This window comes from Mercenaria mercenaria, chromosome 13, assembly GCF_021730395.1.
Source record: "Mercenaria mercenaria strain notata chromosome 13, MADL_Memer_1, whole genome shotgun sequence".
NCBI lineage: Eukaryota > Metazoa > Mollusca > Bivalvia > Venerida > Veneridae > Mercenaria > Mercenaria mercenaria.
Window position 1 is genome coordinate 32,915,843 of NC_069373.1, and position 273,528 is coordinate 33,189,370.

At 35.3% G+C, this 273,528-nt stretch overlaps 7 protein-coding genes and 1 long non-coding RNA gene across 20 annotated transcripts; 6 read left to right on the forward strand and 2 right to left on the reverse strand.

The window, feature by feature from the left end:
* The first annotated feature begins 8,141 nt into the window (after nucleotides 1-8,141).
* On the forward strand, nucleotides 8,142-9,604 carry LOC123530444 (neuronal acetylcholine receptor subunit alpha-3-like). The gene is made up of 2 exons (XM_053520812.1): nucleotides 8,142-8,169; nucleotides 8,385-9,604. Exons 1-2 carry the CDS (start codon nucleotides 8,142-8,144, stop codon nucleotides 9,602-9,604), a joined length of 1,248 nt encoding a protein of 415 aa, XP_053376787.1.
* Nucleotides 9,605-16,371: 6,767 nt separating this feature from the next.
* On the reverse strand, nucleotides 16,372-24,826 carry LOC123528945 (m7GpppX diphosphatase-like). The gene is made up of 4 exons (XM_045309031.2): nucleotides 23,926-24,826; nucleotides 21,900-22,045; nucleotides 20,881-21,105; nucleotides 16,372-18,718 (listed from the first exon to the last, which is right to left on the reverse strand). Exons 1-4 carry the CDS (start codon nucleotides 24,239-24,241, stop codon nucleotides 18,443-18,445), a joined length of 963 nt encoding a protein of 320 aa, XP_045164966.2. The 5' UTR covers nucleotides 24,242-24,826; the 3' UTR covers nucleotides 16,372-18,442.
* A 10,378-nt stretch (nucleotides 24,827-35,204) lies between these two features.
* On the reverse strand, nucleotides 35,205-65,008 carry LOC123528943 (protein SSUH2 homolog). 5 transcript variants are annotated; one of them, XM_045309029.2, is made up of 12 exons: nucleotides 64,988-65,008; nucleotides 55,916-56,154; nucleotides 54,254-54,500; nucleotides 48,862-48,991; nucleotides 47,133-47,193; nucleotides 45,382-45,506; nucleotides 42,899-42,961; nucleotides 42,479-42,582; nucleotides 41,612-41,704; nucleotides 41,195-41,297; nucleotides 38,746-38,850; nucleotides 35,205-36,800 (listed from the first exon to the last, which is right to left on the reverse strand). In XM_045309029.2, the coding sequence occupies exons 2-12, from the start codon at nucleotides 56,142-56,144 to the stop codon at nucleotides 36,654-36,656; spliced, it is 1,407 nt and encodes a 468-aa protein (XP_045164964.2). In that variant the 5' UTR covers nucleotides 56,145-56,154; nucleotides 64,988-65,008; the 3' UTR covers nucleotides 35,205-36,653. The 5 variants fall into 5 exon arrangements, 4 of the variants coding, with proteins under 4 accessions (XP_045164964.2, XP_045164963.2, XP_045164961.2 ...); XM_045309028.2 differs by lacking the exon at nucleotides 64,988-65,008 and adding an exon at nucleotides 57,944-58,071; XM_045309026.2 differs by lacking the exon at nucleotides 64,988-65,008 and adding an exon at nucleotides 57,038-57,145.
* Nucleotides 65,009-67,803: 2,795 nt separating this feature from the next.
* On the forward strand, nucleotides 67,804-71,072 carry LOC128547648 (uncharacterized). The gene is made up of 4 exons (XR_008366617.1): nucleotides 67,804-67,952; nucleotides 68,786-68,946; nucleotides 69,555-69,803; nucleotides 70,550-71,072. It is a non-coding gene; the product is annotated as an uncharacterized LOC128547648 (long non-coding RNA).
* A 3,794-nt stretch (nucleotides 71,073-74,866) lies between these two features.
* Nucleotides 74,867-188,737, forward strand: LOC123528941 (neuroglian-like). 8 transcript variants are annotated; one of them, XM_053521478.1, is made up of 29 exons: nucleotides 74,867-75,151; nucleotides 83,757-83,849; nucleotides 86,189-86,337; nucleotides 121,080-121,213; nucleotides 142,570-142,748; nucleotides 143,009-143,126; nucleotides 146,127-146,174; nucleotides 152,795-153,198; nucleotides 155,736-155,867; nucleotides 158,208-158,313; nucleotides 163,295-163,482; nucleotides 164,553-164,684; nucleotides 164,842-164,985; nucleotides 166,279-166,457; nucleotides 166,792-166,882; nucleotides 167,274-167,564; nucleotides 169,128-169,353; nucleotides 169,981-170,128; nucleotides 170,812-171,037; nucleotides 172,078-172,202; nucleotides 173,129-173,351; nucleotides 174,020-174,142; nucleotides 175,239-175,418; nucleotides 176,943-177,068; nucleotides 177,587-177,745; nucleotides 178,720-178,857; nucleotides 179,726-179,801; nucleotides 181,122-181,267; nucleotides 182,156-188,737. In XM_053521478.1, exons 5-29 carry the CDS (start codon nucleotides 142,670-142,672, stop codon nucleotides 182,221-182,223), a joined length of 3,876 nt encoding a protein of 1,291 aa, XP_053377453.1. In that variant the 5' UTR covers nucleotides 74,867-75,151; nucleotides 83,757-83,849; nucleotides 86,189-86,337; nucleotides 121,080-121,213; nucleotides 142,570-142,669; the 3' UTR covers nucleotides 182,224-188,737. The 8 variants fall into 8 exon arrangements, with proteins under 8 accessions (XP_053377453.1, XP_053377452.1, XP_053377454.1 ...); XM_053521477.1 differs by lacking the exon at nucleotides 74,867-75,151 and adding an exon at nucleotides 75,875-76,264; XM_053521479.1 differs by lacking the exons at nucleotides 74,867-75,151; nucleotides 83,757-83,849; nucleotides 86,189-86,337 and adding an exon at nucleotides 88,040-88,375.
* A 3,487-nt stretch (nucleotides 188,738-192,224) lies between these two features.
* LOC123528940 (uncharacterized) lies at nucleotides 192,225-203,231 on the forward strand. 2 transcript variants are annotated; one of them, XM_045309023.2, is made up of 4 exons: nucleotides 192,225-192,519; nucleotides 193,814-193,904; nucleotides 194,627-194,750; nucleotides 200,567-203,231. In XM_045309023.2, the coding sequence occupies exons 1-4, from the start codon at nucleotides 192,513-192,515 to the stop codon at nucleotides 201,128-201,130; spliced, it is 786 nt and encodes a 261-aa protein (XP_045164958.2). In that variant the 5' UTR covers nucleotides 192,225-192,512; the 3' UTR covers nucleotides 201,131-203,231. The 2 variants fall into 2 exon arrangements, with proteins under 2 accessions (XP_045164958.2, XP_053377459.1); XM_053521484.1 differs by lacking the exon at nucleotides 192,225-192,519 and adding an exon at nucleotides 193,131-193,331.
* A 23,544-nt stretch (nucleotides 203,232-226,775) lies between these two features.
* LOC123529432 (uncharacterized) lies at nucleotides 226,776-236,151 on the forward strand. Its single transcript, XM_045309760.2, has 7 exons — nucleotides 226,776-227,097; nucleotides 229,064-229,124; nucleotides 229,481-229,641; nucleotides 232,024-232,080; nucleotides 232,845-232,983; nucleotides 234,133-234,223; nucleotides 235,340-236,151. The coding sequence occupies exons 1-7, from the start codon at nucleotides 227,061-227,063 to the stop codon at nucleotides 235,679-235,681; spliced, it is 888 nt and encodes a 295-aa protein (XP_045165695.2). The 5' UTR covers nucleotides 226,776-227,060; the 3' UTR covers nucleotides 235,682-236,151.
* A 10,728-nt stretch (nucleotides 236,152-246,879) lies between these two features.
* On the forward strand, nucleotides 246,880-259,465 carry LOC123528935 (zinc finger and BTB domain-containing protein 26-like). Its single transcript, XM_045309016.2, has 6 exons — nucleotides 246,880-246,981; nucleotides 249,060-249,155; nucleotides 250,378-250,499; nucleotides 251,084-251,312; nucleotides 252,114-252,378; nucleotides 252,950-259,465. Exons 2-6 carry the CDS (start codon nucleotides 249,099-249,101, stop codon nucleotides 253,927-253,929), a joined length of 1,653 nt encoding a protein of 550 aa, XP_045164951.2. The 5' UTR covers nucleotides 246,880-246,981; nucleotides 249,060-249,098; the 3' UTR covers nucleotides 253,930-259,465.
* The last annotated feature ends 14,063 nt before the right edge of the window (nucleotides 259,466-273,528 follow it).

The following is a 273,528-nucleotide window of genomic DNA, read 5'->3' on the forward strand; positions in this document are numbered from 1 at the left end:
AGGCTTCACTCATCCATGAAAATGAGTCCTTCACAATTATTAAAGATTGGACTGTAATCTGTATTTTGTAGTTGTTTTTTTTTTATCTCCAGAAAATGCAAATAGAGACCAAACTTTAAAATTGCTTTCAGAAACAACTTTTCTTTTGTGTTACTGTTTTAAATGAGTTTACAAAATTAATGTATTCCTCAAAATATGTCACATGATTTTATTACTTTTTTTTCAAGGTTGAAAATAAATACACATATATTATTATCTTACGTTGTTCTTATTTGACAAAAGCTGTATAAAACTGTAACCACTTAGATGTGCGTCTAAGTTCCCTCATTTTCTGATATTATACTGGAATTTGAAAAAGAGTATGAAATTAATTAGGATTGTACATGCTTGCCAGTCTGGTCAGCAATTAGATATTTGTGTTGCATGATTTTATTCTTCTGGAGGTAATGATTCTTAATATTCACCGGCCTTTTGAATGCTTGCAAATAAAATTTTAATCTACAGTAGTCTGTGACCAGTAACAGTAGAATGCTTATATAGTACAACCATCAAATTCCATATTATTATGCTTGTTATCCCCCGCCGATGAAATCGGGAGGGGGATATTGAAATGATGTTGTCCGTCCCTCAGTGCGTCTGTCCACAGCCATTTCTCAGTAACTAGCAGGTAGAGTTTCATGAAACTTGAAATAAACATGAACCAACATACTGCGATGATGCCCGTCAAGTTTTTTTTTGGATTGGTCAATTTCCCTTAGAGTTATTGCCCTTTATTTACTAAAAAATGTCCATCTGCAGCCATTTCTAAGTAACTAGCAGGTAGAATTTCATAAAAACTTGAAATAAACATGAACCAGCATACTGCGATGATGACCGTCAATTTTCTTTTTTTGGATTCAGTTTCACTTAGAGTTATTGCCCTTTAATTGTACAGATCTGTACATAACAAACCAACCAATTTGTAGAATTTCATTAAACTTCCTTCATTCTTTTTCATGAACATTTATTATAAACATGTGAAGTTGTGTAGCCACATCTGGTCACCTCCTTGCCTTGCTCACACCCCCTCCCAACCAACCCCCCATCCCCCACTCCCCTCAGTCATGCCCACCACCCCAATCATGCATCCCCCCCCCCCCCCCCATTTTTTTTTTTTTTTCATTCTTAATTTTCCATCAATGGAATCAACATGTGAAATATTGTACCCTCAACCGGTAATCCCCGCCCGCCCCCCCCCCCCCCCAAAAAAAAAAATCATTCATTTTCTGTTAAAATGATTTTGACTAATGAAATTATTTGCTTCTTAGTAACATCCTTAACTTTTTGCAGGGTATATTTTTTTGCGATTCCTCACCACAAACCCTTTTGGCGTGGGATACCAATTCATTGAATTTGCTTGTTTTCTTTTAGGATTTTTGGGGCGGTAGGTCAAAGGGCAGTCAGTGAACATAAATGTAATTCTCAAAACATCAGATTGGGATGTTAGTACAGCAACTCTTTTTGCTTTTTTTTTTGAGGAATTACTTCTGAATCAAAAATGTGTATGTTATCAGGTTATTGATGTTTTTTACCCATTTCTAAAATAGAATATTTATCCATATCTAGTCACTTGGGTTCCAGACAGTCTGTACTGTTATTTTGCAGACTGGCAGCTTACAGTGAGACTTGCATATAGTATCATATTTCAGTTATTATTCATCAGTATACCACTGGGACATCCTAGAAACTGGTAAATATCAGCAATATTAATTTATTTGCTGTCTGTTGAGTTTTGACACTGTTGACGCAATTTTATGTTTATCATTTTTATATGACTATTGAATTTTATGAAATCGTTATATTATTAAAAAGACATGAGAAAGAAATAATGAATTATTTTTTAGGCTCAACTGAACTGAAGAGTGTCTGTCATCATCCATTAATGATTTTACAGAAACATTATCTCTGAAACTACTAGTTAGAATTACACCAGACTTGGGTCTGTAGCATCTTGGCAAGGTCCTTTCTCAAATTTGTTTAAACAGTTTCCTTTGACTGAATTTAGGGGTTGCCAGTGCTAAATATAGATAAACTGTAAACAACTTTTTTCTTGAAGCACTTGGTGGATCATCACCAAACTTATGGTCTGTAGCATCATTGTAAGGCCATTTCTCAAATTTGTTCAGATTGTTTTACTTGACTGGTTTTAGGGGTCACAAGAACCAAAATATAGAAAAACCTTTAAGCAACATCTAATGTTCTTCTTGATAGACAACCAGAAAACTTGGTCTTTAACATCCTTGTAAGGTTCTCTCCTATATTTGTTCAAATTGTTCTGATTGACTGATCTTAGGGGCCCTCCGAGCTACATGTATGAATGTGAAAAGATCTTTAAACAAAGTCTCTTGAACCACTTGAGGGATCTCTGTCCGCTAAAAATAAAAAAACCTTTAAATGACTTCTCATCAACTACTTGATAGATTGTCATCAAACTTGGTCTGTAGCACCGGTGTAAGTTCCTCCCTCAGTTTTATTCAAATGGTTCTCCTTGACTGATTTTCGGGGCAGTCGGAGCTAAAATAGAAAAAAAAACTTTAAACAACATCTTTTCATGAACAGTTTCATCAACTTTGTAGCAACCTTGTAAGGTCCTGTCAGATTTTTTAAATTGTTCCGCTTGACTGATTTTAGAAGCCTCCAGAGCTAAAAATAGAAATCTTTTAAATCATTTCTGTTCATGAACCGATTTATGGATCATCAGTAAACTTTGTAACATCCCTGTAAAGTTCTTACTAAATTTATTCAGATGGATCTACTGGATTATTTTAGGGCCTTCAGAGCAAAAACAGTGTCTCATGAACCACTTGATTGGATCATTGCAAACTTGCTGTGTAATATCCAAGTACAGTCGTCTCGGATAATTACAAATGGTTCTGATTTAATGATTTTAAGGGCTGCTAGTGCTATAAATAGAAAAACCTTCAAACAACTTCTTTTCATGAATTGCTTGATGGATAATCATCTAACTTGGTCTGTAGCATCCTGGTATAGACCTCTCATTTATTCAAGTGGCTCTGATTGGCAACTTGTAGGGGCTGCCACATTGAAAAATAGAGAACTCTAAAAACAACTTTTAATGAACTGTTGAATGGATGTTCATCAGACTTGACCAGAAGCAAGTTCAAAAGGCCATGGTCCTCCTCGGGTGAGGGAATTAAGCCCATTTGGGCCAAACTTTTTATATAAATTTCTCTGGAGAGTTTCTCCAGATTGTTTCATTATTTGCATTACTCTGATTTATTATGATTATACGACTGATTCAGTGATTCCAATAAATATGATGTGAACAGCATCAAAGAGCTATACAATAGGAAATGTGATTAGTATTAAAGGCCACACACAATCTCGGTTCATATCATAATTAAATTCTGAACATGTATGCTACTTTATATAGAAGTCTATTTCCCAGTATGTTAAGTGTACTTTTAGCTCGACTACTCCATAGGTGGAGCTATATTGCTCTTGTCTATTTCTTGGGTATCCCACCCTCCAGTTTGGTTACGCTTAGGTTGTATTTCAGTAAAAGGTGATGGGAATGTTATGAAACTTGCTCACTATGAAAGTCTGACTTACACAGTTAAGGTTCCATAACTCACTTTTAGCTCAACTATTCCATGAATAGGTAGGGCTGTTGCACTCGCCCATTCATCTGCATCCTGATTTTGTCAAGTTTTTGTATGTAAGTTGGTATCTCGGTACCCACTAATGGGAATGGATTTAGGCTTTACACATTTGTCCACTTTGATAATCTGACATGTACTGTACAAGTTCAATAACTCTTTTTTTCCATGTTTACAAAACTTTCCCTTTTTAGCTCACCTGTCACATAGTGACAAGGTGAGCTTTTGTGATCACGCAGCGTCCGTCGTCCATGCGTCCCTCCGTGCGTAAACTTTTCCTTGTGACATCTCTAGAGGTCACATTTTTTGTGGGATCTTTTTGAAAGTTGGTCAGAATGTTTATCTTGATGATATCTAGGTCAAGTTCGAAAATGGGGCACATGCCATCAAAAACTAGGTCAGTAGATCTAAAAATAGAAAAACCTTGTGACCTCTCTAGAGGCCATATATTTCACAAGATCTTCATGAAAATTGGTCAGAATGTTCACCTTGATGATATCTAGGTCAAGTCGAAACTGGGTCACGTGCCATGAAAAACTAGGTCAGTAGGTCTAAAAATAGAAAAACCTTGTGACCTCTCTAGAGGCCATATTTTTCACAAGATCTTCATGAAAATTGGTCAGAACGTTCACCTTGATGATATCTAGGTCAAGTTCGAAAATGGGTCACGTGCCATTAAAAACTAGGTCAGTAGGTCAAATAATAGAAAAACCTTGTGACCTCTCTAAAGGCCATATTTTTCATGGGATCTGTATGAAAGTTGGTCTGAATGTTCATCTTGATGATATCTAGGTCAAGTTCGAAACTGGTTAACGTGCCGTCAAAAACTAGGTCAGTAGGTCTAAAAATAGAAAAACCTTGTGACCTCTCTAGAGGCCATATATTTCATGAGATCTTCATGAAAATTGGTCAGAATGTTCACCTTGATGATATCCAGGTCAAGTTCGAAAATGGGTCACGTGCCTTCAAAAACTAGATCAGTAGGTCAAATAATAAAAAAACCTTGTGACCTCTCTAAAGGCCATATTTTTTGTGGGATCTGTATGAAAGTTGGTCTGAATGTTCATCTTGATGATATCTAGGTCAAGTTCGAAACAGGGTCATGTGCGGTCAAAAACTAGGTCAGTAGGTCTAAAAATAGAAAAACATTGTGACATCTCTAGAGGCCATATTTGTGAATGGATCTTCATGAAAATTGGTCAGAATGTTCATCTTGATGATATCTAGATCAGTTTCGAAAGTGGGTCACGTGCCTTCAAAAAGTAAGTCAGTAGGTCAAATAATGAAAAAACGTTGCGACCTCTCTAGAGGCCATATTTTTCATGGGATCTGTATGAAAGTTGGTCTGAATGTTTATCAACTGGGTCATGTGGGAAGAGGTGAGCGATTCAGGACCATCATGGTCCTCTTGTTTTGACTTCAGTATTCATTCACTTAACTTTCTTTTGTGACAAGACTGTTGAATATCCTCCTTTCTGTCTTCTAATAGTGTGACGAAAGGATTTGCTAAAGACAGAGGTAAATATTTCATTTCAACATTTTCTTTGTAAATAAAATTCCAACCCCAAAAAAATCAGTGCACAAACGTATTCAAATATTCAGTGATAACAGCACATCAATAAGATCTGTTGGATAAAATGACATTGTCTTTGTTTTAATGCATCACCTTAGTTCATTTTTTTTCTCCAAAGTTTTACAGATGCCTTCATTGAGCTTTGAAAAATTTTACGACTTCTAATTCTAACTTGTAGAATACTGCCTTCTGTAGTTGCTGCTTATTGTAAACATGTAATTTATTTTTAGCTCATCTGAACCAAAGGTTCAGGGTGAGCTATTAGTATGGGTGGATGGTCTGGCATCCATTGTCAGTCTTCCACAGTTTACATAAACTAGGTCAGAATTACACAATACTAAGTCTGTAGTATCCTTGCAAGGTCCGATCTCAAGTTTTTATGCCCCCAAAGGGAGGCATATAGTTTTTGAACCGTCTGTCGGTCTGTCCGCAATTTTCGTGTCCAGTCCATATCTTTGTCATCCATGGATGGATTTTCAAATAACTTGGCATGAATGTGTACCACAGTAAGACGACGTGTCGCGCGCAAGACCCAGGTCCTTAGCTCAAAGGTCAAGGTCGCACTTAGACGTTAAAGGTAATTTTTCATGATAGTGCATTGATGGGCTTGTCCGGTCCATATCTTTGTCATTCATGCATGGATTTTAAAATTATTGGGCATGAATGTGTACCACAGTAAGACGTGTCGTGTGCAAGACCCAGGTCCGTAGCTCAAAAGTCAAGGTCACACTTAGACGTTAAAGGTCATATTTCATGATAGTGCAATGATGGGCATGTCCGGTCCATATCTTTGTCATTCATGCATGGATTTTAAAATAACTACGCATGAATGTGTGGCACAGTAAGACGACGTGTCGCGCGCAAGACCCAGGTCCGTAGGTCAAAGGTCCTAAACTCTAACATCGGCCATAACTATTCATTCAAAGTGCCATCAGGGGCATGTGTCATCCTATGGAGACAGCTCTTGTTTCAAGCTAGGGCTGTTAGCCTCTTTAAGATGTCCTTTGAAGCTAAAAATGAAAAACCTTTAAATAACTTCTTCCGATGAAACACTTCTTCAAACATGGTCTGTAGCATCATTTTAAGGTCCTCTCTGAAATTTATACAACCGGGAACCAATAGAACTGAAAATAGAAAAATAAATCCATTTCATGGATCTTCATCAATCTTGGTCTGTGGCATCATTATAAGGTCTTCTCCTAATCTTTCTAAAATCTGGGCAGCTTGGCCACTCTTTCACTCTTAGGGGTCGCTACACCAAAAGCCAGAAAAAATCTATGAATGCTTTTTCTCACAAACTGCTAGATGGACCTTCATTGATCTTGTTTCTGTAGCATCATTCTAAGGTTCTCTCTGTTTTATTCAAATGGAGGCACTTGATCCCTTTTAGATGCCATTATAACTAAAAATAGAAAAACTTTTAAATAACATTTTTTTTCATGAACCACTCAAAGGATCTCCTTTTAACTTTCGTCTATAACCTCAGTTAAAGGTCCTTTCACGAATTTGTTCAAGTAGGGGCACTTGGCTTCTATTAGGGGCCTCTAATGCTGAAATAGAAAAACCTCAAACAAGATCCTATGAACCTCTTTATAGATCTTCATAATACTTAGCTTGTAGCATCTTTGTAAGGGCCTCTCCCAATTTTATTTTTCAAATGGAGGCAGTTAGCCCCGATTAGGGGCAGCTAGAGCTAAAAGTAGATGAAAAAACTTTAAAAGACTTCTTTTCTTGAACCACTTGCAGGATCTTCATCAAATTTGGTCTGTAGCATCATGAAAAGCTTATATTCCAAATGTTCAAATGGTGGCAGTTAGCTTCTTTTAGGGACCTCTTGTACTAAAAAAGAAGAGAAAAACTAAAACAAGTTTTCATGAACCTCTTGGTAGATCTTCATAAAACTTGGTCTGTAGCATCTTTGTAAGGTCTTTTCCCATTTTTTTTTCAAATGGAGGCAGTTAGCCCCTGTTCGGGGCAGTTAGAGCCAAAAGTAGAAAAAAACCTTCAAATGACTTCTTTTCATTAACCAGTTGCTGGATCTTCATCAACTTGGTCTGTAGCATCTTTATAAGGTCCTCCCACAATTTCTTCAAAAGGGGGAACTTGGCTTCTATTTGGGTCTGCTAAAGTTAAAAATAGTTAAACCTTTATACAACTTCTCATGACTTCCTTGATAGATATTCATCAACTTGGTCTTTAGCACCATTATCAGGTCTTTTCCCAATATTGTTAAGTGGGATGTGGGAAGGGATGTGGTGGCCACTTGTATGGGCCATTTAAGCGTAAAATAGAATTTTTTAACAACTTCCCTTGAACTGTTAGATGGATCTTCATCAAATCTGGTCTGTAGCATTTCAAGGTCCTCTCTGCATTTTGTTCAGATAGGAGGTGCACACACCTAAAACTAGAAATATCTTTTAACAACTTCTTCTTGCGAAGCACTTATGGATCTTCATCAAACTTGGTCTTTGGTATTTTCGTAAAGTTCTCTGCTAAATTACTTCAAATGGGAGCATGTGGCCCTTTTAATTTTAAGGGGACACTTCACCTAAAATTAGAAATGTCTTTTAATGACTTTTTTTTTAATCTTCATTAAATTTGGTCCATATAATAGCATCCTTCTCAGACTTGTTCAGATGTCAAGGGAACTTCACCTATTTTATCATGATTCAGTGTTTCATATTCAAGATCAAATAATCAACTTCAGGTGAGCACCTAAGGTCACTATGGATCTCTTGTTTTTTTTCCCTGGGACAGCAAATATTATATGATAATAAAATTACAATGAATAATTCATTAGCAGAAGCAGTCAATTATCCATTATTATATAGTTGGAAACTCTGCATGGAATTAAGAGTATTTCCTAATGGACTACAATAATGAAATCATTCATATGAAGTGAATATCCGATGAAGTTTGATCGTCGATGTTTAAAGAGTAATGGAGTAGTTTGCTTTATTTCTGACATTTTGAATGATTGACTTTCACACTAAGAGAACATGATTGTGAAATATAGACTGGAAATATAAATTATTATTATGTGAAGAATTATTTTAGTAACATTAATATGAAGCTTAAGAAACATAACTTAAATGTATTCACTGAAAAGAAAATGAACAAAATATTTTTATTATGTTTCTTTATTTTGTTAGTCAGTGTAGGAGGATCACGTGGACATTCTTTAACTGTTCTGCGGAAGCAGTTGTTCGAGGATTATTATGCAGACGTGAGACCTGTTCTGAACCATTCTCAGCCAATCGTAGTGACGATAAATCTTACATTGCTTAAAATACAGCAGGTAGATGAAGTACGGCAGTCACTTAAAACTACAGTAAATCTCTTACTATCCTGGTCAGATGAACTCTTAATATGGAACAAGTCTGAACATGATGGAATAACAAACTTTGTATTTCCATACGATAAGAATATCTGGGTTCCAGACATAATGGTCTCCAACGCTTTGGATAGACCAGCCGAATTGGGATTAAACGACGCGTATATTTCTCTCAAATATTTGGGAGAGGTGGTTGTATGGACGCAAGTTAATTTTGACACTTCTTGTGAAATACGTACAAAAAAATATCCGTTTGATGAGCAGCATTGCGAGATACTCTTCACAAAGTTCATGAATGAAGATGACAAATTAATACTGAAAGCAACAGAAAATAAAACAAATCTTGAGATGTATATGGAAACAGCTGAATGGCAAATAGTTGATAATTTTGTTGAATATGACATTGATATTTACGAAACAAATATAGGGGTTCTAAATTACACAGTGCTTCACTATCACTTAAAACTGCGCCGTACATGCATGTCATGCATATTGAATATCATGGTTCCAGTTTTGGTTCTGGCCTGCCTGAACTTGCTGACATTCTTTGTGCCATGTGAAAGTGGAGAAAAGACCAGTTTTCCAATATCAATATTTTTAACACTGGCCGTGTTTCTGACCATGATTACGCTGTCTTTGCCAGAGTCTATTGATGGAGTGTCCTACCTGAGCACATATGTGACATTCCAGCTAATAATGAGTACAATAACACTCATATGTACAGTGATATCTTTACAACTCCACCATAAAATGAACAACAGACCAGTTCCCAAAATTGGACTTGCCATCATGAAGGTGTTTAAATGTAAAAGAAATTTGTATCCAACCGCAAAACAAAATGAGATCAAACTTGAAGCAGACGATGCTAGTAATGATCTTCATCAGCTTGATCGTTCTGACAGCACAGTGTACATACAGAGAAGGTCGAGCAAACTGTGGCAGAATGTGGTCGATGCCTTTGATACCATGATGTTTAGCATTTTATTGATCTGTGAAATTATAACAACAGTCATCTTTCTTGGTCTTATCTTAAATTGAAATGCAAGGGCAGTGGTGGTCTAGTGGTTAGTCTTATTGGTAACTAAACCCTAAGGATGTGGGCTTGAGCCACAACTTCTGATGTTGATGTTCTAAATCTAAGACACCAGTACTGCTTTTCCAAGAGAGAGACTCAGTAGTGATTAAAATACACTAATAGTTTTGATCATAGATGAGCTAAAAGAAATCAGTATAAACTAAGTTGACAAACTGTTGTCACCACAGAGGATAATGTAATGAAACTAGAAATTTTCCATACTCTTAAATGTTATAAGGGTGTAACTTTTGTCTTCATGGTGTTCTTTGCTACTTATTTTCAATCTTGTGAAACATTTTGTCTTGCCTAAAATAATGTATAACTCGGGATGACTGTACTGCTGCTGTTACGGCTTTGAAAGATGTTGCCTCTACTGACATGTTGCATTTTTGGATGATGAAACAAATGCATTTATATTGATTTATATGGGATTACACAATATATGGTCCCCCGCAATAACTTGTCAGTAAAAAATACAGTCAGATGTAGAGACTTACCCTATTAGCCCTCTTTACTCAAGGGAAACAATCTGTTTATATAGTGAAATTGTTTAGTGAACATCGTTTGTTAATCCTAATCCTGTCCATAATTTATCAGTGCAATGGAAAAGTAATCTATCTATGTTAAATGCTATGCATGATAAGACAGTCATGCATCTAACAGTCCTGAAATAAATTTCTTTGATTTTCTCATATTTCTAGATGTTTTTCCCATACTTTGATGCATATAATATGTAGTAGAGATTGTTCTCTTTCCAGCAGTAGCCTTTTCAACATATTTACCTTGTGAAATTCTGTGGGTTTTGACTTTTAAAAAAAAAAACCCATCTGTTTGTTGACAATTTTCACCACAGAAAATGTCACACTCTCCCCAGGGCATTAACTTATTTGATCTTTACACAGTTTTCTATTCAGATTGCTAATCCTTGTGGCAGTTATGCATGCTTTTTCCCTGCCTAGAGGTAAAAAATGCATAGTTTGCATGGGGTACTAGGTCAGTAGCCACCTAAGCATACTGTAAAGTCATAGCGGCCGGATTTGTCTCCATTTTTTCCAAATATTTTACCCGGGCTCATTTTTTTCAGCTCAGATAACTTTTTTTCCCGAAAATTATATCTACAATATTTTTTCAGTCTACATACTTTGTTGCAGTGTAGCTACACATATATCTAAAATAGATAGTTCCTACTTTAAGTTTGTATTTTTAGTTACACTGCTTATTAGACGTATTTGTGTCCCCGTGTAGTTCTAGGATGACAACTTGTGTGTAAAAAGAATTGAAACCAATCCTTGCAAGATCTTGCATGGTGCCCAATAGTGTCTGAAAACTTTGTTTTGTTGTATTTCTGTAACTGCAGGTATAAAATACTTTTTATTTAGATGTAAATAAGATGCAAAACGAAAACTTCTTGTCGTGCTTAGTGCCATATAACTTGTACTATGTTGGTACATCATAAAGCCAGAATCATATCACATATTAAATTTGTACATGAGTATTGAAGGTGGTCAGTTGGATTTGAGGCATGTCATGGATTCGTTTTCCAGCCTGCACCTTTAATTGTGAGAAATTAAGTAGCAGACAGTATTAACTGGAAGTATTCACAAATATTAATTTTCTGAACCAGTATGCACATCCAAGATGGAATTTTCTTTATAACATATTTTAGGAATACTGTAATGTCCGTATTACTATTTTCAAGCATTAAATTTTCCGCAAATATATTTAAAGATTGTTTTCATTACGCCTGAAGGTATGACCTTTGACCCCCTAAGTGTGGCCTTGACCTTGAAGCCATCTGAAACATGCACTCTGCACGTTGTCTCAATGTGGTGAACATTTGTGCCAGGCGTCTTTAAAAAATCCTTCAAGCAGTTCATGAGTAGACACAATACAAAGTCATAATACTTTTGACCCTTAAGTGTGACCTTGACCTTGAAGCGAGCCATCTAAAACATGCGCTTACACCTCATCTCGATGTGGTGAACATTTGTGTCAAGTTTTTTCAAAATCCTTCAAGGGGCTCAAAAGTTACAGAGGTATGACCTTTGACCCCTATGTGTGACCTTGACCTTAAAATGAGCTATCTGAAACATGCGCTCTGCACATCGTCTCCATGTATTGAACATTTTTGACAAGTTTCTTTAAAATCATTCAAGCAGTTCAAGAGTTAGAGTGGATACGAAACAAAGTCATATGACCTTTGCATGCAAAACTTTAACCAACGTGTGACACGGTCGGCATTAACCCTTACCATGCTAAATTTCTATAATGGACTGGTCCAGCTTCCAATTTGGATAGTACATTTTATGATTTGAAGGGGTGTTTACTGAAAATTTACTGACTGAAAAGCGAACAGTACAGACCATGATTAGACTGCCCGGATGTGCAGGCTGATCTTGGTCTACACTGATCGCAATGGCAGAACCAATTGTCTCCAGCATGGTAAGGGTTAAATCACCCGCATTGAGTGTACGCAAGCATTGAATGTATACTATTAAACCTATGTTAAACCTAACCCTAACCTTTAGTCAGTATATAGTACCCTCAATACATGCGTACATCCAATACGTACAGGTGCAATTTAATGTTGACGGGTGTGACACCAGGGTGAGTAGAATAGCTAGAATATTCTTTGCAAAGTTGAGCTAAAAATGTATTTTGAGGATTTTTAGCTTGACTATTCAAAGAATAGTCTAGCTATTCTACTACTCACCCTGGCTTCGGTGTCACACCTTGGTTAAAGTTTTGCATGCAATTACATATGGCTATCATTTAAAGGCATATTGCTTTGAAACTTATTTTTTCTTTTTTCTAGGTCTAATTACCAACCTCACTGGGTCAAGTCCCATAACTCTGACATGTATTTTGGCCAAATTATGCCCCCTTTCGAACTTAGAAAATCCTGGTTAAAGTTTTACATGCATGTTACTATCTCAAAAATAATGGCAGATATTGATATGAAACTTCACATGTGTCTTCAGGGTTATGAAACTAGGTGACAGCATCAAGTCCCATAACTCTGACATGCATTTTGGCCAAATTATGCCCCCTTAGAAAATTCTGGTTAAAGTTTTGCATGCAAGTACATATCGTCACCTCAACGCAACAAAGTCGTATCTCTATATAAATTTATAATAAGATACAACTTTGTTGCGTTGAGGTAACGATATGGTTATCATTTGAAAGCATATAGCTTTGAAACTTATATTTTTCTTTTTCTAGGTCAATTACCAACCTCTGTGGGTCAAATCCCATAACTCTGACATGTATTTTGGCCAAATTATGCCCCCTTTTTGACTTTGTAATCCTTATTAAAGTTTTACATGCAAGTTAGTATCTCCAAAACTAATGCAGGTATTGATTTGAAACTTCACGTGTCTTTGGGGTTATGCTACTAGGTGATAGCATCACGTCCCATAACTCTGACATGCATTTTGGCCAAATTATGCCCCCTTATGGACTTAGAGAATTCTGGTTAAAGTTTTGCATGCAAGTACATAATAATTATGGTTATCATTTAAAGGCATAAAACTTTGAAACTTATGTTTTCTTTTTCTAGATCAATTCCAACCTCACTGGGTCAAGTCCCATAAGTCTGACATGTATTTTGGCCAAATTATGTCCCCTTTTGGACTTCGTAATCCTGGTTAAAGTTTTACATGCAAGTTAATACTATCTCCATAACTACTGCAGATATTGATTTGAAGCTTCACATGTGTCTTTGGGGTTATGAAACTAGGTGACAGCGTCAAGTCCCATAACTCTGACATGCATTTTGGCCAAATTTTGCCCCCTTATGGACTTAGAAAATTTTAGTTAAAGTTTTGCATGCATGTACATATGGCTATCATTTGAAGGCATATAGCTTTGGAACTTATTTTTTTCTTTTTCTAGGTCAATTACCAACCTCACTGAGTCAAGTCCCATAACTCTGACATGTATTTTGGCCAAATTATGCCCCCTTTTTGATTTCGTAATCCTGATTAAAGTTTTACATGCAAGTTACTAAAAAATTCTCCAAAACTAATGCAGATATTGATTTGAAACTTCACATGTCTTCGGGGTTATGCTACTAGGTGATAGCATCACGTCCCATAACTCTGACATGCATTTTGGCCAAATTATGCCCCCTTATGGACTTAGAAAATTCTTGTTTAAGTTTTGCATGCAAGTACATATGGCTATCATTTAAAGGCATATAGCTTTGAAACTGATGTTTTCTTTTTCTAAATCAATTCCAACCTCACTGGGTCAAGTCCCATAACTCTGACATGTATTTTTGGCAAATTATACCCCCTTCTGGACTTAGAAAATTCTGGTTACAGTTTTGTGTGCATGTTACTATCTGCAAAACTAATCCAGATATTAAATTTAAATTTCACATGACTGTGTCTTCAGGGTTATATAACTGTAGTTGATTGCATCAAGTCCCATAACTCTGCATGCATATAGTTGATTGCATCAGGTCCCATAACTCTGCCATGCATTTTGGCCAAATTATGTCCCCTTTTGAACTTAAAACTTCTGGATAATATTTCACATGCCAGTTATTTCCAAAACTAATGCAAATACTGGATTGAAACTCTATAAATATTTTAACATTTAGGGTAATATTCATTCTTCTGTGACAACGATTCAAATAGTCGAGCACTGGCTGTCTTACGGACAGCTCTTGTTTTATTTATTTATTGCAATAATGTGATTTGATTTTATACAACAAGGCAACTTAAATACTAGAATATCTACTCCTTGCTCTAAAAGACCTGAGCATCTGTTTACATGGTCTTATCTAAATGACATTTATGTTCAATTTCCTGTGTAATAAGGAGTTTATTATTCATTAACTCATTTCTCCTGATGCACTGCTGCTTTTTAATAACTATCCCAGCATGCACTCATGCATTACCATCAATTATGTATTCAATTCATTTATCAAGCCTTCATTAATTATTTTGCTCTCTCTCTGGAGTCCATTTCATTTAACAAACTCCAGTTTTATTTCTCAATAATTCTGATAATTAAAAAGATATCTCTGAATTAGCAGCATGTCAGACACCAATAACTATGTTAGTGTCGTTTTACACCAGACTAAAATTACTGCAAGCTTTAGAATTTTTATAATAATAGTCTTTGGACTGATTCCCTGATGGCCTTAACATTATTGAAAGCTGGTTTGTTTCTTATTTCTCATGCTATCTTTTCGCACTAAAGTCAAACAAAGGCTGTATAGTAAAAGTGATTGTGTGTCTGTCATTTGAAGAGTTTTAGTGATAGTGACAGGCCAGACTAATCAAGTTTCATTAATTTTTCCTGGCTTGGTAAGATGAGAAACTTTGCTACATTAATACAAGTGCATATTGAGGAAGAGGTTTAGAAGTATATTAATCTGTCACTGGTTGTAGACACAGCTCTCCAGTAACAGTTACCCAAGATCTAAATATTCCCATCTGCATCTATAATTAGTGGTAGATTACTTTTTTTGCATACTGTAATATTACAATACTGTCTTTGTGGCACTCTTTTTATATAAGCATATTTAAACAAAGCATGGGAAATTAATGAAATGTCCGTAAACAGACGTGACATCATGACGTTTCAATGACGCATAACAACAAAGTTCTGGTTCTGGTTATATAAATCAGCGACCCCGTAATTATGGGCAGATTCTTTTGTTTACAGCACCGTTAATCTGCCCATATATACGGTAAAGTAATTACGGAATGAATCTGTAGATAAAACACATATCTGCTCACTTCAATGGTATAGCATTATCAGCACGAGTGGTGGGACTGCCAGATGGGTTTTGCCAGCATGGGTAAAATCACCAGAAATGCCAGTCCTGTGTGCAGAAAATCTGTATGTTGTACATTGACTTACACAAGTACATCATGGGATCTTTGATCGTTAAAAAACTAATATTATTTTGTTGGGTTGTGCAACATTTTTTTCCACAGTATTTCACTAATATAATATTAGGGTGGTCATTTAAACAAACCAGTACCGGTATTCCTTAATTCGACAAGGCAGTTTGAAAGAGTTATATCCCCCACTGTGTTATGTTATGATGATATTGGGTGGAAGCATTGACATTGTTAAGTATATTTTATAGTCCATGTATGACGTGATCAATGAATTTGCCTTCAAGGGGTTTAGGAGATACAGATTCCCGTGTTCCGTACAGCCTATTTCAGACAGAGAGAAGTAAACTCAGCTTTTCGTTGCCTTATTTTCACAATGCCTTAAGTCTATCTTTAGAAAAATTGAGATTTGTGTGTCATTAGGTGTGTCTCAATGACCTCTGTATGATTGTGAATTTGTGGCCTTATAGAACAAACATAAACTGGCTAAATTTTAGTTCAACAAGGCTGTAAGTAGTGTCAAGTCATTCATTCTCAAATCTTTAAACATCATTTCCTAAAATTATCATTAACCTAGTTACTGTATTGTGGAAATACGGCGCCGTAATTTAAACAGCCTGAAATAAGCAGGGATTATAGCTAACTGATGCGAAAGACAAAAACAATAAATGTGCAAGCCTTTAAAATAAACTGAGATCATAATTATGTTTTTATTTTGCCCTCACATAATCCACTCAAGATACCTTGTCCAGAATAGTCTTTATCTCACAAGAAGAATTACATTTTGCAGACATAAGAAGCAAAAAACAATGTTCAGACACATTATTTTCTCACAAGAAGAATTGAATTTTGCAGACATAAGAAGCAAAAAACAATGTTCAGACACTTTATTTTATTTAGATCGCTAAATACATGTATATCATTAGAGATACATTTGTAAAGCATTATACATGTACATCAGACAAGGCTCACAATGTGATAAACAAGACCACCTCCTTTCTTTCGTCCAGGTAATCTCACTGTCAAATCTTTTTCTCAAATTATTACTTCCTGAAAGTTGAAGCATTCTCAAGTAACAGTTATTCATCAGAAACCATTTCCCACCACCAGGTCGCTGTAACCTTGATTTCTGATTAACTCAAGTCCAAAGTAACATGTGTCCTCTACTGACCAAAATCATACTATGAATTTTGATCACTGTAGGCCTAAGCATTTGTAACATTTAGTAATCTTTAGCTAGTCTACACTTCCCAGAATTCCATATACCTGATTGTAACGTGATAGCATTCCCCACTCAAAGATAGCCCGCAGTTCTTGATTGTACATTAAACCAAATAGACACAGTTGTCATTTTAGTGTACACACAAAATATTACAAGATGTAAGGGGTTTAAAGAACACCACATGCTGCTAGAACACTTGATTGTGATTATGACTGATTAAACTGTAAAAATTTGGAAAGGAATTTACATAAGCTATCAGCTTGTTTTCCAATCCATGTATTTGACATGTAAAAATTTGTTGTACATGTTATGTGTATGTTGCTTCAAAAAATAAAATATTGTTTAAACTAAACTAAACTGTAAAAATAAAGGATTAAACTGTGAAACAATGGACGGGATTGTACCACCATGCATGAACTGGAATGATACGAACTGCCAGAAAAAATTTGAGAAATTCATAAGACATATGGTATAAATTTTCAGTGGACCACCTAAAGATATAAAGTAAGCCAGAGAAAGTGTCATACTAATTGTGGTTAAGGGACAAAGGAAAGGATATTAGACATACCTGGACTGACAACAGCAGAAGAAGCCAAAAGACTAGACACATTTTACACAAGATATTGTAATCACTTTAGACCCTAATTTGCTATTTTGAAATGACTTCTTAGTCACTGTAGACTACTTTAGCAGACTGACAACAAGAGTGATTCTATAATTAAGAAACTGAAGTGTACCTTTGCCAGACATGGCCTTCCTCAGAAACTGGTCTCTGACAATGCTATGTACTACATGAGCGAAACTTTTCAAAAATCTGCCAATGAATGGAACTTAGACCATGTGACCAGTAGTCCTCTATTCAGCCAAAGTAACGGTCTGGTGGAAAAAACTGTACAGACAATAAAGCAATTGTCCAAGAAAGCCAAAGACATCCATATATGGCTATTCTTGAGTAGAGGACAACACCCTTGAAATGTGGTCTTTCACCATCACAGTTATTGATGTCTATAAGACTGAGATCGACATTACCCACAATGAACAATCTGTAACTACCCAAACAAATAAAAATAAAAGAGGTTAGAAATAAGCTTAAAATGAACCACGAAAAATGAAAAAATATTAGTTCTTGGTTGTACAGTAAACTATATAGACGCACTTCTAGTGTTGTTGTCTTTTGACTTGTCATTATAGCATACACACACAAAATATTACAACATTCTCCGAGTACTGATTAGAAACCGCTTTCAATTATGATGTCACTATGACCTTTACATCAGACCTACTGACTCCCCAAAAACAACAGATGTCATCTAGCAACCACAGGCGACCATCATGAAGTTTGGCCACTGTAAACTAAAGTGATCTTTAGTTACTGGTTAATTGCCTAACACAAGGACCAAGCAAGCAATGTTCCTCTCTTCTTCATAAGGACTTAGGGATGGGTCATGAAAATGAATTTCTAGCAGCGGCAACATATCTTACTTGTTCAAACTTTTTCAAGCATTGTGTAGTCAACTTTATCTGAAGTGTCAGAATGAAATATATCCTCTGACAGTATGTGACAAACAACAAGAACTTGCTCTGTTAAACCATTTCTTCACTTAACATTTAATTAGTAATACCATATTAATTTGATCTGACACTGTGAATTCCTCTATCTAATAGAACTGACTCCTAAATGCTAGGCTACAGTGGTTAGAGGGAAGTAAACAAACAGTTTGTCATTCATTATCAAAATACCCATGCTCCTTATACTTGATATATAAATCTTCCTGTTCTCTAACAATAAATGTTAATGTTCGCTTCTCGTAATAATCATTCATCAATTCTATATTATCTATAACATCCGTGAGAAAATGGGCACGGTCGGCTCCAAATCCTGGGGCTTCCAGTTTGATATGTGTGAAGTGTACATGGAAATGGTAGTAAGAAGGCTGGTAATGGATGTACACGTGAAGTCTGCTCGCGGGAATGTCGTATTTCTCCTGAATCGCTTCCTGAAGTGAGAAACAGTTCAACCTGAGTGGTTAATAAATCAGTATTATAAAATGAGCCGCGCCATGAGAAAACCAACATAGTGGGTTTGCGACCAGCGTGGATCCAGACCAGCCTGCGCATCCACGCAGTCTGGTCAGGATCCATGCTGTTCGCTAACAGTTTCTCCAATTCCAATAGGCTTTAAAAGCGAACAGCATGGGTCCTGACCAGACTGCGCAGATGCGCAGGCTGGTCTGGATCCATGCTGGTCGCAAACCCACTATGTCGGTTTTCTCATGGCACAGCTCAAATCACATTTTCATTGCTTCTGCATTCAAAAATATAACCAAATAAGGCATGTGTATTTATGCTTTCTATTGAGATGTCAAGTACAAGTGGAACATTTCAGAGGTCACAATGCTCAAATAGCTGCGAGTGTTTACATATGTTACATTGTTATGTAAGATAGATATTACTCCTTAAATACTTGCTTGTATGCAATTTAAGAACATTATGCTATTCTAAAAGTTGTTGTTAGCTGATAATTTTGTTGTTTCAGATAGTGTTCAAACACTGAACTGGTGTAATCTGATTCAAAGTAGGACAAAGCCGTCACTACAACATGATTCAGATTTGTACTAAAATGTATGTCAAAAATCAGAACACTTTTTGCATTACAAATCAAAATGTGGAATTTAAATCTAACCGTTTCTAGTATGGGAAACAACAACTGCAATATACACAAATCAAATTAACACATTTTCAGTTTTCATAAAAACAAATTTACACAAGAAACGTGGCAATGCCACGAAACCAGGTTTTCAACACTTTTCATAAGAATAAACAAGAGTGCCAGAATGTCACAATATATGCCCGTCACAGCAAATTTCTTTACTCTAGCACCTGTATTTGCAGATGTAATTTTAATTTTGTGGTTGTTTAATAATCATTGTAATTCTTTTGTTTTTCTAAGTCCACAAAAAAAGCTCCTTACCAGGTAAAAATACCTTAAAATACACCTAAAATTAGAAAGTAACAACTATGTTGTACCACAGAAAAGTGGTCTTGGTTTTTCCCTACGGTCAATTATAAAAAAGTTACAATATAAGTTATTTATTGTAACAACTAAGGGAAGTTAATCTTAAAAAAAAAAAAAAAAAAAAAATACAAAAAAAAAATTGTAAGTCCACACAGAAATCCTTACAAGGTAGAGATTGGTCAAAATACACCTCAAAATTGGATGTAACATGCATGTTGTACTACAGAAAAGTGGTCTCGATTTTTCCCTACGTCTAGTAATGAAAAAGTTACAATATAAGCTATTTATAGTAACAACAAAGGGAAGTAATTCTAAAGAAGGGAACTGCGCAAGACACTTCGTCTCATGATGGTGTATAATTGTGCCAAGTTACATCAAAATCCCTCTATGCATGAAGAAGATATGCTCCGGACAAAGTTTTCATTCTTGTATCCTTTGACCTCTAAGTGTGACCTTGACCTTAGACCTAGGGACCTGGTTCTTGTGCATGACACTCCGTCTCATGATGGTGAACAATTGTGCCAACTTTCATCAAAATCCCTCCATGCATGTAGAAGATATGCTAACCCTAACCCTAACCCTATTTTTAGTAACAATGACCTTGACCTTGATCCCAGAAACCCCAAAATCAATCCCAAGCTACAACTTTATATAAGTTTTCTATACACCAAGTTTCATCATGATAGCTCATTCCTAAGTTGTTATTGACCGGAAACCCTTTTTCTATTTTAAGTAACAGTGACCTTGACCTTGACCCCAGAAACCCCAAAATCAATCCCAGCCTTTGTCTTGATATAAGCTACATACATACCAAGTTTTATTCAAATATCTTTACCGAAACAAAAGTTATTGACCGGAAACACCAGTTTGACGCCGCCACCACCGCCGCCGCCGCCACCGCCGCCCGCCCGCCCGCCCGACTGACATCTACCCCAATTTAATAACTCAGGTTTTCGTTGAAAAAACAAACACAATTCTAAGTGTAACAGCCAAAACTTAAGTTCAAAGAATGCAAACAAGAAATGGACTTGAAGATCTCTATTATACTGCTACATATAAACATTAAACTGTTCCAATCAAGTATGGCATATTAAAATCATTTCCCACAGCAATTTCTACAGAAAACATATTTTCTTCACTTACCCTTCCTTTGGCAAGGACATTTTTCAGAAGTGGGAGGTAAGTTTTATTGAGATCTCTAAGAGACTTGATTCCATGTTTGTGTACAATTCCCACAAGATAGAGAGCATTCTTATCTTTCCTGTCCCATTTCATGTCTGGTAACAGTATAAAGCCGGTCTCAGGATCTGCATCTTCAAATACAATACGGTCAGCTTCTTGCTTTTTCTCTAGGATGTTGTAGACCCACTGTAAATTGTATAAGGTAATCATATAATTTAGAGGCAACATTTTCATGATGCCAGTCTGGTATCTTTGATCTGCGCACCTGCTCTCAGGCCTGCACAAAGTAAAATTATGTTCAGGCTTAAAAGATATCAAAAGTGCCATATTTGGTGAACATCTATGAAACAGTTCATGAGAAAAAGTTTGTTTGTTTTTTTCTATTTTTAGCAATTAGCAACCTTAATCATTCAGCCAAAGAGATCCCGCTATGATTATGTGTTTAGCACAGTTTTCTTTAAGCTTACATTACAACAGATTTTTTTTCATACATTCTGCAAATTTATCATTGGATTTTATAAAGCCTTTTAAGAGCCAAAGTAGTTCAGCATATTTAATTGTTGTACAAATTTTTTATAAATGACTTTTAGTGTTGAAAACATACAGAACTGCAAGTTTGAGCCTCATGTTAACACAGAACAGAAATTACGATACAAATTATTACAGTATCCAAATTAATCTAAATTAAATGTTTCAAAATACTATTTAGACCTTTAATGTCACCGCCACATTTTCTTCCTATTTCACTCATACAGAAAATAACTACTACAGAACTAGCAATATTTGTAAGGGACTAATTTTCCTTATCCTCACAGCTGCATCAATATACACAATAAGAAATCAAAGAACAAATTAGATTGCAATTCATTCTATCTACAAATTGACAAATGTATATCCCAACAAAATGGTTGTTTCAGCAAAAGCTTGGAAATTAAATCACTTCACAGTAACAAGATGTTGTTATGGGAAGAACCATTCACCTGCATACTAAACTGTCTGCTCTGTAGGAGAGGCAATGTAACTTTGCTATACAGCTCAGGAGTCTCCCTGACTATATACATCTCCTGGTCAGAGTATTTCTGGATGTGTTTCTCTGTGGCCGGATGAATCACAACCGCTTTTACAGCTGAAATGTAATATATTTAAATTAATTGATCGGAAGACTAAACAAAAGGGTCATAAAGATCCAAGGTCACTCACCTGAAACTGATTATATGACCCTGAATACATGTTTTACTCATTGAATCATTAATGGTAACAATGAAGTACAAAACAAGAGGGCCATGACAGCCCTTTATCACTCACCAGAGTTTAGTTGCTTGCTTGAACAAATTTCTTTGCTAAAGCTTTAAAAACAAAAACCTAGGTGAGTAGGTCATGGTAAAGATTATTCAAGATAACAATTGAAATCCGTTAAAAAATTATTCAGGTGGTCCAAATCTGCTGTAGCTTTAAAAACAATAACGTAGGTCAGGGTTAATAATATTCAAGATGAGTATTGAAATCTGTATTAAAAGTTATACACATGGTCCAAATTTCTATGCTGTACATTCAATAGCAAGAAAGTAGGTCAGTAGGTGAAGATTTATTCACAATGCGAATGATATGTTGTCTCATCATGTGGAACATTAGTGCCAAGTAATATTAAAATCCCTTCATGGACGGCAGAGCTATGGACCAGACAGGAAAAAAAGCCATGTTGACCTTTGACCTCCAATTGTGACCTTGACCTTTAAGCCAGGGGTCGGGTTTTGTGCATGACATGTGGTCTCATCATGGGGAACATTTGTGTAAAGTAATATTTAAATCTCTTAATGAACAACAAGAGTTATGGACCGGACACGAAATAAGACCCTGTTCATGCCATGCTAACATTTGACTGCCAAGTGTGACCTTGACCTTTGAGCTAGGGTTCTGAAAGTTGCACATGATACATCATCTTATTATGAGGTACATTTGTGCCAAGTAATATTAAAATCCCTTCACGGGTGTCAGACTTATGGACCGGACAGGAAAAAAGCCATGTTGACGTTTGACCTCCAATTGTGATCTTGACCTCTCAGCCAGGGGTCTGGGTTTTGCGCATGACATATCGTCTCATCATGGGGAACATCTGTGCCAAGTAATATTAAAATCCGTGAATGAATGACAGAGTTATGGACTGGACACGGAATTGCAGACGGAATGACAGACAGACAGAAAAGCACATTCCTGTAGTCCATGAAACTGGTTCTCAACCAGTAGGGGACTAATAATCAGAAGCAATTAGCTTTCGGTAAGTTTCGTTTTATTATGCCGTGAAAACACACAAGTGTTTCCAATTTTTTTAAACATACGGCATATTTCGTGTTTTTATTTTAACAATCATTATAGATTATAAAAGAAAACATCCTTTAATTCATTGATCAGATAATCATTTAATTATGATTAGTCCAATAAAGCAGAGTTGACAGTACGTTTGACACGAAGTGTGCAGAAGTTGTTTTCACAACTGCAGGCAATCATGACAGATACAGCTCGTTGTGGATAATTACAATAACAAGGCAATATTTCAGCACTTTTAATCAATGAAAAAAAATTAAATTTAATGTGAAAAAACTGGTACGGCTGACATTATGCTCGGCCAAAGAAGTGGTCCGGCCACGACGGCCTTGTAGTGTGACCCAGGAACCACGATAGCGGTGTGTTGCAAGTTTCAATGAGATCGGTGCAGTATTTTCTTAGATTTCGTCATTTTGAGTGTTACACGAGTTACATAGTAAGGTTTTAGTTTGAGCTGCGGATGTTGCAAGGCGTGTTTTCATATTTTGATACATGTATACATTAAAGTGAAACTATCACTCAGCAGATCTTGAGAATCCGTAAATAACTGCAACTATATTCATTAAATCTGAGCTATACGATATAACCCAATAGGGATGTGTGACCAGCGTGTTTAATCATTAATGCCAACTGTTCAACAACACGTTGTAAGAAACATGCAGCCAATCAGTAATTTCAAATTACCATTCTCTGTTGGTGGTAAATATGCTTCATATGTGCCATATATATCATTCTTAAGTGTATTCTTCAATGTGGTATCCCCTGTCAAATAATTCTTCACGTGCGTCAAGTCAAACGGCGTTTTTTCCAACAACACGACAGCATTTTCACCGTCCAATTTGGCATGTAATGTGGTAGTTTTACTTCTAGTGTTTTCGGCTATGACTTTCTCAATATCAAAACCTTCAAAACTTTTCAAAATCGGTGGCGATCCATCTCCATGGTCATTGTCAGCTTCAATTTTTCGTTTCTTTTCAGGTACTGCCTCCGTTTTCTCCATTTTAATTTCCCGGAAACCTTCCTTGTGAAGAGCTTGCTTTCAAAGGAGGTAATTCTATTATTAACTCCATTACACCAAATGAACCCAAATGAATCTTTTCTCCAAATATAATGACTTTTATCTATATTTGTCTTGCTAAGGATGATTTAGTGCACAGAAATTTAATGTAAAAAATGACCTTATACAAAGAGTTAGCTAGGCTGCAGTCAGAAATGCATGTTTTGTTAATTTTACTGCTCCTAACCCCCTAAATAAGAAAGTATTCAAAAAGTGTTTTGATTTCTATATACATGTAATATCTAGTTTTAAATTTGTGTTACATAGATATTGGGATATTTCAGTAATCTGAACCAAAAGGCAAGTTTCAGAAACAGTGTGTAGTTTCAGTATAGCCCCTTCTCAAATTATATGCATGCTTTACATTCCTTTGCCAGAACGAGGCTGAGATGGGTCAGTTGTAAACATTATCTCAGAGCAGTATTACCGCTTCCAGTGTTAAAGTACACTGTTTATGATAAGATAATAATAATTTACTTTTAATGTGTTCCAAAGAAGGTTATTAGAGTAAATAGTATATTTGCTAGTTAAATGCATTTCCAATTTTACCATATTTATTCTTTATACCATAGATTTCTGTTTTTTTTTTTTCTGAACAAATCTCTAAGTCAGCAGTCGTTTGTTCCTAGCACTTCAAAAATGAAAATTATACAGGCTGACCAAAACTTAAACCAAGACGAATTTCAAACAAGAGCACCACCATGCGGGTGCTGACGCTCATCTGATTTTTTTTGTATAATAGAAATATTGTCCTACCCATGATTTTCTAAGTCTAAAAAGGGCCATCATACTTGCAAAAAGCAGGATAGAGTTATGTTTCTTGATGTACAGTGTCCACTTATGATGGTGAAAAACTGTTGCAAGTTTTAAAGCAATAGCTTTGATAGTTTATGAGAAAAGTTGCCTTAAACATAATACTCAACCAAGAAAATGATTTTCTAAGTCCAAAAGGGGCAATAATTATTGCAAAAAGCAGGATGGAGTTATGTTGCTTGCTGTACAGGGTCAGCTTATGATGGTGAACAAGTGTTGCAAGTTTCAAAGCAATAGCTTTGATAGTTTAAGCGAAAAAGTTGACCTAAACATAAAACTTAACCAAGAAATCTGATATTTTCTAAGTCCAAAAGGGGCCATAAATCTTGCAAAAAGCAAAATGGAGTTATGTTTCTTGCTGTACAGGGTCAGCTTATGATGGTGAACAAGAGTTGCAAGTTTTAAAGCAATAGCTTTGATAGTTTAGGAGAAAAGCTGACCTAAACATAAAACTTAACCAAGAAAACTGATTTTCTAAGTCCAAAAGGGGCAATAATTCTTGTAAAAAGCAAGATGGAGTTATGTCCAAGTTTCAAAGCAATAGCTCTGATAGTTAAGGAGAAAAGTTGACCTAAACATAAAACTTAACCAAGAAATCTGATATTTTCTAAGTACAAAAGGGGCCATAAATCTTGCAAAAAGCAAGATGGAGTTATGTTTCTTGCTATACAGGGTCAGCTTATGATGGTGAACAAGTATTCCAAGTTTCAAAGCAATAGCTTTGATAGTTTAGGAGAAAAGCTGACCTAAACATAAAACTTAACCAGGCAACGCCGACGGAGACGCCGACAACCGCTCAAATGATGACAATAACTCATTTTTTTTCAAAAAATCAGATGAGCTAAAAAGAACACTTAGTCTAATAGTTAGAAAAATAAAATAATTACTGACATAATGTTTTGTAGAGTCATTTCAGCTTTCAGAAATGAAGGAGGCTGTTTTAAAATTCCTTTAATTTATTTATTTTCTGACAAAAATGTGAAACAATGGAGAGTACAAAAGAACCATCTACAACTGAAGGAAGAACATTGACAACAGTCCTACTTTATGTTGAACAAGGACCAGAAATATCAACACTGAAGGACTGGAGCTGCGCTAGAAAAAATAAGAATGTATTGCTTTAGCCAGCCAACTTAAAACATTTAAACTTAAATGCTTTGTTATTTCTCCACATTGTTGAGTTTGTTTTTCACTGTAGTCTAACCAATCTGGTTTCTATATGATGATCATTTCTTTTCCCTGAATTTAACTTGAAGGTATATGATCTTTAATAGCCCAAGTGGAGGGATCTCTAGTCTGTCTGGACTTGTATCTAACCAGGGTGCCCTTAAACAGACAACCAAATAAGGGGTTTTTAAATGGTTTTCACAGACTTAAGCATATCTTTTGGCTACTATTGGTACATAAGCTAGCCTGTGTTGGTGTCACTTAAGATATATGAAATAATATGGTTAGGAAAGAATCTGACTGCTCTGAACAAACTTTACCGTGTAAACAACTTACTAGCCCCAATAGTACAAGCAATCAGTGTTTATAATCAAAACTTAAAAGCTGGCCACTTCTACAGTTGCATAAATTGACCAATTAGTTACAGGTTTATAGATAAGATGTGTATTGATGATTTAGTTTCATACAGGTAAACAAGCTGAAAAACAACAACAACAACAAAAGTACAAATATTTGATCTTACTTTAAAATTAGTTTATGTAGTTTTCACTATAATATTCATAAATATTCTTTAGAAGAGAACTTGTAAGTTCCAATATAATCTTCAGCAGAAAAAAAAGTTATAATAGGGATTAAACTGGTTTATACCACTATCACTGTAGTAGCTGCCATTCTGCTTATCAGTAATGTTTACAACTGACCTATCTCAGCCTCACTCTGGGAATCTCATTCAATATTCATGAGATAATATTAAGAAGGGCCTATTCATGTGTTTCTAGTCATTTTGGTTGAGTAACTATTAGACAAGTAAAGGGAGGTAATAATAATTTTACAAACTTCAATATCTCAAAAATTTCTGCTGAATATATATCTTTCAATCTATATCTGTGACAAATATATTACATAAAAATTCTTATATTCACATCATTTCTTAGGCAATATATATTTAATATCATTTATACATATTCTAAAAAAATTCTATCTTAATTGTGCAACAGGGTAGGAAAGTTAAATTTTAAAAATACTTCCAGTGAAATGCTAACATGTAAGCACTCAGTGAACACAAATGAATGTAAATGACCATTTATTTCAATTTTAAACATATCAATGTCTTGTTCAAAATCTAATCAAAGTGGAATTTTGCACATTTTAAAGTAAAAATCCAGCTGAAATAGATATGTGTGTAAAAACGGTGGAAGAAATTGTAGTTTTTAACCCAGTTTACCAAACTCTTCCTGTTACCAGTACGAAATGATAACTTTCCAAATATGAATTTTCTTATTTTGACTAGGGCAGTCTTTTTAAGAAAAGTCAAACTGCACACATGAGTTGCTTCCCTTCAACTTCAGAAATCTCTTCCTATCGGTAAGGCAGATCACTGCGTAGAAGATTGAAGAAAAGAACTATTATTTTATTAATCCGATTTCTTTATTTCTGATGCAACAGCAACCGAAAATTGCTTTTATAAAAGTAAAACATTCACCAAAACCACACTATGTGCAATAAAATGTGCATAAGGCCACTTTAACCAACTTTGGAAGAGGAATTTCTAACATTTCTCATTATTTTCTGTTCACTAAATCCTCCTTGACCATCATATTTGAAACTTCTATCAATCAATATTTGTCTCTACACTGCTTCTGTACAACAACAACAACAACAGTTTTGGAACACTTGCTGTAACCTCAAGCATTTTAGCACAAATATTGATGTTATGTAGTTAAATGACTTATTAATATCTGAAGCAGTCACAGTAATTCCATTAAATAGTACTTAATTCTTAAATAAATTGATGACTTCCCTTAGTTCAATCTGGCACAGGTTTTGTTTTAATACAGTTTGCAGGGCCTCACTAATATGAGCCGCTCCATGAGAAAACCAACATAGTGCCTTTGAAGCCAGCATGGATCCAGACAAGCCTGCACATCCATGCAGTCTGATCAGGATCCATGCTGTTAGCTTTCAAAGCCTACTACAATTAGAGAAACCGTTAGCGAACATCATGGATCCTGACCAGACTGCGCGGATGTGCAGGCTGGTCTGGATCCATGCTGGTCGCAAATGCACTATGTTGGTTTTCTTATGGCATGTCTCAATTATGTCTGTCTCATCACGACATGTTGAAAAGTATCTATTTTAAATATCTTAAATTGTTAAAAGATGTGAGCAGACAAAAACAAAACCACTGTAAAAACGTGTCAGCTGGTTATGATGTGTCCAAATTTGAAAACATAGATTTTAAGTACTTTCATATCAAAGGGGAGGTAATTACAAAATTTCATGACAAGAGGGCCATGATGGCCCTATATCGCTCACCTGTTATCATTGCACTTAAGGACAAGCCTTCAAGGTCAAAAGATCATAATAAAGATCAATCAAAAGAATTACAAGAAAATATAGTTGAAATTTTCTTAAAGTAGCTTTAAATAAAATTATTCTCAAATCAGGCCAGTAGTTTCATACAAGAAGATTTAATTTTAAAGTTTTCTATATGGCCATATAGGGATAATGAGTGTCTCTTGTGGGCCGCCATGTTTTTCGAAGAATCAAAATTATCTCAAGAAATTTGGTAGAGGGTCATCCAAGGCACATTTGTGTAAAATTATTTTGAAAACGGACCAGTAGCTTTTGAGAAGATTTTCGAAGTTTTCTATATAGCCATATAGGGAAAACAAACCCTCCGCCCCCCATCAGGGGCCATAACTACAGAACCCATGATGGGATCTGGCCGGTTCAAGAAAGGAACCAATATCTTGTGGTGATACAAGTTGTGTGCAAGTTTGGTTAAAACTAGAAAATGCTTTTGTAAAAAAGCGCATGTCTTCCCCAATGCAAAGTCCTATATGCAAGAAGTCAATAGGGGTCAGGAGCGAAAGTCAAAGAGACTGATGGTTGGCTGCAATAGGGATCATCTACTTGGCATGTCCAGTCATCCCGCTAAATTTCAACACTCTTGGCCTAGTGGTTCTCAAGTCACTGTTCAGGCTCATGTGACCTTGACCTTTGATCAGATGACCTCAAAATAAATAGGGGTCATCTACTCTGCATGTCCAATCATCCTATTAAGTTTCAACATTGTAGGTCAAGTGGTTCTCAAGTTATTTCCAAAAAATGATTTTACATGAACAGGCCACTGTGACCTTGACCTTTAATGGACTGACCCCAAAAACAATAGGGGTCATTTAGTCTGCATGAACAATCATCCTATGAAGTTTCAACATTCTGGGTCAAGAGGTTCTCAAGTTATTGATTGGAAATGGTTTTCCATGTTCAGGCCCCTGTGGCCTTGATCTTTAACAGAGTGACCCTAAAATCGTTAGGAGTCATCTACTCTGCATGACCAATCATCCTATGAAGTTTCATCATTCTGGGTCAAGTGGTTCTCAAGTTACTGACCGGAAATGGTTTTCAATGTTCAGACCCCTGTGACCTTGACCTTTGACAGAGTGACCCCAAAATCAACAGGGGTCATCTACTCTTCATGAACAATTATCCTATGAAGTTTCAACATTCTGGGTCAAGTGGTTCTCTAGTTATTGATCGGAAATGGTTTTCAATGTTCAGGCCCCTGTGACCTTGACCTTTGACAGAGTGACCTCAAAATCAATAGGGGTCATCTACTCTTCATGACCAATCATCCTATGAAGTTTCAACATTCTGGGCCAAGTGGTTCTCTAGTTATTGATCGGAAATGGTTTTCAATGTTCAGGCCCCTGTGACCTTGACCTTTGACGGAGTGACCCCAAAATCAATAGGGGACATCTACCCTTCATGACCAATCATCCTATGAAGTTTCAACATTCTGGGTCAAGTGGTTCTCTGGTTATTGATCGGAAATGGTTTTCAATGTTCAGGCCCCTGTGACCTTGACCTTTGATGGAGTGACCTCAAGATCAAAAGGGGTCATCTACTCTTCATGACCAATCATTCTATGAAGTTTCAACATTCTGGGTCAAGTGGTTCTCTAGTTATTGATCGGAAATGGTTTTCAATGTTCAGGCCCCTGTGACCTTGACCTTTGACAGAGTGACCCAAAAATCAATAGGGGACATCTACTCTTCATGACCAATCATCCTATGAAGTTTCAACATTCTGGGTCAAGTGGTTCTCTGGTTATTGATCGGAAATGGTTTTCAATGTTCAGGCCCCTGTGACCTTGACCTTTGACGGAGTGACCCCAAAAACGATAGGGGTCGTCAACTCCAGCAGCCCTACAACCTTATGAAGTTTGAAGGTTCTAGGTCAAACGGTTCTCCAGTTATTGCTCGGAAATGAAGTGTGACGTACGGACGGACGGACAGGGCAAAAACAATATGTCTCCTAGGGGAGACATAATAAAATCATAAATGAAGCTGCTATTGTACAGACAAGGTCAAAATAGCTAATTTTGGCCCTTTCAGGGGCCATAACTCTGGAACCCATTAAGGGATCTGGCCGGTTCAAGAAAGGAATCGAGATCTTATGGTGACACAAGTTTTGTGCAAGTTTGATTAAATTCAAATCATAAATGAAGCTGCTATTGTGCAGACATGGTCAAAATAGCTAATTCTGGCCCTTTCAGGGTCCATCACTCTGGAACCCATAATGGAATCTGGCCAGTTCAAGAAAGGAAATGAGATCTTATGGTTATACAAGTTGCGTGCAAGTCTGATTAAAATAAAATCATAAATGAAGCTGCTATTGTGCAGACAAGATCAAAATAGCTAATTCTGGTCCTTTCAGGGGCCATAACTCTGAAACCCATAATGGAATCTGGCCGGTTCAAGAAAGGAACCGTGATCTTATGGTGATACAAGTTGTGTGCAAGTTTGGTAAAAATCAAATCATAAATAAAGCTGCTATTGTGCAGACAAGGTCAAAATTGCTCATTTTGGCTCTTTCAGGGGCCGTAACTCTGGAACCCATAATGGGATCTGGCCGGTTGAAGAAAGGAACCGAGATCTTATGGTGATACAAGTTGTGTGCATGTTTGGTTAAAATAAAATCATAAATGAAACCACTATCGTGCAGACAAGAAATTGTTGACGCACGCACGGAAGCACTGACGCACAGATGACGGACGAAGGGCGATCACAAAAGCTCACCATGTCACTATGTGACAGGTGAGCTAAAAACAATAATAAAAAATACATTTCTACAAAGAGTCTTGCTGTATGCCATTGTCAATTACTTGATGTGTTCACAGAACTCTCATACTCCAATATTTGGAGATACTTTAAGTTCCTCTGTTTCTATACACAGGGGTTAGTAATCCTGTTTTCGAAGTATCTGGAATTTCGATGGTGTATATTCAAACTTGTGTGACAATAGTAGAGTCCAAACCTACCCTATCATGTTTCTTCAAAGTATAAACAGAAGACAAGAAATATTTAAGCCTATTTTATTTACTACAGCTAACATGTTATAACAAATATTATGTCAACGTTATTTTTAACAACAAAATACAGAAACAACTCAATTTAAATATTTATATGACCAATTTGTCGCAAACAGAAAGTTCTAAATATCTAAAGTGATATCTAAGTTTTTTTCATGATACAGAGCAATAATTTACTTATACCATTTTACTCTTTTAAACTGAAGAAACAGAAAGAAAAGTTCTACCTAACAAAACCTTGTTGCAATAAATTCTGTGTGACAATATATGAAGGAGTGAAAATATGTGAAAACTTACTTAATCAAAATTCTAACTACCGAAATAGAATTACCTTAGTTGGTGGTAAAAATAAGTAAAATCAAAAATTAACAGCAGTTTTCAGGTGATATCTTTTCCAAGCATATATCTAGGTTCAGTTAGCAAACCTCTATCCCTTCATCAGACAGAACCAAAATGCCTTACAGCATGTCATGGTGAAAAATACAAAGAATGATGTCATTTCAGTTCTTAACCCTTACCCTGCTAAATTTCTATAATGGACTTGTCCATGTTTGAATTTGGACAGCACCATTGACTGTTAAAAGGGGTGCGTACAAAAAAGATACAGACTGAATAGCGAACAGTGCAGATCATGATCAGACTGCACCGATGTCCAGGCTGATCATGATCTACACCGGTCGCAAAGGCAGAACCAATCGTCCAGCATGCTAAGGGTTAAAATCACAATGTAAAGTCATATACCAGTAAAGATATATACATTTCATCATTTAAAAATATAACATACTTGGTTATAGAAAATAAACAAAGTAAAAATAACATGAATCTTGGTAAAAAAAAGAAATATATAAATATTTTAGAATATATAATAGATACTTTAACATAGTATTATGTACAAAGGACTACCCGATTGTCACATGAATGATTACAACTAAAACAAACAGTTATGTGTCAAAATTAGGCCAAATGTTTTTAAAGATGGTATTTTCGAAATGGTAACAATGTACTGATACTTTCGAGTAAAAACAAACAACAAGTATTTCGACACTGAAAACAGTGAAAGTCTTTCCTCATTCCTTGTACACCAAACCATACTCCCTTTGCTTAAACTGGTTCAAAAGCCAAAACTTTAAGGATACAAATGAAGAGTCCCTGCTAAATTTCTACAAGAGACTGGTCCATCATTCAATTTCGGCAATACCATTTATCTTTAGAGGGCTGATCTTGGTCTGTACTGGTTGCAAAGGCAAAGCAGGCTAAAGGTTAAGGAGGTGGGATATCATCAATTTAACTCATCTTCTAAGCAAACCCATTTCTACAAAGTAATTCCAAACAGCTGAATACTGGTCAAATTTATTGCCTTAACAGCTAATACTGTTGACAAATGGTCAAATAATCATCCTAGCACAAAACAGATGTTCATATCATTTTAACATGTTAACAGAGATTCTTGAGTCTTCTTTATATATGCCCATTCAAATAATGCACTTATTTTGTTCAAATCAATGACACAAGAATAATAACATATACACAAGGACTTTAAAAATGCCCCATCTAATATTTTGGAAAGTCTGATTTCTGTAAGGCATATATTGATGAAATATGCATAATGAATAAGGGTATTAAGGTGGTAATTTGTCTGTGACTACCGCTCATGAAACTTACATAAAGGTAAGTTTTACTCAGATATACAGAGATTTGGTTGTCGTCGCCAGATAAGAATATCCTTTCAGTCGTTACACCATTAAACGATAAACAAGTTGACCAGTTTGTGCAATGGTAGAAGAATAAAATTGATTTTTACATTGCAACACATCAACTTAGGTGATGTCGACATAATTTAGAACTTTCATGTGGTGGTGTCAAACTAAGTACCCTAGAGCCACAACCTGTCAGGTATAATTTCTGTGACTTAACCATACCAATATATAACTGGTTGGTGTTAATATTTTCAATTTGTAGTGTTCCATTGAAAGAGTCTAAGAAACACCTGTTTTTGAAAAGAATATAAGTAAATAGTCATTTTAATGAATAGATTCGATTCAGTAAAAGAAGGGAAATTTTGATAGAAATTTGTTCAAGAGTTTGTAATCAACTTTCACATGTAATAACATTTCATTTTTATAAATGTAAGCTGTCAACTTTGTATAACATGAATTACTGCACGAGCTAAACGTGCACAGGTGACAGCAGTCACACTGCAGGTATCACAAAAGAAACCATCATATCTGATCTGATTTACTGTATAATACAAATCAAATCATAAATAAAGCTGCTATTGTGTAGACAAGGTCAAAATAGCTAATTTTGGCCCTTTCAGGGGCCATAACTCTGGAACCCATAATGGGATCTGGCCAGTTCAAAAAAGGAACCGAGATCTTATGGTGACACAAGTCTTGTGCAAGTATGATTCAATTCAAATCATAAATGAGGCTGCTGTTGTGCAGACAAGGTCAAAATAGCTAATTCTGACCCTTTCAGGGGCCATAACTCTGGAACCCGTAATGGAATCTAGCCAGTTCAGGAAAGGAACCAAAATCTTATGGTGATACAAGTTGTGTGCAAGTTTGGTTAAAATCAAATCATAAGCTGCTATTGTGCAACAAGGTCAAAATAGCTAATTTGGCCTTCAGGGCCATAACTCTGGAACCCATAATGGGTCTGGCCAGTTCAAAAAGGAACCAAGATCTTATGGTGATACAAGTTGTGTGCAAGTTGGTTAAAACAAATCAAAATCTATAAATAAAGCTAGCTATATTGCAGACAAGGTCAATAGCTAATTTTGGCCCTTTCAGGGTGTCCAAAACTCTGGAACCCATAATGGGATCTGGCCAGTTCAAGAAAGGAACCAAGATTTTATGTGATACAAGTTGTGTGCAAGTTTGGTTCAAGATAAATCATAATGAAACTGCTATTGCAACAGATTTTTAGGAACGGACCACATAAGGCTGTTGATGCAGTTTATGAGACAGAAGTTGATAACATAATACTCACCAGACAATATGAGGATCTAACAAAAGGGCAAAATGCTTGAAAAATGTCAAGAAGATATGTTCCTATGACTGTACAGGCAGCTTATATGTGAAAATGTTGCAAGTATCAAACAATTAGCTTTATAAAGTTGTAAAGAAAAATTACTAAACATAAACTTACAAATACTACGAACATATTACTTAAAAATATGAACAGAAAATTACAAACATCACTATCTTGTCTAAATATAGCCAACACAAAAACAGGTAATTCAAAAGGGAAGTAAATGACAACAACATCGGCAGAGCATTAATGGACCAGATCGTTTTTAGTTTGTTAACATAATTTAGCTGGAATAGCAATAACGTAAGTTTTATTGTTCTAAACATAGCAACTGCAATGGGCTTAGGGACCAAACAATCCTATGGAATTTGGCAGTTGTTATAACATGAAAAAGACATGTGTTATCCTTACATTTAAATATAGCAAGCATATAACAATTTACCAACAACAAGCATGTGGGGTAAAGGTATGTGATATATGTATGTTGACCATGAATAACTGACAGATGCAACAAAATCAGTTTTAAATCAAATTTATTGGTCCGAATAACAAATAATCAGGTGACATGTATGTAGACAAAAGCTTTATACATCTTTATAGGGTGATTAATGGGCAATTTTTAAAGGAATTATGACCACAAACATCTGTATGAATGGATAAGTCAGAAACATTAAGTTCAACATGTACGTACTCACTTTTAAATATAGATTCTAGATGTTTATCCTTTAGCACTGCTTATCATCCTTTTAGTGTCAATTTTGTTATAAAATCTGCTGCAATTCAGAAAAGAGTTTCTGACAAAGAAAAAAACTGTTCTGTTTATTCATAAAAATGTTTTCTAGTATATATATATATATATATATATATATCCAGTCAAGAATCTGACTCCTTAAATGGTTTTGTCAAGTGAGTAGAGTCAAGGGACATAATAGCAAAAATCGGTAACCAGTTTCTTGTCCCAAATGACAAAGATAAAAAGAGTTTATGGAAAGCTAATAGGTACATCAAAAGTTTCCCAGTTGAAAACAAGGTATGATTCACAGCAAAACACTGCTATAGACCAACAACACTGTATTTCCTACAGCTATAGTCAAGGGCAATTTGCACTTTCTTTAATACTATTCTGATCATCTTTACTAAAGACCATTCCATTATAGATAATATCTTTGGCGCAAGTTTGAGATTACACCTTTTTAGGAAGGCAAGCAATTAATATCAATTTAAAAGCAAGAGTTCTGGGTCTTAAATAAGCAAAGCCAAACATCAAATGAGCCGCACCATGAGAAAACCAACATAGTGGCTTTGCGACCAGCATGGATCCAGACCAGCCTGCGCATCCGCACAGTCTGGTCAAGATCCATGCTGTTCACTACCAGTTTCTCTAATTACAATAGGCTTTGAAAGTGAACAGCATGGATCCTGACCAGACTGCGCGGATGCGCAGGCTGGTCTGTATCCATGCTGGTCACAAAGCCACTATGATGGTTTTCTCATGGCGCGGCTCAAATAAGCAAGAGTTACAGTTCTTGTGAAATATTGCAATATGTACGACATAAATTATGCTTTATCATTTAAGGCTCCAATCAATATCACATACAACAAAAAATATATATATACACTTCCTCGATCTGTTTAAGGAAGCATAAGAAGTAAGTAAACTTGACACATAAATATCAATGCAATGTATTCCGAGCGAAAATATTACCCAGATTTATTACACAACAGCCGGTAGACAATTTCATGGCACTCTAAAGTAAAATTTACAACAGTTTTACATAATATATAGTACATATCCTCGCACATAGTAAAGTATTTATCAAATACTGTATTTTTTTTACCAGTTACAACAAACAATCTGTCATATGTCCACTGCTTTATCACTACCAAAAGTTCCAGAACTATAATGAGTATATAGAACCATCTTTCACAGTGGGTGTCAACTTGTAGGCCAACTTTACTGACAACCTAGAGTACAGTACAACCACAGCAGCATTGTTGGGGGTATGTCGGGGCGTACACCTTCTTGTCAAATCCATACACAAAGTAGTCCTTGTCTTCTCCCTTCCACTTGTAGTATGCCTGGGTGACAGGTATAATCCTCACCTGGTGTCGCTGTTGATAAATAGGAAAATTTTAAATATTTTCACTGCAGCTTTTAATTACAAGATAAAAATCAACTGTGATATTGCTTTAGAAACAAAAGAGCCATGATGACCCTAGATTGCTCACCTGACGTTACAACAGTTGGATTAAATAATTTTGGCAGAGAGTCACCAAAGGAACTTATTATTTCAAAACTGAACCAGCATTTTCTGAGAAGATTTTCCATGTAGCCATATACAGAAAACCAGTCCAGCCCCTGCAGCCATGTTTTTAGACAAATTAAAATAACCTGAAGGAGTTTTGTAGAGACTTACCCAAGGAACATTGCTGCGAAATTATTTTGAAGTCAGGCAAGCTGTTTCAGAGAAAAAGAATTTTGAAGTTTTCTATAAAGCCATATAGAGAAAATAAGCCCAGTCCCCTGGCAGCCATATTTTCAACAATGAAAAATTATTTAAGAAATTTGGTATAGTCACCAAAGGAACACTGCTATAAAATTATTATATAGGGAAAAAAGTTATTTGAAGGAATTTGTAGAGGATCATACAAGGAACATTTCTCTGTAATTATTTCAAAATAGGGCAAGCAGTTTCTGAGAAGAAGATATACATTGTACAATGTTTTTTTTGTTGGTTGCCATAGCAACCAAATTCTATTGGATGACCTAGATTTGAAAGAATCAGAAAAAGGACCACCCAAAGTACACTCCTGTGAAGTTTGGATAAAATTGGCATAGTGGTTTAGGAGAAGTTTTTTAAAGAAATGTGGATGACAGATGGAAGGATAGACAGACATTGCAACAATACTAAAAGCTTACCAGGAGCTCTATGTGCTCTGGTGAGATAAGATACTGCTGCATTTGAATGAATGGATTGATCAATATGAAATATCTCGCCAAAATACATACAAAGTCATGCAGAAATGTTGGCCTGGAACTTACATGACTTAAATTTGTAGGAGGAGGATGTCTGACAACAGATTTTCAGTCAAATCCATTCAGTAAGAACAAAGATAGTGAAAGGGCATCAAAGCATCAATCAGAATTTTTAAGTATACAAGGGACATAATCCATGGAAAATTTCTGAAACAGTAATGCATCTTGTGTAATATGATGTGGATGATGATGTGTAACAACTATTTCTAGTTTGTAACAAATCAGTTTAGTAATAACAGAGATACAGAAATATTGGTGAGATTATGACCTTTGTGTGTAAAATGATGTTGGTGATACAAATTATTTTAAGTTAGTATCAAATCACTTTGGTAATAATGGTGCCAATACATCAAAATATTAACCTGAAATTCCAAGTAAAAAAGAGAGCATTATTCATGAAATACTGATGCAAGACTTATGACTCTTGTGTCATATTATGTACGTGATGTTGAGGAACAACTATTTGAAGTTTGAAGCAAATCCATCCAGCAATAAAAGAGATATAACGCAAATGAATCAAAACTTCAACCAAGGTGCGGAAACAGATGGCGGGGTGAGTAGGATAGCCCGCCATATACAGTTGAGCTAAAAATAAATGTGGGCTTTAGGCTCTGATGTGAGATGAAAGGAATTTTTCAGATTTTCAGATTCTATAATGTTGATGATGCAGTTAATGTTATTTTGAAAGAGTACGATGACTTGTGTCATTAACTTGACATACATTACCTTTAGAAGATACTAGTAACAAATGTAGAATAACTCATTTTTTATTTAATTTATCATTTCCTTTCATTTCTGTTTCATTTGAAATAACAGAACAACTTTTCAAACCCCAACTACCCTTCCAGATATTATTTAAGAAACAAGCAGGCAACTGGGTAGAGCCACTGAACTATGTAGGCCAGTTGGATTTAGCCACTCCACTGCATAGACACTCTTATGCACAGAGGAGAACAAAAGCAGTTTCCTTTATAAGAGAAGTCATCACAGTCTACATATTAATGAATGATCTAGTTTTACCTGCATGAGAAGTCTCTCCGATGGGAAGGCCGACGCATGCTGGTTCACTATCCTCTGTGATGCATTGTTAATTTCCGAATCTGGGAAATGATTTATTGGCCAAACCTGAAATTATGAAAATAAAATGAACTTTCTACACATTTACAAAATATAATATATTGAAATTTTGTCTAGTCTTGCATGCAATTAAACAGAAGTTTTAACTAGTAACATTCTCACTGTTTGCCACATCAATGAACATTCTCATACATGCAGGAGTATTAACTAACAAAGAACAAAAATATATTAGCTTACCTGTCTAATAAAAATGCTCACCCTAACTTTTAACCTACTACCAATACATGTACATCAATTCAAAAGTAGAAAACTGGCAAGGAAAAAAGGTTAAACAGGAACATTTGGTTTAAAGACAGTAGAAGGTTTATATTATAAAGATTCTTAGGAAAAACATAGAACATAGCAAAGCTAAATGAGCCGTGCCATGAGAAAACCAACATAGTGCATTTGCGATCAGCATGGATCCAGACCAGCCTGCGCATCTGCGCAGTCTGGTCAGGATCCATGCTGTTCGCTAACAGTTTCTCTAATTGCAATAGGCTTTGAAAGCGAACAGCATGGATCCTGACCAGACTGCGCAGATGCGCCGGCTGGTCTGGATTCATGCTGGTCAGAAATCATGCACTATGTTGGTTTTCTCATGGCGCAGCTCAAATATTAGACTATTTTATGACTCAATTAATTCTGTACTTTACATTATTTAGCGAATATACAATTTGTAAATTATGCTGATGTGGTCATGATTAATAATGACTGATTAATTTTAATGAATATCTTCGTCAATTTAAACAAATGACATTAGTCTTTCAGTGATGTTTTATTGCTATTTAACCTTTAGCATGCTAGATAAATTGTCGTCTGCTGGAAATGTCGTCTGCTAAAATTGTAAAGTTCATTCAATTTGCTCCAAAATTGGAACAAATATTGTCAGAGTAGCAAACAGCTTGGAACCTGATCAGACGCCGATTTAATCGGCGTCTGATCTGGTTCCAAGCTGTTTGCAAAGGCTGTTAAATTCGCATGCAGCAGGCTAAGGGTTAAAGTATTTTACATGTACGGCTGCACTAACAAGCTGTTAAGTATGTGGTACAAAATGGTAGTATTTTTAATCATGTTTGACAGCTGTCCTTGGTAGGATGCAGAATATCATGTTTGTATGCAATATTCATATGACTTTTTAAATAGCTAGTATTCGTAACAATGAACTAGAGATTGTTTTTCACAAAAAACCTGTGTTTCCCACCACTTGCCATGCAGAAATAGTAAAATGCCACAAATTAAGGGTCATAACTCCAAGAAGTATCACTGAACCGCAACATTCCAAAAATATACACAACTATGCTTGACATTTACCACTCCTATGAAGTTTGGTGGAATTCCAACCAGCGGTATAGAAGAATTAGCACTTGAGACATCAAAGAATTCGACAAATCAAATGAAAATCATTAAACCTGAACATACCAATGATATTGTAATTCAGTCCAGCAGTATACAGCAAGTAGTGAAAACATTGTAAAATATGACAAAACAAGGGCCATAATTCATAATTCAGAGGTGTTTGTTAATTCAAAGGAGTTTGTTAATTCAGAGGTGTTTGTTAATTCAAAGGAGTTTGTTAATTCAGAGGTGTTTGTTAATTCAAAGGAGTTTGTTAATTCAGAGGTGTTTGTTAATTCAAGGTGTTTGTTAATTCAGGTGTTTGTTAATTCAGAGGTGTTTGTTAATTCATAGGTGTTTGTTAATTCAGAGGTGTTTGTTAATTCAGATGTGTTTGTTAATTCATAGGTGTTTGTTAATTCAAAGGTGTTTGTTAATTCAGAGGTGTTTGTTAATTCATAGGTGTTTGTTAATTCAGAGGTGTTTGTTAATTCAGGTGTTTGTTAATTCAAAGGAGTCTGTTAATTCAGAGGTGTTTGTTAATTCAAAGGAGTTTGTTAATTCAGGTGTTTGTTAATTCAAAGGAGTCTGTTAATTCAGAGGTGTTTGTTAATTTCAGAGGAGTTTGTTAATTCAAAGGAGTTTGTTAATTCAGAGGAGTTTGCTAAAACTGGAGTTTAATGTACATCTGAAAACTTTTTAATACAAGAAATTGTAACAAACTTACTGGCGTCCCCCACATTGGGACATTTTTCACACAACATATTGCCAGCCAGTACAAAGTTCTAAAGTTTTAAAGAGAAAAGCAATGATGTTTTAATGTAAACTTTGTCTGCTAAGATTTCTAAGAATTGGGTAGTTTGTAAATGATATCACAAATACCCTAATATGGCTGCCTTCGTGATCAGCCATTTTCTTAAATTTCAAAATGCTGCATTGTTTTCAACAGTGATTCAATTTCATAAATTCTTCAGCATTATAAAAGACCTCAGGTTGGCATAATAATGTTTCTCACTCTAGGCTGTTGTTCTTGAAATGCTATCTGACCTTGTACATTACGAATCAGGTGATCAGGGAGAGCCGTCCTCTCTACTATATGATCTTGCAGATGATTAGTCCTGTAAATATGTAAAAGAAAAATTACTTGTTGTTAACACAGGATCACTTATTATGTCCATACCAGGCTTAAAAGAAAGCAGAAGCTGCTGTTTAAATTCAGTAACTGCACTCAAGAAAATTACAAACGCAACATCCATTTATAAAAAATATTTCATTCTTGCAACTTGTACTAGTATATGAAATTATTTTTATAAACCTTTAACACTTTCGATCAATTTTTGTAAAGGAAGCATTAAAATCTGAGACAGATGATCATTAAAATGTTCCTATACTTGACCACATAGAAATCCATGAATACCAAAGTATGTCTTACCAGAGTATTGTCAATTTGATGTAGCATTTAAGCTGACAATGACCTTGACAGCTCACACATGTTATCATCCCAAATCCATTACATGTCGTACATCTGCGAAATGGAAAACATTACTGCTGCATGTTGCAGGTACATGTAAAATTTTATCATTTAAAAATGCCAAAATCACAGAAAAATCAGGTACATGTTTAAAATACTGTATGGGAAACAACAACTAGCTTCTGTTTTTTATCACAGATAGAGATATTAATGATCATGGTCGGTATCTGCCATCACTATTACAATTCTATATCATGATCACTGTGTATGAGATATTGCTTTTCTTTAAATATTGCTTTGCCTTCAGAAAACTGCCTCGGTAGCCTAGTGGTACAGAGTCTGCTTCGAGTGCGGGAGGTCCTGGGTTCGATCCCCGGCTGCGTCATACCAAAGACATAAAAAATGGTACTAGCAGCTTCTTCGCTTGGCGCTCAGCATTAAGGGGATAGTGCTAGGACTGGTCAGCCTGGTGTCAGTATAATGTGACTGGGTGGGGTATCATGCCATGTGTCTACGGCATGATATTCCAGAGAGGCAGCACTATAAACTTGGGCATGATGCTCACTGCTACAAGTAGACACCGTCGTTTATATGACTGAAAAATTGTTGAAAAAGACGTTAAACCCGAACAAACACACACACATTGCCTTGAGAAAAGTCTTTCAAACGTAGTCAATGCTGAATAATCCTACCTTTTATAACATCACTATCAGCACCTGAAAGTGTAACTTTGCAGAAAATCCACACGGCCACTGTTTAATATATTCATACAAAATAACAAAATGCTGCTAAATTACACGCAACAAATTTTGTAAAGGATCAATGTACCTCCTTCTGCCGTCACCATGGCACCAATGACACCTCTCATGCTCGTGTTCCCCGTTCCTGTAAACTGTCTTGTGGCCTCTACCAGCACAACTGCTACATCGTACCTGCAATATTATAAATACTCATTAACAATATCTTGCCTCAGACTTGATTGTCATTCTGTTACCTAATACAAAGTGGAAACTTCAAAATAAAACTGAAATTTTCACACAATTGGTATTCATTCAAGAAATGATCATAATCTTTTTAGAATACATAAAGTAGGACTTTTAAGTCATCGTTGAAATTACATCAATATCTATTTATTAAAACTTAAGAATTACTTTAAATCAAACTGTTCAAATGAAATCCATTTTAACTTCACCGTTATTTTTTTTCTCCACAAATGCAGATACTAGTGTGTATGAATAACCTGCTTACCCTTCCACGCCCGAAGCACCTGTGACAACGAATTCTTCCCATTGCCATACAGTTATGACATGGCTGAAAAAGAAATGGATCTCTAACATAATCTTGTTGACCAAGCTTTAAAAACTATGTATCATTTCAACTACCTCAAATTCACTATTTCCCATTTTGATTTATTCTTGCATAAAGACTACTTTTTTCGCTGGATCCGCCTAAGTATTAACGGGAGAAAAATCTTGTGCAAACTAGGCAATTCATGTGCTCTTTATACATGATCTTTATTTTTGAAATGCTTTTCCAAGGACGTATATGTATTTCTGCGCAGATTGACATCTGTTATCTGCGTCTTATTTCATAATAACTTCTTCTTGCAGCATAAAAGATGCAATCTAATCCATAGAATGTTTTGCTGTATCAGTAGCCAACACCAAATGCACTGACCCAACAATATTGGTACTCACTTCTCTCCTTGTTTACTTCCCTTTGAGAAGTCAGTGTTGATTCAGTTTTTGTAGATAACAGAGAATGTTTATTAATCACATGTAACTTACGCGATTGTTTGTTTTTAGGATTATTAAATGATTTTGCAGGGATCATACTATGTCAAAATTTTACGGAGGAGTGACTTCTCCCTCCACAGAATTTAGGGTGAAATTGAGGAATTTAAGGAGAAGATTTGGCATATTATTCACTTTCCTGCCTTTTATATCCACTTTCTATGGGTCTTGCTATAACTTATAACCAGAACTGAAATTGAATATTACATTATTATTATCATGAATTTCCAAATAAAGTAAAATCTGAGCTATAAAAAAGTCACCTTTAAATTTTTATCCAAAATTTACATGCCCAAAACTCATAAATCTATCAGGTGCAAGATCGAAACACCGTGAAAATTTTCATACATGTTTTAATTCTCTTGCCTTAATAATGCCCACTCCTTGCATCAACTTATTCAGATTTATACATTTAATTGATTTATTTATTAATCTTTTCGAAAATTATACAAATATTGTAGATAAAAATTTCGCGATCTTTTTGTACGGCAGTTCCGACATTCGCGGAATCGTTTTTTATCCACAGCGCCCGGGCAATTCATTTACAGAAATTGGCCTTATTTGAAATAATTTTTGTAGTAATGTTTAATAAAATTAAGAAATAATATACAATTGATGCATATGATCATGCACTCGTTAAGTTTATTGGATTTTACACGCCGACTGAAATTTTTTAAAATGGTGACAGCTTACAATATTATTGATTAATAACTACAGTGGGATATTAACGCTATGATTGGTTGAAGTTTGACAGGTGAGTAGGTGGGGTTGACCTTGGATTTGTAATTTAATCTAGTATATGCATCAAGTTTTACAACTTTAAGTAAACAAATTATAACACTGAAAATCTCGGCGATTCGGATTTCACCCGATGGTGATAATTAGGTGAAGTGGCCGGCTTTACAGTGACGATATCGCTCAAATCGCCCTGTAGGATGATCCCTGTTTTACTAAGTATCAGTCAGTATGGTTTTATCTAATTTCTTGAAAAATTTAGTGTAATACATAAAAAGTTTGACAGCTTGTCACTATGTTCATACTCATCTTCACTCGAAATGTTTTCGTACTAAAAATAACTCAAATATAAAGTTATTATTATTGAAAGTGTGCTCCTGTTTACCAATTTTTTAAGAAATATGAAAAATTATTGGTAATGTTATGTTTGTACTAACAAGCAGAGGCGTAGCTGGCCTGAAAATCACCATACGCACATGTGAATTCTTTATATTTCTAGGGGGTTCGGGGGCATGCTCCCCTAGAAAAATTTTGAATTCTGTATCCCAATAGGTGCCTTCTGGAGTACTTTGAGGCAAAATTCTATCCAAATAATTTTGAACAAGTTCTGCATGGAATTCAATTCTTTGAACAATTTTGAAAGGGGGCCACCCAAGGATCATTCCTGTGAAGTTTGGTGTAATTCTGCCCAGTGGTTTTCAAGAAGAAGATCTTTTTAGAAATTGTTGACGCATGATGCACTACGGACGGCAGACATCAAGCGGTCACAATAGCTTTCTGACAGGTGAGCTAAAGAAAAAAGAAATTCATTATTTGATTAAAACAAGTGACCAAGTATTGCAGTGGCAATACAGAAGTCCCCTACCGGTGGAAAGCTTTCAATAGTGACCTTGATCTTTGACTGACAAGCATAGGTCATGTGTTGACATACTGTCTCATATGATGGGGAACATTCCTGTGTAGCACTAAGATAATTCATCAATGCGTATAAGAGTTACGGAGCAAATCAGATTTGCAGACAGACGGATGTTCCTGCATAATAGGTATACCTATTGTTCCTATAAGCCACCTAAGTATGCATATGTAAGCTCTGACAGACAGATAGACAAAGGCATTCCTATAAGTCCTCTCTGGTGTAACCAGTAGGGGACTAATAAAAATTAACAAATTTTAAAGAACCCTTTAAAGCCATTAACTACAAACCTTAACAGAAGCAGTATGAGGAACTTCTATCTCAGCTTTCTGATTCTGGAACAAGCTTGGAGGTTTAGCATCTATATCCCAAGGTCCTGGTGCCGGACCATTGTGGGGTCCATCTATTGGCTGACCTGTAAAGAACAAAAATTAAAACCTTGACCTTTTTGCAATTTCTTTAAAATATTTTATAACAAGAGGGTCATGACGCTCACCTGAGTAACATGTTTCAAATGGCAAAATGACGCTAAAATATTAGACAGTAGGTCGGTAGGTCACATTCATAGTCACTGAAAGACAGTTTTAAGACTGGTGTGCAAAACTGTACATGTCATCCAAATTTCAAGGCTGTATATTGAAAAACAAGAAAGTAGGTCAGTAGGTCAAGGTCATAGTTAAGTGATCCCTAATTGCTTGGGTCATCGGGTAATTATAATTAAACAGTCTAGGAAATATGACCTGATAATTTTTGAAGTCATTTTCCCTATATAACTCATAACTATAACAAGTGATCCCCAGGGCGGGGCCTCTTTTCACCCCTGAGGAATAATTTGAACTTGTTAGAGATCAACCAGGCAATGTTACACACCAAATATCAAATGCCTAGACCTTGAACTTTCAGACAAGAAGATCTTTGATTTTTTTCCTATATAAGTCTATGTTAAACTTGATACTCCCAGGGCAGGGCCTCTTTTCAACCTAGAGGCATAATTTGAACAATTTTTGTAGAGAAACACTAGGAAAGGCAACATAATTAATATCAAAAGCCTAGGCCTTGCAGTTTCAAACAAGAAGATTTTTAAAAGTTTTTTTCCTATATAAGTCTATGTAAAACATGAGACCCCCCGGGGCAGGGCCTCTTTTCAACCCAGGGGCATAATTTGAACAATTTAGGTAGAGGACCACAAGGCAATGCTACATACAAAATATCAAAGGCCTAGGTCATGTGATTCTAGACAAGAAGATTTTTAAAGTTTTTTATTATATAAGTCTATGTAAAACTTGGGACCCCCGGGGCGGGGTCTCTTTTCACCCCAGGGGCACAATTTGATCAATCTTGATAGAGGACCATAAGATAATGTCACACGCCAAATATCAAGGCTCTACGCTTTGCGGTTTTGGACAAGAAGATTTTTAAAATTTTTCCTTTCGATTGCCATGGCAACTAGAGATCTGCATGGAATTAAATTCTTTGAACAATTTTGAAAGGGGACCACCCAAGGATCATTCTTGTGAAGTTTGGTGTAATTCTGCATAGTGGTTTTCAAGAAGAAGACTTTTTTAGAAAATGTTGACGGACAGACGATTAACGACAGACACTGAGCGGTCACAAAAGCTCATGATGAGCTTTTGGCTCATGGTGAGCTAAAACAGAAATAATCTGTAACTGTACAGAACTAGAATGGTGGTAATAGGATCTTTTAATTTTTTCAAAATATATCAATGAATTTTGAATTAATTAATATTTATTTGATTTTCATTGTGTATTTATAAATAATAATACACCTTACATACCTCGTTACACATACATTTGAGCCGTGCCATGAGAAAACCAACATAGTGGCTTTGCAACCAGCATCCGCACAGTCTGGTCAGGATCCATGCTGTTCGCTTTCAAAGCCTATTGCAATTAGAGATACTGTAAGCGAACAGCATGGATCCTGATTAGACTGCATGGATGTGCAGGCAGGTCTGGATCCATGATAATCGCAAAGCCACTATGTTGGTTTTCTCATAGCGCAGCTCATTTGTATTCTTACCTGAATAAGGTGTAAATGCCCAAGCTGTGGACCTCCCCTCACCAAATGTTTCCAGGGTGTACTAAAATATCAAGCAAAATCTCACAATAAATCTTGTACATCAAAATTATTTAGGGTACTTTTCAGCAGATATTGTCAATATATGTGTAAGACACAATTATCTACTAAAAATCATTGGACAAACAACTGAATTGCTTGTTAAAAATAACAAGAGCTGCACGTAAGACAGCACGCTTAACTTTTCTCAGTGCTTAACTCTGAATCAGAGCTTTGCCAGCAAATTTTTTTATAAAACTTAAACCAAAAAAATCTATATTAAAAAGAGGCATAACTCTGTCAAAGTTCAATCAGAGTTATTGGGATTGTTTCTCCTGGTGTAGACTTTGATAGTAAACTAGAGCTGCTTCTGAGAAAAGCGAATGTCTCCCACAACTGCCTAATCACCTAAATAGCAAGTCAGTCTTTATATACTGTTTACTCGCTACAATTCAAGGGCCATAACTTCAAAATGCCTGGACCAATTTGGCTCATTATCGATCTTGTCCGAGGTCTTATGGTCAAACGCATTTTGTTCAAGTTTGGTGAAGATTGGATGAGAAATGTTCGACTTAGAGTGCGGACAAGCTTTGTGCAGACACACGGACACGATTTGGCTAGTTATTGAACTTGGCCGAGGTCTCATGGTCAAACACATTTTGTTCAAGTTTGGTGAAGATCGGATGAGAAATGTTCGACTTAGAGTGCGGACAAGAGTACAAAGGCTGATTTTTCAGTAATTCAAGGGCTGCAACTCCAAAATGCCTGGATAGATTTGGCTAGTTATCGAACTTGGCCAAGGTCAAATGGTCAAACACATTTTGTTCAAGTTTTGTGAAGATCGGATGAGAAATGTTCGACTTAGAGTGCCGACAAGAGTACAAAGGCTGATTTTTCGGTAATTCAAGGGCCTCAACTCAAAAATGCCTGGACCGATTTGGCTAGTTATCGAACTTGGCCGAGGTCTCATGGTCAAACACATTTTGTTCAAGTTTGGTGAAGGTCTGATGAGAAATGTTCGACTTAAGAGTGCGGACAAGAGTAAAAAGGCCGATTTTTGGTAATTCAAGGGCCATAACTCCAAAATGCCTGGACCGATTTGGCTAGTTATCAAACTTGGCCAAGGTCTTATGGTTAAACACATTTTGTTTAAGTTTGGTAAAAATCGGATGAGAAATGTTCGACTAGAGTGCGGACAAGCTTTGTGACGGACACACACACACACACACAAAGACTGGAGTAAATCAATATGTTTCCCACACCACTGTGTGGTGGGAGACATAACAACTATTATAATTTTCAAGTCAAAAGCTCTGATAGTAACAGAGATATTTGACTTTATCTATAACTTTAACCAACGACAATGCCGACGCCAGGGCGAGTGCAATAGCTCTACTTTTTCTTTTAAAAGTCAAGCTAATTATATATGTTTTTAATTTCAGTTTTTGGGTATACATTCATTATGAACCTGTACATGAAATTTGGATAAATAATTTTCAACGTTATGAATTTTGACTCTATACAAAGCATACTCTCCTTCAATAAAGAATAAATTCACTTCTCTCATTTGTTAGTCAGAGAAAAAAAAAACATAAAATTAACTCTCAAACACAATTTTACACAGTGTTCAATGTTTAAGCTTTTTTATGACAGTCAGTTAATGTGTACCCATTTACTTAAGTAACTTACTTACATGAAATGCACTTGAATGTACAAGGTCTTTGAAATGCAGACTTTGTGCAGCTCCTTTACCGTAGCAACAATTTTCTGCCACAAAGTCTAACAATGCTTGACGGGCCTCATTCTCGTCTATTCTCGGCAATCTGGAAATGTGATGATATAACACATGAACTTCTAAAACAATTTTCACCTAAATACTGTTTTGGATTGAAAGGATTCTTATTTTCAGTGTACAACCCAGTTTTTATTCTTCCATTTCAGTGTTCAACCTACTTTTTTTATATCTTTTATTTCAGTGAAGAAAACAGTTCTTACCCTGCAATGTGTGTACATAACTCAGTTCTTACCATGCAATGTCCATGCATAACCCAGTTCTTACCCTGCAATGTCCATGCATAACCAAGTTCTTACTCTGCAATGTCCATGCATAACCCAGTTCTTACCCCGTTATTTCAGTGCATAACCCAGTTCGTACCCCTGTATTTCAGTGCATAACCCAGTTCTTACCCCATTATTTCAGTGCATAACCCAGTTCTTACCCCGTTATTTCAGTGCATAGCCCAGTTCTTATCCTGTTTTTCAGTGCATAATCTAGTTTTTATCCTGCATTTCACTGTATAACCAAGTACTTACCCTGCTATTTCAGTGCATAACCGAGTTGTTACCCAGCTATTTCAGTGCATAACTTGGTCCTTTTCCTGCTATTTCAATGCAGTACCCAGTTCTTATTATGCTTATTCAATGCACAACCCAGATCTTATCCTGCTATTTCAGTGCCTAAGCCAGCTCTTATCCCAACACTTTAAGGTAGCAGGGTACACTTCGAATTTTGGCCCCCGTCAATATTTGTTATAAATAGAACTTCGTGATTTTGGATGTCTGTAAATTAAGGTGAGAGACAATGATTATTAATTCTTTTGAAAATTTATACAGCCGATACATGTAAAATTCTGATGTCAGTTGGAAAACTAACTGCTGGTAGCTTTGTATGATCAATGAGACACCTTTTCACAGAAAAAATCAAATTACGGAAGGGTTCTGTGCTTGTTGATTCTCAGGAACATTTTCGCTATTTTGTGAAAAAAAAACGAGCTGGATGGGCCCCCATTCCGTTTATGTCCTGAAGTTCAGTAAGGACTATTAAATTAAGAAATGCAATAAAACTGGGCATTGTTCTTGCAGCAGGATCATTGCAGGCTGTTCAAAAAGTGCAAAATTGATGATTTTGGCATGTTTTTTTTTTTTTCATGGATGGTGTAAACCTTTCGTTTTGATAACTTTCTTTATTCTTGTATGAGAATCCTGATCTTGCCATTAATTAAAAGCACAAAACATGCACGCGATTTAGAAAATGGCCACTCTAATTCTGCTCATAAGGAAAGTGCAATATTGCGACTCGCTACATGTAAGACCATCTGTGCCCAAAATTTTCACATCTATGTGTACCCTGCTACCTTAGTGCATAAAACAGATATCCTGCTATTTCAGTGTATAACCAAGTTCTTATCCTGCCATTTCAGTTCATACCTGTTCTTATCCTGATATCTTAGTTCATATCATATGCTGGATGAGCCATGTTTCATTGGAACAGATGTCTGAGTTGAGATTGTTACAAAAAGTAATTATTCTGAAATGCTTAAACCTAGAATGTGAAGTTGTATTCATATTTCATAGGTCTAGCTTCTCACATATGACCTTAAGGTTAAGTTTAAGTCCTCGAGAACCTTTATGGTGCACTTCTACTTCGTCTTTTCAGGCTTCCCAACATACCATAGATCAATGAGCATGTATACAGAAATTTTGGAATCTATTTCTCTGGAGAAATTGATTTTTTTAGTTGTAACATGTTTGTCAGATGTATGGCCAGATGTGGTGAAATCTTCTGCAAACAGACCAGGCTCATTTTTGTCCACAAGTTGTCCAAAAAAGTTAAAATTTCATTAAAACCTTTTCTGCAAAGCACTATATTTTATGTGATGACAATTCTAGTCTCAGTTTTGCATAAAAACAACATTCCATCCTCCCGCAGTAAAGGAATCAAGTTCAAGGGTCTTCAAAAAAAAAAAAGTCAGGAACAATGTCAACCTTTCTGATAATGCCTAACCACCCATGCCCATGATGAACACAGATTTATTATTTTTTAGCTCTAGCGGCCCATAAAAAGGGCCAAGTGCCCCCATTTGAACAAACTTGGGAAGAGGACCATATAATTATGCTACATACCAAGTTTGATGAAGATCCATTTAGCAGTATCATGATAAGATGTTGTTTAAAAGGTATTTCTATTTCTAGCTATAGCGGCCCCTAAAGGGGCCAAGTGCCCCCAACTGAACAAACTTGGGAGAGGACCAAATAATGATGATTCAGACCAAGTTTGATGAAGATCCATCAAGTGGTTCATGAGAAGTCATTTCAAGGTATTTCTATTTTTAGCCCTAACAGCCCCTAAAAGGGGCCAAGTGCCCCCATTTGAACAAACTTAAGAAAGGACCTTATAATGATGCTACAGACCAATTTGATGAAAATCCAACAAACGCTTCATGAGAAAAAGTTGTTTAAAGGTATTTCTATTTTTAGCTCTAGCGGCCCCTAAAAGGGGCCAAATGCCCCCATTTGAACAAATTTTGGAAAGGACCATATAATGATGCTACAGACCAAGTTTGATGAAGATCCATCAAGTGGTTCATGAGAAGTCATTTCAAGGTATTTCTATTTTTAGCCCTAACAGCCCCCTAAAAGGGGCCAAGTGCCCCCATTTGAACAAACTTAAGAAAGGACCTTATAATGATGCTACAGACCAATTTGATGAAAATCCAACAAACGCTTCATGAGAAAAAGTTGTTTAAAGGTATTTCTATTTTTAGCTCTAGCGGCCCCTAAAAGGGGCCAAATGCCCCCATTTGAACAAATTTTGGAAAGGACCATATAATGATGCTACAGACTAAGTTTGATGAAGATCAATCAAGCGAATCATGATAGGAAATTGTTTAAACATATTTCTATTTTTAGCTCTAGCGGCCCCTAAATGGGGCCAAGTGCCCCCATTTGAACAAATTTGTGAGAGGACCTTATAATGATGCTACAGACCAAGTTTGATGAAAATCCATCAAGCGGTTCATGAGAAGAAGTCGTTTAAAGGTTTTTCTATTTTTAGCTCTAGCTAAACCTAGTTCTTACCCTGCTATTTCAGCTTACCTTGCTATTTCAGTACATAACCCAGTTTTTACCCTGATATTACAGTGCATAACCCAGTTTTTACCCAGCTCTGCTATTTCAGTACATAACCCAGTTCTTGCACTGCTATTTCATTACATAACCCAGTTCTTACCCATAACCCAGTTCTTACCCTGCTATTTCAGTACATAACCCAGTTCCTACCCTGATATTACAGTGCATAACCCAGTTCTTACCCTGCTATTTCAGTACATAACCCAGTTCTTACCCAGGGCTGCTATTTCAGTACATAACCCAGTTCTTACCCTGCTATTTCAGTACATAACCCAGTTCTTACCCTGCTATTTCAGTACATAACCCAGTTCTTACCCTGCTATTTCAGTACATAACCCGGTTCTTACCCTGCTATTTCAGTACATAACCCAGTTCTTACCCTGCTATTTCAGTACATAACCCAGTTCTTACACTGCTATTTCAGTACATAACCCAGTTCTTACCCTGCCATTTCAGGACATAACCCAGTTCTTACACTGCTATTTCATTACATAACCCAGGGGTGTGGAATTCCTATGTCGACTTGTCCGACTTAGGACTTTTTGACGGCGGACAAGTGAGTTTTTGCATTCCGTTTGTCCGCAGACAAGCAAAATTTTCTGGTTTGAAATGAGAAAAGGAAAGAATAATTTTGAACAGTCGAACATTGCTTCAAGGTTATGGAGTTTATAAACGAATTTGACGAACGAGACGAATGTTTCACCCGCTGAGAGCCTCTCGATTTCAGCAGTTTTGGGAAAACCATACTGCATCTAAATTTAGCATCTCTTTGTTCTGATTGGTTCCCTGTCTCGGTCTCACATGATTTTGCACACGGCGAATAGAAACCAGAAACATAAAACAGTTATCACAACGTTTTGGACAAATTTGTTGTTACAACTTCGTCTGCCAACAAAATCAACAGTCAAAGCACAAAGAGCTCGCCAGTACGAGTCAGAAAGTTTCATGTGTCCTAATACGGCTCCGCATGGCATGATGGGCAGTCTTTTAGGCATTTCTGTTTAATGTTCGACTACCTTGCGGACGAACACAAGCAAGTGTTGGAAGCTTATTTTTTGAAACAGTTACAGTATTACACTTTATTATGTTTGCTTTTGTTACTACCTGTAGATTATTGTCCAAAACAAAGAAATACTATTACTTTCATGCATGCTTAAATGTTGAAAAACTGGGCAAGTAAATTTTGACTGCGGACAAGTAGATTTTAAGTCTCATTTGTCTGTGGATAAGTAAAAAAATATTGGGATTTCCACACCTCTGCATAACCCAGTTCTTACCCTACTATTTCAGTACATAACCCAGTTCTTACCCTGCTATTTCATTACATAACCCAGTTCTTACCTTACTATTTTAGTACATAACCCAGTTCTTACCTATAACCCAGTTCTTACCCTGCTATTTCAGTACATAACCCAGTTCTTACCCTGCTATTTCAGGACATAACCCAGTTCTTACACATAACCCAGTTCTTACCCAGCTATTTCAGTACATAACCCAGTTCTTACACTGCTATTTCAGTACATAACCCAGTTCTTACCCTGCTATTTCAGTACAAAACCCAGTTCTTACCCTGCTATTTCAGTACATAACCCAGTTCTTACACTGCTATTTCATTACATAACCAAGTTCTTACCCAGCTATTTCAGTACATAACCCATTTTTTACCCTGCTATTTCAGTACATATCCCAGTTTTTACCCAGCTATTACAGTATATAACCCAGTTCTTACCCTGCTATTTTAGTACATAACCCAGTTCTTACCCTGCTATTTCAGTACAAAGCCTAGTTCTTACCCAGCTATTTCAGTATATAACCCGGTTCTTACCCTGCTATTTCAGTACATAACCAAGTTTTTACCCTGATATTTCAGTACATAACCCAGTTCTTACCCTGCTATTTCAGTACATAACCAAGTTCTTACCCTGCTATTTCAGTACATAACCCAGTTCTTACCCTGCTATTTCAGTAAATAACCAAGTTCTTACCCTGATATTTCAGTACATAACCCAGTTCTTACCCAGCTATTTCAGTACAGTACCAAGTTCTTACCCTGCTATTTCAGTACATAACCAAGTTCTTACCCTGATATTTCAGTACATAACCCAGTTCTTACCCAGCTATTTCAGTACATAACCCAGTTCTTACCCTGCTATTTCAGTACATAACCCAGTTCTTACCCTGCTATTTCAGCTCTCTGAGGTGGTTCTCTCACTGCTTCCTCGTAAGACGGTGGTGGCAATGCAGACCCATCAAACCCAATATTCTGGTAACCTGCAACTGTATCCATCTTCTCCAGGGGCGGAGCTGACGGCTGGGCTGGGGCAGCATTGGGGTTGTCGTCTACATCCTGTTCTGGCATGTCACCTTGCCACTGTGCCTGGATACCCTCAGGACCCACGGGTGGAGCCCCTCCGGCTGGATAACCTATAGAAGACATTGTAACATTTCACTTAGAAAAACACTTAATTAGTATGAACTTTTACATAGAAAGTGACATCTTCACAGCTAACATTACATATTCCAAAGACAGTAAGATGAAAGTAATGTTTTTCCAATAACTGATCTTGTGTGTACTTTATCACCTTCAAGCCGCTCATGACTCTAGGTAACATGATATAATATAAATTTCCTGAAAGCCACCTGTTTTATAATTGAACCAATGATCAGTGTGCACAGGCTCACTAAAATATTTGGATTTTAATTTTATGATACAATGTAAATGGCTTTTTTTTTATTTTTGCAAGTTTATGTGTTCCCTAAATTTGTCATTTTCCAGCCTTTTATTAGAGTTTATTGATTATTTTTAGACTTAACATGATCTTTAACTTAAAATCGGAAGTGTATAACTATAAAGGGATATTCAAGTGTTTTTAAATGAAACAGATCCATCATTTACTTAAGAAATAATATATCTCAAACAGTGATTTGTCGTTGAATAAAATAATTGACAAACGATGATTTTACTCACACGCAAGTCACTGTTTGAGATATATTATTTCCATACTAACATGTTATCAAGGATTAAATGTACGCCCTTGATGATATCTGTCAAGTATTTGCCCGATTTCTGTTGATTTCTTTTCCAGCGTGCCGCTATGCTGTTTAATAACGCTATGACGTAATAATGGTGACGCCAGAACAATGAATTGTTGAATTAAAACACACAATTTTCAGCCTTTTTTGTTTGCTAGGAAAACAAATCAGGCTGTCTTAGAATTTACATTTTTACACAGTCAATCAAAGGAAATAGAAAGATCAACATTTCAATCTATTAAACTAAAAATCAATTAGTCACATCAATAATCAAACTCTATATCTATTTCTTCTTTTGTCTTTGGTTTCAAATAAAGTTTGAAAAGGAAAGTAGAATGTAGTTTTTCATAGTGATTTTCCTATCCTAGCATAATTTCAGGTTGGCAAAGTCATGAAAATTATGCAATTACAATGCCAAAGTACGGAATAATCTTCAATTCTAGCACTTTTGAGATTTTCTTATATAAACAAAGATGGATCTTACCGTATATTGTCTTGTTTAACTTATTTTGAAAATGACCTATTTTGGCTATTCAGGTTTACTCCCTCATATTTAAAACTGCATTTTATTCTTTCATGGTGTAATTCGAATGTGTTAGAATGGAAATGATTTTAGTTTTGCGTGCTTTGTTGGCAAATAAAACACAGTTTTGATTTTAGATGGTCATAATTAATCACGAAGGTCGAAAATTTGTCCATTAAATGTGAGAAATATTGTTATTTTTCTTTTCAACTGATATTCCACCTGTAATGTACAATCTTTTTATCATAAATCTTATGATAAATTTTGTGTAGCTCAGTTTTACCTTGTCCTTGCGGTGGGTACTGTCCTGCAGGGGGTGGCCCTCCTTGGTACTGACCAGCTGGTGGTCCCGCTGGGTACTGGCCTGCCGGTGGTCCCCCAGGGTACTGGCCTGCCGGTGGTCCACCTGGGTACTGGCCTTGCGGTGGTCCCCCAGGGTACTGGCCTGCTGGTGGTCCTCCTGGGTATTGGCCTGCTGGCGGACCCCCTGGGTAACCCTGTGGATAACTCATTTTATTTGGACTGAAAAACAAAAAACAAAACTGCACTTTTTATGCTTTAGTCATGTTAGTAATAAGCTTACTGATGCTGTCAAGGCATTAATTATTTGTATTTATTTTTTGACACAAGCATAATTTCCATAAAGTCCCACTTTATAAAAAAAATTCCCCCAAACATAATTCTGACGTATCTACCCTAAACATAATTCTGACGTACCTACCCTAATTTTTTTTAGCATGTTATCAGAAACAAACAACTTTTTTTTCACCTTAGTATCTACTACCCTTTATGTATATAACTGGTTTGCACAAAGAAAATAAATGAACTTGGTTTTAAAACTTTCCTTTGAAATATCCCAATATCTATCAAATGCAAATCTAAATATACAAGGAAGTTATTTTAAAATGAAAAGGAGAATACTTTCATGAGGGTTATTACAAAACTTTCTCTCAATTAAACATAAATTGGTATATTTCTAATTTGGATGTCAAAAAATGTTGGGTAAATGTGTCCGACCATTTTCAAATAATCTAGACAATTGACCCATACATAGGCTGTGAAAAAGTTTGTGTTACTGGCTACCAAAAAAAAAAAAAAAAAAAAAAAAATTAAACAGGACATCCCTCTCACAAACTCACAATGACTTCGTCTGGCACATCCACTGCCATCCCAATGTTCATGACAGATATTTAGAACAATGATCAAATTCCTTTTTTCTTTCACTGAACCTTTAATAAGTATTCTGACTAAAGTATTAATTCACAATCAGTCTGATATCAGACACCGTTTGTTATACCCTGTTAAACTTACAAAATATTTTCTTCTACCTAAAATACTAGAAAATAAACATCTTTATTCCCATTTATTTACACATTATGTTAAGAAATTTGAGCCATTATCTTACTCTGAACCCAACAAAGGTTGTTTTTCATCCATTACAGAAACAGATCTACCATTAAACACAAAACCGAAACTAGAGATATTATATGACCTGACCCACCTCTTTACTTCCGGGATAAAGTACAACTTATTTCACAATACTTCACAATATGTAAACATGCTCAAGATCACATGGCCGTTACATCAATATAAATATAATTTACATACAATTATAGTAAAACTTATATCAATTTCAGTATAAATTATCAACATACATAATGTCTTGTATATTGTTAAAGTACATACATGTACAAGTTTAAAGTCATTATCAGTAGTACAGTTATCACAACTTTAAATCTAAAATGAAATCTCCTCGCATTACGTTACATGATAAAAATACTAATAATTAGTTATACACATTAATATTTTCATCAATTCTACATGTTTTATTCAGTTTCAGCATTCCAAATGTCAAAATTTCTGTTTCAATTTCATCTGTATAATATATTATTAACAAATGTTATCTCTGAATACCTTTATAGGTCCTAATGACATGGAAGTTTGCAAAGCACGCAAAATTTGCACACATGAAAAAATCCATTAAAGTACTCTTAATAAATATGACTATATAAATGAGCCGTGCCATGGGAAAACCAACATAGTGGCTTTGCGACCAGCATGGATCCAGACCAGCCTGCGCATCCGCGCAGTCTGGTCAGGATCCATGCTGTTCGCTAACAGTTTCTCCAATCCCAATAGGCTTTAAAAGTGAACAGCATGGATCCTGACCAGACTGCGCGGATGCGCAGGCTGGTCTGGATCCATGCTGGTCGCAAAGCCACTATGTATAAATCTTTTTTTCTTTCCTCATACATTGTTTGAAGAGCAAATATAATACTGCATTAAAAATCAACATAAAATAGTAACATACCTGTTAACACAACTGCAGACAAAAAAAAACAACAACAAAATAATACCAATCCTATCTAAATAATGTGGATAACACGGATACAACCATAGCTATTTATATACTAGATACATAAAAGCAATCATGTGCAAAATTAACAGTAAAACTGTAAATGCTTTATATTTTTCTGATTACTACTGAGGTTTATAAAGACAGCAAGTTTGCCGACTATATGCAATGCTATAAGAACATACTTTATATTATAAACAAATCTGTCACTGATAAAAAGTAACTTTAATAAAGCATTTCATCATTCCATGTTATACCACAGTCACACATATATGGCGAAAATAGCTACGTCTAGCTACGGATAGAAACGTAGTAACCCGTAGCGATCCGTTCCTGAGCCGTATGGATTGGTACGAATTGATACAGATTACTACTTTAAGGTACGTCTCAGGTACGTTTCAATATGGATAGATACGGATTACTACGTTTTTATCCGTGGCTAGACGTATCTGTCTGCGCCATATGTGTGACTGGGGTATTACATTTCTTAAAACTATAAACGGCTTCTTCAAATCAAAATGAAAACAGATGAGAAACCTCTGAAAGCACCTGACCTATTTCTTTCCCCGAAGAACAGCTTTATCTAATTTGACCTAGATTTCATTAACCTTTACCATGTTGGACACGATTGGTTCTGCCTTTGTGACCAGTGTTATGATCAGGCTGCACATCCATGCAGTCTGATCATGATCTGCACTGTTGGCTATTCACTCAGTATCTTTTTGGTATGCACCCCTTTTAACAGTTAATGGTACTGCCCAAATTGGAAGATGGACAAGTTCATTATAGAAATTTAGCAGGCAAACATTCTGACCATAGAATCTGATGTTTCATGTAAATAATAAGACCATTAACCATGTTTTTCAAAGGTCTCATAAAGTTCAGGCCACTGACGTGTTAAAAAAGTTATTCTATAATACTAGAGATGCTTTTGAGAAAAGCGCATGTCACCCACAACTGCCCCTATGAAAAATGTCTAGCTTCTCTAGATGGTTTAGACGAGTGGATCCACCAGGGGTGTAAGGATACGCTAGTCTCGCAATACAATACACATTGGGAAACAGATGCAACAATACAGTACATATCGCGATACAAATTGAGTACCATAAGTAAGTATTCAGGTGACAAAATGAAAGTTGCTACACTTGGAAAGTACTTGAAATTTTGCTTTAAAGTTAAAGGAACTGTTATAAATGATACATTTGTTAAGTTACTATCTTTAACACTGATTGTACAAAAGTTTTCATTCAATGTTTCTACTTTTCACTGTATCGTTCCTGAATCATGAAACAGGCCTATGATACAATATGCGTACTGCCCGACTAATGTAACAGTGAATTTCGATATATAGTTACACCCTTAATACTTTCAAATTTGACCTTAGAAGTTCAATAGCTTTTAATTTTATGTAAAAATGTTAAAGCAGCCTTCTAAATAGAGGATATATGCATAAATGAGCCGTGCCATGAGAAAACCAACATAGTGGGTTTGAGATCAGCATGGATCCAGACCAGCCTGCGCATCCGCGCAGTCTGGTCAGGCTCCATGCTGTTCGCTAACAGTTTCTCCAATTCCAATAGGCTTAAAAGCGAACAGCATGGAGCCTGACCAGACTGCACGGATGCGCAGGCTAGTCTGGATCCATGCTGGACGCAAACCCACTTTGTTGGTTTTCTCATGGCACGGCTCAAATAAATGGTTAGAAAAATACTTCTTTCAATATTAAACATGAACTTATACAGTCAGAGCCATAAAGTGGAACGAACCTTTCAATAATACACATGAACTTACACAGTCAGAGCCATAAAGTGGAACGAACCTTTCAATATTACACATGAACTTATACAGTCAGAGCCATAAAGTGGAACGAACCTTTCAATATTACACATGAACTTATACAGTCAGAGCCAAAAAGTGGAACGGACCTTTCAATAAGCGATTTGCTTCCTGTTCACCACTTGTCAATTTATTATATTATCTGTTGTGAACTATATGTATCTTGAAATTATTGACAAACAAATATGTTTAAACTAAAGGGAGTTAATCAAAACAAAGGCTTAATTAATCCTTCATACAATGATAATAAAATATCTAAACAATTATTGAAAATAGAACATGAGAATAATACATTCTATATTCATAATAAACAAGAGACCCAAATGGGCTTAAATCGCTACCAAAAGTGAACCTTGACCAACTAACCTTGCTTCTGACCAAGTTTGGTGAATATCCTTTCGGAAGTTCATTTAAACAAGTGGGCCATAATGGCCCTAAATTGCTCACACTGTATCATGAATGGTAACAAATGTGTTTACAAAAAAAAGGCACTGAAATGCACAGATATGAAAGCAAGACTTTATAAGTGCCCTTGAAAATGCCACTAAAGAAATGAGTCATTAAGACACACTTTAATCTTTGGTATCAAATACATTCTGAATAGACAGAATAAAGTTACACCAAAAGATCCTAACCAATGCATTTTAAATTCTCTTAGTTCTGTCAAGCAAAACAAATAAACATTTCTTGACCTTGCGACCCCTAATATCAGTCAAGCCTAACCATTTGAACAAATATGAGAGAGGACCTTACTAGGATGCTACATACACTGTTCACTGGAAAAGTTGTTTAAAGGTTTTTTACTTCTAGCTCTGGCGGCCCCCTAAAACCAGTCAAGCAGAAACTTTAGAAGAAATGTAATATGAGCCGCATCATGAGAAAACCAACATAGTGGCTTTGCAACCAGCATGGATCCAGACCAGCCTGTGCATCCGCGCAGTCTTGTCAGGATCCATGCTGTTCGCTAATGGTTTCTCTAATTGCAATAGGCTTTGAAAATGAACAGCATGGATCCTGACCAGACTGCGTGGATGCGCAGGCTGGTCTGGATCCATGCTGGTTGCAAACGCACTATGTTGGTTTTCTTATGGTGCGGCTCATATATCATCAAGTGGAACAGTGATAAACGGGAATGCATCACATCATAGTACCACAGGCACACTAATGCAAAGTATAATTTAATACAAGAAGAATTGTTGATAAAGCATTGCACTGTAAGGTAGTTGTGAGTTTAATTATGCACTGACTTACATCTTTAATGTATTTGGTACCAACTGATTGTTGGATAAACAAGAGCTGTCGGAGGACATCAACGCTTGACTACTCAACAGCCTTGTCAATTGAATGGATACAAATGTCGAAAAAGGAGCATAATTTAGCAAAAAAGCAAAACAGGGTTATGGAACCTGCACAGTGCTTAACAGCTCATGACAGGGGACAGGTGTGTAAAGTTTCAATCCATTCCAATTAGTGGGTACCGAGATACCAGCTTACATATAAGAATTTAACCAAAAACTCCTAAGTTGAAAAAGGGGCATAATTTTGTAAAATGCAAATAGAGTTATTGACCCTTTGCACTGCATGTCATATCATGACAGTGAACAAGTGTGTGAAGTTTCAATCCATTTCCATTAGTGAGTACTGAGATACCAGCTTACATACAAAACCTTAACCAAAAATTTCTAAGTCAAAAAAGGGGCATAATTTTGTAAAAAAGCAAAACAGAGTTATGGAACCTGTGCAATGTAAGTCAGTTTATCACAGTGAATAATTGTGTGAAGTTTCAATCCATTCCCACATGTGGTTACTGAGATACCAGCTTACATACAAAACCTTGACCAAATTGGGACGCGGACGCCGACACATGGGCGAGTCCAATAGCTCTACTATTGAACGAATAGTCAAGCTAAAAATATTTTACCCAACATAGATCCCAGCAAAAATATCAGAGAACTGTTTGTCCGCCGGAGAAGAAGTACCCAGCTAAATTTCTAAGAACTTGTCCATCTTCCCATTTGGATACTACCATTAATTGTTAAAAGGGGTGCTTACCAAAAAGATACTGACTGAATAGCGAACAGTGCAGATCATGATCAGACTGCATGGATGTGCAGGCTGATCATGATCTACACTGGTTGCAAACACAGAATCAATTGTGTCTAGCATGGTAAGGATTAATGGTTTTTCTTTCTTGAGCTTTGACAGCCCCTAAAATCAGTGAAGCGGACCCATTTGAAAAAAAAACAAGGAGCTGTGTTCAATAAACGCTTGATGCCCCCGTTGGCATCCTTGTCGATACAAAGCAACCTAAGCCAAAAACAAGGTCAAGGTCAAACTGAGGTCAGGTGATGTTTGAAGATGAGGAATGGTCACAGGTTACATCTGTATTAATATCAATTCATTCTTGTAAGTGGTATTAATGCTAGACGAAACGGTCCCATTTGGTTAACCAAGAGATGGCCCATATAAAGCAACCTAAGTCCAAAATGAGGTCAAGGTCAAACTGAGGTCAGGTGATGTTTGAAGATGAGGAATGGTCACAGGTTACATCTGTATTAGTATGACAATTCATTCTTGTAAGCGGTATTGATGCTAGACGAAACGGTCCCATTTGGTTAACCAAGAGGTGGCCCATATAAAGCAACCTAAGTCCAAAATGAGGTCAAGGTCAAGGTCAAACTGAGGTCAGGTGATGTCTGAATATGAGGAATGGTCACAGGTTACATCTGCATTAGTATCAAGTCATTCTAGTAAGGGGCATTGATGCTAGATGAAACGGTCCTATTTGGTCAACCTCGTACGGACGGACAGGACGATCACTATATGCCTCCCGCATTAGTAGATGCCGGGGGCATAAAAATTTAGAGAGAGGACCTTACAAGGATGCTTTAGACCAATTTTAGTGATAATCCATTAAGACTTAGTGGTTCATGAGAAAATGTCATTTAAAGGTTATTCTATTTTTAGCTCCAGTGACCCCGTGTTTCCATCTGAAAAGGTTTGAGAGGGATCTCACAGTAATGCTACATACCAAGTTTAATGAAAATCCATCAAGTGGTTCATGAGAAGAAATAATTTTAAAAGTTTTTCTTTTTTTAGCTCTTGCAACCCCAAAAAAGGGGCCAAGGGGAACTATTTGTATAAACTTAAGCGGGGACCATGCCAGGATGCTACAGACCAAATTTGATGTAATTCTGACAGGTAATTTAATAGGGAGAAGAAGATATTTAAGCAATCTAGAATTGCGTCCATTGGACACGGATGCCCCAACATACTGCGCAATCCTCTATAAATAGCAAAATTTTTAGTACAGACCATCTTCACATGAAGGATGTTCAACTATAATGTTTGAAGCAAATTCTATTCAGATAAGATGTGCATCTGAGCAACTTCGAACCCATTCCTTCAAAAAGTATATGAGGAGTTGAACATGCCAAATTTCTTCACTATGGCCTAATTCAAGGAATTAAGAAATGGACATAATTCTACAAAAAGAACAACACAGAAAAAGTCCATTACTTAACATCATCTTCACAACAAGGTCCTTCGTCTGTGAAACTTTCAAGCATATCCTTTCAATAGTGATTCATGAGTTGGACACACAAGATTTTTCTCTATATTCTATATAGCAAAACTATCAAAGAGCCATAACTGTGGTAAAAACAGTCACAGCAAAAGTTCCTTCCTTTATGGTCATCTGCACATCAAGCTTGTTCACCAGTCCTGTGAAGTTTGATCAAATCAGGCCAATTATAGTGTGTGAGGAGTTGGACACCATAAGATTACAGGACATATGGACAGATGTACGGACAGCAGCAACTAGTTTAGTTATGCCCCAATGATCGATTATAATCAAAAGTTGCTCAAAAAAGACATATAACTGTGCAATAGGTCAAAATGTGTAGCATGTTTTTAAATACATATAACATAACACAGGAAGCACAGAACAAATCTGAACAAAGTTTTTATCCTCATACAAATTGCTGCAAAGCAGGACACAAGTCTGCATAAAAAACAACATGTGCATGTACATTTTGTACTATGTGCGCAGCTATGCTTTAGAAAATACTTACTTCATGTTGGAAAATCTTCTTTTACTGTTTAACAGTGTAAATTGTTGAATAAATGTCGGATAAACACTTCTACAAACGCTTATTGACGTCAAAGATTGTTTACGTGAATATGCAAATGAAGGTGCGCAGAATTACACGACGCGCTGAATTAGCCAAAACTACTGTATATGCAAATTTCAGTAGATCTAGTTATACTGGTACTGATGATAAACCCGGACAGATGCAGACAGACACCAACTGGTGTAAATAAAAACAAAATTGGTAAATATTCTGTATAAATAAATGACTTATATTTATCTGTATAAAAAATATTTATCCAAAATTACTGGGGAAGAGGGTGTTTTTTTGCCCATGCTCACTCCACATGGAGGCCTGACATTGGGTCACTTTTCATTACTTGATCAGGAATGACTGTTGCAGCTTTTTTGGGGAAAGTTTCAATATAATACTATGAAGAAAATTTTGTAAATGACAAAGTGTTCGAATCTATCATCAGTCTGCTTACAGTCCTTGTTTTACTAACCCCTAACTAATAATGGAAAAAATGACCAAAGCTATCCTGTACACCCTAAATTGGCGCATATGTAAACAATGGCGTGGAGAGAAAAAACACACAAATTTCTATTAAAAGCTGAATGTTTTGAAAAAAATAGCTGTTTTCTGTCCGATATACAGAAAAAAACTACTAAATTTCATTTCTTTGAATTGGAGAACTGGCAAAATAAGTTAGCTATCTGCTATACCCTAAAGCACTGTATACCAGTATAGAAAAATTTCAGATCTGACATGCAGTGTACCCCCAACTTTTGAAGTGTACCCCTATCCCTATTTTGCAAAGGCAGGTTCACATGTACACTTAATTTTAAGAATGAGTGGGCATGTTGCATTGCACTACCTTGTGTCTAAAATATCCGAAAAGGTGATTTACCCGAATTACTTACAGTTGTGGAATTAAAACGCATACCGCAAAAACGTTTTGATAATTTAAGGTGATGTTCTTTCAGACAGCTCAATAAATTCAAAACAAAAATAAATATAACACTACCCTGGCACTGTTCTTACGTTAATTAATGAAAAAATGAAACCTTACTTGCACTGTGGGATGCTGAAGAGACGGTGCTCATAATATTAGCAAAACTGTGTAAAATCAATGCACGTGCACTGAGTTGAAAAATCTCGTGACATCCTATGCAAAGAAAAGGATGTTGTTTTGAAGTGTTTATAAATATATGTATGTGTACTTGCATCCGTTTCACACCGTATTACCAGCTCAAGTGATGACAGATCACTGCCTGGATGACAGACCCCAAAACAGTGCAAAATTTGTAGACTTCTACTTCTACGGGGTTGCTCCCAACAAATTTTCATTTACTGATTATAACTGGGAGGTCGGGGACAATCTGTTAAAATAACCTATGTTACATGATGAAAACATAAAATGTAAGACTGCTACATACAGACAATGAATACGTTAGTTAGATCTAGATCTATGTTGTGAGGATGCCAATGGTATAATAAGTAGACACTGACTGGAGATAACATTCGGTAGTGTTGGACTCGATTTTCCAATTATTAAAATAATTATGACGAGTTACATGTCACGTACAGTTTTGATCCAAAAGGTGAAAACATTAAATTTTGTTTTCACATTTACCGTGGGGGGCGGCGTACACGAAATAAACTACTGTGTCTTTTCTGGACACAATTAACCCTTTAAAGTAAAGGGTTATATTGTTGAAAACTACAATTACTAAGATTAAAAACAGGGAAAGAAAATTTAATTCTAAAAAAGTTACAGACTTCCAAACTAGTTGGGTAAAGACAAATTGCAGTCTTGATTGGCAGAAATGCTCAGAGGACGGCTAACAATTTGACAGTAAATTTGAGAAATCGCACAAAATTCATTGATTTCGCTTATTTTACATTCTTTTTAGGCCTAAAAAAAGAAATTCTTTGTTTCCAGTAACATGCTCAAAAAAATTAGGGTAGGTAGGTCGGAAATTTTTTTTTTTTTTGGAAATTTTTTTTTATTAGGGCGACTTTTCGGAAATTATTTTTTTGTCAAAAAATGATAACAAATAAGGGGCTTATGCCTTTAGAGCATCAGTAAGTTGATTTCTAACATCACTGGCCATGTTTAAAGCATAAAAAGTGCAGTTTTGCATCTTTTTGTTAAAAAGTTGAAAAAAATATTCTCCAAGGCCATAAAAACATTTAGGGTCGGGCCAAAAATTTAGGGTAGGTCGGGATACCGGAAACAAACAATTTTTTTTTTACGCCTTATATGGATTTGGAGTCAGACTATCATTTATTACATTTTCTTTGGAGCAAAATCAGAAAAAAACTACAATTACTAAGATTAAAAACAGGGAAAGAAAATTTAATTCTAAAAGTAAATTATGTTGCATACTAAATGGTTAAAATAAGTATTCATATAGGCTAATTTTGATCTGAGTAACATTGCATTTTTTGCGAATAATCTGCATGGAGATAGTGTACAGATAATGCTATTGAGTGTATTTGATTATCAATAATCAATGCTATTGTATCTATATGGAGTAAAGGGTTATATTCTCAGGGTTAAAGTTGCCAGCCTCTCACTGAATAGAATCAAACTGGGACTGGACTGTATGTGTAGGGGGAGACCATTGCAAGAACGAATTGTTCTTGGAAAAAAGGAGTTAGAATGATATATTGAGATTGTGGGATCAGGTAATTCAGGTTCCTTGTAGAAGTGAGGTGGTTATGGTCAACTGCAATATGACTTTATTTATGTATTTTATTTTAAAAAATATAATAAGGGAATTTTTGATGTGGTGTTCAAGGGATTGCCAGTTGAGATCTTTAAGCATTTGGGTGACACTGCTTGTTTAACCATAGTTGTTACATACGTATCGAGCTGCAGATCGTTGTACTCATTCAGTTTTATATGTGAGGGATTTTTGCCAAGGGTGCCATATAGAAGACAGGCAGCAAAGTCTTCATTGCTGTAAGGGACTGTATATAATAGCCCAGGAAATGCCAGAACTCTAGTCTGATTGTGAGGACCTTTGGTTAAAATTAGACCTAGTAGGGAATAAGTCCCTTGTGATCAGTACTTATAATTACAAACCCCATGAGCTCGAAACAAACAGTTTCACCAAGTTTACCAAATCTCTAGAAAAGGTAAACAAAAGATTCTCCAACATCTGGGTTGCTGGGGACGTAAATCTTCCCAAGATGGACTTGGACGTACACTACTAAGTGTCAGTCTCATTAAATCAATTTTAAATTTTAAACAATTTTCAGTTATCAGTCTTCAGTTTATTGGGTATACAGTAGTAAAAAAATTACTGTAATACTATGTTCTATATAAAATTAGCCATCTTCTGAGAGCTGTAACACATAGCCATAGGCCCATTTCAAAAAAGGATTATTAGCAAATGTTATGTTCCTAAATGACCTATAAACCACAAAAGAGCACCAAGAAAAGTAGGGGTAATGTATCTTCTAAGAGAGATTTTGTCTGACAGGTCAAGGCTAGGGAATATCTTCCAAATTGACTGCTAAAATTTGGGTACAACACATGTGTAATTAGGTTTGTTTACATTACTTTAAAAGCAAAAAAAACTCCCTGAAAATGCTACCAAAATGTCAGGTATAGGTCCACAATGAAATAAAAACAGGACCTGCCTTACATAAAACATGAAAATGCCACTTTAACTGTGAAAAAATGGAGGATTCTTTCTTTCCTCCATTATCGACTAGCCTGGAACTACTGCTTGATAACCTATTTAGTACTATTGTACCTATTCAAAAGTCAAATAGCTGCTTACATAAAGCATGCTGCATTTCATTTTTGTGAATACCTCCCATTTTTAACATTAGATGTGTTGTACGTATTATTCAGAAATGGCAAGCATTACTGGACCTGGGATAGTAGAACACCGAAGTCCCTGCCCCAGATCTGAGGAAATGCAGTCATTGGTACCAACAGTATATTAGCGAAAGAGACAGAAAGTGAGCATTACAATATAACAACAAATTATGAACAATGGCGCCTTAAATAACCACAGGTATATAAATATTATGAATTTTCTTTCATTTTGTTTACATGATGCTAAAATAATTGTATCTTTTGTCATATAGACATGATAAGCAACTTTTAAAGATAATGGGAACCATTTGAAATACTAATTTTGTCCCTAATAATATTACTGGTTTCACAGTCATCTGTCTTATGTATGATATAGTGGTTAAAGTTGCCTATAATGAATTGATTGCTCCTGGCATCTAGGTCTGAATGCAAGAGTTAACATTACTGTTAAAATGTCACATTGCTAATTTTGCAAGATTTGATAGTTTTAAACAATTTAGGAAGCACCGGCAGTCTTTTCTTTTAAAGCATACTGGTTTCTACTTCTGTGATGGAGTCAAATTGGGCAGTGGCAAGAGGGCAGCAGACACACCTGTCCAGGAGTTCAAAGGTTCGAATCTTGTTTCTAACAGATTTTTGCCTTCTCAACCTATTGTTTTATAGCCATGAAGTGTAGTTATCTAATCTTGGGTTATTAGCAGTCATTTATAATATAGCTTAGTGGTGGAGCATCCGCTTTGAGTGTGGGAGGTCATGGGTTCGATCCCCGGCTGCATCATACCAAAGATGTGAAAAATGGTATCAGTAGCTCCCATGCTTGGCACTCAGCATTATAAGGGAAACTGGCCTCTTCTCTCATACCCTCGTGGTGATGGATTCCATCAGGAATGAGGTGTCGAGAGTGATTAATATAAGTTGTAGGACTTGTTTTGCAATTGACCTAAAATAAATTAGTATAAACTAGCAGTCATTGTCAATTTCTATAAAGTGCTCGAATAGTGAGTGATTATAAATCATTGATATCAATTGCAGGTGAGTACAGGGCAGGCAAATGTTTTTTCAACACATCAGGGAACAACAGCAAAAATGCAAAGAACACAGAACAGATAATCCAGGGGTGGTATAGTACGTCATCAACAGGTGCGCGCAACACTTCCCGATGCGGCTTTTTTGTGTCAAAACATCTCGATTCGGTGAGTAAACTTGCGATTATTACATTGATAACTAATAGATTCGGAAATGACATGTAGTCAAAAGTACCCGCACATGCGTCTAGTTTATCGTTTACGTTTGTATTTTTCAAGAAAGCCTTCCGTTTAAGAGAACATTCGTGCACAATGCACTTCATGGAAACACTTCCCTATTCACCAGACCGTATTATGTTGCATAACAAGAGTTTACATGCATTTCTGATAAAATCCAAGCATTGATGGGTGTTCTTTTATGGTAAACAGATGTCAGTGATACCTTGATTAGTCATTGGAATCTAAACTTTCCTCAGTAAACTAAAATGTCGCCTTCCCGGTTCACCAACTGAATTGATGTCCTTCCCGGCTCACCAATTTCCAGCATGACTAACATCGGGCTGGTGCTCATGAAAATGTGATCACGCTTGCCTGGAAGTTCTATTAATTGGAATAACTAATTGTTAGAGTGCTTGGACTAGATGGTCTGTAAACTTCATTTAAGCATTTGAAGATAGTATTGAAAGAACGAGGCATATCTTGAACATATGTTGTATACTATAAACGTGCATATGTATGATATATGTTCTATCATGTCCTTATATTTGTTATTTTAGGTACATGAAAGATGAAAAAGGAAACAGAACTTCTAGCTTGCATCAATGGAATTGTCAATATATGTTAAAAAAGGATTGCTGAGTGATTGGCATGCAAGACATAATTAACGTATTATATTTTCCAAAAGCTGTACGACATAATATTTGAGAAGTGGAGAACATCCTCTAACAGAATTACCCCCAGACAAGGATTTCAACGCTCAACTATGTCTCCGTACCAAACACGACTATGTCGGTTGCTGTTTGAAGGTATGGATATAAATTAGTCCAAATAATATTGTACTCCAGAGTTGAATATCGTTATATAGTTTTGACTTTTCGATATCCGCAGACAACATAAAATATCAAAATATAAAATCGGTCTACCCGAGGTCTCATTATTTAGACTAGGATATAAATGATTTAATTTCAATAATTTTACAGTAGAGAAACCTTAATCAGGTGTATAGATAGATAGGCACTTCAACACATGATAATATAAATAGAAAGTATTTTGGAAACCATTAGTTAACTTGTTACTCTAATTATTTTTTCATGATAACTATATATAGCGTGTTATCGAAAATAGTCGAATATGACGGCTTTGATTCCAAACTTGTGTTCAAGGCAAGACTCTATGAGACAAATAAGAATATGCATTGATAATAAGCTAAGTAAAGCAAAATTATATAGTTAAATTATTATCATGTGCTGTTTTTTAAAGGAGCATTTTAATATATTTTTAAAGGTATAACGTCGCACCAATGCAGTTTAGTTTTTAATGATATGCTACTATTTAATTTTGTCATCAGTGTTCCAAGAATCAAAATTGACCCATCCATCTGTAAATGTCAGGCGAGCAATCTAGGGCAAACATAATCCTCTTGTTTTAAGTTGTGTTTTTTATAAATTCACATTTATATGCGAGACAATTTTTCCCTCCATATGTTGGGTCTAGGCTAATGTTACCTATATTATGTTACAAATTGAATGTTACTTCCTCTTTTATCATATAGGCAGAACTACACTTAAAGTGATGCAAGGGAAACAACTCACTTGATCATGTAAGCTTTATTCTATAAGAGTTTCCTATTCATTTGATCTCCTTTGACCCAAGGACCCAAGAGGGGCTGAAGAAAGAAGAACAGTTATTATTATAAGGGACTGACGAAAGGTATGTATTGTACACCAATCTTTGGAATAATGAACTGAGCAAGTATTCTTAGACATTGTCAATTCAAAAATAAAAAATAGTATGTTCTTTGTTTTGATATGAAATAGTTGTCTGAAGGCAAAGAAATATTGTTTTGGCATTGTCGGTCTGGCTGTCTGTCTGTCTTAAATAAAAACACCTATAAAGCAAAAAGTATTTTAGCTAGACTCACCAAACCTCAAATAATTATTAATTGTCGCATGACCTTTGCGCAAACATAGAATTATCCCCCTTCACCCAGTAAAACCAGAGCAAAGTTTTTCTCCTTTGATTTGTTTGAAATAAAATTGAAAATAGTTACAGTTCAGAAAGTGTTTCAGCTAGAATCACCAAACCTCACATATAAGCACATGCTCTTTGCTCACACATAGAATTATCCCCATTGACCCAGTAAAAGCAGAGTTTTCCTCTTGATTAGTTTGGGTGAGTAATGAAAATTTTTAAAATTCAAAAAGTATTTCAGCTAGAATCACCAAACCTCAAAGAATTATTCAATAGTGCATGAGCTTTGCTCATGTTAAGTATTATCCCCATTTACTTAGCAGTTTTTCCATTTGATCTGGTAAAAATATGGATTTTTGACTGTATCTAAGTAATTTCTTGATGGATCCTCATGAAATATTGCATAAATATAGATCAGTAGAATTATCATGGCAGTGTTGCACATCACACTCTCTTGATTAACCAGAATTATTGCCCTTTAATTATTTTGCAATCCATATATGCCCAAATAACAAAGTAATCCATTGATGGATCTTCATGAAATCCAACACTAATATAGATAGGGTGGTAATGTACGTGTATCTCTCATCAGAATCTCTTCAGAAACTGCAGAGTTATTGCCCTTTAATAGTTTAAAAATTCATAAACTAAGTATTCCATTGATGGATCTTTATTAAAGTTATAGATAACTGTAGAGCAAAGTTTTCCCCTTGATCGCGCGGCATCCGTCGTCCATGCATGCATGCGTAAACTTTTGTTTGTGACCACTCTAGAGGTCACATTTTTCATGGGATCTTTATGAAAGTTGGTCGGAATTTTCATCTTGATGATATCTAGGTCAAGTTTGAAACTGGGTCATGTGCGATCCAAAACTAGGTCAGAAGGTCTAAAAATAGAAAATCCTTGTGACCTCCCTAGAGGCCATATTTTTCAATGGATCTTCATGAAAATTGGTCATAATGTTCACCTTGATGATATCTAGATCAGATTTGAAACTGGGTCACATGCCGTCAAAAACTAGGTCAGTAGGTCTAAAAATAGAAAAACCTTGTGACCTCCCTAGAGGCCATATTTTTCAATGGATCTGTATGAAAGTTGGTCTGAATATTCACCTTGATGATATCTAGGTCAAGTTTGAAACTGGGTTAACTACGGTCAAAAACTAGGTCAGTAGGTCTAAAAATAGAAAAACCTTGTGACCTCCCTAGAGGCCATATTTTTCAATGGATCTTCATGAAAATTGGTCATAATATTCACCTTGATGATATCTAGGTCAAGTTTGAAACTGGGTTACATGCGGTCAAAAACCAGGTTAGTAGGTCTAAAAATAGAAAAACCTTGTGACCTCTAGTGTCCATAGTTTTCAGTGGATCTTCATGAAAATCGGTCAGAATGTTCACTTTGTTGATATCTAGTTCAAATTTGAAATTTGGTCACGTGCCATCAAAAACAAGGTCAGTAGGTCTAAAAATGGAAAAACCTTGTGACCTCTCTAGTTTAAGATACAGCCTTGAAATTTTGATGACATAAACAGTTTTGCACACCAATCGTAAAACTGAATTTCATTGACCATGAATGTGACCTACTAACTTTCTTAATATTTTATCAACAGTTTGACATTTGAAACATGTAGCTCATATTACTCAGGTGAGCAATCCAGGGTCATCATGACCCTCTTGTTTAAAAGATAGGAACCAACAAATCATTGCACTAACTTTTGCAAAATATCTTCCAAAAACAACTTATCGCCAGGGGATATAAATTCACTGAATTTGCTTGTTTTATTCAGTATTCTTGATGACTGTGTCAGTTTTCTTGATGACTAAGTCAGCATTCTTTGTGGCTATGTCAGCATTCTTGGTGGCTATGTCAGCATTCTAGGTGACTGTGTCAGTACTCCTGGTGACTATGTTAGAATTCATGGTGACTATGTCAGTATCCTTGGTGACTGTGTCAGTATTCATTGTGACTGTGTCAGTATTCCTGTTGAGTGTGTCAGCATTCTTAGTGTATGTTAGCATACTTGGTTACTGTGACAGCATTTTGTGGAATGTGTAAGCATTCTTGGTGGCTATGTCAGAATTCTTGGTGACTGTGTCAGCATTCTTGGTTATGTGACAGCATTTTGTGGACTGTTTCAGCATTCTTGGTGACTATGTCAGCATTTTTGGTGACTGTGTCAACATTCTTGGTGGCTATGTCAGCATACTTGGTTACTATGACAGCATTTTGGGGACTGTGTCAGCATTCTTGGCAACTGTGTCAGTATTCTTGGTGTTATGCCAGCCTACTTGGTTACTATGACAGCATTTAAGGGACTGTGTCAGCATTCTTGGTGACTATGTCAGCATTTTTGGTGACTGTGTCAACATTCTTGGTGACTGTGTCAGCTTTCTTGGTGGCTATGTCAGCATACTTGGTTACTGTGACAGCATTTTGGTGACTATTTCAGCATTTTTGGTGACTGTGTCAGCATTCTTGGTGACTGTGTCAGAATTCTTGGTGACTATGTCAGCATTTTGAGGACTGTGTCAGCATTCTTGATGGCTATGTCAGAATACTTTGTTTTTACTGTGACAGCATTTTTGGGACTGTGTCAGCATTTTTGTTGACTGTGTCAGCATTTTTGGTGACTATGTCAGCATTCTTGGTGGCTATGTCAGAATACTTTGTTACTGTGACAGCATTTTGGGGACTGTCAGCATTTTTGGTGATTGTGTCAGCATTCTTGGTGGCTATGTAAGAATACTTTGTTACAGTGGCTGCATTTTGGGGACTGTGTCAGCATTTTGTGGTGACAGTGTCAACATTCTTTGTGACTGTGTCAGCATTCTTGGTGGCTATGTCAGCATTCTTGGTTACTGTGTCAGCATTTTTGGTGACTGTGTCAACATTCTTAGTGACTGTTTCAGCAGTCTTGGTGGCTGTGTCAGAATACTTTGTTACTGTGACAGCATTTTGAGGACTGTGTCAGCATTTTTGGTGACTATGTCAACATTCTTGGTGACTGTGTCAGCATTCTTGGTGGCTATGTCAGAATACTTTGTTACTGTGACAGCATTTTGGGGACTGTATCAGCATTTTTGGTGACTGTGTCACCATTCTTGGTGACTGTGTCACCATTCTTAGTGGCTGTGTCAACATACTTGGTTACAGTGACAGCATTTTGGGGACTGTGTCAGCATTTTTGGAGACTGTCAACATTCTTGGTGACTGTGTCAGCATTCTTGGTTACTGTGACAGCATTTTGGGGACTGTGTCAGCATTTTGGGGACTGTTTCAGCATTTTTGGTGACTGTGTCAACATTCTTTGTGACTGTTTCAGCATTCTTAGTGGCTTTATCAGCATACTTGGTTACTGTGACAGCATTTTGGGGACTGTGTCAGCATGTTTAGTGACTATGTCAGCATTCTTGGTGACTGTGTCAGCATTCTTGGTTGCTATGTCAGCATTTTTTGTGACTATGTCAGCATTTTTGGTGACTGTGTTAGCATTCTTGGTGGCTATGTCAGCATTCTTGGTGGCTATGTCAGCATTCTTGGTGACTGTGTCAGCATTTTTGGTGACTATGTCAGCATTTTTCGTTACTGTGACAGCATTTTGGGGACTGTGTCAGCATTCTTTGTTACTTTATCAGCATTCTTGGTTACTTCATCAGCATTTTTTGTGCCTTTTTAGCATTCTTTCTGAATTCTATGTCAATGCTTAAACAGCAATATAGAGGACATAATAATTTGTTTCATGTAAATTTTTGCTTTTTGCTGATTTTTGCTGTATACATACATTGTAACTTTTGTTTAGTTTTACATTTATCTGAATTTTTTACAATGATAAAAAACACATGATAATTTTAAATTGAACTTTATTATATCTTTAGTTATACAATTGTCTGAATTTTTGTGTGATGTTAAGACATAAAATTGCTTTAGATGAAAGGAAAAAATACTGTTATTTTAAGATTGTGATACAAAGTTACAGTTGAAGGCAAATATGGCTCTACGGTTTTATCATTTAAATATATAAAGATCAATAAAATGGGGAGAAATATTCAACAAATCTGTTTACAAATAGCAGTGGGTTTTATTACAGAAGTCTATGTTTGTCAAACCTATAAATCAAACCCTATTGTGGAAACTTTTTGCTACATGTGAAGATTAAAGGGATATTAAAGCAGATTTAAAGGTAAAAATTTGCATATCATTTATTCATTTTCTTAGTTGTAATAAGAAAGTATTTATAGAAACCAGAATAATTTCTGCAGCTGTATCTCAGCTTAATGCAAACACAGTTACAAATTTGAGTTCTTTAAGCAACAGTATTAAAAGTGTCAAACTTGGACTTAGTGAAGACTTTATGTTTAATTCACCCAAACAATATGAATAACATATTTTATACAGATAAAATTCTTGCTGCCCTAGCAATATTCAAGTAAAAAGGTTCAAGTCTAAATTTCAGACATTTGTTATGTGCACTTCGTCGGACTATAGCCTGTTAAAGTAAGACAAAAACAAGATATTTTATTTCGGTTGTAGTTGTAAATAAAATCCAAGACACCCTTTGTAATATTGCATGTGCATGCATGTATCTTCTGTAGCCATACTTGCAAAATGCTTCAAATATAACTTGTCTCAGTTTCAAGTTTGTTCACTGATTCATGATTTATATAGTTTATACCAAAAGAGCTGGTTTATATTTCATAAATTATTACTTATTTTCATGTCTCTTTACCCTACGTGCATGTTTAGCATACACATATTCAAAAACGAACAAAGCATGTCAAAAAGGGATGTGAAGAATTCTTAATTGGTGTTTAATTGCTTGTAAAACGTTATTTAATAGTAGCAAATGGCCCATAAAATTCTTTCTGTGATAACCAGTCTCCTATATTTTGCTAATTGTGAGATGAGATAATTGTTCTTTATGCAATATAACATGCAAAGCTTATAATTGGTCTTTATTGTAACATAAAAAACCTGTTTTCTTCATATTTCTGCACCATAAGCCTGGTAATTAATACACTGTGACATGATGACATTCTGCAACAGTTATATTGTTTAAATGTTCTTAAGTGTCACTTAAAACAATTACTTATTTAAGGTACAGAGAGCTGGAGGTTTTATTGAGAAAATAACAGACAGTTAAATATTGTTCTCCAAATGGAAGCAGTGTGCAGCCAGATTGCTGCTTGAGCCTAGTCCTTTAATTATTCTTCACCAAATGAAAGCAGTGAGCAGCCAGATTGCTGCTTGAGCCTAGCCCTTTCATTTGAGAAGTACAGAGGAACACTCATTTCAGGTAAAAAAAGAAAAGAAAAAAAACCCAGATACAACGGAATTGACGTCAGTCCTATGACCTGCTTCTGTCAGTGTCAGAGGAAAGGGATGTAACAGTAGTTTCACTTCAGAGACCTTGAACTGTTAGAGGACTTGCCAGTGATAAGATCCTTGACCAGATCTGTTGATGCTTGAAATGAACACTGCTGGAAAATATCATTCAGTTAGCATGATAGAGTTTTAGAAGTCTTTTACCTAGCTTTGAAATATCTAAGATATAAGCTTGTTTATACAACAGGAAATATGCAGTTATGTTGACAGTGTCCTTTTTAGGACTACCTGAAGATAAATATAGCTTATCAATTTAGGGAACAGGTTCTTAGTATAGCCTTAAAAGTTTTATCTTGTATCTCTAAAGTCAGTTCACTCTTATCCATCAAATTTTTCTCAGATCTGTTTTTAAGAATTCTTTCAGCTTGGCAAATCATTTGATGAAAATGTGCTGTATAGAGAATTTTAGAAAAAAGATTTAAACAAAACTAATGTAGTGACATGCAAGACACTTCTTATGGAATAAATTTATATTTCTCTGATCATAAAAAATTCAGTCACTTACTGGTACTTTATGGTTTAGAAACATGTGAACAGATTATTATATTTCTCAAAAGTTTTGCATGGAAGTATTGCTTTTTATGCAATCATATATATCCTGAAAGTGTAATAACAATTCATTCACATTTAAAGTCAGAATTTTGATTGCATTTACTATCAAAATCATTTTTTGGGAGTAAACACCAAACTAATCAAGATATTTAGAAGAATCAAAGTTACTGTTACCACCCTTTAAGTTGCCTATAAAAAGTATGATATGAATGGAATTGTCTTACTGAGCGTGAAGTGAAAGAAAAACCTTGAGACTGAAATGGCAAAACAGTCAAGTTTGTTACTTTACTCTGTTTAGTTAAAGATTTGTCTTTCGGAAACATCATAAACTGTAGCGATTTTGTAAAATTTAACAAATGAGTGTGTATTTCTGACAGGTTAAAACAAGTATGAATTAACAACCATTGTAAAAATTAGTATTGAAGCTGTTACAGTTGTCAAGGGTTAACTGGTTCCATTTATACCGGTATCCATTTAGGTAGTGCTACAATGACCTTGTGTGAACAGTTGCATTGAGAAAATTAGCTCCAATCCTAGTTCAATACCTGAGAGACTTGTCTTTATAAAAAAGCAATCAATATGAATTCTTTTTTATTTAAAATTGATGAACTTGTGCCTGGGGTATGTGACAGTTGTTCTTGATTGAATTGAAAACATGCCATACGCAGTGTTATTGGAATTAAATGAAAGGTTGATACATGTTTCAGCAGATTATTGGGTTGCTAAGTAAAATATTGATTTGTAACCCATTTAGGATCATTTCGATAATTTTTGTATTTTGGTCCTGAAACATTATTGATGATTTCCTTGTAGTGGCATTTGCAGCAGTGTAATGTCAGGTGTCTTAATTGATCAGTTATATCATTAATGATTTAATCAGAAACTGAAACTGATATATTTGATTAAACTCCTATTACTATACAATGACATATTCAGTGGCATTGTACATTTAATTTAACAAACCTTAAAAACATGAATGATGAAATGTAAAAACTCATAAAAATTTAAAATCTAACACCAGCTGTTACCGCGTATAAAGCAATTATCAAAAATATTAATACAATGCCTTGAAGCCCCTAAAATACAGTTGTTTTAAGACTTTTTTGAATGTATCAAGTGATATACATTTGCGTAATTCTAATTGCAGTTCATTCCACTGTTTTGGACCAATAGTACAGAAACTTCTATCATTAAATGTTTTGCACTTGTTGCATGGAACAACATATCGACATTCGGAATTTTCTGACGATCTGTAAGCAATCCTGTTTAATACATTAGTGCTCTGCAAATGTGACAGCTATACATGAAAGAAAGTATCTTACACACAATACTTGCTTTTAAATCAGAAATGTAGCATGCCATTTTTTTTTTACAAGAACGATTTAATAAGGTTTGAAGCAATGAGCTTTTTTATCTGAAGAATTCCAGAAGCAAAGTTACATTATACAGCAAAGAAGAATATAAGAAATTTTAGTGTTTTAATAGAAAGTTTGTTAGCTTAAGTCTAAATTAATAAGCCATTTTAAATAATAACATAGTTCAAATTTAGGATAGTGAGTTCTCTTTAATATTAAGAGTTTAAAACAGATATGAGCCGTGCCATGAGAAAACCAACATAGTGGGTTTGCGACCAGCATGGATCCAGACCAGCCTGCGCATCCGCGCAGTCTGGTCAGGATCCATGCTGTTCGCTAACAGTTTCTCTAATTGCTATAGGCTTTGAAAGCGAACAGCATGGATCCTGACCAGACTGCGCGGATGCGCAGGCTGGTCTGGATCCATGCTGGTCGCAAACCCACTATGTTGGTTTTCTCATAGCACGGCTCATATAATGTAAGGAAATTCATTTGAATTATCAACAAATGATAGCCCGCCCGCTTAGCTCAGTAGGGAGAGCGTTGGTCTACGGATCGGGGGGTCGCGAGTTCGATCGCCGGGCGGGGCGTATGTTCTCCGTGACTATTTGACATTGTGTCTGACATCATTCATCCTCCACCTCTGATAATTCATGAGGGGAAGTTGGCAGTTACTTGCGGAGAACAGGTTTGTACTGGTACAGAATCCAGAACACTGTTTAGGTTAAATGCCTGCCATTACATGACTGAAATACTGTTGAAAAACGGCGTTAAATCCAAAACAAACAAACAAAATCAACAAATAAAAAGGTTTTGGAAAATATCATTCTCAGGATGTGAAAATAATGAACCTTCTCCAGTACCAGCATACTGTGAAATTTCATAGGATTGTCCCTATCCTTCTTCTTTTGATAAATGACATTTTTTCCACTGTAGAAGTCATTCATCATGAAAAGCTGCATTGGCTTCCCTTATTGTCTGACAAATTAGTGGAGGATTAAAGCTGACAGAAACAACATTTTCTCTTGTCCTCCTATACAATGTACCCATAGTGTGACTGCCTTCAGTAAGGTCATTGTGGCAGGTGCTATTTTATCCAGTGGTCAGTTATCAAGGTGATTGTTATGACATCTATAATGTCAACATCAGCAGGCAGTCCACCATGCTCTGTTTGAACACACTTGATCAATGAAGTTGAAGTGTCATCTCTAAAGTAAACATAATATTGTAAAAATCTGTACATATATAAAGGATAAAATCTAGTGACTTTACTCATGGAGTGGGTAAAATTTCATTCTTGTTTAATACACATGGTTGGAATCTATGAAAGAATAAACTGTCTTGAAAATTCATGGATATTGTCATGTTGTTTGATATTGGATACTTCAAATATGATTTAAAGAAATGATAAAATTGAATTCAGTGTAATAGGGAAATGATAATTGTATGGTCAAAACACAGATTTATAACTGATTTCTCATTAAAACTCCACTACCTCAGATATTAATTAATTTCTCTTTAGCAACAAAGTCAAGAAAGCCATTTAGTTACAAAAAACATATTGTAACCAATGACATAGATAGTTATTAGAGCAATGCTTCCAAGAGATGACTTTAGTTAAATACTTCTGTTGTACCACATACTGGAAGCTAGACTTGCAGACTCTAACGACTGATGCCAGTCTAACTGGAAGCACAAAACCACTGACAACATCAGCCCTGAACCACCACTCATCTTAAAGTGTTTTGACCCATTCATCATGGGTTGCTCTCAAAGTAGCAGATTTTAGTGGTAACCAGTTATTACATGTTAGTGATCAGTTCATGAGCCTGAGAATCTCTCTAGCAGCTGTATGCCAATTTAGCTGTGTGAGTTTTCTGAAAGCTCTAGTCCTCTTTCCTCCTTTGCTTGAACTTCCTCTCTCTTCATATAGCAGTTTAGCACCTACCACATTGGCTGTGTAGGAACGTTCCCGCTCTGCCAGCACCAACAGCAGTTAACATCTTCCAAAGTGGTCGTGCTGGAACTTTCTCTCTTCTCTAGCACCAATAGCAGTTAACATCTTCCAAAGTGGTCGTGCTGGAACTTTCTCTCTCTTCTCTAGCACTAATAGCAGTTAACATCTTCCAAAGTGGTCGTGCTGGAACTTCCTCTCTTCTCTAGCACCAATAGTACTTAACGTCTTCCACAGTGACTGTGCTGCAACTTTTCCTCTCTGCAAGCACCAATAGTACTTAACGTCTTCGACAGTGACTGTGCTGCAACTTTTCCTCTCTGCAAGCACCAATAGTACTTAACGTCTTCGACAGTGACTGTGCTGCAACTTTTCCTCTCTGCAAGCACCAATAGTACTTAACATCTTCCACAGTGACTGTGCTGCACCTTTTCCCCTCTGCAAGCACCAATAGTACTTATCGTCTTCCACAGGTGCACCTTTTCCTCTCTGCAAGCACCAATAGTACTTAACGTCTTCCACAGTGACTATGCTGCAACCTTTCCTCTCTGCCAGCACCTGTAGCAGTTAACATCTTCAACAGTGTTTTTGCTGCAACTTTTCCGCCCTGCCAGCACCAATAGCAGTTAACATCTTCCACAGTGACTGTGCTGCAACTTTTCCTCTCCACCAGCATCAGTAGTAGTTAACATCTTCCACAGTGACTGTGCTGCAACTTTTCCTCTCCACCAGCACCAGTAGAGGTTAACATCTTCCACAGTGACTGTGCTGCAACTTTTCCTCTCCACCAGCACCAGTAGAGGTTAACATCTTCCACAGTGACTGTGCTGCAACTTTTCCTCTCCACCAGCATCAGTAGTAGTTAACATCTTCCACAGTGACTGTGCTACAACTTTTCCTCTCCACCAGCACCAGTAGAGGTTAACATCTTCCACAGTGACTGTGCTGCAACTTTTCCTCTCCACCAGCATCAGTAGTAGTTAACATCTTCCATAGTGACTGTGCTGCAACTTCCTTTCTATTGCAATACCAGTAGCAGTTAACACCTTCCAAAGTGGTCATGCTGCGACCTCCTCTCTTCTCCATCTTCTCAAGCACCAACAGCAGTTAACACCTTCCAAAGTGGTCATGCTGTGACTTCCTCTCTTCTCCAGCATAAACAGCAGTTAACACTTTCAAAAGTGGTCATGCTGTGACTTCCATTCTATTCCAGCACCAGTAACAGTTAACACCTTCCAAAGTGGTCATGCATCGACTTCCTCTCTTCTCCAGCACCAACAGCAGTTAACACCTTCAAAAATGGTCATGCTGCGACTTCCTTTCTACTCCAGCACAAGTAGCAGTTAACACCTTCCAAAGTAGTCATGCTGCGACTTCCTCTCTTCTCCAGCACCAACAGCAGTTAACACCTTCAAAAGTGGTCATGCTGCGACTTCCTTTCTACTCCAGCACCAGTAGCAGTTAACACCTTCCAAAGTAGTCATGCTGCGACTTCCTCTCTTCTCCAGCACCAACAGCAGTTAACACCTTCAAAAGTGGTCATGCTGCGACTTCCTTTCTACTCCAGCACCAGTAGCAGTTAACACGTTCAAAAGAGGTCATGCTGCGACTTCCTCTCTTCTCCAGCACCAACAGCAGTTAACACCTTCAAAAATGATCATGCTGCAACTTCCTTTCTACTCCAGCACCAGTAGCAGTTAACACCTTCAAAAGTGGTCATGCTGCGACTTCTTCTCTTCTCCAGCACCAACAGCAGTTAACACCTTCAAAAATGGTCATGCTGCGACTTCCTTTCTACTCCAGCACCAGTAGCAGTTAACACCTTCCAAAGTAGTCATGCTGCGACTTCCTCTCTTCTCCAGCACCAACAGCAGTTAACACCTTCAAAAATGATCATGCTACAACTTCCTTTCTACTCCAGCACCAGTAGCAGTTAACACCTTCAAAAGTGGTCATGCTGCGACTTCCTCTCTACTCCAGCACCAGTAGCAATTTACATCTTCCATAGTGACTGTGCTTGGATCTCTGAACTCCAGTCTCAGCAGTGATGAGCAAGTCCAAGATTCTTGTTCATTTTAATTTGTCATTACCTACAAAGAGTCCTTTTATGTCATCTATTATGGTCTTCATTTATGAACTAAATAACCTTGGCTAACTACTATAGAGAGAATTTGTTCAATTTTCTGTAATTATAAATGAAATACTACTGAAATTATCATTAACTGATTCCAGTAGAGATGTGTAATAAAGGTCAGATCAGATTATATGGCTTTGTCAAGCTACAGTGGTGCTTTATCTCTGATCAGTCATGGAGTCTTGTGTAAGGCATGCAGTGCTGCCCTTTACTGTCTACTAAAGAATGTTCTTTCAAGTCATTAAAAGTTATCATCCTGTTTAATAACTGGTCAAGTCAGTCATAACTTGGATAACATGCTGTGCCATTTAGTCTTATAGCTGCAAGAATAACACTACATATTGATTGAAACAGCTCCTAGATCTGGCGGTTAAGATACTTATTTCATTCCATTGCACAATAAGATTATAAATATACCTCAATTTAGCAAATCGAATGCTTTATCAGCAGAGCAAAAGTCACTAGATTCATTATTGTTTTACAGAAAGTTTTTTTTGACATGTGGGATTTACCTGGAATTCATCACAGTGTCAATCTGCAGATAAAATTGATTTTTCATCCAGCTTATAAATTGTATTTAAAAGCATTTTAATTAAAGAGAAATACAGATTATAGCTTTAAGAAAATCTGTAAGAAGATCCTTTGGCAATATAAAAAATACAACCAAGTAAAATGATAACAGACTTGGTTTGATTTAGTCTGTTTTCCATCACACTGACTTGTGCAGAATTCTTTTACAGTAATATTGAATGGACGCCATGATCCCAAAGGACACGAAAATATATAAGAACATTGAATCCAGGTATGGTGAGACTTTTTGCAACTGTTGCATAGCACTTACAGACTGCTCTTGTGATAATAACAAATGAGCCGCGCCATGAGAAAACCAACATAGTGGGTTTGCAACCAGCATGGATCCAGACCAGCCTGCGCATCCGCGCAGTCTGGTCAGGATCCATGCTGTTCGCTAACAGTTTCTATAATTGCAATAGGCTTTGAAAGCGAACAGCATGGATCCTGACCAGACTGCACAGATGCGCAGGCTGGTCTGGATCCATGCTGGTCGCAAACCCACTATGTTGGTTTTCTCATGGCGTGGCTCAAATGTAGATTGGAGTTAGGTTATGGCTTTGTGAGTGAGTAGTAAAGGTATCATTTGCCCCTGACCTCTGTGAGTTTGAGCCTTGCTGGGGACATCTTAATATGACTTAACAACCAGTTATACCCAGGTGCCCAAATCATCATCCACCAGTAAAAGCAAAAGTGGCAATATGACCTGAACTTTGTTAATCAGCTGAAAAAAAACAAACAGAAAATATCGAAAAATAATATCACACAAACAGAAGCAGTTTACATATTTAATTTATTTTGTTTACGATAACAATAATATGCAGGTTTTATTTTTCAGGCTACTTGCTTTTGTGTTTACAAGCCTATAATCATGAGAGCATTGTGATGTAACTTGTCACTTCCAGCAGAGAAGAATAATTGAAAGGTCAAGGTAACCACTATTTTATTCAAAACTACTGTCAGTGTTGACAATTGTAACTTTATTTTTTTTGGGTTGTTAACTTGTTTTTGGTCACAGAAGTGGTTGAACATTAGAATCACAATTTCAATGAAGAGACAGACAAACCAGTTTATAAAGTTTCATCTTGAGAGGTGAAAATCTTTGTGTTTAATATTCATAGATGGTCTCTCATAAAAGGTAAAGTTTGTATGCAAAACAGAAAGAAGAAGTGATAACATTAAAGTGCCTGTTATATAGTTTTTGGCGTCATTATACCCCCACCAAACACGTTTGAGGGGGGTATATAGGAGTCAGTTTTGTCGCGTTCCGTCCCGTCCCGTCCCGTCGCGTCCCGAAATCTATTATATCAGTTATTACCAAATGGATTTGATTCAAAGTTAAAATACATGTTCCACCTTATCACCCACATCATGTGACACAAGGTGCATAACTCTTGACACCAAGTTTTCATGAATTATGTCCCCTTTTACTTAGAATTTAAGGTTAATTTTGTTGTATTTTCACTATATCTCAGTTATTACTAAATGGATTTGATTCAAACTTAAAACAGATGTTCCACCTCATCACCCACATCATGTGACACAAGGTGCATAACTCTGACACCATTGTTTTATGAATTATGCCCCTTTTTACTTAGAATTTAAGGTTGATTTTGATGTATTTTCACTATATCTCAGTTACTACTGAATAGATTTGATTCAAACTTAAAATAGATGTTCCACTTCATCACCCACATCATGTGCCCACATCATGTGACACAAGGTGCATAACTCTGACACCAAGTTTTCATGAATTATGTCCCCTTTTACTTAGAATTTAAGGTTAATTTTGTTGTATTTTCACTATATCTCAGTTATTACCAAATGGATTTGATTAAAACTTAAAATAGTTGTTCCACCTCATCACCCAGATGATGTGACATAAGGTGCTTAACTCTGACATAAATTTTTTATGAATTATGTCCCCTTTTACTTAAAATTTAAGGTTGATTTTGATGTATTTTCACTATATCTCAATTATTACAAAATGGATTTGATTCAAACTTAAAATAGATGTTCCACCTCATCACCCACATCATGTGACACAAGGTGCATAACTCTGACACCAATTTTTCATGAATTAAGCCCCTTTTTACTTAGAATTTAAGGTTAATTTTGATGTATTTTCACTATATCTCAGTTACTACTGAATGGATTTGATTCAGACTTAAAATAGATGTTCCACCTCATCACCCACATCATGTGACACAAGGTGCATAACTCTGACACTAATTTTTCTTGAATTGTGTCCCCTTTTACCTAGAATTTAAGGTTAATTTTGATGTATTTTCACTATATCTCATTCTGATTGGCTTAGACCCAAAGGGAAGTAACCTTTTTTTAACTTTTGTACTGAGTTTCTTCCCCTTAAATTCCAGGAATAAGTCTATTTTTAGAAATCCTATTTTTAGATTTTCAATATTTTAGGTATTTTTCTAACTTTTTTATTATAAGTCCTATGTAAAAAGTAAAAACATTTTTCTGTGGTAACATGGGCCGGTAAGACACTTTTTTGTATTCACTTTTAGTGTATCTCTAATATTAGAGATTTAATATATTTACTAGTATTACTATACTAGTATTATACTAGTATTACTTCTATGTGGAAACCTAGGATGAAGTACACCAAAGTATTTTTAAGATTTCTTATGGTTGCCATTCTTCTGTGACAAGACCGTATGGTGGGGGTATGAGTCACTCCTGTGACAGTTCTAGTTTGAATACAGTTTTGACTATATGCTTGTAGACATAGCTTTATATCATTATTCTTAGAAAGGATTTAGTAACTTTTTTGATCTCTCCTGAACCAAGATTTCAATATGAGCTGTTAGTACAGGTGTATGATCCAGCATCAGTAATTCGTTGTCCACAATTTTAGTTACAGATTTTTGCCTCTGAAACTACTGACTAGAATTACATCACACTTCTTATAATCTTTTTTTTTTTCCAGTGCTTTCTTGCTAATGTCCTGTCTAGTAAATGTCTGTATATGTATAATGAGATCTTTGAGAAGATCCAAATGGAAGCATAGAATGCAACCAAGCAAAATAAAAGCATGTTTGATGGAGTCTGTTTGTGAGAGGTAATGAAATGTGCAGTACCTCTCATGCACCCTAGGACAGGCTTAGACAATACTGTATCATACAGGAACATTGAATGGATTTCATGATTTTAAAGGATCAGAAAGTATAACAACACTGATCTCAAGTATGGGGAGACATTTTTACATCTTCTAGTTTTGCTGAGGTTTTATATACCTGTACATTGCAGGTGCCATCTCCTGCAGCTGTGTGAAGGACAGGTTGCTGGTGAATCTCTGAGCCCAGGGAAAGATTAAAACATTCCAGTTTTAGTCCATGGGTTAATGTTCGGAAGTGCGAAGAAGAAACTGACCTGTGACTACAGTAAATACGTACAAGGTAAAAAGTTTAAGCCCCTGCAATTCCATAACACTACAAGCACTATTTATGATAGCCCCCATGTTAAGATTAACTAACCCGAAAAGGTAGCGGTTACATGCATTATGAGTTGAAACCATAATTTTGATTTACAATTTAATTACAACTTAAAGTGTATTCAAACGTCTCTGTGTTTGAAATGGGTGAAAAGTACTGTGAAACCATTAACATTTGTGGGGGGAATAATTTTTGTGGATTTTGCAGTTGATCCCAGTGACCTAAAATTTCCATACATTTTCATCTTCTAAAGTTAAAATCCACTAATTCAATGAAATAGCTGTTTTTGGTCAAAATCCCAAAATGCATGCCCATAATTTTGCAGTAATTTAATATGTTATGTCTGCTTTATTCATACGGTCAAATTATGTTGCTATAATCAGGTGTTGGCATTAGCGATAATTTCAGCATTTCCTGTGACAAACATGTCTGGTTCACTTTCAGTATATTTTCTTTGTTATGTGACATTTTAGCAGATTTGTCAATGGCTTAGCATGAATGTGTTATATGGCACATTATTGGTAATGGACAAAAAGTAGAAAATGCCTAGTTTTACAATATTACCCGAGATTACAAATTTCATTGTAATATTTTATCTCGAGTGCTTTTAAATCCAGTCACATTAAACATTTTGAAAATTATCAATTCAGGAGTGAAGTGAAAGAGAAGTAAATATGAATGTAATTATAATGGCTAAATTTTTATTGTTAGTTTAATTGGATGTAATGGGGCGATGGGATTTATCGGATTGGCCATTGTTAGGAGGCATGAAATAAAATTTTGATAAGTGAAAAAATTGAGCTTCGCAGTTAGATGATAAATACAGGGACTAGAGAAAATTACTGTGGTACATGAGCCGCAATATTTTCATATAATTTGTGGGCATGTTTATGAAAGGTCTTGCCCATTTCATACCAGCTGGTGTGTTAACCCTGATGCTAAATAAGAAAAGATTTTTTGTTTGTTTTATTAATCAAGATACTGATGCATGTAAGTCGTCACAAACAGACCTGTATTTCAAACAAAAGTTGCATCATTTATACGAGGAATATATTCACTTGTGGGAATGTTCAAATTAAAAAAAAAAATCATTCAAATTTTTCAGGAAAATTCATTGTTAGTTAACTATTTAAAAAAAGATTTTATTAGGTAACAACATCCTGAAAAATTTCAAACTTTTAAAGAAGTGCCCCAGGGTTGGACTGATAGATAATAGATTGTTTGATCAAGACAGATGTAATATATCTTGTTTAGATGCTACTTGTCCAATATTTACAGCATTTTTTTGAATGGAAATGAAAGAAGTTTAAGCCTTTAAGTAACTTCTAAAGCAGTAATTCAATTCAATTGATACACTTTATTTAATTCATGCAAAGAGAGTTTTATTGCTGAATTACAAGCTATGCAGAAAGTCTTTTCTTTTGTCAAGTCTCATTAAAGATTAAAGGTCACTGGACCCTTTTATGGTCAATTTATTGGATAATTTGTATTTAGCCGCTTTAATAATAACATTAGCCAATCTGTCAGTTTTGCTACTGGCTATTAAGGCTATCTCTTACATTGAATTGGTTAAGTCGGCAGATTTGTATGGCAATATCCCATGTTAAAGCAAGCAGGTTGCCTCTATAATCTTGTTAAAAAGGCAAAAGATATTTTATGCGGGCTTGTTTAAACAGAGCTGTTTGCTTCTTAACTTAATGCATTAATATAGAATTTAATACCAAAAGTTGGTATTAACCTTTTATAAACAGATTTAATGAGTTTTAATGATACTTAGGAAATGCATAATCTGTAGTTAATATTTAATTTTAAGGTATTTCCTTTTTTTGTGAATTACTTCATAATTTGACAATTCTAGTGTAAAGTGTATTTGAGTTTGGTTATAAATGACAGTTGAAGGCTATTAAGTGAAATTACTGTCCGTATGTTAGTAGTGTCAAAAAAGGAATTAAGTACCAAGTGACACTGTATAGGAAGGAAGTTGCATTTTTACTACAAAAAGGTAATATTTATTTGAATTTGAATCTTCTTTAATATATTTAATCATCAACTTTCATTTTAAATATTTATTGGAATCAAAAAATGGTAGGGTGGGCTTTATTATTGTGTATATTTGATGGAAAAAATGATACAGAATTTAAATTTTATATTAACTCTAATAAAGTCTCATTACTGAGGGTCAGAGAGGAGATGGTCTAAATGCATATACATAAAAAAGCACTTCAAATAGTCCCCGAGCCACCCCACCCCCAAAGAAATGAACTTGAAAGGGGATCATAATCTATTAAAGCATTGAAAATGAAATGTTTTATTAGTTGAGGAAAACATTTAATGTTAAATGCATTTCAGATAACCTGCACAGTATGTCTAGTTAGATTTATAGGTGCTTTAAATTAATCCCATTATTTTGTGTAACAGTGTGTCACTTTCCCCATTCTATAGAAAACATAATTTGTGAGAACTGTATGCTTTTTGTTCTTTCGCTGTTTTCCCTCATTTTTATACAAATTTTATATACCCTTATATTGAGATAAAAACTCTTTGGAAATCAGTTCAAATATCCTTTACATTGCAAGGCTTGAATTTTGAAATGTTTGCACATGCAAATTTTATAATTTCAAAGTACTTGAATGTTTTGAATAATATAAGTGGTGGACTTTTTTTTTTAGGAATTTTGTAGTTTCATCAATTGCTGACATTTAATCACTATATATAACAAATTAAATTCACATTTATTGTCTTAATTATTTCAAAATACTTGTCCCTACAACTTGCAGAAAGCATGGAATTTCAAGCTCATAAAATGTGTTCACGGTGTACTACTATTTTCATTGAATTCTATTATACCATGCTCTATAGTGTTTTGCTTTATAATATACAACAAGAATGTATTTTCTCCAAAGGTTAGAGGTCTGTGACCCTGAAACCGAACTGTTTACCATAAATGAAGACCGTTTTCCTGCTGTGGTGACTATTGTGTAATTGAATAGAATTGATTTTCTACATTAATTGCATTTAATTGATTTTTAGATTTGGAATTGATTGATTGTTCCAGCTTATACCTGTCTGAATAATCAATGTTATTTAGTTCATAAGTAAAATTAAAATGTATCATTGGTTAGGTTGTTTGTCTGTGTATGATATTACTGCAGTTTCAGTTTGTGTGCAGTTAGTCAGTCTCACAAACCCTTTCATACAATATTCACAGATAAGTATATAGCTATTAACCTGTAGCCTACTGAGGCGGCAAGTGATTCTGCCTTTGCGACCTGTGCAGGACAACCGTGGATGTGCAGGCTGATCTTGGCCTGCACTGTTCACTATTCAGTCAGTAAATTTTCAATGAATACTCCTTCGAATGATAACTGAATAACTGCCCAAATTGAATGATGGACCAGTCCATTTTAGAAATTTAGCAGGGTAAAGGATATTATGATAGAATTACAAGAGACTTGTCAGATTTATAAATGATAGTCATTAGAGAAATATCCTACACACTTACTGAATGGCTTGTCAGTCAATACTCCAAACTGTTGCCTGAAGAGCCAGTAGTTTTGACTTTTGACTTGCAAGCCATTCAAAATGTGTTTAATAACACTGCATCAGTTACATTAAAACTTCATACAACTAAGGCAGAGAACTCTTGGTCAAAATTTATTCAAGTTAAGACCCTTATTTCACTGAAGTTTTGCCTGAAAGATCTTATCATTGCTGTTATGAAATTTTATTAAATATATTGTATATAAAATAATTGAATAATGTAAGTCTTGCAAATTATGGCCCTTGTTCAATATAAATCAGCACACTGTGTTATGGACAGTTTTTGATCTATTTTTCAAGAGGGTGGTCTCCCTTGAACATTGCTCCTGGACCACAATATATCATTTTAATTGTTGATGTCAGACCTTAAGATGTATTTTTAATATTCATGAATATTATAAAGAAAATCTGTCTATAAGAAGGAGACACCCAGATGTGCCTCTAAGTTATAATTAAGTAAATGAGCAGTGGGCACCCACTTAAAACAGTTTTAAATATTTAAAAGAAGTCCAGGGAAGAAGAATGGTCAAATCGGCTGTAAGATATTGATGACAGTGTCATGTATTGATTGAAAAAAAAAAACATGATGGATAACAAAATAGAAGATTAAGATCATGTTCCTTCTGTGCAGGATCATGTTCCCCTGTGGCATCAGGCTGATCTGTCTCCTTAGTCCACTAATTAATTTCTGCATGCAAGAGGACTCTGAAGATTCTATTTTGAAATGGTTCTTTTATAGAAAGCACGAAAGTTTGGTATATTATTTTGTATTTAGTTGTTTCGTTTTCTATGTTAAATTCAGTTAAAGAATAAATAAAGTCTATTTTTATGTTAGTAAATTCTGTTTTGAATTACTTTTGTTTTGAGATTTTTATTTTGTACTTTGTAATGTGAAAATGCAAGGCTGTGGGATTATTTGAAGATTTTACCAATGAAGATGTCAGTCATTAGACAGACTAAGAGATTTCGTCCATATTCCAGAGGGTATAACGTTTAAAAATTACTTTTAGTTGTGACCATACTGAGTGCAGCCCACTTTGTAATGGATCCCCAAGATTAAAACGAGTGTGAAAATATAGCTTAAGGCTTATTAATTGATGATGAGCTATTTAGGAAGCCCCTCTTCATCATCATTTTATCAGTGATCAGCAGACATAGAGGGCATGTGAAGCAGAAAATTAGGTGGGTTGCAAAGTGAGCAAGCCATTTTCTAACATCTGTCAACATTTTTACAGTGAAAATTGCCTTCTGGGTAAAGTTACCAAAAGTTACCAAAAAATCATTTAAACTGTGTCCTTGTAATTGAAAATTAGCCAGACTTGCACACAGGATAATTGAATTATGTATTGATTGGTGGGAGATAACAAATAAGGAATAAATGCAATTAAATTGTTAAAGTGTAAAAGTTGTAATGAAAGCTGGTTTAAAATGTACAATGTTGTGGTTTTTTTTAAAGAAAAATCAGTGAAAATGAGCAATAGAATTGATAGGTATTATATTTGACTTGAAAGCCAGTATGCAAGTGTCAGAAATAAATATTCATATACTTTTCTTAAAGTTTTGACTTTAGTACAGCACAATTTTGGATCAGTGATTTATATTAAGTTGTAAGTCATGTAGTTGTTTATGCTAGTGACAGTCTGTAAAGTAAACATTAAATTGTGTGGTACTAAATTCAAAACTTGAAGAAAAAAGTATGAACATTTATTCCTGATGTCATGTAATAATTGGCCCTCTATCATTCTGTCCCCAGGCAATAGTTTTGACTATTGACTGGGAAGTCATCCAATAAGCGTATGTTGTTCAGACTTTGTGAAACTTGCTTTTTTTAAGGTCATAAGCAAGAATGAGCAAGAACGAAAATGAGCAAGATTACTCATATAGCATCATTATAGTTAAGGCCCTTGATTTGGAAACGGTTGCTATATTTCAATTTGTTTTCGTATTTTATCCATGCGAGTTGATGATTTATAGCTTTGGTTTGGCTGTATATGGCATGTTTTATATTTCTTCTAATTACACATGTCTCCTAAATGTAATTGCAAGAAATATGAAAAATGATAATTGAAAATACCACACACTTTTTAGTTCTCTCTTCTTTAATAGTCATCCAGTTCGCTTTTGATTTATGGCTATTTAATTTGTTTTCTGAAACTTCAACAAACTGTGACAATTTATGCCCCTTTCCATCATAAAACTGTCAGGGTAATAAGAAACATGTTTGTAGTGGATATTTAACTACAGCTTGTTTACATTTATCATTCTGCTAGTGACAAATTATTCTCTTCTACATACATCTGTGATCTTAATTATGATGAAATGAAAATCTTCCCACAGAATCTTCTTTGTAGTGGTACTGTTGTTGATTGGAATAAATTGCATTTCTTGTTGGGTTGTTTTTTATTTTATCAAAGTTTGATGGATAACAAGAGCTGAAACAGATATATGATATTGTTCTGTTTATTTCTTGTCCTATGTTTGGATTAAATTGGGTAATAGTGGCTTTTGAATGAGGTGATTGCACCCCACCCCTCTCTCCTCTCCTCCAAAAATTGATTAATTATAAAAAAGTGAACTAGTTTTAAAAGTTCAGAAAAAAATTCTTTTCTAGAAGTGCACCCAGTTACGATCTGAGAATTATATTCAAGTTATACTTGCAAAGAATACATTTGGAATTTTGATTTGTGTCACAATCATTGTCATTTAGGAAGACTTTAACCTTTAGCCTGCTGGCGGCAATTGATTCTGCCTTTGCGACATCCGTGCAGGCTGATCATGGTCTGCACTGTTCGCTATTCAGTCAGTTAATGTTCAGTGAACATCCCTTTGAATAATAAATGGTACTGTCCAAATTGAATAACGGACCAGTCCATCTTAGAAATTTAGCAGGGTAAGGGTTAAGGCTTATTAACAATTCACTCCTATTTTCTTAATTTGCGTTTATCTCAAATACAATTTGTCTTGGTTCTATTGTGACTGAAGTATGAAATCATTTTTCGTGACCTTCCCCCAGCAGTATCTAAACTGCTACCCAATGATTTGAGTTGCCTACATCTGCATAATAATAGCTGCTATAAATATATAGAATACAACATGTATAATACTTCAACACTTTTAACTCTTCACTGTATAAAGTTTTAGGCTGTATCTAGGAACATATCATATCCAATTTCCAATGTACAAGCATTTCTGTACAAAAGAATACAGTGAATTTTCAAAAGGAAAAATGTCAGATTTCTTTCTATTATATGTTTGTTTTCTCTGGCTCATCAATACAAAAAGGAAACTAAGTCTTGTTGTTAGGCCTAGCCTGGATGTAACACATGAAAGGTAGCCATTCTGTCTCCTTGTATCAATATTACAGAGGTTCATAGGAAAATATTGCCTTTTATGAGGTGATAAGGTATAATATAGGGCAATCTGAAAGCTTATTAAGTTTTTTTCATTGTTTGCCAAGCTTTACATGTAGCAGTAATGACTAGATAATGGTATAACTACATTTATCATTCTTCTATCTCCAGTATGAATCAAGTGTATCCAGCTTCTGGTGCTGATTGGACAAGATGATAACATGTGACTGATGTTTCTTAAATGATTTATATTGATTGTAATTAGAAGTGCTCCTGGAAAAAAAAGATTGACCAGGTCAAAAAATCAATATGTTACAACAATATGACAAAAGTTTAAGATCAAAATATATCTTTAGCCTAGAAATGTTGCTGTTGAATTGTAGCTCCATAACCCATTTACAATCCTGTGAAGTGCAGATGGTAAAAGTAAAAATTTAAAATAATTTTTTTTTTTTTGTGAAATTGGCAAATTATTGAAAAACTTTCTTTATGTTATTAATATAAATTCTGTTAATAAACAATACACAGAAAAGTTAGAACATTTTGTGGTATAAAACATTCTTGGCATATGGTGATATATTGACTTTCAGGTAGTTCTTTTATCTTATTATGTATTTCTGTTAAGTTAGCAGGTACTTAACTGATTAATTTGGTGCCGGCTATGAAACATTACATTGCACTTCTGTATGAATTTGACACATGAAATATGAACTATTTTGTCACACTAGTTGCATTTTAAACGTGTGCTAATTACAGTAAACTGTTACAATTTAAACATGGTGGGTACAAACCATTCTGTCATGTCAGCAAAATAATGTGCAGAGACAGACTTGCAGGTCAGATAACTTTGTTTATGATTTCTGGTTACCTCCCTTGAATAGGTCTGAAAATATGAAGTTTTTCGGAATTCAGGAGAAGAAAAATTGTTCTTGTATTAAGATCACTCTTGAAGTTTGTCTGAATTTGGAGTCTGAACCACTTTCAGCTTCATAGCAAACTATGCTGGCATGCTTTCAGCTTTCAACAAACTAATATATAAATAGGGCACTTTGATCATCTAGTTTATTTGTGTAGCAACATAAGCTTCATAAAATATTTCATCATGCTAGAGCTATCAAAATGATATCAATTTCTCATTTTTTGATAATCAACCAAGACATTTTTCCTTGGAGTTTACTGAATAGGCAGGTTATCACTGACTGAGCAAAGCTGATATTTTAAATTTGTTACTTTGCCATCTGACATTACCCTGGTAAAATCATGAATTGATGAGGATTTAAAAATTCGGAAATATTTTACCTGTGTTTAATATTTATATTATGCAAAAAATGAAAAGCCATGAATAAGTCATGAAAAAGGAGGAATATATTAGAAACTGTTGATATCTCTATTAAGAATTTGATAATATCATCATTTAAAATTGGATATAGCAATTTTTAGTTAAAGAAATGGTGTTACACTTGTAATGGGTATCAGAAAAAATGGAAAATGTTAAATGAGCATATTACATGGTTGGAATGAGATGAGTGCATGCATGAATTATATATGTTAGTCTAGCATGCAATAGAAGACCTATACTGACAAGCAATTAATGTGGGAAGCACTTAATGTTTTACATATTGATTTTCCCTCTCTCTTGTTGCTAAGGATACACAGGTCCGACTGTCAATTGAGGAAAAGCCTCGGCAGTGAGTCTATCGGTAGCTCTCCGGACTGTGGAGAAAAAATTGTCAATACTGGCGAAAACGCTACTGCAGGAAAAATACTGTGACAGTTATTCTCTATGATTCAGGACTTAATAATCGTTCAACATTCCTGTGGAGTAACGCTGGATAGAATTAAGATCGGATATTATTAAAGTTGTTACATTTGGTAAGTAGGCGTTATTCGTCATATATAATTTTGTTTATTTGAAGTCGAAATTTGAGAGTACTCCCAACTGAATACATGATCAAAAATGAATTATCAATATCTGTGTTGGCGATAAAGATGTTCGTTGGCAATTAACATAATGTGTTGCACCTTTTTGCAAGTTGGTATGAAGCTGATGACGATGAAGATAGCGTAAACTGTAATGTAAAGGGAAGATCTCCGTACAATTATGGTTAAGCATTCAATTTTCAAATAAATGCACAGTAGGTTCGGAAATTTTATTTCATACATTTTCTTTTAAAAGTACATAAATTATGAAAATTAGTGTAAATATTATGACCTGAGAGACATTCCATACTATATTGAAATATATGTCACAATTTTAAAATTACCTGAACAATAGTTGAATCAATTGGTAGAAAAACATTTACTTGCTGCAGTTTGATCTGATTTGTTTTAATATAAATAATCAGCAAAATGCACATACTGCAAGAAGGCCAACGTCATCAAGATTATTGCATTCAAAATAACTAGGTTTTTAGCTGACCATATGGTACCAAATTATACCATTCTTTTTCATTTCATGCAATGAAATCTGATCAATAAATTTTGCATTACTTGTACATTGTATTTTGGTGATTTTTACTGACTGAAATAATCATAGAATTAGTAAGCAATTGGACTCGCACGTGTCGCGTCCCTCCGCATCGAGCACGTCGCTCCCGATTTGTAAGTTTTTGTATGTAAGCTGTAAACTCAGCAAACACTTGTGAATGGAATGAAACTTCAACACTTATCATGGATAAACTGTTACATTGCACAGGTCCATAACTCTGTTTGCTTTTTACAAAATTATGCCACCTTTTTTGACTTAGAAATTTTTGGTAGGTTTGTATGTAACTGGTATCTCAGTAACCACTTGTGGAATGGATTGAAACTTCACACACTTATTTACTGTGATAATCTGACTTACATTGCACAGGTTCCATAACTCTATTTTGCCTTTTCACAAAATTATGCCCCTTTTCAACATAGAAATTTTTGGTTAAGTTTTTGTATGTAAGCTGGTATCTCAGTATCCACTAATGGAAAGGATTGAAACTTCACACACTAGTTCACTGTCATGATATGACATGCAGTGCAAAGGGTCAATAACTCAACTTTGCATTTTACAAAATTATGCCCCTTTTTCAACTTAGGAGTTTTTGGGTTAAATTCTTATATGTAAGCTGGTATCAGTACCCACTAATGGGAATGGATTGAAACTTCATACACTTGTCCACTGTCATGAGCTGATAAGCACTATGCAGGTTCCATAACCCTATTTTACTTTTTTACTAAATTATGCCCCTTTTTCGACTTTCTTATTCATTCAAGCGACAAGGCTGTTAAATAGTCGAGCGTTGCTGTCCTCCGACAGCTCTTGTTTTTTTTGGACTGGAATGAGGGTAGAATAAGAGATTTGAGTAAAATTGAATGTAGTTTTAACCCTAATTACCTTGCTAAATTTCTGTAATGAACTTGACCATCTTTCAATTTGAACAGTACCATAAACTGTTAAAACAGGTGCTTGCCAAAAAGATACTGACTAAATGGCGAGCAGTGCAGATCATGATCAGACTGCATGTATGTGCAGGGTGATCATGATTCTACACTGGTCGCAAAGGCAGACTCAGTATGGTAAGGGTAAGTAAAATTATTTTACACTGTTTTGATTATGCAGTTTTATTGTTTATATAATTATTATATATGTAGCTTTGGAATTATTGAAGCATTTCACTGCTGTCTGTTACATCACTTCTGGCATCATAGAATTTAGATATCCTGTGACACTGTAGATTGTTTCATATTTTGATCATCTTTTCTCGTACTCTTTTTAAAATGATTGAAAAAACTAAGCTAAGTCTTTTCTAATAGCTCCGTCATTGCTATTCAATTGCTGATCAGTTGAAATTGCATGTTTAGCATACTGCATCCAAATAAACATCACCCTTCTGTATTTACTTTTATAATAATGGATATTTATGTATATTTTTGAGTGAGAATGGAGAATATTAAAAGAGATAGATATTTTCTAGAATTTTAATGATGAAAATACTTATTGTAAAATTTGAATGCATGCAGTTTCATGGTATAAGTTTGATGATAAAAAAGTTTGTATGCACTTTCATGATAAAAGTCATTTAAATTGCACCATTGGGAAAATATATTAAAATGTACTAAATTAAAGTAAACGCATCATTTGCCTCTGATGACGTAAAACTTGAAATGGTTTTAGGTGTGCATTTAATTTAACTAAGTTATCACATTGAGGTTCAAGAAAATATTATGTAAAATTGCTTTGTACTTCCAATTTTGTGAACATGACAATGTCTGAAAATTTGTAAAACCAAAAAAAAACTGTATTTTCATGATGTTATTTTATGCAGTTGGATATGATCTGTGTGGGTTTAAAGTGACTGCCAGATAAGTAGGCTTGTGGTTAAGGCAGTCTCCTCATTTGTGGTTGCAAGTTTGATTCATGGGCAAGGCAACAACAACTATTCGGTAGGGTAACAGTTGCATGTTTGATCCCTGAGCCAGCCAGTCACCAGATGGTAGTCTTATAACTGCTTATCAACCCATGGACAAGCCAACCATCTGATGGTTAGTTTTATAGTTGCTTATTCAACCCATGGCTGAATAACCACCATAGTTTGTTATCCTTACTTTGAACCATAGGCAAGGGACCCACCAGATTGGGAGTGTTATGGTTTGCAAGTTTAATTCATGGGCAAGGCTTTATTGCCATATTGGTTGTGATTTAGTTACTTTGATCCCTGGCAAAATCAGCTGCCATAATAGAAGTGTTATGGTTGCTAATTTGATCAATTTGCAAGGTAACCACCAGGGTAATACTTTAATCTTTGGACAAGGCAACCACTAGATTACTTGTGATATGGTTTCTTTGATCCATGGGCAAGGAAACTGCCACATTAATTGTATTATAGTTGTTGTAAAGTTGCTGAATCCTTTGCAAGGCAACTGCAACTTTAGTTGTGATATTATCTGATCCATGGGCAAGGCATCCACCCGATTAGTAGTGGTATGGTTGCTTCTTCAATCCATTTGCAAGATAACCTGATCCAAATCCAATTGCTTGTGAAATTATTACTTTGATCCATTGGCAAAGCAACAACGAGATTGGTTGTGATATGTTTACTTTATCCATATGCAAGGGAAAAGTCAGATTGGTTTTATAGTCATAGTATGTATGGTTACTTTGGTCAATGGGTAAGGCAACCATCAGACTGGTTGTGATATTGTTACTTTGACCCCTTGGAAAGGAAACTTCTTGACTGGTTGTGATATAGTTACTTTGTTCCATAGACAAGGCTATGGTTGTGGTATGATTTACTTTGATCCATGGACAAGGCTATGGTTGTGATATAGTTACTTTGTTCCATAGACAAGGCTATGGTTGTGGTATGATTTACTTTGATCCATGGGCAAGGCAACCACCAGATTGATAGTGTTGTGGTTGTTATTTTGATCAATTTACAAGGCAGCTATCCACCAGACTAGTTATGATATAGTTACTCTGATTTAGGGGAAAGGCAATGCCATATTGGTTGTGATTTGGTTACAGTGAACAATAGGCAAGACAACTGCCAGATTAGAAGTGTTATGGTTGCTAATTTGATCAATGGGCAAGGCAACCAGCAGGTTGGTAGTTCTATGTTTGCTATTTTGATAAACGGAAAAGTAGCTACCAGACTGGTGTGTTACAGTTGCTACCAGACTGGTGTGTTACAGCTGCTACCAGACTGCTAATTAGATTTATGGGCAAGCCAACCACCGGACTTTTAGTGTAATGGTTGTTAGTTTGATCCATGGGTGAGGGAACTTCCAGATTGGCAGTGTTGTCCATGGGCAAGGTAACCACCAAATGGTAGTGTTATGGTTATTTCTTTGATCCAAAGGCAAGACAGCCATCATAATAGTTGTGATAGAGTTGCTAGTTTGAGCCACAAGCAAGGCTCCAGATTGTTAGTCTGTTTGATAGAATGCATTCCATATGAAGTCATAGGTAAGTCAATATAACACTGAAATACTGTTAAAAAATAGCTTTGAGCACATATAAAACAAATTAGCACACAATTTGTTCAATCAATTTCCAGTCATTTATACAGCCACAATATCATAAAGATGATTGGTATGAAGACAAGGAAGTTCGCAAGAGGGTACTTTGAGTTTTCATGAACAATGAGGAAAAATCTTTATATCCTGATTAGTAGATAGTTACAATAATTTTATGGATACTTGTGAATATCTATGGATGGCTGTTCTCTGCACAGAGAAAATGCCTTGGTACAATTATTTTAGTAATGAAAGATAGCATACCAGGTTATGTAATTAATAACTTCACAATAGTACCCCATAATCAGGAGCTGCTTTTGATTAGGTTGTTCTCTAAGGACTCTTTGATCATAGCTTTTCCTCTAAAGATCAGTTACTGGTAAATTGGTAGGCATTTTTGAAGTCAGGATAATACCTTTTAGCTTGAACGTCATTTGTTATAACACTGGAAGGCATTGTTTAACCAGTACAGATTAACACTAAAATTTTTTATCATATATTTCAAAGTTGTGTTCCTATTTTGTATTTTGATAAATATGAAATACATTGTACTGTTAACTGCTTCAAAATATTTCCAGTAAGTAATTGTATCATATAATGATGTATTGGTACTTTCTGATAATTCATTTAGACTTACACAGAGTGTTGGTTTGAATTCTAAAGATACTTTTAAAAATGAACTGTGTTTCAGATAAAATTCAGAGCTGTGTTCAGATGTAAGACAAAAGACTGTCAAGGTGCAAGATAAATGTACATGGTAAAATACTGGAACTGATTATCAGGAATAGATATAAATACACACTTAATCACCTTCACACCATTCTTTTGACAGAAACTGCCATTATTTGACAGAGAAATGCAGTATTTTGCATACTCCAGAATTTATACTGCATTAGTGCAGAACATTTTAGAGTGTTTATTGTTCCGCTTGACACTAACATCTCACATACTTTATGTCTTCTGTCAGTTACGTTAATGGTACAGGTCTATGCACACTGCAGAATTTCTGAAATTCACTTTTCCTGAAAGATGTTTGGACAGTTTGCCAAAGTTTTCATACAGGTACTTGTTATAATGATTCTTGCAAAAATAATATATAGTACTAGAGAAAAAATACGAGATTGTTACGCGTAATTATATTGTTGCTATTTTTTAAAAAAGAGCCGACTGAATGACAGCTGTATAAATTAAGGCTGCTCTCAGGAACATTTCCATGCACAGTGAGAAAGGCGGGCATGGCACTAAACTTTCTTGCATATATAAGTATTGAATAACTAAGTAATTTTAGAGGGAAATTTCTGCTCTCTTCCAGCAAAAACTGTATAATAGTAATAGTTAAATTATCTATATGGTATTTTAGATGATAAAGCTGCTCATGTAATGTTGCTGTTTTTTTGTTGTTGTTTTATTTTTTTTTTTTTTAAAATTGACATTAATGGATGCATAGATTTATTGTCTGTATGACCTTACACCTCTCAAGAAAGTCTGCTACTCATGCTTTTTATACTTGATCATTAATTAACATGGGAAATGTACATTTACATGACTTTCTATATGAATTACAGTACACATTAATGCTGCTTATTATTAGACATTATAAAGCTGTAAGACCAAACTAGAGTATATTATGCTCTCTGTAATGTGGTAATCATTCGAATAGTTAACCCTTACCTTACTAAATTTCTATAATGAACTTGTCCATCATCCAATTTGGACAGTACCATTAACTGTTTATTTATTTATTTATTTGGGTTTTACGGCGCACCAACACAGTATAGGTTATATGGCGCCAAACAGGACTACAAATTTTGGTTCCAGATCTCATTTACATCGAAATAAAAAGATGAGGTATGGAATCAAAATTTGCATACCTGCTGGAATCACAGAGTTACTGCAAAACCAAGTGTTAAGACCCTATTAGTCGCCTCTTACGATCATGCAAGGGTAAGGCAGTGGTTCCAATTCTTTTCATACACAGATCGTCCCAGAACCACATGGGGCACCATTAACTGTTAAAAGGGGTGCTTACCAAAAGATACTGACTGAATGGCGAACAGTGCAGATCATGATCTATACACTGGTTGCAAAGGCAGAATCAATCGTGTCCAGCATGGTAATGGCTAAAACAGTGAAACATCTTCTTTCAGTTTAGATATGGTATTTAATACAGTGTGAAAGAGAAGTTCACTATATAAATAATGTTGTTTATAATCAATACGTTCTCAAAATAAATATTTGAAATAATTATCTTGAAAACTTTGATTTGATTTTCCTTACAATTACTTTCCAGATGTGCATGTTGTGTACCTCTGTATAACTTCAGTAAATAAAACAGACAAGTTCTGCAGCTGTATGTCAGTAAAAAACATGAACAGTTTATAAAATTTGATAAAAATCAGTGTAATGTTTAACTTAAATTCACTCATTTTTGTCTAAATAATCTACCGAAAAGATATCATTCCGGAAATAATGTTGTTGTTCGCGGAAGATCTTGTACATCAGTTTTTGTCAATTTTCAGGAGATGTGAAACACTAAATTACTGATTCAATCTTTTACAGAATATAACAAGTTCCTCGTATTTTCATAAGATTGTTATGGTTATAGACTCTTGATTTTGCCGATGATGAAATGAAGTACAGCATTGAAATGCAGGAATAAAGTTTTCCCTGCTAAAACTAAGAACAGTTGAACAGTTGAATATCATAATAATGTAGAATTAACATACAGTGCTACATGCTACCTGCTTATGTTTAGTGTTGGCTGGAGGAGAGCCTGCCATTTCAGTGATTCTACTGCTTATGCTGTAACATGTCAAAAAACCATGTAAATGTCACTGTGTAATTTACTCAAAATGTATAAGTATATTGTTATGACGTTAATTACATAAAATTCTTTATAGTGCACTTGATACACTGATGTAATGGTGTTCTTTTTACAAAGGGAGAGTATTAATGGTAGAATTAGTGGTATAAAGATCATAAAGAAAGAATGTGATAAAAACCTAACATTCAGAAGTTATAGATATAACAGCCTCTTTATAATGGCTGTAAATTGCTGTACCCATGGTTAAACAGATAGATAAGGAGAGAAAAAAATGAATAATTATTTTGTGGGTTGTGCACAACTGGAATTCAATTGGAAAGATGGATGAAGATTATAGTTTCTATTAGAATGTTGTTCCAGGCATCAACAAAAAACAGGAAAATAAAACTAAAAAATATTTCGCGTAATTTCCTATGCAAACCAGGCTCAAAGAACCAGTTTCAGACATTTCTATAAAAGATTGAAATTGCCAATGACATTCCTGACTTTGTTGATCTGTCAGAGTGAAAAAAGCATAAATTTGTCCGTTCCTTTCAAGTGTCTAAAAAATGCACAAAACACCAAAATAGAAAATTGGGACTTTTCAGCACTTTGCATTACCAACATTAGGTCATTTGTTATTTTATTTTAAACATGATCAATATTTCAGAAGAAGTCAACTTACGTGGAACGCTCAGCATAACGTTTGTTTTCTTTTCAATATATAGAGGATAATTGTTGGTTTCGGTGTAATATCACGTTATAATTTCACCGAGTGGGCACCAAAAGTGATATTTTCACGAGTGGCGCAGCCACGAGTGAAAATAACAACTTTTGGTGTTCACGAGTGAAATTACTGTGATATTACATCGATACCAACAATTTTTCAGTTTATTTTATGTCTAAAACTCTACTTTTGTTGTGTTTATTTCAATAAAACGTCGAAATTTGCGGGAAATTTTATCAGGAAGCATCGCAAAGATGACGTCATTTTAACGACGTCATCATCATATTGTTTCAGGCTTTCAGTACGCTCGGTAAACTTTTTGACGTTAATCCGGGTATCAGATTTGATAATTTTCACTGAGTGGCCAGTGAGTTTATCAGGATATAATTCACCGTTATATTTCGATAAACCACCGAAAAACATAAAATAAAAAACTTTATTTTTAAGAAACTGCATAATGCTACAGTACAGAGAATTAACATTTTTACTTGGGGCAGTTCAAATAGTAAATAAAATAAAGAATTTGAATTAAGCTTTAAATAAATGTAATAAAACATCCTAAATAGAACTAAACATTACTAGACATGAACCTCCTTGATATAAAAATATACAGTATGATAATAACATGGTGTCAAATTATATTGTTTGTGAGGAAGGATGTTCTTTCATTAGATCTAAGCATATAAAGTTGCAGTTTCTCAAATTGTAAACGTTCAAAGGGCTTCAAAGATATCATAGACCTATTGTAGTTTATAGGACCCTATTGTGCCATAACAAGGTATTGTAAGATTATCTGGAGTGATAAAGTGTCTCAATTTTGTCTAAAATTGTCAAGTGTGCCTTCGCCTTTGTAAAAAAATAATTTAATTGTAGATAGTATTGATAAAAGGGTAGATTATAGTTGATATTAAAGTTATCGCCTCAAAGATCAAATGCTGATATAAAACAGTTAGTATATAATAATATATTTAAGTATGCTAATTTAAAACTTATATCTTACTGTGATAGTTTTATATAAGCCATGCATTGCAAGGACAGAACGCTCCTTGGAATGCCCTAGCTTGTCAATGACCTGATATTACGCCCTCAGCTGAGGTGATAGGGACCAGTAATAATGGCAGAGACCAGTTGCCACTTCATTTCATATGTTAAGACACAGGTTGCCACATTATAATACCAGGCCTTCTGCAGCTTACCTTCACTTCTTTAATGAAAGAATTAGACTGTTGCAATTCTCAAATTACGTAACAGCATTTATGTGCAAAGAGTGACTGCAATTAAGTGTGAAAGTGAAAAACTTGCAGGAATGTTTAATGTACAGGCCAATTAAAAAAATGTGGATAATCAAGCTGCAATATACATTCATATAAGAAACTATTAAAATACAATGGATGTTTGAGCAACTGGTAACAGACTCTTTTCTTGGCTTTTGCATTATAACTTAAACCGCAATACCTGCATCAAACCCAGTGAAACACTTGAAATGTACAGGACAGACTTAAGAGAAATCAATGAACTATAATTATTTTCCTGGGTGGTCTCATTAGAAGAAGTCAGATAATTGAATTAATTTAGTATTTAATTAATGCTTTACCCACACATAAGTGTGAATTATTTATTACCTTCACTATTGTTTTGTTCACCTGTATGTCTTTAATATATATTTTAACATCTTTAGAATCTCTTACCAAAGAATCATAGAGTAATAAAAGATGTTAATTCTAAGTATGCAAGAATTTGCTATCAGGATTTTCTCTTGTGTTGTCTCATACTTGTATATGCCATCATACAAGAACGGACTTTCCACTGTTTTTGCCAGGTTTCAGCCCATGGTCATGTCAAATAACTCGTGTAGTGTAACAGATGGCCTATTTATGGTTTGTTATTCCCCCCCCCCCCCCCCCCCCCAAAATCAGTACTTGATAGACTTGTTGTTTTTTCCAGAACATTTCTTGAATTAGAAAAGAACAAATTATTTGACATAAATGCATGACATTATATGATAATATGATAAAATTAAACTAGAACTTAACGTTGTCGTTCAGTGTTGAAACATGATGACGTCTCTCATGTTTAGGGACTTTGATTTACCCTGTTTAAATATGCTACTGTAAGAAAAAAGTGCTATAAAGAAAATTCTGTTTTATTTATTCATTTTTAGCTCACCACACACAGAACACGAAATGCTCAAGGTGACCTATTGTGACCAGTCTTTGTCCGGCATCTGTCAGTGTGCGTTGTCCGGCATCTGTCAACATTTGCTTTGTGAACATGCTAGAGGCCACATTTGTGACCCAATCTTTATGAAACTTGGTCAGAATGTTAGTCTTGATGATATCTAGGTCAGGTTCAAAACTGGGTCATGTGGGGGTCAAAAACTAGGTCAGTAGGCCAGATCAAAGGAAAAGCTTGTGAACACTCTAGAGGCCACAGTTGTGGCCCAATATTTATGAAACTTGGCCAGAATGTTTGTCTTGATGGTTTCTAGGTCAGTTTCCAATCTGGGTTATGTGAGGTCAAAAACTAGGCCACCCGGTCAAATCAAAGGAAAAGCTTGTGAACACTAGAGGCCACAGTTGTGACCCAATATTTATGAAACTTTGTCAGAATGTTTGCCTTGATGATCTTTAGGTCAGTTCTGAAACTGGGTCATGTGGGTCCAAAAACTAGGTCAGTAGGCCAGATCAAAGGAAAAGCTTGTGAACACTCTAAAGGCCACAGTTGTGACCCAATATTTATGAAACTTGGTCAGAATGTTTGTCTTGATGATATATAGGTCAAGTTTGAAACTGGGTCATGTGGGGTTCAAAAACTAGGTCAATAGGCCAGATCAAAGGAAAAGCTTGTGAACACTCTAGAGGCCACAGTTGTGGCCCAATATTTATGAAACTTGGCCAGAATGTTTGTCTTGATGATTTCTAGGTCAGTTTCCAATCTGGGTTATGTGGGGTCAAAAACTAGGCCACCCGGTCAAATCAAAGGAAAAGCTTGTGAACACTAGAGGCCACAGTTGTGACCCAATATTTATGAAACTTTGTCAGAATGTTTGCCTTGATGATCTTTAGGTCAGTTCTGAAACTGGGTCATGTTGGTCCAAAAACTAGGTCAGTAGGCCAGATCAAAGGAAAAGCTTGTGAACACTCTAAAGGCCACAGTTGTGACCCAATATTTATGAAACTTGGTCAGAATGTTTGTCTTGATGATATATAGGTCAAGTTTGAAACTGGGTCATGTGGGGTTCAAAAACTAGGTCAGTAGGCCAGATCAAAGGAAAAGCTTGTGAACACTCTAGAGGCCACAGTTGTGACTCAGTTTGTATGAAACTTGATCAGAATGTTTGTCTGGATGATCTCTAGGTCAAGTTTGAATCTGGGTCATGTGGGATCAAAAACTATTGTCACATGGTCAAATCAAAGGAAAAGTGTGTGAACAGTCTCTAAAGGCAACATTTGTGACTCAGTCTTTATGAAACTAAATCAGAATGTTAGTCTTGATGATTTCTAGGTCAAGTTTGAAACTGGGTCATGTAGGTTCAAAAACTAGGTCACCTGGTCAAATCAAAAGAAAAGCTTGTGAACACTCTAAAGGTCGCAGTTGTGACCCAATATTTATGAAACTTAGTCAGAGTGTTTGTCTTTATGATCTCTAGATCAAGTTCGAAACTGGGTCTTGTGGGGTCAAAAACTAGATCAGTAGGCCAGATGTACTCTGGTGAGCAATATAGGGCCATCATGGCCCTCTTGTTTCTATTAATTCTTGAGTATAACATGCAAGAAACAGATTTCATATATGTGTGGGTGTTCATTGGAATATCTGGCTCAGGGGTAACTATTTTACCAGAACAGTTATCCTTAAGCATTGCACTCCCATCTATGCCCACAACCTGTGAAACAATCTTTTATTCCAATTAGCCAATGCTAGACAAAATACCATACAGAGGTAATTATTTTGTATTAGGGAAGTCTTTTTGTTTCCTGTCCTTTTTATTATAGATTTATATTTTCTCTGTGCAGTTGTGGAGATATAAAATATGTCATCTGCACACCTAATTAAAGGTTTGCACATAAAACTTCACTTGAAAACAAAAAACTTCTTTCCTGGAAGCTTTTTTAATTGTTTATAGGGGCAAAAATATTTTCTTGTCTAATTAACAGGAATGCATCTTTGCAGAATGTTTGTTAGTTCAGTACCACACCGGAACTGCAGTCTGTTACAGTAAGTTAGCTAGCACCTATAACACTGTCAGTTGTCTAGGAAAAGCTAGAATCTGAAAAATTAATTATCTTTCAATCAATATTTATTTAAACTTGTGCCTTGATACATTGTTTTTTTACCTTTCAAACTCCATTCAAATTTTGTAATATACATTATAGATATGCTTGATGTAAGGCTGTGGTAAGCTGTTATACCGAGGATAATTGGGGAGCACTTTATGAACAGTCTGTGAAACCATTTATGATGAAGCAATTTTCTCTTCTGATGTATTTACATTCATTCATAACTTTAGGGCAGCAATTGAGAACATTCCAGAATATTGCCTTGGCTATGAATTGGCCTCCTTCCATTAGGTCAGTGCAATAATTTGATAATTTAAAGTTTTGGTCATCTGTAAATGATTTTTGAGAAATAGGGTGACTACTATTCACATCAAGATGAAAGTTATGATGGTTACTTACAAACATAATGATTCATCAGAAATGTTGCTGATAGCCAGTATCAACCCACATTTGCTTCATAAAAGTTGCTATAAGTTGTAAAAATATTAATTACTTTTTGAAAGAAAATGATGACCTAACTGAACATTTCACTGGCAATATGAAAAAGTATTTAGGGAAGTTCAAAGAAACAAATGTCAGTATTTCTTCTGTTACAAAGCAAATGAAGCTCACATAAAAATTAATGGTAAACAGGAAATTATTACCCTTTATTGATAACCATCAAAATATCACACACTCTTTATCAGATATCTTATTCATTACTTTTTTACAGTCAGTATTTTTTACAGTAGTAAAATAATCCACATATCACACCCCTCTGTGTATGATATCCATTTTTATAACATTTTTACAGTCAATATTTTCATCAGTAGTTACAATACTCCTCATGTGGTACATAAGCATCTTAATCCCCAACTTCACATTCTGACTGTGTATGTAATCACCTAAAAATTAAGGTTCATTACCCATCTCAGTTTGAAACATCTTATGAGGTGAATAAATCATTCATTTAATAGGAGTATGAATTTTTGGTAACTATAATGTTCAACTTTTGATACATTTATCAGGGTAAAATGTAATATGGAGACCATCTGGAGTTGTTATTTTCATTCTGATGAGGACTTCTTATGCATAATGCTTTACAGATTTACTTAAAAACTTGAAATAATTTTTTGCACCTCTTTCAGCATATTATGTCAAGGGTATTTGCTGTTTTGTGAACCCAGTCTGCCAGAAACTGAGAATCTTTTTGCATGAAAGTTCTGATGACATGGTTAGTAGTAGCTTTAAATCAACCACTGAAAATTTTTCATTCAAATGACAACGGGACACCTACAAAATCCTGCTGGTTTGACAAAATGGGTTATATCAGCTGTTGTCAATGTAGCCGTGTTTGTATTATCAGCTCTGTAACAGCAATTTTACAGTACAGTTTATAGAAATAAAACACTAACAAATTACTTGGGTTGCCAGTTAAGGCTTTGATGATGCAGCAATTTGTGATTTTATTGTCTCTCACTTTTTTCTTTGATCTTCCCTCTAATGACATAATAGGAAGGACAATAATCAACAGCAACTTGTGGGCAGGTTAAAAGCAATTGAAACACAATATGTAGCTTTAATGCTAGTGCCGGACAAATTATATAGCTGCTGACCAACTTGGTGGTCCACAAAACAAACTTATGTTGTATCAACTCATACCTGAAATGTAAGCTGTGGACTTATAGCTATTTTAAGACCACATATTATGGCAAAAGTAATGTATATTTTGTAATAGAGCATTGTCCAATGACATATTGACACATAAGGCATGTACTCCAGGCATTGCACTCTACAGTATTATTGTAGATGTGAACATTACATATAACCATTGGCAATAAGAATAAACAAAGAACTACTTCACAGTTTTTTTCATATCAAATATTCACATTGAACATTCACATAGGAATTGCCCGACAATCATGTCATAAGAACTTACACATTATTAACAGCATTGCCATATAAGAACATAAACAAAAAGAACTACCTTACAAGATTTTTTTCATATTCAAGTATTGTCACATTAGAACATTGTCACAGAAGAGAATAAGAGAATTGCCAGACAAAATCATTGTCAGATAAGAACATTCATAGTCCGTCAGTTTCAGAGCATTGGCATGAAATTAGAGGGAAAAGCTGAAAGTGAATGGCCTGATAGTATGGACAAACTTTTTGGAATTGGCCTCTATTTTTGTAGACATATCAAAGTACATGGTTCTATTTATGGCACTTTCCTATACAAAATATCACATTTTATGTCATGCGTCATTAAGTGATATTACAGATGTAAGATGATAATGATGTATGTTCACAGCAGACATCCTCAGTTCTTGTTAATCACATGATATTGTTCTAAAATGGAAACACAGACAGAATATGGACAGCAAGCTGAGTTTGTGCTTCTTGTTTCCATTTTGGGAACCTGATTAGAGACACTTTTTGAGAAACCATTTCCAAAGCAGCATGGTTGCAGACTTTATTTTAAATTGCTTCTATCCTACAAATTCAGATATGCAGAGAAAATAGAAGCAGCTTGGTCAAATTTCTACCAATTTGTTTTTATTTTCATCAGTTATGATGAGAAGCTCTGGAGCCAGTCTGACATGGCATTTCTACATCTGATAATCATTTTCTCCATTCATCATCAAAGGAAATATTTCATTTAATTTGTTTTTCTTATTAACTTGATAAACACAGGCAGCACCTACCATTTCTCACAGAAGTCACTAGCATTGAAAACTTACTATCATGTGATTGAAGTTCTTTCCCAGAAAATACAGTTATGGGATTATTTATATAATCAAATTTATCAAATTCTAATGCACGGCAATTTCATTTATGAACTTGCCACTTTATTTTCAGCAAAACCATATTTGGGAGTGGTGGTCTAGTGGATATGGTGTCGGCCGCTCATTCCAGGGGTCGTGGGTTCGAGCCCCACTGGGGTCACGACCATGACTTCTCATATGACACCAATACTGGTTTTTCCAGGAAACGGACTCGAGAGTGGCTCCAATAAGCTTGAAGCTTTCATCACAAGCGAGCTAAAACAAATTAGTATAAACTTAAACCATATTGTATGTTAATTTTTACCATATTTTGCAATATCCTCCATTTCCTGTTTACATTGAACAAGTTTTGCTCAGCTGTTACTAATGACAAGGTACAAGCTCATTCTTGTATTTAAAGTTTGTTTACTCAATTTTTGATTGTTTTCCATTTTTTGATTGTACATCTTTTGTCCATACATTGATTTCTATTCAGACATTCATTCATGTGGTTTAAATGGTTTCTTATTGCAGGCCATCTGTGACCTTTAGTTGCCAGGATCCCGAGGGTGCAATATCTGTTTTATACTATAGAAAAAGGCTGTACCAGAGGACTAATTACACTGTGAAATATTAATGAACTTGTCCACAGCTACCTATTCTTGTCAAGGATGATTTAATGTTAGACAACCATTGATTATTGTGTTGCTTCTTTGCCAGAAAATTGAAGGGAATCAGGAGCATGACACATCTAAAATAACAACAGATGAATCTGTTAAAGAAAATATATTTACAATCCAGCATTTCCTTTGATGAGACTAGATTAATTTCAAAGGTGCTATATTTCAGAAGCCAAAATGTTGAATTACAACTGACATCATATTGCCACATTAATTTTACAAAACACTGTAGATTTCCACAGACCCATTAGTTTTCAGAGATTAATATCAAATATATATTTTCGTAACCTAGTTGATTAATTATGTCAATGAAAAACAAAACAACAATATTTGAATTAGTTGCAGATAATGCTGAATTCATAAATTCTTTGGCCAAACAAATCAAATATATTGTCAGACTGTATCGAAACGTTTTTTCAATGAAATTGACTGAGCAGCTGAGATTATGTAGTACGGAAATTGATATAAACTTTATTCCTGCATGCCAGTCTGCATGGTCAACAGTAACAGTTGCAGCACTTACTGCACCCTACCACATTATTCCTCAGATCATAATAGTTTACTTCAATGTTGTTCACCAATCTCAGCATATAATTATGGTATACTACCACAGGTACCACACCAAACTTTCTTAGATCTTTTAAACAAATATTTCTTTGGTCCTTTTAGCATATCATGCAATCTACATGGTCACCAGTCGCAGCACTTGCTGCACTCTGCCAAACCATTTCTTAGTGTCATTTCTAAGATCATTTTAGCATGCTGGACTGGTCACCAACCACTGCTCTTACCACACTCTACCACATAAATTTCTTAGGTCATTGTAGCATGCTGGACTGGTCACCAATCACTGCACTTACCACACTCTACCACATAAATTTCTTAGGTCATTGTAGCATGCCACACTGGTCACCAATCAGATTCTCAATGCTCTAATGTAATAAATGCTGTAAAATCCCCATGAAATGGTCAGGCTGTATAATTTCATCAGCACAGTTATAGTAATATATTAGGAAAATTGTCCATAAATAATTGATAATAGAAAGTAATTATATAAATCCTCGGAGAACAAAGTAATAAAGATGCACATCAGTGGCTGTGTTCCATATCTTTATTAATGTTTGTGAGCAATATTCTTATATGGTAAGAACATTGAAGGTTAAGCAACTCAGACTAAGTATAAGGTATATGAAGCTTTGAGAATCAGAATTGGTCATGCCTAGATTTTGATATGCAAATTTTATCATGCTGGTTAATTTTGAAACTTCTGTCAGGAGTATCTTTTTTTGTCTTATCTTTAAAATACTGTAATGGTCATTTTTAAGGTCAAACACTTGCAATTGTATCTATTTGTAAGTATAATGTATCCGCTGTTTTATTGTCTTGAATAAGCCATCATTTATTTTAGTGCTTTTTTAGCAGGGTAAGGGCTAGGAAGTAAAACTGTCTAGATAGTAAATGTCACTCAGTGAAGTTTGCAAGTGTTCCCCAGTATTCAACAATTTGACAGAAGACAGTGTGTCTGAAATCAATTGCAATCTACCTCTGATTCATATCAGAAAGTTGTTAGAACACTTAGTCAGTCTCAGGGAACACTTACTGTATTTGTTACTGTATTTATAGGTTCACCTTCCACCAAACTAAACATAGGGATATATCTAAGTCATCTAGGAAAGCTTTTGAAATGGCATTATCTTGTAACTTTATTTTTCTTTAGTTTGATCACAAGTTTTATCTCATTGTTCTTGACAATCATCTATAGATTTTATTTTTTCTTCCAGTTTCTTAAGATGAATTCCCTCAGCGAGAATAACTATACTGAAGTCATGTGACACCATTACACCCATTAATATTGAATTTTTGTTTATAGAAAACTGTAATGAAATTACAAATAACTGTTATGTTTTACTTTCTGGAGAGAAAAGGTGGTTGATTAGAGGCTGTAGTCATGGCACAATTGATTGATTGACTCATCTCCCACTATTGATATTTTCTGCAGAATGATTATGTACAGACTGGTTGTGAAAATCGATGAGAATCTGGGAACCAGGCAATGTGATGTAATATCAGTTGGAAAAAAAAAACCTATTGTTATATTATTATCATGTCTTAAATGTCTCCAAAAAGGTTATATCATGTAATTATTGCCTTATATGTGGGATATACAGCTGCCACTTAATTAGTCAGAGAGTTATGATTAAGAAACTAGCCCTTTTTGTTATCTCAATGTACAGCACAAGACTACCAGTTGAGTGGTCACGGGTTTGATCCCGAGATCTAGCAGTGCTTTCTGCGATAATCTGACGAAAGAGTCAGTTTTCTTCCATCTCAGATTTTCTGTCAATATTGTATGCAGTCCTTTGAAAAAAAACCCATTTTTTTGTATTTTTAAGCAATCTGTAGATAATTTAGTTTCTAATCTGAAAATCAGAACCATAAAATATTCTCAAACCCATCAGGGCATTGTAATGTTCCTTAGCCTTTTAAAATGTTTCTAGTGCAACATTTTTATTTCAGATTAATTGACAAGACTTGTGTTTTTGGAAAAATTATGATACTTGTTATCAAGAATGAATGAGGAGATGTGTAGCTAGCGATCACTATCAACATTCTCCCATATGATACATTGTTTTTTGCCACAGTTAACAGCTAATGCTACCATGCTGTTAAATTGTTGGGGAATAAAGCGATATTTCCTGTCAATTTCCCTGACATATTATTGCATTAAGGTCCAGTAGGCAAGCGCCAATCTCTCACCTCTCTCAATCATTCATTTCCATGTATAGCTATTGTGAGTCATGATTTATGTTTGCACAATATAATGGACACCAGCAATGGCTGATATTGGTACAACAGGAGCCTCTGAATAAAACCCCTATTAAATTTGATACATTTAATAGAGAGGATGATTTATAGGCTATTTCTGTAAGGACTGCTGGTCCAGTCATTGATTGCTGCTGTAGGCATGCTGTTGATGATAGAGAAAATTTGGTTATCTGTGATTAAAGTGAAAGCATCATTGCAGGATAGAGTTCTGAGATTAATCAGTGTTGTGATGGTGTCCACTGATTTGGACAGAAATTGTAAATTCCAGGTCATTCTGCTATGAACTATAGGTCTGTATTAACATATTTGTGATGTTTTATACTTAGTATGCTGTATTTATTTTGTATAGTGGAACCCTGTACCAAACAGCCTCTGGACCAGAGTTAAAATGTTCAGATTAGACCGTTTATTGGTGGAATGAGTGCTACATTACATAAAATAGTTATACAATTACATAACAAACTAGTTCTTTTAAATTCTGATCTAGGTCTTTTTAAATCCTGGTCTTATTTAGTAACTGTATGAAACAACACCATTAAAGTTTTTTTGTGGACATGTGCAATACCTGGTTATCTAGTAAAAAAGCAAGTGTCAAAATTCTGATTTATTTATTTATTTGGGTTTTACGGTACACCAACACAGTATAGGTTATATGGCGCCAAACAGGACTACAAATTTTGGTTTCACATCTCATTTACATCGAAATAAAAACATGAGGTATGGAATCAAAATTTGCATACCTGCTGGAATCACAGTTACAGCAAAACCAAGAATTTAATGTCAAGACCCTATTAGTCGCCTCTTATGATCATTCTGATTACCATTAAAATTGTGCTTTTCAGGGCTAGTTTTCTGTTGATAAATAGAGGTTTGGTCCGGAAAAGTTGTTTGGTTTCCTAAATAGAAGAGTTCCTGTTTACAGGGGTATTTTTTTTATGAAATCGGGCCATATTTTGGGACTGCAAAATGTGTTCAGTTTGGAAGGGTTTCATGTATTTATTGGTTCTTGTTTAGAAAAGTTTCACTGTAATGGTCACTTTGCTGCTCAGGCTCTAAAGTGAAATATGATTTTGATGTATACAAGAATTTTAAAAAATCATACCAAAAGCATGGTTCACTAGTTACAAAGAAAATTGAATCAGATTCTTGTTTTTCTCTGAATGTTGTGGAAGTATATACTTGTTTCTGAGTGCCATTTTGGTCTGAGACTTTGTCTCAGATCTTGTTATAATGTGAATTTTCTTGTTCTTTCATCCCCCTTTAAGCCTTGCTTGCCTGTTTCCTTGCAACATTCTTCACCTTATGATGTGATGCGGAAGCTGCAAATTCCTGGCAAAGCAGACCCAGATCAGTACAATACTGTGGCCATATTGCAATTAATTCTACATTAATTCAAACAGCTTTGTGTTGATATTTGATCAAATGAAATGCCAGAATTATTACAGTTAATTTTCTGATGAAAACTTGAAATTGACTGATGTTCTTTTCTAATTAACTTATTCTGTCTTCTTGAAGTCATTGTTTGATATTTCCAGATGCCTTGGATTCCATATCATGCTCAGTATTAAAGCAACAACAATATCTTGCAAATCCTGTATAATTAAGAGAATTTTACATGATTTGACCAAAGTCCATCTGGTCACAAACTGACCACAGCAAGATGAAATCAATTGTCCAACAACTGGTCAAAGTGGTCAGTTATAACTTTAAGCAGCTTAGAGAGTGGTCAAGAGCAATCACAGAGGAGGGAGTAATTGGGTTAAACAGAGATGCATGGCTTTACATAGTAAATTTCATCAATATTTAATCTGTTTTCGATCAATACCGTGCATGTCGTACATCATGCTAACAGACATCATTAATTCTGCATTTTCAGAATAATTAATCACAATTTCTCAGTTTGGCATCTAAAAAAGATGCAAGATAATGTTTTGAGATATCAAGACATATTTTTCTAGTACCAGGTTTTGCACTCAGCTATTACACTATAATAGATGATAAGTATGCTTTATTGACAAATACTTAGGTCTTACAGGTCAAGGTCATATTGACCTTACTTAACCAAACTCTAAATTTCACTATTTAAGGTCAAGGTATCATTATAAGAACATTTAAGTTATACAATTTAAATAACAGATACACACACAACTTACTCCTTTCATAAATATGTATGTATTAAATTGGTATTCAGAAACCAGACGGTTATCCCCGTCTCTTGTCTTTAAAGAAAAAATGTCTGTTATATGGTAGGAGATATTATATAATGAGCTATTTCACTAATTCTTGCTGTGTATAATGTATAATGACATTCTGGATGTACACATATATTTGCTGAGCCACCTACTCTGCCTGTAGGTCATTCTGATTGCAGACAGAAAGAGATGAGAGAGATTATCTAGATGATTTTGTAATTTGTCTTGTCCTCATGTCTGGGACATACTACTGGTCAGAGATCAATATATCACCACGTCTATTGGCAGAACTTGTCATAATGTATCAGAAAATAAGTCGAAGAGAGAAATAGGATGGATTCCTTATCCTATATTGTCTGTACTCTCAAGAGCTTGAGGGAAAAAAAACCATTGAAATTATGGTTACCTTATTTTCAAAAGTTTAAATACATCTATGATAATAGGTTAATGAATATTTATAGATAAATACAATTATTGAATAATTAAACCACTTCAAACATTTGTAGCAGGGGATATTGGTTGTTATATTTGAAATATTAGCCTGAGTTTTGTCTTTTCTACTGCTACATCTTCCAAGGAGAAATTTCATATAATTAAGGGCATATGTTTTGATTTTTGTAGTGCTTAAAAACTTGAGTGTTTATAATAGGTCTGTTTGATTGATTGTTATGCTAATATTACAGAACAGGTGATCCTGGTCTACTTGATTAGATAGTATGTTTTCATGGCAGAAACTAGCCTGGGAAGCCGTTGATAATATTTGTGCTTTGTCAGAAGAAATCATACCTAATACCTATGCATTAAAGATCACTTAATTTGCGCTAATTAGTGTTAATTGGCATTCATCGAGTTTCTGATATTATCAACGCCTGGGGAAATCTGAAGGAGTTTCCATGTAACTACTGATTATCGATTTTCTATAATTAGCCTAATTAACATGTGATCAGATCTGCGCTTGTTTGAAACGGAAACGAGGCAGTGATGTCAAAAATTCGGCAATTTCCGTAGATCACTAGGTCTGCATTAATATAACTTCTTGATAGCTATGGCGCAAATTTAAGTTTATACTGATATATTTAAAAGTTGTTGCAACTTGCTGGAAAAGCTGTGGGAGGTACAAACTGGTATTTGTCTATGGCCCGGAAATGTTCGGAAACTTTCGGAAGTACACGATTCAGATCTGTCTTTTCCGTGAGAATTCCGTTTCTATTTTTAGCCATGATATATTGCTTTCAGAAGTTATCGTTCTTTATCAAACACCCGCATATTTCGGGTGTAATATAGGTGGCGCTGCGGTCGGAAAACAGGTTTCCCCAGGCTGTCAATTTGCAGGTATTAAAAAAGTTAGAAATTGTCAGACTGGATTCCCAGGCTAGGCAGAAACAATGCGATTAATGAAGGAGTAATGTTTTGGCATAAATCTGCTACTGGTTAGTCATATGTTTTGAGGAAAAGTGGCATGTTTCGTGAAAAGAAATATTGTCTAATTCTGCTGGTAAACAAGATACTGCTATAAATGTTTTCATGCCCTCATTCTGTTGTCAAACATATGGAAACCAATAATGACCATGCTAATTGGACTAAAATTGCCCTCATCTATCCTGATAATAGATCCTTGAAATAATGTACTACTTCTGGTTTAGTCTGTTTTTATAGGTCCATTCCATTTTTATAGGCAAATAACATGAAAATTGGGGTAGTTCATGCGAACAGCTAGCTATGTTGTATTCCAGTCTCTAACAGGTAGTTTAAAACTGCATTGTCATCATGAGAATAGTTTGATGCCAAAGCAATGTAATCTGTATGTGACAGTGCAGAAAATTTGAAATATATATGGATGTACATCGATTTTAAGGTAGATTTTATTTGTATGTGCATTTATATTCTTACACAATAAAGTGAATGAATAAACTGTTACATAAAAAGCCGCCTTTTTGTCAGTGTGACATTTCTTTGAGTTTTTCAGAAAACAGTTTCTTTATTCTTTGATTCTAACCTTATTATTAGGTACAATTTATCTTTAAAATTATAAATGCAAAATAGCATTAAGGTAACTTGACAGGGAAAACCAAGATGGCATCACGAAATTAGGGTTGGTCACATTATTTACTCTTATAGACTATATGCTGCTACAGAGGTCTGAAGATGCATTTTAATCATTTAACACACACATAAACACTTGTAAAAATGCATTTAATTTATAAAAATATAAAATCAAATGTTCTGAAACTCACCATGAAATCTAGTCAATTTTTGTGCGTATTTTGCGGAAAAGTTATGTATCCAAACTGAAAATAATTTATATCCTCATATGTTTGGATGTGTCCTTCAGGTGCTCCACCTATGAACAAAATAACTTATCCACCGAGTTTTATGCTATCTGCTCTGGAATTTCATCAGTAAATTATAAATTTCTATATTTTACACCCTAAAATGTTGAAACCTGCTGGCAGTATGAGGGTCGTTAAAAAAATTCAAAGTACATGTAAGTTTACTTTGTCCTTCTTTCTGAGACTTTACATCCTCACATATTAAGAGTTTTGAGTGATATGTTCATTTCTTAGTAATTCTACATTGTTTGTATTTAAATTTTATAAAACATTTACAATCTTTTCAATCTGTGTCCTAGTTCAAATGTGTTTGCTACTGTTTGAATAACCCTCAATGTCAAAACTTTACTGACTTGCATGGAAATCTCATGGAAAGCATGGATCTTAGGCCATACTAAATTAATATATGTTTAATGTAATTGATAAAGTACATATTCTTGATTTTCTGTTGCTTCCCAAAAAATATAGAGACAGTTTAGATAAGGATTTCTTCATTTGAACATGAAGAGTCATAAAAAATAATGTAATATACCCAAAATCAGCTATGTTTTGGTTTATTTTCCATTCATAGGACTGGGTGAGTTTTACAATAAACATATTTTTGAAATTGCATAGCCCCTTGTTACTGAATTTATTTGCAACAAAATATTGAAATTTATAATTTACTGATGAAATTCCAGAGCAAATAGCATAAAACTCAGAGGATAAATTCTTTTGTTCATAGGTGGAGCATCTGAAGGACATATTCAAACATATGATGATATAAATTATTTTCAGTTTGGATACATAACTTTTCCGCAAAATGCGCACAAAAATTGACTACTTTTCATGGTGAGTTTCAGAAAATTTTATTTTATAATTTTAAAAATTAAATGCATTTTTACAATTGTTTATGTGTGTGTTAAATGATTAAAATGCATCTTTAGACCTCTGTAGCAGGATATTGTCTATAGAGGTAAATAATGTGACCAACCCTAATTTCGTGATGCCATCTTGGTTGTTCATGTCAAGTTACCTTAAAGTTAAAATTGCATGTCATTGCAAATACAGATAACATGTTTGCCTGATGTGTCTTTGTACTTGGTTCTGTTACAGAAACTAGATAATCAATTTACTGAAGGTTTAAAGTACATAACAAAATTGATTTCTTCCTTCTGGGATTCCTCAGTTCCACTTGCAATATGTGGGTGCAGTCTTTTTCTGAAAATAAAGAGTAAGGATACCGTCAGTTATAATATTATAATAGTGATATTTGTTCCATACCAAACAGGTCAAGGTCATATAGCATTTAAAGATCATTATAATTATTTAGACAGTTTAAATAAAAATTGTCTGTTGGTTTTGAAAAATCATTTAATTAAAGAACCAATTGTTTATTGGTAGACATAATCCTTGATTTCAGCCTAAGTAGGAAATACCCATTTGTAGCCATCAACTTACGGGAATTGTGAAAAATTCTTGGCGTCTTTCAGTTTGATACAATGTATTCAGTGTATATCCTGATGTACACAGTTACATAGTTAATCAAGTTTGAGTTTCAGTCAGTTAGTTATAATTATTCAGTGAATTTGGAAGTTCTAGGATGTATATTTGGGTGGACGGATAGCTCAGTGGTTTGCACACTGGCCTTCCAATCCTGAGGTCGGGGTTCGATCCCTGGCAGCTACTCGGGAATTTTCAGAAACGCTTTTCAGTGTTTCCCACCCAACTAGAGGTGTACTGGTCAGGAACCCAGGCAATCCTTGCGTGTATCAGTGCTATACACTGGGCACGTTAAAGAACCAGGCTGTCTATTCGAAACGAGCTAGGCTAAGTTAGCCGGATAAGCCTGTATCTGATTTCTGATCTCTCTGTCGTGGGGGCTTTGTCTCACTCTGTCCCTCTGGTCAGATCACTCTGTGTCTGTACTAGTAGAGGATGAATTATGCGCCCTGTGTGGCTGCATTTGAACTATGTAAAGCGCCTTGGGCGCTATATAAATCTGGTAAAATTTAATGTACAACGCCAGTGAATATACTATGTGTAAAATTAGGCGTTTAATCAAATAAAGCAGTTTCAGTTTTCAGTTTATATTTGTGTAAAGCCATTTGCAGAGTACTCAGATAATGATATTGCAGAGTACAAAGTCTATATCAGTCTTCAAGTGATGGAATGCAAATGTTGGTAATATACTGGTAGTAAATGTTGTTTTTACTGAAGCATTAAAGTGCCAACTTCTTTTTAATGCTTAAAAACAATCGTTACAAGAAAGTCAACAGGAATTGGCACGCAGTGGTTCTGAAAACATTAGGAAAATTTCAGTGTCATAACTGGCTCTGACAGGCAACAAGTTTGATAAGAAGCAACTTCTTATCATATTTATATAATGTTTATTCCTATTTCATCTGCAATATCTTTGTCCTTGGTGAGAAAATGATAAATGCAAGAAGTCACATCTGAAACCAAGTTGGAAAATGCCAAAATTGATCACACAAATTATTTTTTGGGGGAAATTTTATCTAATATCTCCCTGGGAATTAAGTATTGCTTTATTGTTTTGTTATTGCGCATAAATTGTCTAGTGGAATAAGTGCACAGGATGCTTTTAAATTGAAATCAATAATTGAGCCGTGCCATGAGAAAACCAACATAGTGGGTGTGCGACCAGCATGGATCCAGACCAGCCTGCGCATCGGCGCAGTCTGGTCAGGCTCCATGCTGTTCGCTTTTAAAGCCTACTGGAATTGGAGAAACTGTTAGCGAACAGCATGGATCCTGACCAGACTGCGCGGTTGCGCAGGCTGGTCTGGATCCGTGCTGGTCGCAAAGCCACTATGTTGGTTTTCCCATGGCACGGCTCATATTATGAATAATGGAAATGGTAAAACATTGTTCATATTGTGCTTATTACATGCTTAAGCTGAGGACAGAGAAAGCAAGTTGGCACTATTCTCAAATCGCAACTTTCCACAGTACATCATCTAGCTGGCCATCATATAAAAACCAAGAGGCAGTATTTGCTTCAGAAGCATGTTCTTTGATGGCATGCATTTTTTTTTCTGGAAAATTTTGACATACAATTGGCAGTAATAAAAGTTGGGAGGCATGTCCATGAAGCTGGCATTAATAACTCCAGGAAATGTATTTTTGGAGATGGACATAACTTTTGCATACTTTTGGGATCCTATATCTACATTTTCTGCCATTAAATGGTCTATTGTTTCAAGATCAATGTTTTTCTTACCATTTCTAATTTGTTTTCAGAGTGTGTCTGTGCCAGTTGACTGGTTCTCTGATGGGATTTACAGTCATGTAGATGACAGCCACTTTACAGACTAAATAACTAGTTCCAGTCTACAACTTCTGAACTCAATTGCACCAAGTGCTGTTTAAATATAGTAAGTGTCATGTATAAATTTAGGAGGCAGCAATTAGTGTACATCTTTGGAGGCAAGATTGAAGCCAAAGGTTCTGTTGGTTTTTTTATGAAAATCTCTGGGTCTAATAATATTTTTATTGGAAATTACTTAGATTAAGTTTCTGGATTGTGATTTCCTGAATCATTCTCAAGAAATAAAACATGAAAATAGATCAGTTTGATGGTATCATTATAATGATAAAGTGTGGAACATAATAATGTTTTGCCACTATATCTAGACTTCAGTAATATTATGACACTGATTATAGTCAGGGTTAAGGTAGTTCTGCACGTTTGGATCGAATTTTTTTCTACAATGTAGAATTTGATTAAACTCTGATTTTTCAAAACTTCAGAATATACATAAAAAATTCAGCAAATAAAAAGGATCGGGTCGTGTGCTTGATTATTTGCTAGACTGATTTGAAAAATTTGGACCTTACGCAATAGTTCATAATGGAAGTCTATGGGAAAATCATAAATTTCATAACATTTTCGCGAATAGAATTTTTTCTACAATATAGATTTTGATGAAACTTCCCACAGTTGTAAATAAACACATGGCCTATAATTTTGTGAAATAAAATGTATAGGTGCATGTGCTTATTTTTGAGATATTTGACCATGATTTAAGTGAAGCGGACATTTCTCGCTAATTTTAAGACATTATTTTGAATTTTTTAATGTGTCATATGTTTTAATATCATATTTTGGCTTTAGAAATTTAGTAACAGTGTCATTGTAATAAATTTACTCACAGGTTTCGATTAAATCATAAAATTATTTTCATTTCCATATGCCTAATCCAGGCTTTATTCTACATTTTCGGATAAATGACATTACGCCATCACTTGGGTTTATCAAACGTGCAGAACTACCTTAAGTAAGATATTGAATGAAAATGAAATTTTAAAAGGTGATATATAAAGCATCTGTTCAGACTGTATATTTAGCAATTTCAAATCCCAATGAGTAGGAACAGAAGCAATCAAAGCACGCACACAAAGAAATTATACCAACATAAATGAAGATTAGGAGGGGATATGTTGGCACATGCATCCATCCATTTGTGCACCTGTGGATTGATGGATTGAGTTCATTTTTGGTAGACAGTACATGATAATAAAGTACATGTCAAGTTCGATTTTGGTTACAATCTGACAAATTTTTGTGGTTTTATATACCCTTTTTGACATAAAATTTGTTTTTTCCTTTAACAACCTTTGAATAGATGAATGGTAAATGCAATCTAACAATTTTTGGCAGAATTATGGCCCTTTCCTGATTTAAAATTTTGCAAAATGTTGATGTCTGTTTGATAACTTTTGAAAGGATGACTTGATTTAATTCATTTTTCATTCTCATGTATATCATTATGAAATACAGAGTTATGGCCCCTTTTCAACTTAGAATTTGGTTGTCCATCAAAAAACTCATAATGACTGAATGGATTGAATTTATTATACCCCATAAAAAAACTTCTACACATATCATGTTATTCTAAAGGTTAGGTTTTTACATTTATTTTTTTTGTCTGCTGAAGGGCCGACAGTTCTAGTTTATTTTGTTTCTGCTGTTTTGTCATCTTTGTAGTACTTTATGATATCTGCCAATTCTGCGACAGATATTTGTAATCTTATCCTAATTGACCCTATTACAGTCTTTAGCAGCCCATTTGGAGCAATTATTTGATGCAAGCTGTGCATAAAAGAGGCTAGCAGGTTTCTAACAATTATTATGATTACCCAATAAAGCCGCATGACGAAATCCTATAAATGCCATTGTTACCAAATATGGAAACTTATGCGGCATATTTGCTTGAAACATGGGAAATTAAAACTGCAGGACGGGACGTTAGAGTGACAGTGTTTGGCGACCAGATGTGGAATAGTTGTGCGTAATCTGCCATATCAAATTGTTGCTCCCTCATGACTTAAATGGCATGAAGAAAATTTAGTTTCGCACATTTATGAAAAGAATTAAATGGACTGTAATATTTATTTTTAGCAATGTTCCTTGCTTATATGAAAGTACAGATTGTAGGGTGTAGAGGATGTAGAGCAGCAGTGAGCTATGCCTTCATTAATTCTATAAAAAAAGCCCATTCTGTTGTGTTGTATATGATGCGCTTTAAGCTGCAACAGCCAAAAAGTTTGCAAACCTTTTGGAAGAACTAACTGAATCAAAATGTGTATTTCATTTGACCAGGAACATCAAAGTAAGGTTAGGAGGATCTGGTTCCTGCTGGCCAAACACTGAAATAAGAGAATATGTGCTGTGTGCTATAATATAGCTATAACAGACAAGTGGTTTCTAACTACTGTTCGCTAATGAGCTGGAAATTCTCTCCATGATAATCAGGTTTCAGGAATATAAAATTGAGGCTTTTTTTTGCAGTAATGTTCCAGTAAGTGCAGTTTTATTACCACCATGTAGGAAAAAAGGATCTTATCCTAATCTTATTTTAGACAGAGTAGTTTTTACTTGTGTTTTTGTATTTATTAATGCACTGTCACCAGACATGGTTATAAGTATGGTAGCTCAGAGGTGACATACCTAGATCTTTTTATACTATTGTGTGTGCATGTATTAGTTACTATGTTTGCACAAAAAAGCTAATATGTGTGCACATAATAAGTAATACGTGTGCACATGATAAGTAATATGTGCGCTTGTGATAGTAAGCCAGTTGTCGACACTTTCCAACATGGAAAATCGGAGTGGTGAAACAGGTCTGCTGGAACTCTTTGATAACTATGGTGTCGCTGATAATCATTGTGGCGGTCAGAGTGGTATTAAAGTACTTGGAAATATTTAGATATTATGCATGCATATTATGTGTACACATAGATTAATAATATATGTGTGCATGCAGCAGTATGAAAACAGCTATGTCACCCCTGTGCCACAGGACAAAAGAGATTTTAAGAAAATTTATATGAACTTAAAAACTGGTCTTGACATAATATTATATCAAAATTCATGATGAAATGTTCATAGAAAAGGGCTTGTAGGTTTTCTTTAAATTCAGTACTCAAAGTTCCATGTGAATCATTTAAAAAAAAAGAGCATGCAAGTGAATATGTTGTCAGAGAAGAAGGGTAGAAAAAAGTGCCCTAAAGCCTATTGCTTGAAAGCATTGGTGTTTTTTTTTTTTTTTTTTTTTTTTTTTGCTTTTTTGTTGTTTTTTTTTGTTGCTGTTTTTTGCTCAGAGAGTATCTACGATGGTTTAGAGGATATATCTGCCATAGTTGTTTACTGTGCATCTTTTTTGTAGTGTAAAAGTGGTGAATAGGCATTTTGTCAAATAGCACACAATAAAATAACAAATAGTCCCCAAGTGGAACAAAGAAGTTATTAGATGATACATTACTAATTTATTCCCCGGTGATTATTGTTGGTCATTATTACATGATAACCTTACAGGCACCCTTTGTCTTCTGCTCCTCAATTACAAGAACCTTTTAAAGCCATGTTTTGTTATGTTATTGACCTTTGAAACAAAAGAGATTGCTGAAGAACATTATCAAGAACAGTTCATCACAATGAGGGCTTATGCAAGGCCATCAGCATTCATTCTGCAGGAAATTAAAGTTTGTTAAAAAAAAGCTACGTAGTTGGCTTGCTACCAAGAAAACTATCATTTATGTATGTAGTCAGAGAAGTTGTACCATCTCTACTGCAGGTTAATCAACAACTTGCAGAAGAACATGTCACCAAAGTTGATACTTTTTCAAGAGTAGGCCAGACTCTATGATTTATGCCTGTTAAATGGTACATTATTGTGTCACTTAATGCCACATTTTTTAAAAAGTTTAGCTGTAGTTTACTTAATAAATGGTGAATGTCTGGGTTTAGGCAGTAACAATCTTGGTAGAATTATTGCCAGTGGCCATGGTTAGTATATGGCCTATAAATTGGTCAAAGGTCAAGGTCACAATGACCTAGAAAAATAACTTCATAAAAACTTGGTCCAGTGGCTGTCAAATTCCATAGGGTAAATCATTCTGGTCAACAGGAGAAAATTGATGATTAACTAAAGGTCAGTAAGGTAGTGAGATCAAGATGAAAAGAACATTTAGGTCTGTGGCTGTCAACCTTTATAGGGGTATTGCCTGTGGTCAGTAGGTGAACATCGGTTGGCCAAATGTCAAGGTTACAGTTACCCAGAGACTGAAAACAGGCTCCAACGAAGAAATGGAGAAAGCTTGGTCCAGTGGCTGTCAAATTCCATAGGGTTAATTATTCTGGTCAATAGATTGTTGGTGAAGTCCAGAGTGACTTTAATATCTGGAGAAAGCTTCCTAGGCATGTTGACCTCAAACTTCATAGAGTGATTTCCTGCTGTTGGTAGGTTTTTGGGAGGCAAAGGTCAAGGTTAATATAAAAGACATAATACTCAAAAGCCAGTTACCAACTAGAGGCCCTCATGGGGTATAATTTTGTGCGTGTTTGAAGTCATTGAAAGATTTAGTTGAAAAATGATACAGCACTTACTTACCTTTCTGGTTTACTTCACGGCCTGCAATTTTCTTCTTGTTGAGGAAGTGATTTTCTGCTATGTAAGGAAAAAGGCTGAAATAACGAGCATTGATCAAATGACAAGTTTTGTTGACAGATTATCTGTTATATCTGACAAGAGTACCTGATTCTAGCCAAATGATTTATTGATTAGTTACAGTTTGTGTGATAGTCGCTGCCTGAGTTACCCATAAAGCATCAAAGCAGACTGTGGTTAAAGCCTCTCTCTAGCAGTTTTAGTTGGATCAGTGGGCCTGAACCTGCAACCACTTACTTTGTAGTCAGCATTTTACCACAGGACCATAGCTTTTTCTATAAAGTAGGTTTTGTTTTAAAACTTTTAAGTGGTGCATTTGCACGGGATTGACATGATAAAGGCTGCTTTTCATTTTTTATTGTATGTTAGGAGTTTGAATCCGTATTACATATTTATTTTATCTTCTAAAGTTTTAGATACAACAAGCGACTGTTACAGATTTGGACAATTTTTCACCGTTTCCCCCACAGGCAGTGACTAAGTTTGTGATCTCACTTAAGTATTGAATTTCCAGGAAAAATCAAGGCGTCTGGATACAAGTCACAATGATAATGTCAAATTTGCAATTCAAATTTCATCTTTTTAGCCAGGGAATGAAAATTACTTCAAAACAACAGTATTGTTGAAATCCTTTCAAGGCAAATTGTCAATATATCATTAGAAATATAAGATAAAATGATTGACAGCTGCCCTAAAGATGAAATATTGCTCTGTTTGTACTGCTTGTGAACTCAAGTACTTATATTAATTTTTCCTTTTTTGAATCCATGTTGATCTATAGCTGTCGAGATCTCTGGAAAACTAACAGGGATGATACCCTAGACTTATATAGAAATTAACAGAAATATGTTGTGTTATTAAAGGTAAATACAAATACATGTAGAATTAGGAGATCTTAAGTTTGAATCTTTTTCATACTGTTTGTGATTACTGTGTGAACTTATTACACAGAAGGTTATTTTGTTCTCCACCTTCGAAGATACTGGTAGGCAGTATGTTCAACATGTTAATACTGTTAAGACATTCAAAAAAACTGGATAGGTGATCATACTATTGTACTGAACTGAAAAGCTTTAAGAAATTGCATTCAGCCTCCGAAAGCTCTAACTCAGACTAATACACTGCTGTCAGTGACAATATACAGATTCTAATATTTGTGTCATTTGATTATCTTCCCCTGACTCCAAATGTTCTCAAAAGTTTTCTTAATGCTATTAACTAAAAATAGACATTTACTCTTGGGCACATTTAAACAACTTGACTTCATTGTCAGGAGCAAGAAAATCTATTGATATTTAATTTGAGGAGCTTTCCATTATGAACTTTCCGAGATGTTTTTTATTCACCAGGGATATGGACACATGTCATAGACTCCAGTCTATTTCCTCATTAGTGATATCTGTAAAAATAACAAAGAAGAGACAGAAAATCCAATTTATATAGACTTAGAAATACTATATGATGTTGATGATAAAAATTGCTAAATACCTGATAAATGTACTAGTATACATAAATGAATCATCTCTTTTAGCTTGACCTATATAGAAAAACTGCACTCACCCATGTTAGCATTTTGGTTAAGCTAGCTGGTATCTCACTAATCATTTGTGGGAATGGATTGAAACTGCACACATTTGTTTGTGATGATCTGATATGCAGTGTACAGGATTCATAACTCTTTTTCAGGTTTCATAGTTATGCCCCTTTTTTGACTTATGTAGCAGTTACATGTATTTAGTTGAGAGTTGCCATCTTCCAACAACTCTTGTTCTTGTTACTGTATATTTATTAAGTGTGACTTAGTCTCAACTCCAGTTAACTCAGTTACTTCCTTGAAAAAAGTCTGTAAATTGTCTAAAGAAGCCATTATTGTTTATTTACATTGGTAAAGTTGAGCTCTGTTTAATACAAGGTAATTAGATAAAACTGATTCTGTTCTTGTAAAAAAAAAAAGTTTCTCACAGGTAATTTAAATTTTGCATTATTGTAACACAGTTTTTAGTTTTATTTCAGAGATGAAAAAACACAACACATTCTGTTAAACAGAACTGTCATCAGTTAAGATCTTAGCAGCAGTACAATAGTTCTAATAGAATAAAAGAAGTTTGCTACCAATTAGTGGGCATGGGAGAGCAGAAAATTTCAAATTGTTTCAGTATTTTAAATAAACAATTGTCATATTGTAATAGGAAATACTGTTAGCTTGTACAGTCCATTACACATAAAATATTGAAAGGCACTGGCTGTAATGTTCAAAAGTTTAAATATGGAAAACTTCTTGAGAGGGTAACCAGGTTAGAAAAAAATCAAATTTTATGAAATATTACTTTGAGAATACCAACATAGTGAGTTTGCGACCAGTATGGATCCAGACCAGCCTACGCATCCATGCAGTCTGGTCAGGATCCATGCTGTTCTCTTTCAAAGCCTATTGTAAATAGAGAAACCATTAGCAAACAGCATGGATCTAGATCAGAATGCAGATGCGCAGGCTGGTCTGGATCCATGCTGATCGCAAATGCACTATACTGGTTTTCTCATGGCGTGGCTGAATTTTCAATATCAAGCTCTAACATATGCAATACTTAGTCTTAGACATGTAGTTCTTTTAACTCAAAATCATATGGGACAGTTTAATACAACAAGTGAATCCACATCAGGTTTTTGTTTTGTTTTATTATTGAAAACTGTGAACATATAATCAATATACATATTACAAGTTTGTTATACATTTATCTTTGATGTATCATTTGGGTCGAAGGTACACTTTGCATTTGGTTATATAAAAAATATATACTTTCAAGTAGTGGAGTTAAAATACGTTACATATATTTTGCATAATGTAAGCTTGCAAATCAGACTTTTGACACAAGTCATTTCTGTCATTCTGCTAGTACTAGCAGTAAACGGAAAAATATTGAATATTCTAATTTGTTTTAGTAGCGGAAAAGTCAGCAATAGTATGTGGGTATTGACCTGTAATAACTGGCTTCATAGCCATGTCATTGATTTCAAATATAAAAACATCATCAATTCATGACAGTCCTTGAAGTCACAAGTTTTTATTTCTCTATTGATCTGTTTCTTTATAATTATAATTGTGTTAGTCATGAGTAACTGCTCTCACCTTATAGTCATTACAATAGTGAATAATTGATCATGACCTTTTAATCGAGGGCTTTTCTGATGGTCACACTGATGGACATGAAATCTGAGTCGCAGCATCCTGAAGATGAACTAATGATGGCCCTGGAACGTCCCCTTGATCGTTGAAATATTGAGACATGATTGGTCGAAAAATACGAGTTGTCATATCTAATATTGACTACATCAGATTATTATGCTAATGTGGACAGTTAAACCAGTCCGGTCCATGAAACAAAGACATTCCCAGTATAGGAGTTTTTTTGATTACTTTATGATACAACTTGATTTATAATTCATACAATAATTACATTAACTTATTGACAGAAGTAATATTTCTTCAACGTGAGATACCATATGGTGAAAGAAATCACATTTGTGAAAAATACCCCAGGAATTGCCAAAGGTCAATATGAAATGTACACATATTTATTGAGATATTTCTCCACAAATTTAGTGTGCCTGGAAAGATGCAAAATTCACTGCAGTGCTTCATAAACTCCCTCTGCCAATTCAAAAAAGGAAAGGAAGCAGAAGTTGCTAACATTTCTAATTTTAGTTTTATTACAATACAAGACCAACTGACAGTAGCTTGTGCTGCTATTGTTGGATGTGTCCCTTTATTGCTTGACCAATCAATACAAATGTTTAAATGTCAGTTATTCACGTGTCACCTATCTGTATTCCACAATGCATAGGTTCCGTCATAAACGTCAGAAGTTCCGCCTCAATGTGGTCATTAAAGCACCTCAACATGTGACCACCAGTCATGTGATCCATTTTCTAATTATAGAGTTGCCAATTAGGAATAGTTAATACAGCAATTACCATTAAGAAGGTGTCAGGTTTCTTAAATTGGCCTAAGCAGGATACTGGTTAAGGGTGATTTTAATAGGAATTCCATCTATTCATTCAGTTCCTTAATTCCTTTTATCACTTTTCTAGTCATGATAAATTTCTTCTTAGCCTACTGGTGTTTCAGTTTTTAATACCTTTTATTCCAAGCTTAATGTTCAAGTGCAAATCAGTTTCATTAAAGCAGAAATGATGAATATTGGGACATGACTGTATGAAATTTATTTAGTTTAAAACAATATTTATTTTCATTATAGATTATACACAGTCAAAGTGAAATTTATTTATAAATTTAAAATTTAAAAAAATTTAAATATTTTCAATATAGCTTCAGACCCTAACATGACCATTTTTGGAATTTTTGGAATGGCCCGTGTAGAATAACATTGATGTAGAGTTAGCATGTAAATGGTCAGTTGATAAATGTACAGATTGCATGTCAAGGGACTCTAATTACAGGCAGTAAATTGTTTCCTTAGCTCTGAAAGTGCTGGGCAATAAATCTAGAATTGGTATGCATTCTCTCAAATTGATTTTTGTGAATGTACTGACAATCTCTGATGGAATAAATATTGGGAATGAGTTATGAAAAACTAATTATTGCTTTTTGTGAAATTATGTTTCATATTTTTTAGTGATTCAAGGATGCTTCTAGGTTAAGCTTTTGACACCTTCTCAATGATGTGTAAGGTGGAAGATTCAGCTTCCAGCAGGAATAAGTTTAGTACAGGAATGCAATCCAAGAATATTGGAGGAACACATCCAACCAACTGTTTGATAATGTACTTATAAACCACATAAAACAGGAAAACAAAAAGAGTATGTATAAGGCATTGCATTGAAAGTCTCCGGTCATTCTTGGTAATTATTTAAACATTAGAGATAGTAGAAGTTAGCCAATGTCAGTGGTGGACATTTTCTGTTATAGCATTGTGACACATAAACATTCTGAAGACAAAATTGATTTTTTCAGTATTTATCAGAATACTGTCTTCTTATTATGGAACAATGCTGTTAGTCATGTTTCTGAGAGATATTTTTAGTTTAACCTAAAGATGGTCTGCCAGTAATCTGTTATAAGCACCTTTTCTGCCATTATATTTATCTGTCACCTAATAAACACCCAAAGCAAAATATTTATTTTACCAGACTTCAGCTGTAATAGATTTCTTGTCATAACAATCAGGAAAGCTGTACCGATTGTGTTTTAAAGACCCTAACTACTGTTATCTCCTGGTGCCAACTCAATTAAATTTACCAATCTTCTGTGTGACTCAGACAATGTGTTCTGAGACTCTGAGATGCTTGGTAGACTTAAGAAGTGCTGCTGTATATGGGATAATGTTGTATTGATCCATTATTGATCCTTGGAAACAAGATGGAGGCTGTGATTGGGAGAGATTCCTGAAGTCATGTCCCAGAACAACTTGTGAGACATCATAGTCTTTCATGTGAAACATAACTACAGTGAAAATAACATAGTTTATGGGATATAGATTTAATATTGAACAGGAAAAGTCTAGTTAAATATAATTATTATTATTATTTATGTGTGCGTGTTATTCCTTTTTAGGGAATTTGTTACACGATTTGGATTGAAATTAGTTCCGTTTAAGGTATATTTCTTAAATATTTTAATGTTGTAATATATGTGTGTATTTTGATATATGAGATAATTTTTACTGAAATCAGTATTTTTTCCTAATTCAGTAGGTCTACCAGCACCAAGGGAAACTGACATTGAAAGGAAATACATATGGCAATATGTTAGTCAAAATGGCAAGAATATTTCCTTATGTCGGTATTTTTTTTATAATATTATACTGTCAAACAGAACATATACAATGCCTTGTTTCCAAAGACTGACATAACAATAGACTTTTCTGTATAAATACATACATTTGTTGTTTCACTGTGTAGCCTCAAGAGACACAGTCAGATGACATTACTGGATAGACGATAAGATAGATAGATGGATGGGAGGGGCTGAATACCAACAGACATTGACTTTGTGTATAGATCTATGAATTGAATAAAAAAAATATAAAATAGCTGTATGTCTAATTAGAATTTAGGATCAATTTTAGTTCAACTATTCAAAGAATAGTCTAGCTATTCTACTCACCCTGGCGCTGGCGTTGGCATCACACCTTGGTTAAAGTTTTGCTTGCAACTACATACAGCTATCATTTAAAGGCATATAGCTTTGAAACTTATTTTTTCTTTTTCTAGATCAATTCTTACCAACCGCACTGGGTCAAGTTCCCTAACTCTGACATGTATTTTGGGCAAATTGTGCCCCCTTTTAGACTTAGAAAATTCTGGTTAAAGTTTTGCATGCAAGTTACTATCTGCAGAACAAATGCAAATATTGAATTGAAACTTCACATTTGCCTTCGGGGTTATAAAACTAGTTGATAGCATCAAGTCCCATAACTCTGACATGCATTTTGGTCAAATTATGTCCCCTTTTGAACATAAAACTTCTGGTTAAAGTTTTGCATGCAAGTTATATATCTCCAAAACTAATGCAGATACTGGATTGAAACTCTATAGATATTTTAACATTTAGGATAACATTTTCCTGCTTCTGGGACAATAATTCGAATAGTCGAGCATTGGCTGTCTTACGGACAGCTCTTGTTCAATCCCATTATCACATGGATATAGTTGGTATGTAAATATCAGAAATTTAACTAAAAGAAAAACATTGATGTATGGTTTAGTGAACTTATGTATACAAGGGTCTAAGATCTAAATGGAACAGAAATTTCAGCATAAAGATAAATGCCCTTGGTTTAGCTAAGTTATGTATGCTAAATTAGAACTGAATAGAACAGAAATTTCAACACGTATATCAATGCGCTGTTTTTACTTGACTAGAACAGAATAGAATGGACATTTCAGCATATATGTTTTAGCTGAGTTCTATATGCTGGATTAGACTTGAATGGAACAGAAAATTCAACATGAATATAAATACTCATGTTTAGCTAAGTTCTGTATGCTGGACTTAGAACTGAATGGCATAAATCTATAAATCATTAAAAGTCAGGCCTAATAACATACATCTTCTTTACATGGGGGCCAACATTTAAAAAAATTTACTTGCATGTAATTGACATTTGAGCTGCACCATGAGAAAACCAACATAGTGCATTTGCTACCAGCATGGATCCTGACCAGACTGTGCAGATGCGCAGGCTGGTCTGGGTCCATGCTGGTCACAAACGCACTATGTTGGTTTTCTTATGGCCAGGCTCATTTAATTTAAAAATTGTATCAGTAATTTTTGCAGACATAATGTAATGTACATGCATACATGGCTAAATATCTGGAGCTGTTAGTTGTAATAACAGTTTTAGATAGGAATCATTTCAAAAATATAATTCTCTCAGTTTAAGGAACCAAATAATACAAGAATCTTAAAAGAATGTCATAATTGAAGTAATAAGTTTTCAGTTTCTGAAAGGTTACCTTAAAGAGATATATACATATTTCTTTGTATCCAGATTTTAGTGGAATGAAAATTTTTGCAAAGCCTATGTAAAAATGTATAAAAAAAGTCCCAAAAAAGGTAAAAAAATAATGATAGTTTTTAAATACATACCATTCCCACCAAAAAGGTGAAAAACATAGCCCCCTTCCCATTAAAGCCCAATCCCCCATAAAAGCAAATACAAGATTTCCTAACTATATCGCCTGCCAGTTTGCAGCTTGCAACTTGATATTTGTCTGTAATATAATATCGCTCTGATTACTTCCTGTTAATCAAGAATCATAATTGACAATTTTTATATTTTGTTACCGTAACAACAACAGTTTTGATCTTTGCTTCAGAATGTAACTATTTGTACTTCTTTATCAGACTAACTTGAAAGAAACATCATTTAGAATACCTTTATAACATGTTTTGTTGTAGTAGCCATAAATTTTGCCAGACTTCATTAGCAAAATCTTTACTGTTCTCTATCACTTTAGAGCAATCTTCATACTTTTCAAGTTATTGTTGACCATGAAAATGACTGTGATGGAAATACAGACACACATACAGACAGATGAACAGGAGCACTTTGATTGTTCTCACTAGAGGACTTGAAACCAAAGTACCAAATAAAAAACAAAACAATAAAACCCCAATAATTCTATGGAATTAATACAGAGATAAGTTCAGAATGTTTAGAACTTTCTTCTCTTTTTTGGAAGGTACTGAAAAAATATTGACCGAAACTGTGACACATTCACAGATATAAATTCTCATAAGGACATTGTCCTGTCTCTTGCTGTGACTGGCATTGATTGCCGGCACACGACTACAACAAGTAGCTGTCATTGTCCTCATAGAACAGACCTAATCCAGACTCATTAATTCTCCCTATTTCCTTGGTCAGTGGTCAGTGTTAGCATATAGCATGCAAGGGGTTATCTTGGGTGAAGGGAATATTGATCAGTGGTCATCCTTGATGGAATTTTTCATTCCAAGCCATTTGCTTCTGCATTTCTTTAATTATAGTGTTTGAATGCCAAGATAATTCATTGAAATAGAAAACAAATTGGTCATCTCCCAAATCTATGAGCTGCAGTGAGTAACTGTGGTTTGGCAATTCTTCTTGTATTGACAATACAATAGATGAAGCATAGATGCTTCTGAGCCCCTGGTCAAGGAAACCATACTTCTTGACATTTACTTAAAGTTTTAAGACTTTAATATTTTTTTAATAAAGTGTATGCTCAGATGGTAAAAGTGTAAGCTTAACAATAAGCCTTAACCGTCTCGATAGCCCAGTGGTAGAGCATTATATATATATAATTGGCTTTGAGTGTAGGAGGTAGTGGGTTTGATCCTCAGCCACGTACCAGATGTGTAAAAAATGGTGACAGCAGCTCCCTTGCATGGTGCTCAGCATTAAAAAGGAAACTGGCTTCTCTTCTCAAACCCACATAGTGAATGAGGTTACATTAAGAGTGAATAATATAAGTTGGAGAACCAATGCGTCACAGTGGACCAGTGGAGCAAATTTAAAATTGTATGAACTAAGCAGAATAATGCTCAGGCATATCAACATATTGTTTTGCTAACCTGAAGGTCAAACTAAGGCAAATCACTAATGATAAAATAGAATATTGGGGCTTTGACCTTAACTTTCATAGTTTTATGCTTGAAAAACTAATTTGCATATAAATGAAGCAAGGTAAAGGTTCCAGATTGAGAATGTCTTGTATCTTCAACTGTCCTCATTGTACTGGCCTCTCATTTGTCTAGGATTGTTCGCTGTATCTTTGACTGTTTTCCATGTTGGACTGTCTTTTAAGATCTGACTTCACTCATAATTTTCTTTTAGAATAGTGAGAGTGACAGTCGTATATTCATTTGCAAAAAATATTCAATAGTCATTTCATAACTGATGAGAAAGGTCTTCTTGGCTGTGGAAATGGAACAAAAATATATATCTGGTTTATTTCATCCAGTTGATTATGATATTCCTTCTATTTTTATGACCTGGTAGCTGCAATGATTAAGTTTCCATAAAAGCTTTCATTTCAGCTCATTTTCGTAATTACACATAATAATGAATTAGACTGGTATTTTTCCCATTTCTCCTCTGTTATTGTGTAATAGTGTATCATACACTGGTGATGAATTATTTAGAAATAGATATTATGTTCCTGCCCTTAATTATCTAGTTTCTTCAATTATATAACAAAAGGTCCCAGCCTTTGTTGGCGAAGCCAATAATGTTACATTGGTTGTCCCATATGGATATATCAATAGACATTTTCTGAGACTGATCAATGTAATTTCATCAGTAAACAGTTCTATTTTGTGTTGTGGACTGTGTCATTTTGTCTTTTATTATTTCAGTGCATTGTTCATGTTGGCAAATTTTCTTTCACTTGTGGAGAGTAACTACTGGTATAGACATAAAAATACTATACAGGTTAACCAGGTACAACAGTTACATAATCTGTATTGTTATTATACTGAGACATAAAAATCTGTCAAGTTCTTATCTAACTTAATGGAATATTTGTTATAACAGACATAACACTGACTGTCATGTTCTTGCCTCTCAATGGAACATTCAATATCATAGATATTACACTGGCTGTCATGTTCTTGCCTCACTCAATGAAACATTCAATATCATAGATATTACACTGGCTGTCATGTTCTTGCCTCACTCAATGAAACAGTAAATATCATAGATATTACTCTGTCTGTGATGTTCTTGCCTCACTCAATGAAACATTCAATATCATAGATATTACTGGCTGTCATGTTCTTGCTTCTCTCAATAGAACATTCAATATCATAGATATTACACTGACTGTCATGTTTTTGCTTCTGTCAATGGAACATTCAGTATCATAGATATTACACTGACTGTCATGTCCTTGCCTCACTCAATGGAACATTCAATATCATAGATATTACACTGGCTGTCATGCTCTTGCTTCTGTCAATGGAACTTCCAGTATCATAGATATTACACTGACTATAATGTTCTTGCCTCACTCAATGGAACATTCAGTATCATAGTTATTACACTGGCTGTTATGCTCTTGCTTCTGTCAATGGAACATCCAGTATCACAGATATTACACTGGCTGTCATGATTTTGCCTCACTCAATGGAACATTCAGTATCATAGATATTACACTGGCTGTTATGCTCTTGCTTCTGTCAATGGAACATCCAGTATCACAGATATTACACTGGCTGTCATGATTTTGCCTCACTCAATGGAACATTCAGTATCATAGATATTACACTGACAGTCATGTTCTTGCTTCTGTCAATGGAACATCCAGTATCACAGATATTACACTGGCTGTCATGATTTTGCCACACTCAATGGAACATTCAGTATCATAGATATTACACTGACTGTCATGCTCTTGCCTCAGTTAGTGGAACATACAATATCATAGATATTACACTGGCTGTCATGCTCTTGCTTCTGTCAATGGAACACCCAGTATCATAGATATTACACTGGCTGTCATGATTTTGCCTCACTCAACGAAACATTCAGTTTCATAGATATTACACTGGCTGTCATGCTCTTGCTTCTGTCAATGGAACATCCAATATCATAGATATTACACTGGCTGTCATGTTCTTGCCTTGCGCAATGGAACATTCAGTATCATAGATATTACACTGGTTGTCATGTTCTTGCCTCATTCAATGGAACATTCAGTATCATAGATATTGCACTGGCTGTCATATTCTTGCCTCAGTCAGTGGAACATTCAGTATCATAGAGATTATACTGGCTGTCATGTTTTTGCTTCTGTCAATGGAACATCCAGTATCATAGATATTACACTGGCTGTCATGTTCTTGCCTTGGGCAATGGAACATTCAGTATCATAGATATTACACTGGTTGTCATGTTCTTGCCTCATTCAATGGAACATTCAGTATCATAGATATGACAGTGTCTGTCATGTTCTTGCCTCAGTCAGTAGAACATTCAGTATCATAGATATTACACTGACTGTCATGCTCTTGCCTGAATCAATGGAACATTCAATATCATAGATATTACACTGACTATCATGTTCTTGCCTCACTCAATGGACCATTCAGTATCATAGATATTACTCTGTCTGTCATGTTCTTGCCTCATTCAATGAAACATTCAGTATCATAGATATTACACTGACTGTCATGTTCTTGCCTCACTCAATGGAACATTCAGTATCATAGATATTACACTGGCTGTAATTTTCTTGCTTCTCTCAATGGAACATTTAGTATCATAGATATTGCACTGACTGTCATGTTCTTGCCTCACTCAATGGAACATCAGTATCATAGATATTATACTTGCTGTCATGTTCTTGCCTCAATCAATGGAACATTCAGTATCATAGATATTACTCTGGCTGTCATGTTCTTGCCTCAATCAATGGAACATTCAATATCGTAGATATTACACTGGTTGCCATGTTCTTGCCTCACACAATGGAACATTCAGTATCATAGATATTACACTGACTGTCATGTTCTTGACTTACTCAATGAAACATTTAGTATCATAGATATTACACTGGCTGCCATGTTCTTGCTTCTCTCAATGGAACATTCAATGGCATAGATATTACACTGGCTGACATGTTCTTGCTTCTCTCAATAGAACATTCAGTGTCATAGATATTACTCTGGCTGTCATGTTTTTGCTTCTGTCAATGGAACATGCAGTAACATAGATATTTCACTGACTGATATGTTCTTGCCTCATTCAGTGGAACATCTAGTATCTTAGATATTACACTGACTGTCATGTTCTTGCCTCACTCAATGGAGCATTCAGTATCATTAATATTACACTACAGTCATGTTCTTGCCTCACTCAATGGAACATCCATTATCATTGATATTACACTGGCTGTCATATTTTTGCTTCTGTCAATGGAACATTCAATATCATAGATATTAAACTGGCTGTCATGTTCTTGCCTCATTCAGTGGAACATCCAGTATCATAGATATTACAGTGACTGTCATGTTCTTGCCTCACTCAATTGAACATCCAGTATCATAGATATTACACTGGCTGTCATATTTTTGCTTCTGTCATTGGAACATTCTATATCATAGATATTACACTGACTGTCATGTTCTTGCCTTACTCAATGGAACATCCAGTATCATAGATATTACACTGGCTGTCATATTTTTTCTTCTGTCAATGGAGCATTCTATATCGTAGATATTACACTGACTGTCATGCTCTTGCCTCACTCAGTGGAACATCCAATTTCGTTCCTGCCTGTCAATAGAAAATTCATTAGCAAAAACATAACTAGTCATCCAGTCGTAACCTTATTAAACAGGAAATTCGTAATTATAGACTTAAGTGGTTGTTGTGTTCTGACCTTACCTAAAAGAACAATGATTTTTCAGAGGGGACTGACCTATAGGTAGGCTATATTTAAATAACACACCCTTCAACTGTTATACTAAGAAAAGGCAGGTCAGCATGATAGAATTGGTAGTATCTGTAGAATATTGTTTCTTCTTCAGTTTGTAAAAAAAATTAAAACACTTAGCTTCTCAGGGAGCCAGCTTGTTTTCCTGGGATGTTGACAGTAGTTAGATAAGTAAGATATGTGCTAACTGAATAACAGCAGGATAAACAATTACAGATCTTTGATGAACATATTTCTGTCAAATACCTCAGAATATGTACAAATCTCTTTCAAGCACTTTCCAATCAATGTCATCTTTAAAGGTTTAAAACTGTTGGCTAAGAAATAAAGTGAAATTAAAATGTTAAGGAAACAGACCTGCCACACTGCTGATGACATTTTATGGTTGTTTTAACTTTCAGGGAGATTCTGATCAATAGACCCAACAAGTGGAAGCATTCAGTGAAAACTTGTTTGCGATGCAATATGATTGATTTTTGCTTCGTTTCTAACCCATTTCTCTAATGCTTTGCTGCAGAAATATTTATAGAATATTCCATAAGTAATTTAATATGCATTTAGTTCAGTTGGTCTCTTGGAAAAGCTTTCAGACAAAGTGGTTTCTGTCCAGAATTTATATGTATCTACATTACATGATAAGTTGTTTCACTTTTTCTGTATTATGTATCTATTTGTCTCTTGGATTCACAGAGGATATGTTTCGTTCCAGTGTGTGGTCGTAATTTATGCCCTCTGCAAGTAGTGCTTGCATTTGATTGGCTTAAGGATGTTTTATGTCTGGTACAAAACAGCGATATTGACACAAAGGTAATCTATTGACTTGGGAAAACTTCTGCAGAAAATTACAAAATAGAAATGTTCAGATTAATAATTCCTGTAATATGTCAAGATATGTAATCTAAAGAGGGGATTTTTCTGACCTATAACAAGAAGCATTGATCCTTGACATATTACCTTCAGTCTAGAAGGTCCAAAAGCATTTCTGAAGCCGATTTTTATGTATTGTCAGATTTTTAGTCGTTCTGACACAGTTTTAGATGTTATGGTGACTTATCAGTAGTTAGTGGTGGAAGAAGAGCCCTGACGCTACTGTAGGCATTATTTTCAGGCACGGAAAGGAAAGCTTTGACATAACCTGCAGCAAACCTTCAGCATGGTAACTGTCTCGGTAGCCTAGTGGTAGAGCATCTGCTTCGAATGCGGGAGGTCGTGGGTTCGATCCCCGGCCGCGTCATACCCAAGACATAAAAAATGGTACTAGTAGCTTCCTCACTTGGCGCTCAGCATTAAGAGGATATTGCTAGGACTGGTCAGCTCAGTGTCAGTATAATGTGACTGGGTGGGGTATCATGCCACGTGTCTACGGCGTGATATTCCAGTGAGGCAGCACTATAAAGTTGGGCATTGTGCTCACTGCTATAAGTAGACACCATCGTTTATATGACTGAAAAATTGTTGAAAAAGATGTTAAACCCGGACACACACACACTCAGCAGGATGGCTTGATTTCTTTACATGAAAGAATTCTACAGACAGATTTTGGAAGGCACACCAATGAGGGATAAGTGGCTTGAGATCAGTGATTTTAAGAAAGTGAAATATCCAGGATTGTGTTATTGCAAGGTAGCTAAAAAAACTGTTATCCACTTTGATTTTAAAGTGAATCAAAAGTGAAAATTACTTAGGGTCTCTGTAGCCAAGTGCTTAAGGTTGCTGGCTTCAAATCACTTGGTACTCACTTTTGTGAAGAGTCTGACATTCAGCTGGATAACACATGGTTGGTTACTTCTACCCAAGCACCCATTTTTTCCTGAAACAATGTCCAGAGAGATACCTTGGGTTTTCTTCCACCTGAAAAGTCGCCATTACTAACCTGAAATTTCATCTGTGTGGCTACAAATCAAACAAAACAGAAGTTACTGAAAATAACTGAAGATTGCAGTTTAATTTCAAGACACATGTGGTCTTTTATGTAAGAAAACTGTTAGAAATCAGTAATTATATTCTTCTTGGTGAAAGTTAATACATCACTGGAACATAAAGATGCCTCCCAGAATAGCAAACATGCATTAATGAAAGAATCAATAGCTTGCTGGAGACATTCTTAATGATACAGATAGGAATAAACTTATTGATTTTATTTGCTATCTTTACAGCAAAGATACATGATTTGATTTTCAGTCTCTTTAATAAAACGATGATTTTCAGTAAGAATATAGACATTGACTAAACCACATTCAACGCTAATATAAGAAATTGTCTTAGAACTGTATTATAGCTGCTCAGTACTCAGTAAATATGAATGATTTTCTTTCCATATTTAAGTGGTTGCCAGTTTCCCTAACTGTTTTTGTCTACACCTTGATCAAGTGGTTATACTTGGTTGTTCTGACTCTGCAGCGTTTTCAAACATTGTCAGGTTGAAACTCTTCACGTGAGCTTTACGGTTATTTGGGTCTACCCAGGAGCCCACAGAGGTAAAACTGACGCTTGGGATCCTTATCAGAAGAGTTGGAAAGTCGCAAGCATTACCAGTGCTATAGATACTGGAATTACCTTATAATTATAAGACTTCAGTCAACATGTGATATCAGGATTGATACTCCCTATTGTTTTGTTCTTTGTACTTTTCTCGTATTATCAAAAAATGATGAGTGAACTTTTGTATGGTCTTTCTCGTGCAATATGTGAACTAAAGAGCATTTTGAATGTTAGTAAAGATGCAGTCTGTAACAATGTCCTTTGCAGTATCTTGGACCCCAAATTTTTTTTGTATTTGATCTATCTAAAGACAATTTTGTAGTCTTTAATAGCAGCCACTGCTCTTTATGAAACTAAACAGTAATTAACCTAGTATGATATGAACTTTGACCATTTTCTGAAACTGTTATTGAAGACACTGGTATTACAATTTCATCTTATAATTGAATTCCTTCTTCAGAGTTTCAAACATATTTCCAACTGACAATTTCTTCTCAGTATTCAGATTTTACTTGTCTTTCCATGTGATATCTGTATTTTTTCCCTGTATTGTGTTATAGCTGGCAAGAAGTTGATCAGGAGTTAATTGTTATTCTGTAAAGGGTCCAGAACTTCCATAAATCACACCACACTGCAATAATTGTATCATATATATGGGAATGTGTGTGTCAGAGTATGAGAAATCAATCTGTTTTGTTTGCTGTTATGGAAGAAAAGCACAAGATACAGAGAGACAGAGAGAGCCAGAGAGTTCTGGGACTGAACTTGTGGAAATATTAATATATTGTCTCTTCTGTACATATTTTTACATGAAAGTTATTGTTTTCTTGTGAAGAGTAAAAGGAACTTACATGTCTGCTTTCCTGTAGCGCAGGGTTTTAGGTACCAGAGGGATAGCCAAGCTTAGTGTGGTCTCTGATCCATGCTGTCCTGGGGGTTGGGAAAACAGCTCTCATTCACAAGCAAATATGTAAGAACATATATATGTCTTGCTTATCACATTCAAAAAGAGATTGCAGTGACTGCTAGATTTGGTATTTTGTGTAGATTAAATCATCAGGTTGTAACTAGAAATAATAATGTTTTTGATTTTTGTTGTAACCAGAAGAGCTACTTTGAATGAAGAAATGACAAAATAAGATCTCACAAAAGCTTTTATTTGCGTGTTTCAGTAATACTCTACTACAAATGTGAGAGAGAAACAGCATGTTCACATTTAGGTTCCAGCATTTACCTGGAAAATATCACAAGGGCTTCATAGATTGACCACTGCTGGTAATGTTTGGAAGTGCCACTGTCTTTAGGTCAGTTGATTTGCAAATATTTTTTAACTGGTTTACCATTTTAAACTTCAGGTAAACAGAGAAGCAGAATCATTACAGCAGACATGTAGAGGGTGTACAGCATCTACAGTAATCCATCACTACAATAGGTAGAAGCTAGCAAGTCACCACCATGTTGCCATACAGTATTTTAACTTTCCTAGTCATATTGACTGTGCAGTGTGCACTGTCCGTGGACCAACCACCCAGAGGTAAGTATCTTTGCCATACAGTATTTTAACTACACATAATTTGCCGATTGTAAGAACAGGTCCACTACCTTAAATATCAAAATTACTTGAATTGAAACAAGTAGTTTTAACTACCAATAGAAATAAGTTTATTTATAGATAATACACTAAATCATAATATTCAACTGCCATTACTCTGTTAAACATTGCAGATTAGAGAAAATTTAACCAAAATGTTGTGCACTTACCAAAATTACCAGTTTAGTTATTGTGTTTCTCAGTTACTCGACCACCAACCATAATGCCAGAAAGACAGATGCAAGATGTGATATACTTTGATCCAGAAGGTACATCTCCACAAGAGTTCCCTTGTAAAGCATTAGGCAATGAAACCATTAAGTAAGTGACTTGCATGTAGTAGGTTCATAGAAGTGAATTGTCATGGGAAAAGGACAATCTTGGTGTCTTTTTTTTTAGCTCAAGTATTCGAAGAATAAGGAGAGCTATCCTACTCACCATGGCCTTGGCATTGGTGTGGGGGTCAGCGTTACACCTTGGTTAAGTTTTTCGTACAAGTCCACATTTTGACAAAACCTTTTGTCGTATAGCTTCGAAACTTTCAACACTTGTGTACCATCACCATGTCCAGTTTTAGACAGGAGTACATAACTCTGTCAAGGATTTTGACTGAATTATGGCCCCTTTTAACTAACAAATCTTGGTTAAGCTTTTTGTACCAGATCATATATTGTGTAAACTGTTTGACATACGGCTTTGAAACTTTTATCACTTCTTTACTATAACAGTCCCTATCTGTAGGCAGGAGTACATAACTCTGTCAAGTATTTTGGCCGAATTATGGCCCTTTTTGTCTTGAAAATTGGTTTAAGTTATTGTTACAAGTCCACGTTTTGTTAAAACTATTTAACATAATTATGGCTTTGAAATGTTGAACACTTGTTCATTGTCATGAGCTCCATCAGAAGTCAAGGGTATGTAACTATAACAAAGATATTTGGCTGAATTCTGGCCCTTTTCAGACTTGGAAATCAGTAAAAAAAAAAAATCGCACCAGTCCGTATTTGTCTAAACTGTTTGACATATGGCTTTGAAGCTTTAACCACTTCTTTACCATCATAGTCTCCATATGAAGGCAAACATACTTCATAACTAGGACAAGGATTTTAGTTTAGTTATGGCCCTTTTTTTACATAGAAATTAGTTTAGTTGCGTGTACCATTCCATATTTTGTCTATACTGATATGTGGCTTTGAAACTTTAAACGTTTGCTTTCCATCATGGTGTCTATGTGTAGACAAGAGTACATAGCTTTTCTACTCACAACTTTTTGGCTACAATTCGAAAAATAACTAGGAACCCATACATCAACTCTTCGAAAAGTCGAGCGCTCTTGTCAACAGACAGCTTTTGTTGCATAAAAGTGCCTGAATTGTAAGGCACAGTAGCTTCTGTATAAAAAATTATTTATGAAAATGATAATCAAACTGTGATTTAATACTGACAGAATGAATTAAGTCAAAGCTTTGATCCGGAACAAATGTTCTTTACAAGATGGTTCCTTTAACATGATACCTCACAAAAATTGCAGGGTGTCTGCTTACCTTAAATTTTGGTGTATTTTTTAAGTTTTAGACATTTTTAATTCAGAGATGTGTTGTTTTCATTATAAATTACAGTGACACTTCTATATCTCTGAAATTTTGTGTAAATAAATCTAATAGACTACTAGTTGTAATTATTTTTAGATGTCCGAATTTTAGTTCTGTTTCTTTTTAATATAAATATTGTGTATATCAGTGATAGCCTAGCACCCTTTTAAAGTAAATATGCTACACAATTATCCTTGTTTAATCATTATTATTAGGCCTTTGCCAATTTCTGTTGTGGTGAAGATTTTTAAAAAAGTCTGTAACATTATGTTTAAAGATTTACATAGAGTGGGTTCAAAACTATTGATCTGCAGTAAAACCATACAAAATTGAAAAGTTGTTCATTACATTTTGTTTTTCAAAAAGAAAATAAGGCTGCCAGCAAGAATTTTTTCAAATGTTTGTTTTTGTTTTTAGCTCACCTGAGCCAAAGGCTCATGGTGAGCTTTTGTGACTGCTCAATGTCCGTTGTCAGTTGTGCGTCGTCCGTCCGTCAACATTTTCTAAAAAAACTTCTTGAAAATCCCTCGGCAGAATTACATCAAACTTCACAGGAATTATCATTGGGTGGCCCCCTTTCAAAATTGTTCAAAGAATTGAATTCCATGCAGAACTCTCATGACCTAAGCCTTTGATATTTTGTATGTAGCATTGCCTTGTGGTCCTCTACAAAAATTATTTAAATTATAACCCTGGGGTGAAAAGAGGCCCTGCCTCGGGGGGTCTCAAGTTTTATATAGATATATAGGAAAAAACTTTAAAAATCTTCTTGCCTGAAACTGCAAGGCCTAGGCTTTTGATATTTGGTATGTTGCATTGCCTTGTGTTCCTCTACCAAAATTGTTCAAATTATACCCCTGGGATGAAAAGAGGCCCTGCCCTGGGGGTCCTAAATTAAACATAGACTTATAAAGGAGAAAAAAATAAAAATCTTCTTGTCTGAAAGTTCAAGGCCTAGGCCTTTGATATTTGGTATGTAGCATTGCCTAGTAGATCTCTAACAAGATTGTTCAAATTATGCCCCTGGGATGAAAAGAGGCCCTGTCCTGGGGGTCACTTGTTATAAGAGTTATATAGGAATAAAAACTTCAAAAATTATAGATCATATTTTCTAGACTGTTTGATTATAATAACCTGATGACTCCAAGCGATTAGGGGTCACTTGACTGTGACCTTGACCTACTGACCTTCTTTCTTGTTTTTTAAGATACAGCCTTGAAATTTGGATGACATGTACAGTTTTGCACACCGATCTTAAAACTGACTTTCAGTGACCATGAATGTGACCTACTGACCTACTTTCTAATATTTTAGCATCAGTTTGCCATTTTAAACATGTGGCTTATATTACTCTGGTGGGTGATTCAGGGTCATCATGACCCTCTTGTTGAAGAGACAGGAGCAAAATTCTAAATTTCTATATGCTATTGCAGTTGCTGCATGAATTTTTAATTGTGGTCTGGTATTTGAAATATACAATCAGATTCTGCTGCATCAAGTCATGTCTGTGATCCCAATTTTTTCTTTAAAAAAAAAAGAAGTTTTACACATTTAAATACTTAACAGATCAAGAGTTTCCAATCCTGTTCTATGTTCCTTCGCTGTTTTATCCTTTTCAAAAGTAACGCAGCTTACAATGCATGTTTTCAATTATTATCTTGTTACTTGTACTCAATCATGCTTGTAACTGTATCTATCAATAATTGTATTATGACACTTTCTTTTACAGATTTGAGTGGACCAAAAATGGCAAACTGCTGAAAATAGATAATTCCAAGTACTCAATTTATTTTAACTTGAGTGTCAAATTAAACTCAGCTCTAGCTAGTCTTGGTGCTAGAACTCTGTAGGCATTTCATTAACCAGGCTTAGGTACTACTGGTTCTGTCTGATTCACATTTTTATGGTTTTATTTAATCCTTACCCTGCTAAATTTCTATTATGAACTTTTCTAACTTTCAATTTGGACAGTACCATTAACTGTTAAAAGGGGTGCATACCTAAAAGATACTGACTGAATGACGAACAGTGCAGATCTTTATCAGACTACACATGTGCAGGCTGATCATGATCTACACTGGTCACAAAGGCAGAATCAATTGTGTCCAGCATGATAAGGGTTAATTTTTATTTTACTCATTTTTACTCCAGTTGTATTTAGTGCTAGCTAATTTTTTAAGGATTTTTTTAACCAGCTTTTCCAAAACATTGGTTTGGTTGCTGTCATTAAAAATGGTAGTATTTTATGAGAATATCTTTGACACTTCTAGAATTGCTGGACAAAGATTAGACCATATGGAGATGACATTTTAAAAAACATATATGGTGTATATCCTATGAAGTATATAGTAAAATATTGTCAGTTAAACATTATATTGAGTATATAGCTATTGTTTCAGACAGCTTGCACAAAATTGTAGCAAAGATTTTAAATCTTGTGAATCAGACAATAGTTTCAAGACTGTTTGATCTTTGATTTTGGCACTGTCAGATTAAAAACACACACAGAGGAAATGTCTATAGTCAGGCCTGGTAGTTTTCATTAAAATCTAAACTTTATTACTAAGACTGTTTTTCCCAGATAAAGATATCTATTAAATCTGGTTGGACACAGAATTGCCCCCCCTTTGAAGAAGGAGGGGTATATTGTTTTGCAGATGTCGGTCGGTCGGTCTGTCGGTATGTAGACCAATTGGTTTCCGGATGATAACTCAAGAACGCTTGAGCCTAGGATCATGAAAGTTGATAGGGAGGTTGATCATGACTAACCGATGACCCCTATTGATTTTTAGGCCATAAGGTCAAAGGTCAAGGTCACAGTGACCTGGAACAGTTAAAACGGTTTCCGGTTGATAACTCAAGAACGCTTGTATCTAGGATCATGAAACTTGATAGGAAGGTTGGTGATGACCAGCAGATGACCTTTATCTATTTTAAGGTTAGTAGGTCAAAGGTCAAGTTCACAGTGACCTGGAACAGTTTAACGGTTTCCGGTTGTTAACTCAAGAACACTTGCACCTAGGATCATGAAACTTGATAGGAAGGTTGGTCATGACCAGCAGATGACCTTTATCTATTAAGGTTAGTAGGTCAAAGGTCAAATTCACAGCGACCCGGAACAGTTAAAGGATTTCCAGATGATAACTCAAAAATGCTTGGGTCTAGGATCATGAAAGTTGATAGGGAGGTTTGGTCATAACTAGCAGATGACCCCTACTGATTCTGAGGTCAGTAGGTCAAAGGTCAAGGTCAAAGTGACCAAGAACATTTATACCGTTTCCGAACAATAACTTGAGAATGCTTGGGCCTAGGATCACGAAACTTGATTGGGAGGACCAGCAGATGACCCCTATTGATTTTGATGTCAAAGGTCAATATCAAAGTGACCCAGAACAGTTAAACCGTTTCAGGACAATAACTTGAGAATGCTTGGGCTTAGGCCTAGGATCACGAAACTTGATAGGGAGGACCAGCAGATGACCCCTATTGATTTTGCCATCAAAGGTCAAGGTCAAAGTGACCCAGAACAGTTAAACCGTTTCAGGACAATAACTTGAGAATGCTTGGGCTTAAGATCAAGAAACTTAATAGGGAGATTGATCATGACCAGCAGATGACCTCTGTTGATTTTAAGGTCAGTAGGTCAAAGGTCAAGGTCACATTGACCCAGAATAGTAGAACTTTTGTGTACAGTGACCAAATACTTTCTGTTCCTTGTGCAATTACTGAATGCATTAAGGGGGGCATTTCATGTTCTACAAGCTCTTGTTTTATCTAAAATGTTTTTTTCTTAACTTACTTCAATCAGTCTTCAGACAGATTCCTGGAAATATGCAATACTAAAATCTTAATAGATGAGCTAGTAACATTTGCTTGGCTTGAGCCTGAAATCCCTGAACTGAGCGTTGACCCTGTCCATTACACAGGTGCTCACAAGTCTTTAAAAAACTTGTCGAAGTACTTTTGATGGGTTTAATTGCTTCACTGATAAGGCACATGTTTTTGTTTTGCAACAAATAGCATTAAATTTTTTGAAATACCCAATCCATTTAGCACACTAAAGTTCAAACAGTTATGAAATCAGTAGTACCTGTGCCGTCATTTTCGACTAACATTGATCATAGATTTCCCTCCAGATCATCAGTTTTGTCTAACAACATCTCTTACAGCATAATTCTGTTTCTTTCAGTGTTTGAACTAATTGCTAGACTGTAGACTAGAGTTTTGTGGGTTTTGGACTGACAAGAGCACAAGACACAAGTACTAAGTCTTGTGCTCGTGTGAAGTATTATGATCAACCTGATCCGTCGTCCAGCGTCAAAAACGTTTTGTGTCAGATGATATCGCCATCCTAACCACTTGGTTATTTTCCACCAAGCATGTGAGCCGTGCCATGGGAAAACCAACATAGTGGCTTTGCGACCAGCATGGTTTCAGACCAGCCTGCGCAGTCTGGTTAATACTCCATGGCCTGTTTTGCTAATATATTCTCTAATATCAATGACAATTGAAGTGAACAAGAATGGATCCTGACCAGACTGCGTGGATGCGCAGGCTGGTCTGGTTCCATGCTGGTCACAAAGCCACTATGTTGGTTTTCCCATGGCACTGCTCATATAAAGTTCCTTTTGTATCTTCCTTTTAGATTTATATTTAGCTTTGGTTGTCATAGCAATTAAAAAGAAAAACTTTAAAAATCATAATGTCAGAAAACCACCAGTCTGATGTTAAAATAATTTCCTGACCATTTGGTGACACATAACAGCTTGTTCAAATTATTCTGATTCTTTATATCATGTCTTCGAAATTGCTGGTCAGAAAATAAATCACAAAAACTGTATTTAAGTTGTTCAAGTCGTCCTCAAAAATCATGCGCCATACCCAACTGCAATTCTTGGATGACTCTCTACCAAGATTGTTTGAGTGGAGGAAACTAAGGTGAGCTGTCTAGGGCTGTCATAGCCATCCTGTTTGTTAATCCATCTTGGAAAAAAAAGACATTTTGCACATTCGGCAGTTTTCTTATTTTGCCACCCACGTTTTAACCTGAAAATGCATTTTGCTTATATCTCTGCTTCATATTAGTTCACAAATAAGCAAACTACACAAAAGAACTGCATGTACAAAGGTTTTGACACACAAGAGTGTTTAAGACTTGATAGAATGCAAGCAGATGTCTATCCCTTGCAATAGACTGCAAGTTTGTGATAGCTTAAAATGTGCAACTGACTTAAGCTGGGAAACATTCAAGCAGATGCTGGTTCCTAGGTCAGACCAGTATTAAAACTACAGCCTCTGATTGGTTGATTTAGAGCTTAGTCCGCCCGCTTAGCTCAATTGAGAGTGTGCAGATCTATGGATTGCAGGGTTGTGAGTTCGATCCCTGGGCGGTCTTTTTGTTCTCTATGACGATTTGATTAAAGACATTTTGTCTGAAATCATTTGTTCTCCACCTCTGATTAATGTGGGGAAGTTGGCAGTTACTTGTGGAGAACAGAATCCAGGAACACTGGTTAGGTTAACTGCCCACTGTTACATAACTGAAATACCTTTGAAAAACGGCATTAAACCCAAAACAAATAAAGTAAAATCAGAGCTTAGTTTTTGTATTGACAAATATAATTGTTAATTTTCTTAATTGAGACTAGTCTCTAAACTCAATTAATTAACTTTAAACATGGAGTTTTAAGAATATAAATTTGAGTATTCTATAGATATTTGGAATGAAAAATAAAAAAGCAAGTTCACTACAGCAATGTTGCTCCAGTCCATAAAGGAAAGAAGAAAATTGATTTAAGTTTTCTTGTAGAACAGAACAGAACTTTATTAACTCAAGTTACATAATTTTTTATGCAACATGTATGAATTATTAGGTATCCAATCGACAAATAGGTAAATTTCAATACCTGGTGACCCCATGTTTTTTTTGGTATCGTTTTGGTATCATTGGAGGTGTGTCTGCTGAACAAGAATTAGTAAATAAGATGACCATAAATAATATGCAAGAATCATTTCAGTCATGTTTTTGACTGCAAAAAGATAAATCTTGCACTGTAATAACTGGATTTCTGTTGAAAGTATAAAGTAAAAAACAAAATTCTATAACATATTTTTGTCATGTAATTTATGTTTTGTTTTTCAGTAGACAATACATGTTCAAATGATACCAAAATTATATGAGCTTACCAGGCATCAATATTTGATATATTTTAATAGAACTTGCTTATTTGTGGGTCGGATACCTTAATGTGATATTTTGTCTTTCAGTTCATTCTGATTTTATAGCAAAATTAAAATGAGCCATGCCATGAGAAAACCAACATAGTGGGTTTGCGACCAACATGGATCAAGACCAGCCTGCGCATCCGCACAGTCTGGTCAGGATCCATGCTGTTCGCTAACAGTTTCACCAATTCCAATAGGCTTTAAAAGCAAACAGCATGGAGCCTGACCAGACTGCGCGGATGCGCAGGCTGGTCTGGATCCATGCTGGTCGCAAACCCACTATGTTGGTTTTCTCATGGCATGGCTCATATATAAGTTAGTTAAAATCCTGTATAGTAATGTATTGATGCATTTTATGTTCTTATCTCTGTTTAAAAGACAAAAAAAAAAGGAAATTCTGTTTAAAAAAATCCCTATTGCAGATGGTGTGTCTCTTTTTTAAAACTTACTAACAAATTACTTCACTCACAAACCCAAGCTTGTTACTACCAGTTACTGTTTGCTGTTATACTGTTCATAATGTGTTAAAAGTAAAACATGAATCTGCATGTATTGATACTAAGTTGAATCAGTCCTATATCACAGTTGTATATTTTTTTATAGTTTAATACAGATTTAGTACAAAGGTAAAGGTATCCGTGGTTCCTAACTCAGTTTCTAGGACGTTCTTTGCTATGTTCTATTTTACATAATACTATAGTTTAGATTTTACAGAAATAGATCTAGTTACTGATTAGTTTCTTGGTAATGGTGAATTACAGCAATTTTTGTCATTTTCAGTCTTTGTGCCCAGTTAATATCACCATACTGACAACTGTTGATCAGAAATTGTGTCTATAAATATCACACATCGCTCTTTTCCTGGCCAGCATAATATGAAGCATCCATCTTCTCTATCATCATACTTTTTAACCCTGACCCTGCTAAATTTCTATAATGAACTTGTCCATCTTCCAATTTGGACAATACCATTAACTGTTGAAAGAGGTGTTTACCAAAAAAGATACTGACTGAATAGCGAAATGTGCAGATCTTGATCAGATCAGACTGCACGGATGTGCAGGCTGATCATGATCTACACTAGTCGCAAAGGCAGAATCAATCGTGCCCAGCATGGTAAGGGTTAAAGAAAGTTTCTGTGAAACAGTCAGTAGATCATTGCATTGTATCAAAAATTTTACTCATATTTTCATAGTATATTGCTTGCTTTTATGTATTTCTTACATCAGTATGTTATATCAGCTGTGTAAAAGATGTTGTGCTCTTTAAGATGGAAATTCAAAAAGGTTGCTCTCACAAAGTGGAGAAACAAAATGTTACTTTCCCAAACTAGAGGGACAAATCACTAACTGCTCTCCCCTAATGGAGAAGCAACAACATATTGTTGCTTTTCCAAACTGGAAAAATAAACTGTTGCTCACCACAAATGGCGGAATAGATTCTCTAAAAAAATGGCGATACAAGTAGAATAGATTATCTCCAAAAATGAAGAGATATACAGAGTTATTTTTCTTCGCATATTTGGTGCAAAAATCATGTAGGAAGACATAGATATAGATTAGATTTTGATATTTTTTATTATTAACTTTTTAAAATTTCTACCTTTATGTGCAAGTCCATATATCACATTTACTTTTCTGAGAACAAACTGGCTTTTGACATGAAATTACATTAAAAAACATTAAATTGATAATTATGTCAGCTTAGTTGCTAGTCTCTAAGATCTTCCTGAGTTCAAACAATCAGAGGATGAATGTCTTCTTTTGCAGAATGTAAATACATGTAAAGAAACTACTTATGACTCCCACCTGACAGTGGTGTGGGAGACATATTGATTTATTCCTGTCTGTATGTCTGTCACAAATCTTGTCCGCACTCTAAGTCGAACAGTTCTCATCCGATCTTCACCAAACTTCAACAAAATGTGTTTGACCATAAGTCCTAGGCCAAGTTCGATAACTAGCCAAATCGACCCAGGCACTTTGGAATTATGGCCCTTAAAACATTGCTTTTTCTGCAATCAAAGCACTGAAAGTCTGATTGGGAATTGCAGTTGTGGGAGACATGCAATTTTCTCAAAAGCAGCTCTAGCTTTCTTATTCAGATTTCAGAACATCTGCTGGTAGCTGGATTGCCTTTGTGACTAAAGATATTCTTCTCTTTTGTTTCCAGTTTTGAATGGACCAAAAATGGCAAAGTGATTGATTTAGATGATCCCAAGTACATATCCAATACCACAAAAAAACCAAAGATCGTTCATAAGGATAGACTGACAGGGACTATAGTTATTTCTGAGTTACGTGAAGATGATGAAGGTATATATCAGTGCATTGCAAGGAACGCATACGGTGTTTCAAAATCTAAAAAGTTCCATCTTTTGAAAGCAACTAAGCGACCTTTTAGTGATCCGACAAAGAGGACAAGATATTCTAAAAGGCCAGCAGACTTTTTAATGATCAGATGTAATCCACCGCAGAACACCCCACCAGGTATTATACGCTGGGTGCAGTACTCCGATAACGGTAACGGAAAGAATTACATCGATTTTGGTGACAGAATTTCACAGGATAATGAAGGCAAGTACTGATATACATTGTCATAGTAAAATATTTTGAATATCTTAATCAGAAAAAAAAAAATAAGAATCTTTTACTGGGAGTAAATGTAACTACAGTGTAACTTCCGAAAACCGAACGACCTTCGGACCAGCCTAAAATTTTGGTATTTAGAAGTTTCCGGAATTCAGAAGTTTGGAAATTTGCAGGCAAAGCGGATGAGGTGCACTAGAGTTAGCTTTTCTTACACATAGATGAAAGAGATTAATATTATCCTTTATGATAATTGTACAAGTTCGTATTAAGTAATTAGTTAATATATTAATGAATTAATTACAAACATTAAGGATAATCAAGTATGTATAAAAAATACATAAGAAATATAAAAACATCTCTTTAGTAATAGAATTTATTAAAATATTAATTGAAGTCCGAGTTTGTCCATATTAAACGCATTATTTAACGCATAGTTTACTCGATGTTACTGAATCAATTAAAACATTGATCTTTCTTTCATTCAAACATGAAGAAGGTTTTTCACACTTAAGATATTTAAATCATCATGTTTTCATAAATTAAAAACAAATTAATCGCCAATTATTTCTTTACTTTTGCATCAAATGATCACATTTATTATTATGAATGTCAAAATAAACATGCGCCACTAATAGATACACAAAAGAACATGTTGACAACTTGCCATGGATGTTTTTGGATTAACAGGTGACACTTTTAATCCAGCAAATATTTTGTTGTTCCGTTTTCGGAAGTCAATTAAAGTGTTGAAATATAAAGGGTCCTTCAAAAATCGTCCGGTTTTCGGAATTCAGAAGTTCCGGTTTTCAGAATATAAAAATATATAGAAATAAGAACAAGAAAAAACGGGACTTCAAGTTTGTGCGGTTTTCAAAGGTTTCCAGTTTTCAGAAGGTCCGGTTTTCGGAAGTTCCACTGTATTCTTTTTTGTGCATATTGTATTTGTCCAAAAACAGTAGAGATTTAACTCAATTTGAGATATCCAACAATGCTTTTTACATGTTCACTGAGTCTAACATATTGTTTATATCGCAAGACATGTTTGCATGTGTTTGAGTGCAGAATAGTATGTTTTTATAGAAATAGGAACAAAATGTTACCTTCGACATTTTGTGGTAGTTTGTCTAACTTAACTCAGCAGATACATACTTTTAGCTCACCTGAACCTTAGGTTCATGGTTTTTAGCTCACCTGAACCTTAGGTTCATGATGAGCTATTAGTAGGGGGTTGATTAGGGGCCACTAGAATTAAAAATAGAAGTACCTTTAAACGACTTCTTTTTATGAACCGCTTGATGGATCTTCATCGAACTTGGTCTGTAGCATCATTATATAGTCCTCTCCCAAGTTTGTTTAAATGGGGATACTTGGCCACTTTTAGGGGCCGCTAAAGCTAAAAATAAAAATACCTTTAAACAACTTATCTCCTGAACCGCTTGATGGATCTTCATCAAACTTGGTCTGTAGCATCATTATATAATCCACAAACATTCAGACGATGTGCAGAACACATGTTTTAGATGGCTCACTTCAAGGTCAAGGTCACACTTAGGGGTCGAAGGTCATCGCTCTGTAATTCTTGAACCCCTTGAAGGATTTCAAAGAAACTTGACACAACTGTTCACCACATTGAGACGATGTGCAGAACGCATGTTCTGGATGGCTAGCTACAAGGTCAAGTTCACACTTAGGGGGTCAAAGGTCATACCTTAGGGCGTATATTGCTCCTCATTACGTGCTCTTGTTTTATTTTAATTTGATTTTTCTTCCCGTATAGAATTGCTTGGTATTGGGTTTGCCTTGTATGGTTAAATTTGGGAATCACATGTCATGAAAATGACTTTTTCGATTGCATCTTTTCTGGAGCTTTTGTTATCTTGAACTAAAAATTGTTTTAAAGAATTTTGCCCTTACACCCAGTTGTCGAGAGTACAGATACCCCCAGATTTGTTGCCTGGTCCATCTCTTGATTTCTCAGCAATGGCCGATCCACATATCCTCCTGGGTTTGTTACTAGACTCTTCTCTGGATTTTTCGACTGGTGACAACTGCAACTCTTCTTTCATCTCTGACCTTCCCGGGTGCCTTGAAAAAAATTTTGAAATTGATTGAGTCAATTACCACACCTTTTACAGTATGCCGTTAATTGTTCACACCTCTCACAATTAACAAGTGATTTCAGAAGTCGGAATTAACGGTGTGAAAAAATGCAAGTTTTAGTTGGGGCAAAAATAGTAGCTCAAGATAATGAACTAGTTATTCAAAATATAGAACTCCAGATAAACAACAAATTTTATATAGAAAAAAGAAAGGAATAGAATCAAGATAGTAAATCTGACAATCTATAGCCCAAAGCATCTTACCCTGCCCATAGTAGACATGAAAACAGTATATCTAAAAGTAGACAAATGAAATATACCAGATGAAAACAATTTCAAACAGTTCCAACAGAAGATTTACAGAAATGTATGAACAGAAGTAACAATATAAATCTGTAATAATTAATTGTATTTTTATTTCAGGGAATCTGTATTTCGCAAATGTACAAGAAGGTGATGAGAATGAGGGGGAGGATTACACGTGTGAAGTACAGATAAGGGCACTCAATATGTACATAGAGGGCGCTTTCTCAACCATAGAAGTTGATGACAGCGGTGAGTAGTCAGTTTGTCATACCTTACAATTGCAATGTATGAAATATGTCTTCACATTGTGGATGCATTGGGCCAGGGGCTAAGAAGCTTTCCAATGGAGCTTAAGGCCCTGGGTTTGATTCCTGGCTACTCCCATTGCGCTGTGTCCTTGGGCAAGGCATTTTATCATGATTGCTTCAGTCGACCCAGCTGTAAATGGGTACCAGCCAATTGCTGGGGGTAAGGTATAACTGTTCTTGAAATAGGGTTACTCATAAGCTCTACAGAGCTTATGTTCTGATTGTTTCACAAAGCACTGTAAATAAAATTACCTTCACAAGCATTTACAAACCTCCAAATGAGTTTTGCACATGTTTTTGTGCCCCCCACCCCCCTTGAGTGGTGGGGTCATATAGATTTGCTTTTGTCCGTCCGTCCTTCCGAGATTGTTGTGTCGCGCCTAGCTCCAAAAGTATTTGACGTAGAGTCACAGAACTTTACAGGAATGTTGGTCAGCATATGTAGTTGTGCACCTGGGGTTTTGCGTCTGGATTCATTCAGTCTTGTAGGAGTTATGGCCCCTGACTTTGTAAAAATTGGTCATTTTAGTGTTGTTTCGCGCCTAGCTCCAAAAGTATTTGACGAAGAGTCACAAAACTTTACAGGAATGTTGGTCAGCATGTGTAGTTGTGCACCTGGGGTTTCGCGTCCGGATTCATTCAGTTGTGTAGGAGTTATGGCCCCTGACTTAGTAAAAAATTGGTCATTTTAATGTTGTATCGCGCGTAGCTCCAGAAGTATTTGACCTAGTCACCAAAGCTTACAGGAATGTTGGTCAGCATGTGCAGTTGTGCACCTGGGATTTCGCGTCCGGACTCATTCAGTCGTGTAGGAGTTATGGCCCCTGACTTAATTTGTTTTTTTAAGTTTTTTTGTTACACAAGACCAGACTTCTTGTCCAGACTTACTCAAAAAAAAAAAGTTTGTGAAACATATAAGTTACTTGACCTAGAATCATAAAACATTAGAGGATTGTTTTATAGCCTGTGAAGTGTTCTCTTTAGCATTTTACTCAGCTAGGCCAGAGTTATGGCTAACTGAGTGAAAAATACACATAAGGTTCTTAAAAGTTTGTTTTGCAAACATCTTAAAAATTATTTAACCTGAGTCATAAAACCATGTTACAGTGGCAGGAGTGGGGGCACCTGTGTCCTATGGACACACATCTAGTTTTTAATCACATTGTCCCATCTGACTGTCTGTCCTACCCAAAACATTTGTATTGTGTAGATTGGAATTGTATATGTATAATCACACTTAATGAATTCTAATCAACCAATTGTAAGGAACAACTAAATGTAAAATAGGTTGAATTATAATGGGTTGACTCCACCTGACTACATTGTAAAAATATATTCACTTAATATTTCTTTTCTCAAAACCTGTGTGTTATTTTTCCTATCGAGTTAATGTGTCAGTCACACTACACCATATGGACGCCCAACGTATAGAAAAATTGCAGCAGAAAGTTATCCGGTGAAGAAAGGCATCCCCCGCTGCTGCTCGGTGCTCTCGGGATCGGTGTATGGGACGCATGAAATGCACAATGACCGCAAGATCAACGCTCATATACAGGACGAACAATGTTCAGTCAACGAACATCACAGTACTAGTAATGGATTTGTACCGCGTAAAACGTAAACACAACACATGAGAAACCGACACAATGTTCTTTAAAGTTTGACGAATGTATTATCAGTTATTGTCTGTTGAACGTACGTTACATCCATTGCTTGTCCGGTAGTAGTTCAGCTGTGAATCAGGTCCACCGGACAAGAACAAATGCGAACCAGACAAGTACAGAATAAGGAATGCACAAGTAACGAACAAAACGCATACCAGCGCATTGCTACCATACATTTAACGGACAACTTTGTACGGTGGTGTATGTTCAGAATTAACATGCTCAAAACCTTTCACCAGATGGAACAAACATCGCCGGACAAATAGCACAGGCGCCGCATGAGAAATGGAAAAGGAACGCATACGAACGACCACAAACGGATTGAAAATTTTGTTATACGTTGGACGTCGGTTAATGCTATACGGTGTAGTGTGACAGACCCATAAGCAGGCAGACTTACACAAATATGTTAATTACAGGTTGACATAAGCATATAATGTATACTGTAATCTTAAATGAGTAAACACCTGTCTGCCATGGCAGATATTATCTTTTTCATTACGTAAATAACCTATACATAGCATCAACCTCTTTACAAGAAACAAGAGTTTTATCTTCCCAGTGGAGTTCACTATGGCGAGGTTGCACTGTATCTTATATTGTATTGATAATTACAGGACCAGTCGAAGCACAGTTTCCTGTCGAGCTTAAATACTTTTCTGAGCCTGAAGTTACTGGACTAAAGGGAAAAACTGTAACATTCCAGTGTATTTTTGCTGGCAAGTATGTACCTTTCAACTTTTTCCGACTTCTGCCTTAGGTGGAAAGTAATTTTGTTATCTCTATGGATTTGCTTTGAACTTACAGTAAAATCTGTTATCAAGCATAATGACAGTACTGGTATAAGTTTTGTTTTAGTATTTTATGAATTACACAGGTGTAATTATCCCCCTGCCTAAGGCGGAGAGATATAGTTTAAGCATTGTCCTTCCGTCCAAAACCATATCTATGGCATGGTGTGGAGTATTTAAATAGAACATGATAGAAATGTTAACTGCTGTAGGGAAATGTAACCCTGCAAGTTTCGGTCAGATTGCATGAGTAAGGCAAGATTTATGGTCCTTTGTATATTACATATATATATAGTATTTTATTCCATTTTCTGTCCATCCGTAGTCGTATCTCACAGGATGGTTGGAAGGATTACAATAAAACGTGGTGAAAATGTTAACTGCTAAGTCTGCTGTAGGGCAATGTGACCCTGCAAGTGTCATCCAGCTTGATTTAGGAAGACAAGATTTTTAGCCCTTTGCAATAAAAACAATCTTTTGTCCGCCCAGTCTCATATCCCAGAAGTGGTTTGTAGGATTTCAATAAAACATGGCAGAAAGTTTAACAGTGTGGCCCTGCATTTCCATTCAGTGATATTGCTTCACATGTTATGGCCGTTAGTACTTATATAATGTTTACTATATAGACCATTTCTTTGCAAATTAAATGTTATTTTAAGGTCCATTTTTGCTATGGGACAGCATGACCAAGCTTAGTACATGTAAAGCTTTCTTGAATACTAATGTACAATACTGCTTTCTATTCACTTGGGTCAAGGTCAAAGTTGCTGTTATTAGAAATAGAAAATTGTTTCTGATCGATACTTCAGTATGGAATAGAGTATTACGTCCAAACTTGGAATTTAGGAAGCTTGCATGGAGCCCATGGTTTTAGATGTATTTTGGGTTGCTTAGGTCAAGGTCAACATCATCGTTGCTAAAAACAGAAAGGTTTTCTCATGATAACATCGGTTTGGAATGATGTTAGCAGACCAAACCTAGCAAATATAGGTTGCTTTCATAGAGACATTTTTTTTTCATTTCAGGTAACTAAGGTAAAGGTCATTGTTACTAAATATAGAAAACTGGTTTTTAGCTCACCTGAGCACAAAGTGCTCAGGGTGAGGTATTGTGATCGCTCACCGTCCGGCGTCCGTCCGTCCGTCCGTCCGTCCGTCCGTCCGTCGTCCGTCCACACTTTCCTTTAAACAACATCTCTTCCTAAACCAACAGGCCAATTTTGATGAAACTTCACAGGGATGTTCCTTGGATGGTCTTCTTTAAAAATTGTTCAAAGAATTGAATTCCATACAGAATTCTGGTTGCCATGGCAACCAAAAGGAAAAACTTTGAAAATGTTCTTGTCCAAAACCGCAAGGCGTAGAGCCTCTATATTTGGCATGTAACATCATCTAATGGTTCTCTATGAAGTTTGTTCAAATTATGCCCCTGAGGTGAAAAGAGGCCCCACCCCGGGGGTCCCAAATTTTACATAGACATATAGGAAAAAAAATTTAAAAATCTTCTTGTCTGAAACCACAAGACCTAGGCCTTTGATATTTGGTATGTAGCATTGCCTTGTGGTCCTCTACCAAGAGTGTTCAAATTATGTCCCTGGGGTGAAAAGAGGCCCTGCCCCGGGGGTCCCAAGTTTTACATAGTCTTATATAGGAAGAAATTTTAAAAATCTTCTTGTGTGAAACTGCACGGCCTAGGCTTTTGATATTTGGTATGTTGCGTTGCCTAGTGGTCCTCTACCAAGATTATTCAAATTATGCCCCTGAGTTGAAAAGAGGCCCCACCCAGGGTGTCCCAAGTTTTACATAGACTTATATAGGAAAAAACTTTAAAAATCTTCTTGTCTGAAATCACAAGACCTAGGCCTTTGATATTTGGTACGTAGCATTGCCTTGTGGTCCTCTACCAAGATTGTTCAAATTATGCCCCTGGGGTGAAAAGAGGCCCTGCCCTAGGGGTCTCAAGTTTTACATAGACTTATATAGGAATTAAAAAAAAAATTATTTGTTTTTGCAATTATATTTAGTTTTATTAGCTCACCTGAGCACAAAGTGCTCAGGGTGAGGTATTGTGATCGCTCACCGTCCGGCGTCCGTCCGTCCGTCCGTCCGTTGTACGTCCGTCCACACTTTCCTTTAAACAACATCTCCTCCTAAACCAACAGGCCAATTTTGATGAAACTTCACAGGGATGTTCCTTGGATGGCCCCCTTTCAAAATTGTTCAAAGAATTGAATTCCATGCAGAACACTGGTTGCCATGGCAACCGAAAGGAAAAACTTTAAAAATCTTCTTCTCAAAAACCAGAAGCCCTAGAGCTTAGATATTTGGTGTGAAGCATTGCCTAGTGGACCTCTACCAAGTTTGTTCAAATCATGACCCCGGGGTCAAAATTGACCCCGCCCCAGGGGTCACTTGATTTTACATAAGAAAATCTTAAAAAATCTTCTTCTCAAAAACCAGAAGCCTTAGAGCTTAGATATTTGACATGTAGCATTGCCTAGTGGACCTCTACTAAAATTGTTCAAATCATGACCCCGGGGTCAAAATTGACCCCGCCCCAGGGGTCACTTGATTTTACATAGGAAAATCTTCAAAAAATTTCTAAAAATAAACCAGAAGGCCTAGAGCTTAGATATTTCACATGTAGCATTGCCTAGTGGACCTCTACAAAATTTGTTCAAATCATGGCCCCCGGGGTCAAAATTGACCCCGCCCCAGGGGTCACTTGATTTTACATAGGAAAATATTTAAAAAATCTTCTTCTCAAAAACCAGAAGCCCTAGAGCTTAGATATTTGACATGTAGCATTGCCTATTGGACCTCTACTAAAGTTGTTCAAATTATGACCCGGGGGTCAAAATTGACCCCGCCCTAGGGGTCACTTGACTTTACATAGGAAAATCTTCAAAAGTTTTCTAAAAATAAACCAGAAGGCCTAGAGCTTAGATATTTCACATGTAGCATTACCTAGTGGACCTCTACAAAATTTGTTCATATCATGACCCCCTGGGTCAAAATTGACCCAGCCCCAGGGGTCACTTGATTTTACATAGGAAAATCTTCAAAAATTTTCTAAAAATAAACTAGAAGGCCTAGAGACTAGATATTTGACATGTAGCATTGCCTAGTGGACCTCTACAAAATTTGTTCAAACCTTGTCCCCCGGGGTCAAAATTGACTCCGCCCTAGGGGTCACTTGATTTTACATAGGAAAATCTTAAAAAAAAATTCTAAAAATAAACCAGAAGGCCTAGATCTTAGATATTTGACATGTAGCATTGCCTATTAGACTTTTACAAAGTTTATTCAAATCATGACCCCTGGGGTCAAATTGACCCTGCCCCATGGGGTTACTTGATTGTACATAGAAAAATCTTCAAAATTTTCTAAAAATAAACCAGAAGAGCTTAGATATTTGACATGTAGCATTGCCTAGTGGACCTCTACAAAAAGTTTTCAAATCTTGTTTTTAAAGTTACTTAAAGAAAATTTCAACTATATTTTCTCATAATTCTTTTGATTGATTTCTATTATGATCTTTTGACCTTGAAGACTTGTCCTTAAGTGCAATGATAACAGGTGAGCGATATAGGGCCATCATGGCCCTCTTGTTGAGCAATAATTTAGAATGAGTGTCTTTCAACAAGACTGACATGCAGTTGAATTTTAAGTGCTTTTTGTTGGAAGTGAATGTTTTTTCAAAGGTGAAGCCTTTATCCCGCCTGGCTGGGGGATACCAATTCACTGAATTTGCTTGTTTTTCTTATTATGCTCCCGGAAAGCTTTCTTGGAGAATGGGGTTGAGTGGTAGTATATAACTGCTGCCTTGTCTGTCTGACAGTCCATCCCAAAATGCTTGTTAGTGGAACTCTTACAATACTTGGATTAAGAGTTATGGCTCTTTGAAATTTTACAGAATGTTGTACATTACTCATTTGTCTGGATACCTCGTACAGTTCTCAACAGATCTGGCCCAAATTTACAGGAATATATCAGTATGAGTGAACTTGTGTGTATTGTCTGGATATAAATGTAATGCTTTGAAATTTTTATGAAATAGGGCACTGTAAACTCATTTAATTTCGTGGGCATGAAATTTTGTGGTTTTGGTCAAAACAGTAATTTCGTGAGGATATGAATTCGTGGATAGATAAAATGAATGGGAATTTTACTTGTTCGATGGGATTAAATTTCATGGATTCTCTCAACCACGAAATCCACGAAAAATTAGCCCCCTACGAATATTATTGATTTCATAGTATATTGTCCAATATTGTTGGAGACTTGTCAAGTAACTACTCTTACAGTTTTGAAAACTTAAAAAAAATTATGTATAGTGCCTTTGAACGAGTTTATCATGAAAAGGGCACTATATAGATATGGTATAATAATGATAATAACTGTTGATTGAACATTTTCATATTATTAGGGCATACATATACTATGTCTACTTTATGTGTTATTGTCCACTGACATTTTATATGATAACTTCTCTTACTCATTTCAACAGATCTGGCCCTTCTTACAAAAATGTCTCAGTGTGAAGTAATCTTGTGCATTTTATCAGGAAATGTGAACCGTGTTTGGTTAATCAGTTATGGCCCTTTAGAATGGTACAAAATGCTATATTCAGATAATTCATGTAAAAGTTTTTTAGAGGACCTAGCCCTATACTATTGTAAACCATAGTGTAATACTTTAATATAAATGCCATCCTTTAAATAAATGCACACCCTTAATCCCAAGACTGCCCTGGTTTTCGTAAAACTGGTTATTTTACATGTATTTTGATATTATCCTGATTGATAAATTTCCAAAAGAAAAAAAAAAGACATATCTTCCATGGTATGGACAATCTAGTAATTGTAGTACTATCAAAATGTTGACAATTTCTTATTTTTCATTTCTTTTCAGTCCAACACCTAGTATCAAATGGGTTAGAAAGTCGGGCGGTAAACTTGATAAAAAGCGCATGTTCCCAAAAAATCAGAAGCTGACCATTAAAAACGTACAGTATGAGGACGCTGGAACATATGAGTGTAGGGGAGAGAACTCTGTTATTCCAACTGCCATTAAAAAAACCTTCAAGTTAGAAGTAGAATGTAAGTGAAATACAGAGAACTTATGCCTTCCATGCAAAGGAAATTTTAAAATAGTGTCAATTTGTATCTCTAACAAAGAAAACAGCAACACTGAAAATTAATATATTACTTAAAAATTGTTTTACTTCAGGTAGTCTCCCCCTTACTGCGGGAGACATATTGTTTTGCCCTCCCTGTCCGTTCGTCCGTCCATCTGTCACACTTCATTTCTAATCAATAACTTCAGAACCATTTGGCTTAGAACCTTCAAACTTAATTGGATGATGGGCTTTTTGAGTAGATGACCCCTATTGTAGTGGGGATCACTTCATCAAAGGTCAAGGTCACAGGGGCCTGAACATGGAAAACCGTTTCTGATCAATAACTTGATAACCACTTGACCTAGAATGTTGAAACTTCATAGGATGCAGAGTAGATGACTGGTATTGATTTTGGAATCACTCAATCAAAGGTCAAGGTCACAGGGGCCAGAACATTGAAAAACTTTTCTGATTAATAACTTGAGAACCACTTGACCCAAAACCTTCAAACTTCTTAGAGTGATAGGACTTACAGAGTAGATGACCCCTATTGTTTTTTGGAGTCACTCCATCAAAGGTCAAGGTCACTGGGCCTGAACATGGAAAAATGTTGCCAATCAATTACTTGAGAAGCACTTGACCCAGAGTGTTGAAACCTCTTAGGATGATTGGGCATACAGGTTAGTTGACCCCTATTGGTATTGGGGTCACTTGATCAATGGTCAGGGTCACAGAGGACAGAACATGGAAAACCATTTCCATACCATAGTCTGTATTCTCAATGAGACCTGTATTTAAATAACAAGGGCTTATTTTGGAACCATTTGTTGTCTTAGGATTTGACAAATGTCAAAATTATATGGACTTTGGTTTCCAGGGAGTTCACTGTATTAGGAAAGAAACTAAAGAACAGGAAACAGAGAATGAAACATGACCAATCTTACACATATATCATAGAAGATGGTCTGTTTATCCTTAATTGATGAGTGAAAGAATATTTTCTCACAGTTATAATGAATGTTTTATTGAATGTTATATTTTTCACTGTAGCCAAACCTGTATGGGTAGCAGAGCCTAAGAAGTTTGATGCTGGTGTAGAAGAGCAGGCTGTGTTTGAGTGTAGTGCTGAAGGTCGACCAGAACCTGAAATACAGTGGTTCATCAACGGTGAACCTCTTGAAAGTAAGCAAATTTTTATGTCCTGTTTACAAAGTAATACAAACATATTTTGGAAGTGGACTGGTTCAGGAATATGAGATTATAATTAAATATGCTAACTTTCAGTGTGTTTTATATTAGCTTCAAATGACTAAAATTTATTTCTTGTATGTTTTGGCAGATTTGAAAGTTGACAGTCGTAGAATAGAAAGTGCTGGACAGTTGCGATTTATGAATTTGACAAGAGATGATGCTAAAGTCATACAATGCAATGTCTCAAATAGTCATGGTTCACTGTGGGCAGATGTGGCACTTAGCATTATGGGTGAGTTCTAGAACACGTTGAACATTTGTGAGTTCTTTATTTGATGAGAGATGGTGCTTAAGGTCTACTTTGCAGTGTATTCAGGATACTAAACACCATGATTTGAGCCGTGCCATGAGAAAATCAACATAGTGGCTTTGTGACCAGCATGGATCCAGACCAGCCTGCGCATCCGCGCAGTCTGGTCAGGATCCATGCTGTTCGCTAACAGTTTCTCCAATTCCAATAGGCTTTAAAAGCGAACAGCATGGAGCCTGACCAGACTGCGCGGATGCTCAGGCTGGTCTGGATCCATGCTGGTCGCAAACCCACTATGTTGGTTTTCTCATGGCACGGCTCATTTGGTAAATTATTCATCACGAAGACATTAAAGTCAACTTGAACTACTTCAGTAAATGTTGCAGGTAAAAGCTGTAAAATGTAAGAATCTTGCTGGTTGGATGTACAGATGGAATATCCTGTGCGGTAATTTTTTAGGGTGTAACGAGGCTTTGCCAAGTTATTGTAAAAACAAATATTTCCATCTGCACCTACTTCCACTGATAGGTTTTCTTGCATTTCATGATATACAAATAATATAAGAACCACAGTTTTTGTAAATACGTATTTAAATGAAGCATGGGAAATGCAGGTTTGTAAACAGAATGGCATCATGATGTTTCAAATGTTAATAGCAACATAAGGGTTCCAGTTGTATATTTATGACTGTAGCGCAATGTTATATATTTCTCTTATAATAACTTTAAGAACTTTGCTATAGGGGACAAGCATAGCTATTGAGGTATTTGATTTTTGTTCTGTTTTACGTAGGGAGTAAATTCAATACACATATCCACTTCAAAAAATATAGTCAATTGTGATGTCGTTTATAGCACAAGGGTCATTTCACACCAGGTGGTGTAAGATGGAGTTTTCCAGCACTGGTGAAAACACTAGAAACTCCGTCTTTAAACAGTTGACTACATTTTGGAATTAAATTACTACACATTTTTTATGGGTACATTGCTGTTTGTTAAGGTCAGGTGTGACACAATGAGGTGTTAATAATATACAGGTTGCTGCTGGAGAGTAAACAGTTGTGGCTTTAACCTTTAGGCTGCTGGCAGCAAGTTATCAGTGCAGACTAAGATTAGCCTGCACATCTGTGCAGGCTGATCTTGGTTTGCACTGTTCACTATTCAGTCTGTATATTTTCAGTGAACTCCCCTTCGAATAATGAATGGTATTGCCTGAATTGAATGATGGACCAGTCCATTTTAGAAATCTAGCAGGGTACATGTTAATTTCTTGCAGCTTACAAGCCAGAGATCAAGGCTAAGTTTGATGAGATCAAGGTATCAGAAGGTAAATCTGTCACTTTACCATGTGAGGTAGATGGCAAACCAACACCAAGTGTCTTCTGGAAAAGGAAAGACCAAAAAATGGACGGGCCTGGTTATAGGATGATGTCAACAGGAAACTTGACAATTGAGGTAACTTTATCTAAATGAGTCATGTGAATGTTTGAATTTTGTGGGTTAATTTTTTAGAATGGTATTATAGATTGTTAACTAACAGAGTTACATCCGCTGTTGATCCATCTCTGTACTTGTTTATCTTCTGGTCCTACCTTGAAAGAATCCTTTTAACTTCTGTAGTGCTTGATTCAACAGCATAAAAATTGACTGTAGATGGACAAAATATTTCACTATATTTATATTAATGTGATTAATAAATAATTAGTTCTGTGTTACTCAAAAACACTTATTTTTTAACATTTTCAGAAATACAATTTTACATTTACAACCATATCTTTCTGATTTACAGAATGCAACAAAGAGTGAAGAGGGTAAATGGACGTGTTTTGCGGAGAACAGATATGGAAAGACTAAATCTTCAGGAGAACTAATTGTTAGAAGTAAGTCTGGCTAATTATATACTATGAAGCAACATTTGCACTCTATAGAGCAATGTTTATATTGTGCAGAGCAACATTAATTTGAACTGTATAAATCAACACTTTCACTCAATAAAACATTTAACAAACCATGAAAACAGATTTATAGAAGTATGACCCACCACACACACACACACATAAAAAATGAACTGAAATTGGGTTCCAACATCGGGATTGCAAAGTAACTGTTTCAAAGTTTCAGACCTCAAAATTTCTGTAGCTTACTTCTTTGAATTAAATTAAGTTAAAATTAAAAAGTAATTACATACAAAAAAGACAATTTCAGACTTCCAGGCTTAAGCTTTCTATACATGTATATATTTCAGTGAAAACAAAAATGTATATATTTCAGTGAAAACAAAAATAGAAAACCGCCCATCCCCATCAAAGCAGCAGATAAAGTTTGGTACCACAACACCATTTAGGTGCAATGCCATCACAGATCCTGCAGAACAACAGAACCTCAAGTACACCTGGCTGAAGGATGGGGAACCAATAGATTTCAAGAATAACCCGAGAGTTAAGAAAACAGGAACTGGTATAATTGTTGAGGGTACAACAAGCGAAGATACAGGGAACTACACATGTGTTGCCAGTAATGGTCTGGACTCAGATTCTGCTTCAGCAGAACTTAATGTTATAGGTAAGTTCATTTTTGTTGAGCCCGATTGCGGATGCAAAGACATAGTTGTCCAAATGGCTGTTTGGTGTATATATGTGCATGCGTGTATCAGTGTGTGCGTGTGTGCATCATTCTGTCCTTTGGATTTGTTTGTCCGTACCATAACTAACATGCATGGAGCAGTCTTGTTTATATTTGGTGTGAATGTTAACCTCATTGAGAATGAGTTTCCTGCACAATCACGGGTTCCTATCTCAAAGGTCAAGGTCACAGTTGAAGGTTAAAAGTCATGTCAGATCTTGTCTGGCCCATAACTTTGACATGCATTGAGGAATCTAGTTTATATTTTGTATGAATGTTTAACTCAATGAGATAAAATATTTAATATGTCACCCAAAATATTATATTTGAATGGGTCATCTGCCTGTCCAGAATATGTCCAGTCTTTATCTTATATAGCTATTTGATGTATAAAGAGCAGCTTCAGGGACTGCGGTCCTAGTCGAACGTCAAAGATCAGATACACACTTTATAAAGGTCAATACAGTACAGCCTCTCCAGAGCAACCCTCTAAAGAATAACCTCTCTATAACAACATCATCAAAATTTCCCTAAGTTGAAATATACTACCAAATTTACCTCTCTGGAACAACAACCTTTACATAACAGTTAATATTTGTATCTCCCAAAGGGTGTTGCTCTACAGAGGTTGCACTGTATATATTTTGGTGTCTTTTAGTGCAGATACCGGTACAACACACAGTTTTGGGGAGAGACATATGCTTTTATGAAAGAAGCCATCTAGTGAAAAACAGAAAAAATATTTTGATTTCATTCTTCCAAAATGTGATTAACTTTGGACCTTTACTGCAAGGCTGCTGTTGAATCAACTTGAGATACTATAACTTTGGGTACAAGAGCTGTGATAGCTCTAATGTGATTTAACATCCCAACGTTTTACCTGAAGCAAATCCTAAATATGGCCCCTTTTGGACTTAGAAAATATCAGAATTCTTGGTTAAGTTTTGCGTTTAGGTCAATTTTTCTCCTTAATGGTCAAAGCTATTGCTTTAAAAGTTAGAGCAGTTATTTGCCATTAAAAGTTGACTCAGCACAGCAAATACCGTAACTCTACATTGCTTTTTGCAAGAATTATATCCCTTTTTGGGCTTAGAAAATCAGATTTCTTGTTTAAGCTTTGTGTTTAGGTCAGCTTTTCTCCTGAACTATCAAAGCTATTGCTTTAAAACTTGCAATACTTATTCACCATTAAAAGATGACTCTGTACAGTAAGAAACATAACTCCATTATGGCACCTTTTGGACTTAGAAAATATTATACAGAGACAAACAGATGAGCATCTGCAGTGCTCTTGTTTAAAGTTGCCATTACATCATTGCATTGTTTTTTATAAGCTTATCACTTCTCTTTTGAGTTAAAATTTTTTGGAAAATCATAAAAAGTACATAAATACATAAATCGAGGGCTCAACGCGAAACTAGTCTATCTGCTTCTATTTCTTTATACACTTAGACTAGTTTCGCATTGAGCCCTCGAAATGTACTTATTATTGTAACATTGCAGCACCACCAGACCCTCCTATTGACGTCTCATTCAGTGCATGTATGAGTCGTAGTGCAATCGTATCATGGACTAAGGGATTTGACAACTTTTCTCCCATCACAAAATACTATGTTGAGTATAACCATTCATTTGCTCCGGATGTTTGGACAAGGGCTGCTGTTGTGAAAGACCCCACAAAGACTGAAGCCAGAGTCAAGCTATCTCCACATGCAAACTACACATTTAGGTAACTTTAACCTTGATTATTTGAAGAACAGGTAAAGCTATTGCACTCACTCACTCATACACAGTGGTCCTAATTTGTTTAAGTTTTATTTGTAAGCTTGTATATCAGTATCAACTAATTGAAACAGATTGAAACTTTGCACAGTTGGTCATTGTGATAATCTGACTTGCAGTACACAGGTTCCATAACTCTACGAATATAAAATATATTAATTTCTTTTAAAATCTTCTAATTTATGAATTTATTTCTCTGATATGTGTCAAAGATTTGAATATTGATAAACATGATTGAAAGTTTTATTGAATCTATTGTATATAATTGTCTCCCTTTATTGCTGTAATGGTAAAAGTTCATTTCTGTACTAAAAGCAGTATTTTTCTAACCATGTTATTATCTGGTGTATCATCTGTTGTTAAGATCAAGTTTAAAGCATTATTGAACTTTAATCCTGTATTATCTTTGACATATAAAAGTACGTAAATGACTTTCATCATATAATTAAAATGGAAGTTTGCTGTGGGTTGGGAGCAATTTGGAATGGTTTGTCTGCAAAACACAAGCAAAACGTCTTTAGATGATGCATTTATAGTGTTTATTAATTGGAGTGATCTCAAATTCTTTCTTCAGGGTAATAGCAGAGAACCTGTTGGGTAAAAGCAAACCCAGTGAACGCAGTCTTGCTGCGTGTGATGCCAACAGTGCATTGCCAGACAAACACCCTTCCAACGTACACACAGACAGGAGCAGAACAGGATGGCTTATCATTAAATGGGATGTAAGAGAATTTTGTTTGTTTTCAAGTAATGGTTAGAGACCTTCATGGTTGAGTACTTAAGGTCACTGGATTCAGGTCACTTGCATTTCTAAATCTTACTTAGGGTGCATAATCCGTCATTTGAGGAAACCATTCATATGTCTTACAGAAACTTTGAAAAGGTTGGACGATTTACCCAGCTGAATCTTTAGCATGTGAAACTGAACCTTGTACATGATACGTACTTTACACAAACAACAAAAATACATACGTATATATGAAAATAAAGACAGTAAAATTTAAGCATTTTAGAGCCTGACTATTAGCTGCAGACCTTTAACCCTAATCATGCTGGACACAATTGATTCTGCGTTTGCGACCAGTGTAAATCATGATCAGCCTGCACATCCATGCAGTCTGCTCAAGATCTGCACTGTTCACCATTCAGTCAGTATCTTTTCAGTTAGCATCCCTTTAAAAAGTTAGTGCTGCTGTCCAAATTGAAAAATGGACAAGGGTTAATAAATATTAGAATTATTTACGTGTATCTTACTTTGGCAGCTGGTTCATCAGTTTTTAAAAGTTCTGCAAAATGAAACAGTTAATGGAATGGATCTTTAAAATTAGGTTTTAAGAAACTTTAGAAAATATATATAAATGTATTAAATTTGAATCATTTTTAAAGTGTCCTACTTTATTTTCAGAAAATGCCGGAAATAGAGCACAATGGGCCAGGATTCAGGTATGACCTGGTCATAATGAAAAATGGCAAGAAGAACACAACTGAAATATATGACTGGACAGAGAATAAGAAGGAAATATACATCGGTTCTGTCTATGAACCTTATGAAATTTTTGTTGACGCTGTAAATGAAATAGGACCATGTAATGACCCTGCAGTCGTACATATTGGATACACCGGAGAAGCAGGTATACTGTTTATATTATGTTTTTATGTCAGTAACTGATGAACTTGAAGTAGTGTTTGAACCGTGTTTTTAGGTGAAATTAGTACACCTGTCACAGATGACAAGCCATATTATGTAGATTGCAGGCTGTCAGCTCATTTTGCATGAAAAGAAGCTCTTACGACAGTCCATGACAAACTGAATCTGGCATAAATTCACATTTCTCTTACTTTGTACGTCTCTAGTGAATGTACGTTTATATTTTTCAAAGCTTTCTGTTTTCGTTTGCCTATATGTCATTTATTGTGGCTGTAGGAACATTTAGTACAGAGACCTGAAGGGGATGCAAGTATAAATAATATGGTCATCAACTTGCTAGCAAAAGATCTACTAAGTAAGACTAGCCCGTGTAAAATGTATGTTGTACTTACATATTGAGAAGGGTTGAATGACAGCTGTCTTGTAACATTTGCACAACCACGATCTCTTCCTTGTTTAGATATTGTTAGATTTTTCAGAGCTTCAATTTATTTCACAAAAATGGGTTATGTCAGCTAATAGATGATCTTTTTGGGAAATGAAAAATATATCTGTTGAGAGTTAATGGAAAGTGAATATTATTTATGACTTCTTTAAAGCAAGAAAAGACGAGTCCAAATAGGTAGACAGTCATACAAAAGGGCTCTGCTGACTAGTTCTTCCTCCATGTGATTAATATAAGAAATGGATGCTGTGTTCAGATTTTGTCCCAGGTTGTGGCTTAATTTCTGTCTTACTTAATATCATTCATTGACATATCAGATGAGTCTGTGGTGGTTGTATACAAGAAATGACTGGCCTTTGTTTTCAGTGTATAAAATATGGAGAGATCTTATTTTGTGGAGCACATATCTTGAAGTCATTAAAACTTGCAGGGAGCTATTTTTTTATGAATTTCATGGTTGTGTGAATCCACTATAGTATATCCCAATGAGCAGTTAAACAGTATGTTTATTTTACAGAAGCCTAGAGTGATTAGAAACTTGTTATAAGTTAACTTTACATAGCTGCTTGTTTTTCCAGCTCCACTTACAGCACCAGGTAATTTTGAGCTGGTCGGAAATGCTTCTGCAAAGTCAGCAACATTCCAGTGGGATCCAGTTGACACGTCACCAGAAATGATTCGTGGAGAGTTCAAAGGTTACCAGGTAAATTTTAATATAAAATTCTAGATGTAGTTTCTAAGGAAATGCAGTACATTAGTGATGATGTAGGTATATATGTTAAAAGTGTAAAAGCAAAAGGCTAAAATTGGGGTAAACTGGTTTTACAGCAATATTTATGAACTGTTTTACAGCAATACTTGTGGAATGGTTTTAAAGCTGTATTTATGAATTTGTTTTACAGCAATATCTATGCTGCCCTTTGAAGAAGAGGGAGTATGTTGTCCAGTCCGTTGGTGGATTGACCATTTATTTTCCAATCAAAAACTAAAGAATGTGTTATCTGAAAATGGTCAAACTTTGTAAGATGGTTGCCTGTTGTTTTAGGGTCATTAGGTCAAAGGACAAGGTCACAGTGACTTTGAGACTGAAACGGTTTACACTCAATAACTAAAGAACATCTTAGTCTCTATCATCAAACTCATAGATTGCCTTTTGTCGGTAGATGAACTCAATTGCTTTTAGAGTGTGGGTCAAATGTTATGATCTCAGGAACCTCTATACTGCAAAATGGTTTCCACTCAGTAGCTAATGAACCCTTGGGCCTACTGCCTCCAACTTTGTAGGATGATAGCCTTTGGTCATTAGATGACCAGGACTGTTTTGGGGATCAGTAGGTCAGAGGTCAAGGTCACAGTGACCTTTGAGACTGAAAATAGTTTCTGCTCAATATGTTAAGACAGTTGTACTTCTAGTCCAAGTTGATAAGCTTTAAACATCATATCAACTTGGTGATAGGTTTATTGATAGTTAAAATGACTATGTAGTATTTTACCGCATACTGGTATTTATTTTCATTTTAATGAAAAAAGTGAATGTAAAAGAGTTGAGATTAGCAGTCTGTTTCCTGGTTTTCAAAACAAAGTCTGTCAAGGTCTTGTGGTTATACTTACACCATATTGTATTAACAGATTCGTTACTGGAAAGTTGGTGAGAAGAATACCACAATGCAAGTAGTAGAGGTGCCAAGAAGTCCACCACAAGATACAAGAATCAAAAAGCGTGCCGTTAAAGATACTGCAACTGTGAACAGTTTACCTCCGTATTCTGACCTTGAGGCGGACATTGTCGCGGCAAATACATACTTTGTCTCCAATGCCAGTAATGTTATCAGCTTCACTACACCTGAAGGAGGTGAGGCATTACATGTTACATTTCTAGCTTAAGTTGAAACTTTGTATCTCCTTGCTTGCCTTGAAGTTTCATATTGAAGGAAACTTGCAGTCCTAGCAAAATTTCTTGTAAATGTATTTGTTTTGACCTTGTTGAAGACAAGTTCTCCATCTACATGCTGTATCAAAACAAATTTCAAGTACCAAGTAACAAATGCCTGTGTACTGGTATTCACCTCTAGAGGTCCTGAAGTAAGAAAAAAAAGCTAAGTTCCTCAGAATTCAAGGTACTTAGTCAACCGTGTTCTTTTTAGTTAGAATGTGAAAAAACTTAGCAGATTTTAACATTCTAGAGTTTTCTTGAGCAGTTGATTGTACTGATGTCATAGGAGAGGGCATAGACTTGACATGACTGAGGTCCAAACAGAAGACCATGAGAGTTAAGCTTCTACCTCTTGTAGATCATGATCATGTTTCCTTACAAAAGTTGGGATGAATAGTAACTACACATGAATTAAAGAATAATTTTTTATGATTATCAAAAAAAAAAGAGGTAGATATACAATTCTTAGATAAAAAAATGGTCATGGTACTATGATACTTAAATGAAATGTACTTATATTACTTAACTCTTAATATCTTTATAGGATAAGCTTAACTATGTGATTTTAAGTATGATTATTTCAACAGTTCCTGGCCGAGTGAAAAAAGCCCGGGTTGTGTTACGTGGATCCCACCACTTCCTCGTTGAATGGGAGCCTCCTGAGGAACCCAATGGTGTACTTCTCGGATTTGAAATTGGATACAAAAAGGGTATGTTTGTCACTATTTTCATATTCAGTTGACTTTGGAAGGGTCATTTGAGCCACACCAAGAGAAAACAAACATCCTGAACGGACTGCGCAGATGTGCAGGCTGGTTTGGATCCATGCTGGTCGCAAATGCACTATGTTGGTTTTGTCATGGCATGGCTCAAATAATGTTTGGGTTGGTGGTGTGTAGATAATCTGGGTCTATTTCCATAAATGCAAGAAATAAAATCTACAGAAGTTTGCTTTTACCACATTGTGAGAACATAATCCAGTTTATAATGAAAGAGAGAGAGAGAGGACATGAGTTGTAACAGTTCTTCCTTACTGTTGTACATTGCCGTCTAGGTAATCATGAAAGATTTACATAATTTCTTGTGCTCTTTGAAGTTTGAGGCAAATTTGAAAATAGATTTGGCTGCGTTTGACTGTTTGTATATGTTGTTACTACATTCTTGTTCAACATTAGGTAGAAATAGTTGCTCCTGTCAATCACAATATTGTGTATAGATGTATATAAAGAAAGTAATGTTTTTGAATTACTGTCGGAGTAATGACTCCTTGTTTCAATTTTTTGTATATACCTTATATAAGCATTCAGTCTCCTGTATTGTTCAATTCTGTGAGTTTTGGGGTCATTAGTTTGATCCCTAGTCTAAGCATTATGCTCTGTGACGATTTGATAGAAGGCTTTGTGTCTGAAATCTTCCTCTGCCTCTGATAATTACTGGTGGAGAACAGGTTAGTAAGTACAGAAACCAAGAGCACCGGTTAAGTTACCTGCCCGCTCTAATATAATGGAAATACTGTTGAAAAAATTCACTAAACCCAAAACAAACAAACAGAATCTTGATGGTGTATCCTTTGTCAAGAGAACTCATAATTTGCCTGTGGAGGTTTTTCATGCACCACTGGTATTACATAGCACGTTTCTTTAAAACAAGAAATATAACTCAAATTTAAATCATTTCTAGTTATGTCCCTAGTTAGGTCCCTTTTCCAAAGCCATATTTTGATATGAGTTGCTTCTTTCCCACATACCGGCTTGTGTACTTTGTATATTATTATTAAAGTTGGTTTGTTGTTGTTGTTTTTTTCAGTTGATGGTTTCAATGTTGGTGAAATACTTCAGACAAACAAGTATGATGATCCATATCGTAGTCGCGCCTTTATTGAAAATCTTGATGAAAATCAGGAGTATACAATATATGTGTGGGGGCGGACCAAGCAAGGTCGAGGAAAAGATTACTATTTTGATGCCAAAACTGCTAATGTTGGTTGTAAGTTTTTTTTCTGTGATTTCTTTATACAAAACATGTAATGTAAAAGCATTTACATTTTGTAAGCGTGAGATAATGTGATTTTTGGATGGTCTTATGAATTAGAGGGTTTCATTCTTGCAAAAACAGAATGAATAGATTTTATTTTTTTGATGGGCTACATTTTGTTAATTGATTTAACCAAGAAAACCAGGAAAAATTTATAGTTAGTTTTTCACAAATATTAATGATTTCAAAATGTTTGCCATTTAAATCAGGTTTGGGGAAGGAAGGTGGCAGTTTATACTTAATTATTTGTCAGGTTATTGAATTTTTTTGCACTGTCTTATATGATTTTCAAAAAATCCTCAAAATCAGTCAGTTTAGTGGGGTATGGGTCACCTTTAGTAATAGTACAAGTCTAAAGTGTGGTCAGGTAATTGTTATGCCCCCCTTTAAAGAAGGAGGGGTATATTGTTTTGCAGATGTCTGTCGGTTGGTCTGTATGTAGACCAATCCATTTCCGGATGATAACTCAAGAATTATGCCCCCCTTCAAAGAAGGAGGGGTATATTGTTTTGCAGATGTCGCTCGGTCTGTATGTAGACCAATCCAGTTTTGGATGATAACTCAAGAACGCTTGGGCCTAGGATTATGAAAGTTGATAGGAAGGTTGGTCATCACCTGCAGATGACCCCTATTGATCTTGAGATCTGTATGTCAAAGATCAAGGTCATAGTGACCCTGGACAGTTAAACGGTTTCCGGATGATAACTCAAGAACGCTTGGGGTAGGATCATGAAAGTTGATAGGGAGATTGATCATGACCAGCAGATGACCCCTATTGATTTTGAGGTCATTTGGTCAAAGTTCAAGGTCAGATTGGCTAGGAACAGTTAAACGGTTTCTGGACGATAACTTGAGAACGCTTGGGCCAATGGTCATGAAAGATGATAGAGAGGTTCATCATGACCAGCAGATGACCCCTATTGATTTTAAGGTCAGTAGGTCAAAGTCGAAGTAACAGTGACCCTGAACATTTAAACCGTTTCCAAACAATAACTTGAGAACGCTTAGGCCTAGGATCATGAAACTTGATAGGGAGGTTGATCATGACCTGTAGATGACCCCTATAGATTTTGAGGTCTGTAGGCTAAAGGTCAAGGTCACATTGACCCGGAACAGTTAAACCCTTTCCGGACGATACCTTGAGAACGCTTGGGCCTAGGATCACTAAACTTAATAGGGAGGTTGATCATGACCAGCAGATGACCCCTGTTGATTTTGAGGTCAGTAGGTCAAATGTCACATTGAACCAGAACAGTAGAACTCTTGTTTACAGTGAGCAAATAATTTCTGTTCCTTGTGCAATTACTGAATGCATTAAGGGGCGCATTTCGTGTTTTACAAGCTCTTGTTAAAAATACATGTAATCCTGACACTGGAAGAGAGGCATTTGACATTATATTTGAGACAAGCCAGACAAGGCACGGTCTTCATTAGCTGAAAATGCTAATTAAACCGTTCTGTTTTTTTTTTTTGCAGCTTTGATTGTCCCAGAGATAGACATAGTTTTGATAGGTGAGGATTTTGTAAATGTTAGTTGGAGTGTCGACCCAAGCCAGGATGCACCAGCTGGACAATACCATTACGTCAAGTATAGGGAGATAGGTAAGTAGTGATCAGATATATAGAATCTTTTACAATGTGGTCTGTTATGGAGAAATTGGTAAGTTGTGATAAAATATGTAGAAATTGGTCCCTTCTTGTTAATTTAGTGTAGAAGAATTGATGTCGTTATCCAATATAAAATTAAAGTAAAGTAAAGTAAAGAGTTTGTTTATTATAGTGTCACCCCTGCTTAAAGGGCCATCCAAGTTGGCTTATGAGACACCTACATACAATGAACAGCATTACTTCCTGATTCCTATTTCTTAATGCCAGGCACCAGGCAGGTAGGCAGTTGGTAACCATTATTTAAGTAGCTGGTGGCTCACCAACCGGTCTCTGTTCAGTAACAAGACCTGCCTGTGACAGGGCTCGAACCTTCGACTTCCCCATTGTGGGGCAGGTGCCTTATCCATTAGGCCACCGCAGCTTGGAAGTTGGTTGTGTATATAAACGAAACATAAATTCCATCACATAGAGACTTGACATACTTAAAGAGATGATCTTATTGACATTCACAGGAAAAGTGGACTTTGAAGAAACAGAGAGGGAGAAGATGAACACATGGATGAATGTCTCAAATCTTCAACCAAATAAGCGGTATGAGTTTCTGGTTGTCGCTGGCAACGAACATGGAGAAACTCCCAGCGATATCAAGGAGGTCACAACAAAAGGAGAACGTAAGTGAATTATTCTTGCTAGTTTTCTTTTTATGATGTAACAGTACATTGATGATAACATGCTATGTACCATTTTGATTGGAATTCAAAGTTAGATTTAAAAAATGTTTATATTGCATAAATAATAATGCGTGTAGATGAACATGTTCATTGTCAGCAAATTAAATAAACTGGACAATGTAAACCTGGGTCAGGCTTCAGAAACAGATAAAAAGTTATGTTTAAAAGGATAAGCTCACCTATGTTTGCAATTAATGTGCCTAAATATAGACATTTCTCAAATGGAATTGATAAACAGTGTTAGCCTTTACCAGTTGGAACAGTATACAGTTGACATCATACTTGCGACCACAGCTATTAAGCGTTTTTTGTGTTAAACGACCGGTCAAAATCTCTCCCGAGCGTTTTCAGTATATAGATTCATTCCATTTAACGACTTTTTTATTAAACGACTAGCGACCACATTAATGTAGTCCCGACAGGTAAAATATGCGACAAAAGTACCTATTAAGCAACCAGGTACCAAATTCCCACTGGGCAATTCTTCACCTGTGTAATTAGCAAGTAAGTTTTGCACCTGCCTGAATGCAGTTTACTTTTGTAACAGTCGAACTGACAAACAATCCAGCTATAATGTTCACAGTTAGTGAAATGTGTATACATACATTTTTGTTAATAATAAATGCAGTTACATTAACAGTTAAAAATAACTTTTCTCTTCACCTAGCAGAAATTCATTAAGAGACCATTTCATTAAGAGACCACTTTTTAGCAGTCCCTGGTGCGGTCTCTTAATAACCCGGTACAATGTTGACTGTACTTTCAATAAATTCTTTTCTCAATATAGGTATCAGGTTGTCCATAGCAGGTGTACAGCTCTTGCGGGCAAAAAAGGACAAACAACAGAGAGAACGAAGTGTTAGCCACACAAGTATTTATAGAATGTCATTCTTTATATTATTTATATTTGACAGCAAGTCCATCAGTAAAGACGGAGACAAATATTGCTCAGGCACCATGGTTCATTATCATGATGATCCTTATAGCTGTCCTCATTCTCATCCTCATTATTGTATGCTTCATCAAGAGAAGCAGGGGAGAGAAATACAACGGTAAGTACATAACACCTCCATATTGTAGTTTATTATACAGTTATTGACTTATGTTGAGTCAATATCACTTTTACAGGTCCGTAAAAACACATATTGACCGAAACATAAGTCTTTAATTGTTATATTACATGCCCTTCTCAAATGTATTCATTTGACTGGCCCATATTTCATACATATACGAAAAAGTGATGTCACAAGAGTCATTATCACTTTTGCAGGTCAATATCGCTTTTTTCTGACCCGTGCGTGCACTCATTTCGACCAGTCAAATGAGCGCATTTGAGAAGGATATGTAATATACAAAATTACTGCATCCTGATTTTGAATAGAATCAGTAATTCAAAGAGCATACATATCTTATTTATAAGCTGAGAGAGAACTTCATTTACAATTTATGTAAGATATAAGTATAATCTAGGCTTACTTGAGTTCTGAAGTGATTTTCCTTCAATAAATCAATACAAGTGATGTGTAAGGAAATGTGAGCAAGACCGTATTGGGGTTTGAACCTATGACTTCTCAGTGTAGTGGCAAACAGTTCACTCATTAGACTATCACTCATTTATAGAAAAGTATTAAGTATGTGAGGAAAGAACATGCCATTGGATACTTACATCTCAAAAAATGCTTGCTTTTTTATGCAAAAACGGAAAGCAAAATAAAGGATTGTATACTACTGATGTTTCCTATGTTTAAAGTAGGATACATTCCACAGGGTTTTTCCTAGAATTAAGCAGCTATGGTCTATTTGAACTCTGTGGTTAGAAAGTTGCTGTTTCAACAGCCAAAGTAAGTTGATTATTTCATCATGTAAACACATCTAGTGTAATTCATACTCAAATGAAAACATGTCATATTTCATTTACAGTTCAAGAGCGTGAGAAATTACGAGGAAATGACTTAGAAAATCCAGAGAAAGATATGTTCAATGAATACCCGAAAAGGTTAGTTAGTTGACCATTTATTTTACACCTAACATGTTAATAGAAGTTTTATAGATTTCACTTAGAGGCAGTATTGTTTACTGTTCAGCAATTAATAACTGTGTTTGTTGAAAGAAAGTTAGGCAGATTTTCCTTGAATGAATTACAGGGCACTGTCACTCACACAGTATGCATGTGATTATTGATGAGTTTTTGTAGAGAGGTTATTGCTCTTGACAGGGTCATGTTGTAGAGGGGTGACTGCTGTTAAGAGAGTAATGTTGAAGAGAGGGTATTGCTCGTGACAGGGTCATGTTGTAGAGGGGTTACTGCTGTTAAGAGAGTCATGTTGAAGAGAGGGTATTGCTCATGACAGGGCCATGTTGAAGAGGGGTGACTGCTGTTGAGAGAGTCATGTTGTAGAGAGGGTATTGTTTGTGACAGGGTCATGTTGTAGAGGGGTGACTGCTGTTGAGAGAGTCATGTTGTAGAGGGGTGACTGCTGTTGATACAGTCATGTTGTATAATAGTGACTGCTGTTGAGAGTCATATTGTAGAGGGGTGACTGCTGTTGAGAGAGTCAGGTTGTATAGAGGTGTCTACTGTTGAGTCATGTTGTAGAGGGATGATTGATGTTGGAGAGTCATGTTGTAGAGAGGTGACTGCTGTTGAAAGAGTCATGTTGTAGAGAGGTGACTGCTGTTGTAGCGTGATGACTGCTGTTGAGAGAGTCATGATTTAAAGAGGTGACTGCTGTTATGAGAATCATGTTGTAAAGAGATTACTGCTGTTGAGAATCATGTTGTAGAGAGGTGACTGCTGTTGAGAGAATTCTGTTATAGAGAGGTGACTGCTGTTGAGAGAGTTATGTTCTAGAGAGGTGACTGCTGTTGAGTCATGTAGAGGCCTCAGGGGTGACTGCTGTTGAGAGGGTTACGTTGTAGAGGGATGACTGCTGTTGAGAGTCTTGTTGTAGAGAGGTGACTGCTGTTGAGAGTAATGTTGTACAGGGGTGACTGCTCTTGAGAGAGTCATGTTGTAGAGAGGTGACTGCTCTTGAGAGAGTCATGTTGTAGAGGGGTGACTGCTGTTGAGAGGATCATGTTGCTCTTTAGAGGACATGTTGTAGAGGGGTGACTGCTTTTGAGGAGACATTTTGTAGAGAGGTGAAAGCTTTTGAGGGGACATGGTGTAGAGAGGGAGAGGTTATTGCATTCAGGGGTCATTTTTTATTAACTAAAAAACTGGTCTAGTAGAAAAGGAACACTGCTTTTGCATGGAGATACTTTTACTAGCAGAGTTTATACTGTACATTTACAACATTGGTTTTGTTTTTAACAGTGGTGAAACAGACCCTCTAGCTGCAGGAAGTCCAGATTCCTTTGACAATGATGATCACAAAATTCTGGGTGGAAGTGAGACAGACAGTATGGCAGAATATGGTGATGTTGATCCAAGTAAATTTAATGAAGATGGATCATTTATAGGTAGGAAATATAGGAATTTGTTATGTTCAACTCCCTACTTACCATTAACAGTCAAATGGCTTTTGGAAAAATCAGTAATTATCCCAGGAGGGTGCATGTTTTGGTTTAATTTTAAACTAATCTGCTACAGATCATGCATATTTATGTTCATTATGATTTATTTAGCCAATTCTGACACATGTACGTGCAACAATATAACAGAATCACAAAAGATATGCAGTGTAAATGTGCAAAATGTGTAAGCAAGATGGCAGTAAATATACATTGTATCAATAGATGCTTACTTCATTCCAAATACAAGTAACATCTGTGATTGAGAGAGAGACTGCAAAATAATTATGTAACATGACAAATATTAGTTATGCAACATAATAACATAACAGATATGTTTTTAACACTTTTAAAAGGTTGAGAGATTGAATTGGATAGCAAGTTTCATTATTAACCCTTACCTAGCTGGACACGATTGATTCTGCCATTGCGACCAGTGTAGATCATGATCAGCCTTCACATCTGTGCAGTCTGATCATGATCTGCACTGTTCGCCATTCAGTCAGAATCATTTTGGTAAGCACCCCTTTTAACAGTTAATGGTACTGTCCAAATTGAAAGATGGACAAGTTCATTATAGAAATTTAGCAGGGTGAGAGTTTCATAGTACCAGTGTCAGTACCTTCTATACAGTACTTATACATTGAAAATGTGCTGTCAGATAGATGTAGCATGTTTATTTGACCATTAAGCCATGCTGATATGAGAAAATCACCAGTATGACCACTTGTCATGGTTGGTTTTACCATGAAGTAATTTTTATAAAAGTTCATTTTTCATTATGAAAGTTTTTTATTCACATTACAAATTTTGTAAAATGTGCATTTGTAATTTCAGGTCAGTATGGTTCCCAAAAACCAGATGAGAAGGGGAACCAGCAGTCAGCAATGTCCACTTTTGTCTGACAATGAACATCAGGAATGTTGCAGAAGTTACCATGGATACACAGAATTAAGTCAGCTGTTGCCTAGCAACAAATGCTTTGAGAGGATTACTCATTATTGAAGTTTTCTTCAGTTCATGGACTGCTGACTTTGTAAAAGGGTGTTACTTTTTCTTTCTTTCACATAACAAAGACTTCACAAGTGGTAATGGAAAGTTTTCACAAACATCCTCAGACTGGTTATAAGTAACTGTGCTAAGGATGGTTCAGTGTGGGAATAAACTCTGTGAACTTTATGCCATTTCTGTTTGCTCCAGTGCGCTTAAGTAAATGTAATGAAAGGAACTTAAACTTGACCTGGACTTCGTTATTCTGTGTATACACGTGTTGTAACTTCAAGTTGAGTGGAATAAGAAAATTTTGATGTGCTTTATGAAAGCAAATGTGCAGCATTCCTGGATATAGTTGTTGTGAACGTTGATATGAACGCATAATGTGCAATTAACATGACCAAATGTCATATTTCCATAGAGACAACCATTTCCATGACAACCATTTCTATTTATAGACTTACATTACTGTTGAATTCCATGTGCTTGCAAATTGTTTTCAGTGTCATACTTGTTGTGGTACATTATGTAACAGGACATATGTTAGTATGAATAACAGGATACATGTTAGTATTAAAGTTGGTATATGATGAAACAGGATAAATGTTAGTATGAAAGTAAAAGTCTGTAACAGTTGATTGCAGATATAAACATGTATTTAAACCCTTTTTATGATTTTGAGCAAGAAAACTTTTAAAGATTATTGCCAATATCTTGCTGTTGAACACCTTTTGTTATAGCATTTAAAATATTGTGTATGACATTGTTTGGCTAAATATAAAAAAAAATAAAATAATAAAAGTGATGCAGCCGGCTTCACTGTACTTTACACTAGAATTTACTTCAGTGTATTTTACATTGACTCGTATTAAAATTTACATTCTTGTATTTTACATTGAAGTTTACTTCATATTGAAAATAACTTCATTTTATTTTACATTGAACATCACTTCGTTTGCAAGTTCATTGTATTTTACGTTGAAGTAAACTTCATATTGAAATCTAGATCATTGTATTTTACACTGAAGTATGCATCATTGTGTATTTCAAGATATATTTGGAAATGCAAAGAATTAAAAATACTTTTTCAAATTAATTGCTAGCATTAATGCTGAATATTTGTGTTTCAAGTTATCCTTTGATCAACATTTACTTCCTGATATTCATTTATTGAAAGATTGTTCACTGAGAGACTGATCATTTTTGAAAGATGAAATACAGTATATGTGAATGAGGGGAAGTTATATAGTGCTGATGTATTATGCATGAAATTTGAATCAGGTCTATTGTTGAATGTTAAGTTTTGTTTACTTTGCTTACTCATTGTATATTTTATCATCTGCTGTGTCTGTTACAAATCCTATGTGTCCTACACTTGGTTTAACTTGTATATGGTATATTAATTGTTGTTGTGATATCATATATGCTAAGTTGAAAAATGTCAAAAATAACCTTTTATTAATAACAAAATGTTACAATTCTGAAACCCAATGACTTTTCTATTCACAGGTTAAGTGTTAAGCCTTTCATAAATATTCACTCTCACCATAAAAAAAATCAGTTTGGTAAAATAATTAAAGGAAACTGGTAGTTACTGTTATACCTGCCACAATATTCTGGTATTTTAATTGGTTAAAAGGTGGTCACATGGTATCCAATTATATTGTAGATTTTCAGGTCAGTTTAGGCTAAAAATAAGTGGCCTTACCCCCACTCCCACCACCCTTCCACCAATCATGCTGACCCCACATGTTTCTGTGGATTGTCACTAACAAATCCAAATATTAATTTTATATTTTATACAGAATTTCAACTTCTTAACAAATTGTTAGATAAAATATTGGGTTTGCAGATTTGTATGTTAAAACGTTTAATAGTTATTTTACTTTTCATGAAATTTTAACCCTTATGATGCTAGACACTATTGATTATGCCTTTGCAACCAGTGTAGATCATGATCAGCCTGCACATCTGTGCAGTCTGATCAAGATCTGCACTGTTCGCCATACAGTCAGTATCTTTTTGGTAAGCACTCCTTTTAACAGTTAATGGCACGGACCAAACTGAAAGATGGACAAGTTCATTATAGAAATTTAGCAGGGTAGGGGTTAAAGTCTAGAAAAGACAATTAAAGACAAGTGTTTAAGAATATATCATAACAGTTTAGATTTTACTTGAAAAATATTATGCCCATGTGAATAATATGTTAACAGATAGACAAGAAGTGGGAAACTTGTTCAGTTGTTTGAGTACCTACTTAACATTCTGGTCTTGAACAATAGGAGTGATGGACTATGGGACAATAATGTTCAGACTGATTTAACAGCATGACTAATTTAGCGAAGCAATATTAGACCTCCCAATAGATTAATAGTTTACATTGTTATCTCATCTATTTAGCACAACTGTTTTATATAAATGAATGGTCATAGCTTTAACAAGTCATATTTATACAGCTTAATGATATTTTTATTATGCAATTTACCATAATTGCCCAGTTAAGGTGCCTGATAATTTGGTGATTAAAAATACCCAGGTTCAGTCGTCTTTTAGAATTTCTTTTTCTTGAAAGTAAGAAAGAGCCGAAACAGAAAACCACCAATGCAGTAGTGAGGAAATTAAAATTTGCCATAAATATTAAGATTAACTTTGGTTTTGTATTAACATGCTTTTCTGTAGTTTGTCTAATAGATTAGAATGCATGTATGCTACCATTTCTTGTACATACCCTTGTCCATATACAGTTGTTAGTGGTTTCCAGCAGTGGTTGCCTAAACAAATGTAAACAAAAATTCAAAGTTAGCATTGAAGGAAAATCAGTTTTCTGAAAGATTTTTTATAGTGCAACTTTGAGGCACAGGGGATTGATTCAGACAAAATTTAATAATTCAGTGGGTTATTTATTTATATTTACATTCACCATATTCTTTCCGTTGAAAATTATGACGTTTATTTCGTATGTACACAATAAAAGGAAAGGTGCAAAAGTTGTGTCAGCGCTGCTTAGTGATAACGGGCCGCTGTTTTGACGATGTCCGCGTATAGTCGGGGAGAACGTTCGTTAAATGATTTGCAGCTGTTCTGTCGGGTGAACAGAATGGCCAGGAAGCTGGTTTTAATGTTAAATGCGTCAAAATATATGCAGTTTTTTTATATGATCTTGTTTACAAATGGAAAGTAAATACAATGTAAATATAAGAAATTAAACTTTTTTTTCGGTGTTCATGTGAAATGAACAACAGAATAGGATTGGCAAATCCATGAACTGCCCTTTGAATTTCATGTTTTCCTCTAATATGTTGCAAACTGTTCCTGATGTTCTGTTGTGATTAAAAAAGTGGTATATGTATGTTGTTTATTTAAAAAGGTAGGAAGTTGCCGTTTATCCTTTTTCACTTTAAGGGGTAAATCTCTGATAGGGTATTCATTGTGGTATTCTTGACTGTGCCTAGAAAGTTGTTTCTCTTTGTAATGGTTTATCACTGTCAAAGTAATGTGTTACACTATATGTAGAGAGCGCATGTGACCATTTAAAACAATCTCAGCCTCAGTTCAATGCAAAAAATGATATATGGTGTCATATACATGACCTAATGTTTGTTTTGTGAATTATCTCTTGAAAAAAGTGCAACTTTGGCATTTTAACTGATTTTTAGGCCATCATGTGAACTATATATTTAGTTGTTTTTGCTTATTTGTGAAGTACGATCATTTGTCTTTGATGAAATGGATATCATCATGAATACAGTTGACACTGGGCATCTCAAATTTGCAAATCTCACAAGTCCAGCTGTCTCAAATTAATGTTCAGGTACTTTCAAACAGCATTTTGTGAAAACACCACTAAATATTTTTAAGTCTAATTATCTTGAAGTAAAACATTCTATCTCTTTTATTTCAAAAGACTGAGTTTCTGCTGAATATGGACATCATTTTCAAGTACAAAATTGAAGAACTCCAGAAAAAGATACACAGAGAAGTGCGTTATTGTGTATCTTCATCCCAGTTCATCAACCACTTGTCAGTATGCAAGATGTTTTTTTTGCCATGACAACACTCATTCAAATTGCCTGATGTAATATTGACATTACTTGCAAATAGAAACTGATGCTGTCAACAGTATACATGTGTAAATTTTGGGCAGTAGCTCAACTGAGATATTGAAAAATGCCTGCTAGATACACGTGTATTTTTTTTTTTGCCATAAGGAAAAAATGGAGCTGATATGAGTGTCCTTACGTTGTATGGAAAGTAAATGCTTTCAATTAAATATGACCATTATAGCAACATGAAACCTTGGAGCAAAATGATGGTAATTTTTTGGTTTTTTTTTTTCTTTCTAATTTTCTAAGATCCTGATTTTTCTGCAAATATACCATGCAGTCCTTTAAATATGAAAAATTCAGAAGTATGAGACATTGTAGTATTGTCGGGTTTCTTTTAATGTGACAATTCACATGTATAATGCATTGTAAAGGGATCTTAGGTCCCTTTTGATATGACAGTTCTCAAGTATGATACATTGTAAAGTGATGTGAGGTCCCTTTTAACATGACAGTTCACCAGTATGATACATTGTAAAGATACGTGAGGTCCCTTTTAACATGACAGTTCACAAGTATGATACATTGTAAAGTGATGTGAGGTCCCTTTTTACATGACGGTTCACAAGTATGATACATCGTAAAATAATGTCAGTGTCCAATCATTCGCTTATTGTTCTGTATGTCTGGAATTTCAATTTAATGTCCTGTTTTTGACTAATGTGCAATATTTCCATATTCTTACATATAAAATATGCTTCATACCAAATAATGTGTACCGCTCTATACAGTGATGCTTGTGTATTTTCACAGTTTATCTTTGATATTGTGTATTGATTTAGTGTATGTGCTTTTTATATAAGTTTATTTTATTTTTTTATAACATTCCATTTTTAAAGCTTCGTTGATTAATGTCTTCATGTATAGAGTTAATGTTCAAATATTTGATTTTGTTAATGAATCTTAAGAATTTATTGTTTTGAACTTTGAAGATGTTTTGTTTTGTAGGAAGAGATTATTTCCCCCAGAAACAGTTCTACATATACACTTATATATATATCTTACTGTCTTCTGTGTCCCAGATATAAGATGTAGAAAGATGTAGAATAAGAACAATTAAGCCCTGTTCATCATATAAATGTAAAGGGACACAGAAATGGTGGTGATGATCCTCAGATTTCCTGATTTTAAGATCAAATTTTAAAGTCAGTGTTTTAGGACATAGTAAAATAGAAAAAAAGAACACATTTAAAGTCTTAGAAGGCATTATAAAAGATAACGTTACAATTCTCCATCCCTGCTGGTAAAGTTCTACAATGGACATATACTTTGTTCCATTGAAATACAACTATAAAACTTGCTATTCTGAACAAAACTATTTTATTTTTTTTATATGATAACAAATAAAAAAGTATTTTATGTTCAGAGAAGGGAATACTTTTAATAGATTCTCAGTATTTATAAGACAAAATAATCAGTAAGTCAATAGGTATTTGGTTATCTAAGTTTAGAACATAGCTGAGAGCTTTAGGCTCATTGTCCAGAGGTCATGTGATCATTACACAAATTTGGACACTAAATACTGAGAAGTGATTGGTCTTCTGCCCCTGTATCTTCTTGTCACTTACTTTACAAAATTTTATTGGTAAAGACACTCATGTTTTGAACTCACTGAAAAATTGTCAAATTTGGAAAATGTCAAGAGACAGATATTGTGGATGATTAAGAACAGATTTCCCATCATGAAAACTTTTTTAAAAAAAATAAGCATTTCAAGGGTGTATAACTAATTACAACCAAGCTGATGTTCATTAGGTACAATGTACATGTAACATGTACAAAATGTTATTACACTTTAATACAACTTAGCAAAATAATAGCAATTTTTGGTTTCATGAGCAGTAATGAAAACTGTTATTAATACGGTAACATTGAATGGACTTTTTTATCCTTAATCCTTACCCTGCTATATTTCTATAATGGACTGGTCCATCCTTCAATTTGGACAATACCATTTATTATTCAAAGGGGTTTGCACTGAAAATTTACTGACTGAATAGCGACAGTGCAGACCATGATCAGACTGCACAGATGTGCAGGCTGATCTTGGTCTGCACTGGTCGCAAAGGCAGAATCATCTGCCGCCAGCAGGCTAAGGGTTAAGGACCAGAAATGTATTACTTTTGCTATGTTGGAGATACTGGTAGCAGTTTCAGGAAATCACAGAGAAATCCACAGCTGTGTACAAATCACTGTTTGTTGTAATGTTATATTTTAACATTTTACTAGTCATATATGTTTTTGATTTAACAGTTGAGTTTACTCTCATTTATAATTAGAACATTTATATTTCATGATTAAATAAATTAAGAATACTTTTAATTATTTTGTTCCTATATTCAATAAATCTCTTTCCCAGATCAACTTCACCTGTAACTAATACAGTGACACATATTCTCCTCTTCCCACTCCCTCTCCTCCCACTGATGTTCAGCTAGTAATGTGGGTCTCTGTAGTCAAGTTCTCCGAGTCATGTGCCTGTCTTTGAAACCCCACAAGGAATGCAGAATTTTTCCGTATATGTAGATTGCTTTTACTTAAATGTTTCTTAGACATGATGTGTACATTGCTAAAGGGCAGTTGGTGACCCCTATTGATTGTTAGGTCAAATGTCACGGTCTCGGTGACTATTGGTACAAAAAAACAACATTTCTACTATAAGTCTTAAGAATGTCTCTACCTATGATCCTCGAACTTAATTAGTGGCATATAGCGCATGAATAGTGGATGAGCTCTATTGATTATGATTACGTTCAGAGGGTCTAAGGTCAAGTTTACGGTGATTGTGAATGTTTTTGTTTTCGCTCATGAACTTGCTAATCCCTAGAACTACGATCTTCTTACTTGTCGAGTACATTGCCAATTAGTAGTGAATGGCCCACCGGTGGACTGAAGGTAAAGATCAGAATAATGGTTAGTCTAAAATCGTTTCTGCCGTGTACCTGGTATTTTGAGAACGTTTTTTTCTACAATCCTCAAAGTTGGCAGACATGTTGCTCCTGTGGAGTTGATGACGCCTGATGATTTTGATATTATATGATTCAAGGTCTGTCACAACTGTTAGTACAAAATATGTTTCCTGAACGACTTTACCTACGACTCCTAAACTTGACTGTCAGGTACATTGTCAGTGGGCAATAAACGACTACTTATGATTTAGAGGTCAATAGTCAAATGTACCAGCGATTGTTAGTATGAAAAGAAAGTTCACCATGGATTCCTCTTGATTGTTTGGTTTCTTGGACAAAGGTAATGGTCACTCAGATGGACGTATGTTCTGTCGGCCTGTTTGCAATTTAGCTTCCGCTAAGTAACTCCTTAGTGTTTGATCTGTGATCCTCAAACTAGATGAGGCGATTGCTTCAGGTGTATTTTTCTGTCAACAGCGATGTTCTTGTTATATTTTTAAGCTCCACAGTAGTCCAACTCGTGACGAGAGTATCACTTCCATTTCATTTAAGCCTCGTATTGCTAGGGGAGGTAAAAACCAGTCATGGCCACAGTCCCAGTTTAAGAGCTCCCATAGTCTTGATTCGAAGAAGAGGAATATTTTGTTTTGCTCTTCGTCCGTTTGTCTGTCCTTTCGTCGGTAAACCATTTGGTGTCCTGTAACTAGAGAATAATTTGACTCTCACTGGTCCAAACGTCATCGGATGACAATATGTGGTCAATATGTGGTCCGTTTTGCTTTGGGATCAGTTGATCAAATGTCAAGGTCACAGTGACCTCAAGACAGAAACATGGTTTCTGCTCAGTAACTAAAGATCCGTTCAGTCTACCGTTGCAAAGGTCATTTGATAACCTTAAATATTTCATGGATGGGTAGGTCAAAGGTCAATGTCTAGTTCATCTCTAGACTGAAAATAGTGTCTGCTTAATAATTAAAGAAAGTTTGTGTCTACTGATGTGCAAATTAATGGAACTGTTGCCTGTGATCAACAGATAACATCTAATGTTTCCGAGTCAATATACCATATTTCATGCCTGCGGTCAGTAGATTATTTGGCTCAATAGGTCAATGGACCTCAAGGCAACATTGTATAAAGGGCATAATTTTAGTAAAATGTAAGCCAGTTATGACTCTTGCCCAGTCAGGTCATCCAATGATGCCAAAGACGTGTGGGGAATCGGAGAACATCTGAGAAATTCTCCTGAGAAACATGCTTGCATGCAAAACTTTTATAAAATGGGCGTAACTTTGACAAAATAAAAGTTAAGAGTCATGTAACTTGTTCCATGAGGTCAACTCATAATGTCAAAGACGTGTGGAGAATCAGAAAACACTCGATCTAGTAATTCCGGAGAAACATGTTCATATGCAAAACTGTCACAAATTTCTATTTTATAAAGGGGCGTAATTTTGATAAAATAAAAGCTAGAGTTATGTAACTTGCTTGTAATCTCATTATAGCAAAGACATGTGTGAAGTTTGAAAGCAATCGGACTAGTAGTTTCTATGCTGACATGCAAATTTTTAGAGTCATGTAACTTGTCCAATGAGGCCAACTCATGAGGTCAAAAACGTGTGGAGAATCTGAAAAATTCCGGAGAAACACGCTCACATGCAAAAAAGTCTCACAAAATTCCTCATGCTTACAAGCAAATCTTTAACCTGAAATCTAAGTTAAAATGGCATAATTTTGACAAAATAAAAGCTAGAGTTAAGTAACTTGTCTTGAGATGTTATTTCATGATACCACAGACATATGTGAAGTTTGAAAGCATTTGGCCTACATACATTTAAAACTTTAATCTTCTGTGACGCGGACGCCGACGATAGGGTGATTACGTAAGATCTACATTTGAAATTAAATGAGAGAAAGAAGTATTCGAGCTCAGAGATAACATTTCTTAACCTAATAACCAAATGCTTGTCATAAAATTGCATTAAAATTCAATAAAAAATCTTTTGCGGACTTCATAAAACGTTCAGTTCCAACCATCTGTGATAATACCTATTAGTTAAAACAGTAATGTCATCCGGACTAGAGGTTTCTCTCAAAACTTTTAACCATGTTACTCTAAATGATTTATCAGTATCAGCAAACAAAGGGCATGTTCCTAGAGGTTCAATTAGAAACTGAGACATGGGAAAAACTTTTTTGACGAGGCTATGTGGAGTCTACGGAAATTGTAAAATGTGCAATACAGGAAAAAATGTCCATGACGGCCGTAAAGCTTGACTGTTTGGCCGCAGAATTTATTACTAAAGCAAACTTTTATGTCTACATAGTAAATGTTTTAAAAGTTGTGGACACAAATGTGCCTATAGTCTGTTTGTCGTAATATTTGGTGTTAAACCAAACATGATAGCACATCTAGAATGTGGGACTAACATGAATTTTAAAACTAGGACAGTAATTTTCAGTTTTTCCAATTACAGGATTCCAAAGTCCCTGTATGTAGCCCCAGTAGGCCCTGCTGCCTTTGGCGTACGTGGAATCATGACGATTGCAAAGATTTTCAAAGAAATAAAATCATGTAGTCAATAAATGCATAAAATCTAGCAATCAAGATGCAATTTCTTGTTTCTTTATCAAGTTGGTGACTATTTTCAAGGTCTTTGTAAATGTTTACAATATCATTATTACCGTAAATGTACATATTTAAATGTGGTTAATCAGATTTTGGTCAAGCAAATTTTTAGCATAATATTATAATAAATTATCTGCATTACTTAGCGCTTTATACAAGTTGGATTTTCAATGGATATTATTTTCCTGTCCTTATTGTAAATATTATATTCATTATTCACTTAGCGCTACAAGTTAGATTTTCAACGAGGATATCAGGTTTCAGATTGTTGAAATATTCCTATATATGTTTCTCAAAATGTCAGATTCTTAAATTAGAATTGGCCGCCTTTAAGCAGTCTAAAACGATAAGATAATTTCCGCCTTTCTTGAAAGGACAATATCAGCGGATACGTAAATAAATACATTAAAAATCAACTGATCTTAACACGCATTACATTAACTTCCTTGTATAAACTATAAGTATGCAGACGACAAAATAGAATATACATGTGTTAGTGTTTTATATTTGAAAAATAAAAGTGGAATATATAGTGATACCGAGTGCGTTGCCAATTCGTTATTATGGGCGGTGAGTACCACTAATATTTGTTCAGAACTACAATTTTGTATTGTAAAAAATATCATTAAACATTGCAAAAAGAATGGTGTTTATTGAAAATGTAGCAGGTATAGTGCAGCTGATCACACGGCAATAGTGTAGCCAACATAGGATGGCCTCAGTAGTAGGTGTTCCTGCGGGCATTATTCCATGCGTAGGCTTGTACCTTGATAGGACCGCCGACTCTCTGCAATCCAGCTACCTGGCCTCTTAACAGCCGAACAGAGTTCGAACAAACAAAGTTGAACGTCCAGTGAGCATTCCCCATAAATAGATGATAGAGGTCAATATGTGGATGAAATATCGGCAGATAGATCCGACAAAGGTGTTTTGTTTTACCTCCAATAACCATTTTATTGGTAAAATGGTGGTTACGTGTACGTGGTAACCTCTGTATTTCTGTGGAGTGACAGTAGATTTTCATGTTATTCTTGGCTACAATATGTGGCCTGATTTGTGAGCGACACTCCACTGGAATATCGATCTGACTTGTAACCAAAAATCTATACAGATCATTGCTTGACGGCATAACACTGCGAACACCGAGACACCTTAAACATGTCAAATGAACTTTTTAAATGTTTGAAATAGCTGGAGCTACTTATCAAGACGATTTCGTAACGGAGTCAGTGACATAGTGGTTAGCAGGTTGGACTACAACGCCAGCGGACTGAGTTCGATTCCCGGTCGCGGGTGATATCCCGACTGATGTTCAGTGTTGGGTGATATACTTAAATTGGTACTGTTTCCAGCATTATCGGTCTAGACTGGATGCTGGGAAGGTAAATATGACGCCTGTCGTGGGCTCGGCAGTAAATAAGTTGTTCCATCCATTCCACGTGGGGAATTTCGCCAACTACCCACTGGGGATTTTTGTCGACAACAAGAAACTTTTTATCGATATCTATCGTATCTACCCAACGATGGCTAGCTACGGGTTTGCTGGTTGGGGTCGCTCTGGTTTGCTGGCTGGGGCAATTGACCTTAAACACTCGACCACGGAAGTTCCCCCACCCCCTACATTATTTTGGTAAAAAATGAAACATAGAAAGAATATCAAGGGACATAAAGATTAAATTATGAAATAAAGGAGATGATTTTTTTACGACTTCACTACAACAGATCATTGGATCTAATCCAGGATCATTATTCAATGGGTTAACGTTATATTGTATATTATTTTATTTGTCAAACATGCGTATCAGTTTACAATTGTATTTACAAGTGTACTTCCGCCTTATATGCATATATATCTATTTTACAGATGAACTTTTAGCTCTGATGGCTTTGCCGGGGTTCGTGCTTGGATTTATTTCTGCCGTGCTTTTGCTGATTACACTGCCAAAACTATACATGTAAGCTTACAATTGGTATCTATCTAGGTGATTACATTTGTGTAGTTGTTTAGCCGATGGTCTAGTGGTAACACGCTTGACTGTCAATCCAGAGATTCGGGGTTCGAATCCCGGTCCAGGCACTGGAAATTTCTGAGATGCTCTTGAGTGTCTCCCTTCTAACTAGAGGCCTGTACTGGTTCTTCCCAGGAAAGACGGCTTCACGTGTATCGGTGTTATACACTGGGCACGTTAAAGAACCAGACTGTCTATTCGCAAAGAGCTAGGCTAAGTTAGCCGGACAGGCCTGTATCTAAAAAAGTTCTCTCTGTCTGTTCTGGGGGCTTTATCTCACTCTGTCCCTCTGATCAGATCGCTCTGTGTCTGTACTAGTAGAGGATGATTTCGCGCCCTGTGTGGCTGCAGTATATGTAAAGAACCTTTGAACGTGTTTATCATGAAAAGGGCGCGATATAAATCTCGTATAATAATAATACAATGTAGTTAATTACAGTACTGTCCACAACGACTTGGACAATGTAATAAACACGAGAAACAGTACATTTGTAAACATAAGAAGATAAATTTTCTAGCATCACTATTTTTTTTTTGTCTTTGCATACAAAGAGAAAATGACTATCACGTAGTAGAAGTTTTTACCAATGGCCGGATAAATTTACAAATGTCAAAAAGTACGACGTCGCATTCAGAAACTAACTGGGATGATGGTTTACTTCTTGTAGAAAACTTAGATGTCACGGGTGCCCGAGATCACAGGAGAGTATATTGGGGAGAGAGGAGGCTCCAGGTTTTGTGGACCTCGAGTGCACAGACGCAAGAACAAACCACTACATGGAAATAGACGAGGTATGAGTTACATTCTGCCATTTATTAAGGCTCAAACTGAAAAGGACTGCTCAACTGAAATAATGTTTCCCTTAACATTTTCACCGTTTTGAAAAAGTGTTTGTCATTTTGTAATTGACTATACCATTCAAATAAAGAACTAAATATCAATGTCCATTATTTACACCTAGAGCAAAACAAGTTTAGATTTCTGTTAGTTTTTATTAAAGAATTGTATTGAAAACCGTGTTTTAATATTATTAATACACGGAAAGAGGTTATACGTCCGTGGAATGATTTCACGAGGGCAAAGCCCGAGTGAATTATTCTGGCGAGGTATAACCGACTTTGTGTATTAATTTAGGTAAAACACGAATTTGCTATCTATTATTTCGATTTTAATATGAGCTTAATCTAAAACAGTCAGATAAAATATAGTAGCGCTCTTTCTTGGTCGAAACAAAAACATTGACCTCATGACACCTTAACGTGACGTCATTTTAGCGTAAGCGTGTAGCATAATTATTCTAATATGCTTGTCTCTATTAAAACACGCATACGCTAGAATGACGTCACGTTAACGTGCGGTGACGTCAGAGGTTTTTTTTACGACCAAGAAAGAAAGAGCGCTACTATATTTTATCTACTGTTTTCGATTAAAGGTATATTAGAATTGAAATAATTAATAGCAAAACCGTGTTTTAACACTACTTATACACACGGGCGGTAATACGTCGAACAAATAATTTCACTCGGGCTGCGCCCACGTGAAATTATTACGCCCGACGTATAACCGACCATCGTGCATAAATAGTGTTAAAGCGCTCTTTTACTATAAATTATTTCTTAATTAAACATGTGAATAACAGAATGTAGTTGTTACAACGGTTGATGCACGGAACGACTATAGAACATGGTCACGTTAATTGAGGCGTCATCGATGACATCAGTTGACGCATGATTTTACTAATCCAGATTAATTTCAATGAGCATACAAAAAAAATATTGGTAGGGTGACTTCGGCCAAGAAAGTCAACTATTTCTAGGGGTAAACCCGACCCAAATTTTAACTAGGCATGTTATATACTGAAATGTTCGTAAAATTTTGTAGATTCTGAAAGTGCCGGTGTAATGAAGTATTTTGACCCCCATAGAATAATGACCCCCCGGTCATTATTCTATAGAAAAAGTGACCCCCCGGTCATAGTATTATGACCTCCAGATCATAGTACTATGAGTCACCCACGTTAAGTAAACTGAACCTCACGAAGAATATTGACTCCCATAAAAAAATGACCCCCGGTCATTTGGTCAAATTTAGTGATAACTCGAGTATCTAAGGCCTAATTGCTGCACTTTATGCCCCCCACTCAGGGGAGGGGGGCATATAGATTTGCCCTTGTCTGTCCGTCCGTCCGTCCGTCCTTCCATTTGACCATTAGCCCCAGATACCGTCACTTGACACAGAAATCAGAGCATTCCGCAACGGGAAAAGGGATTCTATTTCTAGACGCTGTATCTTGGTGTATACATTTTTTTTTCAGGAAAATAACAATTCACAATACGTTCACAAAACACACCAGTGTCAATAATCCCTGCAAACTTCGGTATGAAGTAATTCTTCAGAAGAAAACTGCACAAGAAACTGCTAGCATATAACTTAGTATTAATAGAAGTTGCAATACTTAGCAGTGGCAGTAAAGTACGGTAGCGGCAACAATAGATAGATAGTAGTAGTAGTAGTAGTAGTAGTGGTAGTAGCAGTTGCAGTAGCAGCAGCATCAGCAGCAGCAGCAGCAGCAGCAGAGGAATAAGTGACAGTAACAACAGCAGCAGGAGAAGAAGAGGTAGATGTACAAGACGTATTAGTGGAAGCAGGTATAGTAGTATCAGTAGTAGCAGTTGTAGTAGTAGTAGTAGAAGTAGTAGTAGTAGAAGAAGAAGAAGTACATGTCGTAATAGCAATAGAAGTAGCGGCAACAGTAGTAGTAGTACAATCAAAATGTTAACTATTGGCAATGGAGGGTATTAGAGTTGTAGATCTAGTAAAATTGTCCGTTAGGTTTGGCGGGATCACTTTTAAATAGATATTATCGTCGAAAGTCTTTTTAGGAGCCGGTGTTTTACACGGAAAGAGAAACTTTTTTAAATAGAATAATGTTCGGGAATCGATATTTTATGAGAGTTCGAATGTAGTAATTTCGGCAGTGAGTATTTTAGTTGGAAGGAGTCACTTTTTCTATAGAATAATAACCGGGGTCGTTATTCTATGAGATTCGAAGGGAGTCATCTTTAGGGAGTCAGTATTTTACTTGGAGGGGTCAGTTTTCTATAGAATAATGACCAGGGGTCGTTATTCTATAGAGTTTTCAAAGGGAGTCAGTTTTTTATAAGGGGAGTCAATATTTTACAGGAAAGGAGTCACATTTTCTATAGAATAATGACCGGGGGTCGTTATTCTATGGGGGTCGAAATACTTCATTACACCGGCATAAATTGGCACGAATGGTAGCCAGCAGAGAAATCCAAGATTAACTGAAAGAAGGTGCTTTTGCAAAAAATATAAGGATTTCTTCATTTAATTTTGATGAAATAAACTGCTGGCATGCATTGTTTTGTAGAATTATTGCAACACACCTTTCATAAATTGTAAAAGATTTAAAATGTTACATTTAAATGTTAAAAAAAATAATGTCAAAAGGTCGAATTCCTGCTAAAAATACAAATTTTACCCATTCATCATCACTCATTTGTAGTTTTGAAAATTAGAACTTATAAATCCTCAAAGAATGGCACAAAAGGATTATCTGATACAAAGAATGACCATTTTTGATGACTTACGGTAGAACTGTTGTAAAAGGTACTCATATTAATGTGACTTTATATGCTCATATTAATGTGACTTTATATACTCATATTAATGTGACTTTATATGCTTATATGCGCAAGCAGGTAATCAGAAAAGTACTTGAAGAAGTTGATACATATGGATACATGTGTCTAATTTTCCTCCTCAAGTTATGCAGGTATGAAAAACAAATGTTGTTGTCAGTTTCTAGTTCTATTTTATGTTTTGTGGTCCCCAAAGGATAGGGATTTTTTTTATCATTTATGAGGTCAGAACACCAGAATACTTACAAATTTGGTTCATTTACTGTAATTGTTTTAAATTCTGTATATTAGTACATTTATTTTTATTTGTTATCGCAGGTCCACACGGATAATGTCGTATTATCCATAGACAGGTTTTCAATGCTATTCAAGTATTGTCCGCATATTGCCTCAAGCAAAGTTTGCATACAAAAATAGAGCATATTTTTGCATAACTTGAAATATATGCACCTTGATATAACATTATAAAACGTTTTGAAAACGTTTCGACGATATCACTGAAATAATTAAAAGTCTAATAAATCAGTTTTACAGGAGCTAAAAAAAATAAACATCGTCATATTTTCCAAAAAATTATATAAGCACATTCGGTTTTAAATGTCAAAACCGAAAACAAATTGACACTATTACCCTGCTTAAACGTAAAAAAGATGTCGTATATAAACTATTTCTTCAAAAGTCTTGATTAATAGTTGACTGATTACCTATCCGAAAAGGGGATATGGTAGGTTGACAAAATTGTCGCCCCTATTTCGTTTGAGAAAGGGGCATCGATCCTGTGATGCATGTATGTGGTCGCACGGTAACATTTTTTTTTACAATGGTGAATAGTGTTCACATTACCATGAGTACTGTCACTAGTAGTGTTCAAAGGCACTGAGTACTGCTCATGAGTAGTGTTCAGCATACCGTGAGTACTACTCATGAGTAGTGTTTACATATCGGATACTCTCAATTGAGTATGTTCACAATCAATTTACCGTGAGTACTACTCACTGCGTAGTGTTTCACAGCACCGTGAGTACTGCTCACTGAGTAGTGTTCACATTACCGTGAGTACTGCTCACTGCGTAGTGTTCACGGCACCGTGAGTACTGCTCACTGCGTAGTGTTCACGGCACCGTGAGTACTGCTCACTGCGTAGTGTTATTCACGGTACTGTGATTACTGCTTACCTGAATAGTTTTCACGGTACTTTAGTACTGCTCATTGAGTAGCATTCACGGTACTATGAGTACTGTTCACCGAGAATAAACTTAAGGACATGATTTTGCATAAATACTTTTGAAATCTGAAAATTGTCTTGAAATCATATGCTAAATATATTTTTTTATTGTTCTTTCTCGAGAAGGAACATTTTAAATCGGTAAGTCACTCTTGACTGAGCTACTGATATCGAAAGCTGTTGTAATTACAAGCTGGCCAATTAAATTCTGTGACCTTAGAAATAACCTCTGACGCTAAACTATTCTTTCCTAATTGAGGCGACCCTCTGACTGAACGCGTTCCATGCCGATTACATACTACTAAACCCGAGGATGATTGATTGATTCTTTTATTTCCTCCATTCTTGAAGAACATAACATATGTACATTCAGTCGACCAGATAGACATATATCAGAAAAAATTAAATGTAAACAACTAAATATTATCGTTACCTTCAAATGCATGGTTAATATGTGAAAACAAACCCCATTGCGACCCTCTAATTATGCGCAACAAATTCACGCATCGAATCGTAATGGATTGACCGGGTCAATGTTTTAATGCCGTATTTACTCTACTGAAAGTGGTAACATATTTAATTTGTTGTTGGATTTAACAATTTATGTTAAAGAACTAGCGTAAATACTTACCTGACATTTTTGGGCAGTATAAAACAGACATTGCAACCAAAATTTTACAAGATGATCATTTTATATTTATATAGATGTGCCCTAGAAGGAACTTTTGCTATGCTTTAACTTGTCTATCCGATATTTGAGTTTTATGATTATTTGACCTTTAATTTGTCTTATATTTTTAGGAAATTTATGTTAAAATGATACTCATAAAATCTGACATATCGTAGTTAAATATTCAACAGATGGTGTGTTTAAACATTGTAGTCATCATTACCTTTGATGCGGCCATCCTGGACGCCATCTTGGATTGATTTCTCAGATCGCCATCATTTATGCCAGTTTATGCCGGCAACCTGATAAACTTCAGACTTTTACCAACATTTAGGAATATAACTTGCCTTGTTAAAAATTGGGTCCGGGTTCATCTTTTTGAATGGCCTAATTGTCGCCCTACCCTATAAAATAAATAAAGCTTTCTTCTGGTTTGACGGAAATTAAAATAAAAAATTACTGTTTTAGAATACTTACCATTCCATGATATTTTGTTCTAACTTGCAAAAATATAAAATGAGCTACACCATGAGAAAACCAACATAGTGAATTTGCGAGCAGCATGGATCCAGACCAGCCTGCGCATCCTGGTCAGGATCCATGCTGTTCACTAACGGTTTCTTATTTGAAAAAGGCTTTGAAATCCGCGCAGGCTGGTATGGATCCATGCCAGTCTCATACGCATTATGTTGGTTTTCGCATGGTGCGGCTCAAATGTTTATTCTCGTGTTTTACTGGATTCTTTGTTTTCTTCTATTCACTTTATATAACTTTTGCACACTAATTACCTACTAAGCTTCCAATGCTTTAAACGTATGCTTTAAAAAAAGATCTTCTTTTAAATGAATTACATGTTTATTCTATTTTGTTTGTGTGTTTGATTCAGCTAATAAAATATGATTAAAGTTTCAATCTGATGTTCATTGTTCAGATGGTTAGGCAGGTTAAGACCTGCGCATCTGAACTCTGAACCGTTATAAAACAGACAATAAACCATGCAAATGCTATTAAAATATTGGTCAAATTTAATTATATAATTTTCATCTTTAGAAAAAGACAAGGACATTTGCTACTCCAAAGCAGGCAATTTCTCGAACAAAAGCGGATGCAAGTGCGGACACAAGTGATGGGCAACGATACGAAAAGTGCATTGTGGGTAATAGCAAAACGCACAGATATTCCGATATCAAAACCGAAGGTTCGAGTACAAGTAAAACACAAAATGCATCAACAACAAACAGTTATGAGCCATTTTCACCCGGAAATCCTGGTAACAAACAGAAGAAAAGGGTCTCAAATCATGAATATTTTATTCTCGAACCCGGTTCAGACAAACGCTTGCCTGTAAAACCATTTGAGAGTAAATCAGATACTCTCCCGTTTGATCCAGGTCACGTATATTTCAAACTTGAGCCAGGGACCAGTAAAGTGACGCCAGTGTTTCAAAACACTATGAAAGACACAAGTAGCTCCAATGGAAGGGATTCGGGACACATATATTTCGTTCTAGAACCTATGGCAGAGTCGGCTGACTCAGAAAATCTGGCATATGCCGTTAATGACGTGGCAACAAGCTCTTCCTTTTTTATACTGGAAAAAGACGACCACTGTTAAAACATAGCATTGATTATATTTCATAACGAATTTTCATTCAATTGGAGCTTTTTTACTCTGCATGCGCGTATGTAGTATCAGAGAACAGTATTTCATATTATAACTTTTACTTGTCATTCTGAGGTCGTCAGTGTACACTATCATTGGACTACATTCCATTCTTGCGTGATCACTAAATACATAATGATGTATTGCTTATCATTCTGTAGTGTATATTTGTCATTTCATTGGCAGCGGAAACTTGTCATTCTGCAGAAGGTATAAGTCGTTTGTCACTCGATCAGTACCTTGTCATTTGGCAGTTGTTACTGGTCAGTCGGCGGGATTAATTTGTCATTCAGCAGTGAGTGGTAACTTGTTACAAAAAGTGTAATTTTAATGCCGATATCTTATATGATATTTGAATATTTTGAACGATGGAGTACTAGTTATTGCGTTTAGGTTTATAGAGCTAAAATAACTCATCAAACGGCAATAATGTAGTTAAAGAACACCAATGGTTTTCCAATAGACTTCCATTGTAACATTATGGCGAGAACGGCTTCCGAAGAAGCGAAACATGTATATCTAATCACATTTCTTTCAAGAACTTTCCTTCCACCAAAAAAAATATCGGACGAAAAACAGTGATATTTTATTAGTCCATTACCGGTGGAACAAAAACAGTTTATAATCTAATAAATCAGACTCGGAATTGCATCCAGTTAAACCAGCATGGGTCAGCAAAGTCAAGATTTGGTTTTTAAGCACGGCTTAACCAAGGCGTTAGAAACCAACTATGTTTTCTTGACGAAAGTTATTAAAGGGTATAAATTACATGTTAAGTACCTATGGGTATTTCTCTTTTGTCATATTATTTTGCCCCTGATCCTGTGGCGTAGATTTTGCGCATGCGCATAAGCGCCGCAAAAGATTACCATGGAAGTTCAGTGAATATGTTTTTTTATAATTTTAAATTATTAGTTGTAGAGTCCTTCCCTATTTGACTTTTTATTCCATGAAAAAAAAATGGAATAATAAAAATTTGACAATATTTAGCTTTATGGAGTTACAACATTCTGATCCTTAAAACATCTGCCTGTGGTTACCTTTTTCAGCGCGTGTGTAACATTTGTTTTTAGATCTTATTTTAAATATTGATTTATTATATTGTAGGCATAACTATTTGCTATATTTATTTCATATGATAGGGGCTGGGGGTATAGGCCTTTTATTCAAACCGAAATTCCGGATACTGCTTTGTACTTGCATGTAAAGTTAATTTATTCTAATTTTAAACCTACTTTATTGTGTTATTTTTATTGGTATGTATATAAGTAAGTTTTATACCACTATTTCTGTATAAGCATTTGTTAAGGATTGTTGTATGTTGTGTTTCGTGTTGTTAATATGTCATTGTAAGTTTGTAACTCCTTATAGGTACAAGGCTTCGTCATCTTAATGTAGGCATGGCTATGCCCATTCCTCTTTCCGTTATCAACGCCAAACTTACTACACAGTACGTAATCTGGAACAAATATTGATATACAGTGTCTTATATTTTTAGTTTTATACTTTAATTAATTTTATTTTTTTTAAGTTAAGTATATATGTGTTTAATTTTTGATATGCATAATTATAGTCAAACTTTTTACAAATGTAACCTAAGAATTAGACAAAAAACTGGCCTTTTAACCAAGGTGACTTGCATTTTAAAGTATCCTTGCTCTTTTATCTCAATATAGGTTTCTTACAGGCTGACCTATAGCAATGTCAGAATGGTGTTTTTTGAGAGGTGGCTGATTGCACAACATTGACTGTTTGTCCTTCCAAAATACCAGTTGATTAGTATATGACTGTATATAGTGAACTGTTTAGTCAATATTCATTGCTGTGTATTTAAATTCATGAGCTGTTCTCCTGCAGAGGAGGTGAAGAAAACAACGACAAAAACAAAACCCACTAAGTAAGTACAGCGACGTAATCGTCAACATATAACATTTGGGTTATATTTTGTTTTTGTTAAATTTATTTAAACGCCGAGTACGCGATGTATATTTCGAAGACTGGAAAGCTAGCTTGCGATAATCACTATTTTATTAAAATAAGCTTCCTTTGGGTTCCATTGTTTATGTATGCTTTGTCTAAACTAAGTGCCGCCACAGCGATTAGAAGTAGAATATGATGGTGGAAAAGAAAACAATGAGCATCCCGTTTAATGAAAGAAAATATCTTTGTTGTTATGAGCTGGAAGACGAATATCAGATTTTGCTTAAAAATTTAGTGTACTTAAACCGGAGTTTAACTGGTTTCTATCATAGAAACAGGAATCGGCAGGCTGAAAATGTCACATGATGAAACGTTGAATATATGTAATACATCCGCTCAACACTTTCAGGAAAGTTCTCAAAATTGGATTTTTAATGATTTTTTCGCACTTGTGTCAACACAGATTCGCGGAATTCTCAACTTTACTGTCCCTTGCCCCCATAACTGACGCTGTATTGCTAAGACAGATCAGATCAGTGGAGCAGAATACAAATGGCATCAGTTTCAATTCCAACTTAGAACAGATATTTATAATCTGTCCCCTAATGATAGAATAAATACCATAATAGTTATTGTTTTGAAATGATTATACAACTAGAGCTGCTTTTAAGAAAAGTGCATGTCTCCCACAACTGCCTAATTATCTAAATAGTAGTACATGTTTCAACTATGCACCAATACCTCAACTGCCTTATCAGACTTTGAGTGCTTTGATTATAAAAAAACGGGTTTCAAGGACCATAATTCCGAAGTGCCTGGGCCGATTTGGCTAGTTATCGAACTTGGCCGAGAACTTACTGGCAAACACATTTTGTTTAAGTTTGGTGAAGATCGGATGAGAAATGTTCGACTTAGAGTGCGGACAAGCTTTGTGACACACGCACACGCACACATATATTTTTATACACAGGAGTAAATCAATATATCTCCCACACCATTGTGTGGTGGGAGACATTATTAGCCAATTATAACAAATACGCCAATATGGGCAATTTGATTTTCGGATGTGTAAAAAAATCCTTTAGGCCTCACCAGACGCTAGGATTTAGTTGTACAACACCAATTAAATGTAAAATTTGCAGCCAAATATTATCATATATGTACGATGCTATTCCTTGATTTCGTAAATCTCAAGCCTCGACTTACAGATTACAACATATTCTATTTTGTAAGTTTTGCCTTACGTACCACCCACGTTGTCAAGCAAGAAATTGGTAAATTATTAGCTGATAATGAGGCAAGTGAGCGAAAGTCCAGAAACAAATGTCCAAAATATAAACAAAAATCTGAAGCAAAGTGGCTTCCAATGCACAATGAAAAAGGGATGACCTTGGGTCCTCCTGACTCAATTCCTGAATTAGCGCATGGTTCCCTGGGCGCAATCCAAGGATGAACCCATTGTCTACGTTGTAAACGATCTCTCCGTTGCAGGTTAATTGCAGACATAATCAAAATTACATATAATATAATGACCGATAAAATAAATGCCTAAATAGAGACATTGTTTTCAAATGATTATACAATAAGCCAATATTAATGCAATATATATAACAAATACGGCAATATGGGCCATTTGAGTTTCAAATTTGTAAAAAGAAATCCTTTAGGCCTCAACAGACGGTAGGATTTAGTTAAACTAAATCAATTAAATGTAAAATTTGATGCCAAATATCATATGTGCGATGCTATTCCTTGATTTCGTTAATCTTAAGTCTCGACTTACACATTACAACATGTAAGTTTTGCCCTATGTACCACCCACGTTGACAAGCAACAAACTGGTAAATTATTAGTTGATAATGAGGCAAGTGAATGAAAGTCCAGAAATAACTGTCCAAAATATAAACAAAATTCTGAAGCATAGTGGCTTCCAATGCGCAATGTATAAGGAATGACCTTGGGTCTTCTTGGCTCAGTTCCTGAATTAGCGCATGGTAAGCCCCGTATTGTTCCCTACGTGCAATCCAAGGACGAACCCATTGTCTACCTTGTAAACGATCTCTCCGTTGCAGGTTAATTTGCAGACATAATCACAATTACATACACAATTACAATAATTCCATCTGTATCCTGCATGGGATCCATTATGGAGGGACTTTTTGGAGGTAAACTCTGTGATTTATATGGGAATGGAATACTGTCTGAATGCAAAAACTGTAGAATTTTAAAGTTGTACATCTTTGAGAAAATTGGTGTTGTACAACTAGAACCTATCGTCTGTGGACACTTTTCGAAAACAATATTCCGGGATTCCTCTTCAGAAGTGTCTCCACGATTTTGACAAACCACTGGAAGCAAGTTGTCGAGATTTTAATTATTGAGTAGTCATCTCCTCGTTGTTATTATCGTACAGTTAGTATAATGGTTGATTTAGGATAGTTTTATGTTAATTTAATTTTTTTAACTTTGTAATTACGAGTGATCATGTTTTAGTCATGGTCTTGCGCATCAGCGATAATAATTGTCAATATTAAACAGTTAGACATCATGGACTATAGTGAGATACTGATATCTCCTTCAACTGCGTTCAGCTCTTCGGAGCCCATCTCTTTTACTCACTCCAATGACGTACACTTGGCCATTGACCTGTTTATGTAAGAAAGTTGTCACGAGTCGTGATTCACACTCGACTGGTTCTTACTGAAAGTCTGCTGAAATCTGGCATGGAACCAACAAAACAAAGAAAGGTTTTTTTTAATGTATCTGACTGTAAGTGTGGTACTTAATAGGCTGGTATTACTGAATGTATACATTGTTCAACTGACATACATGATCTGCAATGAGCCCCTTGCTGTCAGCACTTTCAGTGCTTTGATTGAAAATATGAACAGTGAGTTGACAAATTTCTTAAAACCATTGTTTAGGTTTAAATGTCATTGTTATTGTCGCGTTATATCTACCATATCAGAGCACTTAGAGGAATATTCGAATTTTCCATAGTTCGCCCCCCTCCCCCTATAACTTTCCATCAAATATTTCCTACATGCTTTATTAAAGGTATACTCCTCACATTCTAACGTTTTATTCCTAATATCGGCCTGTATGTAGTCTGTCTTCGGTCTGTCTTTCATTTAGGCCTGAATATAATTTGTTTTACAGAAGGCTGAATTCACATTCACAATCATTTACAAGAACACTGCAGTTATCAATTTACGGCCATGATTATGAGAGACTTATACTCATGAAACTGTCCTGGACTGTTCCTTTCGCTTAGTGCCTAATTAAAGATGTCTCCGTCTAGCCGAGTTCCTATCCCCTTTCTAACGAGACCTTACACATTAAAATGCACGTTTGCACTCGTAAGCTGTGTCACATTTAACATAGCGTATTTGGGCCCAGGTACGATTTCTGAAAAAAACAGATTGTTGCTCTTTACAGGCATTTATATTTAATGGGTCTTTAAACATTTATAGATCTTAATAACTTTTTCTAATAAGATATTACTGAGTAAGTAAATGAATGCTTCGGTCAATTTACGTAGCTCTTTGGAGCCGGACGGTCCTAAAATATTACCCGAGGTATTTGAAGCAAATTAAACCGGAAATGGTCATCTGTCCATAGATATTAAGCTGTTTTTAGCAAGGGTCTCGTCAGGAGACACTTTCTTCAGTTAGGCTAAATCCGAAGACACTCGATGAACGCCTTTAGATTTGAACCGCCAAATTCGCATGAAGGAAATAGTACTTGGTTAACAAAAAGGAAGCAGCTGTAAACATTTGCGATATCAGCTGGAAAATGGATTTGAAGGGATATCACTGATACAATAGAAATCATCCAAGAGAAAATCGCTGTTAAAATATTGTAATTACAGAATTAAAAAAAAAAAATAAAATAGATGTACTTTAAAGGTCTTTATATTCAACTGGTTAATTATGGTGTTAATAGAACTGAGGAATCCTGCGTATGAGTAATTATTTTGTAAAATAAATGAATAAATGCTTGAATTGAATTTCCTAGCTCCGTGTAGGCGGCCGTGTCTTAAATCTTTCGTGAGGTAATGGAAGTCAGCGAAAATAGAAACAGTCATCCCTCCATTCAGATTCAGCTCAAATTTGCGGAAAGAGTAAACGGTTATGAGACACTTTTCTTTCCAACTTATTTTCGTCTGGACACATGCTTTGAAAATATTCATATGATTTAGGTCAGTTATTTGCAGATAATGCGGTACAGACCACGCAAGGTGTGCATTTTGGGTCATTTCTTGCCTCGAAACTTATCATTATAGAAACAACGGAATCGGCTGATTGAAAATGGCACATGATGAAGCGTTCAATATATGTAATATATCCGCTCAACACTTTCCGGGAATTTCTCAAAAATGGAATTTTAATGATTTTTTGCACTGTATCAACACAGATTCGTGGAGTTCTCAAATTTACTGTCCCTTGCCTCCATAACTGACGCTGTATTGCTAAGACAGATCAGATTAGTGGGGCAGAATACAAATGGCATCAGTTGCAATTCCGACTTAGAAACGATATTTATAATCTTTCCCTAGTGATAAAATAAATGCCTATATAGAGACATTGTTTTCAAATGATTATACAATAAGCCAATATTAATGCAATATATATAACAAATACGGCAATATGGGCATTTGAGTTTCAGATTTGTAAAAAGAAATCCTTTAGGCCTCAACAGACGGTAGGATTTAGTTAAATTAAATCAATTAAATGTAAACTTTGATGCCAAATATCATATGTGCGATGCTATTCCTTGATTTCGTTAATCTTAAGTCTCGACTTACACATTACAACATGTAAGTTTTGCCCTATGTACCACCCACGTTGACAAGCAACAAACTGGTAAATTATTAGTTGATAATGAGGCAAGTGAATGAAAGTCCAGAAATAACTGTCCAAAATATAAACAAAATTCTGAAGCAAAGTGGCTTCCAATGCGCAATGTATAAGGAATGACCTTGGGTCTTCTTGGCTCAGTTCCTGAATTAGCGCATGGTAAGCTCCGTATTGTTCCCTACGTGCAATCCAAGGACGAACCCATTGTCTACCTTGTAAACGATCTCTCCGTTGCAGGTTAAATTGCAGACATAATCACAATTACATACACAATTACAATAATTCCATCTGTATCCTGCATGGGATCCATTATGGAGGGACTTTTTGGAGGTAAACTCTGTGATTTATATGGGAATGGAATACTGTCTGAATGCAAAAACTGTAGAATTTTAAAGTTGTACATCTTTGAGAAAATTGGTGTTGTACAACTAGAACCTATCGTCTGTGGACACTTTTCGAAAACAATATTCCGGGATTCCTCTTCAGAAGTGTCTCCACGATTTTGACAAACCACTGGAAGCAAGTTGTCGAGATTTTAATTATTGAGTAGTCATCTCCTCGTTGTTATTATCGTACAGTTAGTATAATGGTTGATTTAGGATAGTTTTATGTTAATTTAATTTTTTTAACTTTGTAATTACGAGTGATCATGTTTTAGTCATGGTCTTGCGCATCAGCGATAATAATTGTCAATATTAAACAGTTAGACATCATGGACTATAGTGAGATACTGATATCTCCTTCACTGCGTTCAGCTCTTCGGAGCCCATCTCTTTTACTCACTCCAATGACGTACACTTGGCCATTGACCTGTTTATGTAAGAAAGTTGTCACGAGTCGTGATCACACTCGACTGGTTCTTACTGAAAGTCTGCTGAAATCTGGCATGGAACCAACAAACAAAGAAAGGTTTTTTTTAATGTATCTGACTGTAAGTGTGGTACTTAATAGGCTGGTATTACTGAATGTATACATTGTTCAACTGACATACATGATCTGCAATGAGCCCTTGCTGTCAGCACTTTCAGTGCTTTGATTGAAAAAATGAACAGTGAGTTGACAAATTTCTTAAAACCATTGTTTAGGTTTAAATGTCATTGTTATTGTCGCGTTATATCTACCATATCAGAGCACTTAGAGGAATATTCGAATTTTCCATAGTTTGCCCCCCTCCCCCTATAACTTTCCATCAAATATTTCCTACATGCTTTATTAAAGGTATACTCCTCACATTCTAACGTTTTATTCCTAATATCGGCCTGTATGTAGTCTGTCTTCGGTCTGTCTTTCATTTAGGCCTGAATATAATTTGTTTTACAGAAGGCTGAATTCACATTCACAATCATTTACAAGAACACTGCAGTTATCAATTTACGGCATGATTATGAGAGACTTATACTCATGAAACTGTCCTGGACTGTTCCTTTCGCTTAGTGCCTAATTAAAGATGTCTCCGTCTAGCCGAGTTCCTATCCCCTTTCTAACGAGACCTTACACATTAAAATGCACGTTTGCACTCGTAAGCTGTGTCACATTTAACATAGCGTATTTGGGCCCAGGTACGATTTCTGAATAAAACAGATTGTTGCTCTTTACAGGCATTTATATTTAATGGGTCTTTAAACATTTATAGATCTTAATAACTTTTTCTAATAAGATATTACTGAGTAAGTAAATGAATGCTTCGGTCAATTTACGTAGCTCTTTGGAGCCGGACGGTCCTAAAATATTACCGAGGTATTTGAAGCAAATTAAACCGGAAATGGTCATCTGTCCATAGATATTAAGCTGTTTTAGCAAGGGTCTCGTCAGGAGACACTTTCTTCAGTTAGGCTAAATCCGAAGACACTCGATGAACGCCTTTAGATTTGAACCGCCAAATTCGCATGAAGGAAATAGTACTTGGTTAACAAAAAGGAAGCAGCTGTAAACATTTGCGATATCAGCTGGAAAATGGATTTGAAGGGATATCACTGATACAATAGAAATCATCCAAGAGAAAATCGCTGTTAAAATATTGTAATTACAGAATTAAAAAAAAAAATAAAATAGATGTACTTTAAAGGTCTTTATATTCAACTGGTTAATTATGGTGTTAATAGAACTGAGGAATCCTGCGTATGAGTAATTATTTTGTAAAATAAATGAATAAATGCTTGAATTGAATTTCCTAGCTCCGTGTAGGCGGCCGTGTCTTAAATCTTTCGTGAGGTAATGGAAGTCAGCGAAAATAGAAACAGTCATCCCTCCATTCAGATTCAGCTCAAATTTGCGGAAAGAGTAAACGGTTATGAGACACTTTTCTTTCCAACTTATTTTCGTCTGGACACATGCTTTGAAAATATTCATATGATTTAGGTCAGTTATTTGCAGATAATGCGGTACAGACCACGCAAGGTGTGCATTTTGGGTCATTTCTTGCCTCGAAACTTATCATTATAGAAACAACGGAATCGGCTGATTGAAAATGGCACATGATGAAGCGTTCAATATATGTAATACATCCGCTCAACACTTTCCGGGAATTTCTCAAAAATGGAATTTTAATGATTTTTTGCACTTGTATCAACACAGATTCGTGGAGTTCTCAAATTTACTGTCCCTTGCCTCCTTAACTGACGCTGTATTGCTAAGACAGATCAGATTAGTGGGGCAGAATACAAATGGCATCAGTTGCAATTCCGACTTAGAAACGATATTTATAATCTTTCCCCTAGTGATAAAATAAATGCCTATATAGAGACATTGTTTTCAAATGATTATACAATAAGCCAATATTAATGCAATATATATAACAAATACGGCAATATGGGCCATTTGAGTTTCAGATTTGTAAAAAGAAATCCTTTAGGCCTCAACAGACGGTAGGATTTAGTTAAATTAAATCAATTAAATGTAAACTTTGATGCCAAATATCATATGTGCGATGCTATTCCTTGATTTCGTTAATCTTAAGTCTCGACTTACACATTACAACATGTAAGTTTTGCCCTATGTACCACCCACGTTGACAAGCAACAAACTGGTAAATTATTAGTTGATAATGAGGCAAGTGAATGAAAGTCCAGAAATAACTGTCCAAAATATAAACAAAATTCTGAAGCAAAGTGGCTTCCAATGCGCAATGTATAAGGAATGACCTTGGGTCTTCTTGGCTCAGTTCCTGAATTAGCGCATGGTAAGCCCCGTATTGTTCCCTACGTGCAATCCAAGGACGAACCCATTGTCTACCTTGTAAACGATCTCTCCGTTGCAGGTTAAATTGCAGACATAATCACAATTACATACACAATTACAATAATTCCATCTGTATCCTGCATGGGATCCATTATGGAGGGACTTTTTGGAGGTAAACTCTGTGATTTATATGGGAATGGAATACTGTCTGAATGCAAAAACTGTAGAATTTTAAAGTTGTACATCTTTGAGAAAATTGGTGTTGTACAACTAGAACCTATGGTCTGTGGACACTTTTCGAAAAAATATTCCGGGATTCCTCTTCAGAAGTGTCTCCACGATTTTGACAAACCACTGGAAGCAAGTTGTCGAGATTTTAATTATTGAGTAGTCATCTCCTCGTTGTTATTATCGTACAGTTAGTATAATGGTTGATTTAGGATAGTTTTATGTTAATTTAATTTTTTTAACTTTGTAATTACGAGTGATCATGTTTTAGTCATGGTCTTGCGCATCAGCGATAATAATTGTCAATATTAAACAGTTAGACATCATGGACTATAGTGAGATACTGATATCTCCTTCAACTGCGTTCAGCTCTTCGGAGCCCATCTCTTTTACTCACTCCAATGACGTACACTTGGCCATTGACCTGTTTATGTAAGAAAGTTGTCACGATTCGTGACTCACACTCGACTGGTTCTTACTGAAAGTCTGCTGAAATCTGGCATGGAACCAACAAAACAAAGAAAGGTTTTTTTAATGTATCTGACTGTAAGTGTGGTACTTAATAGGCTGGTATTACTGAATGTATACATTGTTCAACTGACATACATGATCTGCAATGAGCCCCTTGCTGTCAGCACTTTCAGTGCTTTGATTGAAAAAATGAAAAGTGAGTTGACAAATTTCTTAAAACCATTGTTTAGGTTTAAATGTCATTGTTATTGTCGCGTTATATCTACCATATCAGAGCACTTAGAGGAATATTCGAATTTTCCATAGTTTGCCCCCCTCCGCCAATAACTTTCCATCAAATATTTCCTACATGCTTTATTAAAGGTATACTCCTCACATTCTAACGTTTTATTCCTAATATCGGCCTGTATGTAGTCTGTCTTTGGCCTGTCTTTCATTTAGGCCTGAATATAATTTGTTTTACAGAAGGCTGAATTCACATTCACAATCATTTACAAGAACACTGCAGTTATCAATTTACGGCTATGACTATGAGAGACTTATACTCATGAAACTGTCCTGGACTGTTCCTTTCGCTTAGCGCCTAATTAAAGATGTCTCCGTCTAGCCGAGTTCCTATCCCCTTTCTAACGAGACCTTACACATTAAAATGCACGTTTGCACTCGTAAGCTGTGTCACATTTAACATAGCGTATTTGGGCCCAGGTACGATTTCTGAATAAAACAGATTGTTGCTCTTTACAGGCATTTATATTTAATGGGTCTTTAAACATTTATAGATCTTAATAACTTTTTCTAATAAGATATTACTGAGTAAGTAAATGAATGCTTCGGTCAATTTACGTAGCTCTTTGGTGCCGGACGGTCCTAAAATATTACCTGAGTTATTTGAAGCAAATTAAACCGGAAATGGTCATCTGTCCATAAATACTGAGCTGTTTTTAGCAAGGGTCTCGTTAGGAGACACTTGCTTCAGTTAGGCTAAATCCGAAGACACTCGATGAACGCCTTTAGATTTGAACACGCCAAATTCGCATGAAGGAAATAGTACTTGGTTAACAAAAAGGAAGCAGCTGTAAGCATTTGCGATATCAGCTGGAAAATGGATTTGAAGTGATATCACTGATACAATAGAAATCACTCAAGAGAAAATCGCTGTTAAAATATTGTAATTACAGAATTTAAAAAAATGTCTTCCTACGCGAAAGCGACATTCAACGAATGGAATCATGCCTATCACGCGTGGACTGTATGACAATACTTATCGATTAATCAAATGGAATTACTGGAATTATCTGCGCTTATCAGTTGTGCATTGTTTAAACCTTCATAGTGGTAGGTTTGACATGCTATGTTTGTTAATTGACTGTACGGAAGTCAAGTTTTTGATGATTAAGACAATTTTCTACGAGCATTCAATACCAAGGTTCATATTGTGCTACATTTCTCTTAAGGAAAGCCTGGCTAGTTTTAGATTAGCATTCGCGCGGTGGATCATGGTATTGATACGATACAGAAATCTGTTTGACTGTGTTACTTCCCTTGTCTTACAGACTTAATTTATTTACGGGTATAATAGCCTAGCTGTACCCTTGTAATTGGTTTGTTAAGTGGCAGGGGACAGTTTCGCATTTGGCCCGGGTACGTCTTTTTTTTTTGAATAAAATAGATGTACTTTAAAGGTCTTTATATTCAACTGGTTACTTATGGTGTTAATAGAACTGAGGACTCTTGCGTATGAGTAATTATTTCGTAAAATGAATGAATAAGTGCTTGAATTGAATTTCCTAGCTCCGTGTAGGCGGCCGTGTCTTAAATCTTACTTGAGGTAATGGAAGTCAGTAAAAATAAAGAAACAGTCATCCTTTTATTCAGATTCAGCTCAAATTTGCGGAAAGAGTTAACTGTTATGAGACACTTTTCTTCCCACCATTATTTTCGTCTGGACACATGCTTTGAAAATATTCATATGATTTAGGTCAGTTATTTGCAGATAATGCGGTACAGGCCGCGCAAGGTGTGCATTTTGGGTCATTTTTGTCCCAAAATTTACTATTACAGAAACAACGGAATCGGCCGGTTGCAAATGGCACATGATGAAGCGTTCAATATATGTAATACATCCGTTCAACACTTTCCGGGAATTTCTCAAAAATGGAATTTTAATGGTTTTTTTTGCACTTGTATCAACACAGATTCGTGGAATTCTCAAATTTACTGTCCCTTGCCTCCATAACTGACGCTGTATTGCTAAGACAGATCAGATTAGTGGAGCAGAATACAAATGGCATCAGTTTCAATTCCGACTTTGAAAAGATATTTATAATCTTTTCCCTAGTGATAAAATAAATGCCAAAATAGAGATATTGCTTTCAAATGATTATACAATTAGCCAATATTAATATATAACAAATACGGCAATATTGGCCATTTGAGTTTCGGATTTGTAAAAAAATCCTTAAAGCCTCATCAGACGGTAGGATTTAGTTACATAACACCAGTTAAATGTAACATTTGCAGCCAAATATCATATGTACGATGCTATTCCTTGATTTCGTAAATCTTAAATCTCGACTTACAGATTATAACATTTCTATTTCGTAAGTTTTGTGTTGTACCACCCACGTTGACAAGCAACACATTGGTAAATTATAAGCTGATAATGAGGCAAGTGAATAAAAGTCCAGAGATAATTGTCCAGAATATGAACAAAATCTGAAGCAAACAAAGTGGCTTCCAATGCGCAATGGAAAAGGGATGACCTTGGGTCTTCCTGGCTCAGTTCCTGAATTAGCGCATGGTAAGCTGTATTGTCCCCTACGTGCAATCCTAGGACGAACCCATTGTCTACCTTGTAAAATCTCTCAGTTGCAGGTTAATTGCAGACATAATCACAATTATAATAATTACATCTATATCCTGCATGTGATCCATTATGGAGGGATTTTTGGAGGTAAACTCTGTGATTTATATGGAAATGGAATACTGTATGGATGTAAAAAACTGTACAAGTTTTAGGGATAGTACGTAAAATTTCAAATTATGAAAACAATTAAAAATTAGAGTTGTTTGGTTATATATATATACTATGTAAAGCGCCTTATACGTGAAATTGATCATGAAAAGGGCGCTATATAATCTGGTATAATAAATAAATAAATACAGGTGTAAAGGTTAATGCAAGGTAGGATTATAATTTGAGTAATTGTTTGATCTCAAGAATTATGTCTACAATTTTAAAATTGTACATCTTTGAGAAAATTGGTGTCGTACAACTAGAACCTACCGTCTGTGGACACTTTTTCGAAAGTAGTCATCTCCTCGTTGTTATTATCGTACAGTTAGTATAATGGTCGACTTTGACGAATAATTGTGTCTTAATCTGATTTTCTGTAAGTTTGTAATTACGAGTGATCATGTCTTAGTCATGGTCTTGCGCATCAGCGATAATAATTGTCAATATTAAACAGTTAGACATCATGGACTATAGTGAGATACTGATATCTCCTTCAACTGCGTTCAGCTCTTCGGAGCCCATCTCTTTTACTCACTCCAATGACGTACACTTGGCCATTGACCTGTTTATGTAAGAAAGTTGTCACGATTCGTGACTCACACTCGACTGGTTCTTACTGAAAGTCTGCTGAAATCTGGCATGGAACCAACAAAACAAAGAAAGGTTTTTTAATGTATCTGACTGTAAGTGTGGTACTTAATAGGCTGGTATTACTGAATGTATACATTGTTCAACTGACATACATGATCTGCAATGAGCCCCTTGCTGTCAGCACTTTCAGTGCTTTGATTGAAAATATGAACAGTGAGTTGACAAATTTCTTAAAACCATTGTTTAGGTTTAAATGTCATTGTTATTGTCGCGTTATATCTACCATATCAGAGCACTTAGAGGAATATTCGAATTTTCCATAGTTTGCCCCCCTCCGCCAATAACTTTCCATCAAATATTTTCTACATGCTTTATTAAAGGTATACTCCTCACATTCTAACGTTTTATTCCTAATATCGGCCTGTATGTAGTCTGTCTTCGGTCTGTCTTTCATTTAGGCCTGAATATAATTTGTTTTACAGAAGGCTGAATTCACATTCACAATCATTTACAAGAACACTGCAGTTATCAATTTACGGCCATGATTATGAGAGACTTATACTCATGAAACTGTCCTGGACTGTTCCTTTCGCTTAGTGCCTAATTAAAGATGTCTCCGTCTAGCCGAGTTCTATCCCCTTTCTAACGAGAACCTTACACATTAAAATGCACGTTTGCACTCGTAAGCTGTGTCACATTTAACATAGCGTATTTGGCCCAGGTACGATTTCTGAATAAAACAGATTGTTGCTCTTTACAGGCATTTATATTTAATGGGTCTTTAAACATTTATAGATCTTAGTAACTTTTTCTAATAAGATATTACTGAGTAAGTAAATCAATGCTTCGGTCAATTTACGTAGCTCTTTGGAGCCGGACGGTCCTAAAATATTACCCGAGGTATTTGAAGCAAATTAAACCGGAAATGGTCATCTGTCCATAAATACTGAGCTGTTTTTAGCAAGGGTCTCGTTAGGAGACACTTGCTTCAGTTAGGCTAAATCCGAAGACACTCGATGAACGCCTTAGATTTGAACACGCCAAATTCGCATGAAGGAAATAGTCCTTGGTTAACAAAAAGGAAGCAGCTGTAAGCATTTGCGATATCAGCTGGAAAATGGATTTGAAGTGATATCACTGATACAATAGAAATCACTCAAGAGAAAATCGCTGTTAAAATATTGTAATTACAGAATTTAAAAAAATGTCTTCCTACGCGAAAGCGACATTCAACGAATGGAATCATGCCTATCACGCGTGGACTGTATGACAATACTTATCGATTAATCAAATGGAATTACTGGAATTATCTGCGCTTATCAGTTGTGCATTGTTTAAACCTTCATAGTGGTAGGTTTGACATGCTATGTTTGTTAATTGACTGTACGGAAGTCAAGTTTTTGATGATTAAGACAATTTTCTACGAGCATTCAATACCAAGGTTCATATTGTGCTACATTTCTCTTAAGGAAAGCCTGGCTAGTTTTAGATTAGCATTCGCGCGGTGGATCATGGTATTGATACGATACAGAAATCTGTTTGACTGTGTTACTTCCCTTGTCTTACAGACTTAATTTATTTACGGGTATAATAGCCTAGCTGTACCCTTGTAATTGGTTTGTTAAGTGGCAGGGGACAGTTTCGCATTTGGCCCGGGTACGTCTTTTTTTTTTTTAATAAAATAGATGTACTTTAAAGGTCTTTATATTCAACTGGTTACTTATGGTGTTAATAGAACTGAGGACTCTTGCGTATGAGTAATTATTTCGTAAAATGAATGAATAAGTGCTTGAATTGAATTTCCTAGCTCCGTGTAGGCGGCCGTGTCTTAAATCTTACTTGAGGTAATGGAAGTCAGTAAAAACAAGTGAATGAAGTATTGCCATGCAATACAAAGTCCCCTACTGGAAGGCACCTAATTTTCTCTACTGCAGTATAACATAATGAACTGATATCTGTCAATGATGTATAAACAATATTGTACTATATATACAATATGTTATAACAAAACACTTGGATTAAAATTTATATATATAAAAACCTACAGTTGTTTTCATATTGAATTTTTTGGGCTGATTATAAAAATGTTATCATGTAAGTTATTTATAGTAACAACACAGGGAAATTAATCTTTTAAAAAAAAAAAAGAAAAAAAAAATCTATATAATACAAGTCCACAAGAAACTCTTTACCAGGTAGAGATAGGTCAAAATACACCTAAAAATTGGATGTAACATGCATGCTGTACCACAGAAAAGTGGTCTCGATTTTTCTCTACCGCCAGTAATAAAAAAGTTACAATAAAATCTATTTATAGTAACAACAAAGGGACGTAATTCTAAAAACAAGGGTGCCTCATGGTGGTGAACATTTGGTCCAAGTTACATCAAAATCCCTCCATGCATGAAGAAGAAATGTCCCGTACAAAGTCATTCTTGAATTTGACCTTTGACCTCTAAATATGACCTTGACCTTAGACCTAGGGACCTGGTTCTTGCGCATGACATGTTGTCTCATCCAGGGGAATATTTGTGCCAACTGATATCTAAATCCTGCTTTGCATGACAAAGTTATAGACCGGACAGGAAAAAAATCCTCTTGACCTTTGATCTCAAAGTGTGACCTTGACATTTAAGCTAGGGTATTGGGTGTTGCGCATGACACGTCGTCTCATCATGGGAAACATTTATGCCAAGTAATATTGTAATCCCTTGATGGATGACAGAGTTCTGGATCGGACAGGGCAAAAACCTTATTGACCTTTGACCTCCAATTGTGACCTTGACCTTTGAGCTAAGGGTCTGGGCTTTGCGCATGACATGTTGTCTCATCATGGGGAACATTTGTGCCAAGTAATATTAAAATCCCTTCATGGATGGCAGAGTTATGGACGGGACAGGAAAAAAACTCTGTTGACCTTTGACCCCCAATTGTGACCTTGACCTTTGAGCTAGGGGTCTGGGATTTGCGCATGACACATCGTCTCATCATGGGGAACACTTGTGCTAAGTGATATTAAAATTCCTTAATGAATGTCAGAGTTATGGACCGGACACGAAACAGACCCTGTTCATGCTATGTTGACCTTTGACCTCCAATTGTGACCTTGACCTTTGAGCTAGGGGTCTGGGATTTGCGCATGACACATCATCTCATCATGGGGAACATTTGTGCCAAGTAATACTAAAATCCCTTCAAGGATGGGAGAGTTGTGGACCGGACAGGAAAAAAGCCCTGTTGACCTTTGACCTCCAATTGTGACCTTGACCTTTGAGCTAGAGGTCCAGGTTTTGCGCATGACACGTCGTCTCATCATGGGGAACATTTGTGCCAAGTAATATTAAAATCCCTTCATGGATGGCAGAGTTATGGACCGGACACGAAATTGCGGACGGACGGACGGACGGACGGACAGACGGACGGACGGACAGACGGACGGACGGAATGACGGAAAAGTGCATTCCTATAGTCCCCGAAACTGGTTTTCAACCAGTAGGGGACTAATAAAGAAACAGTCATCCCTTTATTCAGATTCAGCTCAAATTTGCGGAAAGAGTTAACTGTTATGAGACACTTTTCTTCCCACCATTATTTTCGTCTGGACACATGCTTTGAAAATATACATATGATTTAGGTCAGTTATTTGCAGATAATGCGGTACAGGCCGCGCAAGGTGTGCATTTTGGGTCATTTTTGTCCCAAAATTTACTATTATAGAAACAACGGAATCGGCCGGTTGCAAATGGCACATGATGAAGCGTTCAATATATGTAATACATCCGCTCAACACTTTCCGGGAATTTCTCAAAAATGGAATTTTAATGTTTTTTTTTGCACTTGTATCAACACAGATTCGTGGAATTCTCAAATTTACTGTCCCTTACCTCCATAACTGACGCTGTATTGCTAAGACAGATCAGATTAGTGGAGCAGAATACAAATGGCATCAGTTTCAATTCCGACTTTGAAAAGATATTTATAATCTTTTCCCTAGTGATAAAATAAATGCCAAAATAGAGATATTGCTTTCAAATGATTATACAATTAGCCAATATTAATATATAACAAATACGGCAATATTGGCCATTTGAGTTTCGGATTTGTAAAATAATCCTTAAAGCCTCATCAGACGGTAGGATTTAGTTACATAACACCAGTTAAATGTAACATTTGCAGCCAAATATCATATGTACGATGCTATTCCTTGATTTCGTAAATCTTAAATCTCGACTTACAGATTATAACATGTTCTATTTCGTAAGTTTTTGTTGTACCACCCACGTTGACAAGCAACACATTGGTAAATTATAAGCTGATAATGAGGCAAGTGAATAAAAGTCCAGAGATAATTGTCCAGAATATGAACAAAAATCTGAAGCAAACAAAGTGGCTTCCAATGCGCAATGGAAAAGGGATAACCTTGGGTCTTCCTGGCTCAGTTCCTGAATTAGCGCATGGTAAGCTGTATTGTCCCCTACGTGCAATCCAAGGACGAACCCATTGTCTACCTTGTAAAATCTCTCAGTTGCAGGTTAATTGCAGACATAATCACAATTACAATAATTACATCTATATCCTGCATGTGATCCATTATGGAGGGATTTTTTGGAGGTAAACTCTGTGATTTATATGGAAATGGAATACTGTATGGATGTAAAAATCTGTACAAGTTTTAGGGATAGTACGTAAAATTTCAAATTATGAAAAACAATTAAAAAATTAGAGTTGTTTGGTTATATATATATACTATGTAAAGCGCCTTATAACGTGAAATTGATCATGAAAAGGGCGCTATATAAATCTGGTATAATAAATAAATAAATACAGGTGTAAAGGTTAATGCAAGGTAGGATTATAATTTGAGTAATTGATTGATCTCAAGTACTATGTCTACAATTTTAAAATTGTACATCTTTGAGAAAATTGGTGTCGTACAACTAGAACCTACCGTCTGTGGACACTTTTTCGAAAGTAGTCATCTCCTCGTTGTTATTATTATCGTACAGTTAGTATAATGGTTGACTTTGACGAATAATTGTGTCTTAATCTGATTTTCTGTAAGTTTGTAATTACGAGTGATCATGTCTTAGTCTGGTTTTGCGCATCAGCGATAATAATTGTCAATATTAAACTATTAGACATCATGGAATAAAGTGAGATCTTCTTCAACTGCGTTCAGCTCTGCCGAGCCCATCTCTTTAACTCACTCCAATGACGTACACTTGACCATTGACCTGTTTATGTTGTAACGAGTCGTGACTCGCACTCGACTGGTTCTTACTGAAAGTCTGCTTAAATCTGACATACAACCAACAAAACAAAGAAAGGTTATTAATGTTTCTGACTTGAAGTGTGGTACTTAATAGGCTGGTATTACTGAATGTATACATTGTTCAACTGACATACATGATCTGCAATGAGCCCCTTGCTGTCAGCACTTTCAGTGCTTTGATTGAAAATATAAACAATGAGTTGACAAATTTCTTAAAAGCATTGTTTAGGTTTAAATGTCATTGTTATTGTCGCATTATATCTACCATATCAGAGCACTTAGAGGAATATTCGAATTTTCCACCACCCATAACTTTCAATCAAATATTTCCTACATGCTTTATTAAAGGTATACTCCTCACATTCTAACGTTTTATTCCTAATATCGGCCTGTATGTAGTCTGTCTTTCATTTAGGCCTGAATATAATTTGTTTTACAGAAGGCTGAATTCACATTAACAATCATTTACAAGAACACTGCAGTTATCAATTTACGGCCATGATTATGAGAGACTTATACTCATGAAACTGTCCTGGACTGTTCCTTTCGCTTAGCGCCTAATTAAAGATGTCTCCGTATAGCCGAGTTCCTATGCCCTTTCTAACGAGACCTTATACATTAAAATACACGTTTGCACTCGTAAGCTGTGTCACATTTAACATAGCGTATTTGGGCACAGGTACGATTTCTGAATAAAACAGATTGTTGCTCTTTACAGGAAATAGTCCTTGGTTAACAAAAAGGAAGCAGCTGTAAGCATTTGCGATATCAGCTGGAAAATGGATTTGAAGTGATATCACTTATACAATAGAAATCACCCAAGAGAAAATCGCTATTAAAATATTGTAATTACAGAATTAAAAAAAAATGTCTCACTACGCGAAAGCGGCCTTCAACAAATGGAATCATGCCTATCACGCCTGAACTGTATGGGACAATGCTTATCGATTAATCCAATGGAATTACTGGAATTATCTGCGCTTATCAGTTGTGTATTGTTTAAACCTTCATAGTATATAGTAGGTTTAACATGCTATGTTTCTTAATTGACCGTACGCAAGTCAAGTTTTTGATGATTAAGACAATTTTCTACGAGCATTCAATACCAAGGTTTAGCCTGGCTATTTTTAGATTAGCATTCGCACGGTGGATCATGGTATTGATCCGATACAGAAAACTGTTTGACTGTGTTACTTCCCTTGTCTTACAGACTTAATTTATTTAGGTCACAACCATCTAAATAGTTTTCCCTATATATTCTATATAAAACTGAAATTTTTTTGAAGAGCTTCCAAACATAGCTAGACCCATTTCAGAGAACAAATCCTTACCTCATTTTAAAGAGTTACGATAAAACTGATATAAAATGAAGAGAAAAGAAGGGGTCATTTATCTTCTAAGAGTGATTTCTCTGGTCACATTTGCTTACTGTAAACTGACATCAAAATCACACTGCTGTGACCTGGAAGAACTACTCATACTACAACTGAGATTTATTTCACCCAAAACAACCTGCTCTCATATTTTTCCTACCAAAATGTCACAAATACATCCACAATGAAATTTAAACAGAAACTAGCTTTAATTTAGGCCTCTGTTGCCATGCCAAGTGAAAAATTAGTGTTCAAATACCTGACAGCCATTGCGCTAGACCAGATGGCTCCCACGCTGGTTCCTTTAGTATAGTTAGGCCTTTACGGGTGAAATAGCATGTACCCTTGTAATTGGTTTGTTAAATGGCAGGGGACAGTTTCGCATTTGGCCCGCGTACGTTTTATTTTCTTTAAAAACAAATAGATGTACTTTAAAGGTCTTTATATTCAACTGGTTAATTATGGAGTTTATAGAACTGGGGATTCTTGCGTATGAGTAATTATTTTGTAAAACAAATGAATGAATGAATGCTTGAATTGAATTTCCTAGCCCCGTGTAGGCGGTCGTGTCTTAAATCTTACTTGAGGTAATGGAAGTCAGCAAAAATAGAAACAGTCATTCCTCCATTCAGATTCAGCTCAAATTTGCGGAAAGAGTAAACGGTTATGAGATACTTTTCTTCCCACTTTTCTTCACACCATTATTTTCGTCTGGCCACATGCTTTGAAAATATTTATATGATTTAGGTCAGTTATTTGCAGATAATGCGGTACAGGGTGTGCATTTTGCCTCAAAATTTACTATTACAGAAACAACGGAATCGGCTGGTTGAAAATGTCACACGATGAAGCGTTCAATATATGTAATACATCCGCTCAATACTTTCCGGGAATTTCTCAAAATTGGAATTTTAATGATTTTGTTTTGCACTTATATCAACACAGATTCGTGGAATTCTCAAATTTACTGTCCCTTGCCTCCACAACTGACGCTGTATTGCTAAGACAGATCACATTAGTGGAGCAGAGTACAAATGGCATCAGTTTCAATTCCGACTTAGAAAAGATATTTATAAGCTTTCCCCTAGTGATAAAATAAATTCCAAAATAGAGATATTGTTTTCAAATGATACAATTACCCAATATTAATGCAATATATATAACAAATACGGCAATATAGGCCATTTGTGTTTCGGATTTGTAAAAAAAATCCGTTAGGCCTCAACAGACGGTAGGATTTGGTTACACAACACCAATTAAATGTAAAATTTGCAGCCAAATATCAAATGTACGATGCTATTCCTTGATTTCGTAAATCTTAAGTCTCCACCTTTTACAGATTACAACATGTTCTATTTCGTTATAAGATAAGATAAGATAATTTATTTCAGTCTTATCATCATGTACATCATTACGTAAAACAAAAACATACATGTATATATTTACATACACATTATATAACATAGTACACAGATGCCACTCATCAATGAGTTATAAGAGACTAATCATGAATATCACAGATGCTATACGAATACAACACTTAGATAAAGAAAAATTATATATATATATATATATATATATATATATATATATATATATAGCGTTGCTGTCCTTTATAATATATATATATATATATATATATATAACAAGAGCTGCCAAAGGACAGCAACGCTCGACTATTCAACAGCCTTGTCAATTGAATGAATACAAAAGTCGAAAAGGGGCATAATTTTGTACAAATGCAAAACAGTGTTATAGAACCTGCACAGTGCTTATCAGCTCATGACAGTAGACAAGTGTGTGAAGTTTCAATCCATTCCCACTAGCAGGCACTGAGATACCAGCTTACATATAAGAATTTAACCAAAAACTGCTAAGTTAAAAGAGGGGCATAATTTTTGTAAAAATGCAAAACAGAGTTATTGAACCTTTGCATTGCACGTCATATTATGACATTGAACAAGTGTGTGAAGTTTCAACCCACTCCTATTAGTGGATATTGAGATACCAGCTTACATACAAAAGCTTAACCAAAAACTGCTAAGTCGAAAAAGGGGCATAACTTTGAAAACATGCAAAGTAGAGTTAAGGGGCCTGCACACTGCATGTCAAATTATGAGAGTGAACATGTGTGTGAAGTATCAATCCATTCCAACAAGTGGTAACTGAGATACCAGCTTACATACAAAACAGTAACCAAACATTCTAACTTGAAAAAGGGGCACGGGCGAGTCCAATAGCTCTACTATTCTATGAATAGTCGAGCTAAAAAGTCTTCAAGACAATTTTTTTTAACCACAGGAATATATGATAGTTATCATTAGTGAGTGTTTTGCCTTACGTACCATCCACGTTGACAAGCAACAAATTGGTAAATTATTAGCTGATAATGAGGTAAGTAATTAAAAGTCCAGAAATAATTGTCCAAAATATAAACAAAGTTCTGAAGCAAAGTGGCTTCCAATGCTCAATGGAAAAGGGATGACCTTTATGTGCTCCTGGCTCAGTTCCTGAATTAGCGCATGGTACATTGTAAGCCGTATTGTTCCCTACGTGCAATCCAAGGACGAACCCATTGTCTACCTTGTAAAATCTCTCCGTTGCAGGTTAATTTCAGGCATAATCACAATTACATACACAATTACAATATTCCATCTACATCATGCATGGGATCCATTATGGAGGGATTTGTTTGGAGGTAAACTCTGGCTTTAATGGTGGTACTTGTCCAACTGACATAAATGATCTACACTGAGCCCCTTGCTGTCAGCTTCAGTGCTTGATTTTTACCAATCTTTCTGGAATAAACATATTTAATATCCTAACCGACAAACAAATTAGCCACAACGAAAGACTGATATTTTTACAGTCTCCTAACCTATATTCTTTGGTAAAAAAAACTTAACTGGTGGTATTGATCGATCATCATCGATGATACAACGTATGAATACTAATATATAGTCAGCAGAAATAAGGCAGGGACGTTTCGTATTGCCGCATTCTGTAAAACAGGACAGGGTGAAATAAGGCATACACTTACTGTTATTAATCTATTAAGTCTATAATCTGGAATGGACGGTTATGATTCACATTCGGTGTTTTAAATCCTACCTACTCGTTGAGGCTAAAATAACATCAAACAAAGTCGGCAACTGGCTTCTCCATCACATTTTCAAGTGAATTAGGAATAATGTGGTTGGAGACACATCCCACACTGTATGCATCTATTTCGCACTATACATATTGCTACGAATGGTTAAACAATGGGAATGCAGTTCAAAGTGATCCGTTAGGCTAATTTGGTCTAAATGAGATTGCCATTTCACTAATCGCATGAAGCGACAGGCATAGACCGAGATGTCTTATTAGTCTAAGAAACTGCAATAGTCCGTATAGTTTCAAGAAATAGCAAAACAATTTATGGATATCACAGGATCACGTCAATGGAATCGCAATCCACTCCTCACTAAGTTAAGGTAGTAGAGGTGTAATAGAGTACCTCCTTTTTGAAGAGTATTCAATTCCTACCATAAACCCACATTTACTGCAATTCTCAGGGGGGCGTAGGTTCAAGCCCTACTGGGACCAAATTGTTTTTTCCTTATTTTCGATTTTTTTCTAGTTAGTTTTTACTTCTTTCAAGACTTGTGATAGATTCATTGTACAAAAATGGGGAAAAAATGAATTTACTACTTAAACAGAAGGGGTAGAGTTATACATCTGTAAAAATATTGAGTTACATGTGGTAAAAGTTCTATATTTTGCTTTCACTCTTTAGATTATATATCGTGGAAGAAATTTAGGTAGGTTTTACATCTGTCCCAAGGTTATTTGAAGTAAGCAAAATTCAAACAGAAACATAGGATTCGACCTTATTTTTTCAACGTTGAAATTAGAAATCTGTATCATTAAATCCATTTACTTGAGGAACACTATATAAAATGATATCCACATTTCTATTTTGTGTTTAATAATTGTTTACCAATAGTTTGATGATTCTTTTATTAAAATTAATGGTAAAATGAGTTCTCTGCAAACGTTTTAGCGGCTATCACTTTGAAATTTTTCTCTACTTTAGCTAGAGGAGATACCGTAAGTTATACAAAATTTAGAAAAAACGGCATGGTAAAAGTTGTTTAAAATTTGCAATACAGTGCGAAACACGGTCATCTTTAAGAATATACCAAGCAAGTGCCATTTTGTAAACATTGCTATTACACCTCTACTACCTTAAAACATGCTAGCTGATACTTCCCAAAATCTGACATTAATATGATTCCTAAATGCATATAAATTCGGGGTCATCGACAAAAATTTTATAAAGGTAACAAGGGAAGAAGCGAGTTCATAAGGTGCATTGGTTCTTTTATCTCCAACAAGAGGTTATTATGGAAGAAACAGGACGAAGATGTCAGATGTCAGTCTGCGCTGAAATACATTTTTATGCTGGGCTGTCATCCTCTGTATACATGTAAACGTGTTATTTTCAGTTAATTGATTTAGCTAATATCATTGTCTTTCTTTGTTTATATAACGCGTTTAGTTAATTTATATTTCCTTCAAATTTAAGACTTAAACGGTTAAAATTTCACAAACCAAATAAATCCCTATTTGATAGGAAGTGTACTTTGAATTAAACTTAACCTGTTTACGTTATAACGATTTGTATAGCTAAAATATGTGTACAAACTATTGAGTCATTCATGCAAAAAATCGCATTTATACTGATATTTACATAATCTGAATGTTTATTGAAGTGAATTTATTGTGTCATACTTTCGATACAAGGATTTTGGTCAATCGTAAATAAATTACATGTAAAGGGATATATTTATATTCTAATTCTTTTGTTATTAAGCGAGTGAGACAAGTGTATTAAGTACTTTTTTGTACATCAATATGACACTCTTCCGGATTAAGCCATTCCCAGCTTACATGTTCATGTATTGAAGTTATTTGTTAGGTGGATCTAAATATGGAATATAACTCAATGCTACCAGACATTCCGTCAAGTAAGTTTTAAATGTTTAAAAATCTTTCCTTAAATCTCCAGGAACTATATTTTATATTCGGGTACAACTGTAGATCTTGTAATTCCTTATATCTATCAGCATACCCCGGGTTTCGTGCCTCGACAGTGCTTGGGTAGGTGGGGTACGAGTGGTTGTAGTAGAATCGATGTTATAATCAAATTTAAGCCAAGTATGTGATGTCAATTTAGCTAAAATTTCCGTTACTAAGAGGTATTTCCCATCCTGGTTGTTTTTACATAAGTATAAATTGGACAAACAAATTTTGGGTAAGGAATGACATATTTAATACAAGACCTGTTGTATTATATGTGTTAAAAGATTTGTACGAACAATTATGTCTTTAGCTGAAATTTATTGGAAATGCACGTCAGAAAAGATACAAATACACGTATCACTGAATTAGTAGACGTCGCGTCGAAGTTGAGGCTAACACATATTCAGGGTAATGCGGGCAATAACAGATGGTTAATATGGCTGAATAATCTTAAGATATACACTATTTTGTATGAAAGTAAAGATAACTTCATTTTCTTTGTGTCTGTAATATTGTTTAACTTGTACCCCAGGGAATACGTTAATGGTTCTGTATGCAAGGGATGCAACAGAAACTACCAAGTGATACGAGCTAGTAAGCTATTATAGGCTGAAAACGGCACCAAATCGTTTAAAAAATATGAAAATTACTCCAGAAAAGGAAGCTCGTGACAACAAAGAAAAGACAGACCATTATAATTAAAAACGCTAGAAAATTATGAGACTTTTGAAAAAACAGGAACGATAAGTAATAAAGTATTTTTCCTAATTAATTTTCCAACAAAGTAAGACTGTATGTACAATTTTAAAAACGAGTTTTCTATGTTAGTTATGGTGGCATATTTCTGCTACAAGATGGTTAGGTAGCTATCGCGATACTTAAAAAAAACATCGTGATATAGCGCAGTTTATCTCATTAGTCGAAGGTTTCCTGGAAATATTATTGCGATAATTTACATTATAATCTCGATACCATTTCTGTAAGTGTCCATGCACAGCTGCCATTTACTAGCTAGATCGTTACTTCCATATTGTCAGAAATTTTCTTGATATTTCGAAACTTTATGAAAAGTTATCTTAATAGCTTAAAGTTTCCTGGAAATATGAAGCATATCTAGAAAAATAATTATTGCGAAAATGTTTTCAGAAAATTGGACAACATTGCTTGAAGTTTTTATAGTTTTAACGTGATAGCTACCAAATAGCTCGTGGCAGTTTCAATCATTAACGCCAAAATTTTGCGCTAAAGCATTTTCAGGAAATAGATTAAAATATCTAGAAATTATTATTTATTGCTGAAATATTTTCAGAAAAATAGAAAGTATATATGAAGATCCAAAATAAAGTACATTGTATAAGCAAAATATATGCTTAATTATTACCAGTGTGGCCACCCATAAAAAATTGTTCAATAATCTGAGACTAGACCAGTTGATCACCACTGCTGTTAGGCCTTACATCTCAACCTCGGCTGCCCAGACGGAAACGTAAAAGATTTGACGGCGAATAACGTTCATACGAGTGAGCCGCACCATGAGAAAACCAACATTGTGCATTTGCGACCAGCATGGATCCAGACCAAAATCTATGCTGGTCGCTTTCAAAGCCTACCTATTGCAATTAGAGAAACCGTTAGCGAACAGCATGGATCCTGACCAGACTATGTTGGATTTCTCATGGTGCGGCTCACTCGTATTTTACGACGTTTTTGACGTTACACTAATTTGATTCAACTTCTGACGCGACGTCTACTATGTTCAACTTTGTTTCATTCTAATTTGTTTCCAGAATTTAAAATATGCTCTAAACGATATGGCTTCTTGCTATTTTTTTACTTGGCGATTGCGTTCAGTCATAAAATATACTACATGTATAAGAAGATAAAACAGTACCATATTTGATTACATTTCAGACATGTCAGAGGTGACATTAAAGAAAGGCTTTGATGATTTCCACGAAGATACAGTTTGCAGGTAAATAAAGTCACAGGGTTTCTAAATCTGTGTTATTTGCCAAATATGCATGGCACTGTTCAAATAGTTTGACTAGTATGGCGTACCATTTGGGTCGAAAGTTTCCAGGTACCACGACCCAAATGGTACGCCATACTAAAGTAGTAATGTAATAGTATACAGTGGCGTAGCTGCACTGTGTCGCATTTTAGAATGCACCAACTTACACAAACAGACTTATTAAGTATGCCTATGCATTATCAACTCAAAATAAAAAAAAAGTTTGACGTGACGTGGTGTGACGTGTTCCATCATCATAGATTTTCAATAATTGAACAGTAATTAACGAAGTGTCGTAATTCTTTATCCCTGAGCAGTAATACAGATTTTGTGGTGCGTCACTTGGTCAGGCCGGCTGTGGAAGCGACGTTTCATGCCTATATTCGGAACTGTACCCCTAAATCAGAGCAAATCCTTGTAAACCAGTGGTCTCTGTGTACTCCTGAACATGACTTCAACTGTGAAAGTGTCTATTCTTGTAAGTATAGCAGTTATCAGTTTATTTTACCAAACTTATTTCTCACTAATAAAGAATTGAGCGGCGCCATGAGAAAGCCAACATAATGCATTTGAATTTCTTTGGCAAGGCCCACCGAAAATAAAAAGTCCAGTTTTAGTTAAAAGCAATGCCGAGGGTGGTCTTAAAATGGTTGATACTGTAGCTTATATGAAAAGTTTAAAATTAACGTTACGTAGAATATTGACAGTTCAATCAAATAAATGTTATAGTCTTACAAATAATATTGTACATTTTGAGAAATTGTTTAATTTTGGAAAAGATTTCGTTGATATATTAGTAAAACAAATTAAAAACCCTTTCTGGAAAGATGTTCTGTGCTCGTGCTCTCATTTCATTGATGTTTTTCCAACTGACACAATGAATAAAATTCTAGATTCGCCACTGTTTTATAACCATTTGATACAAACCGATAAGAAACCTGTTTTTATGAAATATCTTTATCAAAGAGGAATAATGTTTGTGAAAGATATAATGAATACAGATGGCAGTATAATTGATCGAGTAGAATTGGAAAGAAAAACTGGTACAAATATCAATTTCCTTGTATTTGCAGCAATTCGAAATATCTTAAATAAACTAATGAAAACGGTAAAATCAAATGAAAGCGGTGTAAGTATTGAATGTGAATTTCATATTATACCACTGTATTTAAAACCTATCTTATACTCTTAAGAAAGGAACAAATCTTATATACAATATACTGGTTAGAAACAGAGACATTCCTACTTGTCATGATAAATGGATGAATGTTTTTGAAATTCATAATTCAGAATGGGAAGAAATTCATGGCTGGGTTTTTAAAATTAGTAATGATCCTTACTTACAATGGCTGCAAACAAGAATTGTTCATCGAATTTTAGGAACAAACGTTCTGTTGTATAAAATGAAGATATCCACAACAGAATTATGTTCTTTTGGCAAACTAGAAAAAGAAACTTTGCTTCATTTGTTCTGGGAGTGTACCTATATACAATCCGATTACTTGGAGATATAACGAATATAATTAAACGCTTTGATGTAAAATTTCAAGTAGATAATAAGTCTTTTATTTTAGGATAATACTAAAAACCAAGAAGAAACTTTTAACATTTTGAGTCTAGAAATAAAAAGATATATATTTTTGTGTAAAAGAAAAGAAACAATTCCATCGCTGCAAGGGTTAAGAAATAGTTTAAAGTTTGCCTCTTCAATTAATAGCGAAACAGATAAAGCTGGGAAAATTAAAGCTCACTGGTCAGTTATACAAAAGCTAATTGGTCAATAGTTGTAAATAGATATAATCTTTATAAATACCATCTTGTATCTTGTACTATGTGTTGAGACCTCAGACCATAAACATAATTGTATAGTTATCTCCCCTGAACATTGTCATTACGGAATCTTTTTTTCCTATGTTTTTCTTTTTTTCTTATATGTTACATTTAACTCATTTGTATGTGTGTATTTGTAAGGTTAGCATGGGATGGTTCCCCGACCCATGTCTAACCATGTGACGGGGAGAATAAACGGGGTCACTCATTGGGGCCTCAAACGAAAAAACAACAACATAGCGCATCTGCAGTCTGGATCCATGCTGATCGCAAATGCACTATGTTGGTTTTCTCATGACGGCTCAATTACTTTAAAAACATGTAGTATGCTACTTTAAAAGTACGTCACCACTGTATGTAATAGCTAGCAGTCACTTACGGTTACTAATCTAGATTTAAGACCATTTCAGTCCATTTTTATGTAAACTTTCAACATTCACATTTTTATAATGCAATAACTGGTTCTGATTTTGCCAGTGCATTTGCAATTGTTCGCACAGGAAGCAATGTAAGAAAGACATGGGATTTGAAACCTTGGATCATTTTCGTTGTTTTAAAACAAACATCTTGTGAAAACCGACTAGCCGAGAACATGATAAAATGCTGTGGACATGCTGCTGTAATTTCGTTAAAAAAGTATGTTCTCTCAAAGAGAAAAACATGAAAAAGTACCTGAAAACTACGGAAGACTGGAGCTGACGTAAAGATATTTTTCTAAGCAATGCGCATGTGCGGTGCAACACTGTCTCGTGCACACGACACATTGTCTCGTGCTCACAACTTATCTCGGGCTCGTGAAATAGATCTACGATCCTCTGTACACGATCTTGTTGTATTTCGTGAATATGCTATACTTTTTTTCATACACATGACATACTGTTTCGTGCACACGACATATTCACATAATCGGTCCATTTTTGAACGAATAAATAGAAAACCGTGCACACGACTTGAATGAAAACATTTTTCACATGTCTTCACCAAGCTAACAGTTCTGCACAAATGTTTAAAAATATATTTTCATTTTCAGACACGAGCCAATGTAAATCTTATCGCGAGTCGTCCCACTGCGGTTACACAACTACAAGTGAGTTATTTTTTCATTTACCTGGACATTTGCGAGATTGGCACAGAAATGCGATCTCTGAACAAAACCTTCATTTGCTAAACCTCTGCCTGTAAAATGTCGAACGGCACAACCTTTGTTTTCCTCTTTGAGCTTTTAAACTGAACTGACTTCAGGTTCCTGGATTCTGTAGTTCTCTGCAAATAGCTGACGAATTCCCCATATAAATTAGAAGTGGAAAACGAATGGCTTCTGTTACAATTCTTCGCGACCATGTGGGGTCTTGTGCTCTATCTGAGCTATGTGCTCTGTCTAATGAGCTTAAACTTGCACTTTGTTGAACATGGGAGACATATTTCGTGTCCGTCTGTCTTTCTCGCAGCAGAGAGTAAAAGGCGCTCTACGTATTGGTGTTTTACTAGGACAGATATTTCCGTTGACGACTGTCATGAGTCGTGTGTACTAATCATTAGCTAGACCATGCTTCCGCTTTCTGTAGGCGAAATGCCAGTTATCTGCGATAAACAAGTAAGAACTGTGACTAAATAAAGGAATATTTCGATGAGATAACTGAAAGCAATGTTCATGTCCAACAAAAACGAAGAAAAAGTAACGATTTCACATTACTTCATGACCATTTCTTTGAAGAGGTCAGTGCATGTTGGTCACAAGCGGCCAATTTCAAGGTTGTTAACAGAATGTATAGGCCGATCTGGCCCTGGTGATGGCTTCCTAACTCCAGTTTCAATGTTTACTGATTCAGCGCATTTTTTATTCTGTTTTAGCATCTAAGTCCAGCTCGATGGATCGACTAATGGAGGACAGCAGTGGCGTGCTGCTGCTTGTAGGACTTGTGTTTATTGGTGTTCTTCTGGGTGTGGCATCAACAGTCGCTGTCTGTCTCATGTGTCCGCAAACTCACAGGTTCATTTTAACTGTTTTGCTAGATTTTATATAACTGAGATCATATTGATTAATGTCATGCATTTAAATGGCATCTACTCCGACCATCACGAGATATTTATCAAGTGCGTTGCTTATCATCAGATCAACAATGGACAACAATCTTTAAGTGCCTTGTGGCGGCCGTAAAAAAGTCTGCCTGTACTTGAATTCATGGAATCCATTTAATATCTATATTTTTGGTAGGTTTAATGTCGCACGGACACAGTTATAGGTCATATGGCGACTCACCAGCTTTGATGGTGGACGAAAACCCCAGGTGCCCCTCCTTGCGTTATTTTCATCACGGACGGGCACCTCGGTAGAACCACCGACATTCCATAAAGAATTCAACGCCCTGAGTGAGGCTCGAGTCCACATCGGTGGGCGGCAAGTGATTTTAAGTAGTAGACTTCCGCTTAAGTCGGTGCTAAGGTGCATGAGGTATGTTGCACATTTTAATACCTTTCACGAACAGACTCAAACCAAGTTATTATTTTGCTTCGTTGCGTTCTTTGCTTCCAAATGGTCTTCTTTTAGATTTCGTCAGAGCTGGCGCTAACTAGGTATAAGTACAATGTATACCAGTTCTCAGTATGAGTCAATAGTTTATTATGTCTCCGGCCTCCGGGAGACATACTGATTTACTCCTGTCTGTGTGTCTGTCACAAATCTTGTCCGCACTCTAAGTCGAACATTTCTCATCCGATTTTCACCAATGTAAACAAAATGTGTTTGCCAGTAAGTCCTCGGCCAAGTTCGATAACTAGCCAAATCGGCACAGGCACTTCAGAATTATGGCCCTTGAATTACCGAAAATACTGATGTCAGTGATACAGGTCTTGGTGCATGGTTGACCGAGATACATAATGGAGAAGAAATGTCAATCTAGATGATTAGGCAGTTGTGGGAGACATGCGCGTTTCTCAAAAGCAGCTCTAGTTGTAGTAGAAATGCGTGAAATTGAAACTATGAATTCTTATTTGCTCGGCAGTTTTATGCACCGGAAAGAGTCCGGTATGCCTTGTGCAATGACAGGTCTCCAAAGTCAATCAGAATTTAGATAGTCAATGTTGTTCTGTCTGGGCAGCAATGTTTGTATGTAGCCATGTGCGTGATGTTATCTTTCAGGTGGGCAAATTCAAAATTACGGAACACTCCTGAATATGAAGCTAAGACAAGGGCATCTGTTACCAGTGATTATTACACAGCCATTCATGATGTAAGACATGTAAAAATAATTTCAAATGCTAAATCACATTTAATAATTTGCATATTTTAATGAGCATACTCCTGTTCACATGATGAAATATTTACATTGGGTGTAAAATTGCACACGCTTAATATTCAATATTTGCCTAGGCATGCTATGGTTTACATGCAGTAAAGGGGTGGGGAATAAGTGTTTTCTTCTTTCATTTGTGACAGATCGCTTAAATGTGTTTCGTAGAGTAAACTTTTCTATTGATACATGTACCTGTGTGGTCAGCGCATATTTCTTATACATAAAACGCTAGTCTTCCTTTTATTGTTACCGTGTTCTGTATTCAATCAGAAACATAACATGCGTGGATGTAAAACTTTCATTTTTTTCACTTTAACCTTTGTCCTTTTGTTTCTTTTTTAATCTAGTGCACTAAAATCAATTCTAAAATAAATTTTAAATTAATTTGCGCTTGTATTTGCGGTTGTACTTTTATTGTCGGTTCATATGACGACAAATAACCCTACTTAAATTTGTGTATGAGCAAATGTGATTTGCTTCTTTTATTCGGGTGTATTTTGGTCCACATGCTAGGGTGGAAATCTGGCGAATGTGAACAGCGTTATGAAGTCAAGAGAATACCATTGTATTTCGTTCGTGTCAAAATCGCTTTAAGAAAGTGTCTTCACTTCATACATTTTCTGAAAGGGCATTTTTCTTGAGGTTTTAGTAGTATGTGTTTTTGTAGATACACAAGACGGGAATTTGTAAGCAATTTGCAATTTACCTGACATGTATGCATGTACTTCTATGTAAAGGCAGAAGTCTATTTTTCCACTTTTTACAAGTATTTCCGTATTTCGTAATACAGAAATGGATGTTCTCAAATCTTTCTTTTTAACAAACTACGCAGTCAGTTACAGGAAGAATTTTCAGTTCACTCTTGTAAGTCTGTAGCCGTGGTCAAACTTATAAGATATGGATATATTATGTCACTAATTATTTGAATAATACCTAGGAATACCTATAATTTCTTACTTTTACCGCTCTTCTTACTTATGATTATCTTTAATATCAACGTTTCATTTTGAGCATGCTAGTTTTCTATGGTATGTATACTTTTGTCTTTTACAGAATAACGTCACACTACAGCTACGTCCGGTACGCTCTCCAGATCTCCCATCAAATACAGACACCAGCAGACAGCGGCGTCCATCCACACAACGTGACTTTGATGACCCCAATTATGTTGAACCGGCTACACGAGCTTCTCCTTCGCCACATCCTGGGTTTCAACCAGGTGCAGCAGACGATTCTTCACACGTTAATGGCCCAGGCGAGACTTACGAACCACTCACTAGGAACAATACCCACAATCAAAGTCATAATTACGCGCACATTGACCCAATGGCACCATGCACACCGGGCTCGCCAGATAATGAACATTCGTATTTCGTTTTAGAAAAATCTACTTGAGCATATGTATGTACAACCATGAAATAGCAGGGAATCGGTCTTTAAAGACTAAGTCAGGGCTGAAACCAATGTTGTAATAACTCGTAGCCCAATCCATTTGATGATGTTACTTATTATGTATTGTTACGTGTTTTGCCTTGCTTTACATGCACCACTATGTGTTTAAAGGCAATGAACTATTAGTGAAAGGTGATTCATATCAGGGTCTTTACAATGTAATTATGTAAGACAATATTTGAAATATTTCTGCTTATAAGCTGTTTTAAACTATGTGTAGGTATTAATAAAAAAAACAAAGCAATTTGAAACTTAAAGTGTGAATCCAAGGTCCCGAAAGCAATTAGTACTAAAGGGAAGTCACTAATTCATAGTCTTGCCCGTAAAAATCAGAAGTCATGTAAGTCATCGCCAGCATCAGGCTCAACATGGAAACTTTCAAGGATCATACCTGCATCGGAATCAACCCATAGAGTGTTAATGAAAAATTCATACTATCTTAAAACCGTACGTACGTAACACTTGCATTCAGTCACACACGTACAAAGTGTACAGTGCAACTATGTCACGTCTTTACCGTGACCAGGCTTTCACTTGAGTTGTATTTAAATTTAAATGTAAAAGTATACAAATCATGTAGTGTTATAGGCAATTTGAATCGGTATTTTCTAAACCTCAATCGCTCAGTTAAAAAGAGCTGTATAAGAAAATTGCTCACATCAACGTCTAAGATGCCTGAGATTTCAATATCCGTCGAAGGTGCTGAAAATGACTAACAGGGCTATTACCCTATAAAGTCTGTGGTCCTGATGAAATATCACCAAAAATACTTTAAGAGATACACCAAGAGGTATCAACAATCCTCACTAAAATCTTAAATCTATCCCTAGAAACAGGTATTGATCCCCTCAGATTGGAAACGTGCAATCGCCATTCCCGTTTATAAGAAAGGTCAATTGTCCAAGGCCAGTAACTACATGCCAGTGTCTATCACCTGCATTGCTTCTAAATTCTTGGAGCATATTTTGGTTTCAAACATTAAACCACATTACCCGTTTAGCCAGTACCAGCATGGCTTTCGATCTTGACATAACTTTTAACTTATCAACTTCAAAGGTGGAGACGGGACTGGTCCGTAGATTTCAACAAGAAATCAACATTGAAATAAATAGTGTATACAAGCTTCTAACGACTCTAGATCTACCGGTAACCTTGCACGGAAGCATGGTAAATTTTTTGCAGTTGTGGAACTCTTGACCATCCTGTTGTTTAAGGTATTAGATCCATAATAGAGTACCTCCTTTTTGAAGAGTATTTAATTCCTGCCATAAACCTACTTTGACTGCAATTTTCAGGGGGCGTAGGTTCAAACCCCACTGGGTCCAACATTTTTCCCCCTTATTTTCCTTTTTTCTAGTAAGTTTTTACTTCTTTCAAGACTTCTTATTGATTTATTGTATAAAAGTGGAAGATTTTCTTTTGATAAGTGATTTCTTGTTGTTCCAAGGGAATTTACCTCTGAAACAGAAGGGGTAGAGTTAGACATCTTTAAAAATAGGGAGTTACATGCGGTAAAAGTTCTCTTTTTTGCCTTCACTCTTTAGACTACATATTGTGGAAGAAATGTAGGTAGGTTTTACTTCTGCCCCAAGTTATTTTTGAATGAAGTGAGCAAAATTCAAAACAGACCCGCAGGATTCGATCTTAATTTTTCAATGTTGGAGTTAGAATTCTGTCTCTTTATATCCGTTTACTTGAGTTACGCTAGAAGAAATGATATTGACAAGTTTTATTTTGTGTTTTATAATTGTTTACCAATAGTTTGATGCTTCTTTTATCAAAAGTAATGTTATAATGAATTCTCTGCAAACGTTTTGGATAGTGGCCATCACTTTGAATTTTGTCTCTACTTGAGCTTGAGGAAATATCATAAATTATACATAATTCATAAAAAACGGCACGGTAAAAGTTGTTTAAAAATTGCAACACAGTGCAAAACACGGTCAACTTTAAGAATATACCAAGCAAATTCCATTTTTTAAACATTACTATTAGGGGTCTAATACCTATAACGAAGATCTGAAGATGTTGCAGAAAGCAAAGAATCAGTCGCTACAAACTGCTGATATTCACTTTTGTATCGATAACAACAAAGTGCCAAATCACTATTTTTTTTTTCAATTTTATTATCACTTTCTTTACTCACGAGACAGTCAAATCAAAACCAGTGTCTATCAAATATTACATAGCAATCTACATTATTTTACTCTCTGGAGATGATAATTATATCAACGAGATATCCGTATGGAGGATGTTACAAACTGCGTCAAGAACTATACAGGAGTCTTCTGCGAAGCATGCTATAACTGGTGGTATACATTAAATGTGTTAATATAACATCATATGAATATAAAAAACATTCCAATAGTGATGACCACTGGTTATGCAGCCAGTGCAGCCATTTTCATTTTACCGATCATTTCTTCAAACAATCGTATTTTCAGCAGATGACTCTTTTAATTCCACTGTGATGGGAATATCGATAATTATTAACCGCTTACGAACTTGACAAAACAATTTCCAAGACGTTTTACATGTGGTTACCTGAATATTGATAGTCTCAGAAACAAATTTCATTGTGCACAAAATATAATACATGAAAATTTAGTTGCTGAAACAAAAACTGATGACTCTTTTCCTGACTCTCAATTTTCAGTATCACATGTGGAGGGCTGACAGAAATGTGAATGGAGGTGGACTTATTGTCTACTTGAGATCAAATATTGCCGGTGAAAGGAAACATACTTTAGAATTTAAAGGAATAGAATCTGTCAGTGTATAGGTAAATTTTGATAAAGCTAAATGCGGACTTAGTGACTGCCATAATTTTATTGACGTCCAAATATTCAAACAGCAGACCCAAACTTTTATATTTGTTCCTACAGAAGTGTTAAGCATTTTAACACAGACAGTTTTAATTCAGACCTTGAAGCCAATCTTTCAAAATTAGATACCTCTAATAACGATGTAAACAAAATGTACAGTGACTTTCGTGATATTTTTTCTGAAACTGCAAAACAGCATACTCTTATTAAGAAGAAGAAGAGAGCAATCCTGCGACCAGCTCCTGTTATGAACAAAACATTAAAAAATGCCATTTCCAGTAATTGAATATGTTATTAAACAAATATAACAAAAACAAAACATCTAAAAACTGAGAATATTTTATAAAGCAAATTTAGTTACTAGTATTGGGAGAAAATCCGTGAATAAATATTATATTGACTATTGTGTTGGGGTATAAATCTGCAGACTTTTGGCCTACTGTAGAACCTTTTTAACAAATAAGGGAAATTATGTGAGGAAGGAAAGATAATTACAGATCAACGAGAAGTACGTAAATGTTTTTAACATTTCTCTGTAAATGTTGCTCAAAATATCGGAAATAACACAATATCTGAAGATAAAATTCACCCTAGTATACCTTCAATAAAATCAAATAATAATGTTCAGTCAGAACTTTGCTTTCACCCAGCTGAATCGTCATTTATAGATAAATAAATAGATAAATTAAGTAATAAGAAAACCACTGATGTTGATGGTATCTCACCAAAGTTACTTAAATTATCAAAACACACTGTCTCAAGCCATATAATCTCTGTGGTGAATAAAGCTTTTGAAACAGCTGTCTTCTCAGAAAATTTGAAAATACCACAAGTAACACCTTTACAGAAGAAAGAAGTACTTTAGGTTAGGGATAATCCAGTTTTTTGACCAACATTTCGATACATATCTATTAGTGTTTAGATCAGGTTACGGCTGTCAGACAACCTACATAGACTAATTTAGGATTGGAAACAGGCATTAGATGAGAATATATACATAGCATCAGTTTTAATGGACCTTTCTAAAGCTTTCGATTGTTTACATAACGACTTACTCGCTCTCAAATTAAAAACTTATAGTAAATCTGAAAATTCTTTGAAGTTGATTGTCAGTTACTTAAGTGAAAGAAAACAGTGCATTAAACATATATGGCCCGTCATTTCAAAAGTGATTTCCAAGAAATATATAAAGGTGTTCCTCAAGGCTCGATAACAGGTCCCGTGCATTTTGCATTTTTCTTAATGACATATTTCATTTCTATCAAAAAAATGTGCTATACAAGTAAACTGATGATATTACCGTATCCTTTGCAAATCATGATCTAGACACAGTTAAGTCTACGTTAGAACCTGACATCATATCTTTGATAAAATGGTTTTCAGATAATAAAATTCAAGCCAGTCAACACAAGTTTCAAGCAGTCGATATAGGACCTAAGACTAAAAAATGTAATATTACTATTGATTTGTCTGGTAATGAAATAAACTGTGATGATTAAGTAATTTTGCTAGGTGTTACTTGATTTTAGGCTAAAATTTGAGACCCATATTTCAAATATTTGTAAGAAAGCTCACAGACAACTAAATATTTTAAAACGTATTGGTAGGCATTTAAGTAAACTATATTACTCTTTTCTTTCTTCTCTCCATTAAAATGGCATTTCTATGGGGAAGTAAATACTAAAAGATAGAAAGCATACAGAAAAGACCTTAAAGATTCATCTACAATGATTACCAGTCAGAGTATGAAGTCTGTTAAGTAAATCTCAACTGCCGACTTTGAAAATTAGATGATTAAGATACATGACTATCGAAACTTTTAAGATAATTGATAAGGGAATACCATCTTATCTCCATGACTTACTTAAAAATAAAAAAAATAATTCTTATTCTTTTAGATACATCAACATGGCTGAAGTCCCACAGGTCTTTCCGTTCTGCAGAGCATTTCAGTGATGTAACGGGGCTTAATCTGTTCCGAAGTCTGGTTAGCTCCTGGGACGGGCAGCATTGTAGATGCTCTTGCTGCTCTAATTAAATTATTTTGCTCTGTTTCAATTCTTGCTTTTTTCCACCCTCTGTCAACCTTTGTTTTTTCAGTGTGCTTAGTATTATGCATGCCCTAGCTGCTAATTGATTTGTTTTAGGACGGATTACACCAAACCGGAAGTGACTACTCAGTGTTACGTGTGAAGTAGTCCAAAATGTAGTTTCGTGCTTTGGATGAAATCTGGTATAATGATTGACAGTTAAATATTTGGCTTATTTTTATTGCTTATTGTATTGAGAAAAGGTCTAGACCATTTTCATTGTGAATTTCCTGGAATAAGTTTTATTCTTCGCGAAAAATGTCTACCTACGGCTGTTTTCATGGGGGCATTTAGAGGGTGATATTTCTCAGAACAGATTATTTTTCTTATATACAACATAACATGTCAATATTTTGCTATTATTTATAAGAAGACATGTCATACTAAATGACCATATATGGTTTTCGTATCATTGAAATGCTTTTAAGGATGTACGAGCGTTTTTTTTCAGGATATCCGCCATTTTGAAAAATATTTCTTCGAATATTGCTTTCTAACAAAAGTTTTGCCAAACATTAATGCTAAATACATTTTAATTAAAATATGGCTAATAATGTACCATTTAACCAAATATATTATGCTTTTGCGAAAAAAAAATTTTCACCCTTATTTTTGGCTGGCATTTGCCTAAAATTGACGTAAGATTTACAATGGGGTAGGGTAGGTAATTTCAAATATCTATTAAAGTAGATCAGGTTTGGTTTTGATATTTGTTCTGACCGATACATATAATGTTAAGATATAAATAAAATAAAAGTTTTCAAGATAGCACTTTATATTATCTAGAAAATATAAATTAAAACAAAAAGAACAAAAAATATCAAAATTCACCACTTTTTAACAGTTTTTTCTTAATAAAACTCTTAGATGCACGGTGACCCCAACTTTTTTTCTTTCCATTTTCAAGCATTTTTGTGTGTCATTGATGCTGCAAAATATTTTGAAAATCTTAACGTCAGAATTTTATTTGTAGATCTAAATACGTTTTTTTCATTGAAAATAAAGTGGGTGGGGTAATTATGTCAACATGTAAAAATAAAGAGAATTGTTAGTGGACATTTATGCTTATATTATACTGACATCACCATATATTCATATTAGGTTAGAGACCACCAATTGTTTTCCCATAGACTTACATTGTAACATTATGGCGTGTACGGCCTTCCATACATCGAAACATATATATCTAATTACAAGTTTTTCAAGAACTATCTTAGTTCTACCAAAATATCGGACGAAAAACATATGAATAGTGATACTTTATTTAAGTAATTTTCGTGTGAATGAGATGACCCCCTGTTTACCTCATTGACATGGCGGGAGAAATTCGTTTGATAAAACTTTTTTTCAATATACATATAATGTAGCAAATTTTGTCAAAATGTATGATAAAATACTATAAATGCAGTGAAAAAAATATCAATTTTGAAAAAATAATCACTTCCTGGGTTTGTTTACATGACTGACCAATCAGAACGCACAGACGTTACCTTATTCCCAGGTATACACTTACCTCATTCCCAGTAAGTACCCTGTACTTTTTTCAATTGGTGGTCTCTGACCATTAACCTGTAAGACCTGAAATCCCTATAAGATTAAGTAGGATATTATATGTTTTATAAAGTACCAACATTCTTTCAATTTTACAAAATTTCAGAAATGCGTAAACAGTGGGTGAAGAAAGTACCCTATAAAATTAAAACGAGTTCGGTGACCTATGTTTTTTCTGCTCTTGTTTGTCTTAGAAACTAATGTTCTTCAAGCTCACAGGGTATGAAAATATTCTTAACGTTAGAAAAAATTCGCTTGTACATCCTTAAGTGCTGAAAATGAGGTCTGAATATTTTATTGTTAATATGAAATAAATAAGGAACTGAATTGGTAAAGTGTAACCTATAAGGTTATATAACAGTAATTCGGTCAAAAATGTGCTTCCGTGGTGTAGTCGAAAGAAGTCCCTGATAAATAGATCCTAAATTTTCCATTTTTCTCTCATTTGGCGCGGAACCCGGGCGCCAAATGGGCATTGTTTCACTCGTGGAATGAATTTTACATAAAATACGACACTTTTCATACTAATATTCGCATGTTTTCGAGTTCTTTGCTTGAAAACGGAAGTAGGGTGATTATTCTGCGGACCGCTTTCTGAAATGCGGCAATATGAGGGTACCTGACTTCAGTTGACTTGCATTTCACTGCATACTATTCAACACCCCTTTTTCTTTTCGTTTTCTTGAAGCAAATGTATGGATATCTTGTGGAAAATAGGTCTACGACGGAGTGAAAATCTAGAAACTGTATCAAAATTGTTCTGAAATAGCTGAATTTTATATGAAACAAAGAACAATTTCTTTTACTGGTACATGTATATAGCCTTAATATAGTTTGCAACAAATTTCAGTAATTTTTATTATGATTTGTCTGCTCTTAAGGAGGTAGGTTACCTTCATATTTGTATGTGCGCATGTCCAACCGGAAGCTAACGTGACGATTTACGACGACGTTTACGACAAACTAAATGTGTTTGTATATTCATTCTTCTGAAAACAAATCATGAACCTGTTTTCGATCTGATGCTTTATGGTTTAATAATTAAGGAGGTAGGTTACCTTCATATTTGTATGTGCGCATGTCCAACCGGAAGCTAACGTGACGATTTACGACGACGTTTACGACAAACTAAATGTGTTTGTATATTCATTCTTCTGAAAACAAATCATGAACCTGTCTTCGATCTGATGCTTTATGGTTTAATAATTCAGAAATAATGAATAAATTGCCGCAGAAACGCTTCAAAACAATGTTGCCTTAAAATGACGTCATGACGTTACGTGTCAGTTACCGCGCAAAATTAATAGTTTTTATCTTGAAAGTACGTAATTCTGTGCATTTTTTTTTATTTTAACTATTTTCAAATAACCATTATTTGCTGAAATATTTTTATGAGTCTTTTGCTCTGAATAAAAATCAATATTTTGCTTCTTTTTTGTAGTTATATTGAAATGTTATGCGGAATATAAGAAAATGGATGATGGTAACCAATGTTATTTGGAATATAGTTGGGTGAAAGTTTACTTGTTACGGCCATTTTCAAATAAAAAATCTAGCAGTTTGATTTGTAACACCTATTTTTCAGGTTCCGTTGATAATTTGTTACTTATATACTAAAACTAAGATCTAAAATTGTTCAAATTTCGGTAGAAAAATGTGGTTTCTTGAATTGAATTGATGTTACCATGGAAACGAAGCCCGTGACCTATGTATCTAAATGTAAAATTTAAAAGCGTTGACACTGGTCTATTTAAGAAACACAGCTTCGGCCTTTTATTTTCATTTCGACAATATCCATGAGAATAATAGCAGCATACTGAACGATTTTTTCCATGAAAAATGCCAGACGAGGGGTACTGCTGTAAGTATTCTAAGCTGTGAAATTTGTTTTAATAAATGCAAATAACACGAAAATATAACTTACGTTAGAAATAATATGATTTATAGCTACATTAACTAGAAAGATAATCTTATTCAATATTTTTTATAAGAAACTACGACAAAAAGCAAGATATAAGCTATTTTAAACATCTCTGTTGCCATGGTTACTTTAAACTTTAAGAAAAATAGGGTACCATGTAAAGTGCTTGGTATTTTGCTAATAATATTACCCAAATATTCCATGATGGTCATTAACAGAATGGCACTGAAGCCGTCGAAAACCCCTATTTTTATACATAGTTGTTTAAAAATGAGAGAAAATGCGTTACCATGGAAACACGAGCCCCGCGACATATACATTTTAAGCTTTTATTAGAAAGATAACGTGCATACTAGTAAAATTATCAATTATGCAGACTTCAACGGATATCAATGAAACTAAAATACACTGAAAAGTGTTAAATATCCGTATTTTCCTTCTTCTTTCAATATGAAATACCTTTGGAGGGTCATGTTCTTCAAACCTGGATAAAAATTGAACTTGAAGGGACAGAGACAAACGAAATTGAGATTGTAGCAGTTAAAACTTCATATTACACGAAATACAAAAATGTGCTGCGGTTCAACTAATTTGAATTTACCCTTGTAACAAGGTAACCTACCTCCTTAATTAGTTCTCTTTCCTTTATTGACCTCTAATGCAACTGTTAATCAGTCCATAACAATTCTGATTTGATGAAGCGCATTAATTAGTGTTCTTTTTCATGTCAGTTTTTAAGTTGTATAAAAAATTGCTTTTAACTAGTTTTTAGGCCAAAGCCAAGATTAACAAATGTATTTCAGGTTAAACCAAATTTATACGTATAAATTGTATTTCTTTGATTTGCTAATATTGTGATTCTATTTAAGGAGGTAGGTTACCTTTATATTTGTATGTGCGCATGTCCAACCGGAAGCTAACGTGACGATTTACGACGACGTTTACGACAAACTAAATGTGTTTGTATATTCATTCTTCTGAAAACAAATCATAGGCCTGTCTTCGATCTGACGCTTTATGGTTTAATAATGCAGAAATAATGAATAAATTGCCGCAGAAACGCTTCAAAACAATGTTGCCTTAAAATGACGTCATTGACGTCATGACGTTACGTGTCAGTTACCGCGCAAAATTGATAGCTTTTATCTTGAAAGTACGTAATTCTGTGCATTTTCTTTATTCAAACTATTTTCAAATAACCATTATTTGCTGAAATATTTTTATGAGTCTTTTGCTCTGAATAATAATCAATATTTTGCTTCTTTTATGTAGTTATATTGAAATTTTATGCGGAATGTAAGAAAATGGATGATGGTAACCAATGTTATTTGGAATATAGCTGGGTGAGAGGTTACTTGTTACGGCCATTTTCAAATAAAAAATCTAGCAGTTTGATTTGTAATACCTATTTTACAGGTTCCGTGAATAATTTGTTACTTATATACTAAAACTAAGATCTAAAATTGTTCAAATTTCAGTAGAAAATTGTGGTTTCTTGAATTGAATTGATGTTACCATGGAAACGAAGCCCGTGACCTATGTATCTAAATGTAAAATTCATAATCGTTGACACTAGTCTATTTAAGAAACACAGCTTCGGCTTTTTATTTTCATTTCAACAATATCCATGAGAATAATAGTAGCATGCTGAACGATTTTTCCATGAAAAATGCCAGACGAGGGGTACTGCTGTAAGTATTCTAAGCTTAGAAATTTGTTTGAATAAATTCAGATAACACGAAAATATAACTTACGTTAGAAATAATATGTTTTAAAGCTACATCAACTAGAAAGATAATCTTATTCAATATTATTTTATAAGAAATTACGACAAAAAGCAAGATATAAGCCATTTTAAACATCTCTGTTGCTATGGTTACTTTAAACTTTAAGAAAAATAGGGTACCATATATAGTGCTTGGTATTTTGCTAATAATATTACCCAAATATTCCATGTTGGTCATTAACAGAATGGCACTGAAGCCGTCGAAAACCCCAATTTTTATATATATTTGTTTAAAAATGAGAGAAAATGCGTTACCATGGAAACACGAGCCCCGCGACATATACATTTTAAGCTTATATTAGAAAGCTAACGTGCATACTAGCAAAATTATAAATTATGCTGACTTCTACAGATATCAATGAAACTAAAATACACTGAAAAGTGTTAAATATCCGCATTTTCCTTCTTCTTTCAATATGAAATACCTTTGGAGGGTCATGTTCTTCAAAACTGTATAAAAATTGAACTTGAAGGGACAGAGACAAGCGAAACTGAGATTTTAGCAGTTAAAACTTCATATTACACGAAATACAAAAAGATGTTGCGGTTCAACTAATTTGAATTTACCCTTGTAACAAGGTAACCTACCTCCTTAATAAGTACAATTTTTATTATGTTATGCTATTGTTGATAATTTTGTCAGCCGATAGCTATACTTAGCTAATTACGGTTGTCTATTTTTATATGAAGTTTGTACCTTTGTATCTGTATTTTGCATCCCTGATAAGTTTAATTAGGGAAAACTTATATTTTTCCCTAATTTCTAACTAAATACCTTAGGGTGATAATCTCTAAAGATTAAAATAAACAATAAAGAAATTAAAACAAAGGAGCATAGTGCTTCGGCCTTCTCTAATTTACCTTGTACACAAAAATGCAATTGGAAAGCAACTTTTTTTTTCTGCTACATTCTTGACATTTGCTATTTTTGTTCCTTTTCGTTACTATGAAATCATTAGGGCAAGTAACTTAACTCTTCCGCATGAAGTCATTTCCGGTTTTTGAGAAATGTCAAAAATTTCCAAAAAAATTTAGTATTTAGAAAATGTTTTTAAAAGAACAATGGAATGGTAATTTGTTTGTTTAATTGTTCATTTATGCCATAGGAATGATGTTTATCGGTTTAATGAAACTCATATTCAGATTTATATCTGTTTTCAGTCGCATAATTGATAAAATTGTTCCAAGTTCCCAGACGAAATTTTATTTTCACTTCTGTCAAATTTATGTTATTTCAGCGCAGTGGTTAACAATGGCACCTTATGGCTTGTCTAAAACTTATTTTTATATGTGAGTCATCGCTGGACAGTCTTGTGCACGAGAGGCTAGCACAGCTGCACAGACCTGTACTTTGCGGCTGGACATACAGCCACTGTGTTGACTACCGCCGTAATTTTGACCGATATTTCTGCTATTTGAAATTCTTTACATTATAGTCAAGACACAACCCACAACTTTCAATTAAATGCTTCTTTAAAATATTCAGAATTTGCCTACGAGTATGATCTGACACAAAAAAATGACAAGGTGGTTGTGTCCGGCATAGCAATGAAAATGCCTGCGCATGCCGGGAATGTTGATTTTTTTCCTATATCACGGATTTTATTTTCATTGCCAAGTTGGATTCAGTCCACTTCTGTTGGTTGAAAAAATGGCCTGAGAACTACCTTAATTGTTTTTTTTTATTATCATGGCAAATTCTGAATATTTTAAAGAAGAATTTAAATCGTAGTTATGGGTTATTTGGTGACTGTATATGTAAAGAATTTCAAACAGGTGAAATAAAGGTCAAATCATGGCAGGTAGTCAACACAGCAACTACATGTCTAGCAGCAGAGTACCTTAACTTAAGCATTTCACCTCCTAGACGTTTCTCCCCTGGACTTTCCACCTCCTGGTTGTTTCACCCCTAGATGTTTCACCCCCTGATTATTTATAGTGATTAAATAGGTGTTAAATGATCTATTGTTATACTTGATCTTTGATTAATGGTAGGTGTTGAGCAGTCTCAGATCAAAGAAGCATAACAGCAGAACTTTAGCACATACTTAATCAACATATTCAGCAACTTTGATTATTATTTGGAAATAAAAAATGATGTTGATTAAGTTTTTAAGAATAATTCTGTAGTCTTATAAAAAAAGGTTTTTGAAGTTTATAGATCTATTGAATTAAATATGTTAATGTTTCAATGTACATATATTTTTTATTCCTGAATAAATCAAAATAATTTAAGTACTTTTTTTTTTAGAAAAACTCACAAAAATATGAAAAAAGTAAAAGTATAATATTCCTTCCTGTATTTTTTTCAATAAAATGAATTGCTTGAATGTTTATTTTAGGCAAAATGTGTAGATAACTTTGAGCAAGACTGAAAAAAAAAGCAGTCAGTAAAAAATTGTTATTTATTTCAATAAAATAGACTTCATAATTTAGAAACTTAGAAAATTTGAGAAGAATTCTGATACAACAAAACTGAATGCTCTCTGTAATCCAAAAAGGATCAGAAAATATAATTACACTAAGGAAGGGGAGACTTTTTAGAGCTGCCACTTAAAGACACTTAAAGGCTGCTGTTGTAATAGTTACTAATAAAATCTGTGAAAAGATTCTTTGGAAACATAGAATGCTACCAAACAACAATGTAGCGGTCTCAGTTTGATCGAGTCTGTTCATGAGAAGTAATGAATTGTTCAACACCCCTCACACGGTCACACCTACACAAATTGGGATTTATTTTGGGTCATTTGAAAGTATAAGTATTAGCTCTGAATAAATGTAATTTTATGTATAGTCATATAGATCTATTAAGAGAACAGTAGTGGTGCTGATATTATCAAAGAACAGAGTTACATGTAGGAACAGTTCTTTAGCTGTGGACAGCTGAATCTTTCTGAACCAGTAATATATCAGTAATACTGCACATCCCTTCTGTTAAGCAACAACACACAAAGAGGAAATGGATATAAACCATGCATGGTTTCCTTATGTTATTATGGGAATAATGATACCCGGTATATTCCAATGGATTCTTTTAATGACTAAGCATCTGTCTTTAAATTAATGCTTCTAGACTTCAAAGTCAAGTTGATTGCTGTTACAATTAAATTAGCATTGATTTTGTAATGTTTGCATTGCTTTGTTTCAGACTGAACATTTTGATGTCTGAGGGAAGAACCACAGCGTTATGGCAACAGGAGCTCCTCTGTCACTGCGTTACCACAGTGACCAGCTCAACAACAAGGTTTCAAACATTTTGCTATATATTATATCACATAATACATGTTTCTGTTGTTGTTGGATGCAGGCAGTGCTGAAAATAATTTTGCCTGTCTGTACTATGTTATGTACACATTTGATATTCCACTTAATAAAGACTTTATTATTATTGTGGTTATTATCATATGATTATTATACATTGTAATTATTACCTATTTGAGCCGTGCCATGAGAAAACCAACATAGTGGGTTTGCAACCAACATGGATCCTGACCAGACTGCGTGGATACGCAGGCTGGTCTGGATCCATGCTGGTCGCATACCCACTATGTTGGTTTTCTCATGGCACGGCTCATTTATTATTGCTCCTGTTTTACTGAAACTCTGGATAGGCTGATTTTAAACAAGGCCCATGTTTAGATAATCAGCTTCTGGTTTCTCACATGATTTACTTGTTGCAGGAAGACTGGTGCTATTAATTCAAACAAGTTGTAAGAAAAAAGTCTCGTATATTAACTCAGCAGCGTTTTTCCTTTATATACATTTTTTCCTGGTCATTGGAAATAAAACCGCCCAGATAGCTTAGTGGTAGAGCATCCACTTTGAGTGAGGGAGGTTGTGGGTTAGCTCTCTGATCATGGCATACCAAAGACGTGAAAAAAGGTACTGGTACCTGCAACATTGAAGAGGATAGTACTAGGACTGGTCAGCCTGGTGTCAGTATAATGGGACTGGATGGGGTATCATGTCTCGTGTGAGGCAGAACTATAAAGTTGGGCATTGTACTCACTGCTACAATTAGACACCCTTGTTAATATGACTGAAAAACTGTTGAAAAAGATGCTAAACCTGAACATACACTCACACTCATGGGACGTAAAGTATTTTTGGGTATTTTCAGTGTGTTTCTGTTGTCGCAATACATGTATATTATATAATTTGTGTCCTGAATTTCAGTTGTAGAAATTTGTAATATATTTTTTTTATGCTGTAACGACAATTTGGTCTTTAAATATAAGTGTGTTTTCTTCTATTTTCTTTCTGCAATTTTCAAAATGATTTTTTTCAACCAAAGTCTGCAGAAGTCTTTCAAAACAAAAGAAAGATATACATGTATATTTTTCACTGTCTGCTATCAGACAATGAGCACGAGAGAATTTTACTAGACAGGGGAGCTGTCATACTGTATTTTATGGCATGTAAGAGAGTTTGGGAGTTCTGTTATATTATTCTCAATTTTGTTGCAGGTGGTGTCTGTTATGAGAGAATTTTACCAGACAGGGGAGTTCTGTGATGTCATACTGCACATCGGAAATATCAAAATACATGCACATAGGATAGTGCTGGCTGCTTTCAGTCCTTACTTCAGGTAATATTTGGGGAAGTTGTCAGGCCTTACTCTTGAACAAAATTGAGCCGCGCCGTGAGAAAACCAACATAGTGCATTTGCGACCAGCATGGATCCAGACCAGCCTGCGCATCCGTGCAGTCTGGTCAGGATCCATGCTGTTTACTAACAGTTTCTCTAATTGCATTAGGCTTTGAAAGCGAACAGCATGGATTCTGACCAGACTGCGCGGATGTGCAGGCTGGTCTGGATCCATGCTGGCCGCAAACGCACTATGTTGGTTTTCTCATGCAAGTCATGGCGTGGCTCATATTTTCTTAAAATATTTTGATGATTTTCTTTGCAAAGTAGTCAAGTTAACAGATTTTTAGCAAGGTTAAATCTTTGATATAAGGAAAATGTCAGTGTCTGTTCATTTTACCTTTACCAAAGCATACAAAAGTCATGGTTAATGACAGAAACACTGAAAGGTTTCCTGTTACTATTAACAATGAGAAGATAGGTTTTATTTATTTTAAAGAAAGTAAATATTTCATATTTTAACTTTAGTGTAACATGGAGAGTATTGTCTTGTAGGAAATTGAATAAAATGTTTTTCTTTTCAGAGATCTATTTCATGAGCCTGACAACAAACACAAAACAGACATCACTTTAGGAAATCATCTACGAGATGAATGTGTCCGACAGCTCGTCGACTTCTGTTACTCTAGTAACATCACTGTGGATTCTCAGTCGGCAGACAAGATTCTCACCGCTGCCAACTTCCTGCAGATCAAAGAGATTGAAAAACTTTGTATTACCTTCCTGGCAGCTCAACAAGCTCTTAAGTCTGAGGTTTGTGTTAAGTGTGTGTGCCTGTCTTTAAGTTTATTTCTTGCTGTCACCAGTAATGCATATGGACGACTCCTCTGCAAGACTGTTAATAATTTTAGTTGGAGGATAGTGCAAGATTGAGAAGATACTCGAGTTACATGGTTCTTAAGTATGAGAGGTGTAGAACACCCATGCATGACAATACTTTCATCCAAGTTCTAGTAATTTTAATTGGAGAAATGGTGCCTGAACTCAAAACTTTTAGTTTTGTAGTATAGGTGTTTTTTTTACTGGACTGCTGAGTCCACTCTGAGCATTTGTTTAGTTTGGAATCTAGTTCAAAATGCAACTTTGCTATTTGTCAATATTGTGTGCAGAAACAATGATGAATCAGTCAAATACTAGAGATTTAGACTGGTCTAAAAACTCGGTACGAACCATTTACCAGTCTAAGATTTTAAGTGTGCTTTGGGGTCAGCATAATATGTTTTGGTAGGTGACAATGTTGTCCTGCTTTAATTGGTTTTGATAAAATAAATTTGCAGGATTTTAATCCTAGGGTGACTAGTATGCTCTTGAACAGTTTTGTAAGATATTTCTAATGAGGACATGTTGTTTAAGTTTAGAAACTTGAAAGATCCAGGTCAAACAGGAAAAAAAAAAAGATGTTGATTCCCTTGATTAGTCCTTCTGTGAAAATGTGAGAAAAAAACTAGTGTCCGAACTGGTGTTAGAAATTTTTCTGTAAGCCATTTTCATTCGACATTTATTATGAATGCAGACAATCTCAGTGCTCCCATTCAAGTAATTTTGATATTTCAGGCTGTCCAGCAACAAGTACCTCCGGTATTTGTACCAACCACGATAACAACTCAGTCCCCAACTCAAGATAAAACCAGAAGAGATGGTCTACGTGAGTTTGCCTGTGCTGACACATCAGGGATTGGCAGTAGCAATACAAGTCCACGTCAGTCATCAAGGCCAAGTTCAGTACCGAGCGGTAATGGCTCAGTAATCATACAACCACTAGAAGACAATGACCTTGAGCATGTAGAGGTCAAGAAAGAGCAGGAAGAATCCCCTACAGGTACTGACAAAAAGACAGTTCTCTCCCCTGCAGGGGTGTAGAAGATGGTTATAAAAGTGTTGTTTGTTCTGTCTATCTGTCTGTCTGTCAGTCTCTGCATACAGAAAGATACTAATGTGGCAAGTAAAACTGTAGATATACCTGTAAAATATGTTCAGTTTTCTTCTGTGGGGATAGGAGTTTAAATGTATATATAATAAGTAGAACAGAAGGAGAGCAGTTTAAGTACTTGTTTGTACAGACACCCATTTATCAGTCCTGTGCTAGATTAAATAATAATGTTTTATATCTTGTATCTTATCTGCTTTGGTGTATATATTGTACATTTTCAGAGTTTTATGTTGACAGTAAACTAGAAAATACTGAAGAGAATTTAATGAAATGTATCAAAATTATTGATGGTCATGAGAGGAAATGCAGAGCAAACTTTATCATGAATAATTACTGAATAATTTCTTCTCTGGACTTAAGTTTTATACACCCTTTTAAAACCGTGACTTATTAAGGTGAAAATCCATTTTATGAGAACTTCAGTTTTTCCTGTTCCTTGAATGTGGATTTTATATTTCAGATCAACCATTTTTCACACCAAGTAGTTCCTTCTCATGGAGCCGGCCAGACTATGATAATTTTCGATCAGGTATACCTACTTTTCCTGGATTTCTGTTTCCACCAATTGGAAGTGCCTTTACCTTGCCTGTTACAACCTCAGTACAACACCAACTTCTTATGAAAGCTCTTACCAAGAATTCTCCAAGCTCCGGCGACCCAGGGGAGGTAAGGGAAGGATTTCTGGGGAAATATGGGTCTACAGCCCAAACAAAAGAGGAGATAAATCAGTCAGACACAGAGGAGAACAACAACAGTGAGACGCCCTCCTCACACCAGTGTCACATTTGCCTTAGACTTTTTCAGAATCTTTCTACCTTAAAAACACATGTGATGTCGGAGCACCGTGAAGTTTTGACTGCTCCCGCCCTTTCACCTTACAAGATGATGTCTCCTGTACGAAAATTGTCAACAGAGAGTTCAAATCAAGCCAGTTCTCAGGCTCAGAAAGATACCGAGGACTATGGTGGTAGCAACATGTGTGGAACTTGCGGGAAGTCATTTCGTGATCCGCAGTCCCTAAAGTTCCATCGATACAACCATGTTCTGCGCTATCAGTGTAACTACTGTGGAAAGCGGTTTTCCCGTAGTTGGAACCTTCATCGACATCGGAAGACGCACTATCGTCAACTCCAAGAGGCTGGCCTAGGAAACGATGACGTGCATCCAATAGATGTTGACAACGAGAGCACAAATCAAACACCGACTCCGACATATGAAGTGGAAAAAGATCTGATTCTTACTTCACCGTATGCAGACTACCGGAATCATAGGCATGACATGATGCCATTTGCGTTTGACATGAGGAAGAGTGCGCCATCATGTACATATGGTCTTGATGAGTCTAAAGATACTGAAGGAGACATACCGATGGAGGATAAATCAGGTGCAGACAAGGATTCTGATGTAGCAGATAAGGAACAAAACAAAACTGATCCTTAATATTTGTATCTTTCTAGGAAGGTAATCTGACAGTTGAATGTTAATATCAGCATAGGTTTTTTTTCCTATGTTTCAGATAATTTTCTAGAAAAAAAAACATAGGTAGGATTTATTGTACCATGCCAAAAGTAAATAAGCGGTGAAAATGAAAGAACAAAGATTTTTATTGTTAAAACTATTGGGTCTTGTTATAACTAATATATATATTAAAGCAAAGATTTAAAAGTTGGGAGTGTTAATTATATTGGTTATTTGGACAAAAAGAGTGATGACATATACCTCTATGATGAGGAATTTTGTTTGTTGTTGTTTTTGCTAATAATACATCTGAAAAGATGAAACTTTGTTTTATCATCGTTTGGATATATTTTTGAACATTTACCTCATTCTGTTAGTTCATAGCTTTGTTAAGGCCAAAATATGATCGTGTTAAAACTCTTGTTCACCACTGTTATCTTCTTAAAACTAGAATGTTTATACAGCAGGTAGTTAATAATTGAGTGACTATTTATGTAAAGTCAAACAAAAAACTAAAAATTTCTTGTATGTTGTTACATTTGTACTTGTTTTTTTTAAGCTTATTTTTAGGTCAGTTCCTCCTATATAATGATGAAATATATAATTATTAATACATGATTTTTAAAGTATGGTATATAAGGTATGTGATAATATTATTTATTCTTGTTAAACATACGGTATGTGCAATGCTGTTATATTTTATTACAAGTTAATTAAGTAAGAGATATTTAATTGCAAGAAAGTTACATTGTGCATTATGATAAGACAGTGTGTGTTATGATAAATTGTTTACATATTTCCTCAGCAGTAAGCCATGACATTACAGGTTTAATGCTAGAATTACGTTAGCCCTTGTTCATTTTGTGTTATAACATCTGTAGAATTCCTCAGGATAGGTCGGATAGCAAACAATTCCTTGAGATTCTGCAGATGTTAAACCATGATCCGTTAAGTCATATTTGTTTCAGCTGCAGTTATTTCTGAAAAAATACAACAGTAGAATTTGGAGATTACAAAATCTTACAGAAATTACTGAGTATCATTTACAGGGCCACAACTGAAAAATAATGAGTTCTTGATTAAAAATTTCATGGTTAGCAGCATCATCCATGGTATTTAGAATTTGCAAAACTTGATACAAACTGTTATTCATGGATATTTTGAATTTGTGAATGATGATCTTCACGATGGTTTTAATTAATGTCATAATTGATTTATGATCAGTATCTCTCTAGTTGATTTGCAATTGATGACAAACCAACCTGAGGTATTTATATATTTGAAGCATTAGATTAAACAAGTTTTTATGATTAATTCCAAGTTATGCCATGTGCCGACAGATACAACCAGTTAACTTTGATTTTAAATATTATAAGAAGTGCTAGAGTATGTACCTATATAACTATATTGTATACACAAACACCTACGCTGAAACACATTACCTTCAGGTTTGATAAAGGTTCATTGTTATGTAAAATGCAATTAGTAATAAAGTATGTATTAATTTTTGATGCTGTATATGTTAACAAGGTATAAAATGTTGAGAACAGATGTTGCAATAACATATTTTGTGTAATATAACAAAATTTCTGATGGATACAAATTTCTTGTTAAGTTTTATTATTGATTATACACTATTACATGGACTGTATATTGAATATACTAAACATTATGTGTTATGTATTTTGATGCATTTCTGTACTATGAACAATATAATGAGATAGAGGACTTTCGAGTACAGGGGTGGGTTGGTGTAGAGATAGGGATCATGCTTCCTGTAAAGTTTTTATCAGATAGTTACACAAGAAACTCACAGAAAATAAATTCACAGTACTTTTTGTTCTGAAGTTACATTTTGCAATTTAACTAGATAGAAAGATAAACAAGAAGGAATGGATGAACTGGCATTTGTTCATAGTGTGAAAGTAATGAATTTGAAATATATCAGCATATGGTTGGGGAAAAAACTTAAAAAGAGAGTTTTCAGCGAGTCACAGGTTTCACTTAAGTTGTGTGCCTCTGTTCTATGAGATGCATTTATGAGGCACAAAAAAAGAAAAGATTTTGACAAAAAGCTATTAAAGTAAAAAGTAGTGGTTGCTAGGTACTCAGGCCTGTTGTGTTAATAAAGTCATATTTTTCTTTGTTTCTTCGTTTATACAATAATTGTTTTATGCTTTCTTTATTTTATCATTACTTTTGTCATAGTTGTTATATTTTAGTAGAATACTCTTGAGATATATGTATCCTAATTTAGTTGCCTTATTGCAAAACTATTGTAACTGTTCTGTTAGTTCTACACTGTTACAATATTTTTGCGATAAAATGACAATATTTGTGTTTGTCTTGTTAAAAATGTTATTGTTTTCTGTGATATAAATTTTGCATTTAATCATTCTTTAATCATTTAATGATTTTAAAAGTGCTTTTTTTCAAGTGATAATTATGTTAATTGCAGTTGTTGCAGATTTGTTTTTAAAGCTTTTAAAAAACCCAGTCTGTTATTCATTTCATTATATTTAACTAGCAGAACATATTGATCCACATGTTAAATATGCTGGTGATGTTAAGATGAAAATGACCACAGAGATCAAAAATTGTTAACCTTTACCCTGCTATATTTCTATAATTTCTATAATGAACTTGTCTATCATTCAATTTGGGCAATACCACTTGTCATTCAAAGGGGTGTTCACTGAAAATTTACTGACTGAATAGCGAATAGTGCAGGCCATGATCAGCCTGCACGGATGTGCAGGCTGATCTTGGTCTGCACTGGTTGCAAAGGCAAAATCATTTGCTGCCAGCAGGCTAAAGGTTAAATAGGCTTACATGGTCGCTCCGTGTTTGAAATTGCTGCTTGTAACATACATGGCAAAACATTTTGAAAGTTTAAAGCCTTCTTTTAAAACATGAAACTTAAGCTAATGCTAATATTTCATATGAAAATCAGGCTTATAAGTGGTCTTTAGATTGTTAAAATATCCTGCGTTCTTCCTGTTTTCCAGAAAGTACTAAATAATTGTGAAAATCAAAAATACCCTGAATATTCCTAATATAAAAGACATGTACTTGTTAATTTATTTATAAATGGTATAAACTATATTAAAGATATTTATATATTTACCAATAGAAATATTTTGATGTGCTGCTATGTTGTCCTCAGCAAAACTTGGAGCTGTCACATGGACTTAAAAGTTCTTAACAAGAAAACGTACAAAACATATTTGAGGGGTTTCAACAGTATCATCACATTTTGGATCCAGCCTCAGAAAAACATAAGCTTATCCTATTTTTTTTAAAAAGTTTGTAACCCCAAGAGAGACCCTAAAGATCTAAATTTTCCCTCTAAAGTTGGTCGACTTCAGTCCTAAAATTAGCTCTTAATTTTGTACTGTTTGAAAGCCAGGAAAGTATAATACTATGTATGTTTACATTATGATCTAACTTTGTGGTTGTTTTCATCTTTACTGAATAGTATGTGTTAAAAAATTGTTGTTATTCCTTAAATGTTAAGGATAGAAGAAAGTTACTTTGTACGATGTTTATGTTATAAGTTCTTGCCTTACAACTGTAAATATATACCTGTATGTGATGTAAATAGTTTAGTTTACAGTAAGAAGGATGAAGATTTATATAGTCTAACCTAGGTACAGAACAGCGACACTGTAGTTGTTTTCAGAAGTATGTGTATAACCTGATATACTGTACAGTAGAAACTCGGTATCTCAAACTCGCTTACCTCGAAATTCCGCTTAAGTCAAAGAAATTTTCAAGTCCCATCAGATTTCCTTCTTTATATATGTATTTCAATTTAGGTTACGTCAAAATTTGACTTACCAAGACTCCAGATGTGTCGAAAGGGCTTTTCAGTCCCGTCAATAAAATTCTAGTGCATTTTAAACTCAATAGTCGAAGTGAGAAAAATATGTGTTAAAATTTCACCCATGTAGTTGTGAATGTGGTTGGTTTTTTAACACATGTCTATGTTTATTGCCTAACCAGAAAGCCGTGATGCCGACATATCAAAGGTGCTGCGATTATCAAAGTGAGATGATGTCATACTTGTTTGCCTGTGCCATAATGATAATTGTTTGATGTAAACATTAGATTTCTTTAATCAGCAGTCATTTGTTTTTGAGAAGTTCTGAAAATTGCTTTTAATTTAAAGTTATAAATAAATTAGTTTGAACAGTTGGGATCTTTAAAAGGATTAATTAGATGTACATTTTGTAATCACGATAAGACTGTATAAAAATTAACTTCTTGGGGGAAAGCATCATTCGTTCAATATGTCAGACCGAAAGGCTGTCAATTATCCAAGAGAGAAATGTGGTACAAAAAGAAAACTTTACTCAAAAACATTTGAGGTTAGTATCATTTATTTTCATTCTTCGAAAAATTGATACACAAACTGTATGGAATTGTGTATGCGTAAAGTGCCGACAACTTACAAGGGGCATCAAGGAAACAGTTTTTATTTTTTGTTAAATCTTTTCGTAATGTGTACTCATTTCATTTCTATACGTTCCTCCTCATAACTCGAATTTCGGTTATCTCGAAATAAAACTCACGGTCCCTTGAAATTCGAGATACCGAGTTTCGACTGTATTTTCACTTAACTAAAATGTTGCAAATTTTAAATGCAGTCTTATTTTGCGAGATTTAATTTTTAGGAAATTTTGTATAATATTAAAAAATGCTGAATTTCTGAAAGGTTATTACAGTGACATCATTTGTTGATTATGTCAAAAAAAAAAATACATGAAATTTCAAAACAATTTCTTTGTAATTGAAATAACCACACAGTGGCAGTAAGTGGGAGCACCATGTCATATGGGCACATACTTATTTTTTTTCGTATGGTTATTGGTAACAAACGTTAGCTGTAGTCACATTTTTTCGAAAGGCTTGTGGCTGCAAATGTTTTAATGTTTTCTATGAACAGATCTTGAAACACACTAAGTGATGTCATATGTAAACAATTAGACAAAATGTGAAAGATCGAATCTTCAGTATACGACTATGAAACTCTATAAGAACACAAACATTTTTTATGCTGTAACCATTTTTAGCTCGACTATTCATAGAATAGTAGAGCTATTGGACTCGCCCATGCGTCCGCGTCGGCGTCGGCGTCCGCGTCCGCGTCCCGATTTGGTTAAGTTTTTGTATGTAAGCTGGTATCTCAGCAACCACTTGTGGGAATGGATTGAAACTTCACACACTTATTCACTGTGATAAACTGACTTACATTGCACAGGTTCCATAACTCTGTTTTGCTTTTTTACAAAATTATGCCCCTTTTTTGACTTAGAAATTTTTGGTTAAGGTTTTGTATGTAAGCTTGTATCTCAGTAACCACTTGTGGGAATGGATTGAAACTTCACACACTTATTTACTGTGATAAACTGACTTACATTGCACAGGTTCCATAACTCTATTTTGCTTTTTTACAAAATTATGCCCCTTTTTCGACTTAGAATTTTTGGTTAAGGTTTTGTATGTAAGCTGGTATCTCAGTACTCACTAATGGGAATGGATTTGAAACTTCACACACTTGTTCACTGTCATGATCTGACATGCACAAAGCAGTCCATAACTTATTTTGATTTTTTACAAAATTATGCCCTTTTTCAACATAGAAATTTTTGGTTAAGTTTTTGTATGTAAGCTGGTATCTCAGTATCCACTAATGGGAAAGGATTGAAACTTCACACACTAATTCACTTTCATGATATGACGTGCAGTGCAAAGGGTCAATACTCAACTTTGCATTTTACAAAATTATGCCCCTTTTTCAACTAGAGTTTTTTGGTTAAATTCTTATATGTAAGCTGGTATCTCAGTACCCACTAATGGAATGAATTGAAACTTCATACATTGTCCACTGTCATGACTGATAAGCACTATGCAGTTCCATAACCCTATTTTACTTTTTTACTAATTATGCCCCTTTTTCGACTTCTTATTCATTCAAGCGACAAGGCGTAAATAGTCGAGCGTTGCTGTCCTCCGACAGCTCTTGTTAATTGTACAGTTAGATAATACAAAAATGTATATTACCTCAAAACCAAGAGATACTGTATATATTGTTTTATTTGTTGATGAAATCAAGACTGTATGTGTTAGAATGCTTAAAGGGACATGCCTTCAGCTTTATGGCCAGTCTTTTGACATTTGAAGATACAACATTTCAAAGTTGTAAATAACAGAGAACACACATGCATAAGGAAACTTTTACAGAAATATATTAAACACTTTTATTCCGTAAATTGCTAAGACTCATTACAATCGATGCTTTAATAAAAAGCATTTGTCTCTTACATCCTACTAATAAAATTAGCTTTATAATATACAATATTGATTTATAGCCGTTTCTGTTTGTTTTAAGAATGTTGATATTTTGATGTACAGCTGGAGACATTCCCCTTTAAAGGGAACAGTAATATTGATCAAACTTGTATTGTGTGTCTTAGCTCTAAAACTAATCCAAGAAGAAGATTTTTTTAATTGGCCATGAAATGAAAACACTTCCTATCTTTTGACAAAATACTACCTGTTCTGTTTCGTTCTGTTTTAAAGGCAACACCAAACTATAGTTGTTTTGATTTATTGTCGAGCCTGTTTGCGCGAAGACATAGTTGTCAAAATGGCTGTTCAGTGTATGTATGTGCGTCCGTCAGTGTGTGCATCCTGGCGGATTTGTTTGTCCGGAACATAACTTTGACTTGCATGGAGCATTCTCACTTGTATTTGGCATGTTATTAACCTCAGTGAGACGGAGTGTCATGCGCAAACCTCAGGTTCCTATCTCAAAGGTCAAGGTCACAGTTGGAGTTCAAATGTCATGTCAGATCTTGACAGCTTGTCCGGACCATAACTTTGACATGCATGGAGCAATCTTGTTTATATTTGGCAGGAATGTTAACCTCAGTGAGACAGATTGTCATGCGCAAAACCCAGATTCCTATCTCAAAGGTCAAGGTCACAGTTGGAGGTCAAATGTAATGTAAGATCTTGTCTGGCCCATACCTTTGACATGCATTGAGGAATCTTGTTAATATTTGGCATGAATGTTTAACTCAATGAGACTGAGTGTCTTGTGCAAACCTCAGGTTCCTATCTCAAAGGTCAAGGTCACTGTTAGGGGTCAAAGGGCGGGCTCGACATGTTGCCCGTGGGCATCTGGTTTATGATATATATTGTAACTGTGGCACTGTAACAAAAATTAAATTATCTTCTTTTTAATGATGAACATTTTATATACTTGTTATTTTAATAACTATTTTCTTACAATTTTTTATTTTTGCTTGTTATGAGTTTTGTACTTTGATCTGAGGAAGGTTCTGGAATGATTGATTGGTATCTAGTCACTTGATTTTGCTAATATGGGTTTCCTAAAGCAGTATTTTGAAAAAATAGTCCCCTTAATTTGCTTCGGAGTAAGGAGACCAGTTATTGATTGGTCAGTTTGGAAATGATCAGATACTGTAATTTCCTGCAGATAACCCGCGCCTCGTAAAATTCACATTCATACCGTAATGCCCATTGATCAGAAAAATGAAAAAAGATATGTCGTATTAACTTGGAATAGTATACTCAGAATGATATAAACATGTATGTTAAGCTGGTAGAAGGATTAACCACAGCTAAATAATCTTCACAATACTGTTTAATGCATATTTAAGTCAGTAATTGATCAAAAATACACTCATTAGAAAGGTCTCATGCATATATGACAGTTATTTCATTTGTGCAGCTTGTATGCAAATTCTTTGATATTCATTTACGATTATTTATTTAATTTGATCAAATATTAAACTAGATGGGAGACCTTGTTATTTATATATTTTAAGTAATGCAGGTCACCCACTGGCGAACATGACCGATTCAGCACTGCATAAAAGTCTTGTCTTGTCTTAATATAACCTGCTTTGTTCTATAACCCACATAATTTCTAGCGGGGTATCCACAGGAAATTACAGTGCTGTCTTTAGTCTCTTCTTTTAACTCGGCTTCATAACCCTGGACCTAGGTGTGTCTACAAACTCTACTTTAATAACCTTAAACCTAGGTCATGGTGACTGTGAATGTACACAGTTTGGTCTGTAATGTATTTCTATTATGATAATTTGTGACTTGTGCTGTAGCTACCTACTGAGTCCTCTGTACAATGACAGTGAAGGAGTAAAGTTAAGGAAAATTTCATCAAGAATAATCAAGCATTTGCTATAAAGTTGGATAGTGCTTTTTCGTCATTATATACTTACTGTGTGAAATTCATGTAAACAATTGATCTGAATCCAATATAATATTATTTGTGTATTATCGGATTTTTTATCAAGTTTTTATCAGTACAGAATTTGAATTATTGAGAACTGAGTCTTCTCAGCCTGTGATATATTTGGAAATGTTGCAGTATCTGGTAAACAGTCATGTCAGTTAGTATAGTGGTCATAAATACCAGTGAAAAAGTCGCGTGAACTTTATCTAATCAACACAGTATGTACAAGCATGAGTAAAAGGATCGTCTGTGGTTTTCATTTTGAGGTATTCAGATTTATGGATTTTGAACTTTCCTTTAATTATGTAACCACCACAATGATAATGATTTGTAAAGTACTACATTTGTATTATTAATTTGTAATACACTGTACATCTTATTTTTCATCTAAACCAACAAGTGTCTGCTGCTAACTTTTCTTTTTCTTCCTGATTTTGCCAGTCACAATTTGCAGTGTTGTTAATGTTTACCGATTTTGGAGACATGAATTGAAAGCTAAGTCAGTGTTAGATTATAGATGTTTTAGAAAATGGTAAGATAATTAAAAACTTACAGTTTAGTTAAAAGCAGCATCTGGCATTTGTATTGTTAGTTGATACTTGTTTATGTCAGAGTTTTCATTGGAAATGTTACTTAAAAGAAATCATGTGCAATGGATTTTAGTCTGTATTTTTTATGTTGATTTACTTGTTACCCCATACAATTAATTAATTTTACAGAAATTGTGAAGAGTTTTGTGTTTTGTTTCAAAGTTAGTTGTGTTAACATCTTTCGTAATATTTTAGATCAAATAAGTGTTGTTTGAATCACACCAGTGATAATGTGGTCTTGAAACTTAAATTCCACTTATCTGGTCCTGAAACTTAAATTCCACTTATATATCTGGTTCTGAAACTTAACTTCAACTTATCTGGTCCTGAAACTTAAATTCCACTTATCTGGTCCTGAAACTTAAATTCCACTTATCTTGGGGACAAGACTGAAAAGAGAAATATTTTTGTCGTAGATTACAAATAATAAAAATGACAGTTTATATATTCTTTTAAAGCATTTGTAAATACTTTATGGAAATGATTTTTTTCTCAATTGCAGCCTTTTAGGAACCATGGAGGAGTTTCTCCTACCAATTTTCATACATTTTCTGATTTTCAGAGGGTCATTTTGGACATTTTATAAATCTTAAGATCATTAAAACATCTTCTTTGATAACCTTATATATATATATAGTAGTGTTGTTAATCAGAATAAGTTTTAGCTATGATGTCATGTTTTAGCCCAGTTTTCACATACTGGATGATGATGTAGTAATAAGATTTTGCAATTTGTACCAGATGTGTTGACATTGTCTGACCTTGATAGAATTACATTAACTGTAATTAAAAAAACCTAGAGTACAAATGTATATAACCCGATTTAATTTTACTGAATGCTGTTTTGTTTTATATCTTGTATGTAATATATTGATATAGAAGAATTCATGAAGACCTTTCAGGCACAGATCATACATTATATCTTATGTAGATTGATTTACATGTATGACCTCTGCATGAAAGGTCATTTGAATTTAAAGTGACTCGTTCATGTTTTTTAGGATAAAAATGAAGTTAGTGCTGAAATGGTTAAACCTCGTTTTCTGTATAAACAGAACATTTTCAGTTAAGGGCAGAAGTAACAATGGCTCAAACAGTAAAATGCGGTACAGAGTCAAGATTCTACTTCAAAGTGCGTTACTGGTTTTCACTTTATTATTTCTGAATGTAGGATACAATGTAATATAAAGTAAATATGATAATTTTCTTTTCACTTTTCCGTCAAGATTTTCACAACTTTTTCTTCACAATTTTCCCGCCACTTTTCCTTTGCAATTTTTGTAAGACATCTAGACTTGCCAAATTTATTTACAGTTTGTGCTTAATAGTTGATTATACTAGTGGAGATATTTGGCATTGTAATATCCACTACAGTAATGAATTTTTACATAGCTCTTTTTATAAAAATAACAGCATTGTTATCGAATTAACAGCACAGATTTTGTATCAAAGTCGGTGTATTTGAAGATTGAAAAAAAAATCAGCCCAGCTGTGAACGAGTCGCTTTAAACTATAATTTTGTCTTGATTATGATAAATATTGCAAGTATTTGTTCAACATACTGTTGAAACAGGAAGTCTTTCAGGGGAAATGTGTTGTTACTACATGAAAATGCTAATTGGAATTTTGTTGAAGATTTAGCCGAAATGTGATGACTGAATATTGATATTAACTGATTGGTGTTGGAGCTGTTAAAATATTATCATGTTACTGCATGTATTTATTATTTATAAAAATCTGTACAATAATTGTTGGATTATAAAAAAGTTTATCATGGTGTTAAGTAATAAAGTCTACATGGTGTTATGGGAGATCAGTTTGTAGTTTATTTTTTTATTAGAATTTTAGTGTATCTTCTGTAGCCTAGTGGTCAAGGCCGCTGATTCTCATTTCTGTCGAGACCCATCAGGATTAAATTCTTTAATGTCAGGCTGGCAAAGGTTAAGTATTTGAGTTGTTAAGAAAAAACAAAGCCAGTTATACCTATGCTAGCAATCGTTTGTAGCTGGGTTTGATAAAATACCTTGTCAAAAGGACACCCCACAATGAGAGTAGTAGGGATTCAAGACTTGGATGTTTACTATGTCTTGCATTTAGCTTGTGGAAGGTTGTAGGTTCTGCCATGGTTCCTGTACAAAAGCAAGGCTGCTATTCTTCAAGATGATGTATACTCCAGCTAAACTAGAGCTGTCTTATGACAGTGTGCTGGACTACTCAGTATTTGAAGCCTTTCCAGCTTATACTAGCTTTTGTTTATGTTGGATTTAACGCCGTTTTTCAGCAGTATTTCAGTTATGTAATGGCAGGCAGTTAACCTAACCAGTGTTCCTGGATTCTGTACCAGTACAAACCTGTTCTCTGCAAGTAACTGCCAACTTCCCCACATGAATCGGAGGTGGAGGACAAATGATTTCGGACACAATGTCTTTTATCAAATCACACGGAGAACATACGGCCCGCCCAAGGATCAAACTCGCGATCCGTAGATCGGCGCTCTCCCTATAGAGCTAAGCGAGCCTACCTGTACATACAGAAGCTTTAGCAAAATTTTTGTATCTGAGGCTTCCTTAATCCCACAATTCTTATCTGAGTATTTCTCAGCAGCCACTGGCTATAATTCATCAAAACTTCAAAGGAAACGAGAAGCACATATTTCATTACCTAGTTTGATGATTTTTCACGAAGTTATTGCCCTTTGGTTATTTAATATTAGTATACTATGGCACCATTTCTTGTACAAAGTATTCCCTGACAACCATGCGCTGGAATTCAGCCAAACTTCATAGGAACTTCACTCCCAATAGGGGATGTGCATATTATGTTTGTGTTCTGGTCAGATGATTTTTCACAGTTATTGCCCTTTGATTACTAGAATTCAACAAAAGTTAACTATAGTGCTGTCCTTGTCCAGAGAATTTCTATGCAACCATCAGTGAAAATTCATACAAAGTTTCACTCTTGAGATGTGCATATTATCTTCATTTTCCGGTCTGGTGATTTTTCACTAAGTTATTGCCCTTTAATTATTATTCAACATTAGTTAACTAGTCTATAGCGCCATCCTTGTCTGGAGTGTTACTCAGCATTACCTGGCTGAAATTCAGCGAAACTTTATAGGAAGCTTCACTTTGAAAAGGAGATGCACATAAATGGTGTGCATGCTTTTTCTCAACTGGCTGGAATTCTAACAAACTTCTTTGGAAACTTAACTAAGCTGAGGTATGTGCCTAGTTGATTCAGATTTTGTGCTTTTAGTAGACATTTCTAAAGTAAACGTAAATCGGAAACGGATTACTGAATCCGTAAATGTTATTTGCAAATAATAGTCTAAGGGGGATTACTATTGGATGAAATCGTCTCCCATAGACCACAAATTAGCCTAAACTTTTACGGATTCAGTATTCCGTTTCGTAATTACGTTTACGTTAGAAAGGTCTACTATGCAATAATCATACTTTGGGGAGCATCCATCAGTCCTACTTATATTTTCTTGTCTAAGTTGAACTAGAATGTGTCTGTAGGACACAGGGTGTGCGCTCTCCCCCCACCCCATCCCCACCCACTGGTTCATTTGTCACAAATAAGGGGCAATAATTCATATGTTTGCAGTCTTAATGGGGTATAGCCTCAACAAACATTTTATGAAAAGGGTTCATTATTCTAGGCCATATACTTTTTGAGCTATGAGCATCACAAACAAAAAATCTACTATTTTGGCTATTTCAAGGGCCATAACTCTGTAATAAGAGTCAGATTCTCAAGAAGAATGCCAAGTGTGCAAGGCCACATCATTATAAAGACTCCTGCAAGGTTTCCTGAATTTACATCTAATACTTTAGGCACATAATTAGGTAAAAAAGTGCATTTTTTTACTATTTCAGGGGCCATAACTTTAAAAATAGGGGGTGGAATCAGCCAAAAAATTAGAGGTGTGCAAGTTTATATCATGATAAAGACTTATGCAAGTTTTCAACCATTTATATTAAATACTTTTTGAGCTATGTGCGTCAAAAGGTGAAAATGTACATTTTTGACTATTTCAGGGGCCATAACTCTAAAAATAGGGGGTGGACCCAAATGAAAAATAGGAGGTGTGCAAGTTCATATCATGATTAAGACTCATGCAAGGTTTCATGAATCTATATCAAATACTTTTTGAGCTAGGCATGTCACAAGGTGAAAATGTGCATTTTTGACTATTTCAGGGGCCATAACTCTAACAAGAGGACCATGATGGCCCTATATCGCTCACCTGTTATCATTGCACTTGAGGGCAAGAAGGTCCTCGAAAAAATATCTAAGTCCAAAGGACAGGAACAACAAAGGGAAGAAATTTAACCAAAAAGAAAAAAAAATCTTACAAGGTATAGATATGTCAAAATACACCTAAAAATTTGAGGTACCATCCATGTTGTACCAGAGAAAAGTGCTTAGTTTTTCCCTATGGCCAATAATAAAAAAGGTACTAAAAATAAGCTATTTATAGTGACATAAAAGGGAAGTAACTAAAAAAAATAATTTTTAGAACAAAAGAAGGATCTGACAAATAAATCTGTTGACATAAATGAAATTTCAGATCAGTATCTTCATTAGTTATGGAGATATACCCATTTTAATTTGAAATAAAGGGAGGTAATTTGACATAAAATCAGTTCATAGTTATCTACCCTGATTGTCTCAGTCCAACTAATAACAATAGTGAAATTTCAAATAAGTCCTATAAGTACTTACTGATATAAATCCATTTTGATTACAATCAGGGGAGGTAATCAGATATAAAATAACTCTGGAACCTACGATTGGATCTGATTTGTCATAGAATCCAAGATTTATTGTTGTTGAAGAAATTTTGGAAGTTTGTATCAAATAAAACCATAAATGAAGTCTCTATATGGCTGCAAAAGCCAAAATCGCCAATTTTGGACCTTTATGGGGCCATAACTCTGGAACCAATGATGGAATCTGGCCAGTTGAAGAAAGGAAGCAAGATCTTGTGGTGATACAAGTTGTGTGCAACTTTGGTTAAAATCAAATCATAAATGAAGCTGCTATTGTGCAGACAAGGTCAAAATAGCTAATTTTGGCCCTTTCAGGGGCCATAACTCTGGAACCCATTATGGGATCTGGCCGGTTCAAGGAAGGAACCGAGATCTTATGGTGAGTCACTAGTTGGTAAATTTGATTCATTACAAATGATAAATGTAATAAAGTCATGTGGTGCTACTATGAAATAAACAATTAAAATGATTAAAGGAAAAACAAACAAATAGTGATTATAACATGCAATGATGAACATAAAGTAGTGCTAATGCACCCTGTGTAATGCTTATTTAATACATTATTTTGATAAAAATGAGTAATGCTAATGCTAATTTAATGCCGATTTTTTCTATGTAATGCTAATTTAATGCATTACTTTTGCAAGTAATTATTAACAACCCTGATGGTGACACAAGTTTTGTGCAAGTTTGATTAAAGTCACGCACGGACGGACGGACTGACGACGGACAAAGGGTGGTCACAAAAGCTCACCTTGTCACTATGTGACTATTTCAGGGGCCATAACTCTAACAAGAGGACCATGATGGTCCTGAATAGCTCACCTATCCCCACATGACCCAGTGTTGAACTGAGTACGACGTTGTTATTTCTATTATTTGACCTAATGACTTAGTTTTTGAAGGCACGTGACCCACTTCTTAGTCTGACCTAGATATCATCAAGGTGAACATTCTCACCAATTTTAATGAAGATCTCATGAAAAATATGGCCTCTAGAGAGGTCACAAGGTTTTTCTATTTTTCGACCTACTGACCTAGTTTTTCACCGCACATGACCCAGTTACGAACTTGACCTAGATATCATCAAGCTGAACACTCTCACCAATTTTCATGAAGATCCATTGAGAAACATGGCCTCAAGAGACGTCACAAGGTTTTCCTATTTTTAGACCTACTGACCTAGTTTTTGACCCCACGTGACCCAGTTTCGAACTTGACCTAGATATCATCAAGATGAACATTCTGATCAATTTTCATGAAGATCTCTTGAAAAATATGGCCTCTAGAGAGGGCACAAGGTTTTTCTATTTTTAGATCTACTGACCTAGTTATTGACCGCACGTGACCCAGTTTCAAACTTGACCTAGATATCATCAAGGTGAACATTCTGACTAATTTTCAGAAAGATCCCATGAAAAATATGGCCTCTAGAGAGGTCACAAGGTTTTTCTATTTTTCGACCTACTGACCTAGTTTTTCACCGCACATGACCCAGTTAGGAACTTGACCTAGATATCATCAAGCTGAACACTCTCACCAATTTTCATGAAGATCTATTGAGGAACATGGCCTCTAGAGACTTCACAAGGTTTTTCTATTTTTAGACCTACTGACCTAGTTTTTGACCGCACGTGACCCAGTTTCAAACTTGACCTAGATATCATCAAGGTGAACATTCTGACCAATTTTCATGAAGATCCATTGAGAAATATGGCCTCTAGAGAGGTCACAAGGTTTTTCTATTTTTAGACCTACTGACCTAGTTTTTGAACCCACGTGACCCAGTTTCGAACTTGACCTAGATATCATCAAGGTGAACGTTCTCACCAATTTTCATGAAGATCCATTGAGAAATTTGGCCTCTAGAGAGGTCACAAGGTTTTTCTATTTTTAGACCTACTGACCTAGTTTTTGACCCCACGTGACCCAGTTTCGAACTTGACATAGATATCATCCAGATGAACATTCTGACCAACTTTCATAAAGATGCCATGAAAAATGTGACCTCTAGAGTGGTCACAAGCAAAAGTTTACGCACACACGGACGGACGACGGACGCCACACGATCACAAAAGCTCACCTTGTCACTTTGTGACCGGTGAGCTAAAAATAGGGGGCAGAGCCAGACGAAAAATAGGAGGTGCGCAAGTTCATATCATGATAAAGACTCATGCAAGGTTTCATGAATCTATATCAAATACTTATCGAGCTAGGCGTGTCACGAACTTCGGACGGAAAGAGGCTGCACGGACAAGACCAAATCTATATGCCCCCACTACTCATGGGGGGGGGGGGGGCACAAAAAGGGGCATACTTTTGTTAAAAATGTAAACCAGAGTAATGAAACTTGTCATGTGAGGTCATCCCATGATGTGGATAAACTGAAAACATTTGGTCAAGTTATTCCTGAAAATCATGTTTACATGCATAGCGATGTTAAAAAGTGGCACAATTTTGACAAAATAAAAGCTAGAATTATTTAACTTGCCAAAGAGTGCGGACAAGATTTGTGACAGACAGCCACATGGACAGGAGTAAATCAATATGTCTCCCACCACAGTGGTGTGGGAGACATAATTTTTGGGTTTCAAAGAGACGTATTTCCTTTGCAGTTGGAGTTCTACAATGATATGCATTATTATAGTGATTTGATAAAGGTTTAAGTTTTAGTGTGGTTCGGTGAGGAAAAAGTAATCATAATAATATGAAAGGGACAGATGGAGTATACATAGGAATGTTAATTGACAGGTCAACAATTCCTATAAGTTCTTAGATCGAGGTATAACAAGTTAATGCCCCGACTCACGATCCTATTTTATTTGTTGACAATACAAGATTAAGTACATTTTCATATTACCTGGATGTTGGTGGGGATGGGGTTATGGATATTATAGATCATTTAGAAAATTCTCTACTTTGGGTGGTGGGGTGGGGGTGAGGGTTTAGGATAGGGGGTGGTAACAACTTAACATGCTGAATAACATTCCTATGTTGCGATACATGTTACACAAACTTTTTGGCCCTTTAAGCATAAGTCAAGGGCAATAACTCTTGTCAAGCAGACTGAAATTTCAAACAAATCCCTAGGTGCACATTTTCACATGCTGAATAACAATCCTGAGGTGTGACTACTGTAGCTTACATTTTTTTCTAGATATGCATGACACAAATTTGTTCAGACAGCCAGACAAAGGCAAATGATGCATCCCTTGCTGCCAAAAAAATAAACAAGAGGGCCATAATGGCTCTATATCACTCACCTGTCATCATTGCACTTAAGGACAAGAAGGTCAAAAAATCATAATCAAGATCAATCAAAAGAATCATGAGAAACTATACTTGAAATTTTCTTTAAGGTTACAGATATGTCAAAATACACCTATAAATTGGAGGTACCATCCATGTTGTACCACAGGAAAGTGGTCTCGGTTTTTCCCTGCAGCCAATAATAAAAAAGTTATTAAATAAGCTATTTATAGTAACATAAAAGGGAAGTAATTAAAACAAAAGGACCATGATGGTCCTGAATCGCTCACCTACCTCCACATGACCCAGTGTTCAACTGAGTATGACATCGTTATTTCTATTATTTGACATAGTGACCTAGTTTTTGAGCACATGTGACCTAGATATCAAGATAAAAAATTCTGACCAATTTTCATGAAGATCCATTGAAAAATATGGCCTCTAGAGAGGTCACAAGGTTTTTCTATTATTTGACCTAATGACCTAGTTTTTGAAGGCACGTGACCCACTTTTAAACCTGACCTAGATATCATCAAGGTGAACATTCTCACCAATTTTCATAAAGATCTCGTGAAAAATACGGCCTCTAGAGAGGTCACAAGGTTTTTCTATTTTTCGACCTACTGACCTAGTTTTTGACCGCACATGACCCAGTTACGAACCTGACCTAGATATCATCAAGCTGAACATTCTCACCAATTTCATGAAGATCCATTGAGAAATATGGCCTCTAGAGAGGTCACAAGGTTTTTTCTATTTTTAGACCTACTGACCTAGTTTTTGACCCCACGTGACCCAGTTTCGAATCTGACTTAGATATCATCAAGATGAACATTCTGACCAACATTCATGACGATCTCATGAAAAATATGGCCTCTAGAGAGGTCACAAGGTTTTTCTATTTTTAGATCTACTGACCTAGTTTTTAACCCCACGTGACCCAGTTTCGAACTTGACCTAGATATCTTCAAGGTAAACATTCTGACCAATTTTTATGAAGATCCATTGAAAAATATCGCCTCTAGAGAGGTCACAAGGTTTTCCTATTTTTAGACCTACTGACTTAGTTTTTGACCGCACATGACCCAGTTTCGAACTTGACCTAGATATCATCAAGGTGAACATTCTGACCAATTTTCATGAAGATCCATTGAGAAATATGGCCACTAGAGAGGTCACAAGGTTTTTCTATTTTTAGATCTACTGACCTAGTTTTTGACCCCACATGACCCAGTTTCGAACTTGACCTAGATATCATCAAGGTGAACTTTCTGACCAATATTCATGAAGATCTCATGAAAAATATGGCTTCTAGAGAGGTCACAAGGTTTTTCTATTTTTAGATCTACTGACCTAGTTTTTAACCCCACGTGACCCAGTTTCGAACTTGACCTAGATATCATCAAGGTGAACATTCTGACCAATATTCATGAAGATCTCATGAAAAATATGGCCTCTAGAGAGGTCACAAGGTTTTTCTATTTTTAGATCTACTGACCTAGTTTTTAACCCCACGTGACCCAGTTTCGAACTTGATCTAGATATCATCAAGATGAACATTCTGACCAATTTTCATGAAGATGCATTGAGAAATATGGCCTCTAGAGAGGTCACAAGGTTTTTCTATTTTTAGACCTAATGACTTAGTTTTTGACCCTACGTGACCCAGTTTCGAACTTGACCTAGATATCATCAAGATAAACATTCTGACCAACATTCATGAATATCTCATGAAAAATATGGCCTCTAGAGAGGTCACAAGGTTTTTCTATTTTTAGACCTAATGACCTAGTTTTTGACCCTACGTGACCCAGTTTCGAACTTGACCTAGATATCATCAAGATAAACATTCTGACCAATATTCATGAAGATCTCATGAAAAATACGGCCTCTAGAGAGGTCACAAGGTTTTTCTATTTTTCGACCTACTGACCTAGTTTTTGACCGCACATGACCCAGTTACGAACCTGACCTAGATATCATCAAGCTGAACATTCTCCAACAAATTTCATGAAGATCCATTGAGAAATATGGCCTCTAGAGAGGTCACAAGGTTTTTTTCTATTTTTAGACCTACTGACCTAGTTTTTGACCCCACGTGACCCATTTCGAATCTGACTTAGATATCATCAAGATGAACATTCTGACCAACATTCATGACGATCTCATGAAAAATATGGCCTCTAGAGAGGTCACAAGGTTTTTCTATTTTAGATCTACTGACCTAGTTTTTAACCCCACGTGACCCAGTTTCGAACTTGACCTAGATATCTTCAAGGTAAACATTCTGACCAATTTTTATGAAGATCCATTGAAAAATATCGCCTCTAGAGAGGTCACAAGGTTTTCCTATTTTTAGACCTACTGACTTAGTTTTTGACCGCACATGACCCAGTTTCGAACTTGACCTAGATATCATCAAGGTGAACATTCTGGACCAATTTTCATGAAGATCCATTGAGAAATATGGCCACTAGAGAGGTCACAAGGTTTTCTATTTTTAGATCTACTGACCTAGTTTTTGACCCCACATGACCCAGTTTCGAACTTGACCTAGATATCATCAAGGTGAACATTCTGACCAATATTCATGAAGATCTCATGAAAAATATGGCTTCTAGAGAGGTCACAAGGTTTTTCTATTTTTAGATCTACTGACCTAGTTTGTAACCCCACG

What these genes read in the sequence shown, in the direction of transcription:
- LOC123528943 (XM_045309026.2), bottom strand. Translation starts at nt 57,069, where the DNA reads ATGGATGAAAAACAACCTTTGTTGGGTTCAGA. An exon ending in GTACCCACCGCAAGGACAAG is followed by an intron (nt 54,501 to 55,915) that starts GTAAAACTGAGC and finishes TGTCTTCTATAG; the next exon opens with GTTATCCAGCCGGAGGGGCT. An exon ending in TTCAAGAACAACAGCCTAGA is followed by an intron (nt 38,851 to 41,194) that starts GTGAGAAACATT and finishes TCATAATTTCAG; the next exon opens with GTTTGGCCAATAAATCATTT.
- LOC123530444 (XM_053520812.1), top strand. Translation starts at nt 8,142, where the DNA reads ATGAAGTTTGATCGTCGATGTTTAAAGA. An exon ending in TGATCGTCGATGTTTAAAGA is followed by an intron (nt 8,170 to 8,384) that starts GTAATGGAGTAG and finishes TTATTTTGTTAG; the next exon opens with TCAGTGTAGGAGGATCACGT.
- LOC123528935 (XM_045309016.2), top strand. Translation starts at nt 249,099, where the DNA reads ATGGCAACAGGAGCTCCTCTGTCACTGCGTTACCACAGTGACCAGCTC. An exon ending in GTGACCAGCTCAACAACAAG is followed by an intron (nt 249,156 to 250,377) that starts GTTTCAAACATT and finishes ATTTTGTTGCAG; the next exon opens with GTGGTGTCTGTTATGAGAGA. An exon ending in AACAAGCTCTTAAGTCTGAG is followed by an intron (nt 251,313 to 252,113) that starts GTTTGTGTTAAG and finishes TTGATATTTCAG; the next exon opens with GCTGTCCAGCAACAAGTACC.
- LOC123529432 (XM_045309760.2), top strand. Translation starts at nt 227,061, where the DNA reads ATGGAATATAACTCAATGCTACCAGACATTCCGTCAA. An exon ending in CTGCGGTTACACAACTACAA is followed by an intron (nt 232,081 to 232,844) that starts GTGAGTTATTTT and finishes ATTCTGTTTTAG; the next exon opens with CATCTAAGTCCAGCTCGATG. An exon ending in ATGTGTCCGCAAACTCACAG is followed by an intron (nt 232,984 to 234,132) that starts GTTCATTTTAAC and finishes GTTATCTTTCAG; the next exon opens with GTGGGCAAATTCAAAATTAC.
- LOC123528945 (XM_045309031.2), bottom strand. Translation starts at nt 24,241, where the DNA reads ATGGAGAAAACGGAGGCAGTACCTGAAAAGAAACGAAAAATTGAAGCT. An exon ending in TTTACCACCAACAGAGAATG is followed by an intron (nt 22,046 to 23,925) that starts GTAATTTGAAAT and finishes ATTACATTTCAG; the next exon opens with CTGTAAAAGCGGTTGTGATT. An exon ending in GCAGACAGTTTAGTATGCAG is followed by an intron (nt 21,106 to 21,899) that starts GTGAATGGTTCT and finishes TACAATTTACAG; the next exon opens with TGGGTCTACAACATCCTAGA.
- LOC123528941 (XM_053521478.1), top strand. Translation starts at nt 142,670, where the DNA reads ATGTTGCCATACAGTATTTTAACTTTCCTAGTCATATTGACTGTGCAG. An exon ending in TTAGGCAATGAAACCATTAA is followed by an intron (nt 143,127 to 146,126) that starts GTAAGTGACTTG and finishes TTTCTTTTACAG; the next exon opens with ATTTGAGTGGACCAAAAATG. An exon ending in AGCAGAACTTAATGTTATAG is followed by an intron (nt 167,565 to 169,127) that starts GTAAGTTCATTT and finishes GTAACATTGCAG; the next exon opens with CACCACCAGACCCTCCTATT.
- LOC123528940 (XM_045309023.2), top strand. An exon ending in ACACTGCCAAAACTATACAT is followed by an intron (nt 193,905 to 194,626) that starts GTAAGCTTACAA and finishes TACTTCTTGTAG; the next exon opens with AAAACTTAGATGTCACGGGT. An exon ending in ACTACATGGAAATAGACGAG is followed by an intron (nt 194,751 to 200,566) that starts GTATGAGTTACA and finishes TTTCATCTTTAG; the next exon opens with AAAAAGACAAGGACATTTGC.